The sequence below is a fragment of the Paramormyrops kingsleyae genome, chromosome 10 (genome assembly GCF_048594095.1).
Source record: "Paramormyrops kingsleyae isolate MSU_618 chromosome 10, PKINGS_0.4, whole genome shotgun sequence".
NCBI lineage: Eukaryota > Metazoa > Chordata > Actinopteri > Osteoglossiformes > Mormyridae > Paramormyrops > Paramormyrops kingsleyae.
This window is the reverse complement of record NC_132806.1, coordinates 27677927-27966284: the sequence shown is the minus strand read 5'-3', so window position 1 is coordinate 27966284 and position 288358 is coordinate 27677927. Positions and strand designations below refer to the sequence as shown.

General features: G+C 45.2%; 7 protein-coding genes and 1 long non-coding RNA gene across 19 annotated transcripts; 3 read left to right on the top strand and 5 right to left on the bottom strand.

Annotated features, from left to right (window-relative positions):
- Positions 1-53855: 53855 nt before the first annotated feature.
- Positions 53856-108281, top strand: glra1 (glycine receptor, alpha 1). 9 transcript variants are annotated; one of them, XM_023797426.2, is made up of 10 exons: positions 53856-54787; positions 61154-61278; positions 68520-68558; positions 77490-77557; positions 81671-81894; positions 84875-84957; positions 86259-86396; positions 90920-91134; positions 95095-95241; positions 104605-108281. In XM_023797426.2, exons 1-10 carry the CDS (start codon positions 54732-54734, stop codon positions 104890-104892), a joined length of 1383 nt encoding a protein of 460 aa, XP_023653194.1. In that variant the 5' UTR covers positions 53856-54731; the 3' UTR covers positions 104893-108281. The 9 variants fall into 9 exon arrangements, with proteins under 9 accessions (XP_023653194.1, XP_023653195.1, XP_023653196.1 ...); XM_023797428.2 differs by lacking the exon at positions 53856-54787 and adding an exon at positions 55536-55658; XM_023797429.2 differs by lacking the exon at positions 53856-54787 and adding an exon at positions 56931-57070.
- Positions 108282-110252: 1971 nt separating this feature from the next.
- Positions 110253-116611, bottom strand: g3bp1 (GTPase activating protein (SH3 domain) binding protein 1). 2 transcript variants are annotated; one of them, XM_072717633.1, is made up of 12 exons: positions 116453-116611; positions 114943-115059; positions 114748-114829; positions 113899-114072; positions 113494-113584; positions 113301-113394; positions 112847-113060; positions 112044-112145; positions 111557-111680; positions 111337-111471; positions 111140-111249; positions 110253-111029 (listed from the first exon to the last, which is right to left on the bottom strand). In XM_072717633.1, exons 2-12 carry the CDS (start codon positions 115035-115037, stop codon positions 110799-110801), a joined length of 1452 nt encoding a protein of 483 aa, XP_072573734.1. In that variant the 5' UTR covers positions 115038-115059; positions 116453-116611; the 3' UTR covers positions 110253-110798. The 2 variants fall into 2 exon arrangements, with proteins under 2 accessions (XP_072573734.1, XP_023653203.2); XM_023797435.2 differs by lacking the exon at positions 116453-116611 and adding an exon at positions 115750-115896.
- Positions 116612-120856: 4245 nt separating this feature from the next.
- sparc (secreted protein, acidic, cysteine-rich (osteonectin)) lies at positions 120857-130809 on the bottom strand. Its single transcript, XM_072717635.1, has 10 exons — positions 130683-130809; positions 125706-125766; positions 125444-125470; positions 124753-124846; positions 124085-124206; positions 123510-123630; positions 122865-122998; positions 122365-122513; positions 122002-122150; positions 120857-121352 (listed from the first exon to the last, which is right to left on the bottom strand). The coding sequence occupies exons 2-10, from the start codon at positions 125760-125762 to the stop codon at positions 121324-121326; spliced, it is 882 nt and encodes a 293-aa protein (XP_072573736.1). The 5' UTR covers positions 125763-125766; positions 130683-130809; the 3' UTR covers positions 120857-121323.
- Positions 130810-143686: 12877 nt separating this feature from the next.
- atox1 (antioxidant 1 copper chaperone) lies at positions 143687-150008 on the bottom strand. The gene is made up of 4 exons (XM_023797548.2): positions 149901-150008; positions 149631-149703; positions 145077-145235; positions 143687-144894 (listed from the first exon to the last, which is right to left on the bottom strand). The coding sequence occupies exons 1-3, from the start codon at positions 149904-149906 to the stop codon at positions 145111-145113; spliced, it is 204 nt and encodes a 67-aa protein (XP_023653316.1). The 5' UTR covers positions 149907-150008; the 3' UTR covers positions 143687-144894; positions 145077-145110.
- A 531-nt stretch (positions 150009-150539) lies between these two features.
- slc36a1 (solute carrier family 36 member 1) lies at positions 150540-189461 on the top strand. Of its 3 annotated transcripts, XM_023797544.2 has the most exons (13): positions 150540-150688; positions 151152-151220; positions 151601-151728; positions 151987-152110; positions 161487-161577; positions 162224-162312; positions 162453-162542; positions 163063-163147; positions 165699-165917; positions 167785-167883; positions 168008-168174; positions 169213-169382; positions 186928-189461. In XM_023797544.2, exons 3-13 carry the CDS (start codon positions 151698-151700, stop codon positions 187194-187196), a joined length of 1434 nt encoding a protein of 477 aa, XP_023653312.1. In that variant the 5' UTR covers positions 150540-150688; positions 151152-151220; positions 151601-151697; the 3' UTR covers positions 187197-189461. The 3 variants fall into 3 exon arrangements, with proteins under 3 accessions (XP_023653312.1, XP_023653313.1, XP_023653314.1); XM_023797545.2 differs by lacking the exon at positions 151152-151220 and having other exon boundaries at positions 150552-150688; XM_023797546.2 differs by lacking the exons at positions 150540-150688; positions 151152-151220; positions 151601-151728; positions 151987-152110 and adding an exon at positions 156535-157693.
- A 16879-nt stretch (positions 189462-206340) lies between these two features.
- Positions 206341-214607, bottom strand: mtnr1al (melatonin receptor type 1A like). Its single transcript, XM_023797452.2, has 2 exons — positions 213994-214607; positions 206341-208755 (listed from the first exon to the last, which is right to left on the bottom strand). Exons 1-2 carry the CDS (start codon positions 214262-214264, stop codon positions 207986-207988), a joined length of 1041 nt encoding a protein of 346 aa, XP_023653220.1. The 5' UTR covers positions 214265-214607; the 3' UTR covers positions 206341-207985.
- A 281-nt stretch (positions 214608-214888) lies between these two features.
- LOC111836323 (uncharacterized) lies at positions 214889-225264 on the top strand. The gene is made up of 4 exons (XR_011993630.1): positions 214889-215024; positions 215918-216072; positions 224718-224848; positions 225062-225264. It is a non-coding gene; the product is annotated as an uncharacterized lncRNA (long non-coding RNA).
- fat2 (FAT atypical cadherin 2) lies at positions 223655-266434 on the bottom strand. The gene is made up of 24 exons (XM_023797451.2): positions 266206-266434; positions 259122-262397; positions 258256-258567; positions 256137-256195; positions 253701-254009; positions 252697-252907; positions 249275-249414; positions 248597-248872; positions 247288-247498; positions 242974-247026; positions 242032-242228; positions 241518-241671; positions 240079-240312; positions 237871-238251; positions 235180-235391; positions 234906-235043; positions 234522-234665; positions 233557-233754; positions 231990-232797; positions 231080-231231; positions 227534-227975; positions 227234-227336; positions 226307-226752; positions 223655-225786 (listed from the first exon to the last, which is right to left on the bottom strand). Exons 2-24 carry the CDS (start codon positions 262366-262368, stop codon positions 225323-225325), a joined length of 12891 nt encoding a protein of 4296 aa, XP_023653219.2. The 5' UTR covers positions 262369-262397; positions 266206-266434; the 3' UTR covers positions 223655-225322.
- Between the last annotated feature and the right edge of the window lie 21924 nt (positions 266435-288358).

The following is a 288358-nucleotide window of genomic DNA, read 5'->3' as shown; positions in this document are numbered from 1 at the left end:
ATAATGGCGCTTATGTTAGGGAAATAATAATTGCTGAAATTCCACATGACTTCATACCTTCAATTTGCAGCTGAAGATGTAACAGGTCATTTTAGGAGAATAAAAACAGCTGTTCTTTTCTGAACTGAGTTATCAGGTTAATTATTTTAATATAATATTCATGTCGCGGTACTTTCTTAGCAATTTGGTGCATGTGTGAAAGAAATCAAAATGTCTGATATGAGGCATTAAAAATAAAAAATAACAATAATAATTTCTCACCTATATTTCAAGCCGAAATTGCCCATGTATGACAAAGTCTACAATAGAAACAATACCACTGGAGAGAGCATGTTTTACTTAGTAAACGCACAAAACATGAACTTGGTACCTTTAACCAAACTATATTTATGCAGGTGTCAAACACACCATGTTTTACTACAAACGGACATTCTGGAGAACTTTAAGAAATGTAAAACCTTTGAGGAAATAGTGTCTAATGCCAAACCATTTGCAGGTCAAGCTTTTACTTTCCTGATGTTTTTGAGAAGTTTGAGCACTGACCACCGCTGGGGGCTACTGACAAAGGAACCAGAAAGCTCCGGAATGTACCTGAACAGGAACAGTCTGACAGCTCGCACATGACCGGCAGAGTCTGCCTCTGTGCAACCCAGGGAATTCTGGGAATTCTCCATCCTTTCCTTCCAGACAGACACTCAGCTACATTTTGTTGGCCATTTTCCGGAAGACATTTGCCTCTGGTTGCCTTTAAGTTCATAAACAAGTTTGATTTCCACCTACAAAATTCCCACTGACAACTTTAGAAAACATCAAACAACAAGAGTGCACAAAAACAAACTCGGTATTTCATCAAAAACCCCAAAACATCACTGAATAACACCTTGCAGCCGTACATCCAAGCTGCATGATATTTCAAGAGGAGTTGCTTTGCCCGTATGAAGATCAGAGCTCCCAGAGATGTTGGTCTGAATCCCGTCACGGGCTGCACAGATGTACACAGCATGCATGTCCTCCACAGTTTTACACATTATCTTTAGATACTCCAGTGTTTTTCCACAGCCCCTAAGATATACAATGGACTGACTTCACCTGCCCTTAGCATCACAATTACCCTGGACGGGATAAATATGTAGTGCAATTTTACATTTTTTTAGCAGATGTTTTTTAATCCACATGCACCTGAGGAAGCAGGATCCCTGAAGCAATTGGCAGTTAAGGGCCTCGCTCAAGAACCTAAACAGGGGATTTGAACCAGCAACTTTTCAATCAGAGTCACAGCATCCTAACCTGCTGAGCCACACACTATATGAAAGATGGATGAAATTTAATTTAATTTAATTTACAGCCATCAGTAGTGTGTCTGTCTGCGGGGAGAATGTCAACCTCGTGGAGAGATCCAGATACCTCAGCAGCGCCATTCATGTCTCCGGTGACTCTTCTTATGAAATTAGCAGACGGATTGGGAGAGCATGGGGGGTCATGAGGTCAATGGAAAGGGGTGTGTGGCGCTCCTGATATCTTTGCAAGAGGACAAAGGTCCAAGTCTTTAGAGTCCTGGTGCTCCCTGATTTGCTGTATCGCTGTGAGACATGGATGCTATCCAGTGAGCTGAGACGAAGACTGGACTGCTTTGGTACTGTGTCTCTTCGGAGAATCCTTGGGTACCGCTGGTTTGACTTTGTGTGGAATGAGCGGTTGCTAGAGGAGTCCCGAATGAGGCACATTACCTGCATTGTGAGGGAGCGTCAATCACGGCACTACGGCCATGTGGCACGTTTCCCTGAGTGTGATCCGGCTCTCAGGATCCTCATTGCTGAGGATCCGAGCGGCTGGACCAGACCAGGGGACGCTCACATAACACCTGGCTGCGGCAGATGGATGGGCATCTCTGGAGGGTGGGACTGGACCATATGTCTGCATGGGGGGTCACCAGCTGGGATCCCAAGAAGTTTCGCCATGTGGTTGGTGTGGCAACGCGCTGCATGAGCACATGCTCCCCAAACTAACCTGACCTGACCTGATGGAATGTAACGACCTGCACACATCGGTGTGTCCTAAACGAACAAGGCTCACAGACCTACACATTATACACGTATGAAGGTTTGTGATTATGGCTGGATTGTTACAGGCCGTGACAGATTCCACATGGAGTCGGAAACAGAAACGTATCCTGAGAGTGGAATACAGAAAATCCAGGGCGTGGATCTGACAAGCAGCCTATCCAGTAGCTCTGATTGTTTGTGTGTTTTTCTGGACTTTTTCAAATTCTGTTGTCATGACCTGCTCGCTCGATCCTCGTGTGTCCCACGCCCACCTCGTTACCTCATGTTGTTTCCCGATCGTCATCACCTGTTGCCTATTGTTTTCTGCCTATCCTGTGTATTTAGTATTCCCCAGTCCGGTCATTGACGTTATGTGCAGTTCTTCTTGTTTTGTCCTGTCCGCTCGAAATAAACCCCGTTTGCCTGAATCCCCGGCTCGGCTCGCTTACTTCCCCGCTCGCCCGCAAGCCAACGTAACATCTGTATGTGTAACTTTAAACACACATTGTGTAATCCTGTTCTGTGTTATGGAAATGCATTATTATCATCTTCAGAACGGCAACAGCACCTAAATTTCCTTCTGGATTAATAAAGTACGTATGTATGAATGTATGTATGTATCTGTCTATCTAAAGCACAAGCCGTACCCCCCTGTTTGAGCGAAGAGGGAGGTCACAAGGGTGGTGGTCCCAGAGGAGTCCTAATCGACGACCCCCCCCAAAAAAAAAAAAGTGGCTGTCTGGCACCAAGACTGTATTGACACTGCTGTTAGACCGATGTGCTGTCTGTGTGTTTCCTTGGGTCGAGACATTACTGGACCTGCATCTCCAAAGGGTCTCTATAACTTTGCAACAATTATTTACCCAACCATTTTCCTTAACCACATATCCATGTAACAATACACAATCCATTTACCTTCCATAAACCGCTTATCCAATACGGGGTCACGGTGTGCCTGGAACCTATCCCAGAATGCACAGGGCACAGTATCAGTACCAATTAGATGCCTGCATTTACATTTATTTATTTAGCAGATGCTTTTACCCAAAGTGACAATTGAGCAAGCAGAGTCAGCCAGTCCCTGGAGCAAATGGGGTTAAATGCATTGGTCCAGCAGTGACAATGTACCAGCCAATGGATCTGAATCACAACCTTCCGCTCAAAGGTCCAGAACCCAGAACCACAGAGGCTGTTTCCTGTATCCTTCAAAAGTGTAAATGATCATTTTAAAACTTAAATATATTATATTATACATTATATATTTATACATTATACAGCTGGATTTCCCACTGAATATTTATAATTAACTCATTTACTTCAGTATGGAATATCACTAGTCCAGATAATTACATGTGTTTACAAAAACAAGGCCAGGGTTTGCCAGCTGTCACACATCTGGCGTGACACTCATGCTTTCAGACTCTCACCCTCACGCAAAGAAATCTTTCGACAGATCTATATTATTCCATTATTAAACTAAAATTAGCTACATCACAAGCGTTGAGGCCGTTTGCAAACCCTACAGACTATTTCCAACATGACTCTTACATATAAGTAAATGCATATACAGACTTGTCTCAAACTGAAGATCTCATGACAGTCAGCTGACCAGAGCTGGCAGCCCTACAGGGGTATCCACAATGACCGTGACAGTACATTTACCTTCAGGTGTACACTTTGCATGTCTGTTTTCAAAGCGTGTCATTGATTTTAGCGTCTTACTCCTTCCTGCAAATAAGATGACAGTGGGGCATTCTGGGAGCTGCTGCTCACTGCTAGGTTACAGTACCTGAGACCCTGGCTATAATCACATTCATTTAAGTGAATTGAACCTCAGAAATCGCCGGCAGATGCGGGGCCTCTTTCCCTTAATCTATCCCGCAGTAAATGCATCACACAGCCCTCCTAGAGAACACACTGTGTGCGTTTAGGTGTGTTGTACAGTTGTCACCCGTCCAGTCTTTTTGGGATCATCCAGCTTTGTCCCTTATTACTTCAGATTGGAAGTGGCAGCGCTTGGCGTGTGTGCGGCTGTGATCGGTGTTCGTTTCTGTGCCTCGTCGATTGATGTACCTAAAGAGACACGGTCGCTCCGGCGTGTGAACCAGTAAACTCAGATACAAAAGTCTGTCAAATTTCACGAACCCTCCATAAACACATAGATCGCAGCAGCGTGGCAACAGACAGCTGATTAACATGCCGCCCTAACTTCCTACCGCACTCTTCAGAGGCATTTTGAAGCCCTTTAAAGATCTGTCTCTTTCGCGTCCGTTTTCCCACGACTGTTATGGGTGGCTTTGCTTTGTATAATGCGCTGCTTTCCTGGGCCTCGCTCAGTTTGCACTGCTTGTTTCCGCATCGAATCGAAACCCCTTGCTCTAAAGATTTATTGCTCGGGCCAGACCAGGATCTGTTGTCGAGCGTTTCACAGCTCTGCACTATACAAGCTGCCGTCTCCCACAGAGCAGGTATCAGGAGATATCATCTGGGAGACCAGCAGTGTAGCAAGGAAGCAGAAAGCGTGCAATCTTCAGTAGTGCGGTGACTTTACAGACTTATCATGTGTATCTTTGTCCTCTCTATCATCTGGCTCCCTCAAATAGAACCACGACTCCATCCTAACCTGCATCTGACCTTTTTTCGTTTAAGGTTATCTGAATAAAAAAAAATTAAATCCTTTATCCCACAGATCAGTTCCAGCTTAAAGTAAAAATTTTCTTCCTGCCTACAGGCATGTTCAGATTCGTATGCCATGTACAATGATGAAGTAAAGGATACCGGGAAATGTGTGTGTCGGTCTGAGATGAACGTTGAGCACGTAGAGCAACACCCTACTCTCCATCTTGACAGGCAACCATGGTGTGATGACTCATCGTTTGTTTGTTTGTTTGTCAGCCATAAAAATCTATTTATATACTCTGATCATTGTGCTTATGCACAGATGTTTGTATGAATATTTCATTGTGCAAAGCTTCCATCAGGAAAGATCCTAACAATATGCTTGGTGGGTAAAAGCGATTCTGTTTCAACTGGCAGCCGACATCTCTGCCCCCATGTTCTGTGTGTAAAGAGCAGCGGGAGGACCTTCTGGAGAAGGTGCGTGAAGGTCACCTCGCAAAGACTCAGCTAAAAACTACTGAGCTGAAAAACGAGAGGTTCTCCCATAGGTTCGTGGTGATGGCCTTTTCCTGATCATCTAACACAGGATGCGGAAGATCTCCAGGAGTAAAATCATGGACTAAACCTGGGATCCAGCAAACTGTTTATTCATAAAACCAAAAACTAGGCAACGGGCCCAAATCAAGGAAATCCACAGAGTGCTGGGGACAAAAACACTGTGAGCTGGTAGAAGACAGATAAATGAATGTGGCGTAAAGGTTCCGGGAAGAAAAGAAAAGAAATAAGAAGGTGTTTATATAGATGAAATAGATTAATCAAGTGATTTCAATACTCATGTGAAACTCTGAGCAGCGGAAAACAGGGCCGGGCATGTTGGAATCTCCAGAACGGAGCTTGGAACCGGAATCAGTTAAGATGACAACATATCCAGCAAGCAACAGCAATTCAGGCCCTTTCCTAGAGATAAGTGATGGTATGAATCACAGCAGCATGACAGCTGCATCAAGCCCCCTGTCTCGCTTTAGTCCTCTATATCCTACACTTTGCGATAACCTTGTGCAAACTTCCCCACCCCTGATTAAACAGGCACAAACTGACCTAGCTTACTCAGTCACAGTAACATTTTCCCAAAAACCAAAGCATTATTATGATTTCTGCTGCATTTTTAAAAATTATTTCCCTGGCACAACGCCACGACTGTGCAGCTGTGACAAAAATGTATTTCTCGAATATTTTATTCATTTCATTACCGTGGCTAAATGGTAGGCTTAATTAGGCCCTTGGCTGAAATCCCGCACGACGGCGTGTGCATAATTGTTTTCTTACTTAATCTTTGACATTAATACCGACTCCGGAAATTAAAGCAACATCTGTAATCAAAGAACACTCATTCTCGGTTTCGTTATCGTCTGCAACAGACAGGCTCCTGTCTTGGTCCAGCAGGACACGCCGGTCAGGTGTCCAGGTGACCTGGAGGTCAGTGCTTACCTCAGCCGATCTCTACAGCACTGTCACATCTTCCCAGCTGCCCTATCCTATTAGCGCACAGCTGTTCTGTTTCCTGGCTGAGGTGGCCAACACCATTGCCTGTCTGATGGTCACGACCTCCAAACATCTGTTAAATATTAAATAACAAAAAAAAACCACCTTGGATTGTGGTGAAGGTTTCATTCAGAGTGAAGAATATCCATCGACTTCGGTAACCGGCAAGAAGAACAGATGAATCATCATGGCTTGTCCACCGGCTGTCTTCTCGAACCCCCAGTACAAGCACAGAAGGCTTCCCCCGCAATTTTAAGGCTCACCACGTATCTCGGCCACTTTGGGTCCCCCTCCAGATACGAGCCTTCTTATCTCCTTTGTGTGATCAGCCGGACCTCATTCTTCATCCTCAGTCTAAATTCAATGTTGTTCTGAAGCCATCTGGAGGCAGCTGAAATCAGCTTGGGTCCCCTACGAGCCACGGGCCAGCTGTGCGGCTGCTGATCTCCATAACCGGCTCCCACAATAGCCAAGTGCCTCCTTCATGGGATTAGTCTCACTTCTTTGTGTTTTTAATGAATTTGGAGGATTTGCACGTTTTGCTAGTTCCCTTAATAGTATTTTGGGAACGGCCCCAAATGAACACGCTGGATGAAAGCACCATAAACAGGAAATGGATTTAAATAAAAAATCTCAGGCGACATATGGCACGAGGCTGGGGTATACTGTGCATGAGGTGCCAGTCCGTCACAGGTTACATATATGCACATTTAGAGATGCCAGTTAGCCTGATTGCATGTCTGTGGACTGTGGCAGGAAACCCCCATGACATGAGGAGAACAGGCAAGCTGCAGGCGCAGAGCGGAGGCGGGATGTGGTGCCCTAGCCCTTCTGTGGTGAGCTGGCAGTGCCACCTGAGAGTCACCCAGCCAGCCAGAGCATGTTGTACGCCGAGTCATTGGCTTTCCAGTGGAAATGAGGAGGAGTTTGGGGTTTTTTTCCACTGCACCTGTGACATGCTGTTTCAGGTCTCAGTCAGACAAATGAACAAAAGCTTCTTTTGTTACCCTGAGAAGCAACCTGGGCATGTTTTACTAGGGGTGAAGCTGCATGAAGTCTGACTGCCTGGAATGAATGTAACATTCCTCTTCAGATCCCCTATCTGCATTGCTGAAGGATCTCTAAGGATACGTTAAAAATAAAAGTGATATTATCCCAGTACAAAATTAGATGTTTCCTCTCAAACATCTATCCTGTGCGTCCGAAGTCCACCTTCGGGGGGGGGGGGGCTCAAATGGGACACCAATCCGTCACAGGGCACCGCATCCGTTATTCATGTTGCAGGAACACTTACATTGGGCAAGCTGGACTTTAGAGTGTATTAACCGTCCGTTTGTGAGCCCTGGGAGCAGAACAGCAAGTAAGGAAAATACAGTGGCCAGTCAACAGTGCGATTCATCAAAATCTGCTTAGCGAAAGGTCATCTCACAGGAAACCACCACCCCCCCACCCAAATGCTCAAAGCTGCTGAAAGAAATGCTGAACTTCAGTAATGCTGGCCTTCATTTAGGTTATTGTAAACTGATGCATTATTATATATTTTTTATGAAAAATGCAAAATCATCGTATAAATATAACAAATTTTTTTACAAATGGCTCCTTACTTTGAAAGGACCCTCACATCAACACTGCACAAGTAATAACTGATATTCCATAAAACATTTATGACCTTAATAAAACATATTTGTAATAAGCCACACAAAACTGCCTCAGGAAAACTAATGTAATACAGAACCCCCAGACTTAAATCACTCTGGAATATATTTAGTCAGTGGGCATTTCAGAGAGGCCTGGCTAATACGGGGTCGGGGGGGGGGGGGGGTCACTTTTTCCTCTAGCAATTCTTGAAGGGTAGAGGAGTCGTGCATTTAGAGAAGTCTTTCTGCACACCAGTGTCGTACTGTGCTGTTGTATTTGCAGTTGTGGTTTTCCTGTTAGCTGTAATGAGTCTCGTCTTTCTCCTCTCTCGTTAACAAGCTACTTCCAGATCAGAGCCTCTGTGGATGTTTTTCATCACACCATTTTTGTGTCTTCAGACTCTGTAGTCTTTGGAAAATCCCAGAAAGGAGCTTGTTTCTGGCACAATTTTTGGCACCAGCAGTCACACCACGTTCAAAATTACTCCTTAATTAAGTTCAGAAAAGAACTGTAAACAAAAATAAGACAATAAGTAATAATAACCAATGCGTGGACAAGTAAAGAAACCCAAGCTTGAATAGTAATCTGATCGGAATATCTGAATGCCATGGCAGGAAATAAAAACAAATTTGCTATAAGACCAAACCATAAGGAAGAGCTATGACACGTGTAACGCAGAACAGAACTTGAAAACTCAAGCAGGATTATAGAAAAATTAAAGACCACGATAACAAAAGTGACACCGGCCACAGATGATTGCACTGGAACCAGTTTCTCACGCCAGTGGAAAATGAACAGAAGAAGTACCATTGATTTTGGTACTGCTTCGAAGTATCAAAAGTTTGGTACCTGGTGTGGTGGAAAATCGGTATTAGAAATCAAAACAAATGATACTGTATGTATTTTTTATTAAATATTTCATTCAAGAGAAGGAGAACGCATGAGATCAGCACCTGCTTTACATCATAATGGATGTTGCTGGATGTTGTTAAATGCAGGGTATTTATGCACTTTGGGGGGGGGGGGGCAGGTTGAACATTTGCTGAGGAAGTGAAATGGAGGACCTGGATGGAGCCTACGGCAGCAGTCCAGAGGCACGGAACAGCAGAATTTGGTGTAAGCTAAGTTCATTAGCTATCACACAGTCAGCTGTCCTGCCTGCCAATGCATGACAGGTGTCTCAGGCAGCTGGAAATAAACACGAAGCTGTGTGAATTTAGCCTGATAATTGTGCGGCCGGCGGCAGCAGAGGTCAGCTATGAGGTGGGGGACAAAAGAACAAACAACTTCGACTTTAGAAAAGAGAGATTAATACTGTATCAGGGCTAGACTGGGACTTAAAATCAGTCCCGCATTTGCGGTCCCTCATGATAAATTTTGCAGGCCTACAATCCCATTGGCAGAAATGCATGGGAAGACAGATGAACTGGGGATGAATTCCACTGAAAATGGAACGCGACAAACATATCACGAAAGTCCCGACCTCTTCCTGGAGATTGTAGCTTAGCTCAGACTTTTTCACCCCCACAAATCCATGCAGCTGACCCTGGTTTGACTGTTCGGCTTACTTGCGTTTAATTAGGGTCAGCTGGGGCAACACCGGCATCCGCAGGGCGAGGATCAGTTGCCATGTAAATGTAAAAGACGACCTGAACGTTGTCATTGTTAGGCCTTCTGCCAGCTCCCAGCGGCCATTATGCAGCGGTGACTGGACGTTCGCTTGTAAGGCCAAATTAAGTCTTTTTCGTGGTACGTGCTTTAATGAGACACTTGACTCGTGCTTCCCATCCTGCCCACCTCTGCGACTTGTTAGACACGATCCCTCGCTGAAGACACGTCCGTATTCCTCTCCACAGGAGACTGGAGCACCTTCTCAATGCTAATGTGCTAGCTAAAGCCACAAGTGGACAAAATGAGACACTGACTTTCACTTTCTGGCTGGGGGCAGTTACTGTAGCCACCGGGGTGGATAATGAAACCTTAGTCGCTGGGACGACCCAGTAGAAGAAGATCGGCGGCGATTCGCTCTGCCACGGGTGGACGGATTCGTCGGTTACTCCCGCAAGCCGAATGGCATGCAGAATAACAGAAAGTGACCATGAGGAAAAAGGAACAGCCTTTGCTTTCCAGAGATGGAAACCAAGTGGTTTATCCCAAATGTTGGCACACAACAGATGAACAAAGCCTGATTGAATTACTGTTGAGTTTGAAAAGGGATTGGACACAGCTGTCTGTAATCCAGTTAGGGTGGTCTATGGGAATCCAGTGCAGCCACACTCGACAGCAGCATGACAGGTACTACGCACAGAGGGGCACCCTATCTCTGCATTTGTACACTGCACCTGCCCTCCAGCAATGCAGTTTATAATACATACATATAGAATTGAGAGCAGTAGATGATTAAACAAATATTCCCGTCAGTTTGAGTGAATCTGAGTAGAGATGCTTAAAAAATCCCTGAAAGGAAATTGTCTTTTCACCTACCCTATCTTGCCCTCCATGAGACACAGAGACACATATACTGGTGAGAGCAAGTTTGAGGGGGTCAGAGCGCAGGGTCAGCCAACATGCAGAGCCCCTGGAGGGGGGGGGGGGTTAAAGGCCTTGCCTAGCAGTGGCATCACTCTGCAGGCCCTGGGATTCAAGATGGTGGCCTTCCGATCCCTCTAAGCCACACACCACCCCCACGTGTCCCTGTACCCCAGCTGAAATCCCTGTGGCGTCATGCTATGCGGGTGTCAGATAATGCCATGACCGCACAGATCCCACCCAGATCTGGGTGTGGGGGGGTTATATGCCCTCTGGTTCCGGTGGTTCCATCCTACAGTCCAAAATCATGGTGCTAAGCGAGCTGTTGGCTCTAAATGTCCTGTTTTGTGTGTGTGTGGGTTTGCATAGGTCACGTCTGGGGACCAAAGTGCCCCCAAAGTGTGGTGAAACCCGGAACTTCCTTACTTTTGGGATAATTTTTTTCAGGTTCCCATTTGGATAACCTTAATATTATCAAAATCTGTGAATGCAAGTAATAACGCCAAAAGTCTTGTATTTTGGTTGGTTTGCTTATGATTAAGTTTATGGCTGGGTAGGGCTTTAGGGTGTAGCGATTGGGATTAGGGTTTCTCTCATAGAAATGAATGGAAGGTCCCCATTTAGATGGGTATGCGGGTGTGTGTGTGTGAGTGTGTGTAGTCTGCAGTGGATTAGCATCCAGTCCAGGGTGTGTTCCCCTGCCCTGTGCCTCTCAGGCTCCCAGAAACCCTGCACTGCATAGGCAATACAGAAGATGGATGGATGAAATTTTGCTGATGAAAGGCTACAAACCAAAGTTATTCGAAAGTCCTACGCTGCTACATACCTCAGAAAGTCCCCTAGATTTGAATCAGTGCAGAACAAACCAGACATTAAGGATTCTTGTGCAAATGTAAAAAAAAAAAAATCACTGCCACTTATATTGAAAAAAAACTTATTTCTCAAATATTTGCCTCAGCAGCAAATTGACGCAACATATTAACTCTTGGGGATGTTTGGGTTGGGATGGGACGTTCAGTGACCTCGAAACACAAGCATGACATTAGCTTTGGACACGCTGGGCCAGATGGATTGTGGGAAGTCCACCGCCATAGCTGCAGGACACGGCTAGAGAACCCAGAGCTGGGTATAACTACTATTTTAATCCAAGCTGGAGGGGAATGTGTGAGCCTTTAATACCCAGAGGGTCTGTAATCTCCACAAACCAACCCCTGGCAGATCCTGGTCAGCATGTTTCACACTGTGGTTTATCTCCAGGAAGAATTCACAGGCTGATGCAAACAAGATGGAGAGCCAGTCTGGTTCAGAGATATAACCATAATTCCCATACGTTTGAGGTAGTCTGCAGGAACGTTAAATCATTGCTTTTTTCACAATAAATCTCTCTCTCTCTCTCTCTCTCTCTCTCTCTCTCTCTCTCTCTCTATACCTTAAATGCCTTAATTGTGAAAATGTACTGATTCGGTGCAGCTTGTGCCAAGCTATACTGTGCTGGCTAATGACACCAATGGTGCTTTTATTCTCAGAGTTGAGCACATCAGGTTTTTTTTTTAACCAATGAAAAAACTCATTACTGCGACTCCCAGAAATCTCAGCAACACTTGCTGTGAATTTAACCCCCCCCCCCCCCCCCCAAGTGGGTCATCCGCTCACCAGTGAGAGCTCCATTTTTCCACGCTGTGACCAAGCCCTGTGTCTCCCCCCCAGGTCCAAATGTTTCAGCTGGGACCAGGGGTCTCGCCCCTGTATAAATGTAGCTGCTGCTATTGTACTCAAAGCAGTGCATATGCAGTGGTGAAATGGCAGAGCTCATTTGGGAATATTACTGTTTTATTACTGTACTTAATGTGGTGCTAATTTGTTCCCACGTTATAAGCTTACTAATGCACATTCCAGCCTATTTCTACATTCCCCGTGGCTTTCTGTGGAAATTAATGATTTTTTTTTCTTTTAATTTCCCTGCTCTCATTGATTTCACTGTTTACAGCCGTTACGGTGACGGGATTTGTAACTCCTGTGAGGAATTACAGCACGATATACAATAGGAACAATCTCATCATGCACTAAATCCCCACAGTTCAGCCCGTCCCTGCTACTAGGACCCAGAAATCTCATGCCAGGCTTCACTCCACGTATGATTATTAAAGAAAATGGCTCCTGTTTTTGCAGTATTTTGCAGAGTGGTGTGTGAGATTATAACCTAACAGCGATTGCTAACACAATCCCTTGGAATCTAAGGTACTTCACAGTTTTATCACGTGCAATAGACTCCTCTACCTTAAATGTCCATTCGTGTAATTTGCTGCACTGCCGCATTGAAGTATCTGTGTGCTCCTATATTAATATGAGACATTTCATTGTGGGCTTTCAAATAAAACACCAGTGAAAGGCAATGATCTGCTGATTCAGATTCTTGTTTATGCTAATATATGTGACTCAATGGGTTAAACCTCTGTGCCTCTCATGGGATGGTTGCCAGTTTGAATCCTGTGCTCAGCAATGTAGCCAAATCTATGTTGGGCCCTTGAGCTCAGTCCTTAACCCCCTGAAAATGCTTCAGGGGCGCTGGGCGGATGGATGACCCTGAGCTCTGATCCCACGCTTCCCTCGGTATGTATGCATTTTAAAGGAGAGTAAGATGTGGCATGCAGTATTATATTGTACTTGTAAAAATAGCAAATGAAGCTTAATTTCATTACCATGGAGCTGAAAGTGGTGGTTCTTATATCATGGCTTTGCAGGTACTTCTAGTCAAAAGTTTACCCTATAAGCTTAATCCTGTATACAGACAGGGGCCGGGAACCCTTACCTGCAGGGGTGTAGTGGAGAGTCGATGCACGTAAACGCTGTTTACGCACTTTTTAAATTACAAAAAATTACTTACCTTTTATGATAGTTTACTCACTTGTCATTATGCAACTGAATTTAAAATATTGAGTTATTAATATTCAGCATCTTTCTATGTGTTAACCTGCAGCAGCACACCACTGGCCCTACCAACAACCCCCCCATACAGCCAGTACTTACGAGCAAGCAAATCAATAGTAGGTCCTGCAGCGTGCATGCGGTGCAATGGACATCAGACTGCCATCGGACTGCCATCAGACAGCCGAGAATTGCAACCTCCGCCCCCCACAAAAAAAAAAAACACAGATAGAGGTTGAAAAAACAGACCAAGTAATTCTTTATTTTTCAGTAAATAAGCTTAGCATCAGCTAGCATAGCCTGCAGGTTGATCAGATCGGTGCTGCTTGCAATAAAGTTTGCTGGCTAATGCAGCAGGCAACCGATATGAATCAGTGCAAATATATTTCCGTTTCTGTTACCTGGCTATGAACTAATCCATTTCCATACTTAACATGTAATAATAATAATAATAATAATAATAATAATCAAAATAATGATATGATGGTATCTGCTTTCAGTCATACTGCAGTCCTGCATAGATGTTAGATAGTTTATCACCTATATTTTAACAGCACGTAAGGGTGTGTCCACAAACGTGTATAGTTTACCAGTACACCACTGCAGACCAGTCATCCTAGACTTTAACCAGCGTGTACCGGAGGAGTGGGGAGGACTTACACTGTTATTCTGGTTCAGTAGTAGTTAAGGATTGTGCCAAGTTAGTGTTTCCCAACCCAGTCCATGGGGACCGACAGACAGTCCGCATTTTTGCTTCCTCCCAGCTCCCTGCCTGACAGTCCATGTCTTTTTTCCAGGAGCTGGGAGGGAGCAAAATTGTGGACTGTCTGCAGGTCCCTGAGGAATGGATCAGGAAACACTGTACTGAGTGGTTCTCTGTTCAGCAAGAGGCGGGACTTCCCCTCTGCCATTGCATTGTGGGCCTGCGTTTGCCCGGCTCTGCCTTTGTGGCCGTCGCTCTCCAGTTTGATCCCGAGGAAGTGACTGTCATCAGGGTGATGTTTACAGCAATCTTTTTGGAACCCCTCTCAGTCAGACGTGACAAATGTGTAAATGTAAAGCCGCGGGTGGGGATGTCCTTTCCTGTGTCTCTCACGCCCCCCCCCAAGCTCAAGTTTTCTTCCATGAAAATTTACAGTGTTGAGATATTTGTAAGATAGTCACCGGTTCCTGAAATAAAATGTAAAATTCACTCGTGGCAGGATGGAGAACGGAACCACGAGACAGAGAGAAAGGAGGTAGGGAAGGGGGAGTGGGGGGGGGGGGGTGACGGCTTTAACAGATGCAGTGGGGTGGGCAAGAAGGGAAGACGACCATGTTGACATCAGTACACAAGCAAAACACAGAAGGAAACAGAACGGGAATTAGGGTACAGCTGCGTCAGGGACAAGCATCACAGTCTGAGAGAAAAAAACACAAATAAGCACACATCATGTGACTTAACCCAACCCCAGGCTTCATATTCATTTGTTTATGCCTTGTTTTTTTTAACTGAAGCAATTTAGGTTCACTGCTTGATCCAAGGGTACAACAGCAATTCCTTCTTGAGACCAGAACCTCCATATTTTACTCATAACTCATCAGAACAGTTCTGAGATCCAGAGGCACTTACATGGGCGGGGCCCAGGGGCACTGGCCCCAGCTGAAAGCTGATTTGCCGTAGAAGTGCCTGGTCCCCTGTCACTCACCGATTCAAAACATGTCATTGGCTAATGATAAGTTTGGCTCCTCTGTATGAATTATAGCCTGTCCTAAGCACCCCCCTTCACACCTAAAAAATTATGCTAGAATTGCCCCCCCTGATATCTAGGTATAGAGCACCCGTGTTTAATAATTCATGCCAGCGAATGACAATCGGCAAAACAAAATCCAGGGATCACTAGCTGAGTTTAAAATCAGTCCAAGGCAAGATAGATGCCAAGTCCAAATCACGTGCAGAAAACAGTGTCAGAAACCAGAGGTCATTCTGAAGCTCAGTCACTTTCAGGCTAGTAACAGGCATGATCTGAGGTGTGACCCGGCAGAGACTGCCACCTGCAGGCAGGCATTTAAATAACACTCCTTTCAAACAAAGGTACTTCACAAATCATATTTCATGATTGAGTCCTGGGGGAGGGGCTCTGTAGACCATTTTGAAACAGGACAACATATGCATTCTTCCTCCACTGGCCATCTGCTGTTTGTAGACAAGCACGGATTCCAGCATCCCAGCGTCTGATCTCAGGCAGTTATTCTGGTGGAAAAGAGCCATCCTCAAACAGGGGCCTCAAACGACCCCAGCCTTCCCCCCCGGCTCTTTATGTCTGATTCTGTATAAATTCTTAATACAGGTGGTCAGCGCTACAAACGCGGCTTGTTTGCTTTTCTATTGTCCCCGCTGCGTTATTTATAGTCGTATTAAATCGCGGTTTTCCGACAACCTTATTCATTCTCCTCCATGAGAAAGCCGCTGTGTCACTGTGGGAATGAATGTAATCAATTAAACAAACAGTTTATTTTACAGTTTCGGCAGAACAAATAAACCATCGCTGGCTATAGCTCCCCAGCACAGAGATACATATATTAAGGCATATAATAATTTAAAATGAAATAGAAATGCCGTCTCATATGTAGCAATACAAGGCTACTGCCCGCACAGCTGGCTGTAGGAAGTCCGTTTAATTTATTAACTAATTTGGCTTTATGTAAGTGATACAATAGGGGAAGAGGAATCGATTGTGACAAATGAAAAAAAGGGAGGTTTTAAATGATAACATTTTTAACTATTTAGCGTGAGTATGTTAGCGAACTATCATCTGAAATGCTTTTTTCCTCTTATGGACAGCAGATTAACCCTTACACTTTCAAATTCATATTCATTAATAATTTATCCCAGACAGCCCCGACCCCCAGGCAGGAATACATATACTCCAGTCTAGCCGATTATATAATATTTATAATATTATATAGCATCTCTGGGAATAGTTCAATTATAGTTTTTTTTAATTAGTTCTTTGTTCATTTTCTTTACATTTTATTATATTTTCCACTGTTGATTTCTGATGAAAGGCAAAACAAATCATGTAGGAGACCATAATAATATTAACAGTTAATTGTCAATATTCTAAAGATTCTTCTCTAAAGTCATGTCTTCAACTAATGATTATCAGAAGGCGAATGTGAAGATGAATGTTTATGTTGTTTATCAGTGTTTGGTTTAAACAAATCTTTCCGTGTTAAACCATTTAATAGCTTACATACACTATAAGGCCAAAAATATATTGACAGCCCTATTAATTAGAGGAACTGCCTAATTAACTCGTACCCATAGCTGACACTGGTGTAGAATTAAGCACACAGCCATAGACTCTCCTGCAACAAACATGAGCAGCAGAGGGGGTGGCTGTACAGGAGAGGCTGGGGCACCATCGTAAGATGCCATCTTTCCAACAGGTCAGTGGCCACATTCCTGCCCTGCCAGAGTCGTCCCTGTTCGCTGCCAGTGAAGTGACTGTATCTGAGTCAGCTGCAAAGCGGCCGGACACACGAGGTCACAGGAAGGGACCCGATCGCCCAGCATCAAAGCCCAACTGGAATGGCAGTAAGTCCCACCATGCATGTTCCAGCGTCTAACGGAAAGCCTTTCCAGTCGCATACTGGCTATTATACCAACAATGGGCTGACCACCTGCATACCACTGGTTTTGGATTGAGATGCTGGGCTGCCTGGTGTCCCCATTCTGTTACCCGACAGCGGTGTTTGTGCTTCTAGGGGTTTCTGAAAATTGCCTACCCTGCATTCATAAAGATAACAAACTGATATTAAAAGACTTTTTTTATCACAATCATGTTTGACTCCATCAAACAGTCTAATGCAGTAGCAGTAAGATGAGTCATACGTCAATAAAAACATGATAATAGCTGTTTCAGATTTTTACAAATGGGACTGTTAAACTCGCACGACTCTTGCGTATGATCTGGCTCTCTGCGTATGGTCTGGCTCTCTGCGTATGGTCTGACTCTCTGCGTATGGTCTGACTCTCTGCGTATGGTCTGGCTCTCTGCGTATGGTCTGGCTCTCTGCGTATGGTCTGCACTTTCATCAGCCTTGTGTCCTGAGTCACATCAAGCTGGAAAAGTGCTCAAAACATGCGATTTAACAAATCACTCATTAAATGAACATTTTTTGTCGTCTCCTGTTAGTGACCCCAGCTAGTTAATCCCTTAAAAAGCACACAGGTGGGCAGTGGATGCTCTCGGTGGACAGTGATAGCCATCGCATGCAGACCTCCCTTCCTCGAAAGCTCAGTTTGAAATTACACTTTAGCAGGGGCAGTTCTGGGGGGGGGGGGGGGGGGGTGCCAGAGTCCCTGTAACAACATGCATGGCCCCCCTAAATACGAATGCTATTTGGGACTGAAATAAATCTATTATAACTTTTACTACTATTATTATTTTTATTTACATTTCTAAGTGTGAGGTATTATTTAGTGTGCTGGTAAGAGGCGAAACACAGACGTAAGTGCAATTTCTGGACGGACTCTTAATGTGGGAGCACCGGGTGGTCAGTTAACGACAGAAAATAATCATCAAGCTCGTGGAAGTAAGACAGTCTAAACAAGAAATCCGAATGAGTTACTTATTTGTAAAAACTTGTAAAATGTAACTGCAAAGCGTTGCAGAAATAATTAATCAGTTTTCAAAATTGACTTTTGCTTCTTAATGCAAGCAATGTAGTGTAAGTACTTCTTAGAGTACATTAAGGTGAAATGTATCTGCCCCCCCTAACAGAACAACTGGACTTAGTCTGCCCCCCCAGCTGTCTAGAACCTCCACTGCATTTTAGACTGCTGAATAATAAAACGAGATATCAGATCACCAAAGTGAAAAAAGACTAAGTCATCCAAAGAGTTATAATGTGACAAAAGTGGGCTTCCTGAAGCTATTCCCAGCTGTGCTCCAAAGTGACTCCAGACAATGTATGTGAGCGCCTTTCTCAGCATTTTGCTGAGGGCACAATCAAATCAATGGTCCTTCAGACAAAATAATTGAAAAACTTTGATATGTGACTCGAGTTTGGAACACATTATGCGTTATGCAAATTCCCATCCACGGCTGCCTCCGCACGATTTGTTATTCAGCTCGTGTTATAAATTACATATTTTTTCCATAAATCATCAGTGTGTACACACCTTCGAGTCAAAAACAGAAGCAAATAGAGGCTTTACTATTAAACACCCAGACCGAGTTAAACTTCATTTCATGTGCACTAGTAGATTTTCTTTGTTTTGTAGATAAACAGTTAAAGCTGGGCAAGTGGGCTGGTTACTGGGAGCCTGACTGGTGTTATGGCTGGGACCCAGTCGGGGACGAGTCACACAGAGCAAAATAAATGCTGACCGTGTTTGTTCAAATGACAGCTCTTCAAAAAAATCATTTGCCTTAACCTGGGCCAGCATATTTGCCCCAATTATATGTCATATTTATGTTCTTCATTTGCCCCACATATACAATCAAGGGCATAACTTTGTGTTGAGCACTGCGGAGTTGAAGTCCATGTAAGGGGATCCTTAAGAGATTCACTTCTGTTCTTGCCATTTTGCTATTAATTGCAATTGCAGTCATTGGCTCCTAATGGGAGACTAAACACAAATGTTTGGTGTTTTATGTTATTGCAAAGGTGTTACTAATTAAAAGCACCCAATGAGACTGCTTGTCAATTAACTTTTTTAGCACAGAACAGCTCTTATATAACTATAATTTTGGTTTCAATTTATTACTACTTGAAATGAATGTTTTGCCAGGAAGCTGCTCTGTGTTTTGGAACCACAGGTTGCTTGTAATGCAGTTTCTTGTATAGAAATGAATAAAGTGATAAATTGTTATATAAAACCAACCCAGACCAGTCCAATTATGCGCCTGGGTCCCCCCATACACACACCCTCAATGAAGCCAAGGAAGCCCCACCCCTCACTGAACCATAGCAAAGGAAGCCACACCCCTCAATGAAGCATAGCCAAGGAAGCCCCACCCCTCAATGAAGCATAGCCAAGGAAGCCCCACCCCTCAATAAAGCATAGCCAAGAAAGCCCCACCCCTCAATGAAGCATAGCCAAGGAAGCCCCACCCCTCAATGAAGCATAGCCAAGGAAGGCCCACCCCTCAGTGAAGCATAGCCAAGGAAGCCCCACCCCTCAGTGAAGCATAGCCAAGGAAGCCCCACCCCTCAATGAAGCATAGCCAAGGAAGCCCCACCCCTCAATGAAGCATAGCCAAGGAAGCCCCACCCCTCAGTGGAGCATAGCCAAGGAAGCCCCACCCCTCAGTGAAGCATAGCCAAGGAAGCCCCACCCCTCAGTGAACCATAACTAAGGAAGCCCCACCCCTCAATGAAGCATAGCCAAGGAAAGCCCACCCCTCAGTGGAGCATAGCCAAGGAAGCCCCACCTCTCAATGAAGCATAGCCAAGGAAGGCCCACCCCTCAGTGGAGCATAGCCAAGGAAGCCCCACCCCTCAATGAAGCATAGCCAAGGAAGCCCCACCCCTCAATGAAGCATAGCCAAGGAAGGCCCACCCCTCAGTGGAGCATAGCCAAGGAAGCCCCACCCCTCAGTGAACCATAACCAAGGAAGCCCCTCCCTTCAATGAACAGAGAAGGAAGCCCCACCCCTCAGTGAACCATAACCAAGGAAGCCCCACCCCTCAGTGAAGCATAGCCAAGGAACATTTTTTAGAAATTGTTTTATCTCCTTTTGGAAAACGCAAGCAAATAACATTTACAAAACGTTTGTGTGTCTAAGGCTGCGAGTACCATGTCCTGCTGTTGTATTGCTCTACCTAAATCCATCTGTATCATTTTGTGAAAGCTAGATATTAAAATGTTACCCAGTTCATCTGACTGCAAATCGGGATTTATAAGGATTGTTGACCAAAGATCGTCCTCGCAATGGTGCTTGCATCACGTAAAAGAGAAGCCGGTCATAGATATGAGATTAAGTGAATTGCATCTAGTTTATCCAGACAGAACCTACTTATGGCTCCTGTCTTAAATACATTCGTTTTAAACACTGCAGATCTAAGTATTTCACTTTGAATTAAATAAGTTAGCATATGGAATAGGAAACAGGAAGCACGGATTCCCAAAGTTTGTGGGGGGGGAGGGAGGGGGGGTGCTCATGGAGAGCTGCTATCCAGCAGGTTTCCTATCCTGCCTGGCTTCTGCTGAGCCTCACTGTTCCTGACATTTCCCTGAGAACAGGTGCGGCTCATCAGAACCCAAGTGGGATAAAACTCCTACTGCACAGGACCGCAGTTGGAGACCCCAGTACTAGGAATATCTGGAATTAGAAAGCGTAGATTAACTATAGGTAAAATTACATTGCAAATAAACTGCAGAAGTGAGATCTACATGGTTAGATAATAACACAGCATAAAACGTTACTCTCAGCATTACTAGTATCACTCTTCAGTATGTTTACCATATGAAATCACGGTATTTATACTACAAATTGTTGTGCCTAACTGCGCATTCAAGTATTCGCTTCAGAGACAGTTTGATCGCCGCTTCCCTTCATGGCCTTCAGAAGCTCTCAGGACCCCGAAAGATGCTCTCAGGCTGCACCGCCGCTATGTAGCAGGGTAACAGAGCTCAAAGCAGCAACGTCAGGCGGCAGGGACGAAGCGATTTCTTGGAGCTGTTTGTGGCTCTGTGAAGTTACGCCTCTCCGATTTTGATCAGGCCTTGGCAAAGTTACAGATCCACTGGGGCCTTGAGCAGGGTCCTTAAAATGTTCCAGAAGTGCCAGATAAATGGCCAGACCCTCAAACCAGAAGCTTCGGCATCTTCTGTATATATGTGTTTATGTGTCAGAGGAGAGCCTGAAGGGCTACGCAAAAAAGCAGCATTTCAATGCGCCTGTACTCGTATCTTTGCAAATGGTAAATAAAGCTTTATATTCAAACTATTCTTAGTGACAACCTGCACCAGCTGGCTGCAATATACAGGTAAATACAAGAGCTAGTGCATCATGTTGAAACTTGTTGTGAATTTAGAAAATCAGAGTTAGCGCACTTTCTAAGGTAATTTTAATCACCACAGTGAGAGAAATGCTGGCTTTAGCTGGCAGACGAGTCAACAAAATACGAAAACACTGAACCTTTATACTGACAGCTGCTCAGAAAACGTCTGTGTGGCACTGACACTGGTGCAAAACATTACAAACATCCCCTCAAGCCCTTCAAAACCGTAAAAAAAACAGACTATTCAAAACAAGAAGTAAAAAAAATACCTCACTAACTCCATCTGGTGTAATTTCACTAAAAATGTCTCACGTTAACAGCAGAATTTCGCTGCCAAACGCACGGCCAAACTCCCCCGCAGGTGCTCCCTGTCCGCCAGACACCTGACTTTATACAGTCAGAGATGACGGCTAATTAGGACTTTCCCCAGACTCCCAAAGTCCTACCAGTTACACCTGGAAAGACGGGCAGCGGACATCAGATGGTCACAAATAAGACAAATGGACCGAATCAGAGCAGCAAGTAGCACCAAAACAATCCAGCCAAAACAATCATACCACCCTCTCACGTTCCTATAAGCCACCCGCCCCAATCCCCCCCCCCCCCCCCCCCCATGGATGGTCGCTCAACTTCCCTGCCCTGAGGTGCCTCTGTCCCCGAGTTCTGACCCATCCTGAGCCTCACCTCTGATTCCAAAACACAGAGCAGCTTCCTGGCAATTCTCATCCCCCCCCCCCCCCCCATGCGATTTGCATAACATCTAGAAAGGACATTACTTAGATATGCAGTAGTAGACACATTTCCCACTTGCTAGTGATTGAATAAAGTTTCCCCAGATCGATGTGCGCGTCCTGCTCATCTCCACCTCGACTTATTTCAACCTGCTGCGGCAATAACTCAATTTCCCCAACACCGTCAGATGCGCCGCTTCTCGATTTTCAGCATAAAACGTACTTCCTATAGTCCTTAATGTTCCCGCAAAGTCGATTGTTTCCTCGTTTATACCTAGCCAGAGTCCAAGCTCAGTATTGGGTCACGTGACTCCCATCTCCTGCCCCATTGGTTGCCAGGTCTCCCACGGCGTCTTTCCATTGGACCCAGGGGGGGGTGACCGGGCTCTGGGTGACACCCGTTTGTCTGTAAATTACACATCATGCTTTTGTTTGCACACATTTCTCTTATCTTCCCCGTTTTGTCTGCCTTACGTCAGATACTCAAGTTAATGAAAGGTGTTGCAGGACGTTCCAGTGGAGTCTGATGTAGCGCGTGCCATGACCAGCCGCTGTTGGCTAGACGTGAGGCATTTCCATGCCTGGGTTTCCATAATGAAGTTCTCCTCATGCCCTGTGCCGCTTGGGATAGTCCCCAGGCTCACTGTGACACTATACTGACGAAGCAGTCATGGAAGATGGATGAATGGATAAAACACACATAATATATGTAACACATGACATAAGCAGTCGGTTTTATCACATACAAACATCTAACTGAACAGGTAATATGGAAGTTTGAGTCGTGTTCCTTCCTTTTAGCCCTTTGATTAATCGCTTCCTTCCTTACAAAAATGGACTGCGAGTAACTGCGGTCTTTCTCACACTCAATCAAAGCACAATTACCGTTAATGTCAAGATCACTAGCTATGGCTCAGCATGTATTTTAATTAACCGCTTTATACCTGTGTCTCCCCTCCAGGGAAAGATGGATGGAAGAATGAATGGTGGACGGATGACTCTACACTTTTGACTTAACAAAATGAACATTGAAGTATATTAAGGAGGGTGTGGTGTTAATTCACTCCAACGCAGTGTAAGTCACTTGCAGTTTATCCTGAAGTATAATTGCATATTTTAAGTGAAGAACACAAGTTAACTTGTTCAAGGCTAAAACAGCAAATACATTCTAGGCACTCCTAAGCGCATAAGCTCTGCTGTAGCTAACCATTTAAAACAAAGGATTTCCGAAGTCAGACAATGTCTGGATTAGTACGCGCTTTCTGTGATCTGATTATGAATGTTTGAATGTTTCATGAAGTAGTGAAATGGTTTATTAATGGGAGATGCATTCCACATTGCAATGATGGCGACATGCAAATACGTCGTCCGCAGGCTGCGTGTCTGCATGTCTATCTGGCAGCGATTCAGCTTCTGGGCTCCTCAGTGCTGCACAATTGCGAGGGATTGAGCTCTATGGCCAGTGGGACGCGGATGCACAATGCGGGGGGGGGGGAGAGTCAAACAGGAGCAAGGACATCTTGAATAAGCATTTCACAAGTGTTTTGTGAGATTCAATTCAAACACTCCACTCCCTCCACTGTTTTTACATAACAGAAACATTTGTATTGAAAAACAGAGCATGAATAAAAGTGGAGAGCCCCCCCGCAGCCCCAGCCCAGCAGATTGTACAGCCCCTGGGTGACATTCAGCTGCTGTCAGACTGACTCATGTTAGCCGTAGCTCTCACCGCCTGCAAATTCAGTTTTAGTTTTACATGCACTGCGGGTTGTCAATAATTAACCAAACAAATACAAATCTTTGGTAATAACCAATGTTCTTTAGGCTCCTGTTACTAAAACACAAAAGCCTTTGATGAGGCACTTGAACAATCATGGATGAAGGCTCTCTAGGTAACTGACAGCAGTCTAACACCAGATCCACCTCTTACGTTACGTGTGACCCCCCCCTTAAACGTGCTCTCGTTCGCGTGGAATTGAGGTTCACAGTGCCGGGAACTTCATCTGTTGGGGTGGCTGCAGCGCTGAAGGGCAGGAGGCCTGCTCTCGCTTAATGAGATGCCAGCCAGGCCTGTCCACGGCTAGTCGGGGAGCCCCTCTCCAGTTGGCTGCCTAGAGGAGGCCCCCTCCCGTGGCCGTCCATGCCGGTGCCCGTCTGAGTGCCCGTCTGAGTGCCCGTCCAAGCCGTCTCCTTTCCAGCTCTCTAACTATTGTTATGGTGCCATAACATAAAAACCACCAGTTCCACTACCCACAACAACTGTAAATAAAATATGTTTCATTTCACTACTTCATAAAAAATAAAGAAATGGGTGATAGATCATGTGGGTGGGCCTACAACCTAATCTCAAGAGTACAAGTAGGATATAATTATTTTACCCCCCCCAGGGGATTTGAACCCATGACCCTTCCGCCACAGATTCATAACTTACTGAGTTACCGTATTTTAAATCTAAAGCGACCAACAGGGTAATTATAAGTCAATAGCTTGTAATGTGTAGCATTCATTTCTTTGACGGACTCTATTATAACAATTAAACAATGCGTGAATTAGATGAAAACATTCTTCCAATTCTAGAACTTTCTAGAATTGGTTTGATAGCTCACAAGCACATGAAGCTGCGGACACCAGCTCTCTGAAACAGTACAAATGTGGGGAATGATCCAAATTAAGAACAGATTACTTTAAGGAGGGGTAAAGTGAGAGAGATGGACGGAGGGGACTTTTGTTTGTTTGTAATTTTCATGTCCGTGTCATACGTGATGGTCCAGTCCACATTCCCGGGGGTATATGCCAAGTCGGGCACCTCTGAGAGGCACGCTGGGGGAGGGGGGGGGGCAGCACCCAGCGGAGAAGCTGCGGCCGAGCGTAAGAACCTAATGGCGCTCGATGAACGTGCTGCACGCAGAGGGAGCGTCCGCGGTGAAAGGCAAGGCGAATTTATATGCATAGTACATTTAATGTGCAGAAGTGCTTTACAAGAACATGATAATAGACTGAACATGACAATAGATTAAAACTAATTAAAAGAGAAGTGAGAGATTTGCAGCACACAAAATAAAATACGATAACAAAGAGGCACATGGAGGCACAGTGGGGAGCACTGCAGACTCACACTCCAGGGTGGGGGTGGGGGTTGGTTCCTGTCTTTGCTGTGTGTGAGTGTGTGTGTGTGTGTGTGTGTGTGTGTGTGTGAATGAGCAGTCCCCATAAGGATATGTTTATCCTACATGCGCGTGCGTGCGTGTGTGTGTGTGTGGGTGCGTGCGTGCGTGCGAGCAGGTATACCTGACCTTATGGGGACACAATGTCCCCACAATGTGAAAGATAAGGATATATTTACCCAACATGTGCATTTGTGTGTGTGTGTGTGTGTGTGTGTGTGTGTGTGTGTGTGTGTCTGTCTGTCTGTCTGTGTGTGTGTGTGAGAGAAAGTCTGCATGTTCTCCCCATGTCTTGCCGGTTTTGCACAGGTACTCTGGCAATCCAAAGACCTGCAGTTGGGTTAATAGGTGAAAATTCTCTTGTAATTTGGTGAAAATGAACCAAATTACAAGAGAATATTAAAGAGAAAAGTGCAGCGCTTAAGTTGAGGGAATGACCCAAATGCACATGGCAAGCAGTGGGTTTTTGTTTTGGACTTGATTTAATGTCACAGCAATGAGGCGCCTATAGGTCCTGACTGTTCTGTATATCCACAGCCCATATAACTATTTATAAAGTCAACTGGTAAACCAATATAACTATCTACCCATATAGTGCAGATATACCTTGGCATTGCGGGGTGTGACTATCTCCTCTTTCCCCCAGTTGACCTGCACAAACCCCCCCCCCCCCAGAGGGCTTGTGTTTGATTTATATATGACCCACTGGCTTTCTAAACCCCCCAATAAAACATCCTTTGCTTACGCATCTCATCCTGATCCGTGTGCTTCACTCCCCACTTCAAAACAAAAAGCCAAGCAAAATCACGGCATGAGTGATCAGGGATTGGGGTGATGTGAGCAGGTGGTGATGTGCAAAGCACTGAATCACACACTGTGGCCCCTAAGCGGCTGCTGAGAGCTGGAGCATCCCTGGGGTGGTGGGGGGGTGGGTGTCTGTGGCATGAGACATCAGCATACACTCGTCGACTGGCTGCCCCATCCCACCCCCAGCCCCCACTGGCCTTCCCCCGAACACTCCACGGCGTACCGCTTGAGGCACCGCAGAGCTGCCAGATGAATGAGTGACAGGAGGCCCCTTGAAGGCCCCCCTCCCCACCAAGACGTGCTGCTCAGCTCTGTGACTGATGAAGGTGCTTCCTCTGGAAAGTTCAGTACGCTAATGGTCCAGTTTGAACGATACTATACACACTGCTGATATGGTACGTGGTGTGTTTATGTTGATGAAGATATTTATAGCGATTCTATATTAAAATCTGGGGAGAGAAAGTGGAACACTATCGAGAAATAATTAATCATTCTCCAGCATGCTGAATCTGCTTTGTCGAGCTTTTGCATAAAGGGACTCCTGGTGAATCATACAGGAATAGAAAGACTTGACATGTTAAAAGTTAAAGCCCAGAATATGAATATCATCATGGCCTCAGTACCTGGGTTTTCCAAATGCCTCTTACGCAGTGCTATGTGTTTTATTGTATGTATCTGTTCAGTGTTACATGTTTTGTTGCCTGTTCCTGTTAATATTATACAGTATGTTCTTATTAACTGTGCCTGTTAGAGTTACATGTTTGTTGTAGCTGAATCAGTGCCTAGTTAGTGTTACATGTTTTTATTACCAGTTCCTGTAACACTGTTTTACATTTTGTTACAAGATCCTTTTATGCAGTGTTACGTTTGTTTTGACTGAATCAATGGTTGTTACACAGTGTTACATGTTTTTATTACCAGTTCCTATTACAGTGTTACATGTTTTTATTACCAGTTCCTATTACACAGTGTTCCTTGTTCTTTAACGAGCGTCTGTTATGCAGTTTGCTTTAACGGAATCACATGACCATTTCCTGTTACACGGTGTTACATGCCTCTATTACCAGTTCCTGTTATGCAGTGTTACACATCTCTATTACCATTTCCTGTTACACGGTGTTACACGCCTCTATTACCAGTCCCTGTTACGCAGTGTTACACATCTCTGTGACCATTTCCTGTTACACGGTGTTACATGCCTCTATTACCAGTTCCTGTTACGCAGTGTTACACATCTCTATGACCATTTCCTGTTACACGGTGTTACATGCCTCTATTACCAGTTCCTGTTACACAGTGTTACACATCTCTATGACCATTTCCTGTTACACGGTGTTACATGCCTCTATTACCAGTTCCTGTTACACAGTGTTACACATCTCTATGACCATTTCCTGTTACACAGTGTTACATACCTCTATTACCAGTTCCTGTTATGCAGTGTTACACATCTCTATGACCATTTCCTGTTACACAGTGTTACATGCCTCTATTACCAGTTCCTGTTATGCAGTGTTACATGCCTCTGTTTCCTGTGCCGGTTGGCTTGAGATGGCCCTGTTACACAGAGTTACATGCCTCTGTTTCCTGTGCCGGTTGGCTTGAGATGGCCCTGTTACACAGGGTTGCACCTGCTATGCTGCATGGGCCTGTAGTGCAGTGTTTCTTGCACTCTGCAGCACAATTCTGTCAGACGCCAGTGTCCCCCGGGGGGCACCATCACAGGCATAACAGATGATCTACTTCCTCTATACATACACCTCATCGAATGCCGCAATGACCATACGCAGGCAATTCATTTTGTGAGTCAAAACTTCAAGGGAAAAAAGTACTTCAGCTAAAATCACCAAATGCAGGCTTCAAAGTCTCAAGAAAAAATTAAATTAGGTTATAGAGCTCCAGTTATGCTTGAAACACAGTCACCATGGTGATCCAAGGTTTTACTGGTCTCATTCTTAAGTTTGTCTTTTGGTTTTTAATTGAAGAGATGGGGCTGTCCATCAGGACTGAAGGGGAGTGACTGTCTGCTGAGTGGGCACTCACACAGAGGCACATACCAGATCCTTTCACATCTTCATCTGCACGTACGGTGCCTTGCCAGCGTGATAGAGCCTCCCAGTCCCAATTTCCCAAAATCCCCTGCTCAGCGCAACATGACAAATGGACAGAGTAGGTAGGACATATTTCAAGAGGGAGAAGAAGTGTGTTTTCATCCAGGAAAGAGGGCCACCCCTAGATACATAACAAGGTAGGAAATTTACAGGTTTGAACCCCTCCCCCCCCCCCCCCCCCCAAAAAAAAAGGTATTTCTGTCCACAGGCCTGCCACCCACTAAGGAAAGCCCATCCCAGACTGTTTCCAGAAAACTCCCTCCAGTCAGGCCAATCAGGGATCTGTGGCCGCGGGAGTTCTCAACTTTTCATTTAGATTTTCCGGGGGCAGTGGGACAGTCACACATCTAGCACATTCCCTGGCTGCTAATGAAACCATTTGAAATGCTCGCTCGCTGCTAGAGGGAAAAGGGGATGGGGTGTGTGGGGGGGGGGGGGAAGCCCGGGGCCGGCAAGTCACTCAGTGGAGACGTCGCGTCATCTGGGATCCGAAGGGCAGCGGCCGAGGTGAGCGGAGATGTCGGAGGCTCGTCCAACACACCACCTCAGCGCCTATCGTTACTCATTAGTGACGCGGAGCGGTGCAAGCTGGTACACAGTCACACATCCCGGGCTGCTTGGACACGCATGTGAGGGCACACGGGTCAGTGCGGAAGGGTAACGAGCTACACACTACACAGATATATAAACAGGGAGGTCTTGGGCTTGAAGTCTGGTCAACAAATCACCTATCTTGCTGGAATAACCAGCATAATGCATACTGGTACCAGCATATGCTGTGTTTTGATGCTGGTGGACCAGTATCATTAATAAAATGTTACTGGTGAACCAGCTTCACGTGCAGGTAGAGCAGCACAGCTATGCAGGTCCACCAGCACCAAACCAGCACTAACCTGCATAGAACAGTATGGAAATCATGCTGGTCTGTGCTGTTTTTTTCAACGGGTTATACATTATATCTATCCAGACAGATAGATGGAGACTCACAGACAGCCAGAAGGTACAGTATGGATGAAAGTGATGTTAAAACATGTTTATTATTACATTTTTCATGAATGTTAGTCTATCCCAGGGTAGAGGCAGGGTATGGTCTGGATCGCCTAACCCAGCAGTCCGCATTGATTTTTCCCAGAGGGCCAAATTCCATCTGCAGCACAAAGCCATGGTCCACTGTGTCTATGCCTACTGGGAAGGAGGGGGGAGGGACAAAAAAATTGCCAACCCTGGGGGGGGGGGGGGGGTAGAACCAATTGCACTCTCTGGATTCAATTGCATTTCAGTCTAGATGTGGACAACTGGTGACCTCTGGCATCACAGGGCTTTGACCACAACCACCCCAACTTCTGGATGCCAGTTCAGCCAACCTGTGAGAAGAAACACATACATGCATATGGAAAGAAGATAAGAACTCCTCCTGCCATCATACACTAATGGCACTTTTCCATTGCCACTAAGAACCTGCTGTTCCGTGAACTGGCCGTTTTCCATTGTAAAGTATATATACCCAAGCCATAACCACCCTGACATGGCTGGCTGACATCTGACATCTGATTGGGAGAAATGCATGGGGAATACCAGTGTTTTGCGCATAGATTATCTGAAGGAAAGAGGGTGTATTCTACATACAGTATTATTCATTATTAATAGTATCACACATCTTGGTGTATTGATGCATTCCCGATAAGTCGGTTCTTGAAAATTTCCATCTTTACTTAAAAAGGTACTATAGAGCAGCTGAACGGAATGGATTCATGCAAATTTACGTAAGCGAATGCTAATTCCACTAGCATCCCACTAACATAATATGGAGATTCGACAGATGTGCTAGAAAATGAGCAAATTAGCGCACAGTAAATCATGATGCACAACGTGTGAACAGTAAATAAGCGTCTCTTCGGTTTTGCGTCACTGCCGCTCTCAAAACCCAGCAACGCCTTTACCGAGCCGAGCCGTCTGCAGTGGAAAAACGAAGTGAGCTGGAACCGCACGATCCCTGTATGTCTGGAACCGCACGACTGGTCCGATTCCTGTATGTCAGTGGAAGATGCCACAGGGGACACAGACTCCCTGATAGTGTTGGGGAAAACACAGGAGCACACTCTACGGCTCTGCGCTAAACAGTTATTATTACGCTTTCACACATTAGTCAAAATGCGCAGGCAGAGTGAGTCAGTCAGGCCTGTGAAGTGAGAGACAGAAACTTTGGCAGTTGTCTGTGTCAGTGCCAGTCACTTTCCTATAGGGGGCAGCAGTGCTGCTTGCTCCCCAATAGCCCCATTCACTGTGTTGCTTCCTTCAGCAGCATGCACACTGGACACCATTCAGCCTGAATCTGTACCGAGGTGCAGAGGGGGGAGCTTTGGCACATTTACATATATACAGTGTTTACACCAGGCAGCAGGTCCCCAAGCAATAATCAAGACCCTGACGAATCTGCAGTGGTGGCTGTAGAGGAAGATAATCCTACAATAAAAGGCTGCATTTCTGAAATTATATATTTAAATAGACATAATTAAATTGACTGGCATCCTGTCCAGGGTATTCCCTGCTCTGTACTTCCTGGGGTAGGCTCCAGGCAACCCTGAACAGGATTGGATGGATGGATGGATGGATGGATAATGTAATTGCATATAAAATATTGCATTGCATATATTTACAATCAGTATTTTATGTAAAGAGATTGTAAGGTGGTCCATGGTTCTCCACAGAGATCCTGTTGCCTCCCCCTTGGTGTAGACATAATGTTGGTCCAAGCGGGGGCGGAGTTAAAAGGCAGCCAATCAGCAATGAGCAAGCTTGAGCTTGCAGACCTGCTGTCTGTGGAATCAGCTTCTATCCCCATTTGAATGAATATCCACCATCTTCTATCTGAAGCTGGCTTCTTGTAGTCTCTGTTCTTCTTACCCATCATGGGTTCAACAAGTTGTTTATTGTGATTTTGAATGTCATGTGCGTGCTGTCATGGCCCCACAAATTTTGGTTTTGTCAACATAAAATCGCCAACAATCACCCCCTCCTAAATACTGAATGGACTATTCCAGTTACCAGATTGTGTACCTGTGCCGTAGTAGTTGCTGCGGTACTTTTACCTTTATGACCTTGTGCTTTCTGGGTCCCTGAGTTGTGGTCTGAGCACTGGTAAACGACTCTTGCTTGACTGCCTGAATACAATTCTGGATCGCCCTTAAAACCCAGTTGACCTGCGGCTCGCTAAGATTCTGAATATTGGACTGTGATTCAGACTGCGGAAACAAACTCCAATATTGGACCTACACCCTTGGGAACCCTCCCCAAACATCATACATGTACTGAATAATTCATCACGCATTTAACTGCATAAAGGCACAAATTTCAATAAACAATCTATTGTCTCAGGCAGAGCAGGCCTCCTTCTTCACATGAGATTTAATTCAGCTTATTTCAGAAACCATTCCATCGCAATTACAACCAAATCCATATCTCCGTGCCTCGCTGGTTACTAATGGGTTTTAATCCACGTGGACGACGCTTCACTACTTGTGTATTCAGGAGCTTCCCAAAACAACTCCAGCAGAGCAGAACCCTTCAGGATGCCACTCTCCCTTACCCTGAACTCCTAGGTCTGTTTCCTCGTAGCCTAGAAACTTGAGATTTCTTTGTAGCCTGGATGCCTTTAGCTGCTGGCTGCACTTTCTTAAATAAACTATAAAAGCTTCTCATCACATTGCGCTTACAAGTGCTAAAATGCTACGGTGCTAAAGCGTTACTGAGCAGAGGCTCGTCTCATGCTACATTCAGCACTCCTGCCGTTTCTTTGCCCAAGGAGAAGCCAACCGTAACGGTCTGGTGCCATAGAGTGCTTTTGGAGATGGCGGGTCAGTGTATACCGTCGAAAAATGTAATATACCGCGTATACCGCCGGACTGCTGTTAGCGTATGGACCTTCAGCGTGCTGACACTGCTACCTCTGGGAGATACTCGAGAGGACATGGTGTGGTCAGAGCTGCTTGGCCCCCGAGCTGCGGAGGTGAGGACAGAGCAGCATAAATCATGTGTTAATGAGCTCCTCCCCCTTTCCCCAGGGCATGCTGGGAGATACAGGCATCAAAATTGCAGTGGCTAGATCGTTAGCAATTAGCTTAAGCTAAAGTTTAACTATTTATGTAATTAGAAGTCATATTTCATCCAAAGCCATATCCATATACATTTATATTTATACCAGTTATTATACCAAGACTTACATGAATCATTGAGGCTAAATGCCTTTGCAAATATCAGTTACTATAGTAGGGTTTGAACAACAAAATTCAGTGATGCCTGCGGTTCACGAACACAATCCGTTCCAGGAAAGTGGTCGTGAACCAATTTGTACGCGAACCAAGGCAAATTTTCCCATAAGAAAGCATTGAAATTCGATGAATTCATTCACAAGCCGACCAAACAATTATTTTTATTAATTAATTTTTCAGTTTTTATAGTAAAAACACAATATAGTGTGGCGACGGGCGACGGGCGGAGCGAGGCATCGCGGGAGCAGAGAGAGACACGGAGATTTGCTTGCCGGGGAAAATCACGCTTTATTAACAGTCCTTAACCCTTGTATTGTTGCTGTTGTTAATGTTAATGGCTGCATTTCCCTATTGTCGCACGTGTGTTTGCCAGTGTCTTGTGTGTACCCGGTCCGATCCTCGCGTGTATTTAGCGTGTGTAAATCTCCCACCGTGTGCGTCTTGTAGTTCAGCGTCTAACAACCCTATGTTTCCCATCTGCGTATTTGAGATCAGTGCCTGTTGTGGTCCTTCTATTTACAATTCCACATGGGGCACGCTGGGGCACGCTGGGTCATGCGTCTCGCCGGTGCTACACTAGTATAAAAAAAGGAATCCGGTCGAAGAATCTGTCCGTCGACCAAATTTTGTACGTGAACCAATGCATTTTTTTCACAAAAAAAACAAATTTTTCGTAAGCCACAGCGTTCGTGACCCGCAGGCACCACTGTAGTTTAAACTTCTTTATTCTCTTTTATGCCACCAACCATCAAACTCCCCAGACTCACCCCTTGTCTCCATTGGACCCCGAATTCTTATAGGCTGATTGTTCCTCTGCTAAGAGGAGATCGTAGCTTCAGGAATTTGAATGGGTATAAATCAAGGGCAGGGAACCTGATCCATGGAGGGCCGGTGTGGGTTTTTGGGATGACCTCTCAATCAGCCAATAATAAAGCAGCGGTTCTCAAATCCAGTTCTGGGGACCCACTGTTATTGGCTGATTGAGAGGCCATCCTAAAAACCCGCACCGGCCCTCCATGGATCAGGTTCCCCACCCCTGGTATAAATGAATATTACAAGGAAACAGGCAATTCCAAAAGAGGCAAGCAAACTTAACCGTAACACATAATAATGCCTAAGTACTATGCTAAGTTGGATAAGCATCATTTTCATCTGTAGTGTGGTTCATATTTCAAATTAACACCGGCAACAGTTTGCAGAGGGACAAAAAACAAGTTATTTAAATGGCACAGATCTCTTCTGTGTCCCTGGTCCAGAGGTTACATCAAATAAAGGGTTTATTGGTTCTGGTAATGTTAATAATGAACACGTTGCGGACAAAAACAACCTTGGTTATTGACACTGGCCATTTATGAAAGGTTATATTTGATTGGTGTAGCCCAGCGGTTTCATGACATTTAGTTTTTAATGACATTTAGATACCGAGTCGCTTATGGCCTGAAAAAGGGAATATTTACCATGTGATGAAATGAATGAAATGACAGAGTCGTGTGGCTGAGTGGCATTGCTGCTAGTAGGTGTCGAGTTTGGACCAAAGCAAATCACTCAAGTAAGCTGTGATATTATCCGGGGTTTGTTCTACACTGCAGCCTCGGTGGTTGTGCGTGTTCCAGCCATCCCTTCCCTGTTGGGGAGGATAGACTGCACCACATCCTTGACCAGGATAAGTAGCAGGAAGATGGATGGATGGATAGATGGATATTTGTAAAGCTTCCTCTAGTCAGCCATTGTGTCTTGGGGGGGCCAAACAGGAACCTTTATGCACAGATTTGGGGCAACAGGGATTGATTTATGAGTGGCACCGACGATCACACCCACCAAATCAAGCGGTTTTACCTCAGATTTATGACATACGGTGAACACCGGAGGTCGTGATGAATTGTGCCCTACATCGTCCGGCCCCCCATCCATCGTCTAACCGCTCATCCTAGTCAGGGGTGCTGGGGAAGCTGCAGTCTATACCAGGCAGCAGGGGGCACTATAACAGGGTACATCCTGAACAGGACGGCAGCATTGTGTAAATAGTCTAACAGTCTGCAACTGAATTTTTCTGCCAGAACGAACGTCACCTTTGCCCTGTTTCATTTATTTTCCGTCCTCCTTCAAGTGTCGTTTATTTAAATTACTAAACGAATGCAGCACCGCCGGCAAGCCGGTGCCACCGTTTGCTGCCTCAGCTCGTTTATAGATATTATGGCATTGTGGGTGCAGCGGGCCAAGTTACTGAGGAGATTCGGGGATCACAAGCAGCATATTCGTTTGCTCTTTTCCTGCTTCCTTGCTGAATTTCCTACACCGTTCTGGGGGTGTAATTATGCGGGAAGCTGCTGCCGGTTTGTAGGGGAGACTGCAGGAGCTCCTGAGGGGGCCCTCAGTGTCTCCGCACAGCTGCTAACATAACGCTAAATGATCATTAGAACAAATTAATAATTAACCGGAACCCCCAAAAAGGAAACATTTCCCCCAGACATTTTCAGACAAGGAGCAGAATTATGAGCGCGAAACTGTAAGAGGAGAGGAGGTCGCAATTCCCCGGCTGGCCTGGAGGTGGAGCTCCCCTGGCTAGCCTGATGGCGACAGTAGTCAGAGAGCTGGAAGCCCCAGACGTCATTGGATGGGGTTAATAAGGCGGGACGGCCGGGGAGATGAAGCGTGTCGGTAAGCCTTGAGGCAGTGGGTCCTGCATGGAGAGCTGTGGACGGAGCTGGGACACGGCCTGAGATTATCCGGAGAGCTGGGCCTCTCGATCACATTGCTCTCGTTACATAACCCATTACGACTGAGATAGCATTCTGCTAACGGCGTTTTGCTAAAAACAAACAGGACATTTCTCTTATTACTTTTTTTTTTACTATGGAAGCCTGGACTTTGATTTGGGCTGCGCTCAATAAGGAGAAGCAACTTCTGATCTTAAAACAATGATGACATCTAATGACCTTGTGATCACCTTGTGACCCCTCACCCTATGTCCAGGTAGCGTGGAGAACGCTTGACAGAAAATGACACTGGATAACCCTCCAGGCTCAGGTGCTGCTTAAAAACAGCGGCCAGCGTTGCGTGCAGTCCTGAAATCGATGTCCCGGCTCTGCTTGTGCGTGGCGAATTAGAAAAATCATGGGTCTTCCACTATAACGGCCAATCACGATCCAGCACAGAGGAGAAAGGCAGTATCAGCCAATAGGACTCAACAGACCTCGAAAGTGAGCCTTACTCCCGTAAGTGCGTCACTACTCGCTATGCCTGAGAGTACACATGCGCTATGTAAATATCTGTACTCTGTTATTTTATATTATTGTATACATCCTCGAGCAAAGAAATTGAAACAAGCTGTCACACAGATATGCATGTAATGACCTGGGACCTGGTGGTTTGCACAGCCAACAGGGCAGAGAGAACACTGAGTGGATGGACAGAGGAGGCACTGTGCCCACAGACTGGCAGGCCAGCTCGGGTGGGATTAGGGTTGGGTGGTATGACTGAGTGGATGGACAGAGGAGGCACTGTGCCCACAGTCTGGCAGGCCTGCTCGGGTGGGTTTAGGGTTGGGTGGTATGACTGAGTGGATGGACAGAGGAGGCACTGTGCCCACAGACTGGCAGGCCTGCTCGGGTGGGATTAGGGTTGGGTGGTATGACTGAGTGGATGGACAGAGGAGGCACTGTGCCCACAGACTGGCAGGCCTGCTCGGGTGGGGTTAGGGTTTGGTGGTATGACTGAGTGGATGGACAGAGGAGGCACTGTGCCCACAGACTGGCAGGCCTGCTCGGGTGGGTTTAGGGTTGGGTGGTATGACTGAGTGGATGGACAGAGGAGGCACTGTGCCCACAGACTGGCAGGCCTGCTCGGGTGGGATTAGGGTTGGGTGGTATGACTGAGTGGATGGACAGAGGAGGCACTGTGCCCACAGACTGGCAGGCCTGCTCGGGTGGGGTTAGGGTTGGGTGGTATGACTGAGTGGATGGACAGAGGAGGCACTGTGCCCACAGACTGGCAGGCCTGCTCGGGTGGGTTTAGGGTTGGGTGGTATGACTGAGTGGATGGACAGAGGAGGCACTGTGCCCACAGACTGGCAGGCCTGCTCGGGTGGGATTAGGGTTGGGTGGTATGACTGAGTGGATGGACAGAGGAGGCACTGTGCCCACAGACTGGCAGGCCTGCTCGGGTGGGGTTAGGGTTGGGTGGTATGACTGAGTGGATGGACAGAGGAGGCACTGTGCCCACAGACTGGCAGGCCTGCTCGGGTGGGGTTAGGGTTTGGTGGTATGACTGAGTGGATGGACAGAGGAGGCACTGTGCCCACAGACTGGCAGGCCTGCTCGGGTGGGGTTAAGGTTTGGTGGTATGACTGAGTGGATGGACAGAGGAGGCACTGTGCCCACAGACTGGCAGGCCTGCTCGGGTGGGTTTAGGGCTGGGTGGTATGACTGAGTGGATGGACAGAGGAGGCACTGTGCCCACAGACTGGCAGGCCTGCTCGGGTGGGTTTATGGTTGGGTGGTATGACTGAGTGGATGGACAGAGGAGGCACTGTGCCCACAGACTGGCAGACCTGCTCGGGTGGGGTTAGAGCTGGGTGGTATGACTGAGTGGATGGACAGAGGAGGCACTGTGCCCACAGACTGGCAGCCCTGCTCGGGTGGGGTTAGGGATGGGTGATATGACTGTGCTTCAGCCATCCATGTATGTTTCATGTGAATACTCTGTGGTTCGGGTTATCGTGGGGTTTCCTCCTGGTTCGTTTCCTCCTGGTTCTCTGGTTTCCCCCCACAGTCCAAAATCTTGCTGAGGTTAATTGGAGTTGCCAAATTCCCCATAAGCATGAATGGTTTCTGTGCCCTGTGATGGATTGGTGCCCCATCCTGGGCCATTCCCATACAATTTTTATCAATCCACTGTGTCCTATATCTGGCCCCAAGGTGATAAGTATGAATTAATGTGACTGTGATGGCCATTTTAACTGTGGTCAGTCTGTCTGCATAGAGACATTTCAATTCATTTGTACAAGGGTGATATGTATTTTTTTTATTGATGGGTTGGTTCCTTGCCCGGGATTACTTCCTGTCTTTCGGATCCGGACCCCGTGACCCTGCAAAGGACAACGCACCACAACAAATTCCTCGGACCCATGCCGTGCGGAGGGTTCCAGGTCCCTGCGGATGTTCTTGAGGATCCGGAGCGTGAGAGATGAGGCAGGCCAGTGGAACCAGAGCTAAAGTGGAGCAGGGAAAGGACAGAGCTGAGGGAGGAGCCAGGTGTGGTCCAGCGGGAGGGGACTCTCCGCTGACGCAGCACTGCTTCGCATGGAACACCTCAGGAACATTTTTAGAATGTTCTCCTGCAGATGTTTTGTGGCTACTGTGTGGCTGCGGGGTTCAGCCTCTTCCAGGTGTTTCCCAGAGCGATGCAGTCTGGGTCTTGCTAGCATTTCAGACATGTTTGCTGGTTCCTCTCACCATAACTGAAAGCTAAAAACCCCTAGATTTTTCATCCCTTATTTCAGTAGTTCCCCAAAAATCACAGGTCAAGTCTCGTGACCCCTTTCCATACGATGAAATTTCCCAGGAGGTGTGGGGGGTGCTCCCATGATATAATGCCTATTTTTATAGCACGTTTGGACAGTTATCTCTCGACCCCTCTTACTTATTTAGCCATCCACAGTTTGTGAGCCCCTGGCTTAGTTTACCATGGTCCAAGCATACCTTGGTGTTCAACATCGGAAGTTCTTCTGGAATCTTCAATTGGAGTATTATTACCACTCATCTCCCTTCTATTACCCCCTGCAAGAGGGTATTAATTAACAATCACTTCAAAATCCAGCCTGATGCCTCTTTATGTTTCCTGAATGTTCTTCTATTGCAGTTATGGTCCTTGAATAGTCTTATTAGGTTCTTGCTTTGTTTGGAAAGTGTTGTGTAGCTACTGCTCAGTACCGCAGACACTGGTACCTGGGCCTTCACTGGAAGCTCAGCCTAGCTGCACTTATGCCTAGTTGACTCTTCATCAACATGTACGTTTGCAATGTGCTATTTGCCTTATTTGTCTGATAATCAAATAAACTGTATTTGTAAAAACTGGAGAATCAAAGCATGGACATGCACTTTAAATACTCAAACAACCAGAAAGAAATAAGATTTCTTGTATTTGATCATCGCTGTGCGATCCCGGCGTTGTTCCATAAATTCCACATCTCAGATTGTGGAACATCTGTTACGGAAACTTATCGGAACGCCGCTAGCTGAATTACAGCAAAACGAAGGGCCGCTCGACGTTGGCTTCTGAATGGCCACAGGACTGATGCAACACATCAGATGAGTGTCAGTCCCCGGCCCGAGGCTGGACACCAATCCAGCGAGACCTTATTTACACGTCCTCACAGACCCGCCCGCCATTGGTCAGCTGCAGTCCTTCGTCTTGATGGCTGCTTATACGATCCCCCACCACTCCCAGCTGTGGGATGAACAGGGTGGAGGGACATGGATGCCTGAGGCTGGGATGATGATAGATTTTAGAGCAAAGCCCTTGATATTGATAAGACGGTGTAACAGCAAAGCTGTGTAGTAAATTGAATTAATCCCTGGCCTAATAAATCACTAAACATCATCATCTGAAGCTTCTGCATGACAGCGTGTGTGTGTGTGTGTGTGGGGGGGGGGGGGTTTGGGTGCCAACACAAGCCTGCTTTTCCCCCCCTCCGTCGGTCATTTGGGGGGGGGGGGGGGCAGTCTGTAAGGCGGAATCTTCCAGATCTCTGCGGTAGATGGGATGCACACTCGACAGAGTACCTTTCATCCTGACCGGCTACCCCAACCCCCCCATAAATAAATGTTTATTGAGATCCATTCTCTGTCCCACCTTAGTGGTTTGGGTGTAAAAAGAAAATCACCTGTTTTCTCTCCTGTAGCACATTGGGAAAAATCCCAGAAAGCAGCCCCCGCTTGCTGTGAGAATGCTCTCATTAGCGGGATTTTCCCGCAAGGCTTTCCCAGGACAGGAGCCCCCCAATCCGCAAACGCAGCCAACCAGGGTGATGTAATGATTTTCCAGCAGAGACGGCTGTGTTTCTATCTGCTAACAGTGGTCCTGGTGGCTCGTTATTTGCTGAGCACAGCAGCTCAGAGAGACGGAAGCCGATGAAAACGCGAGGCAGATTCCCCCCCCCCCCCACCACATCACTTTGAAATCCCCAACACTGACTGGCTGGAAGTTACGTTCGCCGCGTGTACCGGCAGCGGGAGGCAAGATAGTTTTGCTCGTAATAGAAGATGCGTAGTAGTGTGACTGCCCGCGGTGCGACTTGGAATACTGCCCCGTTAGAGCTGGCAGGATCACTGCACTGCCCCCTGCTGTGGGAGGCAACTGCACGCCCTTGCACTGGTCTTACGTCAGATCCTCGGAGACTGTCGAGACATACAGGGAAACAAGCCACTGTACCTGTCAGAGCTGCCAGACACTGGTTGCGTTCTCGTTCCGGAATGCAGTGTGCCACCAAAAGGCCACAGTCCCTTGGCGAGGTTCACTGGTTAGCTTTTGATGCATCCATCCCCCAATGCCAGGTCACGGGGGGGCCTGGGGCGCATGCCAGGCCCCAGAGGACATCCTGGATGGGACGCCAGTTCATCACATGGTACAAACAGTGGGCAATTTAGAGACGTCAGTTCACCTAACTGCACATTTTTGGACTGCAAGAGGAAACTGGATTAACCAGATGCGCAAACCCAGGGAGGTCATCAAGCTCAAAACCCAAAGCTGCTGTTAATACCTGAGACATTTCACATTTTATTTATTTAACAGATGCTTTCATCCAAAGCAACATGTATTAAGAAAACAAGGACAGACAGGTGGAGCATTTGGGGCTCAAAGGCCAACGCTGGGATTTGATCCAGCAATCATGGACACAGCGTTCTAAGCCACTGAACCAAACCCCACTCCCACATGAAACATGGCGACGCTCCATCGTCCTTTGGTGTGTTTTGTGTAATTACGTTATTCATTAGCAGAAATAATGGTGCTTGGGATCTTGTGAGGGTGCAGGTTCAGATCCCAGGACTGACCATCATCCGAGTGCAAACTCAAAACCCAAAACTGCTGTAAGTCAAACGTCGGGCTGAGCCACGTACCATTGTTAGTTGACTTTTATGTTATTGTTTCTAAGTAGCCAAACAAATGCACTTCAGCTGGTTGTTAATATCGCTTGATCTTCACTGCTTGATCTCCAGTGTATTCCTGTCCCCCGGAGCCTTCTAAGCTGTGACAGTTGAGGAATTGACAGGCAGAAGGTGTCCTGGGGCAAACCCCGAGGGATCTGTCCTCCTGAACCGGCTATTGACAGGAACATCAAGATCGTTCAGAGTGTTGATCTCCCTTTAATTATGCAGCAGCCCTTCACCTAGTGGATGAAAACAAAAGCTCCCCCTACAGGTGAAGCTGGGTATTAACAACAAGACTTAACGATGCTCCCATTGGGTTTCAGCGGGGCCAAAGGAACCTGGAGCACATTAACTGTCATGCAGACATAGGAATTGTCTTCAGGGTCTTGTGTAGAAAGTGACAGCATGTGTTTTAATGATGCCTGGTTTATGGTCGCTACAGTCACTGTTAGCACCTAACAAAAAGGTGAAGAATCTCTGGAAGTTCTCTCCATGTCATTAAGGCGTCATGTTCACTTCAGAATGTATACAACCACATATATATTCAGGCCTAGAACGTAACAATCCACACCAAGATCACGGTCACAGAGGACTCAAATGGTTGGTTGAAACAAAATCTTGGTCTGGAATTTTACCTTCTGGACTTGAAATTTCCACCTCTGACACATACATTCCACTCAGCAAACATGTGAACGTCCCATCCACATCCAGTCAGCAGAATCCCTCTCAACCAGCAAGAAATGTGTCAAAACCCATCAAAACACCTCAGCTAGTCCATCAACTGACAGCCCTAACCCTTCGCTCTTCACTTGTGCATCCTAAGATGCTCTTCAATATTTACATGTGTCTTTGATTAAAATAGACATTTTGTTAAAATCTTACAATGTCTTTTTGTCAGACATTATGGCTGTTGCTGCTATGCTAATTTGCAGCTGTTCCTGGCCGTTTGCTGGAAGCTCAGCATATCTGGCTCCTTGACAGCCATAGTCCTTGTTGTGTTCTCTCCTCCTCGCTTGTGTATCGCTTAGGGCGAACCTGTCTGCTAAATAAATAGATGTGAATGTAGATTTAACCCTTTCTTCTATTTTAACCCTTTCTTTAGCCCCTTAAATAGGTAACATATGATGCTCTCTGTCCGCTTAGCACAAATTAATACTGGACCACATCAGAAGTGACCCAGGGGTCTTTGTGTAGGAAGCAGGTACCTTGGTCAGCCAGCGAGACAGCCCCCCCCCCCCTCGGGTTACAGCACCCCTGTGGAGGAGGAGGGTAGTGATGGGTAGATGTTTTGGCTAGAAGCGTGATGAGTGATTCAGCCCCCACCGGCTGGCAGCCCCCCCTCTCTTGGGTCCCTCCGATCTGTTTGATTGCAGTTGGTGGGGAATGCGAGCGTCGGCTCTGACTGACCTTGGCAATTATCGGCGTGACAGGCTGCTAATGACAGGGGGGGCAGGGTTGATAACACCGGAGTGGGCCTTCTCACCCCCACCCGGGGGTGTTATCAGTCTTCCTCGCGTCATCTGTAATAAGCATTCTGGAGAAAATGAACAGCACCGGTCCTGAATGATTGGTCCATCCTCAGATCCAGGCGAGACAAGAGCCCATCCTGGAATACCAATTTCCAGGTTTATTTATATGCAACAGGAAAAAAAACATGTTTCCCTTGATACTGATGCATTCTGAGGAGTGTGAATGACTACAGTAATCACCAGAGAGCCAGGTGTGTGTGTATGTGTGTGTGTGTGTGTGTGTGGGGGGGGGGGGGGGTCCCACTAGGGGCTCCAGCCCCATCCTGCAATAGCTCAGAGGTCAAAACTCCACAGACAGAAAACTGGGGGTCCATTTTGCAGGGCCACAAACAATTCCAACCAATCAGATTTCAGCTGAGGCTAGTGGCCCTAAGGCCCCACCCCCATACACACCCCTGCAAGCAAAGCCCTCTAACCATGTAACCATGGGCTGGTCAGTGTGGCTGGGAAGTCAAGGTCCGTCAGAACAAAGACATACATATAGTTGTGATAGACATTCAAGAGCTAGATTTTAACAAATCTGAGCTATTAGTTAAGTTCTCCCCAAGCGAGCTCGATGGGCCGAATGGCCTCCTCTCGTTTGTATAGTTCTTATGTTCTTATGTTCTAAGCATATTTGGGGCCACTTTGCATCTGTTTCATGCAGCCAGAAATTCGGGGCCCCCTGACAAAATGTCACCTTGGGCCCCCACCCACACTTACATTATATAATGTGCCCCTGGGCCCCTGTAAAGTGCAGAGCCCCCTGAATCTGCCAGAGTATCCATGCCCCCACCGTACAACCCCTGGGTACAACCTCAGAAACAGGATAAAGAACAAAGAAGCCCCACCTGCTCTGAGCCCAGCAACGTCACCAAGCACATGTGGCCCCAAACGTAGCTAAACCCAACCTACATGTTTCCACATACTTCTACTTGCCAAATGTTTTATACAAATATTTAGCCAGCATCTCCTTGTTCAAACGGTTACATCACCCATCAATTCTCCGTCCAGTGCAGGGGTCCAGTCCGAGTCTGTCACAGGGATCATGGGGCAGGAGGCGGGGGACACCAAAAGGGGATAGCAGCCCATCGCGGGTCGTCCCCTCGCACACTAGGGACGATTCCGATGGAGCCATTGACCTAAGTGTGTGTGTGTCGGGATGCGGGATGAAACCATAGCAAACAGCAGCAGAACACAGAGCCGCGACCCTAAAGCCTGAGATCTCATCCCACCATGTTGAGTCAGTGGAGTATAAATTAATTTAATGCGATACCTTCCTATTAACGTGCCAATGCTTTTTTGATGCGTCGAAGTTGCTTTGAAGAATAATGTCTGAAATAAGTCACGTGTCTGTGAGGTCTTTACCATCCAAGGTGCTTTTTCGTGATGGATAATAGCCGGTTCCATAAGACATTTTTAATGAATAATATATCTGCGAATTACCATTATTGATTTGTATATACATAGATGCTGACACAGGGAATAAGGCTGGTCTGGAGAGAAGGACCAAATATGTAATGACAAATGCAAGCTGATCAAAAAAATGGCTCCTTTATTATTGCCGGAGGTCACAGGACAGAAGTAAATAAAATGTTGGCGCCTTATGCTGATTCTTCATCCCCTTAATGATTTTTCCATTGTAAGTCGTGCCTTTCTTTCCCGCCGGTTACATCATCGTATAGCCTGGCTGTATATCTTCCTAAAGACAAAGCTGACGTACGGAGCATGATAAGTATTTTTGTTGTTAGTACGCATTGTAACACTGTGTCCTCGAGGTCTCCGTGTGGGATTCCGGCCCCTTCCGGCGTGTGTGTGGAGTCTGAGACATGCTACCCTATCCCACAAGGCCACTGGAGCCGCAACCAGAGAGGAAGAGCGGTGCTCGCTCCCAAATTTGTGTCAAGATGTCGAAAGGAAGTGCCAAATTTAAGTAGAAAACAATTCCTAGTTGCATGTCGACTTCAGCATGTATTTTTTCGTGAATAGTTCTTAACAGTTTTTAGCTTTCTTGGGGGTCAGGCTGTGTCATTGGTAAACATCCAGGTCAGATAGTATGCAAGACGGTGACCTCAGAGTGTCCGATCGCATGCAGACTGTTCTCATGCGTACACATAGTATGTACTACATTAACGGTCAAGTAGTAGGTTTCCGATGTAATTCAGTGCATACTGTGTATGTATTTGATTTTGGACGCACCCTGAATGTTCCCTTCATGTTTGTATGGGGGTCCACTGGGTACCTTGGTTTCCTCCTACAGTCCAAAAAGACATGGCAAGGCTATCTGGTGCCTCTGAATGTGTGCCCTGTGATAGACTGGCATCCTTTCCAATGTGTCTCCTGTACTCTGCTTTCTGGGACAGACTCCAGCACTGTCCCCGCGCCCCCCTCCCCCCCCCAAAAAAAATAAAAAAATCTGTACTAGACAAGCAAGCAGAAAATGGATGATTTGACAATTCTAACTGACTGCATATATTAAAGCATCTTTTGTTTCAATTAGCTATGCAGGTAATTAGGAAACAGCCTTATTTATCTTAGAATCCCTTCAGTGTTCCCAGGCTTCCGAGGCTCTCATTTGCAGTTGTGTTGGATGTCTGCTCTCAAAGCTCCGTGATAAACAGCAGCATTTGATGCATTTTTCCAAGTCTGTATGATCAAATGCCTGCCTTTTCTTAGAGCTTACTCACGAACTGAGACACAAAATAGATAATGACGACTGTCTGGTATGTCGTGCATCAATAAAAGCAGGTTTTGGTACCAAGCCAGACGGAACCAGCCGGTTCTGAAGGTGCAGCATCAGGAAGCTCCACGTTCTTCGCTCAGATATACAGATCCATTCCTGAGCATTTACTCTCTGAGCCCGGGGGAGCCATTAGACGGGGGCAGACTCCCATACCGATGCATGATTCATAAGCGGTTCCTATACTGCAAATCAGATTAGAGGTCAGGTCCTGACTGTCGGCACTGTGGTGTGAACCAGCCTCTCGGGAACCGTAATCATGGCTCAGTCTGCAGGAGTTCAATGAAACTTTCATAGCGTTCCAGAGCAAAGCGGCCAGCTGCTTCAGTCTCCTTGGCGATCGCTTCAGAACATGAAAGCGGCTTCGCAGTGTAGGCGCTGCCACCCAAAAGCCGGCGCTCGGCCTGGATGTGCCGTCCGCACGCCCCCTCAGTTGGGGTCCGTTTTCCAGGAAGGGAGAATGGAGGTTCCTTCACTGGGCAAGGGCAGTTCTGGGGGGGGCGGGGCAGTACTCTCATGACAACATACATAGCCCCCCCACGGGTCTGAAATAAATCTGTCATTATTATTATGATTTACATTTATATTTATATTTACATTTCTGTATGCAGGCTGAAATGTTATGCATGATTGATCATTCAGTTTGCATGCGAAACTTAAATATAACCACATTTTCTTGATGGACTCTTAACACGGAAGGGCTGGGTGGTTGAGTTGGTCTATTTGGTGAAAGGTGAAGTTAATGACAGAAAAAAATAATCAAGCTTGCGGAAGCAAGACAGTCCAAACAAAAAATCAGTCAGTTACGTATTTGTAAAAATTGTAGAATGTAATTGCAAAGCATTGCATAAATAAATCATTGGTTTTCAAAATAGTCTTTTGCTTGTTAATGCTGGAAATCTAGTCTATGGAATTCTTGGAGGACATTACGGTCAAATGCATCTGCCTCCCCCCCCCCCCAAAAGAACAACTGGCCCCAGTTTGGTATCCCTAGTTGAAATGGTCAAGAACCACCACTGTCACTGGGCCACGATAACTACCGTAACAGTGTATCTTTATGGACGTGCAGTTATGTGTTGCTTAGCACGTCAACTTAGAAGGAGCTGCTGTTCTCACCTTCATGAGCTGAGGTGCTACGTTCAAATGCATGAGTTCCATTGGTATATTTAGTTAGGTTAGGTTAGGTTAGGTTAAGTTAGGGTTAGGTTAGGTTAGGTTAGGTTAGGTTAATCTTTATTGTCTCCCTTAGGAGAAATTTCTCTTGGACATTTAAGAGAACATATGCATCCGTCAGATATACGTCACTTACACTAAAACACTGCTCAGACTGTTACACAAATACCCATCACCAAAATATTGTATCTACCCTTATACAGATTACTGCACAAATGCCCTACATATAATAATTACACCACTGCTCTCTTCACCGTGAATTACACAATTCCTCAAATAATTACACACACAAAGTTGTTTCACTTTTTACACTTTATTTTAAAAGTTCTTTTAATAAGAATTAAGCCATCAAAAAGGCAAACAAATCTAAGTATGGTGAATGTAGTAAAAATGTAAAGTAACAGAAATACATCAAAGAAATTAATATATATATTAATGTATTTAGGTGCTGTAATTCACAACATGCAAACCCAGAAAGGCAAATGTTTTCCTAAGTCACGAGTGATAGATTACTATCTCCGTTTGATTAAATTTTGGTGATTATAAAAAAAAGAGTGAGGTAAGAGAAAATGGTCATGAATATAAAAGAGAAGGGTAATGTCGCGCCGGGAAATCCATCTTTCAACCTGTCGCAAATACTGGGTGTCAATGTTTAATCACAGCCCATCAGACAGCCGGTCTGGGATCGGAGAGGAACACCCCCACCCCCGTGTAAGATTACTGCTCCGGCCCCAAGATGAAATGCAACCAAAAATCTTGTCAAACAAAACGGGAACGAGATGAATGGCAGAAAACTGAAGGCAGGTGTTTAATCTCATTTGAACAACGGATGAGAATTTTTGTTTAAAAATTAAAAACAAAAATCTGTACAGAATCTTTGGGTGACTTGATGGGTTGTGCTGTTGCCTCACACCTCTGGGGATGGGGGTTTCAATCCCACCTCCATCCAGTGTGTGGAGTTCGTATGTTCTCCGCGTCTTTGTGTGGGTTTCTTCTGGGCCCTTCAGTTTCCTTTCACAGTCGAAAAACTGCCGGTCTCTATCAGCCCCTGTGAGCTGATCCCAGTCCAGGGTAAGTGGTGGAAGGCGCCTGGATAATGGAATAAAAAAATGCATGACTCAATGCAGGTTCCAATACAGAGGCGGAGCCACAGCGGCTGCAAAGCTGATTGGTCCTGGAGTGTCCCCTCCCCTCATCAATCAATCAAAACAAATAATTGGCTGATGATGAGGTTGGCCCCTATGTATGAATTTAAATCACCCCTGACTCAATGACTGACTTTTAAAATGGCTGATTTCTTTTTAATGTTCGTATTGCCAATGCAGCCTCTTCTACAGCACAAGCAGCAGAGGCATTCTGGGAATTAAGAACAGTAACCTTAGCTTGGTTTTGTTAATACATTTGATCAATAAAGGAAATGACTGCCCCCCCCGCCTTGAGAATGAGTTTGGGACTCTTGAGTCAGCTCTTCGAAGGTGGCACCTTTCCAACGGAAATCGCAAGGCTGACGACACAGTCTGGACACGGTTTTTCAAGGAAACACGAGGAGATAAAGGGATAGAAACTTCCATGGGCAGAAAGCACTGGGAACAGCCCACCTCACCCCCCACATGCTCTCACACACACAATTAATCTGTCGGGCTAAATTAAGCGAACGGCGAAACGCATTAGTGCAAGGAGACGTGGCTTTTACCACAACAGCCCCCACGGTCACCCGACACTCATGTTCAAGGTTAAGGGGGGCACTGGGGAGGGGGGAGGGGGTGACAGTGTGAAAGTGCCAAAGTGTTCACACCCAGAGGCCTGAGAGACCCATATATTACAGGGATCGCTGACCGAGTGTCATATCAAAGCCATTTTACAGACCTCTATGCCAGACTGAAAAGCTCACAGACTGCATCAGGGGCAAAGGTCTCCCTCCTCACTCCGGAGCAGAATCCCGACCCAGGCCCGGCTCCCCTCCCACCCCCCTCCCCACTCCGGAACAGAATCCCGACCCAGGCCCGGCTCCCCTCCCACCCCCCTCCCCACTCCGGAACAGAATCCCCACCCAGGCCCGGCTCCCCTCCCACCCCCCTCCCCACTCCGGAACAGAATCCCCACCCAGGCCCGGCTCCCCTCCCACCCCCCTCCCCACTCCGGAACAGAATCCCGACCCAGGCCCGGCTCCCCTCCCCACTCCGGAACAGAATCCCGACCCAGGCCCGGCTCCCCTCCCCACTCCGGAACAGAATCCCCACCCAGGCCCGGCTCCCCTCCTACCACCAATATTGCCCCAAACACTGTGCAGATATGACTTTACAAATGAGACGTTAACCTTCCGTTATATACATCGTGTTTTGGCGGCATTTATGGGCGTGTGGTCGTTAGCAACAGATATAATAAATAAGGGTGTAACTCCATGGTTAGCACCATATTAAAGAGCTTTACTAAAACTTATTACATTTTGTACTACTGTCTAGACAAATTAATTGTAATATGAGGCTCCCCGCGGTTACCCTAGTGTGAGATAAACAGCTGGACAAAAGAAGACGGAATAGGTTCAAATGTGTTGTTTTTGTTAAAATGTCTGATGAAATGACTCAAAATGTATGGTAACAAGCATGTCAAATTCCTTTTTGTTTTTACCTGTCATGTGAGGGGTACAATTTTGATCCCCCTGCTACAAACTCATTAAATCTAGCCTGTAGTTGAACACCTTTATTAAAAAAGTAGGTCTTGACTTCAGCCTAGTGCTGTTGTTCCCGATAGCAGAACATAGACATCCTCTTATTATTTTTCCGTCAGCCGAAACCGCCGTCTGAATTCAGGAAAAATGCATGACATTACTGGGGGAAGCTGGTCTCCTACGATGAGCTGGTGCTGAATGAGTCTGAAAAGTTCTTCCAGTGAGATCTTGGCATGGCAGTGGGATGCAGGGAGGGAAGGCAGTGTGGGGCTCAGTGGGCTAAGCCTGTGTACCTGTAATCACAAGGTCACCGGTTCAGACCCAGCCTCTGCGGCTCCTTGAGCAAGGTCCTTACCCCCCAGCTCCCTGGGTGCCCTACAGGTGGCTGCCCTTCGCGGACAACTTACTCTTCAAAGAGCAAGTTGAGGGAGGCGTAAAAACAATGGGATTAATAAAGTATCAATTATTATTATTATTACAACTTAAACGTAAGATGTTTGGTCAGGACGCTGACATTCCTGGGTGCCTGACTTCGTGACACAGGTCACGGCACCTCTGGAAAAGGACTTCAGTGACCTCTTTCCATGGCAGCGATGGTTAGCAGTCAGAACTTAGTTATAAACCTGGCCGGTTTAGCTCAAAAAAGCTTAATGTGAATGTAATTTACAGGGAAGTGGCCCAGTTCGGAGTTTCCAGCTACTACTCTCAGAGCTAAATTGAAATGTCTGATCGTTTTCCTTCATCAGCAGCGGGAAAAAGCGTGACTCCTTTCCCCACGCCGGAGGTCACGCCTGAGGGAAGACCAAAGCAGCTAAACCGCGTGTTTAATTGTTATTGACCCGGCTTCGTATTTGCGTCCAGAGAGTAGCTGCCCAGGGGAAAGCATGAGATGAAGGCTGCTGCTTTATCAGCAAAGGGAGAAAAGCAAGGAGCAGCTTTGAAGGTCTTTTAAATGATCTCATCCCCGCTGTAAGTCCGCACCACCCTTAGGGCCTCTGGGTACATCGACCCGGACCGTAGGGGGCCAGGTCCTTTTGAGGGACTCGCCGACCCAACACAGGGAAACTGATGCATATAAAGAGATGTAAAGTGAGCGCAGCACAATGAAGGTCTAATGCAATTCGGCCCTGTTCAGCTTATTTCTACACACTGCTCTTCAAAATAGCCCAGCACGCTTGATACAGCATTATAGACTATATAGGTCTGAGTGGGAAAGGAAGCTGGGAGATAAGGACAGAGAACAAATAAGAATTCCTCTGGAGGTTCAAGGTCGGCTGACTTTCCCCTGTGGCTGTGTTTACCACCACTCAAACCACACGTTTGTGCGGGGGCCCCCTGTTGGCCACTAGGAGTCACTACACTAAATATTAAATAGACACATTCCTTATTTAGGAGATGCTGAAGCAGCAAGTTCTGCTAACCAGCTGGCTAGCTACCATCTTCTGACTATAAGGGACCAGCAACTGTTTATAGGTTAATTATAGGTTCCGCCTACCTACCTGATCTACCAATCAGGGACTGATGGAACTTGATGTTCAGCTCCAAGGCCAAACTGGGCCAATCAAGTGTGCCCTCCAGATTCCTGCATCCGCAACACCTTCGAAATGGAACATTAGACCACTGTACTTGATTATTGTTAAGCACTTTGTGATAATATAATGCTTTACACATTGCTTTCTTCAGGGCCGTATTCAGAGCTCCTATCTGCTGAGGTCTGCTAATGTTTGACACTTTAAATGTGGGAAATTGAAAGAGCAGAGGAGTGAATGGCATCTATTATGAGGTGCTGAGAACTGGCACATATGACGTGTGGGGACAGAGCGGGGGTGTTGGGGGGGCTCATGCAGCCAGCTGTACAGGAGTTCTGCTGCAGAGTGAAGGGTCATGTCTTTCTGCTACCCCCCCCCCCCCAGTCGAAATGGATTATTTTTCTCCTGGGGGGGTGGCAGGGGGCAGTGGAGATCTGGCTAGCTGTGGGAGCCACGGCTGACAGGGTAACTATCCAGGATCAATCCTGGTGACAAGCAGGCCTGAAAACATCTGCCTGCTGAATTGTTTTTGGAATCATTTTACTCCCAAGTCTCTAGTCACCAAAAAAAAAAATGCTCTACTTGATTCCCCCCCCCCCCCACTAGACTTGCAGTCAGATTGAAAATCTCATTTTCATTACCTGCCTCAGCCCCGACTGGGAAAGCAGTTGGAAGATGGATGGATTATTATTAGCATTACACATAACTATTATATTTGGTTATTGATGGAGGGTGTGGGGGCATGGACCATACCACACAACCAATGCTTCAGGAACTCATTGACATTGCAAGACTTACTGAGAAGATGTTTGAAAAACTTCAAATAGACGCATCTTTGACAGGGCGCAGCGGTTTGACTGATGTATCACCCAGCTGCTAGGCCACTTGTCCCTTGTGGAAGGGACATCATTTCTCCTGCATGAACAAAAGGATGTTCTTCTGTTTCATCTAGGAGTTTAAGTTTCTGGTAGCTTCTCTGTCTGCCGCAGTCACGTTCCAGGTACCAAATGCAAGCAGTGTTTCTGGTGCTGTGTTTCTGTGTGAGCACTGGTTCGATTGTTGGTTAGCATTAGCATCGTCAGCACCGACTGTGGTGTGTGAGGAGCCCAAAGACCAGCGGCGTCTACAGGGGCGGGGCCAAAGAGGCACCAGTCCCATCTGAAAGCTGACTGGCCCCAGGAGTAGCGCCTCCTCTGTCACTCACCATTTCAAAACATTTCATTGGCTAATGATAAGAATGGCCCTTCTTAATGAATCATGCCCCCTACCTTTTAAAATCCTAGAATGGCCCCTACCAAAGTTCCATTATTGTGGCTGGCTTGCAGCTGGGCAGATGGGCTTATAAAATGGTTTTCATTGGAGGGGTTAATGTAGCTGAATTTAAAGGTCTCTTTCCGTCAGCCTTCATACTCCTAAGTGGTTGAATGGTTTCACTGGCAGGTTAGATGCATTACCAGCCTATGAAGCAGGGTCTGTTCCTGTTATCAGTATAGAGTTCGGGGGGCTGGAAGCTCTCTGCTTTGATTACTAATAAAATGTCCAATCGGACTGTCTTCATCTTTAATTTATTAGTTTGCTTCATTGTTAAGCAGCTGTTTTATTGGGGTCATTGCAAAAATACAAAATGTCACCAGAGTCACATCGGCAGTAGGAGATGGATCCTCCCGCTGTCAGACAGTGACGAAAACCGGGCGTCACCTGCTGCCCGTCCCATGCTTGTTATGTTGTTTGCTCTCTGAAAATGGCATGAACATTTTAAGGAGCTGGAAGTAACACAATCAGGAGTGAAAGAGGAGCATTGTGAAAGTGCACCTCACCTCAATATGCGTACTTGACCATACTTGTGTTCTCATGTAGCCATTTGACATCATCTTCCATTGGCGAAGATCAGTTCCCATACTCAAGATAAGAAGTACAGAGGACAGTAAAAATCCCTGGATGTCATTCTTGCCCTGCCCCAGACATCAAGGATACATCTGAACAAGACCAATTCCATGCGCCCCAAGTTCGTTCTTGGGAGGCAAGTTAACAAGACTGGTCTTGCTAAGACCACAAGTAGGGTCTTTGTGTTCTTGGTATTGAGAAACACAGCAGATCTCATTTTCCATAACCACAGACTCCAGTCGAGCTTCTTCTGGGGGATCCCCAGACACTGTCAAGTCAGCTGGCAGACGTAATCCCTCCGCCGTGTCCTGGGTCTTCCCCGGGAGCCGTCCAGGTGGCATCCTTCAGAGACGACCGCTCCGCCGCGCCTGGCTTCCTCACTGAAAACAGACTCTGCCCCTCACCTGAACGGAGCGAGAGAGAAGTGCGGCCTGGGATTTCGACGTGCTGATTCTCATCCCTGCAACTTAACAACCAACATCTGAATCACTCGAGTGCATGCGGGACATTCTGGGCGGGTGAGGTGAAAGCATGACATCATCCCTCAAGCTGAGAGGTGGGGGCCAGGTGTAATGCCATTTGAGTGGCAGGTATAATCCAGGCAAAGGTTTATTCCAGCGTTTATAAGAAAGAGTCCTACTGATTATATATTTCTATTATATATGCATATGTGAAATATGAAAAACACAAACATAACACATTATATGTGTGCGTGCCTCCCCAGCCTTATGCCCTTTGGTGCCTGAGATCCAGCCCCCTCAAACCACCCCCCCTCTCCCCCGCCTATACTGTTTACATAAATAGTGGCAAATGAACCATAGTTACAAAACATCTTGTGCAGAAGTCAGGGTGATTCTTAATAAAACGCGCCGTAGGGGGTTATTTTTCGTAAGATAGCGCCCCTAATAATACTCCGGCTGGGCGATATGATTATATTTTGTCATTTCCCTACTCACATCGTTGCATTTGTATTATTACCCAATGCACATAATAAAACTGATACGTCCTTCAAATATTACAAAACATCGGGCACCACGCGGAGGCAGAGTGGCGTCCTGAGGGTGACTTCGGTTTATCCATCGCCAGTCTCCCCTTCCATCATGGAACAAACCGGCATCCTGACCGACTTCTAGGTCCCGCTGAAACATCGCTGTGCGGCCTGGCAATTTACCTACACAAGTACAGATATAATCTCGCTGTTCCTCAATAAAACAAACATGGACTACATGCCAACCAAAAGCCAAGACCAATTCAGTGTGATTTGTTAATGTTTCCTTTTCTTTCGTGTTACTACTATTGTTACTGATAACATGATTAGCCACATTAATTACAGATGGCGTACGAGCATAATAATAATTGTAACAGTTGTAGAGCATAATCATGGTATTTGGAACAACAGTATTATTATTACCATAATCAAGCTGCTTTCTTGGTTTTTATAATCTTATGCATACTTTTTCTTAAACAAACAGCCGCTAGTTGAAAATCAGTTGATTTGACTGTGATGTCACAGCGATCCCGTGAAGTGTGTAACAATTCTTACTAGTAAATGCTGTAATTCCTTTAAACTACACGTATGCTGGCCGTGCAGAGCGGCCGCTGGCGGCGGCTTCACATGGTAACATGCGGTTTCCCGAGCATCGGAGGTGAAAATCGATGAAACCGCCGCTCGGTTAGGCTACATGGCGCTATATAATCCCGAAACATGACAATACGTGTCTCCAATAGGAGGGCTCGCCATCCGTAAGCGCAGGCCAATGGAAGAGGCGAATGGGCGTGAGATGAAAAGGTGAAGCGCTTTTTGAGTTTAGTAAATGACTGCAGTAAAGAAATACAGCGGGGACAGCTGCGTGTGTATGTGTGTGTGTGCTTTTCTCTCCCTCCCCCCCACACCCCTACATCCCCAGGCCAGCCTTCTGTATGCAATGGAAATCAGATCGCGGGACCGTGAGCTGGGAAGATTTTGCAGCCCATCATGAGGATCCGAGGAGTATGATCCCGAAAGGCGGCCGTGTCCCACAAACTGTCCCAGACGATGGAGCTTGCTCCATGCTTAAATAAAAATCCGGTCCGGGGGGATGAACGCGCAGAGAATAAGGCTGTCTGCAGACCAGCGTTATTGAGAAGCCAACGGGCGCCTACAACTATGCGGGACTTTGGAGCGACGCTGCTTTCCTTGGGATGTAAATAAAAAAGACAAAATCTTGTAGAACAAACACCGTTGCGTATGTATATACTTTGGGATTCATTTAATGTAAGAGGTGTTTCCGTCTATACCTAAATGTATATGCAGATCGGCGCTGCAACGTAGCACACTTGTGTCTAGACAAAAAAAAAAATCCCTGTGCTACTACATCAAAATAAACGATACTATGGATCGTATGGGACAAGTCTGTTAAACCGTAAGGTTTTGTTCGTGCACCGTTGAAACGTGCGTTTTAGTGAGAAGCTGCTGTCTCTATCCATGGTCCTAAAACGAGCGTCCCAGTTAAAGGTGTGCAAAGCAATGTCTGTGGTCCCGGGAAAAGGATGTCCTCGCCACTTCTGGTCGTGAAAAGCATTCCGTGGTTTGTACGGGCTTAAAACTGAAAGAAGAAACGGAAGATTTTCTCATCCTTGAAGTGCGGAACCCCCAAAGAGGATTTTATTTCATCTGTGAACATCATTGTAGCACACGAACTACTACAATTCTTTCATCGCCGGCAAAAATGTACCGATTTAATGTGCTTGGGATCTATTTGTGGGAAACTATAGTTTTTTTTAGGTAAGTATTTTTTGGTTTGGCATAATTTAATTTTAAAACCCTATGTATTAATGTTATTATTTATTTTTACCCACGGATTGTCTCAGAATTCACATCAGGTTTTCTTATAGCTATGATTCCAGTATATTAGGAAACAAAGTAACGTGGAAGGATTAAAACATAAGTTGTGTTAAGTGAAGATGAATGTCTGTCTGCGGACGGCCTTATTTCAACAATTAACTATTCTTATGATCCCTTTGCTGAGAGAAAGCGATTAGTTGCATTAACTCGCTCACTGCATTGCCGGGTACGGCATCGATCTCTGAGACAAACTACGACCACTAGTGGTAGCTGTGTGGAAAAAAAAAATACAGGGGACCCGGCATTGCGATCAACAGGCTTTGTTAGAATATAAAGAAAATATTGTGTATATTCTTTATTATAAAATGCATACACCAATGTATATGTCAATTTTTATATTATCTTTAGGTTATTATAAAATTATTATTATTCATACTGTTGGCGCTGTATGGATTTTATTCTCGTGTCTAATCTATTACCAAACCTTCCTCTGCGGGGTTTCAAATCATCGGTTTAGGTGACAAATCGACGGTCATCAGCACCTTCACTAAATTAACACCTACTTAACAGAATTGCGACAGGCTGTAAGTGCGTTTTGCCAGTCATATGGTGCACAGTACAGGTGACACAGTGCTTGGCAGCGAATATGGTTTTTTTGTACCGTATGCAAGACTTTGACGGTGTGCGGATTTGCGCGGGAATAGCCCACCTAAGTTAACTGAAATCGCCTGCAGTGCTCGTTAAAAACCTCACCCGTTCACTTTTATTGTTCATAAAATCAGTGAGCTGGGGGCAAAATTACGGAACTGACGTAAGTGTACCCGCAAGTCTGTTTAGGCATCAAATGCATATTTGCATGTCGAATAAAAGCAGCGCTAACTTCTTCCAGGTGGTTTAAGGTGCTGTTCCGTAAGACTGATCGAGCGCCGATTAACGCCGCCGTATTTTCATAAAATAAAACAGTTGTTCCTCCATATTGAATGAATTGAGATGAAATCGAATTAAAGATAAACACGATTGGAGATCTTAGTTGCTTCCTTCAGATTTAATCTGGCAGTAATGATTGCGCATCCCTGCCGTTTAGTTAATGAAGCCGAATCATGATATTGCAGACCGTGTGCTGAACGCTGCAAATCGCCTTAATTGATATCGCAAAGCTCCTCTACCCAGACTCGGGCCTCATTGCAAATGCAGATTTATAAGTATTGATCACCCTGTCAGTGGCCATCCCTGTGATTAATACACATCCAGTGCTGTCGGACTTTATTTTTTTGTTTCATGTTTATTCATGAAACAAGAGCCGAGTGGGTGACCCCTAATCCCGACGTTTCTTTTTTACTAAATGAATCGCTCTCTGACTTTTTATTTAGTGTGGCGCAGATTTACAACTCTGTTCCGTGAAAAGGTTCTCCGATTATTAAATATAAAATTTAACTAAAAATATTTCGATGGTGTTAGAAGGAGAACATTTCCCCCTATTAAACATACGCACATAAAACTGTAAAATCAACGCAATCGTTTTGCAGTTAAGGCTAACTGAGAAAACGTGTTTTCGTTTCACTTGGGAATTTTCTAAGTATATATATTTTTAATACAAACAGTTTACATATTCATTTTGCTTTAGACATTTCCAAGGTTAATTTTGATCAAAATGCCAAGATATGCTTCTGCTAAGAATATATTAGTTCTAGTGGAAGTACAACTAGCTGTGGTACTGATAGTATCTTACAGAGACGTTAAATTAACCCTTGTTTTTGCTACTTGCTGCCCTGATTATACTCAGGGCAAAGGTCTAGTGTCTGGGGTCTGTGTGGTGTGTCGGCAACGGGGGGCTGGGCTGTGACAGGTTACTAATCACTCCTCCGGTGAATCCTTTATTGCTCCGATCATAAATGTCACATCATGGCAACATAAATGTAAATATGACTATAGATTTATTTGTAATAGTAGCTGGTTGCTTCATACCTTTGATTTGTCTTAGACCACCTTATATTAAATGACAAACGGTCATATGTTTCAGGTGAATTACACGTGCGGTTGAATTAATCGCAATTATTTTCCCACCGTGCACATTGTTCGGATTTTACGATGGAGGGGGCAGGATTTCAGCTGACGGTGCCCTACAGTTTGCTGCGTGGCGCGTATTCAGTCGGGAAAGTGAATTTACCGCTTCACATTAGCCACAGCATTCTGCAGATTTCCCACCTTTACAGCCGAAACTGTGTAAGTAACCTTGGATGAGAGGATACACGCATTTCCACTGGCGTGCGTTTCGTTTCACCTGAAACTCCCAGATGGCCGGGAAGGAGGGGGTGGGGGTCGCCCTCGTAGCTTCGCAGCAGCGTGGTGTCCGCAGCAGAAACCGGGAGTGTTAATTCAGCACTGCTGATCTCGCTGCGTACCAGTCGGGCAGCAGGCCTCCATCACTTATAGTCTGTCGCAGGTCCAGGCCGATTCGGAGGGAAACAAGGGGTAGGGGGGCAGGCGACCTCGGGAAAACCTTGTCAGAATCATGTGCATGAAAGGAGACATGTACTGTCGTCCGTGATACTCCCCCCACAACACACCCCTCCCACCAGTTCATCCATTCAAGGCAATAGCATTGCCAGGGACTAAGAGATTGTAATGCATTATCGATTGGAGTGAAGGTACATTTTGGTACAAATGCAGCTCTTTCGCTAATGATCTCTCCTTCTGCTCACTGTTGTGACGTAACTGGACTTGCATTTCTGTCAAACAGCCCTTGATTCAATTTAATTTTCCACTGGGAGCATTGTTTTTACTAAAGGGGAACGCAGCAGCTGTACCCAGCGTTCCTGTGTTTTTTCCAAGCCACTAGACAGCCGGGATAAACAAACATCGAATGAATGTCTGGATTTGCCGCACAAAACCAAGAACGGCATCAAAATTGAGGATCCGTCATTTTCTTATCAAGCGCAATCCAAGCCTATTCATGGAATACCTCACTTTTATAGAATAAAAATCTATATCCTAACATGAAGATTTGGGAAACCAGGCAGCATGGAGATTTAGCCCATGGATGAGAAGCAGCTGATTCGGTTCTGATGAAGCTTTCTGTGGTCGTACCTTTGACTGACTGGCCCAGGTACTGTAACTATTCAGCTGTGTAGATGGGAAGCACTTGTTCGGTGCCATGGATGAAAGACGGTGACTCTCCAACAGTCATTCATGCGGCAAAGGTGTGCTTAGAGCTACAGTATTATGGAAAGCGCTGACAGAGAAATTCCCCGTCTTGAGAGGCTCTGGGATAATGAGGAACCTACTGATTATTGCCCATAAAGTATACAGATCTCTTGGCTTTTTACATGGTAATTTATAGCTGAAAATGCAACAGATATTACCTGTTGACTACTTGTTGTAGCGCCTTTGGGTCTTAACTGCAGCCTGGCATATTGACGGTTGTGGAAGCTGCTGACTTCGATTGTGACGAGCTGTGTGAAATTCAAACAGCTTCGGAGGCTCCTGTCACAGCAAAATCTCACTGCCTCTGATGTTTTATTCCTTATTTCTTGGGAGTAACGTTGGTCTTCAGCAAATCTCCAGAATAGAATCCTTTTCCTTGTAGTCCGGATTCTAAAGACATCATCATATCATGGGATTTTAGACTGATTTATGGCACCAGTAAGGGACGGAAGAAGATGAAACAATGTCATTTTAAGATGTCTGGAGATGCCAGGAGTGGAAGTAGGTTGAGATATGTCCAAGAGGCTGGAAAGATTAATATATTTTTTTAGCTTTTTAAACGTGATTCTTCCCAAGAAATACACTCTGCAGTGTGACTCGTGTCTGTTTCCCAGTAATTTTGTCATCATATTGCTGAAATTAAAGAAGAAAAAAGATGTCCCTAAGTTACTCCTCTTTGCTGAGTATGCTCCTCGGAGAGGAGTGTGTGACTGTGTCACCCTACGTCACTCAGTTCCTGCCTGATTTGACAATGAGGTCAAACATCATTCACTCTCAAGGGCCCATGAAGCTTGAAACCTATATAAACAAATCCAGATAACACACCCTGTTCCTTACGTTCATTGCCCTCATGATCAGACCTCAATTATTCCTGTACAAAAGCTGTTACAGGAGCTTGTTGTTATGCCCAGCATGTTTCACCACTGGAAGTCAGTGCAAGGAGAAAGCAAATGAGAACTTGTTGTGAGATGCTAATCCGCTACGCTAACCAACATATTTGACCATTACTTGCCAAGCATGATAATGTTTTCTGTACAGCAGATGGGATTTCCACACTCCAGTCACTCGCTGTCTAGGTCGGTATGTTAAGCATCATTCTCCATCCAGTAAAATTGAATCGTTCTGATCTAATGAAGACTCTTAAATCTAGTTAGAGACTCCCGTTCATAATGATGTACCTGCTCTTGGTCAACCACATGAATATTATCACTAAAGTGTAATGAAGTCTTTACATTTTGGTAGTGACAGTGAATGGAGCCACAGGTGACAAATAGACAGACTGACATTAGTTCATTTTGTTAACTGATTGTTTAAGAATTACTGGTTAATCTTTCCCCTTTTAGTAATTAGATGGAGGGTCTTTGTATTGGAAAAGTATGAGGAGATTATGTCAGTATTATGTTCCAGCATATGCTCTTGCTTGGTGAACTGTTTAGGAACATAAGATAGGCTATGTAATTTGTGAACAATGAAATGCGGTTTTGGAAGGAATTTCTGCATTTTTACATCCAGGGTGATGAAGGAATGAATGAATTTTTATTTCAATCACATGCATGCACATGGATAGATAAAGATGCAGGCGTAAATCACACCAAAAATACACACCAAAATAAAGTTAAATGATTTTAGACTGAAATCTGGGGATAAGGGAACTGGAAAACAAAACAGATATCTGTGTTCAGGATTTTGTGATTTGTCATTAAGTAAAGACTGTTTGATAAATGGACTGAAATTATGAAAATGTGTATTTTTCATAAATAACAATACGGAAAATAAAGGTGAATTTGTGCTGTGTAGTTATGACTTGTTCAAAATCTATCCACATATTCAGTTATAAACTTAATTTATAAAATAACTATATGTTTTGGACAGCCAGTTCATTGGCAATACTGTTTGTTAGGATGGTTATTTAATGATCATTGATGCATTAAACTGACCCCAGAGCATTGATCAGATTGGATCGAATTTCAGCAAAATATGGAAAGGTCATAATACACTTAAACAATCTGCATGTGTCAGATTTATACTAATATATTTTAAATCAATTTTAAAATATGTAGAAACATGCAAATAATGTTTGTATATGCAGGGATTTCAAAATAGATTAGGATTACTAATTATTACTAATGATTACTATAAATGCAGGACAAGGTGCCGTCCACCACAGTGCCACAACTCGCCTGATTTCCCAGAGTTCCCTGCTGATTGTGTTCATGACATCACACTCGAGGTTCTTTCCATAGCTCTTGGGTGCCGTTTCCATGCGATAACGTTTCAGATAACCTTTCTGACGCTTTCAGTGCAGCGTTCAGCCCGTGTGGCCTTGGCTATCTGCCGGACGCGTTTCTGTATGCACGCCGTTCCTGTTTACCCCGGAGCTGCTGTTGGCTCCTCGTTCCGCTGCCAGGTTATCAGATACACCTGCTCTTTGCACAGATTGTTCCTTTCAGTGCTTCAAGGCCACGGACAGACAACTGGTTTTCACACTTATTTAATTCAGAAGAGTGTCCTTTTAATAATAATTATATTTACAAAAGAACGGGGCTTGCACAGCGGTGTTGTGGTTAGCATGGTCACCCTGCTTCTTTGGAGTCCAGGGACCGATTCCTGCCTGGTTTCATTCCTCCCTGAGGGGTTCTGGATGCGTGTGAACCTGTATAGGACAGACAACATAGAAGATGAATGAATGATGAACATCTGGCACAGCTCGTTATTGGTATAACCTGCTGTGACTCTGTAGTAGCCACACAGTTTGGAGCTACACCTACTTCTGATGAACCGTGGCAACCTTTTGACACTCTTTCTCGGATCAGCACACAAGAGAGGGCTGGCAAGCTGGCCGGCCTGCGCTCTGACTAACGGAGCACGTAACTTGGAAGATGGCTTGTCTGTTAATGTGTTTATGGTTAAAAAAACACTATCTAATGCTTTTGCTAATAAAGTTCGCTAAAAACAATCACTGATAATATTTAGCAAGATATTAACATTACGAGCACATTCTTTTCGTGCCGATGCTTCTCAGTTCACTCTCAGCCAATCGCACTCACTCGCCTCGTATTCTTTCGCTCTCTCTCTCTCTTCCCCCTCCACCCCTTCCTCAAGCCTGGCGGCATCAAAAGAAGCGGCAGCGAGGAAGGCCGTCACCCCGATGCCCCCCTCCGAGTTCCTGGACAAGCTGATGGGCAAGGTTTCGGGATACGACGCGCGGATCAGGCCCAATTTCAAAGGTAAGTGAGGTCGGCTCCACGGATCCGATTGGACAGAAGCACAGCAGCTGCCAGGCACCCAAGAGCCAATCACGGTCCAGCAGACAAACTTTGTGGTTTACTTGGGAAGCTGATTTAATTTAGCACTAATGCCACCTTGCCTATTTACATTCAGCGTCAGATTTTTAACCAGTTAACTAGGAAAGATATTTTAGGTTAAGTTCTAAAACTAGATTCTCAGGATTGGATTTTATATCAGTCTGGTCCATAAAAGCATAAACCACAATGACCCCCCTGCACAATGACTGTTGCTGCACGTCATCTCCGTGCTCTGACAGAATCTGCGGCGGGACCGACAGCACAGAGTAAGCGGCAATATGAAAATTAATAAGAGCCACATGTCTTGAGATGTCAGACGTTCGCTCGTCGGCCGGCGGCTAAATCACAACAGATGATCTGAGGGATGGCATTACTGACTAACTGCGGCACTGTGCCACAGCGCAGAGAAAAAAACATCATAAATCAATGTAAACGATACACCCAAATGGACCAGAACTGGCCTTCCATTTATGGACCAGATAAATGAAATAATTAATAATGCTATAATTAAACAATAACACCAATCACTAACAATAAATAAATAAATAAATAAATAAATAACAATAATATCAATAATAATAATAATAATGCAGTCATTGTACACAAGCCAGGGAATGACTACATTTTTGATGTGGTATGAATCAAGGAGGAAATCTTTATGATGTTTGATAGAGCACATGTCAAGGCAGCAATGCTGCATATTTTCCCGAGGGGCACAGACACACTGTGGGATGTAAAGCACCATCACGGACGCAGTTAATGCGTTTCGTATCCCTTTGATGACGTCCTCCTCCGTTAGTCTGCACAGACCACCTCAGGTTTCAGCCGCCAGGCATGATGACAAGGCTGACCCAGAGGCTGGAGGAACCAGCAGCGGCTCGGTTACATATGAGACCGGCGTGCTTTAGACCGACGTCTGCACTCCACTATGCCTCAGCCCACGGGATCATTTATACCGCTTGTAGCGTGTATAAAACACCGTGAATTAAACCTGCACGTATTACCAGAGTTTGTATTAACAGAGTTTATATTAATGCATACATGAACACAGCATGTATTGCATTAAGAAATGGCAGGAATTTCAGCCCCAAAAGGCTATTTAAATATCCCAGGTACTAACATGCAGACGTTAGCACGCAGACACGCTGCATGAGTATGGCGAAACGCTGCATGCGGCATGCTAGTTTACAGCACACATTTCCCCCAGAGCTGCTCACAACGTAAAGAGCAAAGGCATTTAGTTATCAAGGCTATACAGACAGAATTTTAATTTGGTTCAAATGAATTTCATTCTGGCATAATGTCTTCCACCAAGATGAGGTCTTGATAATAAAGAGCTATACCTATTACTTGCTTAACAGTACGGTTGTAGTATTGTACAGTATTAGTAGAGTAGTTCATAGTACAATGAACTAGTTCAGTTTCACATTTCTTTTATAAATTTAAAAAAAAATCATCAGTGAATTCTGAAAATAATGTAAAACAACCTTTAGTCCCTACAGGCTATCCTTATGCAAATTCAAGATATGAGGACTTTAGTAATGTATCACCAGTCAGGTATCCCCCCCACCCAGATTTCTGTAGTGAGTATTATGTTTCGAGGATTGTGTTTAATCTCTGCTAGCGGTATTCGTGTTACGCTGGTGAGGGCGCCTCGCAGTGATTGTTTGTTTGTCAACAAAAGGAGGCAGCTGCACGGTACAAGCTTTGAAGAGTTTCTCACGCGGCGAGATCAATCCGGCCCGCTTCCCAGTGCCGGCGGGGAACCGCCACGGAAACGCAGAGCCTCAGTGCCGATTGCGCAGCACGAGGTCTCTGCCGACCGCCGGGGCGAAGGAGCGGGCGGCCAGACTTCCTCAAATTAGTGCTGGTCCCACAGAGAAATAAAAAAGAGGAGGAGAATAAGAGCGCCTAGAGCGGTAAAAAAAGGCAGGAGGAGGCGCAGTGATCATCACCGGAATTAACTGGGGTGGGGGGGAACCTCGCCGACAATTCAGCGGGAGCTGGGGAATCTCCGAGTGCCGGTGACTGGCAGCGCTGTGGTACAGGAAGGAAAATCCGGTGTCGGAATTCATGAATTAGAAGCGTGTTCTCAGAGCGAGTGAGGCTTCTACAAAAACAGCAGGACGATGTTTAGGTGGGATGGCAGAAGACTCGCCTGCATCTCCCTGCCAATGGGGTGTGAACTGACCTTGGGAGCCGGATTTGGTCCACGCCGCCCGGTCGGGCATCTAAGTGGGACTCGGGCTCTGGGGAGCCGCCGAGACAGCGGATCCACGAGCCCGGTCTCCTTCTTAACACTGTCTCTCCGCATTTGTCACGGGCAAGGCGGCAGGACGCCGACAGGCATCGAGCGGTACGGGGTCCCTGCGAAAGAATGCTGTTCCCATGACGATCAGTTTGTCGCCACAGACGGCCATGACTTTTTCACGTTTTGTTGTTTTATTTAGCGGATGCTTATATCAAAAAAACAAAACTGTTTATGAGAAAGTAGGGTTAGCCAAGTCCCTGGAGCAATTGGGGGTTAAGGGCTCAATGGTGAAATCACACTGCCAACCTGGGGATTGGAACCAACAACCTTCTGATCACATGCAGAGCATCCGAATGTCTTAAGCTAAACACCACTCTCCCCTAGTATGTTTATTTATTTATTTATTTTACCTCGAAATGAGTCCTTAGTCCTAAACAGCAGCCAGCCTGCTGTCGTATATTTACTGACTGTTTCCAGTTCCTTTTGGGCCTTCCTTGCTTGTCTGTCTTTCTCCTCCAGATCCCTTGTTGACCCAATTAAGACTGCCAAAGCCAAAAAGACTGTACCGGCATTATACCTCATTACTTACCATGGCACTAGGTTCCAGACCCCACTCTCTCCTGTTTGTCTACAGAAACATGGTGCTGATTGACACGATTAAAGGGGGATTTGAATCTGACTCCGTAGCTTGTCGGGGGACCCAGTTTGTGCTGATATGCAGATTCAACTCAGGAGACGGAGGGGAAAACATCCAGCAGTATCAATATTTAAGCAGCGGTTTAGCTACACGCAGACAAGCAACAAATAAACAAAAATAAAGCCTATTATTTCAAAAACCGTGTTCATGAAAAAAGCCCTTTTAATGCAGTACTTTTCCTTTAGTCCACCAATACTGTTTAGATAAAGGTATTACGCCAGTCAAGAAAAATCATACATGCAGAGTTTATTATTTTAATACTGTAAGCTGGTGTGAATCTGATTCAGTTCCAGATCTGGATTTAAAAAAATAGGCCCTGAACCAGTAAGCCAGGGAGCAGTCTGTTCACGCCTCACCCCTAACGGCTGCCCTGGGAATGAGGTGTCCTCGTCATCGCCCCGGATCACCCGTAGAGAAATCCAGGCAGTGCTGGATCTGTTTACGGGTAAAAGAAAGGAAAAGCCGGTCCAAATGCGTCCACGTCCCCGGACCGGGAAACGAGTTGCCTGTACTAGAGCAGAACCGGGGCAGCAGGGGCGTCGCGATGAAGGGCGTGACTCTGGTTCAGCTTCACGAGGGCAGTGGGCTGCAGTGACCCTGAAGATCAGGGTCTGGACTTTCGTCCAAAATGTCTCCCTGGCAAGATGCCGTCATACCCAAGAGCGAGGTAACCTGAACCACCCCGTAAATACTCCCAGCTGCGTCGACGAGAGAAGTGTAAACAACATTAAATCTATATAACTTCGGGGGCGGTGCTTGAGACCCATACGAGGACATGAGGGAGACCTTGACCCGGAGCCTGGAGCTTATCCGGCCTGGAAGTCACTCCAGAAGCCCAAACGGGTTGACCGAGAAATGCGGGACGTCAGGAAGCTTCCAAAAAACATAGAGACGTTTTTAAATTAATGATAGGAAACTGTTTAACTGCGGGAATCACCCAGCTGGTGTGGAGGACACAACGTGGCATTCTGTGCAGTTTGTTAGCAGGAGAGTTGGAAGGGGTCGTAGAGCTTCCAGAAACTGGGATAAGGGTTATTTTTGTGCAGAATTTTCGGACGGGGTAAAAATAGATTCTCTGCGCCTGGCGCCCTTTAAAGCGTGAACGGGCATGATGTGCAGGCCCGAATCGGATCGCTGGGACCGGGGGGATACGTGGTGCCGTTCTCGCTCCAGGACGGTTTCACGGAGCGGTGGGAAAAGGACCCGTTTTCTATTTCCGCCAAATGAATGGGCTGCCCCTCGATCCCGGCACTGAGAGCCTTTTTAAGGCAGCGGTTTCCAAGCATCACCTCGAGATTCCATGTTCGTTCCTGGTCCTTGTCATGTTCCACCCCCAGCACAACTGATTCATCACATCTTTGACTGCCGAGGTTAGTTGATGGAGGCTCAGTGAGTAATGCTGTAGTCTCACACCTCCAGGGTTGGGGGTTTGAATCCCACCTGCTTTGTTTCTATACAGTTTGTATTCTCTCCTATTGTTGGTGTGGGTCTCCTCTTGGGACCCTGGTTTTCTTCTGCAGTCCAGAGACATACAGTTACGTGATTCGGTGCTTCTAAGTCATGGTTCCCTAATTCCGGTCCTGGAGTGCAAGTCTGCAGTTTGCAGATTTCCCTGCTGAAACATACCTTATTTAGCCCACCAGCTAATTACCACATTTAGTAGGTGTGTTTGAGCAGGGAAATCTGCAGACTGTGCTGCAGACTGTGCTGCAGACTGGCCTTCCAGGATCAGTACTGGGCAACCCTGCTCTAAATTACCCAGAGCCTCTGCCCTTCAGATGGACCGGTTGTCGGTTCCCCCAACGCTGTTCTGGATAAGAGAGTATGGAAGATGCATGGGTTGAACATTGGTTGATTAGCTTAAGCATGTCACCTCAAAGTGGAATTGAATAGATACAGTAAAAGCTCTCGTATCCGGCATTTAAGTAACCAGCACAATTCTCAAATTCAATTTTTTAAATTTCACTAAACTAAAAAGAACAAATAAAAGCATTGTGCAGTACATGTGTTAGATCCTGCACATGCCTACGGAACGACTGTATTATTTCTGATATTTTGCATAATTTCTGATATTTTGTATCATTTCTGACTTCATTGGTGTGAGTGTGTATAAAACAACTGAAGTGCAAGAAATGTGTATTTCAAGATTAATATTCAACTATCTGAAAAATTCCACTAACCAGCGCTGCCTAGGTGCAGAAGCTGCCGGATACGAGAACTTTTACCGTATATGGAATATCTTGGGATGCTGAGAAAGAGGTTTGCGAGCCCCAGCACCAAAGATTCCAGCATCCCTTTGATGGTTTTGCATCTCCATACCTGAATGCCGGGCCCCTTCCGGGCCAAGAATCCGTCAACGGCCTTTAAATGTGACAGGCGCGCTGGATCATTGTTCCAAAGCCAAGAAGGAAATCAAAAAAAAAAAAGCCTTCGGTTTACCTTCCCCAGGATGAGAGGGGGATTGATTTTTACAGAATGGCTTTAATCAGCTACCAGCACAACGAAGTCTCCAGCAGGAATAAATCAAAGGAGCAGTGATTCAGAAGGCACTGGCCTCTTAAGTGGACGATGTCAGCAAAGAGAGGAAAATTGTTTCTCGAACATTCGGATTGATTTAAGTGCTTTAACCTGTCTTGGGTGCTTCATGGATCGGCCAGGGAATGCCAATCAACTTCTGGGGCAATTTCTGCTATAAAAGCAGCAATCTTTTAATTTTGAACAGGCAAATAACTAGGGTGCCCTTGGGGGCCTGTCCGTTAAACCAGCTGTCATCCCTCAAATTCGTACACTGAAATGCGATATTCCTAAACTGCAGTGGAACATGAGCAAGACTTTTTCTGTGCGACTCATGTTTAAAGCTTTAAAGTGGTGCTCTGTTGTTATTCCCACAATCAGGTATATCTGCAAAGGATTGGCTAATGGATAACTGAGAGGGGAAAAAGCTAAACTAAAAAAAAAAAGGACTGAAGCGTCCCACAATATCTTTAAAAATGAAATTTAACAGTGCCTGTTGATAATTGAGAAATAGAGTCAAATAGCAGACAAAGTCACAACTTGTGACACAAATTTTGTACTGTAAAGTAGTCCGATACAGAGTCAGTGGAAGCTTATTTGACGGTCTCGGTGATAATGGTAATTACTTAATTCTTTAATTAATTAACAGCCATGTAACATGGAGACCGATGAGCGAGACTTGACTCATAAATGAACTTATACCGTAACAGTGATAGCACCCCCTAGTGGCTGCACTTAATTCTCTCCTTGTGACAGACAAAAAAAAACTAATTGGACCCTGGTGACCTATTGTGAACCCAGCCCATGTTCTGTAACCACTCCTGGTGCCGATGGTTATCCCCATGAAAAATGTAGAACAAATACATACATATATAAACCAGAATATTAATGCCTAATAATACCATTCAAGCAAATTAAATGGTCAAAACTGCAATTTATTTGCCAGTATATTGTTTCATATTATTATTAGTTAGGTAAAGATTTAATTAGCTAATGCTCTCTAACCCTAATAATTTGTTTTTAGATTATGCACTGACAAGGTCAGCTGGCCACATATGTACTTGAAAACGTTTGATTAATTAGCCAATCGAAAGTGCTAAGTTTGTCCAAAGCCATTAAAGAGGAAGGTGACATTAAGGCGATGAATCACCGTGCCCTCCCCACGCCGTTGCCTCGGCGACATGTTTTATCTCTCCAATTATATTGCTTCACGCTTGGCGGTTCCGGGACTCGGCTCATGTCCCTGTCGAGCTCACACATGCAAAAAAAAAAAATATATAAAAATCTTAAGCCACTGAACTGAACAGGGGATACTGAGATTTCCTTCTTCTTTGCCCTTTCAGTCTCAGAGCTGCCAGGATGAAAGGGCAGCCATTGGTCCTCCCCAAAGGCCACACCCCCCACAGGCTCCACCCACATTACAGTGATAATTAGCTGATGCCAGCATACCATGTAGTCTGTGTGTTATTCCCTCTCCAAGTGTACTCTGCCACCCGCACGCTTCTCACCCCCCACTCCCCGTCCCTCCTGGACCCCCCTGTTGGGCCGCTTCCTCCCTATAGCCACAATCTTCCCCCCAAACTCTGGCATGAGCGCTAGGAGGTCCTGCTACTCACATCGCTGTGTGTCTGAGTGAGCGCGTGTGTGCGTGCGGTACCTGCTGTTAGAATGTGTGTTTAATCCTCATCTTCTTTCTGTTAGACCCTCAAGGCTCCAAATCAGAAGCTTCTCGCAAGAAAGGTACTCTTTCTTTATTTATCCTGGTCCAGTATTTGCTTGAATATTCTATAAGCAATCGTGTTGATTTTTTATTTTTTTTTAAACAATAAAGTGTGTAAGACATGTAACTAGTTGATAGATACAGAAGATTTGTTTCAGTTAAATGATTGGGCCAGTGTGTTAATATTAGCAATTCATACCCAAATTTTGGTAGTTAAGCAATAATTGCAGGCTGTGTCTATGATGAAGGAAGGTATGGAGATAGTTATTAATTAAAAGTTTAGGGAGACAGAGGGAAGGTTTATTTAAGATTAGAGTTCTATCCCCATTTAACTCAAGGAGGGCTACCCGGTCTTACTGATGAAAGACTGTCTGCTCAATTATGCAACCTCAGCTCTTTAACGAAGCATCATTAAGCTCACAAAAGCTCAGTGTAGGCCGTCGCTTACGAAGGGGTGTTAATCAGCAGGAAGTGCGGCGGGGAGGCGCCTGTCTGGCGATCATTGTGGTCGGCAGATTTAGGGGCATTCTTTTGGGATTCGTCTGAAATGCTTTGGCCCTCAAAACCATTAACGTATTAATGGGAATTGAGCCGTTTTTGGAATGTCAAGCATGTCTGGCATCGGAAAGGACAGGAGCACACAAACACATACCCACACACGCACACCCACCTGGGCTTTTAATGAAATGTCTCCCGTAACTGATTTGTGCTTGACTGTGTGCCAGAATATGGCAGCATCCTACATCTGATATAAAAACCCAAAGCTTCCCTACAGAGAATATCCAGTTATAACGCAAATACACATTGTGTAGCTTAAGAGTGTTGCAATACTATACATATCCCAACCAGTCATAATTTAATTTGGAATCATTTTTATGCACATTTTCCACTTAAAACAGAATCTAGGTTATTTAATATTGGACATTAATTTCACAATATAGGTGACATTATAAACGTATTATTATGTGTGATACCTGACTGATGCTATGAAAACCATATGCAAAAGGATTATGGGGTGTGTTAGCTATTTTTGGTGCCTTTTTATGTGGCACAAAGTTTTGTTGGTCCTTAAGGGCAGCCAATGAGAACTCCGCCTTCTGGCAATAAGCCCCACCCACTTCAAACACACAAAGGTCGTGTTTTTCACAGTCGTGACTGAATACTCTCAGCCTGAAACCAGGGCGGCGCCTGGCGGTGGCGGTGGTCTGAACGTGACGTTAATCAGCCCTGCCGACGGAGTGCAGCTGGTCCATCCTTCATCAGACTTGCCATCTACGTAACGTAGGCTGATGTTTTCCTGGTTTCAAACAGGGAAGCTTTCTCTGGGAGACCGATTCCGCAGCTTCTTAGGGACAGACCGCACGTGGGCAGGAGTCTCCGAGGGCTCTTGGGTGGTCTCTGTCATCTTAGTGCTTTAAAGAACATTCTTCGCACTTCCGATGTTGTTATAATAACGTCTTTCAATTGCCCCAGATTATGTGACAGGCAGGGTCGGATTATGCCACACAACATAAAAATAATAAAAATAAAATATGGGTTCTTTTACATTCTAAGTGGAACCATAGAGGAGACACGCTGAGGTGCTCACACTGCAGACACTGCCTTTACGAGCTTATCAAACATGTCATCATTCATTTCCCTTTTGTTCCATGTCACCCCCATGAATATAAGTGGCCCCCGATGGCCCCCCCTAATCAACATTTTCTGCAGGTGCCACTGGTGACAAGACAACATTTTTCCAGCAAAAATGATGATGACAGAAATGAACAAACTAGGTTGCATGTTCAGACTACTGGTTATTTTCAGGCCCTAACGTCTCTGGGACTTTTTCCACGCTCTACATGCAACGTGAAGCGTACCAGGAAAGAATGTTATTCCCCTGAAATATCCCAGTATTTTTATCCATCCTGTGGCTAGTGTAACCGTCATTAGGCTCCTGATACGGAATGTGGGGGCTCTCCACAGCACCACTGACGAAACGGCATGGGCCAGCGGGAATCCCCCCCCCCCCAACAAAGGAATTAGAAAGTGTGATGTCAAGCCCTTTGCTAATCCAACTGGAAATGGCCTGGAGCAACTGCATCACTGGATAGCTGGGTGATGTTTTGAGATATACCATGTGATTTTTATTTATATACCATTCTGACTGCCGACAGCCTCTTGATTTTTCCTTGCAGGATATAAATATAGATAAACAGCGTATAACGTTCCCACACACAGAATACGGTGGTATTTATAACCGCGGTATGATGCGCATGAGGTTGGACGCCGCAACGTTACAGAGAAACTCTTCACCATAGCTCGCATTCTGCACTCTCGCTAACGGCGACACGTCCCCAAGGCTGCATCCACAGTGCTGTGAGTGATCGTCGTGGCGACAGTCTGGCGTGTCACATGGCTGGTAGACGATTGGTTGGGAGAGGGGCTTTAGAAGAGGGATTCCGGAAACAGGGCTGCAGTTTAGTAAGATGGTATTTCCGCTATCAGCACGTCTCATTAAATTTGAATGATCGTCAGTTGTGAGAAAGATTTCAATACACCTTGCAACAGCCTGCGTTGTTAATTATATATGAAAGTAGTCGTGTACATAACAACTATGTCCTACTGCAGTACTACAAATTAATTTGTACATAAATCCCAAACCCAGGTCGGTTTGGCGTGGGGGGGTTGGGGACAGGGACAGCTGGAGGAGCTATTTCTTAAATTTATGCTGAATGTCCATGAATCTGGGGCTGTCTGGAGCCGCCCAAGTGTCACAGTAAATTAGCAAACAGTGTGACTCATCTACTTAGCATAATAATCTCCTGTGCGAGAAAAAACCGTGTGCACTGGGGGCAGATTTGACTAGGGGTGGATTGCGGGGGGGGGGGGGGGGAGGGGGCAAGTTAGGCTTATGAAGGGTTAAAATACCCCTCACACCTATGAATGGGGGGGGGGGGGTGCTTGTCTATTGACCAACACATTGCCCTCCTCCTCATTTGTTCAATGGCATGAGTCATTGCTAAGATTTATACCCCAAGGCACACCGATAAATAGCTATCTATGGATTAACTTTCTGATACACTACTCCGCATTTACATAAACTGTGCCCAAATAAATGCGTATTAAAATACAGCCATCAAAGACAGGAATTCCACCGAAACCTCTGGGGAGCGGAGCAGAATTCCCCCGTCGCCATGACACCCAGTAAGTAAATCTCGCAGAGTAATAGGTGACTCCCCTCCGCCACCCACATTAAAAATGCATCTGAAGATGTGCTAACAGAGGCCTCTTATCAACTGACTAGTGTACCGCGGTAAGCGAGCAGTTAATGGGCCCTCCGTTTCATTCCCAGGGACTCCCAGCAACATCAATCCCAAAAGCTGCACTACGATCAATAGCATCGATACAAACACCCATGCAGTGGAGTCTCCCTTCAGCCTGGTTTTTGGTTGCTGGTCTGTGGCTGCGAGCTCCCGTGACATTTCTGTCCTCTGAAACACAAGCTGCTGCATTTTGCGTTACAAATGCCATAAATTCTGAACACAGAAATATTATTCAATGTCTTTTTTTTGAGTGTGTAGGTATGCATTCCTAGAAGGGGGATTTCTGAAATAAAATTTCTGTTTTTCCCAGCTAGATGTCCCCCCAGTCACCGCCTTGACAACATGACAGTTCCCTGTAATGACCTAAACATTGCATTCATCTTAAAAAGCTATGCTAATATAAAGGTCTGTGTGTGATATTTGCGACACATTGCTGTTGCAAAATTCAGAAAAATGCTGAGTTTTTGTTTTTGTGAAAGTCACTGTTCCCCCCTCATCCCCCTGCTCCTATTTGTACAAACTGTCTTGGTTTGGAAAAAAGTGTGAGGAAGGAGATAAAGGAACAAAAAAAAACAGAAACACAGAGGTGGCTCTATGAAGCGACAGGTCGGTCCTGCCACGTCTCTTCGTTTAACAAAGAGCGGCTCTCTGGCGTGTGTCACGGCAGCACGTTACGCTGCTAGTCTCGAAGAGGTGTGAAATTAGAAGGTGGTTGATGTGGTGTGGCAGGACTACGCTGAACACGTCACTTTGACTGCAGGTTCTTGACGATGAATCACTTGGGCTGTCTGTCCACAGTTGGTAGAACGGACAGAGGTAATTAAAACCTGCACCTTGACGAGCAGCCGATAGGACTCTGTTAGTCAAGCCTGGTGCAAGAAAATTACCTTTTAATGTTAGATGAATAGCAGGGTCTAATTCTAATTAAACACTATTCTAAAATATTCAGCACAATAGTCTGATACACATATAATATCTTTATACGGTCATAAAATAAAAGGTAAATAAGTAAATGGCAGACTACATAGTAGTATGATCAAAGATATGTGAAGATAAAAAGGTTTAATGTTTTAAAAACATCAGTAATTGAAAAGGAGTGGTAGCCTTGTGTGGCAGCATTACAGCAAGCCTGCTGATGTGCTGCGATACACGGTGTATTCCCCAAGGGCAACGGCACGCGGCACAGTGAGGATTTACATCACAGCCATCAGCACCAAGCTCATTCCTGCTACATTTGATGCTTAAAACAAGAATTTACTGATTTGTAACATGTAACATTTGTTTTGAAAGGATATTTCAAGTTCTTGGTGGAAAAGAAATCTTTAATAATTAGAGCACAAACATCGATGCATGAGTAATGACCCTACACAAGTGAAAACAGGACGTACGACCTTTAACATTAAAAGAAATTATATACACACTAAGGGTTTGCTCTTATTTTAAAGGAATTAGGGAATATTTTATTTTAAGGTGGACCGATTTGTTAATACTAGGTAATTTAACTTAGGGCTAAAACAGTGTGGAAAACTTTTGCTATTGTAAACAAGCACATTTCCATGTTCCCTAAAAGTATTAGGAAAATCAGTAATTTGTGAAACTTGCAAAAAAACACATATTTTAATCAGTTTTATAACCCCTCTTTAAGTATTTCTAGGAATTACATTTTTTTCAAAGCATGCAGTTGGCCTAAAGCAAATCATAATCTTGTCATGAATTATACTTACTAGATTGCAAATATGCAGTTATACTGAAATCTGAGTTTGAAAGATTTCATGCATTAAGTTGTGTAATGGAGGCTAGCAGGTTTGCCTGCAAGTAAATGCAAAACACACCAATAACGGCCTTTTGCCGTAGGATTTACATTTATTTGTTGGTCACTTTTATTTAGCTAGCATGACTTTTTTTGAGAAGGCATAATCAGAGTATCTGCAGCAATTGGGGTCTAAGATGCTCACTGCGGGGCCCTATGGTGAAATCACTGAAGCGGATTATAGGATTCGAACCATAACCTTCTGATCAATGCATAGCAGCCAGAGCCCTGAGCCAAACGACACACCGTGAAACGTTTTCAAAACACTAGGCGATGCCAGGTGGTTTCCAACTGCATGTCAAGTCAGCATGGATTTCGATCTGTCAGTTTTGTTTTCAAACTCAAGACAAAAATTCTGGTGAACGCAAATGGAACAAGAAAGCTAAATCAACCAATATACTTGTAAGATAAAGCAAAACAAAACAAAATGCCAATTAAAAAAATAACCAAACAAAATTAACTATCGAACAAGAGCTTTAAAATTAATAAACACCAATTCGTCCATATACAATACATGCAATTCCATTAAAAACAACAAGGATTCAAAAACTAGCGCTGCTTAGATCCCTAATAACACACTGCAGTACAGAATTCACACCAAGGTAAAACAAATAGAATATGCAAGCATTGATATTAGCGTTACCCCTGCTCAGGGACAGCCCGACCAAGACAAAGGTCCCCTTCTACTGAGCCCGAAGGAGTACACTTAAGTAAGTCTTACGTATAAGAGATTTCGGTGAAACATTCAATTAATAACCATAAATCAAAACCGATGCAAGCATGCCTTAGAAATCAGACATGGAGTAACATCGTTATCAATCTGGAAACGAACATTAAGTCGTCCCTGCCTGAAATATCGATATTTAATAAATCTTTAAAATACTGCGTTACGGAAAAAAACCCCAAATCAACATAAGACCATACCCCTCTCCGATAATAATTCTACAACATGCATGGAAATCGAACAAAAACACAGTGTCTTGTACGTCAAATCCGTGTGTATATCTATATAGACTTAGATACAAAGGATTTCCCAAAATCGGGGGTGTATGCAAGATGCGGACCTATAGAGGATATAAAAATCAGTGCAATGGCCGACTTTGGAGGGGATGACACTGATATAATGTGGTTTCTATAGTGAGTCAGTACAGAGTTATATTTTCATTTCTTGCTGGTGGGGATGTCAGGGACCTATAACGAAACGTGCTAAATAGAGTAAAGGTGCTCACAACCTGTCCTATTATTCACCCGAAATCATGATCATCCCCCGGATAATCTCCAGTTGCCCCCCCCCAATTCCACTCCCAGCACAACCGAGCGCATTTGTCAAGTGACAGGCATGTAAAATAGCATTTTAGCTCTGGCGCCAGTCCAATGATGCCACGTCATATCCCGGTCCTGTCACCCACCCGTCCGGCTTAGGTGGAGGTGATCCCTGCTGCGAACACCCTTCCAATCTTGCAGATGTAAAATAAAATAATAAATCGAACTTTACTGCCTCGTGCTTTCCCTCCATAAAACGTAGACGCGACAATGGGACCAGCGGTATAGGTACAAACCTCGGCGCATAAATAATAAATGTAAAGGAGTCGTTATGGTTGTGCTGAAGGCAGCGGCATTGTGCACGTTTCCAATATAATTTAATTTCTGATTTATTCCAGAGAATGACTTTTTCTCCTCTCTCATCTTCCCGGGAGGCATATCGAGCTTTCTTTGTTTCTCGATAAATCAATTTCAGGCCTGCATTAAAACCGGGTAGTCGTTAGGATTTAACACCCGATGGAGGACGCATGTTGAAATTTAAAACATTCTTTAAAAAAAGCAAGCAGGGAAGAGGGATCACTCCTACATTTAACATTTGCTACCTTGGACTGATCTCTCTGGTCGGTGCATTGTGGTCCCTAAGTAATGGCGAAGGTTTGTTTCAAAGCTGATAAACACGATATGCAGTTGCTAAAACCAGGGCATCGTGTCTAAATCCAGCTGTTTTAAGCCACTGACCGTCCTCTGAGCTCTTTAATAAAGCGTTTGAGAAGGCAATGCAACCGGTAATTGGATAACCGGATTTAAAAAGAAGGATGATTGAATTCGATCATAATTAACCATTTAAATCTCTTCCAGAAGATTTTTTTTGCGTAGAATAAAAGTATGCATTATATAGGTTTTGCCTATACAAACCCAAACATTCCTTTCAAATTTAAATATAATAAATGTTAGAAACAGCTAGGCTTAAAGACTTTATGTTAAATAAGTTGTATTACTTTTAATTAAACCTTATTCTGGTTACCAACTATATTTTGGCATATGTTGTCCAAGGTAGGCTTATTCAATTCGGTATTTTGAATGAAAACCAAATTATTTGTATCCTGTAATACATTTATTTGCATTTGGGGGTGCAGTAAATAAATTCGACATTAATATAAAATATAGGGTAATCCGATTTAAAATGTGAATTCTGTGGGATGGACATAACAAGAAACTGAGGAACAGCATTTACTTCCATAGGGTCTCTTTCCCGGAAGCTGGATGTCACACACACCCCAAAGGGCCACCCGGCCGCTCCCAAACGCCGCAGGTCCGAGCCACCAAGCATGGCCGGCTAACGAGCCCGGTCCCCCTGCCTACCCCGAGCGGAGAGAGAGACGTCAAGAGCAGCCGGCAGCCTTTTGATCTCCCCGGGATTTCCCCCGTCATACGCTGCGGAGGGAGATCAATGGCAGCGCTGCCCGATTCCCACTGCGGCCCATTTATCCACGAAAATGCCCCGAAAGTTGACTGTGACACTTTTCCGATAGCGCTTCAGCAGCAAAGATGCCATTATACTCATTATAGTCATACTCATCTATAACTAACAGACTGGCTGCTTTTGCGAACCACCGCTTCTTGACTAGAGATCGACTTTTTTTCTGCGATCGAAACGCGCAGATTATTTAAAAATATCAAGGAAGTGCAGAACTTTTCCTGACGATGCTTACAACCGGTTCCTTCCTGGCGCAAAGTCACACATTTCTATGTGATGATGAAGTGAAAACAGGCTTAGCTGTGGACACAGTCCTTAATTATTTGGATAAAGGACGTCGTTTGCGGTTCTGGCTCGAAAAGCTCATTATTATTTCGCAGGCTTTTGTTCTTCAGCATTCCTGCGTTAAAATTGCCATTTTGAGCCCAATTAAACAGACTAGATCGAATAGGCTTGGATACTAGCACATAGGAGGGTAAATAAAACTGCTTTTTATTATTATTATTATTATTATTATTATTATTACTACTACTACTGTTTTTTACATTTGTTTTTGGCTATTTTTGTGATTGTTTTTCATTTTTATAAATATAATTATTGTATGTATCTATAAATCCTTGTCTTGCGGTGCTCATTTAATCAGAAAAAAAATTAAGAACTGATCTAGTCTGTTCCTGACTTTTTTCGTATTAAGAAAATAACCACAATGAAAGCTTAATACAGTGGGTTGGTTATATTATTATTTACCATAGTCACATACCTGTTCTTGCTGCCAGATGCTCTAGTTCGAACATGGACCATCTTAACCAAATATTGCTCGGTTGATCTTTAAGATGGTTACCTGAAAACCATGTTATTCTTAGAAGATTCCAGCATTTGAAAAGTATCTCAGAGGTAATGTACTGTTGTAGTTCTTTTATGAGACTTGAGGACTGTTCGTTAATTTACCCACTACCCCGCTATTCTGTGTTTCTATGTAGGAATGTGTTGATATCACATATTTGCTGTTGTGAATGTGAAGCATATAATGTGACATTTTTCCTGAGCTCTGAGCTTGGTCCAAGCTATTTGCTTTCTCTCTTCTGCATTTCCACAGGCCCTCCTGTAAATGTGACCTGCAACATCTTCATAAACAGCTTTGGGTCCATCGCCGAGACAACTATGGTAAGTGGAGTCTTCGTATGTACTGTGGACAGCCAGGAGCAGAACACTCAACTTCTGTCTCAACTCCTGTGTACATCCCACAGATTTTCAAGAAGCATTCACTCTCGTATCAACATGAACCTTGACGTTTTTAATTCAGTGTTGTGAGAAGTCTAAAGACCACCCACATAGTGCAATCACCATCTGGACATCATTATTCCAAGGAGTCACAGACATTTGAACATCTCCAAAGGAAAAGATTACTTTTTTCAATCACTCATCTAAGTCAACTGAGTGTGATTTTATAATAAAGAGTCTTTAATAATTTGGAAAAACCTTTAAATTCCCCTGGTGTTTGGGGGTTTTGGGTCCCTTGCAGGTCCTCCATGGCTATGTTCTTGAAGACCCTTGAGGGTATACCCTCTGTGTCTACCTGTAATGCTCTATGAACCTGAGTTATCTTGCGTTCAAGCGAGAGGTTACACAGTCAATCAGAAGCTCGCTAGGACTCCTGGCCACAGTCTCTATAAGACCAAGAAAAGTGTGAGAGGTCAGACAGAACGCTGTGTTTCCCTGCAGGTCCCATTGTAGTCATGGTGGGCTCCTGAGAGTCTTGCTCAGTCTGGAAACAAGAGGCCAGAGCTGGTGATCGTAGGCAAGGCTGTCACTAATGCTGCATTCCATTTGAACTTGTAACTTGCAAATTACGAGATCCTAGACAGAAATATCAGCTGGAACCTCCCTTCAAGTCAGAATTCCTACCCAGAAAGTCAGAAGGATCTACATGACCCCAACCTCAGAATTAAAGATGGCTGTGCCCTTTATCAACAGAAGTTAAAGCTGCAATTTTATACTTTTTATTAGCACTTGCTTTTTATTTGTTGCTCATTACATTTTTCGTACACACACAGAACTGTCCAACCACTATCTGCGGACGTGTTGGATTACTTGTTGGATAACTTGTTGGATTTAAGGTAGTCTGAGCTAAATGTAAGTGAACAAAGATAAAGGCCACTTACACTGAGGTAAATTAAATCCGACAAGTTATCTGGCTAAGAAAGAAATCATACTTTTTGAAACAAGTCCTTGGTATTGCTAAATGGCTTTCTGGCTTGCCGTACTGGGACACGCTTAACTTAAGTGTGACGTCATTCCTAGCTCAGACTTCCGACCTCTAAGGTAAATGGAACACAGCATAAATCTCAGCTGTTTATCCCACGGCAGTGAGCCGTTTTCTTGGCCTCAGACCACAAACCACTGTTCACCGCCATGGCCCCCGGCATCTGCCTGGCCGTTCCAATTGTTTACATGGGTTTAAAGGCATAGGCTTTCGGGGAGAGTACTGTGGCTATTTAATTAGCTTTCCGGACCCTTAATTTTCTTGCAGCGATGAGAGTGAGGCGGGAGCATAAATCCGCAACTCTTGTCATTTGTCACAAGACTTTGTGGTCGTATCTAGGGAGCTGCAAAACTTTTTAAAATTTGTCACAGTTGGGAGTGGATTTGGCCTTCGGCTCAAATCCCATTATGAGCCATTGTTATAAATCAAACTCCTAAGCTAGGAAAATCATGTCAAAAATATACTCTATGTATATTTCCCTTTCTTGTTGCCTTGGGTGCAGATGAATGGACAACACCTACTGCTACATGATCTCCAGCTGTGCCCATGAGTCTGTTCCCCAGCCTCTTTTTTCAGGCTTTAATGTCCAAAAAGAAGGGGGATGACTCACAGCGGCACCGCCCGTTTTGACCGTCTTCCTCTGCTTGTCGTGCCTTGCTTCTGTGTTCGGCAGATACCCATAAATTTGTTATTGGAAGGGAAGCTTTTAACAGGGATTGTGTCTCATCAGGAACTGCTCACGTTCGTGTGCACACAAACACGCACACACACCCTGCACTCGTGGCTTGGCAAAGGAATTCACGATCGATGAAGGTGGTGCCGTGCAACTTTTCAGATAGGTCTGATTAATCTGCTTCCCGGGGACTTGAACATGGGGGTTAATTTAGCCGCTCAGTTGAGCTGATTGCTGTCAGAGATGGTGTGTTTGCTTATTGTCTGCACAACGGCCCCCTGGCGCACCACAGTTTCCGTAGTGCGACACATCGTATTGCTAATGCCTTTTGGGGTTTTACCGGCATTCTCTAAATGACAGATGGTCTGTCATAAATAAAAGAAAAACATATTTTTACAGTTCCTAAAATTTATTAGCAGCATTTAACTGCAAAAAGAAAAAAATCTTCTGCAAGAGGGAACACTAATGGAAACAGGAGAAAATCCTGAAATTAGGTCTGACTAGCAAGGTGATGTGGGCACCCTATTGATTGGGCTGTAGGTATGGCTTATGAAGAAACACTGTCCCCAAGCTAGAGGACACAGGCCAGAACATGTCACAGGGCGTTTGACAGACGGAAGGCACCTCACCTTGGAATATTGGATGGGACGGTTTAGGTAATGATATGGATGAATGCTGTAGGAATGGTCACTCACTTCTTTGTGTTTTTCTCCTCCCTAATCCGTACCCAAGTTTAACGCAGCCTTGCAGTTAAATTTTACAGTGAACCGTGTACGTATTGAATTGACCCTTTTGCTGGAATCAGGTTTGATAAATATCACTGATATGAGAAAGTCACCACAGGTGTGAATATTTTAAAAGTATCTTGATAGTTTGAAGGTAATGTCAGAAAGAAATTTCATATTGGGCAGTGGAGAAGAAACCTAAGGAAACTGTTTTCAGTAGGTAAGATCATTCATAATAGGTTATAACGAGGATTCAATGGCTCGCATCGATCACCGGTGTCAGTTTTCACAAGCCAGTAAATGTCAAGGTGTATAATTAAAACTTACACGGATGGCTTGACAGAACGCTTCTCAGTAAATTTGTTTTGTGTTTATCTCCATCAAGTATGCAAATTACACTCTTATTTCATGGGTGGGGCTCTGATTTATTAACCACTGTCATTCAGACATGCCCTTGGAGAAATTTCATTTAAAGATACAGAATAATGAAGGTGTTCAAGGAATTAGTGTTATGATATATTTATGTTCTTAAGCAGGAGCACTAAGCACCTTTTCCTTCAGGTTTGTTTCTTTTTGGCTGTTCAACAGATATTCTCGCTGGGTAGCAATCAGTCATTTTTCACTTTTGCAAAGTGGAAGGAACCTTTTCACCAATGTGAAGGTGCAACAGGGGCTTCTACAAATTATCCAAAGGTTTCATGATATGTTCTCTGATTTGGAGGGAAACAGTTGTCTGTTGTCAATATGTTAATTTGTTTGCCTGTGAGGATTTTCACCAAAGCATCACAGCCGGTAGCTGAAAGTCATCAATACCGCCAAGAAAACAGATGCCTTTTGGGTGCTCACTCGATTTGTCACTGAAGTATGTCTTGTGCACTGATGCATTTTAAGCGCATTTATTGAAAAGATGGTCAGGAATTCAGAGACTACCCTACTGTCCCAGCAGAAAAGTGACAAAATTAATGGAGCTGGAGTTAATCCTGTATGGGAGCAAAATCTAGAAATATTCAGATGGCTTTTTACCTTTTGTTCACCAAACTGAATCTATGCACCCAGAGTGACTTGGTCAGTCACTTGACAAGACTATTTGATAAACTCAATGTTTTTAATGCTTCAGACTATGACAGGGTGAAAGGTTGTAACTGCTTGACCTTTTGTCCTCCCTGACCTTGTCTATGAACCCTCTTTCCTTTCTGTCCTTTTTGTAGAATCCAGTAAATTACTCTAAGTTGGCAGTAGGCACAGTCTGACCTTGAGAGCTGCATGGTCATGTAGGCCAGCGGATAGCATGATGATTAAGGACGTAGCCCTATAACCGGGATGTCCGAGTCCCAGAAGAGACTCTACAATTGTACCATTGAGTAAACTGCTTGAATAACTGCAGCAATATGAATGATAAGTAGCTTTATATAACAGTGCTTTGTGTAAGCAGTACACTACTATTACTGTAACAATATTCAGTTCTGTGCTTCCAACCGCAATTAATCATGTATAATTGGCTTTGTCTCAAAACTGATTAGTTTAGCTCCCTTCAACAACGGTAACACCTTGGGCTCTCCATTCTTTGTCCTCCATGTGCTGATTTGTTCCCTCTTGCGTTCACGTCCCTGCTGTAGGACTACAGGGTGAACATCTTCTTACGGCAGCAGTGGAACGACCCGCGGTTGGCCTACAGCGAGTACCCGGACGACTCCCTGGACCTAGACCCCTCTATGTTGGACTCCATCTGGAAGCCTGACCTGTTCTTCGCCAACGAGAAGGGAGCCAACTTCCACGAGGTCACCACTGACAACAAGCTGCTGCGCATCTCAAAGAATGGCAACGTGCTGTACAGCATCAGGTAGCCGCCTGCAGCAGCGCCGCCACTAATGTCTGCAGATTTCAGTCTCACACTTCACGAGGGATTCCGTTCTTTCTCCGTATCGAAGTGTCCAGCCCATTCTCCCAGGCCGTGTTACCCCGTCTATGGACCCAGCACACATCCTCTTTTCCTCATCATTTCCTTTTTTTTTTAAAGTTAAAATGGATATTATTTTGATTAATCCCCCTGCTCCCAGTATCTTCATTCTCTATTCTATTCTGCCATGTCACCTGGATCTGTTCACTGGCCTAAACAGTTTTACATGGTCCCTAGGGAGCAAAAGAGAGCCGTAATTCATACAGTGACCAAACTAATCATTAGCCAATGATATGTTTTTAATTGCTGATTGACAGGAGGGGACACTTCAGGGGCCAATCAGATTTCAGTCGAGATCAATGCCCCTGTGACCCCGCCCCTGTTACATGCCTGTTCCCATAACCTTGGCTCCATCATAATGACTCTGTCAAGGGGCCCTTCGTTCATAAACAGCTCACGTCTATCCCTTAAAACCAGGCCATCTTCCTTCCCTGAGGCCGAGCTCCGCCAGTCTCTCAGTCGTCTCTCGGTAAAACCCTCTCATATTCGCGGCGGTTTCGCACGGCAGTGGCATCGGCCCCAAAGGTGCCTGGCTTTTGTTTAATATCCTAGCTTGGGTCTTCACCGCTATCTTTGCTGCCGGGGCTGGAGGCTGGCCGCGCAGGAGCACCTCCCCAGCACCTCCTCTCGAGATTACTGCAGGAGCCTCGTTCATCAGTTTACCCTCGTCCCTGAACTGACAGGTGCTCAATTAAACTGCGGCAGATGCACTGAGCTGTTTTGGAGGAAATTGCTTATAAATAACAGCGCTATCTGGCCCAGGGAGGGCAAAGTTATCACCATGGCACCGGTGAGGCAAGGCACACTCTTTAGTCCTCTTCTCTATTCCGACAGGAATGTCTTTGGCCTTTTCTACGACAGCAGATATATCCCTACCTCACAAAAATGTATGAAATCTGTGTGGTAATTTTTCCCCGTTGTGACAATATAGGGCTTAATGTGTTTGCTTTGACCACAGGGAAGATCTTACGGTCATGCCGTCTGTGGCCTGCATCAGACCTGGCTCAGTACTCAGTATTCAGTATGGCTGCATACCTCCTCAGGGAATTTTACAAGCGGTTTTTATCAGACATGCAGCTAGAATTAAATCCGACTGAAAATCAAACCCATTCGAAATCAAATCCTCAAGCATGTAACTCAGACCTATATAAATGTAGTGTGGACTTTGGTTATACTTGTAAACCTCTCAAAGTGGTTTTGATTTGCAGTATTTGACACCCTTTTCTCGGGGTTTCTCTGGACTGTGAGGGGGTCGTCTGCAGTTGAGAAATCCCTGTTTCTTGTGAGGTGGTTTGAAAACACTGTAATGAGTCAGAGAGGAGAATCGAGATCTCATTCGCGTCGTGGCGGAGCTGTCGGCCCGGCTGACTTTATTTCTTGTCAGTCTGAGCGCAGGCCCAATGCCCTGGAAAAAAAAAAGAAAAATCCCTACCGATATTTTTTCATCTCACTCGACAGAAAGTTCATCTTACTTTCCAATACTTAAATAAGTAAACTGTGCCATTATAATGTGCTGTATTCTGACAGGAAGGCAGCCATAATACCAACCCGCTTTGATTCAAACACATTTTCCTTTGTCTTCTACTGGTTAGACTGAAATCGGGGGCAGGAGGGAGGTGCCAGACATGCATCATCGTCATTATTATATTTGTTTGCTTGTTTGTTTATTTGTTTGTTTGTTATTTACTATTTATCCATCTTCTGTCCTGGTTGGCCCAGGCAGCACAGCACACAAGGTTGGGGTACACTCTCTATCTCAGGGCACATACACACGCAGCTGTGGTAATAATACAATTTAAATTATTGGTATTAATGTTATTAATAATTCAATAATCATAATTAACATCAGGGGCAGTTGTAGTCGTTGTACTAATAGTTAGAGTGCTGATGAAAGAGCATAAAAAATGAATTGTCTTGGTCAGTCTGTTTTTAATTAGGTATTTAATCAAGACCATTAAAAATGCATGCGTTCGCTTGTCAAGTAAGAAGCGAACAGGGGTCACGGAGATGAGACACTGCGACTGAGATTTACCCTGTTTGGTTTCCTGCTCACCATGTGGCATTCTGGGAAATTAACAGGAATTATGCAAAGCTCAGGACATGTATTAAAGAGACAGCTGCATTTTTAGTGGTGGACTTGGCGAGGTGGGGTTTGGGGATGTTAAGGGGATTAGTAATAGTTGGGAATTGAACATTTCAGAATAGTAGTAATCATTATTTTTTATAACTTGGGAATGAATGTTATTCAGTAGTTTTGTATTCTAGCCTGCAGGGAGAAGATTGTGTTGGATTTTACTGCACTGAGAGCATCCATTTACACAGGAACATTTAAGCATTTAGACCTGGTTTTGTTCTCTGTTTAACTCTTGCTTTGTGCAATGAGATGCTGGAGCTCACCTTCCCCCAGGCTCAGCACCTACACTCACATGACCACATGACATTTCAGAGAGCGAAGTGGACCCAGCCGTATTGTGGTCCACACGTGACAGCATTCACCTTTCAAGGTGGACTCGTCGACATTTGAGTTCCTACATGACTGCTGTAGCATTTCACAGAATTAAGTGGACCTTTTCCTGTTCTGGACCATATATCTCCATTTGAAACTAGCTGAACCCATTTTTTGATCTGGACGCTATGTGACCTTGTGAACATGACACAAAACAAAGACTGATTGTCATCTTTTTCGGTTGAAGCAGAGTCTTTCGGAAGATTAGCACCTACTTACTCTGTAAGACATATAAAAACAGCATCTGAGTTTTCCTGGTTCCTGGCTGAATGTTGAAGCTGAGGTCCTATATCTCCTCTCTGTTGACCCCGTTCTCTCCTTAAACCCTCATCTGAGTCCCGAACGTGTCTCCTACAGAATAACCCTTGTCCTGGCCTGCCCCATGGACCTGAAGAATTTCCCCATGGATGTCCAGACGTGCATTATGCAGCTGGAGAGCTGTAAGTTGGGCCAAGTGGGGAGATGGGGGGTTTGGTGCCGGCAGAGCAGGTGACGCCGTATGGCCGGTTGGGGTTAGTCTGGGCTGGGTTTGCTTCGTTTTTTTAAACACAGGAGCCGTGCAGGTTAGATAAGAGGTTACCAGTGTACTTATCAAGTAAATGTCCTGCTAATGTAAAGTAATACATGTACATGCGAGTATATACACATTTATACAACATCTACAAATAAAGATTGCAGTAAAACATCAGCAATGTTGAGAGAAAGCAGTGCGAGTTACAGAATAGTGCAGGAATGAGTATATATACCTTCCAAAGGCAGGTGAGACCATTTAAGAGGTTTGGCTGTGATGAATAGTGTTGGTGAGGTCAGTGTGTACCACTATACCGAAGGTAATAAAGAGATTAGCGTCAGAAAGATAGACATCAGCTACAGCACTGAGCACTGAAATATAGTGCAAAAATGTCATGGACATAAGAAATGCCCTTGATTATTAATCTTTTCTATTTAATTAAAAATGAAAGGCTTTACCTTTTGATTTGCCCTTATATGCAACCACACACACACACACACACACACATATATCCAAATACACATCCATATACACAGATATGCACACAGATAGATGTACATATTTGTGCACATAAAATATTATGAGAAAATCTTACACAGTCGAAGTTTAAAGCGATTTATCTAGGTAATCCGTGTATATTTGCTCAGAATTAAAAGCACAATTTAACATTACAGTGTATGCAAATTAAGAGTGACAACAAAAACTACCAGGAATTTCTTCTGTTCTCCAAGAAGTTACCAACACCTTGCTGGATGGTTAGATGAACACCGCTTCAGCTCCCAAACCTCTCCTCGGGAGCACAACAGTCATTCCATGCATTCTTAAATTACACCACTAGCTCGCTTAATGAATTAACTTAATTAAATAATTAGATGAGGTATTGATTAACCAAACATGGTTTGCTAGTGGTCAAGCAAGAAAATACATATTAAATTCTTGCTGCAAATACTTGGGTGACTTTAGGAATGACTAAGCTGATGCATTTTGACTGACATAAAATCATAGTTTTACACAAACAGAAAGATCATTCAACCATAATTTTCTTTGACTGCTTCAGACTTTTGCACGGCACTGTATATACAGGTAGACATTCAAACACAAATATAAACACCTATAGTTATATATACACACACACAAGCAGACACTCCCATACACACATACAGCTATAGCTGTTTATGTCTACACTCACCACTGTCAATCTAACCACACTTCCGGATCCTTCTCCCTCAGTCGGATACACCATGAATGACCTGATCTTCGAGTGGGACGAGAAAGGGGCCGTGCAGGTCGCCGACGGACTCACGCTGCCCCAATTCATCATGAAGGAGGAGAAGGACCTGCGGTACTGCACCAAGCACTACAACACCGGTGCGTTGCCACGGCGACCGCATCCGCTATGCATGAGATATAGGGGAGGGTCCAGCATCAAACCAGTATGAAACTGGAAGGAGAGGGGGAAAGAGAGGACTGAAATGAGCAGGAATCATTTTTTAATGTTTCGAGGAACTTTATGGTGTTTTTAAAAACACCCAGTCTTTGGTCACCAAGCTGAGATCAGCCCTAGTTAGCATGGTAACCATGTAGGAAACAGGCTGCTAATCCGATCTGATGGTACGTGAAACATCCACACGATTAGAGGGGATTTAAAAACAGACTCAGGTTCTTAATCTCGGAATAAGACTGATACTTCGTTTTCAGTCATAAATAAGCCAGAAGACAAAACAGTGAAGGAACGAGCATAGATGGTAGGTGGTGGGTCAGGACACTGCCTGCTGGGAGATGTGGCAGATGTTGAGAGGTGGAGCGTGAACGCGGCGGTTTGACAGAGCGAGCCGCAGAAGACGTCTCCCGTGGAAGTAAAAATCTACTTTCCTTTCTCTAAATTCTGCTCAGCAAATTTACCTGACAGGATATGAGTAAGATGAAATTCCTTTTATTAAGACAGAGTGCACCCTGGAGTTAGCAGCAAAGAAACAGAGTACCCCCAGCCCCCCCCCCCCCCCGCCCCCGGTCCAAAGAAGCAAACCCCTGAACAAAGAAAATGCTTAGATTTGATGCATTTCTGCAACTTCCCTTAAAAGGCAATCTTCTACCCCATTGGTCAAGACAGGGGCTCTTGTCCACGCACAGAATGCACGATGACCTCGTGCACCTCCATATTTGCTTTAGGCTCATCACCAGTCGCCGCCAGTTTGCACCCCACCCTTGCTAACCCCTTACATGTACCCATGTTGAACAATACTATTAAATATAGCAAATCAAACTACCCATATTTCACCATATATTTGGTCCATTAATCTGTTTCTTTACAACACATTCATTAGACCATATGATCCTCGAAATAGGTGAATGTAGCAAACACGTCAGGACATAAGCCTGTTTGTCTCGCCTTGAAATCTCTGACTGTTTCCTGTTATCTTCCTCCGCGGCGTTGAGCAGCCTGCGTAGCACGTCCCGTCCTATCAGGAGCGGAGGTTCCGATTATCTTCGCAAACAGGCAGTTTCAGCTCCCAGTTTCAGGGTTAGCACAAGACACACACACATACACACTCTTCTTGCCTAAGGCCTAAAACGCTGACAACAATCCCACAATGCACCTCTCTCCAGGGCAGGGGTGAATCCAGTAGACACACAGAGGCATGGGTGGTTCTAGGATTTTTTAAAAGTGGGTTGTATAAGAGGGACCATAATTCATACAGAGGGGCCAACTTTATTGTTAGCCAATGATTATGTTTCAAATTGGTGAGTGACAGGGATGTGGGCACTCTGGGGGCCAATCAGCTTTCAGCTGGGGCCAGTGCCTTTGTGCATACATTCCTGATGGGGGGACAGAGTTCTGTCGCCTTTGTTTCATTGTAATCAGAAGCCGGCCTCGCAGATGTGCCGCAGTTAGATACTGTACGTAGCCCCCCATGACTGGGAAGTGGTAATGCTGCTACGGCAACTATCCAATATGAAAGGGGTGTGTGTGTGTTTGTGTGCGGGGGGTGCCTTAGGCCAAACAGCGATCGTTTGGCTGTCACATTCATGGACCTCGAACATAAAGCTGCAGGGGGGTGTGGGGGCATTCATCAGCAACCCCCCCCCCCCCACCATTTCATGATAAACCCCCACTGGGCATCGCTGTGGCGATGTCTTATTAACAACGGCCTTATAAAACTCCTGAGTCCCCTTCGCTCGTCTCTCTTCTTTCTGCCCCCCCCCCCCCTCATCCCAGGGGGGGGAGCGGTTGCCGAGACACAGAGTACAAGTATTAATTTTGTTGGTGCACTGCAGCTTCACCTGGTGGTACATCATCGTCGTCATTTATTACCCTAATGCAGATCTGATTATCCAGTGAAAGGGGTTTACTTCCCGCATGCCTCTGTTTCACCAGCGCCCCCCCATCCCGGCCGCACCGAGTCAGTGACGCCAGGCTTCTTCTTTTTTTTTTTAAATTCCCTGACTAATGAATAATCTCTAGTCCCTTTCTCTGCCCGCAAACCTCAGAGGGTTCGACTGTCTCCGTGGCAACACATCCTGATTGGGATGGACAGGATCTGGAAGCGGCAAACGCACGTTCTGACCGCCCGCTTCTGATCTGGGGCTTAGTGACCATCAGGCCCGCCAAACATAATTCTCAGGCCCGGGACAAAATTACACTGACGTACAACCCCTCCCAGCTGGCCTTCTCCTGGGTTCCCTACCCCCCCCGCCGCCCCCCGGGCTGGCCTGCTGTCTACCTCAGCTTGGTCAGACAGTGCTGTCGGTATGAGAAAACGCTGGCAGAAGCTTTCAGCTGCTTCAGTAAAAAAAAAGAAAATACCCAGTATGGCGAAATTTTTTAGTTCTTTTTTCTCTCCCTGTTGGAAGACATTTTGAAAAAGAAGGGATCTGTCTGGCATTGGGCAGTGGGATGGAAAATTAGCTTTTGTGGAACCTGAATGTGTGGATTTGAGGGCCGCAGATGCCTGACACTCTTTCTTAACTGCACAGATACATGCAGTAGGGCCAGTGGCGTGCGTGTGTTTCCATGCTGAATCGCATGTAGGGCCGGTGGCGTGCGTGTGTTTCCATGCTGAATCGCATGTAGGGCCGGTGGCGTGCGTGTGTTTCCATGCTGAATCGCATGTAGGGCCGGTGGCGTGCGTGTGTTTCCATGCTGAATCGCATGTAGGGCCAGTGGCCTGCGTGTGTTTCCATGCTGAATTGCATGTAGGGCCGGTGGCGTGCGTGTGTTTCCATGCTGAATCGCATGTAGGGCCGGTGGCGTGCGTGTGTTTCCATGCTGAATCGCATGTAGGGCCGGTGGCGTGCGTGTGTTTCCATGCTGAATCGCATGTAGGGCCAGTGGCCTGCGTGTGTTTCCATGCTGAATCACATGTAGGGCCAGTGGCCTGCGTGTGTTTCCATGCTGAATCGCATGTAGGGCCAGTGGCGTGCGTGTGTTTCCATGCTGAATCGCATGTAGGTCCAGTGGCGTGCGTGTGTTTCCATGCTGAATCGCATGTAGGGCCGGTGGCGTGCGTGTGTTTCCATGCTGAATCGCATGTAGGGCCAGTGGCGTGCGTGTGTTTCCATGCTGAATCGCATGTAGGGCCGGTGGCGTGCGTGTGTTTCCATGCTGAATCGCATGTAGGGCCGGTGGCGTGCGTGTGTTTCCATGCTGAATCGCATGTAGGTCCAGTGGCGTGCGTGTGTTTCCATGCTGAATCGCATGTAGGTCCAGTGGCGTGCGTGTGTTTCCATGCTGAATCGCATGTAGGGCCGGTGGCGTGCGTGTGTTTCCATGCTGAATCGCATGTAGGTCCAGTGGCGTGCGTGTGTTTCCATGCTGAATCGCATGTAGGTCCAGTGGCGTGCGTGTGTTTCCATGCTGAATCGCATGTAGGGCCGGTGGCGTGCGTGTGTTTCCATGCTGAATCGCATGTAGGGCCAGTGGCGTGCGTGTGTTTCCATGCTGTATCGCATGTAGGGCCAGTGGCGTGCGTGTGTTTCCATGCTGAATCGCATGTAGGGCCAGTGGCGTGCGTGTGTTTCCATGCTGAATCGCATGTAGGTCCAGTGGCGTGCGTGTGTTTCCATGCTGAATCGCATGTAGGGCCAGTGGCGTGCGTGTGTTTCCATGCTGAATCGCATGTAGGGCCGGTGGCGTGCGTGTGTTTCCATGCTGAATCGCATGTAGGTCCAGTGGCGTGCGTGTGTTTCCATGCTGAATCGCATGTAGGGCCGGTGGCGTGCGTGTGTTTCCATGCTGAATCGCATGTAGGTCCAGTGGCGTGCGTGTGTTTCCATGCTGAATCGCATGTAGGTCCAGTGGCGTGCGTGTGTTTCCATGCTGAATCGCATGTAGGGCCGGTGGCGTGCGTGTGTTTCCATGCTGAATCGCATGTAGGGCCAGTGGCGTGCGTGTGTTTCCATGCTGAATCGCATGTAGGGCCGGTGGCGTGCGTGTGTTTCCATGCTGAATCGCATGTAGGGCCGGTGGCGTGCGTGTGTTTCCATGCTGAATCGCATGTAGGTCCAGTGGCGTGCGTGTGTTTCCATGCTGAATCGCATGTAGGTCCAGTGGCGTGCGTGTGTTTCCATGCTGAATCGCATGTAGGGCCGGTGGCGTGCGTGTGTTTCCATGCTGAATCGCATGTAGGGCCGGTGGCGTGCGTGTGTTTCCATGCTGAATCGCATGTAGGGCCGGTGGCGTGCGTGTGTTTCCATGCTGAATCGCATGTAGGGCCGGTGGCGTGCGTGTGTTTCCATGCTGTATCGCATGTAGGGCCGGTGGCGTGCGTGTGTTTCCATGCTGAATCGCATGTAGGGCCGGTGGCGTGCGTGTGTTTCCATGCTGTATCGCATGTAGGTCCAGTGGCGTGCGTGTGTTTCCATGCTGAATCGCTCTCCGCTCCACCCCACAGGGAAGTTCACGTGCATCGAGGCCCGGTTTCACTTGGAGCGGCAGATGGGCTACTACCTGATCCAGATGTACATCCCCAGCCTGCTCATCGTCATCCTGTCCTGGGTCTCCTTCTGGATCAACATGGATGCTGCTCCTGCCCGCGTGGGCCTTGGAATCACCACCGTGCTCACCATGACCACCCAAAGCTCCGGTTCCCGTGCCTCCCTGCCCAAGGTGACAGACTTTGATTTATCGTGTCTCTTACTCTGACCCGTGGTTCAAATTCTTCCGACCATCTGGTCCGATGTCTCGGAACTCTGGTTCACCCTCTTTGATTCCCATTTCTGGTCTAGTGTCTCTGGTCCTGATCTGCCGTCTGTTGTTTCTATTCCCTAATTTCTGTCCCCAATATTTTGGCTGCTATCTCCGCCGTCCTTGCGCTTGTGTTTTCAGCAACCATCTCAAGGACGCCGGCAAACTGAGTGCAAACCCAGTGGGCCCCTTGGTGCTAGCTCTCGGCAAATATTAGTTAACTTCCTGCTGAGCTCTGAAAGGTCTCAGGCTCCGAGTTGGTAAATTAATATTCAAAACGAGCCTTTTTCTTCCAGAAGGAACAAATCTTGATGCTTGATGCCCTAACCCTGAGAGAGAGAGTCTTCCAACAACCTCATTTTCTCTGCAGGATTTACAAAATCTTTTTTTTATTATTATTTCTTAACCTACTAAGTTGGGAAGTACCTCTTATCTCTTCTTCCTTAGCTACAGAGACATAAAAAGAAAGATATGTCATCTAGTCTTGTGCTGTCCGAAAGTGTTTTAATGAGAGTATAAGCTAAACTATGCTTCCTCAACTCCGCAAAAGGTCAGACAGGAGTGGTACGGCTTTGTAGTACTTTCTTTTGCCACTGGACCAGCGAAACTGTTTTTCTGAGAAGGCGTCCCCCTCCTGCATTTGGTTTGCTGACGTGGGGTGATTCATGCTTTCTGAGGAATGATCTGTAATTCCTACTCGGTTCAGCTGTCGCTGGAATGATCCGATAGTGCTGCCGAGAGCAGAGGCGCATGCACACAAGAACATAGTGACTCTCGCACACAGACACACAACGGCACACACGCCTACACTCCTGTAGTGACACACACAGACTTATGATGACACACTCACTCACGAGCGTATATACACACAAACAGTGACATACACAAGGACACACACACACAGGCTCATACACGCACAGACAGTGACACACAAGGACACACACACACACACCCAGGTACACACACAGATACACACTAATACAGGCCCAGCAAGCACACACTCTGACCTAAAAATCCTCTCCCACACACCCAAATACAGTAAAAATATTCACATTGCTGCATTTGTGGGTACTTTCCACTGACTTTTCAGTGTAATTAACAACCCCAGACTGCAGATCATTAGAATTCCAGAACTGCTGAAAACTGTAACAAAACACCTGGAAAGATGTGATATTTTTATTTGAATTTAATTTCAATTTTAGCTAAAAAGCCGTGGGGACATCCCCAACCTGCCTTCTCGTCCCGGGTAAATAATGAAATCTCCACTCGCTCGCGCGCATGCACACACATACACGCGGACAGACGGGCGTGTGTGTCCGCCCACTGAACTGTACACAGAAGGCTCCCACGCTCAGCCTTGTCACCCCAACTTCTCCACCGGCTCATTTGGCCGTACGATTCGCTCAATGCGAGCAGAGGCCGCTGGAAAACACGCTCTCCGGGAAGGTCAGGTCTTCCGAATTTACAGCCGCGTTCTGGAGGCATTTCTAAGCTTATTCACCCCTGAGGGATCCGTCCACACATCCACCCCATGCTGCTTATCCAGAACACGGTCTTGGTGGTAAAGAACATACTCATGTGATATATACTCATGTGTACCATAAATATCATCCATTCACCTTCATACCACTTATCAGGGTTGTGGGAAACACAAATATTGTATGTATTGCACATGCGTCCTATGTGTGTGTGTAGATTATGTTTATATTACATTGTTGGAACCATATGTTCCCCACAATGTAATAAAAACCTGTTAAAAACACTGACATGTTTTTCAGGTCCCCACAAAGGTCTGTGAATGCTATCACAGTAAAATCAAAGTAAAAATGCCAAAACTCTCGTATTTTGTTTGGATGTTGGGATTAGACTTTTCCCCATAAAACTGAATGAATAGTCCCCATAAAGATAGTATTAGAAACTAGTGTGTATGTGTCTGTGTGCGTGTGTGTCTGTGTGTGTGTGTGTACACCCAGTTTATGTATGACAGCAGGGAGGACACCCCCATCACCCCCAGTTGGGTGAATCATACTTATCCACTTCATCTCCTGTGTCTGATACACAGTCCCTTTGGATTTTGGATCATGTGTGCAGACCCTGATGACTGATCTGGCCTTCATTGTCTGCCTGTGTCTTGTTTTGTCCTACCCACCCTTTTTATTGCACCCAACTCTTCCCCCATGTACTACTGTTTCCCAACCCAGTCCTCGGGGACCCTAGATGATCCACGTTTTTGCTCCCTCCCAGCTCCGTGCCAGACGGTCCACGTTTTTGCTCCCTCCCAGCTCCGTGCCAGCCGGTCCACGTTTTTGCTCCCAGGAGTCCCCTAGGTTTGGTTTAAGAAACACTGACATATACAAAGGCCCAATTTCCCTCGTCCCCATGAAAGTTCTGTGTATTATAATGCACACTTAGTGGGCACCTTATTAGGTAAGCCTAGCTAGTACCAGGTAGGACCAACTTTTTACTCTAGAAATGCTTCAAAGGTAGATTAGTTGTGCATTTAGAGAAGCCTTTCTGCACAAAGTCTGGCAATTCTCTGCTGACCTCTGTCATTAAATGCCTTGTCTATGACGGCAGTCATGCCATTGCCTAGATGCTCATTGTTCATCACATCAGCCCCTGTAAACCCCAGGCACTGTAGTGTATGAAATCCCAGGAGGGTGGCTATTTCTGAGACGCTGGAACCACAGTGTCTGGCACCAACAATCATGGCCGTCCCCAAATGTTCAGAATCACCTAGATCATGTGTCTTAGCTGTTTTAATGCTTAAGGACACAGTAACCAAAACTCTTGCCCCCGTCTACATGTTGTATGTATTAGGTTTTACTGTTTGGAGGAGCACCTGCACTTTAAACAGTGTATGCTGTTTATTAGGCAATCTTCATGCTGTATATTAGGCAGTCTTCATGCTGTTTATTAGGCAATCTTCATGCTGTATATTAGGCAGTCTTCATGCAGTATATTAGGCAGTCTTCATGCTGTATATTAGGCAGTCTTCATGCTGTATATTAGGCATTCATCATGCAGTATATTAGGCAGTCTTCATGCTGTATATTAGGCAGTCTTCATGCTGTATATTAGGCATTCTTCATGCAGTATATTAGGCAGTCTTCATGCTGTATATTAGGCAGTCTTCATGCTGTATATTAGGCATTCTTCATGCTGTATATTAGGCAGTCTTCATGCTGTATATTAGGCAGCCTTCATGCTGTATATTAGGCATTCTTCATGCTGTATATTAGGCAGTCTTCATGCTGTATATTAGGCAGTCTTCATGCTGTATATTAGGCAGTCTTCATGCTGTAATCTTATTAGGTATTTACCTGTTATTGGGTATATAGGTGGCATCCATCCTGTCTTTGGATCATCATTCTCCCCAAAGGCATGTTCATTGTTGTGATATGTTTTGGTTTAGGATTATGATTATATTACGTGGGGTAAAGATATAAATTAAAAGCATGTTTGTAAAACCCAGAAAACCCCAGGGGTAAGTCTGTGGGCTGATTTGGGCTGTTTTTTTTCCATCGTTTCTTTGCATTATTAACCATACCTCACGCCAGGGCTACTGAGGTCAAGGAGGAATCGTTTCAGCCAATCAGGCTTGGCTTCACACAGTACACATGTACTCATCGATTTCCCCACACTTCTTGATAGAGGAGTTAGACCTTTTCACTCCTTGACTAATGCTATCATCCAAAATGACTAACAGCTAGGTGCCACATCCCAGAAACTACAACTGGAACCATTACAGGACTTGACCCGGCAACCTTCCGGTCAGGAGTTTACATCTTCATCCGCTGCTTAACAGACCAATGCTCAGAGCAGATGCATCTGCTATCTGGGCCTCGTTTGTCACAAATGGCCGGCTTGCCACCCCTGCAGGTGTCCTACGTGAAGGCCATCGACATCTGGATGGCCGTGTGCCTCCTCTTCGTCTTCTCGGCCCTGCTGGAGTACGCCGCTGTCAACTTCATCGCCCGGCAGCACAAGGAGCTGCTGCGATTCCGCAGAAGGAGGCGGCATCTCAAGGTGAGCCGGCCCCGCCCCCCCACTTCCTCTTCCTGACACCTCCTCCCTGTTAGAGTCCAGCTGCCCTATATTCTCACAGAATATTTGTCTTTCTAAAGATAGAGGGTCAGTGTGTGCGGGCGTGCAGCTGTGTGTGTCTTTATGGTCGCGTTTAGCCATCCCATGGGGAGAAAAGCCTGAGAAAACAGGCATGGTGCAGTCCCGGCCGCAAATACAAATTTTTCTTCACACCTTCGGCCGAGCCGGTCCGGGACCCACTGAAGCACAACAAAGCCAGAGGTCTTGTGTTTAGGTGTCTTGGGTAAAGATGGAGTTTAGTCTCGAATGCCAGTTCTGCTTTTCTGACCCGATGGCCTTACACACGCCGGACTCCCCCGTGGGCCCGGCCTGCGGCCATCGTCCTGGCCACCCCCGGTCTCATCAGATGCCATCAATAGCTGAGGCGAGGGGGAGCAGCCCCCCGACAAGTCGCTTTGCGTTAGCCTCTTTGTGTCACATCAGAAGGACTTCGATTCCTGGCCCTGGGATGGAACGTCACGGGTGCTCGTGTAATTCGGGTCTGCTGGGTTTGCATTACCAGCGTGTTCTTGTCTTGCCTGGTGTTCGCAGATGGGGAGTTTGGCTTTAAAAGGGGGGGGGCTACCTGATACTGCTTCAGCTCATCCAGAAAGACAGAACGGAGAGTCAAAACCATTGACGGTCCGCAAGGAGGGTCTAGCATAAGGAAGCTCCAGGGAGAATGACTGGATAAAATCAAAATAAAAACGCCCCCCCCCCATACTGTTTCCCAAGTACTCATTCTACCGTCAGTCGTTTGCATAGGAAAGCTGATGATAGTAACAATTTGTGGTCTGTTCAGTCTGTTTTGGCTGACGTCCCAAATCTCCACTGTAAATTATCCATGAAATGAAAACATGACATCCGTTTCAGAACAAGACAATCGTTTGAATATTCCTTTTGAAGGTGGTTCAGGGACCGTGACAGTTGGCTAAGATGCCGTCGATAACTCGGCCTGACACGCCATCCATGTGGTTGGACACCCCTGCCACGTCAAACCCGGAATACCGGAAAAGCCCGGAATAATCCTGAACCCCATTGTCATGGTCCCACGTCCCACTGTGGGCTGCTTGTAGCAGGTAAAGATGGATTAATCTGCAGCCCCTGGACTCTATGAGGTCCAACAAGCAAAAGCTGGTCTGGTCAGCGAGAGCATTTCATCCATAGCTTACAGAAACCAGCAGAGCCACTAGATCTGACTGTGAGTCGTAACCCGGTGTGGAAAAGTCCAGATTCCTGCTGGATGTCCTCAGTGACGCTGCCTTTAGCTAATGAGGCAGATTCGCTGAATAGAAATCTGGATCATAACTGCCCAGAGAAAGAAGTATTAAGGGGCCTATAACTGGGGGCTGATTAACGCATGGGCGACATCCTAGGAGCCCAGTAAAATCAGGAGCCCTGGCCAGAAAAACAGGGGCCCCAGCCAGCAAAACAGGGGCCCCGGCCAGAAAAACAGGGGCCCCGCCCCACCTTGGGAAAAATGGAAGAGCTAAAGTCAAATTTTACCATCTTCACCACGCCCCCCCCCCCCAGGCAGCAGATTGGTCGCAGACTACTGACATTGCATCATTTTAAATTCTCTCTTGTTCCTCTTTCGGTGAACGGCTCCTTTCTCAAGGTTACCGTCAAGTCGATGTCGACTGCAAACAGACGCCTTTCCTCCTGCCCATTACTCCGAGCAGTCTACCTCTGCTCATCTTCTCTGCCTTTTTCTGTACGTGAGGCCATTTGAGGGCTTTACTACACCCCGCAGTGGCCAGGGAGGGACGTGTGATTTGGCTTGGTGCTCCTCTTAGCTGCAGTATGAGGCTGTGTCCTCCAGGACAACAAAACAGCAATCCCTTGGGAACCTCAGGCATCTCCCCCCCCCCCCCTCGCCCAAGACCGTGGCGTCCCGGCTAATATGTGGCTCGTACGTCCGTCCGTCCGTCCGTCCCCCCCCCCCCCCGGAGCCGCAGACATGCTGGCTAGCCTAGGCTCAACATCCGACCCAGCAGACGGAGACATGCCTGCCCAAGACCCCAGCAAGTGATTATGTATCATTCGCGGAACATTAAATTCCTCTAATGAGAGGCGGGGGTGGCCGGGCAGGGCTGGGGGGGGGCGTGCGGCACCAAGCCGCGTCCACAGCAGCAGGCCGCAACAGTCCTCAGAGAGGAATGAGACTCTGCCTCCGAGGAATCGTTTCTACATTAAGGCTTGCTCCCTGGTGTCCTTCATCAGCCATCTGTACCCAGAACCCCCAAGAGGACATTGGACTCCATTTCCTGTCTGGCAACCTCTGTATAGCGCCTTTTCAAATGAACTTGCCTGACGATTATTCCCAGTCTGGCTTATACCCCGAGGGGGGGCAAGAAGTCCTCCGTCACGCCTCTTTGACTCCATCCGTCAGCCCCAGTTGCTGACATATCACTGCTCGTTGTTGAAAATCTGTTATTTCTATAGCAAAGTGATGGCCTTTTTCCCCCTGCTCTCCCAGCCGTCCTTTCAAAGAGGGGAATGATTCTGGATGAAAGAATGGGAACTCCCCCTGCTGGTGGGAAGGGAGAAATGCAAACAACTTTACAGCACAGCATTGTGGTGGGGGGGGGGGGGGGGGGGGTGGCTAGGAGGTGACCAACATCTGCTGGAGATAAACAAGCCCTGAACAATAATTTAATATTCTGGAAATTAACATTTATATTGCCAGTCTATATTTCTGGAGTAAAAAGCCTTTAATAGTGCTGTGGAAGACAAGGTAATAAAATGGGAAGCAAAAAAAATTCCTTAAAAGTTGCGCTTCAGTAATCACATGAATTAAATAGCATGAACGAAGCGAGTTTGGAGGGGGAAAAAAAGAACTATTCAGGGAGTCATCTGCTCGTGTGAGGAAATGAGCAAGCGAATGGCGACAGCACTCGGGATGGGAAGTAGGGCGTTGGAGATTCAGGAAATAGATCACGATCACAGAGAGCGCGACTCCTCCATGAGGTCGCCCCGCTCCGCCGCCACGACCCTCCCGCCCCTGGATGAAGGAGCAGGATCTCACTGCCACTAACGATGTGAGTCATTAAGGAAAAGCCCTTGATTGATCTGGGATAATCGAGTCGTTAGGGATGAGCTTTCCTCTGGGGACTCTGTGGCTAGGGATAGCTTTGTGTCTGGCCTTGTAAGCCCGGGAGATAAAAGTGAGGACTTTACCTATAAATCATTACTCAGAGGTGACTGATGATCTGTCCTTCCTGTCAGTGAAGCGGCGAAATCTCTGAAAGCAGGTGTGAGGAAAAGCTAGCATCCAGCTCACACACACACACACACACACGCACACATACCTGTACTTTGTGGGGACTGTCCTTCCATATCTATGGGAGGCCCCTAATGTCAACAATGACAACATTAAGCCCAACCCAGCCCTAACCTTAAGCATAAGCAACCACACAAAATACAAGTCTTTAGGCATTTTTAGTTTTATAAAATTGAATTTCCCTTTGTGGGGACCAAAAAAATGGTCCCCACAATGTCAAAATATCAAGTCTCCACAATGTAATGTATATCTGCCTCCCCCCCCCCCACACACACAGACACATAAACACATACGCACGCTGCACAGCAATCTCCTTTTTATTCTCTCCTGAGTGGACATTATCTAAGCCGATTCTCCCCAGTGCCACAGTACAGACAAAATCGCTCCTTTTATTTTTGTTGTCTGTAACTGGAATTTAAAAGACCCCCGTGGTTCTGGGTTTGCAGGACCAGCTTCCCTCAAAACACCCAGCTGGATTAATGAGCAAAACTGTGAGGTATAAAAGTCACTTTGAATAAAAGTGTCTCGTATGCAGTTAGTCATTTCATTGGCTCCCACAGCAATTAAATGGCCCCAATTCCCCCTGATTAGAATAATCCTGTGAAGCAAATTCATAATATATAAATGCCTTTTTTCATGTGCATAGGAGAGAAATAACGAGGTGACTAATGTGTGACTCCACTCTGCTTATCTGCACATGGGTGATTTTTTTATGGTTTTGATAATGCAGCCAATATCAGAGGCCAGGACCACCTTCGCCAAGACGACATGACTGAATCCATGGAAATTAAACACTCTGAATCAGCGCGGTGAACGCCGTTCAGGCTGAATTTAACATGCCTGACTTTCTAAGTCAAAGATTATAATTACAGCCTGGCAGACACACTAAAGGAATGTGTTACATTATGCTTACCTTAAACACCTACGCCCTGCGCTAATTTGTGGCATATTTAAAGGTCTGAAAGCTTGGATCTCGTAATTAGAAGTGATGTTCCCTGTGTTTTGCAATGCACCAAAATAGCTTGGCTTTACCCTGGTTTCTCTGCGGTATTTGTAATTTAAAGGAGAAGTCATTAGAAACATATAAGGTGCCCCCCCCCCCATCCCCCCCCCCCCCCCCCCCACCCTGTAGCTCCCCACCCTGTCGTTTGCAAATGAAATTCGCCGTAATGCATTCCGGAATTATTTATTGCGTATTTAATACATTTGAACACACCTAAAGTTGTAGAATGGAATTCATGGGAACACTTTCTAGAATCGCTTATGAGAACGTGTGTGATGGAACAGAGAGAAAGTTTAGAATTATCATATCACAGAGTGTAATTGGTGCTGCTAATGTGTCTGTCATTAATTATCCACTTATAGGGTGCCCCCCCTCAGTTTATAAAGAAGATACACACAGCACGAGGAACGGACGCTGATAATTAGTCCAATTTGCACATCGTTTGAGTCAAGGAATGTGTTTTAATTGATTTCTCTTTAATACAATACTGTGTGTGTGTGTGTGTGTGTGTGTGTCTGTCTGTCCGTGTGGATCTCCAATACACTATTACAGCAGTAAAAAACACGCTATGATAATCATGCCTGTGCAACATGGCTGCTGCTTATATTTTCAGACATAGCTGAGTTTACATAGCTGAGAGAATTAAATAAAGACAGAAAGCACTCGGGGGAGGGGTTTCAAACATGCAAACTGGCCTTTTTTTCTGGGGAGTTTCAGATGGAGGTAACGACGGCCATTTCAGACAAAGTGCCGGATTCTGTCCGACATCGACGCACCGACTGTGTCCAGGTGCTCAGGAGACGTCTTTGTTCGTAATAACGTTGATGTCTCTCCCAGGTTCTTCTGTTTCTTAAAGCTGAAATTGCTGACCTGCTTTACGTTAGGAAAACACAGAAAAATACTTAATGTTCACATACGCAGTCGGAATTCATTTGTAATGTAATGTCTATATCTATGTAGGACAATCAGTGCAAAACTGACTTTGGTGCGTTTAATGTTTTATCAAATGAATGTTGATTGCTTAGATGTGTGCAGATTAATTCAAATACTAACCAAGCTATGGTGTTTTTATCGACCTCATATAATAATGTAACTGTGATAGGCAGCCCTGTTCCTGTCTGTTTGCTCGTGCATTTAAGCTCCACTGTGCAGCTTCGAGATGAAGCTAAATGCATGCTTCCGAAATTTGGCAGCCTGCTATATTGGGAATATACGGCGTCAACGGCGAAATACCGGCTGTTCATTTCGCAAAATGATGCCTGATAGGGACCGTGTGTGAGATATCAGTGCTGTGACAAACGGCCACACATCGGCACAGCCAGCGCGTGTCCCCGGCTGCCTGGGATCCCTCAGCAGAAGCGTGGGTATCCATGTTCCAATACGGCGCTGATACGAGATGTTGAAGATGGTGAGGAGTAGCATACAGGCCAGCAAGACCAGTCTCTAACATCCCAGAATAAAGGAGGGGCTACAAGGGGGGGGGGGGGGGGGGGGGGGGCAGGTTGAAAGAGAGATTCCTTCACAGATGCGCACAGGCTACAAGCCTTTTTTGGGGGGGGTTTGTTTGAGCCCTTATTTGGTAGCTTGGTTACTTGTCCGCAGTGTCACGCCTCTTAATCTCTGCCGTTAATCAACTCGCCAACGGCACTGACATCACCGCATGAGTCACAGGCGAAACCCGCGCCGGGTGCAGGTAGGGAGGGGGCCCTTGACGGCAATCAAAACGCCCCCTGCCCCCCCCCCCCCCATTTTTATTACCCTCCGGTTTCAGAGTTGAGAATGCAAGCACGTAGTGGCGCGGGGTGGGGGGGTACGTGGGCTCAGCTGTAATGGCGCATTTCTGATTAAGGTGGAAGGCAATGAATCGGGGTCGGCCATGATAGGGCAGCTGAGGGGGGGGGGGGGCGACAGAAAGAGCCAGATCCTCTTTAAAGGCCCACGTCACGTTGCAGGGCCCATAAATCACACAGTGGGGAGAAATGAAGGAGGCCGTCCGCGGTAAACGCAAATGGCGGCCCGGGGGCCCCTGAAGGACAAAGGGAGGAGGGAGCGGATGGCGGCGCCGGCATCTTGGCAGAACTCGGACCGAATCTTCCCATCCTTTTTCCGTGTAGCGATTCCGCCTGACTTCCAAGTGTCCCGTTATAAATGTGCAGTCATAACGACATGGACGGGAAGAGCGGAAAAAAAAGCGGCTAAAAATGGATCTGTGTCGCAACAGAGGGTGGGTCCCGATTTAGTAAGAAAGCAGAAAAAAAACACACACAGCCTCCGCCTGTCACAGAAATTCCAGCTTAAACCGGAAAGGTAAAGGTGAATCGGCCGCCAGCTTCCTCTGCCTCGTTTTTATCCGTGCAAGATGCCGCGAAGAACTTTTATCGGTCAGCAGAAATCTTGCGTGATAAATTCAGTATAACTTTTTGTTTTGCATGGAGCATAGAAAGGAGATATAAGGAAGCATTTGTGCCAAGGAGATGAAAACACTCCGACGGAAGCAGAACCTGCAGCCCGTCAGACTCACTGAGCTTGCTCTGGCTGTACCCTGCTATTCAAGAAGCTGTATCCACAATTCCACATCCCTAAAAGCTATATCCACAATTCCACATCCCTAGAAGCTGTAGCCACAATTCCCAACCCCTATAAACTGTAGCCACAATTACACATCCCTAATAGCTTTATCCACAATTACACATCCCTAATAGCTTTATCCACATCCCTATACAAATGAGATCTACAAAATCATGCTGCCATTTGATAGCACCCCTGAAATGCAACTCTGTATCATCAGAATATGACCTCCACAGCATTAAAGCTACCCATCTCTAATATTTGGTTGCATGCTCCTTGGTAAGAATGAAAGCCTCTAAACATTTCTTGTAGTTCTGTACTGGTAGTTCCTCACACTTTTCAGGAGGTTCTTGACAGGTCCATGAACAGCAAACTTCTTAACATTGCAGACTGTTGAAACAGGGATGCCAGGGTCTTTGGGGATGCCTGTGTACCCTTTAGACTTTGTATGCATGGAGCTTCAGGCAAGATGGCATGGTGGTACAGTGGTAAGCATTGTTGCCTCATGCCTCTGGGACCAGGATTCGAGTCTCCACCATGGCTCCATAGGTGTGGAGTTTAAATGTTCTCCCTGTGTTGCCGTGAGGTTTCCTCTGGATACTCCGGTCCTCTCAGTTCATAAACATGCTGAGGTTAATTGGAACTGCTAAATTGCCCGTAGGTAAAGTGCCTTTTTGAGTGGGTTGGCTGCAGTTTGTTCCAGCTCTTGAAAGTTTGCAAGACTGCTTTTCCCAATGGTAGATTTCAGCTTCTTCCAAAGATTTTCAACTGCATTGAGATCAGGACTCACTGCTTATCAGTTTATTACAGTCCAGTTTGCCTTTTCAGCCATGTTTTTGTGCTTTTGGGTGTGTGCTTTGGATCCTTGCCTTGCTGGAGGACCCAAACCTAGTTTTCTGGCACTGGGTAGCACATTTCACTATAAGTTAGCTCAGTAATCCTCTGATTTCATTATTCCTTTAATACGCAACGAGCAGTGCTACAACATTACAGATCCTTCATCTGTAATGGTAGGGAGTTGGTAGGGAGTAATTCCCTGGACTGCCTCATAGCTCAAGGGGCTGAAACCCGCTGGTCATGGGTTCGAAGCTGGCTAGAGACCAGCTTCAGCTGTTTTGGGGGACGGTGTGTGGCTCAGTGGGCTGGTCTCGCTAGTGCCTGTGATCAGAAGGGTGCTGGTTTAAACCCCGCCTCAGTATGTCTCCGAGGCCCATGATCCCCAGCTCCACTGGGGCTGCTATGGGCGGCTGCCCTTCGTGGCCAGCTAGCTTTCACCTACAGAGAACAAGTAGAGGGAGGTGTAAAGAGAATTTCCCCACAGGGATCAATAAAGTATCTGTTTTCCACAGAAGCCTTGTTTTGTTTTGTTGCCCTTAAATCACTGGTCTGCAATGCCAGTGAGCTTTATTTTGGTTTCATCTGTCCATGGAACATTTTGCCATGAAGTGCTTCTTGGTTTAGTGCACAGTGTATGGTAGAGCATGAACACATCAATCCAGATTGCTCTCTGTACACATTGAGTGGCATTTCTTCAGTTCGCACCAACCTTCGAAAGCTTCTCTGATCAATTTTGCTCTTCCCGCCACGTCCCAGGAGGTTCTGGACAGTTCCATGAGCAGCAAGCTTCTTAATAACATTGCAGACTGTTGTAACAGGGATGCCAAGGTCTTTGGAGATGGCCTTGTACCTTTTAGAATCTGCACGCCGCTTGGAGATCATATAATTCCTGTTGCTTTCAGATAGTTCTCACATCTTTAACAATGTCGAAAAGGAACAGGGACTAAAAGTGACCCTTTAAAGCATTAAGGCCATCATTCTTTGGATAATTCAAGTTATGTGAATGTTTCTATTTTTATAGTTTTTCTCTCATTCTTATTGTTTTTAGCTTTGCTTCTCTGTATCAAACATATGACTTTCATACAGATTTAAGCTGTTTTCCTGCACTTTTTTTCAAGAGAAATTATCCGTGATGTACATCAAATTCAGGAGTGCTGATGACATTCACCAGAACTATAAAAGCCAAATTGTTTAACATTTTCATTTTTAAGGTACAAAAGTATGAAAATGTGTTGCTTACATATTTTTATAGAGTATCAGCTGCTCTAAATGTATTTTATGGCTTTTTGGTATTACCTTCATGTCTATTTTTTATTTAACCAAGGAAATCAAAAAGCACATAAACATTTTATAAGCTAGATACTCAGCGGGCACTAAGGTGAGTTACAGGTTCACCTTACAGCTTGCAGCTATTTTGTTACAGGAGTGTTTTTGGTTGAGTATTTTCTGCAGGAGTTCCTCAGGATCCCGACCCCCTACAGTTTACTTTCAGTCTGCGAATCAGGCAGACCCGTCACCTGATTTCTTCCCATATTTTGATTGGTTTGTTTGTGCGTGTGCCACTGTGGGCAGGGCCTAGTGGGCGGGGTCTCAAGCATGTTGGTTTGTGTTGCAGGAGGATGAGGCTGGGGAGGGCCGTTTCAGCTTTGCCGCCTACGGCATGGGCCCCACCTGCCTGCAGGCCAAGGACGGCATGGCCATCAAGGGCAACAGCAACAATGCTCCATCCTCCACCAACCCACCGGAGAAGACAGTGGAGGAGATGCGCAAGATCTTCATCGCCCGTGCCAAGCGGATTGACACCGTGTCCCGCGTGGCCTTCCCCCTTGTCTTCCTCATTTTTAACATTTTCTACTGGATCACCTACAAGATCATTCGCATCGAGGATGTGCACAACCAGTGAGTACCTAGCTGAGGAGGCCACGCCCCGTCACGGCCCCTCCCACCCGAAATCCCGCCCTCGCCACGCCCACACGCTTCTGGCTGGGACCTTTCTGCAGAGGTATACATCAATATTTGTTGTTTCTCTCTCTAACCCCCCAATCCCCCTTTTTTCTGAATAATCCGGACTTGTGCAATAGCAATGCAGTAAAATGCATGAAATATGAATGTGGCAATATATTTACTAAAAGAAACATAAATGACAAAAATTAAATATTAGACTTATACGGACACGTTCGGAAACATTTAAGAACTTCAGCTCTGATGGGATAAGAAGTATCCGAAATGAAGGCGATGCTCTTCCAAGACCTTTTTGCGACTGCAAGTCATAAATCCCGCATTACATGAATTATAAGGGCAAAACCTACTGCACTGTAATATATACTTAGTATATATATTTACTGAAATGTACAAACTGATATTTCTTCGACGCTAGGCAGTTGGAATCGGGACTTTCAGAGGCTTTGAGACCGTTCGGTGCTTCCAACAATAACGCGATGCAGAAGACACACGGCGAATCGTCCTATATATGGAAATCTGCTTTAATGTGTGTATTTCGCGCAGTTGTCAACGCTTCCCCTCACCACACCTTTCTATCCCTAGCCAAAAACTGAAACTTAACGGGGTTAACACCGAGCTAATCGAAAGCTTGACCAATGTGGATCAAAGATATGCTGTTTAAACAAGCCGTCGATATACACGTGTTCCTTTGTCGATTCTTGATTTAAATTATTTATTTGGTATTTGTAACGCTGTGCCAAGTTTACCTCACTTTTTCTGTAATGCCAAACCTTTTTTTTGTTTGCTTTCGGTACCTTGGTATGATTAAGTATGTCAGGACTGTTGCATTTTAAACCGGTTTAGTCGTTCACACGTTTGTTTCGCGTTTAGTGTCAATTTGCTGCTTTAAGACGGCATAAGCTGCCGGTGTCTTTGCCTCGCCGATCACAAGGCGCCCATCGGCCCTACGTGCTTCCTATGTCTCCATGCGATGCATCACAGCAGTAGTGCTTCACGAAGACTGACTCAATTTAAAGTCAGGAGTTCTACGACGGCATGGTTATTTTGATAGAGGTTCAGGACATGATCAAGCGTAGAGGCAGCAATTCCCACTACTAAGGTTGTAGTGCAGTTTCCCAAACCACCTTTCACACCACCGAAAACCTATTTGTTCCCATCACTTTAATCCCTTATGAAAATATTAACTATAAACATGAAGCACCCACGTGCAAGTTAAAATATACGTAACGTGTTCGGTACGGTTGGTTTAAAAATGGCTTTAAAAGCAAGTATTTTATGACAGTGTAATTTGCTGTCGTTCAGATATATTTTACAATATATCTTTAAACAAAGGTTACACCTAAAACACTGAAAATGTAAGTGTTGTTTAAGGGATTTCTATGCAATGCACACAGAACAGTATTACGTTTTAAACGCCAGACTTTAACAACACGGTGAGACATAAACGTTTAGCAGCTATTCCCGAGCTGATTTCTGGCGACGACTTAAATTGAGAAAGAAGACCAAAAGTCCACGAAAAGCTAACAACACTTCAAATATGTTTTAACTATGCATGGCAAATGGTATGCAACGTTAGGTTTGACTTTGATCTACTATACTTATTGCAAAATTAGTTGTCTTGCCCCCACGCGACTTGGTTGAAAACCAAAGATTAATTTTACTATGCTTTTGTCTGCGTCTTCCTTAGTGTGGACATGCATTAAAATTAAATGTTCCACGTTTATAAGATAAACATGTTTATTTTGTCCCAATTTTATTTTATTCATATTTTGTCAAAGCAATTCATTCATTTTCACCCACGTACAAGGGTTGCTCAAAAAAAAAAGAGTAGGAATATTGTGGAATATGCATTTGACAGCATCTGTCCATTCAGTGGGGGACCTTTAGAAAGTCACCGTTTACTAATATGTCGTATTTTTTTGTCATTTAAACCTCTTTTTTAAATTCATGTATATCAATAACTCAAAGCAAAGCGGAGACTGAAATTAAAACTGGCTGCAAAGGCGGTACAATGGCGTAGGTAATGTCAGCTGAACGAGAAATGAACCGTCAGTCTTCCGAGTCCACAGTTACATTTGTTTCATTTCATCGACCTAAATGCTGCTACAGATGTCATTGTTTCTAAAACGTAGCCCTAATATGATACACTTAATTATACCGAAGCTAAGCGGAGAATAAGAGTGAAATGTTGTGTGTGTGTGTGTGTGTGTGTGTGTGTGTGTGTGTGTGTGTGTTGGAATGGACTGAAAGGGGGGGCTGGGGTTCTGACATTAACGCACACAAGCGATATTATTATATTTATTTACTATGCTTAAAACCAACTCCAATAACAGCGTCCCTCTTAAATAAACGTGACCCATCCATATTAATCTGACGAAACATCATGACCAGTTACCCTCATGTGACCCAGTTCCTAAACACAGCGCTGTGTACATATACAAACACACACGAACACAATAAGGGCATTAACAGGCGGGCTATTCAAAGGTCCACACCCTTTCCTTCACATGAACGCTGATTTTGTTTGATTGCACCTGTTCTAGTTTGGTCAATTGTGCCCCCCGCCACCACCAGATTTACAGGTAAAAATATCAGTAGGCCATAATTGTAACTGTATACTGCCGCCCAATAACTGAAAAGGTGTTAAAAGATGCCACATTTTCCAAGGCTCTCAGACATCGTTAACAACGAGATGATTTCACGATATGGAAAAATATATGCAAACGTAGGCTATATGTATTGGAAAAATACAAATTGATTTTAAATATTTGTTCTCAGAGCACAAAGGCTGTATTTGATTTGAGAAACACGCGTTTTTGTAATCTCCCTCACAATGTCGTTACATTAATTCTTATTATATAAAAAAGAATCTTTGAGTACGCAAAGTCCAGTGTTTCAAAACGTCTAATATTGATTGCTACAACTGAGGTGAATGGAATTGCTGAAACTAATGTCCCTGAAATCATTCATTGCTGGCTTTCATCTATTGAAAAGAAAAGGCGTTTTACTTTGCACAAGTAAGTATGGCCTTAATTTTGTCATTTTAATTTGCTTACAATGTGTCTTGGCACAAAGTGCACATCTTACTTTGCCATAATACCAGAGTCCCACTTTATTCTTCAGTTCCATTTATAATTCTGGAAAACAGCTAATATTTTGCATGTATAGAATATTTAAAAAATAACAATGGCAGATATTTTTGGCTTGTTCAAAAATGTGAGCTATTTGAAGAAAAAAGGAATGTAAAATTTCTGCTCTATCTGTATATAAATATTTATTGAAATGTCACAATATGTATTCAAATTATAATTAAAAATTTTATGAGAAAAATCCCCTACCTGTTTTCGAAAAATTGTCAAGGTTGTTGGAATTCAGATTTTGTTTATTGTTGCTCAGTTCAAGATCTGTGTAATCTTGAGATTAAAAATACACAAAAAAAAAACTGACCTAGACTGTATTTATTCAAAGTGTACAACAACCATCCAACCTAAGAAACCGTTTTGTCTCTGATGATCAATGTAAATATTTATAGTGAATATTGCATTGACAGATTGACATACTGAGTGTTCTGGCCAATGATGAAAGGCTTGCTTATCTATAGACAAGGCGTTTTACCAATGGTTGATTATGTGTAACAATGTTTAGAGTGGTTCACAATACATGGAATCACTTCCAAAAATCTGGCTGATCATTTTCAAGGGATCTGAATTCTCTTTGCATTACCTTTACCCTTAGATCCAAGAGACAGATACGGACACAACTGCTTCGTACTGGCTGTAGGGTTATTCTTCATCTGAACAAGTTCAGAACGGAGATAATGCAAACAACAGACTCCTGATTTGCATTGCAGTACACTTTAACCATCATACAGAAACAAATGTGCAAGCCTCAGTCCAGAAAAGACTTTTGCCCAAAGGAGTAATCGTTTGGCTTCTGCAGTTTGACATTTCTGCTCTCCGCATCCACACCATTATCATTAAGTGAGACACAGCGCAGCTCAGACTTACTTTCCAGAAGCAACCATTACTGTGAGGGCCACTTTAAAGCCACTCCAGAGATTCTAAAGCAGTGTTTCCCAACACAGTCCTTGGGGAGTCACAGACCGTCCGTGTTGTTGCTCCCTTCCAGACGGTCCACATTTTTGCTCCCTGTTCCATCACCAGATTGTCACAAAGGAGTTTCAATGAAATTAGCTTTTAGCAGTACCTTTGATTCACCTAAACCAGGGTTCTCCAAATGCAGTCTTAGAGAGGCAGAATCCAACACAGGTTGCATATCTCCCTCTCAAAGGCAGCCTAAATGGTGCCTCCGGTTCATGAACGCTGTGGTCAACAAACCACAAATTTCGTGAAAAAAATGCAACGGATCATGTACAAAATTTGGTCGGCGAACAGATCCTTCAACGAGATTCCTTTTTTTAATACTAGTGTAGTACTGGCGGGCTGCATGACCCCGCGTGCCCCATGTGGAATTGTAAATAGAAGGAGCACAACAGGCACCAAACCCAAATACACAGATGGGAAACACAATGGTGTCAGACGCCAAACTGCAAGACGCACACACGGTGGGAGATTTACACACGCTAAATACACACAAGAATCGGACCGGGTACACACAAGACACGGGCAAACACACGTGCGACAATAGGGAAATGCAGCCATTAACATTAACAACAATACAAGGGTTAAGGACTGTTAATAAAGAGGTTGATTTCCCAGCAAGTCTCCATGTCACTCTGCTCCAGCGATGCCTCGATCCGCCTGTCGCCACACTATATTGTGTTTTTATTTAAAGTTTTTACTATAAAAACCAGAAAATTAAATTTGGTAGACGTTAACGAATTAATCGAATTTCAATACTTTACGGGAAAAACTGCCTTGGTTCGTGTACAAATTGGTTCACGACCACTTTCCTGGATCGGATTGTGTTTGCGAACCGCAAGCACCGATGTACTAAGCCTAATAAATTAGCTGATTAAGAGGAGTTCTTCAGAAATCTCCAGACTGCTGGACAGTGGCCCGGCCGGACCAGAAGTAGGGAACCCTGATCCAACTTCATCCACCTTGTTCTTAGTGGCCAAAAGACACATTTCAGCATGAAGCAAGACCAATTTGCCATCTTAGGCCTGAGAGAACTGAACCCTCCCCTTTCCTAGTGGTTCAGTTATAACCGTATTTATTTCCCTTTCCAAAAAAAAAAAAAAAAAAAAAGCAGTAAAATACTCACTTTTAAACGGACAGGAGAATCCATTTCATGGCAGATCAGTAAAAGCAGCAATAAGGGCTCATTTCAAACTGGGAATAGACGCCAAAGCAAATCTACACTTTATTTGTACATAAGTGGAATGGGATAAATAGAAGGCACAACCATTTGTTTTTACAAAAACAATGAAATCATTTAGACCTAATTATGAACCAGACAGTGGTTTGACCTTAAAAAAAAAAAAAAAAAAAGTTTGCATTAAAAGTCGAATTTGGTTCATTCATTAGCTCAGTTGTTAAAATGCTGCCTGTCAGATACCATTTAGCTTTGTGTTGAAAATATTCTGTGCTTGGGGGGGGGAGGGACTCTGAGAGGGGAAGGTAGCAATACACAGGATTGCCCAAGTAGTAAAAACACGTTCCTTTAAGAAACAGAGAACGTTAAAACCAGTCCAGGTTGTCGATTCAAGTAGCTGTACCCCCTCCCCCCTCGTAATTACAAGTTCAGAACTTAAAAACCAGCCAGAAGAGAAGAGAAGTCCAAATCAGGTTGGGATCATAAAACCCCAGAACTGAAGATGAGATAAGCTGGGCCAGAAGTCACCCGTGCCCCTCGGGTCAGAGCGCGGGCGATGCCAGAAGCCCGTCACTGGCGCTGGCCGCTGTAGCGGCTGTCCCCGGACCCGGTCCCTCGCCCAGCACCGAAGCTGGGCTTCTGGGCCGCGGCCCCACGGCTCGGCGGGCCCCGGATGCCTCCGGGTCGGTCCCGCGGGCCACCGGGGCCCCTGGGCCGGGTGTCCCGACGTTCCCCCTCCCGGGCCGAACGGGTTTTCTTCTCCTCCACATTCAAGCGGACGTCTCCGCGGAACTTGATGGGCTGAAACGAAACCGCCAACACTAAAACCGCGCTGCCAGACAGGGCGGGGCTTACACCTGCCGGAAGCATCCGCGGCGGCCGGCTCCGGAAAGGAACGACCCGAAACGTACCCGGCTGCTGAGGATTTTCTGCACGGGCTCTGAATCGTCGAACACGACGAATCCAAAGTTGGGCAGCTTGCCGCCGCTGTTGATCCGTAGTTCCAGAACGGTGCCATATTCTAGGAGGTTCCGGAAACACAGCAGGTGAGTAACAGGAAGATGGGGGGGGGGGGGGGAAATCAAGACTTAAAGTGACCCCAACTCACGTTCAAAGAACTCCTTGAGGTCGGCCTTGTCCACGTCATGCGGCACGTTGCCCACAAACAGCTGCTGGCTATCGAGATACCTCACCACGCGGCGCACGCCCGCCTCGCCCGCCTCGCCCGCCTCACCATCGCGAGCTACAAGAGAGCAACGGCGCTCCAACATGAACAGGGGCAGCGAAGGCGTCAGGATCCAGGAAACGAAGCAGGGGGCAGCGCATACCTCCAGGCCGAGGGCCTCTGTGCGCTGGCGGAGGCCCTGCCCTCTGCTCACGGGGCCCAGCCCGCTGATCCCGCTGGGGTCTCTGTGGTGCACTCTGGGCTTCCGTCTTCACCTCCACCCGGGGCTACGACAATTGACGATAAAATCAGATTATTCAAGTATTTCAAGCGCTTTCGTCATTGTGTAACACAGCAAAGTTACCTGTAAGACAACCCTAAGGTACATTAATAAATACAATTAAAGCCAAAAATAAAATCATACAAAATGTCAAAGTATATGTAAAGATGCCATATACAGTGTTGAACTTTTGAACACATTATTTCTAACCAGAACAGAATAACCAGATTGTTGCTGTGCACAGCAACAGAACTTCACGATTTACATTTATGAGACACTGCACAAAGACCATAATATTTCTCAAGACCCAGAACCTCACCAAAATCCACCCAACCACCATGGCAACACTCTGGTGACACGCGGAGCATACCTGTACTGCTGGGACTTTCACCACATGAGGTGGGATTCCTGAGACTGGGACCACACCGCCAGGCGGAATATTCTTACTGGTTACAGAGGCCCAGGAGAAAGGCTGTGGACAAGTCAGGAAATCAGTGATACCGATGAGAACAGACCTCTAGTACGACCGTGTGACATGGCAAGGCCGGAAGCAGAACTTAACTCGCTGGGCTTTATTTAACCCTACTAGGCGATATTCAGATACAATTCAGATTGATCAGTTTCAGACGGAGGCAAAACCAAAACATCTGCTCATTTACAGACAACTCAAACTTCCGACAGGTATTTCAACATTTCAACGTTCTAGGAAAACATGGTTTGTTTAAAGCACGTCAGAAACCAGTGAAGTTATAGTACGGATCCTGCTAGACTATTGAACGTGGAATGACACATTTCTACCCTACCACTCCCAGCATTCTCGGTGAATTTCTGACCTCGCCCTCACGCACCACCACCTCCCCACTACGAGGCCAACCGCCCTAAACGAAATGCTTCAAGGGAAACCGGAGCCATTATCGACACTCGACACCAGCCGGAAAAGCCGCCCTAATTTCGGCATGCGGCCGCCTATTTAGGGCGGCGTCGATCGCTTTTATCAAGCTGTAACCTGACCAATGAGCATGCGTCATGGCAAACGCTTAGAAAGTGGAACCTAGGAGCATTGGAGGAGGATTCCGGCTGAACTCCCAAGCTAAATATAGACCAACTCAGTAAAGGGATTAATTTAACTGGTCCATTTGTTGGCAGTCTTGCTGAGCAGTGGGGTGAACATACCCTAGTCTCCTCCGGCATGGCAGGTGGAGGGTCTGCGGGGGTGGGGGAGGCCGGGCACTTCTCTGCCTGCTCCTCCACGGGGGGCTCGGGTGCGGATTCTAGCTCCCGTTTCAGTTCCGCGGTGACCTGCTCCGGTTCTGCTACCGGCTCAGGGTCGTGCACAGGTTCTGCCTCCGGCTCAGGCTCAGGGGTGACGGTGTCCTCCGGCTCCACACTGAAACAGCACACGCTTTAGTCAGCTACTTATAACTGAGGCAAGCCATGCGGGGCCAGAAGGTCCGCGTGCAGGTGCCTGCTGGACAGAATCCTCATTCTAAATGATCTACTTCACCGGTTCATATCGGGTTCAATTAAGCCACGTGAAAACAGTCAAATGCATCATCTCACCCATTTTCACAAATTATCAGCATAAACAGCACGATACTTCAAAACAGCCAGAATGGAGGTCACATACCATGGTGTCGGGTGGTAGAATTCTGCAGATTCTTCTTGTACACCCTCTGGTGAGTTAGCCCTCTCTTCCAGCTCCTCCACATCTTCCTCAGACTCTGCAAATAAAGTGTTGACTGAACATCCTCCAGAGCTTCGCAGGACAGAGAAGCAGAGACACACATCCAGCACAATTTGATTTTAACCAACCATCTCACCTTCCGGAGGCTCGGAATCAGAATCGGCGAAAACCTCGTCCTGATAACGGAAAATGTCGTTGTGTACGTAGAACTTGTTTGCCACGGTTCCCTGGGAAAGGCAGCCAATCATAGACTGTGTTAGCGAAACAGCCTGTCCTTGAGGTTAGTCTGTGCCAACTTCGACTGTAGAAGCCACATCTGGCTCTGCCAGCAGGGGGGCGCTAGAGATCTCACATGACAAGGAGCTTCTGCACCTACAAGAGCCCCATTTCCATGGTGTGTATTGGCAGCATATCCTCTACCTCAAGTACGAGCCACCATTAAACTTCCAAAATCTTAAACTTAGTCGCTTCACGGTGCTGAATTCTTGATGAAGGCAACCGGGGGGGTGGGGGAGGGGGGGGGGTAATTAAGCCAGCCTACCTCCGGGGCCAGAACGAAGGTCTGCATGAACTTCCTCATAGGCTGCATGTTGTTGGACAGCTCGCCCATGACCTGGACCACCACTCCCTCGCTCAGGGTGGCGTGGGCGTCCACGTGCCGGATCTTGGTGTGACAGTCCCGGAAGCCCAAAGCCATAACCTTCTTGTGGATTTCCTGAAAGGTGAAATAGTGATTTCAGCCTGTCGCATTAAGTGTGCATGCAGTCTCATCGAAACACTTAGCCTGAAGCAGTAAGTCAATAAGCCAGCTGCTGCAACATGCTAGGACACATTTCTGAAGTGTCTAAGCATGTCACGCATATTAAAGCTGTTTTTGCCATTTGACACACATTTACTGCCTATGTCGCTTTAAACTGCACAATGCCTTTTCTGGAAAAACCACATCCTCTTCTACATCAACCTGTAACAGTTGATGCTGCTACACTCATCTTTTTTTCTGATCCACAGTCCACCAGAATCTCTCACTGGGATCAACAGTCCATCTGAAATCTTACTTTGACAACCCTACACTGTCCAAAGCGAAGCCACAGCCTTCCAACCCTATACCATTTCTAATCCACACTTTTGGTGTCCCCTGAGAACCAATTTAAAGAGGCATAGTAGTATAGAACAGTCAGAAACAGGACAGAAATCATAAACCAGCAGACAAGAGTTAATGTTTTACACCATACAAGCCAGCATTTGAAGCGGTGCACCTCCATTACAGCAAACATAGAATATTAACTCGGATGGGCAAACTTGAGGACACAAATTGCAAAACACTTCTTGCTAATAATCTTTAAATCTATGATGCGGTGAATAAGACACGCCTGCCAGGTCGGGTACTTACAGCCTGCCCATAAACTGCCTCCGCTGGCTTCCCGCTGGTGTCCAAACCTCCATGTACGTAAGAAGAGTTCTTTCCATAAAATCTATTTAAAAAAAGAATGCATTGCACACAATCGTTTATCACCCGAGTTTCACGTGCTTACAGCACACCACTGTATAACGAAACGGAAGTAGGAAAGTACTAATGCAGGATTACCTGTGAAGGAAGTCAGGGGCCTGATTGAGGAGTGTGTAGTACTGTCGGACAAACTCTCGCCCGACAAGCTGGGCACTTGGCTTCTCCATCACCATTTCTTTGGTCAGCTGGTTCGGACTACAAACAAAGAGAAATCTAAATTAGGACAATGTAGCAAAGGGGGAAGATGAGAATTGTGAACGAGTCTCAGATGGTGACAATCGTCCCAAAAATAAAGTCAATACTCGTGCCAGAAGGTCAGGCGACTGGATTATGCGAGAAATCTGCCAACTCCACCTGCTCCGAATCAACCATCTGCCTTGGCAGAAGCCAAGACACCAGCACCCCCTCCCTCCGCATGAGCTAATCTTAAATGACAACCGGGGCGGCACGGCTCCCCACTATTACACCGCCGAGGGAGATACGGCGTAGTCCTGCGTCTTCATTAAGACAATCTGCGAGCAGCAACTATACAGATCTATAACAAAGGAAGCTCCATTTTCGACATCCGAAACAGGAGGAGGCCCCGGCCCGACCACAGTGCAATGTACAACCGGAACCGCTTGACCAGAGTAAATGGCTGCCTGGTTAAAAACGGGTCAGCTGTGTTTTAAAAATTTACACCAAGAAGAACGTTCTAGAAAGCAATCAGCTGACATCAGAAAGGACCGGATTTAGGTGACTAAATGGCTAAGGCGACCAGTTCGCGGAACACCGAGCCGCCCGTCCGCTGATTCGTTGGAACAGGACGGACAGATCAATCAACCGGCTCTCGTTTCCGTATTTCGAAACGTGGCCACGCTTCGTAAAAGAAAGGCCCTAACGCACCGGTGCGCCTGGCTAGCGGAGACCGTCGCCGGGGCACAGAGCACATGGCCCTGGAGGAGACGCTGAGCGGCCATGTTTCCTGCGGCCGCGAGCTCGCAGTGCGGCCTCGAGCCCGGCGACCCCGCGCCGAAGCGCGCGCGCCTGTAACTCCCCGTGCGGTATTGCACGCGCCTCGACCGAGCAACCAAAAATAGGTTCTAGACAAATTTACTATATATATACACACACACACACACACACACACAGAAAGCAAAATTCACAATTGAACAGCTACAACCACTTAGCACGTACGGTCGTTCCGGGAACTAGGCAGCCGTTTGGGCGTCTCAAGCTTAACATTTAAATAATATATCGATGTTCAAATTCAAAAAAGTAAATACAAGCCGGTCTAGATTGGGATCATCTATCTTGGTGCGTATCTGAGATTACCCAACTACTACATGTCCTAAAGCAGTTACAGCTGGACACCGATTACCAAAACGAATGTGACTTAACCACTGAGTTAATAATGCCGAAAGCAATGTAACTATCATTAACTCAAGACGGATTAAATAACGTTAGCCACTTCGATTTAGAACTGAACGTATTTCGACCGTACTGAGAATATCACGGACTATATGCCAGGAATATTCTTGAATAGGAGTCTGCCTTTGCAGAAAATTATTCTTTTTAAAGTAATTACCAAATAAATAAATAATCTTACCAGAGGATAAGATCTGATATGGGCAGCACTTTACCCACGACCTCCAGGCAGTAAGATTACTGTATTCCGGCAGCCTAAGAGCGTGCTCGACCGGCTTCAGTTATACTGAAGATACAACCTAATATTGTGGTCGCACGTCCTGTTTGCGCCCCAATGAAGAAAGAAGGCTGCGATATTTTCGCGAATCAAGAGCGGAGTTCCGCGCAAAGACGCCAAAAGCAGCCAATCGGCTTCGGAGCGATGTGTTGGAACGTGTCAACCGATTGGAAAGAATAAAGCAAGTTTCTTTCCAGACACAAAGCAATAACCAATCGCAAGTGCAAAGGAAACGATTAACGTAGGCAAAGGAGTGGGCATCTTGGATTTAACCCGCCTTCTACTGATTTTAGAGAATAGTTTGTGCCGAAAGCCCGCTTTCCTGGCCGGGTTAGTCACAGTTTCGCGGTAAAAGCAGGTTCAAAATGAAACAGTGTTACAAATGATAAAAGATATGCAGTTTGCTATTTATTAAGGTGGTTTAGCGCGTTTACTTGTGGATATTTTGTATTACATTTTACAGGGAACTGTGTCAGACCAAATGTTTAAATATTGCTTGGGGAGATTTTGTTTGTACTACGATTGAGTGTTTGTACTATGTGTAGCCATTGCAGGTGATGATTCAGGTTTTACTTGGTCAGCTTCATTGTGAACATGCTACAGAGTAGTCATGTACTTCTTTAACCGGAGTGACACAAACTCTTGGACCCATTTCTGTGTCGTGGAGATTTAAGCAATTTCCTCCGGCATAATTGAAGTATTCTGATTTTGGAGATGGGGCTGGTGTGGTTACATATACTAATACTTCGCGTGATTTATACTTGATGCTTAGTAAAAAAATGTTTTTGTTTTGATCGCTTGTACAAGTTATACTGACTTGACAAGTTTATGGCAAGTTTTAAAGTACAATTAACCCAAACAACAGATTAGTCTTATATACGGATGGAAACTAAATTGAGCCCCGGATTAATTTTGATTAAATATAAATATTCCATATAGTCAGCAAAATGGGGAAATAATGGAAGGCCAGCTGGTTGGGGGTTCTAATCCCACTTCTGCCCTGTCTTTGGCGTTGCGTGTCCTCCCTGTGCTGTGTCAGTTTCCTCTCACTGTCCAAAGACGTTCAGTTATGCTATATGGTGTTGATCAGCGCCTGTGGCCTGTGATAGGCTGCTGTCCCATCAAGGGTCTACCCCAAATCTCGTGCCCTGTGCTGCCTGGACATGGATTAAAATATTGGAAGCATTATATTAGTTAGTTTGTCCTCTAGGTGGCACCATTTGGCTTGTATATTGGCACGTGCAGTGAGCAAAAGCAGTGGTAGTGATGGGCAGCTTAATCATGCAGTATCTGGGAAAGAGCAATTAAAACGATTTATGTGTCAGTTGCGCTGGAACTCATTGCTTTATGCAGAATACTGTTTTAACATTCAATATATTTTATATTGTAGGCTTTCATACGGTATTGTATCGTTTGTTTTTCCTGTCAAGGAATATGAAATGGATAAGAATTTTACGTTTTAATAGTTCCCGTTGCCACTGAGACAAAGGCACATTTTTAGCTACAACGGTAGATATGGTTGTACTGTTAGTGCACTGCCAATAGGTAAACAGCACTCCAGTTCCTCAGTAAATAAATTCAATTCATTATAGTTTTACAAAGCGCCTTTCCCAGCGTGGCTGAAACAAAGTACAGTACGTCTTGTTGATGGTAATTTTGAGTGGCCTGTATCAGAACATTATTTTAGGAGAAAACAATAGCGGACCGTTCTTTTAACGAGAACAACAACAGCAGTCTTCGGACTAGGAGGTATGAGGGATCTAAATCCAAAAACACCGTTTCTGAAATATTTCATTATCTTGCAGTACTTGCATATGGTTAAATATATTTTAAGTAGTCATTTGTCTGACAACTTTGCTTATAAGTAATAGTATGCATAGTGCATAAATTGATTTGTAAATAAGTCGATAACTTAATCGTCCATCCATCCTTATGTTGGCATACCTAGAATCAAAATGTTTCATGATATGTAACAAAGTTTCCACCAGATGGCAGTAAGTCTTTAATTGTGAAAGGGGGCGGTAACGTTTTGTCATAATCAATCCCATCCTATCATCTAAGCCTGGAAAAATAGCTATAAAATCCATGAGAGTTTGCATCAGGTTACTGGCCAAAGAAAAAGCACGTAGCCCAAGGGCGTTTAACATTTGGGAGGTTGAGATCTCCACCCATTAATCATGACGATGTGATTATTTGGGGGGGGGGGGGTGTATTGGGTGCCCCCCCCCCCCCCAATCCACTCAGTAATTTACACCCATGGTGTCACCTTTACAACGTAAAGCTCCTTTTTTTAAAATAAGCGTGACAGTTAGTTGTGTATACCTACCCGCAACGCAGCTGCTCAAGAAAATCCTCTTGCTTTATGGTTTGCATTTTTCCAGACTGCGATAATGGCGGCTCTTGACGACGTGTTTAGCAAAATAAATGCTTATCCTGAGCATGGTGACTGTGAAAATTACTCCGATTCATAACAGAGAATAACAGTAAACAGAGCAGGAACTGCGATTCCGTATTTATTCCACGAAAAATCACGGTTAGTGATTTTACTGGGCAAGACGCCCTTGGAACTGCGACTTACGCTCGCAAGCTGCAGAGCGTGTAGTTTTCATATTTTGATATGTTTTTAAAACACATTTTCGATATTTGCAGTAGAGTTGCATTACAATAACGTGTGGGATCGGATACGGCTGCTAGTTTCTCATTACTGGTTACCCCCCCTAGGAATACAGATCAGTGTTTTTCTCTTCAGACATTTGACGGATGTTTCTAATTATTCCGAATAACTATGTCCTTTTAGGTCTTAACTCCAGTTTTTGCTAGAACTTTACCGGGAATAAAGATGTTTTTTCTTAAGTTATGGTCGCGTAACTTGTTTCATTAAACTTTCTATTAAATCATGAAGATGAACTTTATACTACACTGGATTTTTTTTCCTGTAATCCCCCTGACAAAAGCCGGCACGTCACCGTGCAAAGACACTTATGAGTATGATTCTAATGAGTAAAAATACACTACAAGAACGAAACCTACACTTTGTACATAAAGACATTGCCCTACTTTGATATTCATGGGTAGTTAAGAAAATGATATTTCTTATACCAAAATATCACTGAAAATAGGATTCGTTCATTTGCAGCTTTTTGGGAATCCCATGACGCAACGAAAAGTGTAAGATTTCACGGTTATCGCGCTGTGTGTGAGGCTGTGAGGCCGATGATGAAGGCAGCGCCGGCTCTCTGTCTCCTCCCAGCCCTGTTGTGGCTGGGCGGGGCTGCAGCGTCTGGCGCAGAAGGTGCAGCTGGTAACCGGGTGCGGAGGACGGCTCGCCTTTAGCACCAGCGGTCCCTGCTTCCTGTTGTCCCAATGTCTTTCCCAGCTGCTCAGACCGACTGGAACAAAAAGGGTACACCCAGAACCGAAACTCTTTCTGGCTCACATCTTAAATTTCCGTCCCAAAAAAGCTCAGTAGACATTTAAGCGCTGCCTATTTCACTAGATCAGAAAGTTGTTACTGTACAAAGCAATGAATAATACTGTTGCATTTAGGAAAAAGATATTGTGTTAAAAACGAAGTCAAAGGCCTACTTCATATAATTCTAAATTAATAAAAATTCCTGTCTTGAAACTATTTAATTCACCAGAACCACACGTGCAGTCAGCCATTTTTTTCCCCAGAATTTCAGACATTATCTGGATCAATGCATAATTACTGTATTTGGCCTGTGTATTTTAATTTTTTAAATGTAAGGAGTTGCGTTAAAACAAATTTGGAAAAGCCAGTTTGTAAATAAAAATGTGACAATTACAAAACATTTCAATAGGGCCTACTGTAAATCCATAAGGTTTGCAATTAAAAACAATATTTATTATTTTTTTAATGCTGTATTTCTTCCCAGTTGTTTTCAGGTATTACCACGTTTATTTTTTGTTGTGGGTATGTTTTTGCAGAGAGTAGGGGAGTGAATAGATGAAGTGCAGAATTTAAAATGCATGCCAGAAATTTTTTCTCCAACAGACTGTTTTATTGATGTTAATAGTTATTAGCTTGCTCACATTGTCGCCAAAGTCAAACTGTAAAGTGGGAAAAATCTCAACCTGCGAGATTTGGTTCTCATGGTTTGAAGAACGTGTCCTTTTATTGGTATAAATTTGAAAACATTTAACATCTTGCCTGTTTGCGTAACAGGGAACTATTAAAAACAAGAAAGAAAAAAAAAAACCCTCATGACACACACAGGGCTACACTTCAAATAAAACAAGGACAAAAATTAACCCACCACCAAAACAGGAAAAAACACTTAAAAAGTATTTAAAAGCAAGAGAAAAGAAAATTTATTAGGAAATTTTATTTTAGTCTTACAATTCTTGCCAAATGGAACTGTATTTATTTCAAGCGCTGATTATGCGGAAAATATCATTCCGGATTTCAAATTTCGTTTTCCTGGAGCTCCATCATTACTTGACGACTTACACAGTCCAATCCATCTGAGCCAAAGGCACGACACCCAACCTTTGCACCATCTGTCTCTCCATCTCCCTCCAACTAATTGACGAATCTGTTTGCACAAGCAAGATTTAGAAAGCACTGGAAGGAAGCTTGTTTGTTTGCGCTGGGTGACAATTAGGCTGATCTGTGCATTTTTTTTTTTTGTTTTTGTTTTTTTTACATTTTAGTGGTATAGGCTGTTAAAGGAAAGGATTAGCACCGTTGAAGCACTTTTAATTTAAGGTTAGCACCTCATCTCGCAGATGGAGGAATCTCTAGAGACCTATATTTAGATGACAAGGTCCTTGTCGACATCCTCTGAAAAACAGAAAACAGCCACGTGGTCAGTATTTTAAAGGGCTTATCACCATAATGGATTCTGACAGACTTTTTGATCAAAATGTGGTTTTTACCACAGACAAGGCATTTAAGAATATAACCCATATACATCACCAGTCAGAAAAAACTGCAGATTTTTTTAAATTCTTGTTAAGCATTGTGAACAACTATAAATGACAATATAAGTCAAATAAACCAAATTTCCTTCTGACATCTTATTATCTGGCCGTGTGGTGATGGCACAGTCAGATTCTAGGCTGTCCTTTAACTTTGCATTAGTTAACGGTTTCATTCTATGAATCAGAGCAGAATTGAATGTCCCTTGTAGAAAGATTGTCTCAAATTTTCTCAAATTTTCTCTGCTGTTTTAACTGCTAGAGGAGGTTACTTTGATGAATCAAAGATATGACATTTTCTTGCTAATAAAGGTACTGAAATGGCGAATATACTGTAAATTTATTTATCTCAGTATGTGCAAAAATTTTGACTGGTAGTGTTTGAGTGTGTGCGCGTGTATTTCTCAATCAATGGACACAGACGAGTCTTGTCGTGTTTGTCCATGTACGGATGTACGGATGTACGGATGTACGGACAGGTTGAACCTGAACGAGAGGGTAGCATCACTTACGGTCTTTGATGCCAAAGCAGCCGGCCCATTCTTCCAGGGCGATGTACTTATCATTGTCGGAGTCGCACTGCTCGAAGAACTGGGTGGTGCAGTGTTCCATGGGAATGAGGGGGGCGCGCAGGGGAGCCAACTCAGTGTGGGACAGATACCTGTGTCAGAGACAGACACACAGGAAGGGGGATGGGGGCATTTAGTATTATGAGTCCTATGCAATGTGTGTTTAGGTACACTCCGTGAATTGCATTGTGGGTAAGACTATGGGAGCTGACATCACGTGACCCAGGCGCTTTGTCTGAGGGGGGGGTTTCATAAAGGTCCGCAATGTGATTAGAGGCACGAGCCGCAGGTAGCTGGAATACAAACCCGTCAACAGGATGCTGGTCCAGCTGGCCGAACTGCCAGTGCACTGGGAAGATGTACATGTTGTAGTTCTTCTCGAAGTCGTGGGCCAGCAGGTCCAGGGAGTGGTCACCGGCCACCAGCCTCTTCTGATTCTCGTAGATCTTCTTCACCTATGTGCGAGATGGAAAGGCATTAATGGTGCACATAGCCTTTATGACCACAAATGGTGAACAGTGCATTCTTCATGCTCAACATGCTGAGCTAACAGTTGAATGGTCCTTTTATTCAGTGAGTAACATCTGTAGAGCATCTGTAATATCTTGTGTAGAATGATGGATTTTTAAGGTGGTAAATAATATTTTCACATGAATGGAACTTGTACCCAGATAAAGAAGGAGTGGCCAGCGTCACCAATGAGCTGATGGGGGGCGGAGAAGTGAAATACATAATGTAATAGAAGGGAGCCAGTAGTCCCACTAGGTAAATTGAGGTGGGGGGGGGGGGGTCGCAGTTAAACTCACTCTGAGCTTCTGCTTCTCGGTCAGCAGGTTGTTGTCTTCATCGCGCTCGTAAAGAGTCACCAGCACGTTCTTCAGCCAGTCCCTCATACGCAGGGGAAATTCGCTCAGCTCATTATCCAGGCAGGGAGCAATGTCTGCCGACGCAAAACAAAAGGGAAAAGGGCCGTGTGAAGATGACTGCCAGCACCTACGAGCTAACATCCACTGAGCGGCGTTTGAGTCAGGCCAGGTCATCTTACCCATGGCTAATAGAACAAATGGATATCTTCCTTTACAGGATATCTTTCCTGTACAAATTTCAAGGATATTCCTACTGTGTGGATTTGATACCTTACAGCCTATGAAAAGGAATTTTTCACAGGCTGCAGTAGTGACCTACTTGTGACCTAAACTGAGTATCTTAAGGTCTGTGTCCTTATTTGTGTTAAAAAATGCAAGACAAGCCACGGCCTGAAGGAGAGGCCCTCCCTCCAGGGGCCTGTTGGTCTGTCAGCCCTTCCCAGCAACCTCTCTGCCAGAGTGCTGATGCAGTCAGGGCTCCACGATCAGCCTTATATCTTTCTCAGGCGCTTTGTACTTGCTGCTAGGGGCATCTCCTTGTAGGCTTCTGTTTACCCAGACTCCCCTGAAACAGATGCTACTCACATTTGCAGGGCCCGATGTAGTCCAGGTGCAGCTTGTGTCCCTTCTTGGTCCCCTCCAAGGCGCACTTGGAGGTGAAGAAGTGGCAGGAGGAGTCATAGGTCTTGTTGTCTGTGCCACAGACCTGAGTGGAATCAGAGCATTAATTGGGGAATGTAGGTTAGCTTGTGGTCTTAGTGGGTTGACTTCACCTGAATGGCATTTGGCAGTGTAGACAGAGAGGGATGCAAATCTGATGTTGGCTGCTGATCAAGGGATCTGGACACCTGACTCACGAATACTAGTGACTAGAATGATACAAGTCGTAAGCCAGGTTGTCAGATAAAACCGGTACCAGTGGCCATTCATTGTCCCCATCTTCGGGGTCCGGCCCATCAATTCTGTAGAGCAGTGTTTCGCAAACTGATCTTCTGGGACCCCTCAGACGGTCTACACTGTTGCACCATTCCAGCTCCCTGCCAGACAGTCCACATTTTTGCTCCCTCCCAGACAGTCCACATTTTTGCTCCCTACTGGGAGATGAGAGGCACCAAAAGCATGGAGGATCGGTTTGATAGACACTCCCATGGAGTACGTACATGCTCATACTCGCTTGTGGCCTCGGGGCAGGTGGAGGGGTCCTGGCACACGCAAACCGGAGTATTGCTCTCATCAAGCTCGCATACCTTGCCCTTCTTGCAGTGGTGGTTGAGGCAGGGGTCTGCATGCAGGACATACAAATGGGGGTGAAGATAGCTGCACCAGGAAAATGCGGTTATATTTTAGGGAATGATTATATGTTTCTACTTGAAGCCGAAGAACGTTCATAGCTCCCGAAAAGAAATTTCATTCGCTGTCTTTGCCGTGGGCAGAGTCTGTGATTAAATAAATAAGACTTCAAAACTGCCTTCCCTAAAAATGTATAGCCGAGTAAAGCGCATAATTATAGTTGTGTGTATTTTAAATGAGGTAGTCTTTCATTACTTAGGTTTCACTGGTCTACATGTTTTGCCACATTTCTGTTAAATGTGCAGAGGTTTTCGAATGTTTCTAAAATCTTCAGAAATTTTTGACCTCTTGCTGAAGTGTTTTGTGCATTATGTCATGGACAGATATCTTTTTAAAGTGTGCATCTTCTGTTTATTTCACAGGCTAAAAGAATAGAATCTTCCAGGCTGTAATCATTATCAGGGTTTTTAAAGAGGTCTTTTTATCTGTTAATGAACAGGGGGAAACCTGGCATCGTCACATCGGTGCTGAAACTCACTCTCTGCAACAACACCCTCCTCGACCTCGATGGCCTCATCAAACTCTCCGGTCTCCACCTGGACTGGGTTTGCGCCCACTTCCATATCCTGCACCTACACAGGGGACAACCAAAAAGTTAATGGCAGGCCTGCTCTCTTCCACCTCTCTGCAAACACCTTGTTTTTGAGCTGAAAGGCGAGAACTGGTTTACAGGCACTGCGCGTAAACGGTCCGGTTTCCCTGCTCGCATTGTCCAGGGGACCCGGGCAACCGCTCAGGCATCCGAGCGGACAGACAGTGAGGAAACAAACATGCCGTGGCTCTACTCTTGGTTACACGTGACATCCTGCATTTGCTCACATTTTCCTCAGCAGGAAATGAAGTGAGACTCTTAGCATGAGAGCATGCCTGTTACTGGACTGGGGAGGGGAGGGAGCAGGGTTTGCAGTGTGGGGAGGGGGGTTAAACTGTGTTCTGGAGTAGGGCTGCTGGGGGAGTGTGTGGGAAAGACCATTGGACAAACCCCTATATCGTTTACTCAGTCTCCCACAGGATGGGAATTCAGGCCCCTTTCAGTGCACATCAACACTTGTCCATGCGCATGGGGTTTCCACTGGAAAGTCGTATGGTCCTGGACTTTCGAGCACACCAGCCTTGGCAAAATTTAGCCCCCAACATCCCACAATTAATGGATCCTCCACTTTGCTTACCTCCACTAAGATTTTCTCTTCTTCAGTCTGGAAACAAGCGAGAAAAGACAATTAGCGACCACTGCCCTATGGTAAGTCTCATGAACATATATTTACAAAGCTAGAAGAACAAAGACCTAAAAGATTAAGTCACTTTAGATGATGGTATATTTTACATCTATGACCTTTCTCTGTGCTATACAAATCTTTCTTTGTCTTTGTGAAATGTGTGGAATTCGGGAGCAATTCAGCATTCGGGAATCCAATCTCGACAGTCTCTCACCGGGGCAGCCAACACCTTGCCAGCCAAGCACAGCGCGAAGATCAGCCACATCCGCATGATTCTGGGGGAAGAACAAACACCACTGTTAGCCACTGAAGTAGCAAAGGTGCCGGTGGTCGCCACAGCGTAAAATCATTCAACGACAATGCAGGAAACACCTGCTGTGAGAAGTTGATTGAGATAAATGCTTATAATTGTACGGTGATTGTTGCTTGGTTGTGTCTGCCGGTCATGGTTGATAATCCCGGTTGTTGACATTTAGTTAACGTGAAATCCAGTGGCATCTTGCATTGTAATGCAAAATTCAAGTTGAGGTAGTAAGGAATTGAGTGCCTCTGGCATCTCACGCGTACACAGGGCTCGCCTTGGCTTGTGCGGTGTGTCCGATCTTGCAGAAGCCATGTGTGAGCTTTGACAGCCAACCATGCCTAGACACAGGTCCGGTCTGACACGTCATCAAGTCCAAGGACAGTACTGTAGATGAAACTCAACCAAATCCGATGTTCTAGTTTGGAGAAAATCTTGTTTCCTGGGACAGACCTGGGTTTGGTCTTCTTCTAGTCTTCCTTCTGAGTCCCCACCTCTCAGAAAAGAGATCACCTTGGGGGGGGGGGACTCAGAAGGAAGACTATATTCCCATATTGCCTGTTCTCTCCCCAACGTGTCAGGGAGTCTTTTGTTCCTCCTTTTGCCACTCCAACCAAGCCGGGAAGCAGCGGAGAGAAGACAGGAAGATGAGGATGGAGCTTGGGGTGAAGGTCTTGCTCTACAGCAATGGGAGTCTGAGGCACTTGTCGTTTTGGACAGAACATCTGGGTGGTTATTCAAAGCAAGACCGTTCATTGAACATGCATCTATTACTCACACCATTATTGTTCAAATATTTAACTTGGTTTATCATATCACTAAGTATCTCTATTCTATTCTATATTCAAAATACTGCCACTGAAGAATACTTGTCATTACATACAGGAAATCTATAGTGTCAGCAGCATGCTTACATGAGTGCACTGGACAGGCCTTTGCTATTGAGTTTACTGCATTTTTTAAACAAGATTTTCAGCTCTGGAATACAGGTAACCCCCAGTCCTTTCGCCATATTTTTTTTCTAGTTACACGGATAAGGAACACCATCAGGAGAGATTGTAGGGCTTTTGGGCAGAATCAGCCATGTCTTTGGGGGTGGAGGAGAGAGAAGGAACTTAAGTATTGCAAAGCTACTCTGAAGCTGTTATCTACTCAATGATACTGTTGTTGAGTGTTTTGTTCAGGCACCTAGTGATGCAAATGTTGCCTGTGGAACAGTAAAAATAAAAAACGCTTTAATGTTTTAATCCATCAAACCATCAGTCTGTTTTCACGACCATGGAAATCCCAAAGTGTCCATTCAGGAATTCCAGTCCAGTATGATAGGGAATTATGGGGATATCTGAGGAATGTGTGCATTAGCTGGTCCTATGAGCAGGCATGCCCCGCCGAATCCAACATCACATCCCAGCCTTATGGAAGCCCTGAGGGTGAAGGGATGTGTACTGTGCAGAATGTTCTGCTGGTTCTGCTCCCGTGTGACAGAGAGGTGCTATTTCACGGACATCTCCGAAAACAGCTTGTGTCAGCGGACTCGGGCGGGCGGGGGAGCCTCCGGCTGGTGCGGGCCTGTCTGTGTTTACCTTGGAGGGGGGTGCTGTTTCTGGCGTGAGGGCACGGCTTGACGTAAGAACGAAAACAAATTATTTTGCTTGGAAACCAGTTCCGGTCATCAAACGGGCCGGAGGGAAAAGAACCTGCGTCCATGTGAAAGCTGCCTTTGTCCCTCTGTATTTCATTTTGAGCAGGCAAACATTGTAAACAGCATAAAGAAAACTGTCCCACTAAGCTTGGGTCCTTCAAAGTCGGCGTGACCTTTGATGTAACTGGCCCTCAATGGATATTCCATCATGAAAGTTGGCTAAAAGGCTCTATACTGTGCTACGCCCCATAGTTTGGGGCCATGACCAGTTTCCGTAGTATTGGCATATTGGCATATTGATGGCTAAAGCCAGGCTAAAAGCAAATTCAGGTGGTCAGTGACCTTTGACCTCTGCCTGCTATTTCCATTTTTGGTTTCTGGGAATGCCCCTGTCTGTGGTCCTGCTGATTGACAATGGGGGGCTATAGTGAGGACTGGGTCTTATGGGATCAAGATGATGAGATTTAGCCCATTTAATGAGTAGCACCCAGCTTGTGTGGTAAAAACACAGGAAAATTCTAGCTGATTACATCACCAGTTTAAAACTAGCCTTTTTCCTGCACCTCAGTCAGTACCCCCCTCCCACCTGCTGCACCATGACAGCAAACTGCACAACCAGTTTTACTTTCACCACATGTATCAAAACGAAAAGCATCTACACTATTGGTCAAAATTGTGGAAACACCTAGCATTTTTTGCATTGTGTTTTTAAATTAACTACACAAGTATTGCCAGTAATATTTAAAAACAATATTACAAATTTCATACATTGGGCCATTAAATAAGTAACTGGAGCAAAAGTTCTATAGTCTCTAAAAATTGGAAGTGTTTCCACCATTTTGACCACTAATGCTATTTTCAGTTTTTTTTTTATCCCCTCAATCTGTTAAAGCAGTGATTCTCAGCTGGTTTGATGCATTTCTTTGATTATTGTTTTGAACCAAGTTAAATTCGCAAAAAAATAGAGCTGGCAGTGATTTCTATTTTTTTTGACTGCTGAGAAAAGTGCATTATAGTGTTCCAGGTGAAGGGAAGCTTGTGATCCCCGAAGAAAGAAAAAACAGAAGGAACAGGACGGATCGGCGAACAGAGCTGAAACGTGATCCGTCATCGTGGCAGGACGGACCTCCACTGAAACCGCTGAGCTGGGACAGCAAAAGGGGGACGCGGAGACAGACAAAGGCCGGAGTCAGAGGACACTGAATGAGCGAGGCTGTCTGCGAAACCCGATCCTGCCGTCAGCTGACCTTGCCGCCCCCGCCTGGCCTCTTTGTGCCTTACAGATAAGCTCTCTCAGTCGCCGGATCTGAGAACTCGCCTCCCCGACGTACAGGGGCTTTATCTTCCTCTAGCGATTTCGGCATCCTAAACATCTCCCGATCTCATTTCCTGCGGCACAAGGTGGTGTCGAGCCGACGCGTCTGCGCGCATATGTGGCAGGAATGCGCACATATGCGGCTGCCAGAAGTCATACAGATCCTCGGCGTCACGTTTGCACATTTCTGGAGCCGTCCTGCTGTCCTCCGTCACTTGGCGGAAATGTGTACATTATTTTTATTTTTTTTTGGAACATGGAGGAGAAGAAAATCAGGAACATCATCTTATCTGATGCTATCTCGCATTTATTTGGAAAATATGGTTTGCAGAAATAATAAGCTTCCACTGCATGCACTGATTTTTTTTTTGCGAGTTCTTTTTGGAGTTTTTTAAAAGCTAACCACACAGTAGCTCAGTGACACTTAAGAAACCCTGTTATTATGTCTAAATCTTGCTTGCTTTCATCCTAGAAGTACGAGTTACCCTAGCCACCACCCTTCCCCCCCCCGAAACACACCCACACCCGACTCCACCTCCTGATAAACCTTTTCCATCTGTAAGGACCCCCCCCCCCAACTGCCAGCATCACTGTTTACTTCTCCAACTCGGATTTATTGTCGAGTCTCCCTGTTAGCACTATCCCCCCCCCCCCCCCCCCCTAAAAAAAAAGGCCTATGGCATCTGGGCAGCAGCTTCTTCCTCTCCCAGGTGGCATTTTGTTTTGGGGCCCCTAGCATACCGTCCCCCTGTTAAATGTCCACACTTCTGAGCCCCGGCAGGTCCGGCCGTGTGCTGACCCCCCCGGCGACTGGCCCAAAATGTGATTAACGGTACTTTCCCAGCAGTCCATGGAACCCAAGGAATGTGTAAAACCACATTCAGCCAAGTGACTCAAGCCCTCTCCTATCTGAGTGTTGGATCCCGGCCCGAAGCGACTGAGTCTCTCTGCGTGACGGAACAAAAAAAAAAAACAAAAAAAACAAGCACTGCTTCGCTAAATTGATTTCAGACTGAAACAATAAAAACTCAAAGATGGATCGCAGAGACAGAGCAGTTCTGCGGGTGGGAACGTGACTGCACTGTTGTGCCTGAGTTGTGCCTCATTGGAGACCCCCCCCCCCCCCCAGCAAGGACGGACAGCAGGTTTTGACACTCTCCTGACCATCCGGAGGAAGAAGATATCTGCCAAGCCTCCACAACAGCTGGCTGGGGTTGCCTTGGAAACACGCATTCTTCTACTGCGTGCATTTGGGAGGGTCTATTCAGTAGGATGTCTTCCCCCAAACTCTTTTTTTTTTGGGGGGGGGAACTCTTTTTCCCCTGCCCCTCCCCCTGCCTATGTGGCAGTCATAACTTTGAACATCGTCCTTTTACAATGTTATTTTGAGCCCTGAGACTGTTTGTCCTTAAGCAGATAATCCTGATTATTCTTTCTCCTTAACAAGCGACTGGTGGGACAATTCGCAGGAAAACCATGCAAGTTTTTTCTTTACAACTATATTAAGTTACTCACTCATCAGCAAAAAAAAAAAACTTAATTGCTTACTTTGACAAGACCGTCCTATCCTGCAAAAATTACTCAAATATTATTCCCGCAGGAAAAGAGTGGGCAACTTGACATCTCAGTCACTTCATGCAAACATAAAGATGCAATTCATATGGTCCAATACAACTTTATACACTTAATAACTTAATAACCATCATAGTTTTTCCAGGTTTTTTTTTCTTTTGCAAAGACTAAACTTCGTCCGTATGTATCCACAAGCTTGCTTCTACACAGCACAAGTATGCACTTTACAAAGGTTTTCAGTGTTTTTAAAAGCTACAAAAAATAAGACTATTCTTAGATTTCTAGTGGCTGAATTATCAGTAGAAAGCAGCTGTCCGGTTGTACTGAACAGCGCCAGGGAGTGGGGGGGGGGTCCCCTTACCTTGAGTGTAGAGCAGTTCAGCCGAAGAGGTACTCTGTCGTCTCTGACCCGAGAGAATCTAACAGCGGCCCCCACTTGGGGAGGAGGCAGTAGTGGGGGGGGGGGGGGGCAGCTCCGAGCGGCAGGGCGGGCTCTGTCAGACTTAACCCTCTGTTCACAGACACACGGCTGTCCTGCATCCTGTCTGAGCTCAGTATGCCCTGGAAGTACGGTTGTTGTTTAAATTTGTTCTTCTATTTTTCAATCATGCCAAGTTTATTTATCCCCCCCCCCCAAAAAAAAAAAATGGATGAGGGATTCCTGAGACATCCAGAAGCTGCTCTCTAGTTAGTTGCTGCTGAGGAAGACAGTTTCTTTGTGGAACATGGATCCCTCCAAACGTAGCTGATGAAACTATCACTCCTTGACTTTTGTCTTATCGCAGAGTGACCCTAACCCAGACAGGCTTATATAGCGAACTAAGGAATTAAATCAAATTAAGATAAGTTAACTTTTTCATGAAGAATTTCTGAATGTTTTGACTCAGTAAATAGCTAAAGGACTTGAAGACAGCGACAAAGCTACTGATGTAGCAGCAATTAACATGTATTTTTATGGCTAACTTTGCTGCCGCACACCTCTGGGACCCGGGTTCGAGTCTCCGCCCTGGCTCCATGTGTGCGGAGTTTGCATGTTCTCCCCATGTCATGTCATGTCGTGGGGGTACCTCTGGGCCTGTTCCCTGCCTTGTGCCCATAAGCTTCAGACTCCCACAACCCTAAATAGGACAAGATGGATGGATGTTTGTCCTCCAGTGCGGCACTGATGAAAGGGGGTGATGGAGGTCTGGCAGCATACTTTCATCAGTGTCCTGGACAGACTGTGAGTTTCAGTGGGTACTTGTGACATCATTTCCTGTTAGCTGTGATTGTCCTGCAGTCAGCTTTCACCTGTGACATGCAGCTGTTAGTCTGCTAAACTTCAGCTTTTTCCAGTAGATTTCAGGGGTGTTTTCTTGTGGGGAGGGGGGCAGATGGTGGTTGTGTCCATAAACACCACAATGTTTACTTACAGAAATGTTCAGCTTTCCTGTAGCACAGCTGAACTGAACAGATACTCCAGTAAGAGTTAATTATCCAGGGCTCCGGCCCCAGTGTTCCCAGTCCGAATGTTCCATTCAGACATCAGAAAAGTGCCCATCCGGTCAGGACTGCGGTGATCTCTGATGCGGTGCACGGAAGGACGGGGCATGCCCTGGCCAGGCAGGACACACACAGACACACAGCAGGCAACTCAAAGTCATCAATCCATGGCTCCTGTTTCTTGGGGGGGGGGGGGGGGAATTAAGCGAAAATGAGTAGTTGTGTAATGACAGGTGGGGTTAATTCAGTCTGTTAGGCTGAGCTTTCAACTAACACTGTAATTAAAACTTCAGTTAGTTCTTATTGTACATTTCTGCCATTTGTGACCTTCAGAGGAGAAGCTTTGGCTGATGGTGACAGACCACGGGTCGGCATAGCAGCAGAGTCTCAGCACCAGGGAACATACACCAGTGGCCAAACTTGTGAAAATGCCTAGCATTTTTGCCATTACGCTTTAACAATGAATACACTAATATTGGTGATAATCAAAAAATATTTATATATATATCATACACTGAATGATTAAATACGTAACTAGAATAGAATAGAATCTCTAAGAATTGGAACTGTTTCCACAATTTTGGCCAGTAGTGTAAGGCCACATGATTCAGCACCAGTTCCCCTGACGGACCCTGCAAGATCCCATCTGCGATGGATTATTTATGTCTGCCTCTGCCATGCGGACGAGTCAAGAGAAAAACATCTGGATAACACAGGGCGGGGGTGGGTGTGGGGGGGGGGGGGGGGACAGCTGCTGTAAGACGTGGCACTGGCGTCCTCCCTTCCATCTCAGGATGGGGAGCAGAGCCGTAATTAGTCAGTTTTCAGGATCTTCCCACGTGGCGCTGTCTGTGTTCTGAGGAAGCAAGTCTGTGCGAGGAACCCGTCCCGCTAAACCAGAGTCCGGAACACCGCCAGACAGCACACACCTCAGTGTCCCGGCCTGCGTTCACACGCTTTCAGCCCTCTTCTAGAATGTTCCGGCGTCCTTATTTTCATAAGGGCTAACGCCTCATTATAACCCACTGCCCGTTACTTTTGCCTAGACGTTGGCTCCACACCCACGTGTCCCAAACACCTTTCCGAGGAGTGAGGTGCTGCCGCGATTTTACATGACGCAGCGGATATCGAGTGCTTCCCCCTGCCTTTTTCCAAACAGACTTCGCATGGAGGCTTTACATTCTCCCATGGTCCTGGCCGCTCTCAGAAAGGCGCCTTTCACTGCAGCATACTGTACCTGCACTTCCCTCCACACTGGCCCAGTGACGGAAGATTATGTCACCTTTTGGCCCCGATTAAATGACACTCTTTAAGATCTTAAATTCCGCTTTTACTGGAAGAAGTCGGCCACCGTGGCCCTCCGCCCCCCCCCCCCCCCCCCGTGTCAAAAAAACCACCCGTGATTCCCAGATGGGCCTCTCTGTCAGTAAACGCTGACACGTGTCAGTCAGGAGAATCGCTATAGCAACCCCCGATTCTTCGAGAGAGTCGAGGCCCGTCGTCCGTCTCTGTGGTCTGAAGCGACGTCTAAAGCCGTCATCACGCCGTTTGGAAGGAGAACCTCTCCGTTTAGAGGCTTTTCTGCGAGGACAGAGTCATACGGGACATCGCAGTGCCTTTTGTCTCAGTACAGGATCAGCCGTCCTGCAGAAATGCGCCGGTCAGCACTCTAGACTGTCACCAAGCGCTCAGCGGGTGGGTCCAATGACAGTGACAGGGACACCATGGCGAAGGACTGGACACACAGATCATGAAATGCAGATGAACAAGGGGGCAGCATAAAGTAATATCCACTTCCTCAATGGCAGGATCCCAGGAGGATGGGGGGGCATTCTCAGTGATGATCCAGAAGGCCCCCACTGCCTGGAGCAGAGACCAGGGCACAGCTGGGGGAGGAGACAGGGTTAGCAAAATGGCAGGGGGCATGAAAGTATAAGGTTTTTGATTCAGCACAAGGGAGACACACAAGAAACCAAAGAGACTTTGGTTTGGGGAGAGCAACTGGAAAGGGGTGTGGGATAGAGCACCGGCCCTGCATTCCCCCCCCCGCCCCACCCCCCCCCCCCCCCCCCCCGGCTCCTGGCTTTGCTTCAAACCCTTTTATAATGTATTAGACAAACCCAAAGAGGAAGATATGGGTGGGTCCATGGTGACATTCCAAGACACACAGATGAAGTTCGACCTGTAAAGAACGTGAACCAGTGTTTTTCAGTCATTTTTAGGTGTGCAGGTGTGATTGCCTCTGATTGGATAATGTTAGGTGCAGTTTTTATGTATATGTTTATGTGTATCTATATTTTTTTCCCTGCTTGGTCTTTGGGCCTCTGTCTCGTAAGCTGGTATGTACCCTCAGGAGTAACAGCAGAGATTTGTAATCTCCCCCACCCCAGTGGGCCTCTTGTTCCGCGGTGTCCTCTTTTAAAGTTTGCCGAAGGACCACAAGCCGACAGGGGTTAGCCAAACAGGAGACCGCCGTGTCCCAAATAGCTCCTGGGTACCTGAGTTTAAAACGGTTTACCGGTACCGGTTTTGAACTCACAGTCTCCTTGTAAACACCTCTCACAGAATGACCTTCAGACACCTGGCCGGTTTAGCGCGATCCTTCATTTTCCCCAGAAATGTTCCAGGAATTCAAACATAGTTTGTGTTCCAGTCAGAGACTTTTATTATGGAATCATCAGTATTTCCACAACCCCCCCCCCCCCCACCCACTTTCCCAAAGGTACCTCTCTGCACTCACCTCCCAGTCGACCCCCTCCCTTCCCAGGCCCACAGTGTCACTTAATTCCCGTAAAATAGACCACCGGGCCTATGTGAGGCCTGTGCTGCAAGACAAAAATCTGCAGGCGAGTCCGCATGTCACGGCCGTGTTTGTGGCTGTTTCCCAGCTTTGTTTAAAGGTTCGTGAGGAACAGGCTGTGGGGGGGGGGGGGGGGGGGGTCTTCTGCCAGCAAAGCTCTGGAGACATGGCTGCAGGAAGTCCAGCAGTCTGACCCAGAAAGTTGAGATGGGCCTTGTGCTGTCTGAACTACAGGGAGCAAAATGGAAGCTGGATCCCACCCAGATCCCTGCCTGCATAACTCTGAATGGGTGTCCTACTGATCCTCACGGAGAGTGAGAGACAAACAACTTTAAAAAAAAATTGTTATACTCACCCACTACTTCAGTTTCCTTCTCAATCGTCAACACACCAGCACTTTGCTTCTCATTACCTTATATCCGCTCATCCATCTATCCATCCATCCATGCATTCATTTATCTTTTAACCTTGGGCTAATCCACTTGCCCTGAAAAGTCAGAAAACACGTTTGCCTTGAACATTAGAACTTGAATTGGGTTCTTGAAGTAGTTTGGTGCAACGTTGTGAAAGTGTTGCGGAGAAAATGGTAATGAGTCTCAGCTCCTAAGCCCCAGGGGGGGTGGGGGGGGGGCATGATCTTGGTACACAGGGGACCATAGTCACAGGGACCAAAGGACCAGCAGAAGATCCTCCAAGCTGCTGCCAGGAACATTTCAATCTGAGATGCATCCCCTATGAAACTGCAGTCCAGAGGTGGACGTTTCAGGTTCACTGTCACTCTTTATACTCGACTGATAGGTTGAAACAAAATCTTGGTCTGGTTTTACTTTCAGGGCCTGAAATGTCCACCTCTGCTGCTGTCTTCACCCTCTGTGCCTCTGTATCTTTAACTGGGTTAACTACAGTAATTCCTCAATTAAAACCATACAATTATGTACCTCTAAATTTACTTAGAGTCCTTCATCTAATTTCTGAAACTTTGTAAAGGTTTGTAGATCTAATTGTTTTTTTTGTTTTTTTTTTTTGCAGTGTTGTCACGGAGACACTGTAAACACATTACCCTGTGAATGCAAATCCTGGTCCTTGTCAGATGGATCGGGGGCAATTCACTTCCTCTGGCCCCTCATCTCTCTGTACCTCTAAGGCACATGGTGCAGACAGTCTCACGGCTCTGAAAAGGCTCCTTTAGCATGCATTGCTTAATGAGAGTGAGTTGTGCCCCCCCCCCCCCCCCCCCCGAAAGAGGAAAGAAGAGAATACAGTAAGCACCTACCCTTTCTTCAACATGTTATGAACATAACTGGAAAGCGTAACTCATGGTGTTTTATGGTGTCTGTGCACATGTGCAAGCCCCAACCTAGGGAGGGTGACTAATCTTTGCACCAGCCTTGGTCACGTGACCATAAACATTCCATGGTGCTCTACTGTCTTCTGTGGCATTCCGTGAGGCCGATGTGATGCATCCTGCTTTGGTGGAAATCTGCTCCCAGCTGGGATTTCTAGCTCTCGACACGTGTCTCTTGAGGGGGACAGAAATGTGAGATGAATGAGAAAATTTTCCACAAACATAGAAGCCCATCTTAGGTTTTGTCTAGTTTTGGGGTTATAACTTCGGAAAGTGACCTCTGATCATGCTAGATAGTCAGTAGCATGAAGAATTCTGTCTGTTCGTCTGGACTTGTGTCAGCTATTCAGCTGGAGTTTAAAGGACGACTAACCTGTGAAAATAAAAACATTTCTTTGTCCAAATGCTGCGGCCCTTGGCTCTTGCATGTACAATCTGCAGAATTCATAGACCTAATTGATGTTCTTTTTGATGTTCTGCTGCCTTCTGTAGATCAGGACATGACACTAGTGATGAACGGAATGACGCTTCATGAACCGTTACCTGTAGTTTTTTGGTGCACCAGAGCAAACCAAGAGCACCATTTAGCGGGGGTCAAAAAATGCAACAAATGGTTCATGAAGCGTCTTTTATCCATAACTGCAGAGCACCGCTCGGTTTGACTCCCCTTAAACAAGCATGATCCAGCTTGCCCCAGCTTTATCTGCCTGGCATCCTTATGCGATGGCGAGCCAGACGCCTTGCCGGGAGGGAGCGAGCTCTTCAGAAAGGTTCCCTCAGACGTGATTTGTTAGACGCGTCTCCAGGCGATAACTCTGTGAAGGACGCTGACAGTCTAAACATCTGCCCCGTCCTCCTCCTCAGTGTATCTCTGTCTCCTCGTCCTCGGCCAGCCGGGCACCAGGTACCCCTACGTGCCACCCCAGTCTGCCGAAGATCCTGCCGTACTCACATTCACAACATCAGCCACAGAAATCCAGAGAATTTAAATCCCCCAAAAAAACACCAAGCTGGTAAACACAGATCTCACCCATTGATATTCAAATCTAATCTCTCCACAGTTTTTTCTCCTCTATACAGCCAAAAGGTAACACAGCTGTCAGTTTTCCTGCCATTATTTACTTTTGAAACGGCTGGAGTGAAAGACACTCACCCATTTCCAAAGAAGCGAATCTCAACCCCAGCGACCTGGTATTTTCAGCGTGCTCGGAGCTGACAGCTGCCATAGCAACAACAGGCTGGCGTCGCCGTAATAGACGAGTCAGTCTTACGGGGATTAAACCCGGCTTTGTGAAAGGAGGGAATTCTTGGTTTCACCATGGGACGATGGACCAATCAGCAAACATAAAAACCCAGCATGTGACAGCTGCTCAGTGTAAATGTAATATGGTTTAGCAAGGACTTGCTGGTCACTGGTGCATATAGTTATTCAGTCTGAACACATATTCCTAAAACAACTAACGACCTTGTCAAGATGTGTCAGAGAGCGAGTTCACTTAATCAGTGCGTAAGTACAATATGGTTACTTATGTGACATTATTGTACAACATGGATGTTAAAACATGAACAGTACTGAAGTTCAAGAAACATACAAGATAAGGTTATAATTTATTATTTATGTTAATTCTTAAATTTAAGCTGTTTATACATCACTGAGGATGCATCCCAGTGCATCTAGGAGATGTTTTTTGCATTGATTGTGAATGAGAAATGAAAACAACAGAACCCCTCTACAGACATTTAGTGGAATAATTTGTTCTTTAGATCTTAAAAAATATCTGTGCATTCCCACAGAGAGAGCTGACAGAGTGTCTTGTGCTTTTTGGCAGCGGGGATTTGAGACGCAGTGTGCGATTAAGGGCATGCTCTGATTGGATCGGGTAGGAGATGGGGCGTGTGCCAATGGCAGCCGGGTATCCGGGAGCCGTGCTGCCAACCGGCACCCGATATGGGGCAGGATCAGGGGCCAAGGAGTGAAGAGGACCACAGATTACAGGGGATTATTAACTTCACTGGAGACCCCCCCAGATAAGCCACTCAAGCTATTTAAAAATGAATTTAGAAAGATTTAAAATGATCGTTGCAACAAAATGTGATGCAATGTCAATAATCCATTTCTGGCAAAGCGGGGGCCTGATTTTGCTAGGGCCCTAGGCTGTCTGCCCCCGGCAGGTTAGCTTGACTGTATTTAGCAAGTACATGGAGCCCTAAGTGGTGAATCCACACGTAATGAGCGGTCGAACATGGACGTCACCAAAAACACCCAGGGAGGTAGCCAAGCTAAATCCTCATGTTTGTCCTCTTAATTAGATTATTTCAGATGACTGTCAGTGTAGGACAGACACTGGGTGGACATGTGGGGTGTGTCAGGTAACGAGGACATCCAATCATTTTGCCTGCGCCTCACTACCAATCACATAACGATCCCAAACTCTGATGCTCAAGCCCAGGGTCACACAAAAACATGGCTGAGCCCTCATAAAATTCTACAAACCAAAGCCACCATTATCCACGCTCACATGATCTCTGACTCCCTACCACTCCCACCATGGGCAGCCCTGCTCAGGTCCACGCCCCCTTAGGGCCTCTCCCTGGTCCTGTGTTCCCCTCATGCTAAAAGCAGAATGGCTGTCCTTTGTTACCATGCTTTTTCTCTTTATTTAGCTAAATCCATCTTTACTCCGATAGCGAAATTAGATTCCCCCGTCACAAGGTTCTGTACATCAACCCAAATTGTAGCATTAACGTGAATGATGCGAGAGATATTACGAGACCCAGACAATGCTAATGGCCCCCCTACTGTCTTGCCACCTCTGCTAACACAAGTCACTGTTGCTATGAGTTCACATTTGCTGATGCAGACATTACAAAAATAAGCGACGGCCTCCAAACTGCTGTGTTTATCCGGTAATATTCTCTCCTGCGACGTCCTAGAATCCACCCAAACGTGACCCTTATTTATATCTACGAGACCAAGATTGATGTGTTTGTTTACCTTTATTTCCCTGGAAAACACCGTTAAACCAAATTAGCGGCGCTGGTGTCGGAAATGCGGCAGGCATGCCTGTGTGTATCTTTGTCCCGGGTGTTTGCGCACGGAGCCCAGTAAATGCCCTCAGGTTGATAAATAGGCTCCAGCTCTTCTTGTTTACCTTGGCAGATGGACGGACGGCAGTGGATCGCTTGGCATTCCGAGCCAGACCCAGGGGGGCGGGGGAACTGGGACTAATCCTGAGTGGGGTTGCCAGTCGGTTCACTGATGCAGGATCCATTTTTGGTTACATGCGAGGTCTCTTTCAGTTGCAAGTCTAACCCAGGTAGCACCATGGTTACAGATGTTGACCTTATAATAGAATCATTCTGGACCAATACCCCCAACATCTTGCTGTCAAAATCACTAAAACCTTGAGCTACCTCAGGTGAGAAGATTCTTCTAAAACTAACCAGGTCAACAGACACCCCTGTTGAAATGATAACTGTAATAACCCAACTCTCTGACAGGGGGTTTCTTCTGTCTGTGTTTTCTTTGTTTCTCTTTGATGTTATTCGTCCTCCTGCCCCATGTCTTAGAACCCCAGACACACCTCAGACTCCAATATAACATCATCAGAACAAAAACAGTTGGAAAGACACCTTTTGAAGCCTCAGCCCCCAGGCCGCAACCCTTAACTGATGTTGTGTTCCGAGGGCAGCACTCATGTAGCACGTTAAGTTGACAATATCGATGTTGTCATGACGATAACGTTACGTAGATTGCCTCAAGCCTGACCCTGGTCAACTCAACTTCTGATGAGGGAAAGTGATACAGCCCACGGGGTAAAGTCATTTGGCGTAAAATGCAAGACTGCATTATCGTTGTTCCTTCTTTCCCAGACTTCTACTGCTGTATCAACAACATAGTCACTCGTCTCGCATGCTAACATGGTGGCATTATGTCTCTCTTTTAGCAGAGATATGACTGTTCCCAAGACTGAATACGATTATATCGTAATGAATAGAGAAATGTTTCACCGCGTCAAGCCTTAACTCTGTAGAGGTTGAACTTCACATTGTGTTACTTTTGGGTAGATATAAACACAGCACAAATATGTATTATCTGAAGAGATTGGCCAAAATTCTGGGACTTGTGCTCAATAGCTGCTTGCGGCCGGTGTCTGATTTTTTTGCACTCAGCGCAGACAGGCTTTGTCTGAGCCTTATCTTCAAGATCCTTTGAAGTGCCATTTTGAGCCTCATTGATACTGACGTCTGGGACCTGAACTGTGTGTACCAGGGTGCACATAGGCTGGCTGGTGCTTTAGTGCCGAGATGAACACTGGGGACTCTGGAAGGCAAGATAGCGTCTTGCATTCCGAAAAGATTAATGTAAAGAAAAACGCTGGAATTTGGAAGTTCTTTGCCTTGGTTCAGGCCAACTGAGGCACGAAGGCTTCATTGGCTGAAAGATCTTGCTTTGGTGCCATGGAAAGAAAACGGCATGAAGAACCCCGTGACGGTGATGATGGCCATGGTGGCCCTCGAGGTCGTGCTCTTCACCATGTGCCTCCGTCACCCACGGTGGCTGGTCCTGCCGGGGGACACCAGTGTGGGTCTCCTCACCAATTGTCAGACCTATGAGAATAATTTCAGCTGCACAGCATTCCCAGTTTGCAATGGTGAGGATCCTCTATCCACCCGAACATTTACATTCTATTTATGTAGGAGATGCTTTGATTCAAAGAGACGTACATCTTTTTAGAAAGAATTATTAACCAGTGCCGGGAGCCTTGCTCGAAGGCTCAAGGTGAAGCCACTCCGCTGATCCTGGGATTTGCATTGGCGACCTTCCAGTTACAGGCAAAGTGTCCTAACATGCCAAGTCAGACACTGCCCCCCCCCAACTCCCTCTCCTTCCTCCTGACTGCTCAGGGTTACCTAGCTCCCCCTGGCAATAAGCACCGGTACTGCAGCTGTGCCCACAATCATACCCCTGCTCGGTACTCTTCCATCACCCAGACATGGGTGAAGCTGACTCGTGGCAAGTACAGCCTGGACCTCCACTTCAGCCAGAAGATCCCAGCAGGGCCCCAGCCTTCCACAGTAGAGGAGAGCTGAAACACATCTGGAATCTATTTTCGGAACGCTGACGCACGGCTTCCATTTACATGTTTTTTTTTCTGCAGGACCGTACAGCCTGACATGGATATTCCTCACCGGCTCCTGCGTCTTGTCCTTCCTTGTGCTCTTTGCCACTAGACCGGCCATCCTGAAGGGGAGCAGAGCCATGGCGGCCTTGATCCTGAACACCTTCTCAGGTGAAAACATACGCAACCCAAAAGAGCATGACAGACAGGAGGAGCAGGGCTTTGAAACCAGGCTAGTGGCATTACTGAAGGCTGTCATTCACTCCCTGGTCTGTCCGACCAGGCATGACATTGGCTGAACCCGTTCATGAAGTTCAACTGAAAAATACTACATTTTCATATAGTGACATCCTTTTATTAGAAAGTAGGAGTAGACAGTCCCTTGAGCAAGTGTGAGTTAAGGGCCCAATGGTGAAGCTATTTGGCTAACCTTAGTGCTCGAACCCGTGACCTTTCCGATCACAGGAACAGCATCCTACCTGACTGAGCCATGCACCACCTGCTCTGGGTTTCAGAGCTGCATTTCTCTCATCAGTACCTGGTACCCCATCTCAGTACTCCATAAAGTTCTGAAGGTCACTTCTAATGATCTGAGTCCAGAGTGTCCCCAGGTGTGACTGGTGTACCCACTGTTGTCCCCAGTAGTGCTGTTCTGCATCCTTGCTGTGGTGGCCTTCCTGGGGTCAGTGTAGAGTCCTCCCGCCCTGACTCTCAGCTGCCCTGACTGTGCCGTCCTCTTCTACTCAGCCACGGTTTCAATGGTGCTCCGGCTGGTAAAGGGCTCCTCTCGTATCAAACCCATCACTGATGCTTTCATCGAGGCTCTCGGACAACTGGCTCAGCAGCCCCCACAATGCACCTGCATTATTTATTCATAACGCTGTAACAAAATAACAAAAAGAGCCCAGAAGCTGAGAATTGCTGTAGTGATATTCCACAAAGCTCTGGGAATTGTGGGATAAAATCTAAATGTTCTAAGATGAAACAGCGAAAATGTCAAACTGCTCAATAACAACAAAGCAGACATTAAATACAAAAGTAATTCAAATAAAACAAATGTATGTAATTTAATTATCAGCCGTCAACTTACTTCTAATCTTCTGTTTTATAGGGTTCTTTTGCTGATTAACATTTCCATAATACACTTCCCTAAAATTGTGTCTAGCTTTTTATTGCACCAATGGGATTTGTGAACAACATTATGCATCCTTTATACATGTTTTATGTGTGCATGAAGTTGCCGATTTGCATCCTGTTGTGTCTTCCATAAATTAGAATGCACTAATAAGATTAGAAGTTATGGAAAAAGACAGCATACATGGAGAAATGTCGCCGCCTTGTGGCATTCCTCCCATTAACGCTTGGCTGCATATATACATTATAAGTTCGACTTTTCAATCGTTTCTATTTTTTACAAAACTTTCAATTTTCATTAAAACCATATTTAGTTTTCATTTTAATTTTTAAAATATGATTCAATTTGCTTTTTACATATTTTAGTTTTAGTAATTCTATCTCTAGGGATAAATTGAAAGTTGTATTAATAAAGGAAAATATTTAACGGTTTATATTTTTCAAATATAGTTCTTTTCTGGAGCAATATTTAAAGCTTTCGTTTAGTTGTAGGTTTAAATTTTATTTTCGTATAGTATTTAATTTCATTTTACGAAAATGTTTCCGAATAATTTCAGTTTTCATTATCGATAATAAGCTTGTGTGTAATACCCCCCGACAGAGTCAGACATGAGACAAGCTAGCAAAGAGGGGCTGGTTGGTAAAATAATATAGTGTTCTGACATTATAGCATATTAATCAGAATAGCATGCTCTCATTTACAGCACATGTGAAGAACAGGATTACATAGTGATCTCCGCTAGCCCATAAATTTATCATACCATTTCAAGAATATTCGACGAAAAATTACCGATTATGCTTTCCCGTTATTATGTGTATCTATAGTTATAACTACGTACAAGTAGTACATAAATTAAATCCATTGTTGCAAAAATATTCAAGCTTTCTGTCATACACATTCCATTTTCTTGCATTGTCCGTTTTTGTTCGTAGTTGTTCGTGTAATATTTCGCATAAATACAATTTCTGCTGGAACAATGAGTGCTGGAGGGGAACCAGCTCTGTTACATGCTATAGATCTACTGATCTGATACCATACATTTCCTTATCAGATTGTTACTACCATTAAAAACCACAGGAATTTTGTTAAGATAGCATATATTTCCTTTTCATGTACGTTATTCCCATAGTATATGTTTCCTTATTGGAATGCATTACCACCATTAAAAACCATAGATATTCAGTTCTGATTGGGTACATTTCCTTATTAGGGCACATTACTTCTGTTACAAATACAATTTATCCTGTTACAAATACAATTTCCTTATCAGAGTACATTACACTCTTTAAAATATGTAGGTATGTTGTTTTGATAAAATACAATAGACCGATAGATGTAGCAATAAATTTGCTCTACCGGCATGTTATTCTAATAAAGTCAGAACACCGGTAGTTTATTTTTGAGCCATTTTTTCAGGAACATGTACAGCTGTTGTTGTGGTTTTTCCTTCTCCGCCAAATCAGAAGTCAGAAGCCGCTGGTGTAAATCCAAATTAAGTCTTTATTGCAACAATGAAGTTACAATCAAGGCCGGACACTTCCAAGTGTGTCCAATACTGTTTTACACCAATTTTTATACAAGTTCTTATCATTTAACAATATCTCGTCACTTGAGCATCATCATTCCTTCAACCATTCACAATCATTGTTTTTTCCCCTTGATCCACACCCCTAGGCGATGTTTGTCCATCATTTCTTTTACCGTTTGGTCCCTCGACTGAACATAATGGTGGCGCGACCATCTCCATTTGGTTTTTTAAAAATGCTCAGCCGTGAACTTTTGGTGAATTCAGGCGAATCCCTTCCTTCAGTAGTAAACCTTGGCAGCTTCAGCCTGTTGCACAGACTAACTAGAGGGTTGATAATATATTTGTCCTTTAACGTAGTGATAAAATGTACGCAAATAAAAGTGGATATTCATAGATTCAGGACTAACATAAAAGTAGCTAACAGAAACTCTTAGGTTAATACAAGGTGCAGATACATACTCAATTGATTACATGGTGTTGATTACAATATAATGTTTACATTGTAATGATTACATAATGGATATTTGGCATACTTTTTAATAATATCATAATACTTATATTCTACGTTACATAATGCTGAATAATATTCCATACTGTCTGTGAGTATAAGTGCCTGTGTGATATTGGACACATCTGGGCTCTGACTTGGAAACTGTCTATTTGTTATCACTTTATGTAAGAGAAAAATATCGAGATATATATCGCATATCGCCATTCGGCTAAAAAATATCGAGATGTGATTTTTGGTCCATATCGTCCAGCCCTGGTACAATGACGGCAATAAAGAATTGAGCGTTGAAAAACAGGAAAAACATGGCTAGTACAATCACACTTTAATTATGCAACTGTACAATATTCAGAGTTTATACATATGAGGGCTCATAAACACTATACCACAGCTTCCAATCTCATATGAAGAACAGAAAGTAATAAGAAAGTAAAATTCATTAGGGTTTTCGATTGAACAAGATTTCAGTTTCTAGGAAAGAAAAAGTATAAAGCTGAATGGAGCACCCCCTAGTGGACCCATATAGCATATTGCACAGAGAGAATTTTGTTTGCTATCCAGCGTGGCAGGACACCTCCCTAGCTGAACCGGGAAAAGAAGCTTCCACCAACAGTGCTCTCCCGGTTCTCATGGCAACAGGAGCAGCCCCCATCTGTCAAACCAATGACAAATCAGGAACACAGAAAGAGTGAGTACTGAGCAGCTAGGCCATCCGCACTCACCTACCACTGCACACCTACATTAGATTTGTACAGCTCCTCAAACCATCTGCAACTTTTCACACACCATTTAAACATCTGCTGACCCAGCTCATCACTTCACCGAAGCTGTTACCTGTTTCCTTCATCCGATGAGGGGGAAAGGCGCTTTATTTTGACCCGATATACGTCACGGTCTTCCCGGTCTTTTTCAGCGTTTCCAAGAGCTGGTTGGCATCCTTGTCAGACTCGATAAAAACCTTCTTATTAGGCAGGTCGATGTCGAATTTGACATCTGATCAAAAGAAACAGAGAGACATTAGGGCTGACGGCGGGGGAAAGAGCGAGAGAGGACGCCGTCGGGCCCCAACACCCTACTGTACTTTCGTTTGCTGACAGTACAAAGTTCACATTCCCGCGCCGCTCACAGCCAGTACGCCGGGTCGACTGCTGATTAATAATAATAATAATTAATAATTGATGCTTTATTGATCCCCGTGGGGAAATTGTTTTTACACCTCCCTCAACTTGCTCTTTGTAGAGTAAGCTGTCTGCGAAGGGCAGCCACCTGTTGGGGGGCCCAGGGAGCTGGGGGTTAAGGGCCTTGCTCAAGGACCCACAGACATCCCAGCAAACAAGGGACATCCAGAGGACGTCCTTAGGTCGTCCGCAATACGTCCCTTTTTTGGGGATGTCCTAAGGACGTCCTTAGGACGACCGTGTTATTATGAACACTAAAGAAATCCTTCAAAAGCAAGTTGTTGTGACAGTTTCCAGGAATAGCATTTTAAATAAATAATTTTATCTGAAGTACTTCCTTTTATTAATGTTCCATCAGGATGTCCAGAACTCGTCCTTTGAGGACGATTTCCGGACCAAAAGAGGACATCCTGAGGACGACCTAAGGACGACCGTGTTACTATGAACAATAAAGAAATCCTTCAAAAGCAAGTTATTGTGACAGCTTCCAGGAATAGCATTTTAAATAAATAATTTAATAAAAGGAAGTACTTCAGATAAATGTTCCATCAGGATGTCCAGAACTCGTCCTTTGAGGACGATTTCCGGACCAAAAGAGGACATCCTGGGGACGACCTAAGGACGACCGTGTTACTATGAACAATTAAAGAAATCATTCAAAAGCAAGTTGTTGTGACAGCTTCCAGAATAGCATTTTAAATAAATAATTTTATCTGAAGTAAAAGTATCTTATATTAATGTTCCATCAGGATGTCCAAAACTCGTCCTTTGAGGACGTCCTAAGGATGACCCAAGGAAGTCCGTGTTACTATGAAAAATATAGTAACAAAAAGAGGTCGCACGGTTTTATGTAACGGTTTATTAACTTGATTTATTCTTTTTTTTTGTGGTCTAGCTCTCTAACAATTATAGAACTATAGCAGTGAAGCCCGTTCTTCTGTGCCACTATGAAAAATAAAGAAATCTTTCAGAAACAATTTATTATGACAGCCCGCAGGAACGGTATTTATAAATATATAAAAACTGACTGGATATGCATGGCTGTCGAGTGAATTGCATGCTACATGCTAGTGAATTGCAGTCAGATTCAAACTTAGGCCAGCTGCGTTTTTGTACTTGATGCCATGGAGACGCTTTTTGCGGCTCGCGCTCCCTCGCTCACCCTCACGCGCAGTTCAAAGCACTGTCACGGGTAAGACGCGACACTCTTCTTTGTGCATAAAACTTTAATAAAATCCTCTAAGTATCATATTAACGTGTATAAAGTGATAAAATACGATGGGGTGAAACACATTTAGGCGTAATCCTACATTATTTTTTAGTGTCATTGGTATTAAACCGATTAAATCAACATTTAAAATTCCTGTCAGAACGAGCTAACGGTATTGCTATGAATTTTCTAGGAAGAGTTGAGGAGATATCTATCGCCTGTGCTGACAGTTTTAATTAGCAGTAATGAAGTAATCAATGGATTGGGATCAAACATTCCATAAATTCTTTTGTTACAGGGCACAGGTTCTGAAGTAAGGAAGCAATATCCGGCCATCGATACTGATGACTCAGAATGAAATGTTCACAAGAAGACCTTTAAAATGTGTTGTCTTAATATTTATGTTGTATTTTTCTTAATGCCATTTGTTAAATTAGAAACTTAAAGAAAATTTCTAATGTTCTTACAATAAAAATATATATTTCAACGAATTTTTAAAAAAAAATTCAAAGAAGGTCAAAGCTGAAGGATATCCTGTGGCTGTCCTCTGGACATCCTAATGGAACATTAATAAACAGAGAAATACTTAAGACAAAATTATATCTATTTAAATGCTATTCCAGCAAGCTGTCATAATGAATTGTTTTTGAAGGATTTCATTACTTTTCATGGAAGAATGAATGAAAGTTACATTATATAGAACTATAGACACCCAAAGTGCTTTATAGATGCAATAGGGAGCCACTTCAGCCACCTCCACTGTGTAGCACCCACCTGGATGATGTGACATCAGCCATTCTGCCCCATTACGCTCACCACACAGTAGCTAAGGTGGTGAAGGAGCAGGAGATAATTTACCAGTTAGATAAATGGGATGATTAGGAGGCCAGATTTGATAAGCCACCTTAGGTAACATTTGATAAGGCAACAGTGGGCAATTTTAGCCAGAACATCAGGGTACCAACCCTACTGTTTGGAAAGATGCCCAGGGATCTTTTATAACCTGGGACAGTCAGGACCTCGGTTTTATGTCTATCTGAAGGACGGCAACACTTTACGGTACAGTGTCCCCATCACTGCACTGAGACATTGGGATCCACACAGACCACAGTATGGGGTAACCTGTTGGCCACAGCAGCACGTCAGTAACATGGTCATCCTAAGAATGTACCCAATAAAGGACATTGAGCTGGCCCTCCAAAGGACATCCTCAGGCTGTCCCTTGTTTATTTCCCTAGTATTACTGGTAAAATGTCAAATATAAATTATTCAGAAAAAGGGATTTACGTGGGCTTAATGCCCATAATATGTTCACACAATATGTCCTTAAAATGTTCCCGGAAAGTCCATAATATGTTCTCGGAATGTCCATAACTGGTCCTGAAAATGTCCTTAAAAGGTCCATAACTGGTCCTCTAGACGTCCTTAGGACGTCCCTAAAAGTCATCCTAAGGACGTAAAAAAAACTTTCCATCAGGATATCCTAAGGACGTCCTTTGAGGACAAGATCCGGACCAAAAGAGGACGTCCTATGGACGACCTAAGGACGACTTGCTGTTTGCTGGGATGCTGAGGCTGGGTTTGAACCGGCGACCTTGTGATTACAGGTACATTAATATCTTAACACTGGCAATTTGGGCACATTTGGGCCCCGTTTTACATTTTTCAATTGGCTGAACTCAACTAGCTCAATCTTACACATTTTCAGGCCCCTAATTTATGTCATCAGTCGTCACACTAACAGAAAGAGTGAGAAAGACCAATCTAGGATTTATCTAAGGAGGGGCTGTCTGTCCGCTATAAAATCCTGAAATGCTATTCAGTTAATATCTAGCAATACATTCCTAATACGATTTTTATCCCTCCAGCCATCCATTAAAGCCTTTCCCAGAGTTCTGGGCACAGGGCAGGGGACAACCTGGACGAGATGCCGGGCACAGACTCACACAAACACTGTGGGACATTTAAGAAGACCAGTTCATATAACTGGCGTGTTTTTCATCTGTAGGAGAAAGCATGAGCGAACATGATCCAAATAATCCATAACTATATTTAGAATCATATTTTAAAAGTTCCCAAAGTATATAACAATGTTCTATATAATCCCAGCAGAGACATTATATCTTCAACAGCACACATGCTAAAATATGAGACATTTAAGCTGGGCCACAAGAAAGTACTACATTTTTTAAAAGAATGTTATGAAACAGCTGCAGAATTCTCCTTAAACAGGGCATGAGATCAGGGGCCAAAGTCTAGAGAAAATCAGTCCTCTGATTTGTGTAAACCAGTGGGTGTCTATGTAGGACTGTAAAGTGCTCAGAGATGGGGATTTTGCAACACATTAACCAATTATCCATATAACTGAGACAGAAATGCTGTCTTTCATTGCCGTAAGTGCAATTACTTAACTTCAAATGTTTAGCAAAAAAGTAAGCAAACGCTAAATTCAATACCATTTTTAAAAATGGATCAAATTTAATTTCGGAACTCATACACATAACCGTCTTTCACTTTTAATTCCTTTATTTGCACAGGCGAGACAAAAAGGTTTGTCCGTCGAGTAACATAAAAACGACATTAACCAGACCACCTGTCATGCTGATAAAGATTACTTACACTTGGAATTCCTTAACAATAACTAACAATTTGGGACATTAGCACAGTGTTGATTTCTAATTACGACACATTAACAAGTAAAAGAAGTATAACATAGCGATGTCACAACGAAGGATATATTAATACACGTAACACCAAGCCGAAAGCTGACATCGTAAAATCGAAAGTGGGAAAAAATGCATCAATAAGATATGAAGAAGTACTAAATTTTAGGACTAATCCAGCCGCCTCTGACGAATCCACAATATATTTTATTTTTAAAACTCGTCTTTTGATCGTAATAACAAAGGATAAATAGTTCACTCGCAAAATCTGATGTATATGTCCAGAAGGAAACATAGTAACTAAAGAGATCATGGTCTTGCTTTGTAATCTGCTTACCCAGTTTGTTGAGCACTCGTGTCACTGCCCCAGAACAGCCTTCACATGTCATATCCACGAAAAACTCGTGTGTCTGTGGTGGGAAAACAAGAAGTTTATAGCGAATTATTTTAGTTAGCTATTCAAACTCATTCTCGATTAGCACTTCAACGCCAGGCCTATGATCCATGTACATATCAAGTAAGTAACACCAACTAAAGTGTTATATTAGGTACATTAAGAAAACAGTACAAATAAATATCTGTGTGCATTTAACGCCTGCAGACTTGCCGTCATTTTGAGGATCGATCTGAGAAAGTGACTACCAGGCACAATAATGCCGTTTCTAGCCGCGTACTGGGAGCACAGTTATGATGCGCGTCACATTTAGGGGCAAGGTAAAACTACCACATCGTTTCAGATCCGTAGATTTCTGAAACTCCGGTAAACGGGAAGCGTTGTGCATTGAATTACAAAGAAAAATGACAGTGCTCGATAAATTAAGAGAAGCAAGTGTATTGGCCATATCTTTTCAGTTTGAGGGGGTTTTTTTTGGAGGTAAGGGGCGTTGATAGAAAGATGCACTTTTCCCGTTGTCCCTTTATTTGTAAACCGTGTGTATTTGTAAACCGTGTCTGAGTTACCAAACTATTCACCCCAAATAAAATAGCTATATGTGGTTTAATATAATAACCCAATTCAGATAGCATAATCGGCAGTCAGGCATAATTTATTGAAATGAGATGTAAGCGTCACCATAAATTGATTCTCATATTTGTAAAAACAAACAAAAGGGCATGTTTGTTTGCCTTCATTGCAGTTTACAAAATAAAAAAATAAACATACAGCGGCTGATTAACGTCAACTCATGCCCTGATAGCAGCAGTTTAATTTAACGTATATACTGCACAGTAAGGGAAAATTTCACTGGTCATGTGATCAGCGGCTACTACAAGTCATGTGACCAGACGGAAGTCAGCAAGCAAAACACCAGAGAGACTGAGTACCGGCTGCTAACGATGCCAACGTGTCGGTCTATCTGTATTTAACTGGTACCAGTAGGATACACGCTGGAAATGGTAAGTAACTTTGGCTTATTTGTATATGTACTGCATGTCAGCCGAGCTTTTTGGTGCCTTTGTATAGGTTAGTCGGAAAAGGGTCATTCTTGTTAAACGAGGTTGTGAGGACGTTTTAATGCTTAGAGCTCGTACTTACTACGATTACTGACGTTTCTGTGGGAAGAAATTTATGTAAATTGCCATTCTGACGTGAACGCTGTTTTTTTCCATGGTACTAAATAAATCTATCGTCTCAGTAACGTTTAAAGGGCATCTCCTTTTCGTTATGTAGCGTCAGCGAGGTTGTGACATGTCCTGTTTAAACGAGTGGTTAGAGCCAAACGCTTTTCGGGCAGTTTTCTTTAGGATGGTGATTCATAGTGTTCAAAAGCATTTTTTAAACGTGACATTGGTTATACTGGTGAAAATCCTACTTGTCTCACAAACGAGTTCTGACTTGCCTTCATGAACTTCATTCCAGGTTTATGTCATAACCTTTTTGTTGCACTTTCCGAAGATGGTAGTTTCTCACGAGAGAATCTGACTGCAGGTCGGTATCAGGTTTGCCTTTAAACTTAATGGACGATATTAACAGAAGACGTGAATACTTGCAATAGCTTTTTCCTGTCATTCACTTCATTTCGCGCCAAGAACTGGATTTGTGCCCTAGTTTTATTAGGAATCGGTATTTTCAACCTTGAAAACATAACATTATGTACAGCAAACGTCTCACTATACAAATAACTAAATGCGCATGTAAAGTGCATTTCGCTACTCCTGACAAATTGATCTTTTAAAATCTTTAATCTTTTAAAATCCTGCAACGTGACAGTTGCACCGTAATACCTGTAATATAATAGCAATAAGGACGCAGAGCGGAGGCCTGGTTTTGTGCCCGCGGACCATGCAATAGCGTCTCGCTCATTACAGCGCTTCAGGACGCGGACTGAGCCAGAGCAGCGTGGACCCTGAGTAGCGGTGAGGCAGCGAGCAGAGGGGGTGTACAGAGATCGCCTCCAGCCTACCCATGGCTTCCAATGACGGCAGCACTGGCCGAGGTAACTCAATCCGACCCATTACTAAAAAAAAAAAATAGAACCTATTTTGCCCCACAGGCTCCTGTTTGGACAGATTGCATTGCATGAGGGGGCTTCTGAGACAGTAATCTTTGAAGTGTTTAAATCAGTCACAATGTAATTGAATTTTCCCCATAGAACCTGCCTCTGGGCTCCATAAGATAGGTTACTGTGCAAGTCATGTGCAAATAGCAAGACAGGGACCGCCTCCTAAACTGATTGCGTGTGTGTATTCCCCAGGCTCTACACCCTCCAGTACAGCAGGGTCCCCCACTGAGGAAACTGCCCTGTCGCCTACCCACGCCCCTGGTCCATCCAGATCCCAGTCTTCATATGAGCGAATCGGAGGCCAGGGAGGCTCTTCGTAAGGAAATTTAAGCCCTCGATTTTACTGGTGGGGGGGGTTGGAGCACTGGTGAGCACATAATGGTGTCAGCAGACAAACTGCTGTTTTAAATAACGAGAGCTTTCGGGATAGAGGCCTTGCTAACACTTGACTAACACTTCGTCAGCATTGTTCCCACGAGCAGAATGACCGCGTTAAACTGTCCTTGAAACTGAAAACCACAGAGAACCACAGAAGGCCAGCAGTATCTCCTGTGGCCTGGTTGTCTCAGCAACTAGATGCTCGCTTCCCTCAAGTCTAACACTGCTTGGTATGACTGTCTCTTCTCCCTGATGGGGGTGCTGCAGTTTTGAGCTACATCTCTGCTAGCGGCAAGGCATCTAGATCTATGTGATTCTTTATGGATTTGCTTTCATTTCTGTTTTCAGCCTGTGTCCAAAATCAAATACTGTGCACTTACTTGCAAAAGCAGAACTTACTGATCTCCCAGGGTACTTAGTATGCATTTCTGTGGGCTTTTTCAAACTTACAACCTCACAGCTAGTTGTTCCTGTAAACTGACATTTTGATGATGGAACAAGCGTGACCTTGTTGCAAGTGTAGCGGCCTCACCTCGGTCAGCTTCTGCGGTCCGTGTCTTGTGCTCTGCACATGTAAAACTGTTCCCTAATTGACGATACTGCACACACTTTGTCTTTCTCCAGCAAGAGATCTTTACTTCTGTTCAATGATCATATAGTTTTTGTTTTTGTTTTCATAACCAAACATATGTACAGAAAATATTCACACATTAACAAAAGATAACCATGGCCGCCGGAATACATCGAAATATATACATAAAATAACATAAAATGACATACCTGCACACATAAAACTGTTGCCTAATTGACGATACTGCACACACTTTTTCTAAAGGAATAAAAATTTATTTTAGTAACCGGTTGCCTTCTTCCTTCGGAAAGTAATTTGGCACCAAAACTATTTTGAATTTCTGCATTAAGATATCACCTCCTACAAATTTATAAATCATCCAGTTAAATTTATTAATTGTATAGGGAGTTTATTTATAATTGGGGCATGTCCAAATTCATAACTTAATACATTTTTCCTTTTTCCAATTAATGCAACTGTATGTGACTTACCTCCAGCAAGAGATCTTTACTTCAGAAAACAACCAATAATTTTGATGAGTTCACAATGAATGTTTTCAATCCGTTACACTAACCCCCACTGAAATCAGCCAAAAATATCATTCCATGCCAAGGTACAGAAAACAGACAGAAAACAAAACCAAGTACTTTATGGGCACTAAACACTGACTATCAAGGTATCAAGGAAAAGATGAAGTAGATAGAGTGGCGCCAAACTCTCTACCCAACCACCGTCAGTGGGCTGCCCCGCACAACCAACGTAGCTCCACAATGACTAACACAACAAATACCACTACACAGAAATACCATCAGGGCACAGAATAACAATCAAGCAATAAACATCAAGAACATAATCAAAAACAAAAACTAATAAACAGGTGCACTTTAGGTTCTAATAGCCTTACAACCAGTCTGAACATTTTGACCCACAGTTTGCAAAAGTCCCTGTCTGGACATGGTGTACAGGAGTCTATTTACAGGTCTAACAGTACGACCAAAACTTTTCCTAACAGTACCGGTGTGTGCATTAAAACCCTCCTGACCCAAATCACCACTAGTCAGAGCTGTACCGTCCCTAACAGTCCTACCGTCAATACCAGAAGGGAGACAAAAAACAGTATCATCCAGTGGACTGCTATGCAACACAGCATCAGTTAAGGCACCAGATGGAACTTCAGGGTGGCCGAACTGCTTTCGGCCATCGGCAGGCAACTGTGCAATCCACACTTTGGTTCTCAGTCGTGGATCCACAGGTTCGCAACTAGTCAAACCAGCGGAGGATTGACCACGCGAATACTCACGCCTGGACTCAAGAACACTGCCATCCACTGCATAAGTAGGCTCGTCCACTGCATCCTGACGAAAACTGCCAGTGCTCAAGGTAGTGTCCGCCTCAGAGCCAATGTCCCCAGACTCATTGTTCCCAGCGGACAATCGGCCTCCAGCCACACTAACACCACCAGAGACCACGGACTTCGGAACAATCCTCATCTGGAGGCACCAGCACATCTGGCACAGGTAAGAAATTTACCAACATCAGCAGGTTGCGATGAACCGCTCTCTCACGACCAGTGGCAGTGTCCAGGACCTTATAAGTGTGAGTGTCAGCATTCTTTTCCATGACAGTATACACTGTCGATTCCCACCTATCAGCAGTCTTCTTTTTGCCTCTGTCCCGTCTGTTGGCCACCAAAACACGGTCACCTTATTCAATAGGAGAACGCTTCGTGTTCCTATTATAAAGCCTGGTCTGCTTGTTCTGTTCAGTGCTGGCATGCCTTTGAGCAATCAGCATTGCACCTTTCAAGTCCTCTACTAACCCAGCTACATACCTGTCATACTGACCAACATCAGGATCTGAAAGAACACTGCTAAAAAGGACGTCAACTGGAAGACGGGGAACCCTGCCATACATCAAATAAAACGGGGCATAGCCCGTAGTCTCATGAATCGTGCAATTATACATAAAAGTAATTGCCTGCAGTCGCCTAGGCCAATCCTTCTCATCAGGTGTCAAAGCACGAATCATATGAACCGTTCAACACATCCATTGCCTATCGGATGATATGGTGTTGTGTGAGATTTCCTGATACCAGAAATCTTCAGAAGCTCCCTGATTAGCTGACTCTCAAAACTGGGACCTTGATCACTATGTATTCGTTCCGGAAAACCGTAAATACAAAAATACTTGTCCCAGAGCACTTTAGCCACTTGCCTGGCAGACTGATTTTTGAATGGGAATGCTTGGGCCAGCTTCGTGAAATTGTCAGTGATGACCAGAACATCCAGAGATCTATTATTTGAAGCTTCAGCTGACCAAAAGTCCATTCATACCAGCTGCAACGGCCTCGACGTGGAGATACTCTCCAGCAGAGCTCTGCTTTCAGGTTCTGACACCTTACTCACTATGCACAGTTTACAACATTGGATATAATCCCAAATGTCCTGGTCCATATGAAGCCAGAAGGACCTCTGCCTCGCAATGCCTAGTGATCTCGACTGACCTTGGTGACCAGCATTATTGTGCACTCCCTCCATGACTCTGGTCTTAAGAGACTCATGGACCACATACTGAAAGCGTTTAGCTTTCGACATTTGGCCACGGCAAACCCTGTACAAGATGCCATTTCTCAGAATAAGTTTATCCCAACACCTCCAAAACCTCAAAACCATAACCGACTCACCCGTACTTTCCCTCCTAGAAGGCTTATGAGACTTCTCTACGTAAAACATTACACGCAACAAAACTGGATCAAACAATTGAGCATCTCGCAGTTCCCTCTCAGAAAAGACAGGTAAGTCAGCCATGTCATCAGGGACAACCTGAGGTAAGTGCTGGACCACATCCACAGCTCTCTGCCTTGCTCCAGAATCCCAATCATTGTGCGACTCTAGAATAGCCGACACTTCCTTCTTTGAAAAGGACTGGCCTAGCGGATGAAACGACTGACTGTGTGTGAACAGCTGTTCCACGGATAAGCTGTTCAACTTCCGAAAAGCTTCCTGAACCGAAGCGCCCGGCAACTCTGAGACTTCACCTAACAGTTGATCATAAAGCTCATCGATCAGCCGGTGTCCGACACTATTCCTGATGAAGGGGACTCGACTCAAAGCGTCAGCGACCACATTCCTTGATCCTGGCACATAGTTTATATCAAAATTGAAACAGGCCAATTTAGATACCCACCGTTGCTCACAGCAATCCAACTTTGGCTTGGTCATGATGTGTGTCAGTGGATTATTGTCTGTCCACACAGTGAAGTCATGACCCTTTAACCAGTGACTAAATTTATCACATACGGCCCATTTGAGCGCCAAAAACTCAAGTCTGTGTGCCGGGTAATTCCTCTGAGACAGAGTCAGGGATTTCCTGGCAAATGCTATTGATCAGGCTATCGTTTCCCCCTCCTGGACCTGCGATAATACGGCACCCGGTCAATCAAGGGAAGCATCTGTAGATAACACAAACAGGTGACTGAAATCTGGGTGAGCTAACACTACCGCATTTACAAGAGCTGCCTTCAAATTGTCGACTGCTTGATCATGTTCAACTGTCCAGTCATAGGAACTAAGTTTTCTGGCTATCGGAGGTCGCCCAGGGACTCAGGAACCTCTAGGTCTACCACCACAGCCCGTCGAAAGCGAAAACAGAGGCTTAGCTAAGAAAAAATACCTAGGGATAAAATGTTGGTAGTAATGAAGCATCCCCAAGAAGGATCTAACACGTTTTTCCGAAGGGGTTTTACCATCTGCTTCCATCAGATCCCCTTTTGACATACTAGCAAAGCTCTCAACCTTGCTTGGATCTGTGGATATCCCATTTTTGTCAATGTAATGACCAAGAAACTTCACTGAATTCTTAAGAAAGTGACATTTCTTAGGTGCCAATTTCAGATTATGGTCCTGAAGCCTACCAAAGACCATCTCAAGGCGTTCCAAAGCCGTCTTCTCATCCAGTGCAAAGACTAAAAGGTCATCCAGGTAACACAACAAACTGAGAAAGTTTTGATCTCTGAAAATTGACGTCATCATCCGCATGAAACTCCCTGGGCTATTACAAAGACCCTGCGGAAGCCGGTTATATTCATATAACTCCATATGCGTAGTAAATGCCGAAATCGTTCTATCATCCTCGTGCAAGGGCATGTTATAGAATCCCGAGGTTAAATCCATTATACTAAACAGTGAATTACCTCCCAGTGCAGCCAAACAATCTGCTTGATGGGGAAGAGGGTAAGCGTCCTTAACAGTTCTTTTGTTAAGCCATCGAAAATCGTTACACATCCTCAGATCACCATTCCTTTTCCACACAAGCACAAGAGGCGAAGTGTACTCACTGGTGGACTTACTTATGATTTCCTTCTCTTCCATTTCACTTAGGACCTGGTGCAATTTCTGATATTGACTGAGGGGGACTCCTAAAAAGCAGTCTAAACAGTTTGCAGTCGGTCAAATGAATTCTATGTACAAACTTGTCAGCTTTTCCACAATCAAGATGGTGACGTGAAAACACATCCTGGTACTTCACAATCAGATCCGCTAACTCACCTTTGCACCCCTCTGAGACATTACAACCGTCGATGTCAAGGTTATCTAGCCCAATAGAAGATAATTTATCTTTGGCTGAAGGACCACTGGTCAAGGTCTGATCTGTCACAACAGGTAAAGTACATTGAGTACTGCTGACTAAATCCAAGTCTTCCATTACCATACATGTATACAAGTCCGCAAATGTAGCATTGCGCCTCAGTACTACCGGTTTATCAGATACATTCATAAGTTTCAACGGAACCCACGCATCAGCTCTCAATGAAGAAAACACATGTGCGACCATGACACCCCTAGGAGCCGAGCAAGCAGACGTCTGCTCCGTGACAACTGTACTGCCAGGTGAAAGACGCACCGACTTTGGCAGCTTACCCCAAACGAGGCACTCCCGACCAGACTCGAGGTAAATAGCCGAATTCCGCCTTACTGTCCCAATCTTATCTGGAACATAATTACATTTCCAGCGATCAAGACCAGCAAGCATAGACAAAAAGTGTTCTGTGTCACCATCCATAGAAAATGGCACAGAAATCGCTTTCCAGTAATTGGCACATTTCTTCGATTCCTTAATAATGTGCTTAATCACGTTTGTGTCAAGGATTAACTCGTCATGTTGGCCTTCAACTACTAAAGTGGGGACTATCATTTTGCAATCATAAACCTCCATCTCAATGTTGAATGTAGGTTTCGGGGACACCCGGCAACCACCTAAACCCGCTAGCGTAACATTCGAAGAGAACCGGTCCGCTTCACACAACACTCCTGCTTCTAGTAGTGCTTTCTGCAGCTTCATTCATCGTGCATGCCATTGAACCGCTATCTAGCATAGCACCAAGCGTGACTTTCTCAGCGATTCTGACCGGAGTGAAAAACAAACTGTTACTTTGCCTGATAAGCTGAATGTTCTGGCAAACAATTTTCGAAGTGTCACTAACACAAGTGTTCATAAACATGTCAGATCAATAAGGACTACCACAGTCATTCAAAGGGGAGTGTCTAGCCTGAGCCGTATTGCCTCCCGCCGAACACAGGTCCATTAGTTTTCCTGTGGAGTACACGTGGATGTCCTGCCAGGACATTGTTGCTTACTATGACCAGGAGACAAACATTGAAAACAAAGAAGGTCAGACTTGCAGTGCTGCAACGTAGTATGACCACTGTTGTGACACTTTTACAAGGAACCGAATTTAACCCAAAAGAACGTTTCCGATTGCCTGGAGTCACGTTGCTCCACTGTAACTACTACTTGTTCTAATATGTTCATCATTTGACCAAGAACGCCATCATCCGAACGCAAGACACTTTGCGTGAAGGGCTCTGCTGGACTGCACTGCTGGTACTGACCACTCTGAGGAGTTGAGCAGGAAGATGAACCAAGTAGCAAAGGAGAAGGACACTGAAATGTAGATTGCTGATGCCAAGGCGGGCGTAGTGAGCGCACTATGAGAAGGATTCAACTAACAGCAAGATTCATTTTCCATCAGTATGACTCTTAATATGAAAAAAAATTTTAGGCTTCACAGCCGCTCTCGCCTCCCTCTGGTAATCATCAATCCTGATCTGCTCATCCTTTGAAGTCCATTCGCTGACTGGTCTACATTTAAAGACGCAAGCCAGCTCCGGATCAGGGCAATGCTTTACAAACATGCGAGCCACTTCACCGCTGACATCCTCCATCCTACGTCCCTGGCACCTTAGCCCATCATCAGCTGTATCAGCCGCTTTATTAATTCTGATCCAGTAAGCAACAGGACCCTCATTTGGCCTAGGCAGCATGGTGTAGAAATCCGCAAGAGGAAGACTGGATGAAGCCTCGCTAAAATAACGAACCAAAACATCTTAGATACTCTCAGGATTAACCTTCACATCCCGAGATTCGTCACTCTGCAAGGCTATTCTCACTACATCTTTGGCTCTACCTAATAATCTGTTCATGATTTCCTCTGCCTGGTCACTCCGCTCATAACACTGCTTTTTTAGGCTTGTCTTAGTCATTTCGACCCACTCCTGAACGGCGTACCTGTCAGAGCCATCACCCCTAAACAGTCTGGGCTCAACGTCAGTCTTAACATGAACTGTTACCTGAGGAGTATCTGTCCTCGTGGGAACCACTGAATCAGTCACCGGGACATTAGAGGATGTCACATTATTACTGTCAGTATTTACATCCCTAGGCATGGATGACATCAGCCTAGCTGCAATAGAGTCACCAATGTGTACTCGTAATCGACCAATTATATCAGTTAAACTATTAATAGAGATATTGTCGTTTATGGGAGAGGAAGCGTGCTGGCGATCCCTTAAAACTTCCCCCATAGGAGACCAATCTGGACCTAAGCCACGCCCTCTTCCTCTCACTCAGAAAACGTGTGAAAATCCCTCATGATCCCGCTATCGGACTCCACTCTCACAGTATCACCTGGTTTTACACAAGTGGTAATACCTCTGCCTCTGCCAATAGCAGGACTGTAAAACGCATCGTATCCCGATTCGCTAACCATAGCTTTTATACAATTATATAATGAAACTGTTCCCTAATTGACGATACTGCGCACACTTTTTCTTTCTAAAGGAATAAAAATTTATTTTAGTAACTGGTTGCCTTCTTCCCTCGGAAGGTAATTTGGCGCCAAAACTATTTTGAATTTCTGCATTAAGAGATCACCTCTACAAATTTATAAATCATCCAATTAAATGTATTAATTGTATAGGGAGTTTATTTATAATTGGGGCATGTCCAAATTCATAACTTAATCCATTTTTCCTTTTTCCAATTAATGCAACTGTATACGACTTACCTCCAGCAAGAGATCTTTACTTCTGCTGGAGGGCAAACCGCGCCAACACTCTGGAAACTACGTGGCAGTTACGTCGGAAGTGCAGGTGCTTCTTATCAATGTAGTCTTATTTACAGCAAAATAAAATAATTACAAAGAAAAGAAAGAAAAGTTCACAATGAATGTTCTCAATCCGTTACACAAGGAGATCAATTTTCATAACTCCGGTGTGAACAGTTTTGAAATATCAGTGACATAAAGGCAGTACAATCAGACCTCGCATTGTGAGCTACTTGGTTTGCGAGTGTTTTGCAAGACGAGCAAAATTTTTAAATTAATTTTAACTTGATAAACGAGTGAGTTCTTGCAATATGAGTATTATGTATATGCTTTGTCTGCCTACAGTTACGTGATCACAACTCAGTCGATGGTTTTTCTCTCTCTCTCGCTGCGGGATTGTGGGTAATTGTCTCCCATGCTCGGTCTCAGTCGGCGTGCCTCACTAATATACTCAAAATTTAGTAGAAAAGCACCACCCGAATAAGGGCATAGCGGTGCGAGCTATGAATGTTTAACGACAATGTAATGTCCACATTTCTGTGAAATGGAAAAGGAGGCATAAGCAGCTGTCATTGGATAGGTTCCTTGTCAAAGTAACTCAAAAAGAAAAAGATAACAGTGAGCCAACAGATAGCAGTGTTTCCGTTATAGTGAAAGTCGTCCTACAAAATAACCCTCCTCTCTCTCGTCTCCCTCACACAATCTATGATTCTTTTCAAAGGTAAAGTGCAGGTTAATTTGTTTTATTTATTTTTTACTTTATATTTTGTATTAATCATTTTTTTTTTGGGTTGTGGAATGAATCATCTGAGTTTCCATTATTTCTAATGCTTTCATATACGAATGCTTTGGATTACGAGCACGTTTCCAGAACGAATTATGTTCGCAATCCGAGGTTTTACTGTATAATGAAAGTTGTTTTGATTTGAAGTATCATTCTTATTCTTAAACTGCTTCTCTTGTGTCGTAATAGTTTTCTGATGTAAAGGATATATAATGTATAATCAAATATGGCAATAACAGAGGGGGAGATGTTTTAACACTTTGGCTCTTCTTGCATCGGCCATCCTCAAGTTAAATGTTCCTGAAAAATTACTCCATCCACTCGTGGTCTCCTATAGACATGGTAAAGGTGAATCTGTGTGTTCAAACATTTAGAAAGCTGTAGATTTTACTGGATTCCTTAGAGATGACTAGAACCTTGGGTCTCGTCATAGACACTACGTGTGGAGGAGTATGTTAAGCACAGATGTGTTGTGAAATGACTAGTGTAAGCTGTAGGTATGGAGCTTGAAACACACAGTTCTGTTTTAATGTCCTCCCTGCCTTTCCACCTCTTCCCCCTCCCGCTTTCTCTAGCTTCCTTCAGACCCTCATCCATCTCCTGAAGGGTAACATTGGCACTGGGCTGCTGGGCCTGCCCCTGGCGGTCAGGAACGCCGGCCTCGTGGTAGGACGCCGACTACGTCGCAAACTCCCGTTGTTAAAAATGCTTTAAATAATTATTGCTCAGGGACAGATGTGCTCTGAAGGTGGAGATGAGGCCTCCCTCCCACTGTGGTCAGTATGAAATGGATGTCAGGAAATGTAACCGCCATCTTTTGGGGTCCAACCTCTCTCTCCTTCCCGTGCCAGTGGGTCCTTAAAATAGTCATACTGTACCTGGGCAGTCGGTAAACCAGCGTATCCATGAGTTTTGCTGTGAATTGTAGCCAGTGAAATTAAGACTTCCGCATAGAATAGTTTGTTGTCTCCCCCCACGCACGCACGCACACACACACACATACATTGACTGACAAATTGGGGGACCTTTTGAAGCATCTTTATTCCTGGGCTGATGCTGGTTTGTTTCTGTCCATCAAACTCGCAAGACCTTGGTTTTGTTTCGAGTTCCCTGGATGGGACAGTCCAGTGACAGTTTGAGTCAGGTGACATTTGGTGACCGGCTTTGGGCTGGAACACAGATGAACTCTGTCATTGTGGCATGGAGTGCATGTCAGCCTTCAGTCCACCGTACGTCTCTAGTGTGCATTTCTCTTGACTGCAGCTTTACACAAGAGGTTTGACCAGCTGCTTTCTCACATTTCTCCATGTAGCTGGGCCCTTTGAGTCTCCTCGTCATGGGTGTGGTAGCTGTCCACTGCATGCACATCTTGGTCAAATGCTCCCACCATCTCAGTGGCAGGTAAGAAGCAACCAACCTTCCTCGTCCTGCCTGCTCCTGGCCGCGTGTTAGTGAGACATGAAGTTTCTTCCACACCATGTGTATTCAAACTGACCCACTATATCCTTGGAAATTTTTAATTAGAAAACTTCTCGTTTCAGGTTGAGCAAGCCGTACTTGGATTATGGGGAAGCCTTCCAGTTTGGCATGGAGAATGTGTCCTTCCTGCGTAGCCGATCCATCTGGGGGAGGTCAGTTAAAAAACAGGACCCGCAGATGTGCCTCGGGGCGTCATTGAGGCCGTACTGAATAACCACGTATCACAAGAACCGGCCTGTCTCTTGTGTGTTAACACTTCGTTGATTACATACAGTCCCTGAATTGTTTAGGAACAAACTATGACTTTGATTAGTCAGTTGAGTACTGGGACACAGCAGGAGAAACCAAAGATGGCTGTCATTGGGCATTCCAGACATTGCTGTTGCATGGTTTGAAAGCGTTGCGGCATCATGAGGCCGCAGGGGTGGGACCCGTGCTGCGTTTTCTGGAACAGCACACTAGGCGAGCGGCTGCCGTTCCAAAAGGCCTCTCGTTTGAATCTATTTATAGAAGGAGAACCGGGACTCGGAAAGCACACGCAGCAGTGGGGTCACGTCCACCAAGTCGTGTGCAAATGGGTGGCCTGGGGCGACTCTGCACTTGGGGTGACTCCTGAAATCAGGCCGCCCCCTGCTGCCTTTTAACCCCCCCCCCCCCGGCTTCTGTCCTCAGGCGGGTGGTAAATCTGTTCCTGATCGTCACCCAGCTGGGCTTTTGCTGTGTCTACTTCGTGTTCCTCAGTGACAACATCAAGCAGGTGAGACAGTTGGTTGAAGTTAAGCCCCTGGGTCTTCTGCTCCAGGATTATTCCCCCCCAGGAACTTTTTGTTTATTGCAAACTCCACTGTAATAAGTAGCGATAAATCACTTCCTGAACATTGTTCAATACTCAAAATAGGAAATTAACATACTGCCCCCCCAACCATTGTAAGGATGAGCATGGAACCATTATATGCAGCCTACAGTATTGTGCAAAAAGTCTTAGGCAGTCAAAGAAAATTATGTGTAAATGATCCTCATGTTTTATGTGTGCTAAAGTGTTTTAGCTTAGCTATTTCAAAACCTCTCCTAAAGTCAGCCAAGTACAGTGGTACATCAGTTCTCAGACTCGTTAGAACTCGAATTTCTTAAAAGTCGAACCAACCAGTTAAAAAAAAAAAAAAAAAGACTTAGAACTTGATCTGAATATCAGAAGTCGAACTGTGAACGCCGACCTAAGATAACTTGTACACGCAGGGAAATGAGTCACGCAGCACGTCTCTCATCGGAAACAAACGGTAACGCTTGAGTCTCAGCCTCGCATTCACTGTGATGGCATCGTTTGTTGGTGATAGTGCTGTTTTATTGAAAATGTCAGGTAATACACTGTACTTTATATCAATTTGGTAGCCATTGCTCACCGACAAGTTACGCAATAGTTGTACAAATGTTATAACTTAAAAGTTTGCGATTTATGAACAAATTAAGGAATACAGAGTAATAATAAAAATAAACAACGGACCGCATGGCATAGTCTAGTGTTGGCGCAGTGTTGGGGCATGGCTTGGGGCTGTCACGATCTGCCGAACCAGGACCGGGGAAGCAGGGACAGGACTCAAGCGATCGGGAAACACAGGGTTTAATTGAGAACAGGCAGAACAACACAATGACATTACAATGACCGGACTAGGGAAACAAACTGAAACGCGGACTAAATACAGAGGACTAATGACAACCAGAAACGGCTGATCACATGGGGATCCCACACGAGGTTAACGAGGGGGCGTGGCACACGGAAGGAGCGAACGATCAGGGCAGGACAGGGGTAATATTGGGATAAGATCTTTATCGTTTTGGAAGCCATTAAGAAAAAAATGCTCTTCTTGTTTTATCCTCTTCATTTTGTGTTTAAATGCTAAAACAAAAAACATATTTAGGTGTAATTTTTTGGGTCCGGGAACCAATTAATTGGTTTTCCATTATTTCTTATGGGGAAAATTCGATCAGAACTCGACCTTTTCATGATTCGGACCCGAGTTCTGAACGGATTAAGTTGGAGTTCTGAGATACCACTGTATTTAAAATAAGAGCACCCAGCATACACATGCACACCTTGTTTGACTAATTAATACCTCATTGAGTTAAGTAATTTAGTTAATTAATTGAGCTGTTGGTGAAATTTAATGAATACATGGAATGGCTGAGGTGCCCCTGAGGAGAGGTTTGGGAGCCAATACACATATACACTTACTACACAGATAGCTTTAAACATTTCCTTTGACTGCCTAAGACTTGCACAGCACTGTAAGTTAGCTGGTCAACTCAAGTTAAATATCCAAATGAGGCTTAAGTTTTGTAATTGTAGCTCTACTTGGTTGCTCTTTATTTTGTCTTTTAATAATTTTTTTGTGGGTTGTTTTGAGCTTTGCCTCTTTCGTCAGCCGATCGACTTCTCTTAGCGTATCGCGTGCAGCACTGATAGCGTGACAGGTCGTGCCCTGGAAACCACATGGGTTTTGGTGACGGCATGGAAATTCAGCAGCCAATCATTTTTTTTAGCTAATAGCTAACATTTTAGCGAAAAGCTAAAATGGGCAAAGCGCTGACATCTGGGTAGGCAGAGGTGTGGAAAGGGGAAGTATGCATTTTTAAATTATACATATATTAACGTTTCTTGTTGCACAGCCTTTTAAAATCGTACTGGAGATAAGGCATTAATCCAAAACTTTTTCAAACTGATGCCTTTATAGTTTAATCACTTTAATTTTGACAGTGACCACAAAGGGGCAGTATTTCCTTCTGTGGTTGCTGCCTGACGTGTGTGTGGTATGTGTGTCCATTTCAGCTCATGTGAAAACCTGCAGTGAGATTTGTTTTGCTGTTAGGGGGAGCTGTACTGCTGCGTCATGGATAAAATGGTGATTGGTCTGGATTTAGCTTTAGTTTTCTATAAGAACATGACCTGATTTAAACTTTTGATATGACACATGACATTTAAATACATACTGGTTTTCATGTTTGATCCGTTCACATTCGTTAAAGAAAAGATAAACGTTAATCACATGGGGTGTTAAAATCACTTCGTAAATATGTCAGTTAAAAGCTAGACTTGTAAAAAGTTTGTAATGTAATTTTGTAATGACTCAATGTCAGATTGAAATTTCCTTCATCCCACATTCCATGACTCTGAAAGTGCACCAGGCCTGTAGTTTATGAGCTAAAGATAATATATCTTACTGGAACATATGCAGGTATGATGCATCTACCAGGGATGGCAATACTGCAACGGGGCCTGTAATGACGTCACCACTCCCTCCTCCCGTCCACAGGTCGTGGAGGCAGCGAACTCCACAACCATGAACTGCCAGAACAACCAGACATCAGTGCTGGTGCCCAGCTTTGACTCCCGCCTCTACATGCTCTGCCTGCTTCCGTTCATCATCCTGCTGGTCTTCACTCGCAACCTCAAGTATCTGGCGCCCCTGTCCCTCCTGGCCAATTTGGTCATGTGCGTCAGTCTGGTTTTGATCTACGTTTATTCTATAATGGTACGTCCTCCCCTGCTCACCTAGATTCATGTCATCATGTTTTCTCATCTTCCTCTGTTCATCTGGCATCTTCTGGCTCCATGATGCTTATGTTCTCTCCTGCCCTGGTCTGTCGGGCTCCTATAACAGAAGGTACAGGTTAACTGTCCTTACCTACTGCTCTGCTTGTATTCTCTCACCACAGCAGTACCTGCATGTGCTAATCTCTTTGTACCAGACCATGGTACTAGACCACTCTCCTGTACTTTATTTTATCCACAAGTCTAAAAACACAAGTCTGTTGTCAGCTTCCACTGAATTCCAATTTTGTTGGCATGAGAGTGACTTCAGTCGGGAGCACTCCTCCTTGAAAAAGCCTGATGATCTGTCAGAGGTGCCTTTTGTCGAGGAAGATCCTGGGATTGACATATATGCATACAACTCTGGGAAAAACGAAGAGACCATTCTATATTTAAAAAAAATATCTGCATAGTTAAATCCTGGTTTAATCCCAGTTCTGCTGGCAGAAGGCAACACTGCGAGGCAGGTTTGCTTCCAGGCTCTAAGTTTCTAATGCAGCAGTACACAAGAACAAGGTGAAGCAGGAGACACTGGCAATAATCAAAAACCAGTCAGGTAGGGGGCAGAAGCAACTTTGTAATGCTAGAGATGACTGTCAACTTATGTGACAGTGCCTCATAAATCGGTGGATGACCTCAAGTGGCCTTCAGAATGTGGTGGACTTCTAGGACAAGTACATAAGAGGCTCCTAGAAGCAGGACTGAAGACCCATAAATCAAGGAAGAAGCTCTTCATTAATGAGAAACAGAGAACAACTAGACTGCAGTTTGCAAAAAAATGTGTATTTTGCACAGGTGCATACCCATAAATTGAGAAATGAGTGAAACTGAAAATTTTACTGTGGTGTCTTAATTTCTCCCAAAGCTATATATGATATGTATAGATATGAGGTTACGTGTGAAGGAAGAGGCGGGGGTATGGGGGAGGCTAGGGGGCGTTAGCTGTTAGCATATCAACGCCCCTAAGAGATGACTGTGCGGCCAGAGTTTGGGGTGTGTTTAGCAATCAAGGCCCTTCAGCAGCTGCAGTGGGCGTAATTCTACACCCTCGGCCTAACCAGAGGGGTTTATGACCTTTGAAGGACCAGTGATTATGGGGTTTCTGACAGTGGCCAGGCCTCTCAGTGTGATGGCTCTGCTGGAGATTGGAAAAAAATATATATATGTAACCTGAACTGGATTTATGTTAATAGCACCCCCTGCTGGCCACTGTACTGGTGCAATGTAATGCTTCGACTGGCTATAGGCCGATATTTGGGGTTTGTCAGCACCCTCAGGTTATGGCTTCTGAACAGATTGATGTGTGGAAATTTCAGGTTCTTCCCATGTTGGAGTGGGATTCCTCCCACAGTGTGTGACCTGGTCTTTCTGAATCACCCATAGTGTGTGTTTGTGTGTGTGACCAATCAGTGCACTGGCACCCTGTCCAGGGTGTCCCCTGCCTGAGCCTTATGCTTTTGGAGATGGGCTCCAGTCTCACAGCAGACCTCTACTGGATAGCTGCGGAAGATGGATGGATTGATAGCGTGTATACTCTTTATTTCAGTAAATCCCTTATATGGTCCATTGCATTCATCCATGAAATTAAAATGAAATTAAAACTGTTATTTAGATACATATCTGAATATGTATTCTACAGACCCAGTGTTCAGCAATGTTACTCCATTAACTTTCATGCAAATTAGATTTTAATGTACTACTTTTCACATCAAGTCTTTTTGGTATAATGGGTGTCCCCTAGTGGCCTGGAGGTCTAAGTGCACTGAAGCCATTGTTCTGCAGTATCTAAACCTGTCTTTGGCTTCCAGAACATCAAGTACCCGATTTCGCTGCCATACTTTGGAAATGCCCGGGACTATTCTCTCTTCTTCGGAACGGCGATATTTGCCTTTGAAGGCATCGGAGTGGTAAGTTGGCTCACAGGTATATTTCCATGATTTTTTCCCCCCACATCAACGTCGTGTTTTAAGTGGTTCAGAGGGGGGCGCTGCCGAGCAGCACATCAGGAAATGTGTGCGCCGCGCCCTGCAGGTCCTTCCACTGGAGAACAAGATGCAGAAGCCTCAGCACTTCAACACTGTGCTCTACCTGGGCATGTTCATCGTGACGTTCCTCTACATCAGCCTGGGCACCGTGGGCTACGTGTGCTTCGGCAATGCCATCGGCGGGAGCATCACCCTCAACCTGCCCAGCTGCTGGTGAGCCCCCCGGCCTACAAAGTCGCACAGACATTCCTGGCACCCGTGATCGGAGAGGGACAGGGTTTATTCTCTAACGTGGATGGTTTAGCGCAATGGTTGAGGCATGTGACCTTGTGCTGTTGTTGCTTTTTGTCTGCTGCAGTGTGCAGTGCTCACGCATTTTACACGGTCAATTGGTTCCACAACCCACTGCGATACTCCACAACCACGTACATTCAAGACGATAATATAAAAGCGTCTATTTACTTTGCATATACACCTATTCCCAACCTGCTGTATACTTTAAATCATGCATAGATTACAGAACTGTACATATGCAATGTAAATTTTATGGAAAAACATTAGAAGAGTTATTATAATGTATTGCTTAGGGAAAAAAGACAAAAAAAAACATGTGTAACTGTGTATGTACTGTACTGTACAAGGTTTTTTACCTAAACAATACATTATAAACACATCGTGCTCAATCCACACTTTATGCACTTTGCGCACTAGTTTGATATTGTGCAGTTTGTTTAATTTTCAGGCTCTTCATTTAAAAGTATTTTTTCAAACTGCGATTGTTCAAAACCAGCTCAGATGCGGGCTAACTGTGTTTAGTGCTGATTGCCTTCTGTCAGGTCCCAGCATATGCTATATGATTTATTGGTAAGTAATGGATTTAGTGGCAGGTGTGTGGCTCCGTGGGTTAGAACACCGTGCTGGTGATTGGAATTTCACCAGTCCGAATCTCATGGTGGGCTGAGTGTTTACATTGTTGGGTCTTTCTGCAAAGCCCGAAAGCTGCAGTTTCTCCGGGGGCTGTCTGACCGGGGGCTGTCTGAGTTTCTGAACTGTATGTCACTTTTGATAAAAGGGTCAGATGAGTGAATGAGTGGAAGAAAAAATAAATGAGCCCCACTTTCCATCATCTGAAAGATGTACCTACTGCTGGGTTTTTCTTGTTTACTTATCTGAAGCCTCTTTCATGTTCCTGTTTTCATGTTGCGCACATTTACGAGACCCAGCCGCCTCTCCCCATCCTGTGCCCTCCAGGCTATACCAGGCGGTGAAGCTCCTCTACAGTTTCGGCATTTTCATCACCTACGCCCTGCAGTTCTACGTCGCGGCTGAGATCTTGGTGCCCGAGGCAGTCGGCCGCATGCCGGCCCGATTCGGCCTCGCCGTGGACCTTGCCGCTCGGACGCTCATGGTCGTCTTCACCTGTAAGTCCGTCCATCTTTACCTTCTTGCCGTTTTCTTACCATATCTAGGCTAAATTCCTGTGTAACGACACAGAAACTTCTGAAATAACAGTAACACAACTGCGATGCGGACTTTCATTAACGGGCTTCCAGCTGAGATGCGAGCGGTAGGACGGTCACAGCAGGGCGCTGTTTCCACACACGCACTTGCGCCTGGGGCGGTCTGGCGCTCTGCAGCCCAGGGCTCTGTGCCTGTGATCAGAAGGTCACTGGTTCATATCCCATGATTGGCACCAGTTACTTTACTATTGGGCACATGAGCGAGGCCCAAAACACCGATTGCTCCAGGGTCTGGCTGGCCCTGCATTCTCAGTGCATGTCGCTGTAGATAAAAATGAATGAATCAATAAATAAGTGCAAAAAACAAACCAACACAAAGGGCTTAAATGGCCAGACTTCGTTGGGCCGATGTTCAAGCCACCTGCAATGCTGAGAAGGTGTTAAGAGGAGAGCTTCTCCTACCATCGGATTCTGGCCCAGCCCCCAATATTAATCTGAATTTAGGTGCCCGTATTTCCCTAACTGCTCATCCAGTGAGACTGCAGCCCATCCCAGACCAGACAAGGTGCGATTGATCCATGATGTTCATCGATCATCTTCCCGGTGTAGTTCCTGCAAGCGTAGCAAGGTGGCGATCCGGCTCTGCCTGTCGGGGAGATGCGAGGTCTGTCCATCGCTGCCCTTCTGTTTATCTCATCGCCACACGGGAACGGTACACCACCCTCACGCCATAGAGCTTCCTGAGCCGTTCCCCCCTCCCTGAATAATAAACAGGGTCCTTACCTGTGTGCCCCCCCTTTTAAAATTATCCTTCCATCTCCATTTCTCACAGGTGGACGTCTGCCGGTCTGATGAATATTTTTATATGGTTCGCTCTGCTCTCCACATGCATATTGCATAAGGCAATTAAAGCTGATTTTCTTTTTACTCCACAGCCCCCCCCCCCACCCCACCCCACCCCATAGTGAGGAAGTTCTGTAGCTTCCTCTGCGCAAGTCCCCAAAGATATTGGACAGAAATCTTTGACCCTGGCCTGGTTTTGATAAAATATACAGCTGTCTGAATTGGTTAAAATGGTATATTTCTCTGAAATAAAGCCACAAAAGTTACTTAAATGTAACTTTTTAAATTCTGGTTTGTGGTAAAGGCAGGGTTCATGTCAACACCCAAAACCACACCTTAACGGGAAGCGGGTTTACAATGAAGGACTCTGCTGCCTGTCTCCCACCACAGAATTTGTGATGACTCAGGATTAATGTTTCCCACAAAATGGAAACGTGCCAGTGCATTGGCCGTATCTTGCGGGGGCGTGTGTCAGCGGTGCAGTGACTCGCACCGTTCGGAAATGCCGAGGGCTCCAAAACAACCAGCCGCATTTAATTTAGTCAGAAACCTTTCTGTCTGCTGACAACTGAAATGGACATTAGGTGGCGTGGCAGGTTAGTGAGAGGAACCTGTGAGCCACTTCAGGTTCCAGTAGCAAGACGGTTTACCTCAGTCGCCCCAGGGAAATATATAGCTGTCTGAGAGGGCGAAAATGGTGTGTCGCTTCAGATGAAAGCCCCCCCACTAATAGAATACGGCACGTTACTGCTTACCGTGGCAGAGCAGAGTGAACGGGGAGCCAGGAGTCTCCTTCATGTTATCTGCCTTGTGAGTTCGCCAAAGTAGCCCACGTCTTCCGCCAACAGGAGAATCCGCATGGGATATTTAATATTTAACCCCCCCCCCTCCCCCATGTGAAGTTAATGCTTCTTGTATGTGAAAATGGGGGGGGGGGGGAGATTGGCAATGTATATTCCACTGGGGCCCACGCTCACTCACAAAGGGTAGATGTGAGGATGCTGTGAGCGCCCAATGCTCGCTTGTGGGATTCTGCCCCCCCCCCACCCAAGAGAGACGGTAGCTTTTTGCCTTTTCCGACTGGTTGCCAGCTAAGTGGATTCCCCGCAATGTGTCTTAATGGATCACACCATCGGCCAGCCATTTTAGCATCGTGACCCAGGAGGTCATTTACTCTATAAAGCTTCTTGGGAGTATAGAAATTATGAGCAGCTAGAATGAGCAGCATTTACCCATAGCGTGTCTGTATAAGTGTCCCATATGGGTGCAGGGCATGCCGTTACTCTACATGCCATTCTACTATGATATGATTCTCTGCTATGTCTGTCCCTTACCCTAGCTGCTAGATGTTTGTCCTCGTTGACTTTGTTAGATCAAAGGGCTAATGTTTTCCTCCACTACACTGGCAAAGTCATAATTAAAGAAATGCTGCTGTACATGAAGGAACAGGACACCAGTGCACTTCAATTAAATTGTGGCCACTTGGAATGCACCCAAACTTCAAAAGCCGTTTTTTTTTTTTTTTTTAAGATTGATACCTGTGGAATATCTAACCATTTGCCTGCGGTCGATTCAATGCCTGAACTGGGGTTAGTTACCAGGGGTGCGTGCTGGTCCCTCTCACTATATATATATATATACTATATACACATACACTCGCACACACGCACACATTTATATATAAATTAAGATATATCCAGTTAAAACTGCAAGAAAAATTCAGAACTGTGCCTTCATCCATCAGGAAAAAAACTGGTTAAGTGTGAGCTGAATGAAAATGAAAGCGCTTTGACCTGTGATTCGTCCGTGAAACAGCAAAGATCTCCCAGTCGTATCCGCTGCATTTTTTGGTCGCAGATTGGCAGATGCCGTTTGGGCCAGTTTTTATCCAGCAGAAGAGGTCTTTCTTCTTGGGAGTTATTAAGCGTAGTTCACACGTCACTTTTCGACGTGCCGTTTTGGTTGACGCACGGCCGTGCCCAGTGGACTCCTGTGTGCGTGACGCATACGTCCAGGAGCACAGATGAATGCAGCGCAGTCGGCATCGATGTCCCAAGAGTCCAGCAGAGAGAGCAGATGTTGTCTTCTTGGTCTGACTGAATTCTCTACTCTGCCCAGTGTTTCTGCATTTTTTTTTTTTCACTCCATGAATTTGTGCACCAGAATTCACCTTAGTGCTCTTTCATTAAGTTACATAGTTATATGGCTGCTTATCGAGAGTTTCCATACCCTTGCTTACCCTTGGCCACCTTATACTACCAGAGTTTGGGGGGGGGGGATCATGGGGGTTGGGGCAGGCAGAGGAGAACAGGGTCAGCTGAATGTCCTTCGGGAAGGTGGGGGCTTGGGGGGGCTACATCTCATGCCCTCGTGTGTATTTCATAATCCATGTTTCTGGCTCGCGCTGAGGTTCCTCCTGGTGGTAGATCAAAGCAGAATCTGTCGCCAAGGTGACAAAGTGTCATTTAAAGTTTTGAGTTTGATGATTTGAGATTTTTATCGTTACTGAGAAGTAACGGGGTTCAAAAACCATGTCGGCCATTACAGTGTTTAAGTGCAGAGCAAAATCTGTTTATTATCGTTCAATTGATCCTGTTTCAAAAGTTAAGGAAGATGTTGGCTGCTCTCTTGGTAATTCTATACAGTCCACTTTACCAAGCTTAATATCCTGTATAGCCACCTTTCTGACCAATGACCATCATGAGCTTCTTATCCATTCAGCCAATCAGGTGTTTGTCCTGTATTAGCTCAGGCAGATAGGACAGCCTCCCAGATGCTGCTCTGAGAAGTATACAGCTTGTACTCTGTAGTAAGGTTATGTTTGCGCCTTTGGTATCTCGACGGACTGAAGTCACCTGTTTAATTTAACATGTATCTTAGGCAGTTCATTTGTCTCTTCTTCTCTACATGCTTCTTCCGTCATCTTTGGCTGCTGGCCTCAAAACAGTCGACTGAATGGTGCGATCATGTCTTCAGAGTTTGGCAGTTTTGATTGTTTTCCATCCCCTCTGACAGACACTGTACTGTTTCTTTTCTCTCCCTTGTTATGCTTCTCTTTTGGACCATTTTATTAGCAATAACAATTTGCCTAATAATTCTGCACCAGGAAGTATCTGCCATTTCTGTTTTTAGTTCAAACAGGACATACTCAGCATGCTCTATTTTTAATTCACTCTTCTTAATTGGAGATTCATCTGGATTGAATATATTTGTGTGACTAGAAGATACAAGTAAAATACACTCTTGCCTAATAATTGTGTATGCAGTGTCACGCGAAGAGTAGAACCTGGTTTAGCTGCTATGACCTTCAGCCCCTGTAAAACATCTTATGGGGATCAGGCCAGGTCCATTATCCTGGAGGAGAGACCACTTTCCATCTCACCATCTTGCAGACTGTCTTACTCAGCTTGTTTAAATGCAGCACAGCTGGCCGCCCCCTCCCCCCCCCCCACCTTGGTGGCTCCATACTAATTCCTAAGAGGACGCTGGTTACCTTCAGATTTTCACCTGCGGACGGGGCTCCACCTTCCGTCGATCCTGTGAAGCCCATGACGGTCTGTAGAAGCTGATTCAAGTTTCAGGTTCTATTTGTTTCATAAACCAACACACACTGTACGTCCGTGCAGTGAAATGCTTTTTCCACCTACTTCCTGCATTGTGCTTGAAGGGGAATATGTAATTCAAGTTACAGTAGCCCCCGCCCAACACCCCCCCATGGGAATAACAAAGAACTATTCGCGGAACCCATATATAACGTGATTATCCTGTACTTACATATGCACAGTAATACATTACGAACATTAAATATAATAATAATAATAATAATAATGTACATTATACTGTACTGTACAGTGCTGATTTTTTTTTACTGTACTCTCTTGAATGAAAGGGATTTGACGTTTTAGGCTAATTCTCAAGAGACTATGACAGCAATGAAAATATATCAAGTGTCAAGGGATGTTAACCCTCGACCATGCCTGTCTGCTCCGTCCCTTAGCATCGCAGACGACGCACTCGCAGTGCCTGCTGAGCAGTGATTACCCTGCTTTTCATACCCCTCAGCGAAAAAACATTCTTAGTCATTTTTACGAATTTATAAAAGTTTTCAGGCCGCTGTAAACTGTGGATATGGGGGGGACTGCTGTATATAAATATGTGGTTAACCCTCTCAAGGCAGGCGTTGCTGATTTGCAACAGTTAAAAACTAACTACCTTATTTTTTTTTACTCAAAAGTACCACTGCAGGTCTTGGTTGTCCTTTAGCAACAAAAACTCAATTTGAGCCTGAAAGGGTTAATAATGAATAAGATTAAAATTAACCATAAAAATAAAACGGTAAAATAAGACGATAAAAATGATATCAGTAACTGTAAAATGAATATTTTAAATGAAAAGTCTGGGATTGTATAAAGTGTTGAGAGTAAAATGGTGTATAAGCTGTTGGGGTCCTCAGTTAGTCAGATTCTTAATGATCTGTAACTCCTGAGATTTTTCTGCATCTTGAGGTAAAAGTGGCTTGTCTTTTGGCTGTTTCTCTCTGTACCTCGCCGCTGAGGCTAACCCTCAGTTGCAGTCGAGTGTTTACACGCTCAGGTAGAATGAGATGCACACAGGCTGCCAGATGCAGCCTCAGGGACGGGCAGCTTGCTCTTTGATCGCTCGAAATCGAGGCGGTTGGCCGACCCGAGCGAACGGCACATGGGATAGTTCAGGGCCCAGAGCGGGGTAAGCTTCTCCTCCCGCTGAGCTGGGAGCTCACCGTGCCAGCTCCAGAACATGCCGGAACATCTCGCACTCACCGCGCTTATTTGCTTGAAAGTACAACCTGTAAACTATTTAAAAGAGGGCTTTTCAGTAGATCCTATTCATAACCCTTTATATAATCATGAGGTTTTTAGGTTGTGAATTTTTAATGAATTTCTTTATTGACAGAGTTTGTATACATTACAATGCATCATTAATATTTGCCCAGCTGCTCTGTCTGGCATTAACTTTAATCGAGTTTTTCAAGTGTGAAGTCGTGCCATAATAGCAAGATGTTAACAGATAACCTCCTGGCTTTGATGTCGCCGCTTAAAGGGGAAATCCAGGCGCCTGAAGCTGTCCACACCCCAGTATACTGTTATTGTCCGCTCTTTGCATATCTAATAGCCGTGTGGAAATAAAACTTGGACTCTCTTTCCTTTCTCTAAATTTAGCTTGGCACCAGGCATGAAGTAGATTTACCTGTGTAAATTTCAAAGTAAATTAAATTTAAAGTAAATTTACCTAAATTTCCCCTACGGGATCACTATCCAGGTCAATCTCTTTCCAAAAACGTGAAGGCAAACCAGTACTGGGAGACTGGATGTACAGGAATGGAGAAAAATGCATTAGCTAGGTCAGCGACTGAAAGCCATTTAACCTGGGCTGGAAGAGAGGCCGCTATGGTTTCTGGGTTAGGAGCCCGTTCTGGGTTAGGAGCCCGTTCTGGGTTAGGAGCCCGTTCTGGGTTAGGAGCCCGTTCTGGGTTAGGAGCCCGTTCTGGGTTAGACACAATGGGAGCCCAGGGGTGTGCAGCTGCATTAACAGTCTGCAGGCTTTGCACAAATCTCCAAGGTCCACTCACCTTTTTACGGGTAAGATTGACAGCCGGGTGGGCTATTTCCTTAATAGCCCCCCTTTTTACCAAATCTGTAAGTATTTCTCAAATCCCTTCCTCAGCTTCTCTAGATGAAGGATACTGAGCTTTCTGGGGTCTGAAGTCAGACTTGGGCCGGCCCACTGGAGGTTCGGCAGAAGCTGCTCTTTTCCCTTTGCCCGGGAGCAGTCGGGCACGTCGGCCGACCAGGAGGGAGATGCCTTCTCCCGACGCTCTTGACGCCTGACTTCTGCCTGACAAACCGGTTGTATCTGGACCTCTCCATCTGCCCTGACCCATTGCTTTTCTCCAGATTTTACTCAGTCACACCTGTCGTTGCTCTCCTGAACCCTCTCTAGATCTTCCCACTCTGCCTGACCCCCATATAATGCATGAGGGTCTGTTCCTCCCCGTCATCATCTTCTGGTCAGGGGACAGGGGCACAGAGGCCGCTGACTTGTCACCTGAAACATAGAAAGCAGTGAGTGGTCTCCCCAGATTTCCCAGCGTCCTTAAGCCGTTGGGCCCGCTCTTCTCCTCCCCCTCTACAAGGAAGCGTGTTGTGCAGTTCAATTGATCAGGCTGTTCTTGTCCCTCTGTGGCATGTGGGTTTCCTCTGGTTACTCACGGAGCACAGTCTCCCCGGATAGTACTGTCAAAACCACCACCAAGCAGCAAACATTTCTGGTGACTCTGGAATTGTCCTTCCGTAGCCTGGCTTTTCTCTAAGTCTTCCACGTATGTTCTAGATCCTTTTTCTCCAAGTTCAAGAAAGTGTTTTTCTTTTTTTTTGTCCATCCAGAAAAAATTTGACTGTTGTTGTCATAGATATTAAATGACAGATGTGCAATATTGTGTCGTTGGCAGGTAGTGGGCTCTATGCAAGATGGATCATTGTGGGGCATTGTGGGAGTATTTTAGGTAGCCATTTGTTATGCTGGATTAGTATACATTTAACATCAGACAACTTGCCAGTTTTTGGGCACAGTATCGAACGCTGTCCTTGTATCTAAGAGAACCTGGATGCACAAACACTGACAGTGTCTCCAAAATTGCATACTGACACAGTACATACTAAATTTCTTCAGATGCTTACTACTCGACTGTTAATGTGGTACATACTGTATCTATAAGAACAGTATTCATGTTCGTGGGTATACTGTGGTCGACGTCTTGTATATTACCTGACCCAGATGTTTTCCAATGATGTTGCTTGTCCACTGCAAAAGTTAAAAACTGTCAAAGAAAAAATACATTTTTGAGTCAGCTTATGTACCTGGTTATTGTTTTCATCTTAAATTAATATAGAGACTACACCTCCTCTACCATCTTCACAAATTTCTCAAAAAGTGAAGTTCCTATTGGCTACTGTTTCAGGATTTGAACACACTGCATAATATATTTCGCCTACTACATAGTAAGCAAGTATGCAATTTAGGATGCACTCTGAGTCTAAGGTCATCACTCACTTTAGCGAATATGGTCCTAAGGTTAGGATTTTTATTTTCCTCCCTGAAACTACAGCTTCACTGCATTTTTCGTGAATTTATTTGAGTCACCTTTTTAGTTTTTGTTTTTTTTTGTGGAGAGGGGGATTTAATGTCGGCCTAAAGCTGCAGAGCACAGTGAAACACCTTGCTGTATTTCCCAGGAGACATTTCATGACCACAGTTTTTCAGTGATGCTTGAAGATCAGCGGCCATCAGACGAATTTCAAGTACCTAATTTTGTGGGAAAATTCTCACACAATTAGTATGTAAAACGGCTTATTCATGAAGCTTCTGTGTTTGATCGTCATCTGGGAAGGAAGAATCCCAAACACATTCGGATAACGAGCTTGAACTTTTAAGCGCCACGCCTGCCCTGCCTGCCCCCGCCTGTGGAATGTCTCCTGGGATGACCTTCTCTTTAAAATGTGTCACAAACTCTTCGCGTTTAATTTGCTCTCTGCAACGCTGGAGTAAGGCCGGCTTAATTAGGTTCTGGCCGAGCGCGTCGTGCGTCGCACGATCTCTTTTGAAAGGTCCTGGCAAAGATTTTCTTCAAATGTGTTGTTTTGATGTTCAGGTTAAGGAGGGAGCCGGAGACCCCCCTCCACTGGGGGCTACAGGGGTGTCGGGACTCTGGCAACAAGTGCTTTGATTGGCTATGTAAACTACAGCTTGACCTTCTAATGTCTGTCAGCCCGTTGCTCAATCTGATCAGGTCGGTCTTTCGGCTCTGATTCAACACCTCGCCGCATCTGGTTACTGTAAATGCGGCAAGATTACCCTGCCATTTATTACTCATTATTTTTATTAAGTAGAAAAAGAAAAAGAAAGAATTTGCCAAGAACCTTCGAGAGCTACCTGGTCACCACACAGCCCAAGAAGCGTAGAGGATGACACTGACGGGAACTGCTCACGTCTTCCGCTAAGTATTGGGCTAATTATCTTAGCACACTGGTCGGTAATTATCTTAGGACCACGTCAGAAAACGGAAAATGCCAAAAGTCTTGTATTTTGCTTGATAGGTTAAGGTTAGGGCTGGGTAGGGGTTAAGGTTGTCATTTTTGGGATTATATAGAAATGGATGGAGAGACCTCACAAAGATTTAGAAACCTAATCTGTGTGTGTGTGTGTGTGTGTGCGTGTGTGTGTGTGCATTTTAAATATTTTAGTTTACAATGGGCTTTTGGCATCTGTCACCGCGACCTGCTTTGGTGTGCAGCCCGGGGAAGAGAGTAAAGATCAGTTAACTTGGTGTGAATAGGCTCTGGAGAGCCAGCGGCTTGTGGAGGGTCAGGGGCTTGTGGAGGGTCAGGGGCTTGTGGAGGGTCAGGGGCTTGTGGAGGGTCAGAGAGGGATACTTTTTGGTGGCTTGATGAGACATGAAGATCAGACACTGACTTTTTCCCGTTGTAGGTTAGCCTGTTCCCCTAGTGGAGGTGCTGTCATGCTCAAATGACTGTGATTTTTAACAGATTAAAGTATTCCGCTTAACTCTAAGATGCTGTTTTTGAAGGCTTGCTCTAGGACCTCACTGGATTTTATTGACACTAGCTTATTTCAGTGGAATTTTCACTGACTTGCAGTTATTCTGGTAAATGTGTTCCATGGAACGGCACTGAATTGGCATTGAATTTTGTTGCACTGTGTGTCTCCGCTCACTCACAATCATTGTTGCCTGTGCTGGAACACAGGAAACGACAATTCTCTTTCTTCCGTGGTCTCATTTCGATACCAAGTCTTTTACTGTCACCATCTCTCTTCTCCGTCACTCCCTTACCCGCCTTTAAGCAGAGGCCAGACTTCAAACCATATGGATGTAACCAGTTTGGAATAAAGCAGCACAGAGATTACGCGAGTGCTCCCAGAAAGAGTGGGATTGCTGGGAACCTTCTGTTGCCTTTCGTGCTGCTTAGGGCTTGGTCGTCGGTACTTGGTGAGAGGTGTGTGGTTCCCTTCCAGCTGGGAGTCTGGGTATCCCTGTGTTTGGTATAGATGTTTGGCAGTAGTAAGACTAGATGTTAATATCTCCGTAAATTGTAAGATGGGCACAGCAGGGTTTAAATTAGGCACAGAGGGATGAAATTTAGATTGAATTTGATTAGGCAGAACTTTAGTCATCCTCAGGGAAATTATTGTGTAGCTCTCATAGTGCAAGATTAAAACAACAAATGTAGTATAAAATCTGAAATATAAAGTGTACAAGTATAAAGATGAGGTATGTAAATTGGTATTTGTGTTCACTAAGAACTTTAAAAGCTTCAAATAACAATATCAGTGTTAGAGAATCCAGTATGGAATTTCACCTTATTTTGAAAGGAGTCTTTAGTCTGAAATGACTAGGTTTTTCCTTCATGAAATTAATGGGTAAGAATGCAGCTGATTTCCATAGTAGTTTTGATGTTTAAATGCATTCATGTGGGCTTCCCTTAGAACTGCTGGTTCCCTGGGGGAGAGACTGAAAATGACCTACAAACGGTTTCAGCATTACAGCAGAACATATGAATAGATCATAAATATCAGATAAATAGAATTCTCTTTGAAGTTGTCAGTCTGGAAAGGTTATTTATTTTTTACAGCAAATGTGTATTTTGTGTATGTGGGTTATGTATATATTATATTGTGGGGACAAATTGAACCCAGAATGTGATTTAAAAACCTGTTATTTTGAAGTTGTGGAGACCATTGATTTGGCCCCCCACAACAGGAACCTCAATTTTGATAAAAAAAAATCTGTGACTACAGTCAAAACTGCATTTTGTATTTTGTTTGGGTACCAAGTTAGGGCTGGGTAGGGGTTAAGGTCATCATGTTGGGATTAGCGTTTCCCCCACAGAAATGACTGAAGAGTCCCCACAAAGATATGAATACAAATGTGTATGTGTATGTGTGTCTGTGTGTGTGTGTGTGTCCGTGTGTGTCTGTCTGTGTGTGTGTGTGTCTGAGTATGACTGAATTTACTTCAGAGTGCCTTATGAGCCTGCTGGTCCTGTGTTTATCATGGTTAAAATGGGGCACAAAATATGATTTGGTTGAAAATTTCATTTTTGTAGATTAGTCCATTAGTGCATAAATAGCACTAATGTAATGTAATGTAATGTAAAACCTTGAACAAATTAAAATCAGTCGTTTACACCAGTGTCACTTGAGAGAACTTGTTCGCTCATTCAGAAAGAGAATTTGTATGCATATTCCTTATTTTGTCACAAATCCAATAAAATGTCTTTAATGAATTAAATTCTTTTTGATACAGTGTATTTTACCCATATGTTGGTGAATGGGAGTTTTATAGTGATTCACCATCATTTTCCTCAGGGAATCAGGGCCCATAATGGGGGGAGAAGTGAAAATTGTTCCTGAGCCCTTCAAAGAAGTTGGCTATTTCTGAGTAATAGTTTCTATGAAAGAACAAACTCTATTGTTTGCGATGAATGAAAAGACGGAAGGCAAGAGCTGTGGGTGGTCACATGGCCGTGATCCTGGGGGCATAGAGAGTGGGCACATCCCCTTGATGTGCAATGTCTGATTCATAATGACAAGTCTTGTTAATGGCATTTTTATTATTGTCAAATGACAAAAGGGTCTAATCAGGTCAATGTCTAGTTTTGCTTTTGGCTGGCAGGTGATGAATCTGCTCGTCTGATTGGACGCACCTGGAGTCGCAAAACAACCTCCTCACGCCTCATTAGGCTCTAACCTTTTGTTCCGTTGCGGTTTTAATGGCCTTTAGAAGTGGCGACGTTTCCGGCAATCGGCCCTGGTGGGGACCTGGCTGATGACGGTGGCCAGTAGGTGTCGAGGTGTTTGTCACATGTAGTGTAGCATTCTACGTACAGACTAAAGGGACAAGAAGACACGAGAAAGGAAGTACAGACTCTGTAAATGAATGACGAAGGTCAGAAAATAGCACAGCCGACAAATACTTAGCATATTCATGTGCGGGAGATGCATTGTCAGGGTGTTTAGCTAGAAGCTAACAGCTGCGCGGATGGCTATTCATAAAGCGAATAAAACGAGCTGGCTTTATTCTCAGTCACTCTGGGGGTGTGTTGATGAATAATTAGTCTGGAATTTGTGAATGAATTGCAGTATGTTTATTTTTTTGGCACTGTGGTGTTTTGAGTGTAGGCTAACAGAAACCATAGCTGCTCTAAGTGGAACTGTAACCAATAAAGGAATGGGAGGAGTGAGGCGTTCTGCTCTGTGCCATTGGTCGCTTTCAGTTGGGGGGAACCAATGGAGTGATCCGTGGGGAAGTGGGAGGAGTTAGCTGACTGGCAGCCCAGGATAACTGGCAACATATCTAAGCCCTGTTTCAGCCAGCTCCTAATGCAGCATGAAGAGATTGTAGTTCCATGAATATGATTAAATTGCCCTGCTTTGAAATGGCCAGAAAATGTATTGTATTAACTTATCAGATGTAGCTTTCCAGCCTTTTTCATGCATTTGGCTTGAAGCCAGAGATCCCCCCATTAAACAGGATGGGAGTATGGTTTAGGCCGTGTAAGTCAGCTCAGCACATGAGATCCACTCTAGAATTACAATCACCAAAGCCGACAAAGGCTGTAACCAACAGCCGTACAGCATGGGCATCACATATTATCCAGAGGCTCTTCACATAACACCCCATCAACACAGCGATCCTGTTAAGTTACAGGTAGAACTTAAAGGGGCTGTTCACCCCAAAACTAAAAAAACAGAGGGGGTTTAGTACTATCTATCCATCTATGTTATTCTGCTGGGGATTGGCCAGTTTTGGAGATATTGGCTGTGGAAATGTCAGGCTATATAATGGGAGTGAATGGCATTCTTTATGTGGTGATCAAAGAGCCGGAAAAATCCAACAGCAATGTCTCTTCCCGTAAATCATGACTCCGTTATCGAAGGTAATCCGCAGACTGTAGTGAGAAGTGACTGTATGAAATATTTTCTTCTACCGAGCTCCACAAACCAATCGTATCACTGCGCAGGAGATATGGGGGGGGTGCCTGCGCTCGCATCTCCTGCACGGTGATGTGATTGGTGTGTGGAGTTTTAATACAGTGAAATGTCAGCTTGAGCTTCACACCTCATTCCTCTGTCACCCTCTGCTCACTCATTGGTTTGCACTCCTTACTGTCCCCTTAGCATTCATTCCGCTGCCTTTCGGTTCCGCGTCCTTATAAGCCGCGTCCTTGGCATTCCATCACCCTGGATTGAATAGCACTCCATTTGCCCTTCACAACCCAGCACCGCGAGGAACCTGAAAGCTTCTCCTGGAAGAAACGGCTCTGCCTTTAATGGAGGGAGATGGTTGGGGTTGGTGGTTTAACTCCAGCCTTGTTTACCTGTTAGAATTGTGTCCACGGTACATATTTCAGAGAAATTGTAAGAATCGCGGAACAGCATTTACTTTTTTTAGTGGACACTTTTGTCCAAAACAACATACAAGTGAAGCAAATAGCACATTGCAGACATCCATGCTGTCAAGGTGTCAGTCAGGCATAAATGCGACGAGGCTGAGCTTCCAGTGAAGACCCAGGTACATGTGCATCATCCTCAGCTGCAGACTCTTACTGCTACCAGTAACCAAACAGAAGAAAGCACTTATTACTGGTGCAAAAGAATCAAAATCTTACATTTATTATATAATTACCCATTATTTGCTTATACTTGTAAACTGAGTTCAGAAGTACGCAGTTGTTGACCAAAGTGATTAATGTTAGTTTGTCTATGAAACTTTTGTAACTTTAATATAAAAAAAAAACACTTTTGTTGTAATGAGTCAGTTTCTTTGATATGTACGGTATTTTAAATACCTTAATTAAGTTTATTATTAAAGCACTACAGGAAGTGTTTCTTGTAAGGATAGTTAATTAGCATTACTGCATTCATTCCAAACAATCATCATCTGTATCATGGATCATGATTATAACCGAAAATGCTATGATATTTTGACCAAGTCGCCCAGCCCTAATCCAGGGGCTGCCCCGCCTCCACCTCTTACTTGCTGGGAGAGCCGGTGGATCACCGGCACCCTAACTGGTTGAGCAATTATCAGAGATGGAATGTTGGTGACTCTCCAGTATATCTTCTGGAGATCCAGACAACCTTAATTTGCTCTTGCTTGCCTCTGTAGCATCTAGTGAGCTGTTCCACCCTTTATGGGACCGGGCTACTTAAAAGACTCTTAAATGTCAAATCAATATCTTCAATCTCGTAGTTCTCCCATCACGTAGGTTTTTTTTAAAATCGGAAATCCCATTAAAGGCTTTCTTTTCGATTGCTTTGCCATTTTTATTACTTCTATCACTTTATCCTCTCCCCTTTATCGGGTCAGTCACCCTTTGACCCCAGCTGGGCCGGCCTGCTGGGACTCGTGGGATTTTACCCTAGCACTGGAGTTTCGAGGATGCATCCAAAATGTAAAGGACCATAACATCTTTGTTATTTCCACGGTAACAGGCTGTGCAGTGCGTTGCCCCCTAGCTGCTACTAACTAGTTTATTATTTTTCATTTATTTCCCTCTCTCTCCCTTTTATGCAACTTCGACCTCTGCAATTTCTCTGTGAAGCTTTGTGACATTTGTCAGTATGGTTGCTAATTAATGACTGTTTTATCATTCATGATCACGGTGGTTGGCACTGTGACATCACACCCCTGGGGTCCTGCGTTTGGTTTGTCCCCCCACTTCTGCATGTGTGAAGTTTCCTTCCGATACTCTCAGTTTCCCCCACCAGCCCAAAGACATGCGCTTAGCTGGATTAGTGTCTGCAAGTTGCCCATTGCGTGTTATTGTGTGTGGGTGTGTCCCCTCTGGTGGACTGGTGCCCCATCCAGAGAGTCCCCTGTGGTGGACTGGTGCCCCATCCAGAGAGTCCCCTGTGGTGGACTGGTGTCCCATCCAGAGAGTCCCCTGTGCTGGACTGGTGTCCCATCCAGAGAGTCCCCTGCCATTCTGCGTAACACTCCAGGCTCACTGTGACCCCGTGATGGATGGCTGGAGGATCAGGTGATTGGATGATCAGTCGTTACTAATGTGATCCATGGGACAAGCAGCTTCAGATGCTGATTCCTGGACTAAGTGGTTGTCGCACTGTGCTGCTGATTGATACACTACAGAAACTCGGCATGTAGTGGGATGAAGAAACTTCTTATTGGTTCAGCTGATTAGAGGCTAGTGGCACCTAATTATGTCCAATAAACATGCTCCTTCACTCTCACCGAAGACAGTTCTACAATGGCTTACTGAGTACACAGACCCTGTAGCCCTCTTAGGACGACTATCCAGCCCCAGCAGACATATATGAAGTATGAAGGTTGTGCTTTACACCCAGGATGGTGACTAACCCCTAAGGGATCTAACTTTCAAGGTGATGCTGGATAGCACTCCTGGGGGGTTTGTCCGTGGGAGGATCGGAGCGGCGTTCCTGGGGAGCCAATGGGAGCAGGCGAGGTTTGTCGTGCCCCCCTCCTGCAGGGTATTTGTGCAAAAGCTTGTGGCAGATGTTACTCCTCATGCGTCTCTTAAATTCTTCATCTTTGTGTCTTTATTTAATGCAGACAAACTCGTGTGAGCGCCACTCGCCACCGGTTACCGCTTGCGGGTTTATGGGATGTCCTTGACTTTTTTTTTTCTTTAGTGTTAGAAGAGTTACTCATGGGTGTCAGCATGGAATCTGTTAAGGAACCCAGGAGCTGTGCTTCCAGAACCTTCTCTCTCGCCTTCCCCCGACACACGAGGCGTTTGATTGAGCGGCTCCACAGCATGCATTAGCGTTGCCTTCTGCCCCTAGTGGATTAGCCCAGTCATTGCTCTCCGAAAGCTATTTCATTACTCCGGCACCTTGGATGGTCTGATGGCCCAGCGGGGTGAGCCGGCTGAGGGTTTTATGTTTTTCCTCAGACCTCAAATAGCCCCCCCCCCCACCCCTTCATCTCCCCATTCCGCTCCTCCCCCCCTTCCATGTCGGGCCCCCCCCTCCGCATTTCATATTGAGCACACATCAAGGAGTCCTTTGTTGATCCCCCTCAGTGTGTGTTAGGTCTGCTGAGCAACTCCCCCCCCCCCCCCCCGTGTGCTTCTCAGTGTCCTGGAGCTTTGTGCTGTCTGTGTTATGAAGGATTAAAAACCACCCTCAGCATCTCCACCTTTATTGTTGCACATACAAATTACTAGAGATGCACCGATACCGATATTTGGATCAGTATCGGCGCCGATCCAGACCTATTTGACGGATCGGGTATCAGCCATGCGTGACCGATCCACGTCCTATACTTACTTATTTAGTTTTTGGCACTCAATCGCACGACAGCTCTTTCCCATTTTACATGTGTTTTTTTGCAGCATTCAAATCGAACGCTATCGCTGCCCCTCAGTCTTTTTTGCTACTCAGCGGGTGTGAGTACAGTGACTTCCGCCTGCTGTGATGTCATGCGCATACCCTTCGCAGTACGAGGAGCGTAAGATAAGACGTGACGATCTGGGAGTATTTTACGCTTTTGACAGAAACCAGTAGCACAGCGATTTGCAATCTATGTAAAATAAAGTTTTGAGGTGGGAACAGCGTTTAATGGACAATCCCGTTTAACAAAGCGCATGCAACTGCGAGACAAAACAAGGCAATGGATGATCTGGGAGTCGCTAACCTGGACTGTCTTGCGGACTCGCTGCAGCTTGTGATATAAGAGGGGCTGCCATTGTAACAAAGTGTAACTGCACTGACGCTAATGGGAGAAAAACTGTTAAAATTTTAAGCATTCGCCACTTGTGAATACTTGCTTTGAAGATATTCATACTGAACTTAAAATTCCTCAAAAATGCTTAAAACAAACGAGGTGGAATAGTACGTTATGTATGTTTGTAGTAGCCTAATTAATCTGTATTTTCTAGCTTAAAAAAATTAATATATAAAGTATAACAAAGTAAAAAGAGCTCTTGTATCGGAATCTGTATTGGAATCGGCAGTTGTATATCGAAATCGTATCGGAACTGAAAAAATGTGGATCGCCCATCTCTACAAATTACCGCCAGTGTTGTTCATTTTGGTTATCAAACTGCAAGTATTTCTAATAAAAAATTTTCATAACATTGAAAACTTTGAAATGCAACCCCACTTCTCCTGATGATGCTCACAGCCTCTGATGATGGAGCTAAATGATCACGTCACAACATTGACCTCTTTAGCCAGAGACTGTGTTCTTTCAAACCATATCATTGCTGTCCGATGGCAATTGCGATCGTTCACTTTTAAAAAATTGTGACTTTTTGCCTTAGATGGAATATGGTCATTTCTCTTCTGCCCGCTGATAGCGTTTGACATCTAAATGACCAATGAGAAGATGCTGTATGAAGTCATCTATTTCACTAATATTTATTTGTACTAGTTAACATTTGTATTTATTAACACTGAGAGCTGTACAGTGATACTGTATTACTCCTTGATGCTGTGCACTCACGGATTTCCTCCCGAGATCAATAGTTTATTAACTGTTATTTTAAATGCACCAAAACTGGCTAAATACCCTGTAAAATGAAACTTTCGCTGAAGCCCCCGCGCCTCTCCCCCTCCGCAGGCGTGCTGGCCATCCTGATCCCGGAGCTCGACCTGGTCATCTCTCTGGTAGGATCCGTCAGCAGCAGCTTCCTGGCTCTCATCTTCCCACCCGTGCTGCAGATCTTCACCTACCACAACGAGGGCCTCCCCGCCTGGGTCGTGGCCAAGAACGGCCTGATCACCCTCTTCGGCCTGGTGGGCTTTGTGGCTGGGACCTACATCACCATCGAGGAGATCGTCATCCGTAACGGGAGCCGGTCCAACTCCACCGTGCTGCACTATCCCTGAGGGCGTGGCTGTGCTGGGCTGTGCTGTGCTGTGCTGGGCTGGGCTGTGCACACGCCACTTTCACACATGTACGACAGCCATCTCCATCAGCGGCAGCTGGATTTCAGTCAATGCTGTTTTTTGTGCACTTGTCTCAATTTTTGTTTCTTAATTTGCCAAAAAAAAAGAAGAAATCCGGTGACGTTTATTATGGGGAAATTATAGTGGACTTTCTGTTGACTGGCACTTTCAGCATCTCCACTCTGTATGGAAAAAAAAGATTAAAATGTGGTTGTGCTTGGTTTTTAATGTCGAGACTGATTTTATTAGAGATGAATATAGATGCAGGTGTCCATGTTGGACAGCCTTGGTCTGGTGGTCTAACAGAAACCCCAGCCAGGATAAAGAGTAACACCTTTGGCTCTGCCACGTCACAGACTTGTCATGATGTCTCCTAGCAACCACTATACGCTTATAACAGGTACTGTACTGTACATGACCTTCAGAACTCAAGGTCAGCAGTTCAAGTCCCTGGTGTAACCTTCTGTGTGGCACTTAAGGGTAAAATCACTATAATGTTTTTTTTCCAGTAAAATATCGAGCTGTGTAAGTCCTGTTGACCACTTTGAATAGCAACTTCTGTTAGACCATTGAAAAAGTATCAGCATTTATGAGAATAAAAGGGAAAAAAAATAGCTGGGTTGAGTAAAATATCTTTAAAATGGCATATTTGTCTGCAGTGATAACCTGGTGTCAATCACCTTCGAATTACAATGTGCACAGTGAGAAGACGCCATCAGCACAGATTGTGTCCCCAGGGCCCATCACATCATATATGCACTCTAGTCCCTGTCTCTCCATCGCCGCCCTTGAGGATGGATAAGAGACAGCAGGGAGGCAGTAGATTAGGACCAATTGACATCAGAGTGCAAAATAGCAAATTAATGGTGTTAACTGGATATTTGCTTCATCAACTGGATATCAGATATCAGGGTTTTCATGGAATTATTTTCAACATTTTAGAGTACCTTTATATTCAGTACTTAGTACTATTTCTCTAGTATTATAAGATGTATTAGGGTTAAATCCTGATGGGCTTGGTGTAACCTAAAAGATACGAAGTGGGGGATGTAGTTGTGGTGTTTCAGTGTTGCTAATGTGCTAATTTCATGTAGCAAATACGCCAAGTTTCCCGATGGTTTCGGCTGTATATATGTATGACCAGATTTAGTTCTTCAGCTCTATATAATTTGTGTACGACCACTTGGCTGAAACAGGAAAACCTTCTTCATCTTTATATATATAATTCATGGGCTTTTGCGTAAAGTAGACTGTAAATGTTCCCTCGTCTCCTATCTATGGTTCACCTACGCTGAATTATGCATCAGGTATCGGACTTGAAATGCTCAGTTCCATTTAACGTGTTGACAGGATCAACCTCTCGGTGATGTACATTTTGCACTTGATTATTTTTCTTTGCTGATTAGCAAGTTGATCACTTTCATGAGTTTATAAGTGTAATTATTTAGTCGCTATATTTTTGCAATTGCCATTAAGTTAAAAATTCATCTATTTTAATTTTTTTTTTTAAATTTATGTTGTATTTTTCTATATATCCATATATCTCAGAACCACTTAACCTGGAAAGGGTCTCGGGGATATTGTGTTGCTCTTTTATGTGAAATCTCTGTGCTTACACGGAAATTTGGATAGCATTGTTGACCATCCACTAATGCCAAGTGTTCGAACATTAGTCGGATAAGCATGTCTTCTCCCTGTTGCTTGCCTACACCAGCCACCAACCCGCTTGCATGGTTTCTGTACGCCACTGTCATCCTACTCTGTACGCCACAAAACGGGTCAAAAATAAGCACTATGTCGGCCGCTGATCCCTCACTCTTCCTCCCCCTCTTTATGCACATTTTGTGGAGCAAAAGTAGGAATCGAATACTGTAAATGTCTTTTTAATCTGTAAAAGAACAGATGAGGGACCAGTTGTTTGCTGACCATCACAATCTGCTTCATTGCACATTGAGAGATGCTTTGAGGATTTTGGTGCTGCGATATCTTCTGCTACAAGTTTTATGTTTCAGAAGAAATCCTCTAAATGAAATACTATTTTGATTGATGTGATGGAAAGTGTCCACACCTGTGTTTTTTAGTTTTTTTTTTATTTTATTTGGCTGTGTTCTGTGTATGATTACTTTTGTTATTCCATAACACGTTTGTTTTTATTTACAATCAAAAATAAATTTCTTGGGGAAGAAAAGAGACGTTGAGCTTAAATTTTGCTGTATGTTAGCTTTTGTTTATGCTTGTCGGTGTTTCTGGGGTGGCTTAGCGGGTTTGGATGCTGTGCTTGTGATCAGAAGGTTACTTGTTCAAATCCCAGGTTTAGCAGAGTTTATATTTGGGCCCCTGAGCAAGGCCCTACACCCCAGGGTCTGTCTAACCCTGATTTTTTAATAATGTATGTTACGTTGCATAAAAGCTTCTGCTAAATAAATACAACGTAAATATCATCAAAAAAAAATACATAGCTCATTTTTCAGTTCTGCGTATACCACACCCAAGATAACGGCTGTCATTAAATGTCAGTTTATTTTTCAGCATGGCTCTGTGTGTATGGAGGAGAGTAGGCCTGCTTATTTGAGTAGGCCTGCTTATTTGAGTAGGCCTGCCTATTTGAGTAGGCCTGCCTATTTGAGTAGGCCTGCCTATTTGAGTAGGCCTGCCTATTTGAGTAGGCCTGCTTATTTGAGTAGGCCTGCTTATTTGAGTAGGCCTGCTTATTTCGCAAGAGCACGCTACAAATGGGCCGCCTCTATGCAGACGGCAGCACAAATGTGGCAGTTGTTGACTTCATACTGTAATGGCACCAGGCTTCACCGTCTGAATGAGGACCAGGTGAGTCATGTGACATCAGAGCCCAGAAAACGGTTATGAATGGATGAACGTTTGTAGATACCCCTGAAGATGTCTCCTTAGATGGCAAAATAGTGGCTAAAAAGTCATGACAAATACAAATAAATTAACTATTAAATTATAACTTACATAAATTATTATTAGATATATTTTTTTTAATTGGGTAGTACTGTTCAGAAAGTATATTGTTTATTCACGTGAATTTAAGTAGTATTCGCATGGCTCATGGACAAAAGGATTGACATTTGGCCATACAATACATTGTTTATATAGTATGTAACTCATTTGTAGACGGTACCAAAAGAGCCATACTACAAGCGAATCTGAAACTGCCAGGATGCCTCTGGACGGAGTATCGTTTTTGCGCAATGAAAATCTTTCATTGTGTTACTTGATGCTAAAGACGATCTAGTGTGGTAAGAAGAATGGTCGTCGTTACTGGAGAGGAATTGCGGGTGGAACCAAGAGGCGAAGCAGGCTGGAGGTCAGAAGGAGAAGCTGTAAGTGTGGAGGCCAAATTGTCCTTATTGACCTTGAAGCCTATGATCCCCAGGATGAACTGGCCTCTCCCTATGCTTCGTGGGATAGGCTGCAGGTTCCTTGGAATTCAGTACATTGTTATTGAAAATCAACAGATGCTTGTTTTGTTGCTACTTTTTCCAGTTTCCGTTTGCTGTTACGTTTCAAGTCTGTTATTTGCCCAACAATGTGCTTCCACCGCCCACATCCCGATTAAATTGGACCTGTAATCAAACCTTCATCTCTTCAGCTTTTGTCGTGCTCAGCCTGTTGGCAAGAAAAATCTTGAAAGTATTAGTGAGTGATGAGGTGGCATCCAAATGAAGCCGACTCATTTAAAGGTCAGGCCTGCGACGATTACGCTAACTGAAGTCAGCTGGAATCAGATTTGAAAATCATTTAAAGATATGACTTTATTTACAATAATGAATGTGTCTTCTGGGAGTCAAATGAGCTAGACAAATACATTTTGATTGGCTATTTATTGCATTATCCACCACTAAAGATCTTAAGGTCATTTGAGCATTCATGCTTCATCAATTGTCCATAAAAAGCAACCTTTGGAATGAATGCAGAAGATACCCATCTCTCTAACCAAATTGTGATCAGAAATTGATTTCTGTCTAATTTCACTTAGTGACATTTTGGTAATACATAGGGTCTACATCAATGTCACAAAAGGCTAATATATGACTTTTAAAAAGTGCAGTCATGTGAGAATTCAGGGAACTGCCGATCATTTTGGACCATGTGTCGTTCCGTCTGGCACTGAACTGATCAAACATTAGTAGGAAGATGTGCATATATTTTGGGACTTTTTGGGAGTTTTGGGGGTAACATTTGGGGAGTTATTCTTGCAGGGCTATGATTGATGAAGTAGCTCATTTTTAACTGGAAGACGGTCAGTTGGTGTCTGATGGTTCAGAAAAGCCAATCTGTCGACCATATCTCATTAACTAGTAGACCACACAACCTTTTTCTCTTGAATGCTGAAACTGAATAAAAATTCACATTTAGCTCTTAAGGCATTTTTTGAGCAGAAACCCCTGCCGGTGATTTAATAAAACAAAATGAGTCAAGAAAGCAGCGAGACCGCAGGTTAACATTCGAGCACCACCGAGTGGAAATATAATTCATGAATTTATATTGGAATAAATTTTAAAATGGGCTTCAGGTTTGGCTCTCAATCTATATGCGAACAAGTGCAAAGCATCTGGAAAGCAAAAAGTAGCCTTGAATTGGTTTGTTCTGGCATAAAAACAGGAATGCATACAGTATGTAGATCTAAAAAGACAGCAATCAGATGGCAGCAGTGCTATGACTGGGTTCTGGTCTGGGCATCAAGGTTTGGCTGTGATTAATGGAAGAAAAAGCATAAACATCTCCTGCTTGCATATCGACTGTAAGCAAGAAACAGGTGAACTGTGTGACCTCACCCTGCCCTTTGACGGGAAGATAAGCGTAAGTACACATCTTGAAAGATTTAAATCGAATGTCACTCATGTCAGTGCCCCTCACAAACATAAAACTGCCCGGCGTGGATTAATGCATAGGCCACAGCCCAGGGCCCCAGCAAAATCAGGGGCCCCGTCTTGCCTTAGGAAACTTATAAATCTGGCCAATCAATATTCTATCAACTGCACCCTCCTCCACCCTAAACGGTCAGCAAATTTTACAGACAGCGCCCCGCACCCCAGATCACTGAATTCTACCACCGTGCTTATTAGCAGACCAGTGACGTTGTATTTAATTCTCTATCATTTCTCTTTCGGCTCTAAAAAATAGTTTGAGTGGCCTCCTGAGGGGGGGGAGGTTGGGGTTATTCTGCCCCTGTACCTGTTCCAGCCGGTGTCAGTCATGCCCAGGAGAGCATGTGACCTCCTGGACAATGAGGACAGCACGTCCTCGCGTTTTCTCCATCTTAACAACGGCACAAGGCCTCAAGGTCTCTGAGTCTAAATGTTAAGTGTCTAAATGTTAAGTGTCTAAATGTTAAGTGTCTAAATGTTAAGTGTCTAATCTTTATCTGACTCAGCCGGGGACAAAAACCAGATGTGAAAAACAGCACCGCGGGGCCCATTCTGACACGTGTGCCTTCCGTCCTCATTCAGAGAACTTCACTGATGTATTTACTGTTCTCAACCTCGAGCCAAAGTACCCCGTGTTTCACTTGTGCCTTTGAGGACTCCATTTGAGGATCTCATCAGCCTTCCCCTTTCAACACGGAACCGAAGGAGCAGCAAAGGCAATTATGTGCAGTTCATAATTTCTCACATGAAAGCAGACAGCCTGCCACGAATTGAGGGCTAAGCAACGTGGAAACAGCCCCGTTTGAATGGCTAGGCTGAAGCCCATTGTTGCACTTTAATGGAAACGCAATGTTCATTTCTCTGGCCCATTTTCCTCCTTTAAGGCCTTGCCCATTTCCTCTGCTTACCGCTACCTCCCCAGTAAGGTTTGCCGCAACGCAAACGTGCTCCGCCGCTTCCGGTTTGATATTAAGCAAAATATGTCATTTAGAGGCAGCTCGTCTCTGAGCAGTCCACTTGCCAACATTTCCCTGCCAAAATGCCCTTCTGTTTCTGTAAACTTAACGAGTTGCAGAAATGTCGAGCAATTTTTCATTGGATGACTTGAGGATTGAGTGACGTTTGTTTCTCAAGACTGTAACGCATGATGAGGAAGCCTGACTTTCAGACGGGGTGAGTTTTGGAAATGTCCTCTTCAATCAATTAATTATTGACAGAGCTAATAGGCATTATTAGGGCCACGTCTGATGAAGTCAATGCTTGTTTATCTAACCTCCCAGCTGAACGGCATTAAAGGTATCACACCCATCATCAGAATCCCATACTCGACTGTTAATGCAGCACATCCTCTACAGGGCTTGGACAATGAAACTGAAACACCTGGTTTTAGATCACAATAATTTATTGGTATGGTGTAGGGCCTCCTTCTGCAGCCTATATAGCATTAATTTGTCTTGGGAATGACATATACCAGTCCTGCACAGTGGCCAGGGATTTTGAGCCATTCCTCTTGCAAAACAGTGGTCACTACATGATGCTGGTGGAGGGAAATGTGTCCTGACTCATTCCTCCAAAACACTCCAAAGTGGCTCAATATTATCCTGATTTGGTGACTGTGTAAGTCATGGGAGATGTTCAGCTTCAGTTTCAAGTTCATCAAATCACTCTGTCACTAGTCTTGCTGTTGGTATTGGTGCATTATCATTCCTATACACTGTACCACCTTCAGGGTACAATGTTTGAACCACTGGGAGAACATGGTTCTCCAGAATGGTTTGGTAGTCCTAGGCAGTGTCACAGCCATCTAGAACAAGTACTGGGCCTAGGGAATGCCGTGACATTGCAGCCCAAACCATCACTGATCCACCCCGTGGTGCATTCTGGGTATGCAAAAGTCCTAGTAGTAAGCTTCTTTGGAGTAAACCACTTCTCCACACTGTAACTTCCCCGGATGTATGAAACACAGTGAAGGTAGATTCATCAGAGAGCAATACATGTGTCACATTGTCCACAGCCCAAGTTTTGCACTGCTGGCACCATTGAAACCGACATTTGGCATTGGCACGAGTGACCAAAGGTTTGGTTATAGCAGCCTGACCATGAATATGGACCCTGTGGAACTTCCCATGAACAGTTCTGGTTGGAAACAGCGGAGGTGAGATGTGAAGTTGGACAGCTGTGGTTTAATGTTTTTTGGATACAATCCTGCTTCGTACCCGGACATCCCTTTCAGATTGCTTCCTCTTGCATCCACAGTTATCCCTGTTGGATGTGGTCCATCCTTTGTGGTGGATTTTACACAACAAGGACTTACTGTCCTGCTCACAGATGCGGATTTGTCCTCCTTTGAACTCTGAGACGGCACTTCCTCCACCATCTTGACACAAATTCGATGTTCTTCGTCTCTGGTTGCAGCTCCAGTGGACTTATGGGATAGCGCAGCATCCATCTGTTGTACATTTCAGAATTTCGCAGCCGTTCACCTACTCTGAAATTACCACTGAGGATTCAGACACGCTGCTCACTTTACATACTATATTTTGCCTGCTACATACACTACCTGGCCAAAAAAAGTCATACACTTTAATATTTCGTTGAACTGCCTTCAGCTTTGATTAATGGCACATTCGTCAATGCATTGTTTCCACATGCTTATGTAACATCTCAACATTTTTTTCCCATCCAGAATTGCATTCAATTTTCGTCAGGATTTTGTATTGATGATGAATTGAACCACTCAGTAAAGTCTTCAGCACATCTCAAAGACTTTCAATGGGGTTAAGGTCAAGACACTCTGTGGTGACCAATTGATAATGATAATGATAATGATTCCTCCTGCTCCCTGAACCACTCTTTGACAATTCAAGCCCGATGAATCTTGCCATTATCATCCTGGAATACGCCCCTGCCATTAGGAAAGAAAAAAAATCATTGATGGAATAACCTGACCATTCGGTAGATTCAGGTACTCAGCTGACTTTACTTTATTGCTGCATAATGTTGCTGAAAGGTAATAATGATCCATTCATTGGCTCTTAATTACTTGCCGATTAAAATTCAAACTGAGACTTGTTTGCCCAGGCAGTGTAGCAAACACTTTTGTATTTTCTGACACATCCCGTGTTTCCTTTAAATGTTTTATCACGTGATTTACTCTGAGAATTTCCCAAGTGCTGTTTGAAGAAACATGAAGCCGGAAGCCCAAGACATCAGTAACTGTGAGCTCACTGTTGTGGCAGAGGAGGCTGGGTCAAGGTGAACCTGGAACTCCAAAGGATGGGATGCTAGACCATCACAAGACATGGCCAGTTTAGACACATGTTCCACCTAAACTGCTCCTCCTTGAGTTGTGAGGCAACTCCACTCACTCAGAGCCAGGAACGGGTATCAAACCCACAACCCTGAATCACTGTGCCATCACTGTGAGTGGGGGAAAAAAAAGTTACGATGAGCACATTATCAGCAACATAGGATGATGAGATTATGTATCAGCTTATGTTCTGTAGCACATGCCAGACTGAAAGCAGCGACGATCAGACACCGGCAAACGTGCTCACCGCCTTTCTGCTATCCTCACTTCTTAAACAAAAAGAAAAAGAAAAAGAAAACTGGTGTCCAAACCAGTAACCACCTTCAAAATTAACTATCCAGAAGCCAGCATACAGGCATAATAATCACCATTCCCAGTAAATGGGGCAGTGTGGGAGGATGTCTGGACAGGAGGGCATCAGGAGGAGATATTGTACTTCAGTGTTATACTATGAAATGAAAGGACATCCCACCGTGAGCAGCGTGCCGCAGACAAAGTGCCATGGGCAGCGACTGCGTCGACAGAGCCAGGAACAGCATGTTAATGGGCCGACATTGTTAATCATCAAGCAGCGCCCATTCAGTCTGAACACAGTCAGGCTGGCCCAGATTTTTTATCATTAAACTCAGACTATTATGAGGAGCTGTTATTTAATTATACCTGAGATTATTGCTGTAAAATGAACAAACCGGAAAAATTGTTACGGAGGATGACTCATCTTGAGAAACCTCATTCTGACATAATTACATTAAAAACAAAATAAAACCATTCTAACTACTGCTGTAAAAGACACAATATGTACCAACCTCTTTGTAACAATGACTTTCAGTAATGATTGACATTAACATAGTCAGTTCAATATTCAGTCAACTTCAATTTAAATGTTCAATATAATAATTTGCTACAGTGTAACAAAGTAGCCTTCCACAGACGATTATAGGTATTAAACAGGCCTATAAGTAGCATTTGGACAGATACATATAAAATGTGATCTGATTGATATACATCGAGTCTGAAAAATCTTCATGGGTTGCGGTAGATCAGTGTTGAAATTTAAAGAGTTTTTCTCTTTTTCTCTCTTTTTAAAATGGATTTGTCTAACACGTTCCTCTGATTGAGGCTTATGGAATGGCGATGGAATATGGAATTTACTGGAGCATTTATGCTAATCCACAGTCCATCAACTACCACGACAGCACACTGACCCAATCGGGGGAAAATACAGCGTAAACCTTCACTGTCTGAATTTCCTTGCGAAGAAAGGCTTTCATCTTACGCAGTATGGGTACCGGTGTTCTGTCGATATATGCTGCCTTGTTGAAAAATGCTACCGTAGTGCTAATCGATAGCCCTAACCCTAACTCTTACCCTAACCCTAACCCTAACCCCCCAAAACCCCTAAAACCCTTACCTTAACCCTAACCCTAACCCCTAAAACCTAACCCTAATCCCAAGACGGTGGAACTGCACATGCGCAGAAAGGCTCGATAGCACGTCTCGATAGGAAGTATTTTTCGACAGAACACCGGCACCTCTTACAACCTACCAGTATGAATAACATGGGGGGAACTAGCAGTGATTTTTATCCCCACTTCAAGCCCTAGTTTTAATATACGTACGTGAGGCGTGGGAGTAATTAAAGTACAATGATCCGCGTTTAGGAAATCCCTGATATGTTTTCTGTAAATTAAACTGGGGAAAAAGGCAAGAATGGGTTAAAATGTTACAAGGAATCAGTGAAGAAGAAAAGAACGGAGACGTAATCTTGCGGCCGAAATCAGGGTCAGGTGTGTCGGTCAAAAGTAAAATTGCAGGCGATCTCGTCTGAGTGTCAGCCGGTTTTTCCGTAAGCGGACACGGTAACGGCGGCTTCCCGGTGCTGCTGCTCCTCGCCTGTCTCCTGCGCCACCATCGGCGTGCTTGACCGGATTACGGACAGCTGAGCAGCCGCTGTGCTGTCCTGTGTTTCTGTCGTTCGTCTTTCACGATTAAAAACTCACTTTACACATTTAACACTCAATTTTCCAGCTGTATCTGTACACAACATAGATAAAAATGTATTAACCATATGCTACAGTATTTTAATGGCTACACTGGCTTAGTGCGTACAATGACTTCCCCACGCTTCCATCGCTGCCGGTTCAATTCCCAGCTTTCCAAATGTCTTTTCTCCAGCTGGCTACTATACACACAGCACTGTGCTTCCTGGGATAGTTTCCAGGCTTAGCAGGACTCTGCATTGGACAAGCGGTTATGAAAGACAGATGTTTTCCTAAAAGTAAATATGCCAGACTCATTATAACACTACAGCCATCTGTGTCTGAACATCAGATGACTTGCTCTTATCAGCAGAAAAAAGCTTATCATATACACAATAGGATAGGAACTGAATGTAAACCTGTCCTTGATTCAAAACTTTTTGCTATCATATTATAAACCTGCATTGTTACATATTTTCCATTCAGGGCACCATCTCACTATTTGTGTGCATGACGAAAATTTCCCAGTTGTTGCTGGAGTCGTAATTGTAGCTGCAACACTGTGAATACGCAGTAATTACCATGTGCACGTCAAGGGGGCAGCAAAATGAATCTGACCATCATTCTCAACAAGAAATATCATGGAGTGTGTAATGTTCTGTAAATGGGGCAGCAGCAGACACCATTAGGTCCATGCAATCGCTTATTTCTTGTGTTGCATTAAAGGTCCGAGTTTAGGGATCATTTCAAAATCATGACCCAATTACTGTTCAGATGGGTGGGACAGGAGCCTGTTGTTACATTCAGCCTGTCCTGTCTTCCTGACCCTCCCGATGAGTCACGCCCTCGTTAGTTTGTCTTTTGCAGAGAGTGGATGTTAGTCCCTGTTTGTCTCATCAAACCCAGTCCAGCCATTAATGTCTGTCTTCTTGTTGCCTATGCGCTTCCTTGTTCCAGTCTTACCACTTTTGATCCCTTGTATTCCTGCTTGTTTCCCAGTCACTGTTTAGTTTGCATTTAATAAAGTCCTATTCATTCTTCCAATGTCTGCCCTCGAGTCCATCTGTCAAACCACGACAATTACATTTTTTCAATGCTAGAATTAAGGCACCATATTTTTTCATAAAGTTAAGTCATGTTTCTCCACTGAAAACTGGATTAGTTTTTATCTTATTAATTCCCTGAACCTAGGATGCAATAACCCAAAAGAAAGGGGAAATGTTTGTAATGTATATGTTACTCTCAGCTGCTTTAACAATGACTCACATGCAAACCTGTCTGCCATTTCTATTTAAATCATTATAGTAACTGCAAGCTTTTTTGATTTTGAAATAATGAAAATGCTATTCCATTATTTTGCAAATATCCCCATAGACATATTTGTGTGAACATTCTGCACCAATGTATCCTCCTCTACATGACATGATGTTCTACTAAGGTTACTTGGGGTTGACTGTTCTGCCTGTTTCGCAAAGATAACTGTCATCCCAAAACCACATGGTCTGGACACAGCCTGTAGGTTGTGATGAACACTTTGTTCTGTTCATCTCATACTGGAAATTAACTGAATATGCCAAGTATTTGGGTTTACCCTGAACTGCAGTATGAAGAGTCCATGTTGTGAGGTGGAACCCTCAAGGGTCTAACAATTGTACCCTATAGGTAAATTTACCTTTTAAGGCACAGAAATGGACTATGGGGAACATTTCTGTACCATTGAGGGTATATTAATGTTGTTTGTACCTTGGGCATGTTCCTCAGAGTCCATTTCTGTGCATTAAAAGATACAATTACCTAAGGGTACAATTGGCAAACCTTTGAGGGTACAGCCCCAGTGACAAGCAGAGGTACAAATTGGTACTCCTTTTTTCTGACAGTGTAGCATAAACAGTTAACAATCACTGACTGTGTTCTGGAGATGAAGATCTTTGTTTCATCCTTATTTCATGCCTGTTTCACACAATTTTAGCTTTACCTGTTTTGTGAGCTTTTGCTATAATCCCCATTTTCCATCAGGTAATAAATTTGTACAGGTGTTTTAGTGCAATTTGGTTTTAATTATTATTTTTTTTCATTCAGTATCTTGGGGCTTCTTCAGCACTTCACAAATATTGATTTTTCACATTCCTGGCAATCAAGATAAACATAAGTGAACCTGAAAGTGTGTTCATGATTCACTGTGACAATCCAGCTGTCAGATCCTATCTATCTGTGATGGAATGGCATCCTGTTCATGGTGTTCCCTGCCTCGTGTTCTGCTGTTCCTTGGAGAGGCTCCATAGGATCACTGTGATGCTGTACTAAGTGCTATGGGGGATGGATGTATGGTAAATAATAATAACCTCTAAAATAAAGCTTACTCTGATCCTTAGATGCAGATCTTGGCCATGATCAGGACAGATACTTCTAATGAATGTCTGTGTCAAACTTAAAGCTTTATCTGTCACATTCTGTGATACAGAATCGAGGAGATTCAAGTCCGAGAAGTGAGAAGGGACGGGAGGAGATCGGAGTCCTGGTTCGGAGAGTAGAGAGGTCGAATCCTGGGGGAGGTAAGTACACTGGGCTAGCCAAAGCTCAAAACAGGGAAGCAGGACCATGAGCGGGACGGGAACAGGGAAGCTAGACCATGAGCGGGACGGGAACAGGGAAGCTGGACCATGAGCAGGATGGGAACAGGGAAACCCTGCCCAGGAATCAGTGATTGCCTGATTGAGACTGTGACAATGAACATTGAACTATAGTCATAAAGACCTTGGTGTGTATGTTGATGCTTCCATGTCTCATTCTCGCCAGTGTGGGGAAGCAATAAAAAAGGCCAATAGGATGTTGGGGTACATCTCCAGGTGTGTGGAGTTTAAGTCAAGGGAGGTAATGCTAAGATTATACAATTCCTTGGTGAGACCTCACCTAGAATATTGTGTACAGGTTTGGTCACCATATCTTAAAAAGGACATAGCGGCCTTAGAAAAGGTGCAGCGTAGGGCCACAAGAATGATTCCTGGTCTTAGAGGAATGTCATACGAGGAAAGGTTATTTGAGCTAAATCTGTTCAGCCTCAAGCAAAGGAGACTGAGGGGGGACATGATCCAGGTCTATAAGATTCTAACAGGTTTGGATGCTGTTCAACCGAATAGTTACTTCAGCATTAGTTCAAATACAAGAACTCGTGGCCATAGGTGGAAATTAGCGGGAGAACATTTCAAACTGGATTTAAGGAAGCACTTCTTTACACAGCGTGTAGTCAGAGTATGGAATAGTCTTCCTGATAACGTAGTGCAAGCTGAATCCTTGGGTTCCTTTAAATCAGAGCTAGATAAGATTTTAACAACTCTGAGCTATTAGTTAAGTTCTCCCCAAGCGAGCTCGATGGGCCGAATGGCCTCCTCTCGTTTGTATAGTTCTTATGTTCTTATGTTCTAAGCAGGAGAACTCAAAAGAGATGGGTGAGCATGCATCATAGGAACGGCAATACCTCACACTGAAACCCTGCCCAGGAATCAGTGATTGCCTGATTGAGACTGTGGCATGCCAACTGTAACAGATACGCAATCATACTCTCCATGCAGTGTGCAGTGAAATGCATGACGGTGTAGCTCCAAGACTGTGTACCAGGGGACATAAGTATGAGAGACATAAATACAAAGGGGACACAAGTATAAAGAGAGACAATGAACATTGAACTATAGTCATAAATATCCATAGGGTGCAATTGTATATAAAGTGACAGATGAGTGAAAATAAGTAAGTATTGTTGTGTTTCTGCGGACTCCTGTGTTCCAGTGCCTTGAGAATATTCTGACAGGTTTATGCTAAAAGCAGACATAGGATCTACCCCAACAAATCTGTTTGTACTCATAAGTGATAAGTACTGATACTCATCTTCTACATTAAATACAGTTTACCAACAAACTGCTGTCTCGAAGAGGCCAGACAAGTCACCTCTTCAAACAGGGATGAAATAACACCTTAGAAAGTTGTAGAACAATGCAACTGCTCTGTTAGTCTAATTCTCATAGGACATTTGAGACAGTCACATTAGTATGGTTAGAGCAAAATCTGGACAATTATACTATGCTGCCAAATACACAGCATGAGCTCATGCAGGCAGCAGTTTGGAGTGAAGCCCATGACTCCCTCACTCTAACAGGTACCTGACAAACTTGATGTCGCGTCAACTGTTCTGGTCTTCAGCACTTCAAGATGTTAATTTTAGACATTTCACACACCCAAACTCTGAATCTTCAAAATTGATTCACAATAGCTTGCCATTCATAGCAATCACGCCAAAGCTAATAGTAGGTATGCTTAGCGTATCGTAAGTATTCACCTCGAAAAGCAAAATTACTATTACTGTTACATCGCAGTTTGGAATGAGCCTGGAGGTGCTTTTGGCAAGTTGGCCAAGTGTTCAGCTTTATTTCAGCTAGGAGAGGTCGACTGGCGCTTTGAAGAGGAATGTTGTTTCTATATAAAGAAAAAATTCAAAGGGTCATCGTCAGCTCACCCAATGCACATACTGTAGGCATGGTGTACATCCTAACGGTTAGTAGCCGTGCCCGTTATAACTACACCCAGGGGCGTAGGAACTGTTGGATGATCCCCACTAGAATTTAATTTGCCTTCATTTGTGCCCACCCCACCCCGTCCCCCATTTTAATTATTAAGTATAACAATAACAATCTCTCTCCAAAACCACTCACTACACCCTTTGACTTAGAGGTGCAATTTGTTGTTTAAATATAGGTTTCTCAGCTCACTTGACCTCCCATGAGTGAGATACAAAGAGTGAATTGGGAGGGGGGGGGTGATTGCCTTCAGGATCGCAGAGGGGGCTGACACGAGAATACCTGGTCAGTGACCTGAACTAATACGTCACTCCATCCGTCTCCGGAGAGACCAGGATCCTCCTGGAAGGTTCACTTGAGGTTCATACTGTATGTGCGTTATCAAGCATGTCTAATCTCCCTTTGTTTGACAGCAAAATACAGGTCGGCTTTGTGAAGAAAATTGGTCAGTGTCTTCAAGTATCTTTTTGCTTGAAATATCCGCTGCTCTCCATATGCAGGGCAGATATTTTGGATGGGCTTATATATATTTACTCTACTGTGGTCTATTTCCATATCCTTATCCCCATTTCAACTTATGAATTGCTTATTTATGATTCATGTATTTTTATAATACACCGTCTTGTCTTTCATTGTCCTGTGTTGCACTGCTGTTTGTCCTGTTGCCCCCCCCCCCTATGCACCTGTCCCCGACTGTGTCAAAGTATGTCAAGCCTTTGGGCTGTAAAAGCAGACTTCTCATTGGAGGCAGTTGTGGCAGTTTTTATTGCGATAAGTATAGTCTGAGAGCCGCGCTGCAATGTAAAATGCCTACAGTATACAGACTATTAACTTACACTATAGATCTCAATTTCAGTTTGCCACATGTCTATGGGCTCAGCTCTGATTCATCATTGTAGTTTAAGCAGTACAGATATTCATTTAGCAGAAGCTTTTAAGAACACACAGACACAGCATGGGCATTATAATAAAATGTCAGCACAATAAGTAACCAAACCAGCAACAACCTAACAAACAATTTGTATTAATCTAGCATGAAACTGCAATGAATAAAGTGCATTGGCTGGGCCACTTTATTTTTTTTTACAGAATAAAAAAAAAATCATATCCATGGAACTAATTAGGTATCTGAGTCGTGGTCAAAACTGGTGCCCTATTAACTGTGAATTCTTTATTCTAACCACACAGATAAAACTGTGAACAACATCCACTCTCTGCAAAAGAACGAAAATGCAATGTAAGTATTTGATATTTTGTTTTCTCATTTATCATTTTCATTATCTCAGAGGATAAAATTGTCTGGTCATACTATACATAATTTATGCACTCAATCTTGTATAAATGGCAAAGAAAACATATTTTATATGACATACATAATATACCTGCAGGTGAATCCAAAACATCAGGATCAAAGAATTGTGTTGTGGAAATGTTATCCTCCTTTCTTGGACTGCAGCAAGATGGTACACGAAGCCTGTTTGTAGTGGCGTCTTTTTTGATACACAGGTCAGATAAGGACGACTTGTGCAGAGTGATTTCTGTCCGCAAGGAATCGCAATTATGTGATCTAAATTTGGCGGTATGATTGAAAACAAATACAGCGGCGCACAGGAAAGAGCAGTTCCATTCTGTGGTGTCTGTCCTCGGGCCGTTCCGGCACTGACCGTAAATTCTTTAATAAGTTTTAAATCTAAAAGTTCAGTAAAATTAATAAATGTAGTAAGAACATCACTTTATTGATGCCATACAGGGAAATTCTCTTCTCACCTTCGCAATCTTGCTTCCCTTAAGACACAGATTCATATGTAACTGAGAGCAGGCTTGTCCGCGAAGGGCCGCCACCTGGAGAGGCACCCATTGACCTGGGGGGGGGGGGGCTTGCTCAAGGGCCCACAGACATAACTCTTCAAAGGCCAGGTTTGACCCGGCAACCTTCTCATAACAAGCACAGCGGCTTATTCCGCCCACACGCCCATTCCCTCAAATAGTGATGGGTTAATAGAAAAACAAAATTAATGCATTTTATTTTTACCTCTTGCTAGTTGCTCACACAGGGTAGCTGAAATATTAAATAAACCATAACTGGATTCAAATTATTCACAACCAATTATTTTTTTCAGGCAGATAAATGTCTATTTAAAGCTCGCAATATAAAATCTCTTTTCACAACGTAGCGTGGAGACTCACATTCTGCTGTTGCTGTCACATTGGTCCATGCAGGAATAAATTGCCTTTAATCCATTTATCTCCTTGCTTTGGTTGCCTGTCAGATCATTATCACCTTATTAATACCATCTGTAGAATTGTCACATCATGTCAATGGGGGAAAACTGTAAATTTAATGAACTGCATTGTAAAACATACTAAATTACATCATTTATAAGGATATGACAGTTCCTATTCATGTTTACACTATTTCACATTGCCAACATACTGTATATTCACCTTCCAAGGAGCTATCAATGTCCATCAGTCTTCTGGGTAATTTTAGCAGGTATTTCTTTCTTAGAGACCTCACACAATACAAATCACATGTGTTCGGAATCAGATTCCTGCATCTTGCTGTTTACAGCCTGCATTGAAGTCGTTAGACACCTGGAGCAATCAACATATATAATGAAAGCTCATCAGGTGATTGGGCTGGTAACACAAGGCCCAGGACCCCAGGACTCCCAAAGACTGCCTGTCATTTCAGCGTCCTCTGGGGAGAAAAAGCAAACGAAAGCTGCCTGCGATATTTATCATCTAAAGACAGTTTTTGTGGTTTCTAGTCCTCAAATACCACGGCCTTAACAAAAAGGTTACTAATCCAGTAGTTTACTGCTCTATAAGACCAAGGTTAGCAGAATTCAGAACTTTTCCAATGTGGACTTTCATCTTTAGCTGGGCTTACCTGGGGGCAAACAACACACTGTATTTCTGTTTGCCATTATCACAAGCTGAACCTTTCCCCCGCAAGCCCTCGGTAACAGTGTGCTGAGTGAGAAGCTGGCGATTTCCCCAAGCAGGAAACGCTCCCGTTAACACCGCCAGCAGCAAACACTCAGTTTATCAGTCTGTTCCACGGGCCTCGTGACCAAACACATTCTGCCAGTGAAATTGTCCACTCCACCACATAATGGCTTTTCAGGAGGATTTCGGAGCTGGAAGCTCTCTCCTGGTCTTTAGCGTTAAAATGGCAACACAGCATAAGGAAGGATGAAGAGGAGCGACGGCGTTTCAGACGCTTGCAGAGGTTAAGAACTGTGGGACAGAGCAAACCCTCCTTATTTTAGCTTAGTCTTTCTGTCCACTTTACAGACTGGCCACCTTCATAACACCTCAATGTTTCATATGAATTAAGCACAAATTCATGGCATCACATTTGCAGTCTGGTGGCTTTTATTAACTATTATCAGCCTCCACGTCGAATGTTACTGCTGTTGTTGACTGCAGACCTTCAATGAAACTCAGATGATTTATTTGCCATTTGAGTACAGTACGAGTACAGATACATAGGAATCCTTTTGATTTTCATTGGCCCCATCTTGTGCCATGTGAGAGACACAGACGTGTGTACAGGTGAGAGCAGCTCTTGGGGTGAGAGTGTAGGGTCAGCCTGCATCCCATAAAGCAGTTAGGGGAATGGGCCTTGCTCAGGCACCCAACCGTCATGTGATTATTCTGCTGGCCACGGGATTCAAACCAGTGACCTTTCAGACACCAGCAAAGACCACCACTGTGCCACAAGCCGCCCCCCAAGAACAGTAGCATTTACGAAAGGGGGTGGTAGATGCTGTCGATGTTGGGTCACATCCACCGCAGACTGGCTCCCACCAGCTTCAGCAGACAATGAACAAGCCGTTCTTTAATCAAACAGACATTTATTGACAGAAACCATAATAACGACTCTTAATTTAAGTACATTCTTTTTTCTTTTTTTTCATGTCCGTTTCATCAATACAAACAAACATCAAAAAGACCACAAACCTTTCAAAACTTCCCATGGTCACAGTAATTTAGTCCCCTGCTCACTTAAGCTTAATTACTTGACAACTTAAACATAGCAGTCCCTGAATCAAGACTCAGAAACCCTGAGTTTTAAAATAGCTCATAAAGCATTTTACTCACTGCCTGTGGCACTTCAGCTGCATGACAACGTATTTTGTAACTGTGACAGAAACAGGCTCCTATTTCATGTTTTTATCTCACATGATGGGCTACTTTTAGGATTCAGTGATCTGTGTAATTCCATTTGCACAGACTGTAGGTAACAGTTTGCTGTTCGTTGTACAGAACAGGGGTTTTAAACTTTTTTCAACATGAAAGTAGACAAACGCTAAGGACACCGACCCCCCTCCCCCCCAACCCCCACTCCCCACTAATGTGTGATTGTATGGATAATTAAAAAATAAGGTCCAGGGGGCATCTATCATTTTGTTTTGGTTGGTTGGTTGTTGTTTGCTTGCTATGCGTCCTGGAGCAGGAAACCCGTAACAGTATAATTTGATAATTTGATTGCATATAGGTGGCTTTTTCTGTTTTTTATTACTTTAATGAACTCAGCCATGCCATAAACTTGCCGAGAGCCAAGTTATTTTAATCTGTCCATTTTTTTTTTGTGGGACAGCCGACCTGGTCACGCAAATTTGATAATTGTGACAAAACGAGTGATTTCAGTTGTATCTCCCTGCTGCTCAGGGTGTATTTCTTAGTGAAACCATTTGTTTGTGCTACAACCACAACAAACAAGTTCCGGAGAATAAGCGACTCTGGGAACTCTCACAATCGTTCACAGAATCTCCACCTTAACTGACTGTGATGTTCTAATGGAGGATCCTCCCTGTGTTTGTGGATTCCTTGAACATGCAAAGAGCAAACTGGTTTTTGAGTCTCTGAACCTGGTAAATCAGGGTTTGGCACATTTAAGGGGACCCAAGGTTCCGTTGGCCGCAGAAACACCCGTGAAACCAGACGAGTGACTGTCAGCTGCATCTCCACGACACCTGTAGCCGTGTTGTTGCTCTGACAGCTTGCACGTTGAATTTCGCCTCCCACGGATAACTATCACAGATCACGCCACACACGGTAAGTAATAAATCAACTGTGAATGTCTGAACTGCTGTTCAGATGTGACAAATCTCTGCAGTGTAGGACACAAAGTGTCAAGAGGTAAGTTTAGCAAGATATGAGCTCTTTCTAATTGTGACGGCCTTTTATTCTTCGCCTCTAAATATGTGCATCCTATTGATCAACCCTATTGATTAATAACGTAGAAATGTTTCTTTGGAAGAGTAGCGATCATCAGCTTCCAGAAGAACTGTGTTTGCATAAGAAATACACAGACACACAAGGACACACATCTTCACATATAGTAAATTTCAGTGAGCAATTCTGGAGAGCAGCTTCAAAACGCTCCATGGTGTCAATGAATCAGCTTGGATCAATAATGCATATTTTTATTTACATTCAGTTATTCCCTGCAAGACCAGATATACCTTTTCAGGAACATCAGGCAAAGCTATACTTGGGAGGCCCTGATACCCAGAAATTGCTTATCATTTCACAGTGTTGGGGAAGCTTCTACAAAAGACAGAGATGAAAAGTTCAGGCCCAGAAAGTACAAATCCAGACCATGTTTTTTTTTTTTCCCAACCAACCAAGTACTCTGTGACTGTGACTCTTTATATTCAACTGGTTGGTTGAAACAAAACTTTGGTCTGGATTTGTGCTTTCTTGACCTGAACTTTCCACCTCTGTCTGTAATGGATTACTTTTGTGAGTAACTTCCCCAGCACTGTCACTTCACATTCGCTGCAACGCACGTAATTCAGTTCTAGCCAGAACTGGCCATGTTTCTGCCTGCACATAAACATTTACATTTGATGTATATGGTAACTTTGTCAGGACCCTCAGGCAGATGCCTAGTTTGCCTATGCCTGAATTCAGCCCTGGTTCCCTATTCTGATCCAGTCAGTCGCTGGCCAATGCCCTCGGCCCCTTAGCAGCGCAGTCTGAAGATGGTCAGCACGATCTGCTTGTACTCCTTGCGGAAGTTGCTGTTGAGTACACCGTAGACGACTGCGTTCAGGCAGCTGTTGAAATAGGCCATGAAGTAACTGGAGGTGAAGAGCCAGCCCGGGATGGCGAGACCCAGCCGGGGGTCGAGGGCCACTGCCAGGCCAATGAGGTTCAGGGGCGCCCAGCAGACGGCAAAGAGCACGAACACCACAAACATGGTGAGGAAGTTGCGGAAGTCGTGCGGCTTGATCTTGAGCCTGTTGTTGGGCTTGACGCGCTTGCGGACTTCGATGACCAGGACCCAGATGCGCAGGTAGCAGTATGTGACGATGCTGATGGGAAGGATAAAGTGGACCACCACCACAGTGATGGTGTACAGAGAACTGACCGACTGCGCAAACGTGCAGGAGTATACCCGCGGGTCGTAGCGCAGCGACTCTACGAACCAGTTGGGGATGACGGCCAGCGTGGTCAGCACCCAAACCAGGACCACGTAACACGCGGTGTTCTTGTTGGAGAAGAGCTTGTCGTACTTGAGGCTATGGCAGATGTAGCAGTAGCGATTGATGGCGATGCCGGTGATGTTGAAGATGGAGCTGATGACGCTGAGGCCCATGAGGAAGCCGCTGATCTGACAGTGGATGTAGCCGGCGATCCAGCCGTTGTGGAAGATCGCGGAGAGGACCAGGGGGTAGGGATAGATGGCCACCACTAAGTCTGCCACAGCCAGACTCACCACGAAGGCATTTCCTGCGCAGAGAAAACCCAGGGATTAGACTTTTATTAGAAGTTAAAACTTAAGGTCTGCCGAGTGTTCCGCATGAATAATCGGAGGAGATACGAAGGTAAAACTAATATAAGATATCAGCTATGAAACTTCTGCCGTTAATTAAAGGCGGTTCTCGTTTTCCTACGGGGCAAGCAGGAAATGCAGCAGAGTTCGGGTCTTGATCGGTGAAGGCGCCGCCTAGCAGGATGTGGGGTGGTCACTCCAGGTCTCGCTTATGTGAACCCGGCCGTTTCTGTCAGAAACGGCCACTTTGCAGATATAAAATAGCTCAGGGACAGGGAGGGATGCCGAGTGGGGGCTGTTATTGGCAGTGGCGGATGCAGGACACGTGCAGTGCAGAGAGAACACCTCCCCAAGTGCGGAAGATGTCCCAGACAACAATTGTTCTCAATACTGGGGGGGCGGGGGGGGGGGGGGGGAGGGACAGATCCATTACGTGACTGAGTCAAATCTGTCCTCTCTGCTTTGGATATTGGACAGGATGCATCCCACCCGTCCGTCCGTCCCCCCCCCCCATCAGTAACACTCATGGTCTCAGATACACAGCTGTATGCGGACGCTGGCCCCATTGTGCTACCACTGAAAAAGCTGGTTTGTCACACCTGAAAATGGCATCAGATAACAGACCCTTGGGTCTGAATCTCACGCCAGTTCATGTCCTCCCTTGTTCTGTGTAATAAGGCGACATATAATTAGCCATTGAAATATGGACGTTTGACTGAGGATTTGACCTTTATCATCAGCTAAAAGGAAGAAAGGGATGTAGGATCCAAGGAAATGGGAGGCTATTAAGATGCTGATTATTTCACTTCTTCTGCGAACTGTCATTACCGTTTCTTCTTTGTAAGCAGTAAGATGGCGAGACTTCCAAGTTCACTTCAGTAGACTTTAGTGGCCCTTGTGTGAGTCCAAACTGTCAGCTGAGGTTTTTCTCTCTCTTTTGAGTCCCCTGGAGCACATGCCCTCAGTGTCACTAACAAAGGATTTACCCGACTTGAATACACAAGCTTACAGACTAAATCTGCCAGGTGGGAGCCGGGATTATAAAAAGATGAGTGGGGGCGCTGTGGTTTCCCTGGAGACGGCGTGATTCCTGAGCTATAGCAGGACCGGTGGGAGGTGCCCCGTAATCGGGTTTCCTGAGCCCGGCTCTGAGTAGCCCAACACCTCCTCAAACCCGCCTCAGTGAATACAGGTAGGTACCCGCTGATAGGGCAAGTACATTTCCAAGATTCAGTTTTCATGGTGGGGCCAGATAAACAAAAGACAACAGATGCAGCAATGTCAGAGACAGCGCATACAACATATGAAACTAAAAAATCAATAGATCAACAAGAAACAAATCTGATTCTACAAAACCACATTGACTAAATGTGCCAATAAAAAGACAATGACAATCTTGACAATACAAACCATTTATCTATCATTGATAAAACTGTCACATTCTCTCTACTGTGGCATCTCAATCCAACTGAGTGAATTACTCAAGTGTTTACACTTCCAGCCAGACTATCAGCTAAATGTTGTTGACAAGGCAAGTGAAGGAATTAGCTTTCTTGTAGGTTCCCAGACAGCAGGTTTACACCCGTGACAGACAGGTTCGCTGTCTGAAAAGTATTCTGCCATGGGCTTTTGCTGAGATAACATCACAACTCCACCTGCTATAACTTCTTTCTTGTGGTCCCACTTCGTTACCTTCATTGTCCCCTCCCCTTTTTATGTCACTTCCTCCTTCTACTTTTTCAGACCCCACTGATTTTTTACACCTCAGTTTCTGTGATATATTTTCACACTTATCGTCATTGTTGTTACGCATGAATATCTGAAATGGACCCATTTTGGAATGCAAAAGTAACATATAAGGAAGCAGAATGCTTAAATGCTTGGTGCATGGAATGTTAAGCAATCTTGTTCTTGTTGAGTTTCAGCAGTGATTTGAGTGAAACACTTTTGGAACAGAAGCATTGTTGAATTGAGGCTGTTGTGACAAGGACTTATTTGATGAGATGATGAAGGAGCAGGAGAATGACACAATGTCATTAATATGTAAATGAGTGACGGACAAGAGCTTGACAGGGGAGACATTTAGCATGGACAGGAAACTCATACTGATTGTCAAAGACAAAAGTGAGACGCCTTTTTCTGAGTAAACCCTCAATGCACTTCAGCGTTAACATTTATCTGACCATCCTTACATTTCTATTTAATGATATGTAGCTTTTGACCTGACGAAGACCCAGACTAACTGCTCAGTACCAGTGTCACCTGAGAACATCTGACCTGCTTGGAAAACAAGATGTTTTGCCCACAAAAATAATGGCAATGTGGAGGCAGGTGAGATCAGGGAAATGATGGTACTTTTGTAGGAATTAACACCAAATATACATCCAGAAGCAAAACAGGAATTATATATAGAATATTGAACACTGATATATTTTTAGATGCACTAATGGCATAGATATGGTTAATTCATGACTTTTTTCACATTAACTGAGACTGACTTTCGCTTCACCAACAAAAACACCCACACAGCTTACATAAAAGGGTCTCAGTCTGTCAGTCAGACTGCTCACAGTTTGTGTCCTGGTGAGTTGAATCGTTACAGACATGCTGCTGGTTTTGTAGACCAGTGGTTTTCAACCAGTGGGCTCTGACCCTGAAGTGCGTCATGGAACCATTTTCATTGGGTCACAAACTGTGTGGTTAAAAAAAATGTTTATATTTTTTTTTTGTAATATCAGGCTTTTTTGGTCACAAATGATGTGCAATGTCATCCCAGATTATTATTATTTTTTTTTTTAACTGCCAGCAGCCCCTCTGCATTTATGGTGAAACAAACAAACAAGCAAATACAAACAAGCAAACAAAAAAATCTATGGTTGTGACTTCATGACTGAGTAATAATGTGGGTCCTGGGTCTAGTTGAGGACCCCAATATGGGAACCATGATCAGATGGAGAGATACTCTACATGGAGACAACCCTCCCTGTCATTTTCCATCCAGCATTAAGCTGCCAAACTACACACTGCTACAATCTCCCTTAGATCCTAACAAGAAAATAATTGTTGTAGACTTTAAAAATGTAATTAATTTGAATGACACATATAAAACCATTCAGCTGAATGCAGATAATGAATTGTGGTGTTTGCCATGGATACTGTTCAGCGTGCACCAAGCATTTTCATACAGTCTGATGATCCTGAGGATCAGAGCCCTGAAGAATGCGGTGGGAGACCCTGTCTTTCAATAGGAATGTCTCGATGGGACAAGGTTGTTTTAAAAAATATAAAACAAATGAGTAAACGTGGGTATTGACAATGATGTGAAGATAAAGTGATCATTTGCAAAGCGCATACAAAACTATTTATTGTAATGCAACAATGTTTCAATGGCAGTGGACCTATAGCGGTGTGTTGTTGAATATGCATTTCATGACATTGCAATGAATAAAATCAGCTTGAACTGTAAAAAATAACTTTAATTGTAAAATAAGAGGAAATCTGACGGAATGAAGGCCACAAAGTTAACCAGGTCAATTGCCCGAACATCAGATTAATGTGTGAATCCTGGCTAAACTGATTAGCGCTCCTTTATGAATCTTCGAAAGCAAAGTTTATTTTGACGGAAAATGCGAATTCGTTCAGATTAATCGCACAGCTAGAACTGCCCTCAGCCGGGATATGACGGTGGAAAAATATGAACACTTTGACACTTGTGCCTAAAATGATGGATAGATGAACTGGCTGACGGACTGACAGAGTAAACGGAAAAGCTTGGGAACGGCTCATTCGCCAATCGAACAGATATCGTTTAAGCCGCTGGTGGACTTCCTTTTAGATTAGCATTTCCGAAATCAGACTTTGCTGTTCAGAACAGACAGCCTAGTCGACTGTTTAAAGACGGCTGGTGTTTTATATGCGGTAAACGGCTCAGAATTTGGATTGCGGTGAGCTGATGCGCACGGATTCAGGTGCTCAGGGTCCCGTGTCTTATAAAGCGCTTACAGCGCCCCAAACTTGTCATGGGGAAACGGGAGCTATTATCCTAAAGGTGGATGCATGTGTGTAGGGCAATGAAAAGCAGGTGGATCTACTTGTGGGTCCAGCACGTTTGGCAAATGGGGAAGAAGACGGAGGAAGGGTAGGTAATTGTGTTGAAACGCTTTTAAAACGTGCCACGTGACTGTCAAAGCCGTTTTGACTCCCCTCTGGGGTCTAGGGGTAGAGAACACACTTTCACTGACTGGGGCATGGTCACACATTTCATTCAATATCATATCAACTTAATTCATGGCAAATAAATTATTTCTTATATATTTGTTTTGGCATTAAACTCATCTTAATTTTAGTGTACTTTGTAAATATGTCAGATTCATGTGAAGTTTGTAATTTGACATCAAAGTATAGACATTGCAAAATGCAGTTTGGAACAGTTAGAAACATGATAAAAGTACATAGTAAGCAATGGTGGCAGTTTGTTTTGATCCCAGATATCTGATCAGCAAAGTCTTGGCTACATGAAGATGACTAAATGGTGTAGTTGCAACATTCATTTTGGATAAATAAATAAGAAAAACCTAACTCATGTAACTATTTCTGGCTCCTTTCATTGATTATGTAGCAACTTTCATGTGTATGAATGAGCCATTGTCACCTGGCCACACACCCCCCCCCCCCCTTTTATGGCGCTGATGAGTATGTATCTGGATCGCGTTTCACCGTTGCGCTGTTCATCAAATTACCATGCGAATGCGATTTGAATACGCGCTAATGCGGCTCTTTAGCATGTGAATAGCGATCTTCGGGTGACAGCGGTACTACACGCCCCCGATGCAGGTAAAGCAAAGTAAGGTGACATGGTTTCATTTTTTGCCGATTTAACCTTTAATACTTCCGACAATGGACGTTTTGAAAAGAAGACAGATTACGGATTTAGTCAGCGTTTTTCATGTTTCTATAATAAGATTTCAGCGAGTTATGAACTGAAATACACGAGAAAGATACGCGGCATCGAAGCTCCAGAGTTACTTCATTAAAATCCATTGTAGCCTCTTTCTACACAAATATCCGAGGATTTAAGAAATATCTTCACTGACAAAAATGTTATATTATCTTGACTGACACATTATGCTAAAAATTACTAGGCCTACATCTTGTAGTTTGGAACTTAACGGAAAATAGATGCCGACCAACTTTACCTGCTTTCCTGAGTTTTTTGTTTCTTAAGACGGAGAGAATCACCAACAAGTTGCCCAAAATATCTACTACAATAGTGGTGATGAGGACGGTGGCCAATACAGAGACCGCCCATGGGAACCGGGGGTCCTCCGTGCCCTCATCTGCGGCAGAAGCGTTTATTAGCGGAGGGGGGCTGCCTTCGGACATCCTCAGATCCCCTTCCGAGTGGGAGACGGGCGGTGCCTGTGAGCCGACCTCGGTGTCTAGCACTCGCCGGATCCGTAAAACCATTTGATTCTCTTGTCACACACGGACACTTAGTTCAGTGGAAGTTGGCATAAGTTTGTACACAAATCCACATCACGTGTTTAAGGGTGATATTCCCATTAAAGAAAAACGCAGGAAATGGCAATGACCGGGGCCGATCAACAGGTCCCGTTATCTTCCATTCAGTTTCCATTCAGTCATGATTCCGCGGTATATATTTAGCCTACATTTTCAGTTCATATTCATCAGAGCCTGGTACATGTTTCCTTCGTGATCTTACTTTTAAGAAGGCTTCTCAAGCTTTCATTTTAACTTTTCATGTCCTCCACATCGACTACCAGAGATAACTCCGGTTTAAACTCATCGCTTACTGATGCAAAATTAAACTCTCCGAACCATATGTTCTGTGTTTATAAAATAAAAACATGGAATTAATTTGAACTCCAGCATAACTCGCGTGTTTTTTTTTCCTTCTTCGTTTAGGACAGCCAGTGTAGTACATCATAGTGAGACTCCAAGCAGCGCTGTCTCCATTCACAAACACCTTGATTCATCTTTCTCTTTCATTCTTTGTTCGCCGCTCCTTTTATTCAGCTGTTACTGTCGCGATCAACGAACGAGACTCGCTATCAAAGAGTTTGATTTGGAACATTGTGGAGTTTCATGTTCACCGTTTTCCTCCGATGTCTTTTTTTTGTGGTTAATGATATTTCAGTGTTGAGATGCGTGCGCTCCCCAGTCCGGATGCACCGTTATCCGCAGTTCAGGTGCGCGCTCCTCTCCGGTAAGTCGCCCCTCTGCTGCTTCAGGTGCGTCTCTCTCCGGTACATCACCAATCATTCCTGCCCTTTTCATAAATGATTAGCCGCTCTCCTCGCCGCCCTGTCCTCTCTGCGCAATTTAACATTCATTTTCTTTAACCGCTTCCTTGCCGTGCCGCCACTTCTTGGCCGAATGGCTACGCTCTGATTCAAAATTAGTGATTCACTTGTTGCGGTATTAATTGTTCCATTAACTTTGTGTGATGCTTAAACATTGAGACTATGTTTTCCGAGCCAACACATTTAAAATTCAACACTGTTTAACACTAACGGTTTGTTTGAGACCTGGTGGCTAAAGACTTTACTGCCAACAATTGCATTTTTCCCATCATATTTTTCAACTATGTGCTATTGTGCTTTCTGTCATATGCAAATCGTTTAAAAAAAAAAAAGCAAGCGCAATGCATTTCCCACCTTAGTGGGGGCAAGTATTTTGAATTCAGCTTTTAACTAACAACTCGCTGCTGGCTAGACATGGAAATTAGTGCACAGTGTGGTAATTATAATTCTACGAAACATTTTCCATTTCTGAGAAATAACAAGACACCAAGGGCTGAGGTGTGCTGTAAGGACGGAGCCTCATACGAGGGACCCACTTTGAATGCATAACTGGGAAAATTATTTGTATGCATGATTTCCACTATATTTGTCTGTTGTAGATGTCTCTGTTTGCTTGATGGATTGTCAGATTTTTTTTTCTACGCATTAATCATTTGATCCTCTGGCCTTTTCTCTCCTGTAAATATACATTTTAACTCCACCCCCGAGAAAGCATTAGGAGGAGGGGGTGTGTGCAGGCGCCTGGTGGAAGAAACCAGTGTGCACTCTCAGACTAACTGGTTTAACCCATTTCCAGATGGTTACTTCCCACTGGGTTAAACCGGACAGTGATGCAGAAAACATGCTCGCTGTTGGCATGGAAATGAGGAAAGGGGCTCGTCTTTTATCTGTGGCATTGAGGACCCCAATACATCAGACCAAGCAGTGTCCCCCACGCCAGTTTGCCTGCAGGTAGGAGACGTCTTCCTGTTTCACGTTTTCCTGTTTTCCTCACCTCCTTCCTTCTTAATCTGGACCCAAAATTCTTTGACTGCATCTCTTCCCTTGTCTTGCACTTACCATACCATGTACCATACCATGTACCATACCATGTACCATACCATGTACCATACCATGTACCGTATCATGTACTGTACCATGTACCATACCATTTGCCATAACATGTACCATACCATGTACTGTACCATTTACCGTACCATGTACCATGCATATAGCACAGAGCAGACTGGCTGGGCCTGCTGAGCGGCTCAGTAGGACAGGGCGCCGTCTCAGGGCGCTGTGTATGCGATCAGAAGGTTGGCGCCTTCATTCCCTGGGGCGGCAGAGTGAATTCTCTGTTAGGTCCCTTGAGCACGGGCCCTAAACACCAGTTGCTCCAAAGGATCATATGACCTTGCATTCTCAAAAATGCTCATCGCTTTGGATAATAGCATCTGCTCATTAAGTGTTATGTCTGATGTCATCATCGATCATCATTAATACACTTGGGCCTTGTATTTGAAAGTGTATGACAAAGGAGTGTATGACTTCAAAGGTAATACACATATTATTATTATTATTATTATTATTATTATTAATAATAATAATAATAATATGTTTTGTTATATCTCTGTCCGCCTCCTCCCTGTGACAGCCCTAACAAGCCACACCTCTTACTCCTTTACCCCTCTTGTTTCCCCTCTTGTTATTCTTCTATACTTAAGTACCTAGCATAAGAAGAACATAGGAAATTTCCTAACGAGAGGAGGCCATTTGGCCCATCAAGCTCGTTTGGGGAGAACTTAACTAATAGCTCAGAGTTGTTTAAATCAGAGCTAGATAAGATTTTAAGGACCCCAAGGTTTTAGCTTGCGCTACACTAACAGGAAAACTATTTCATACTCTAACTACACGCTGTGTAAAGAAGTGCTTTCTCAAATTCATTTTAAAATGTTCTCCCGCTAATTTCCACTTGTGGCCACGAGTTCTAGTATTTAAACCAATATTGAAATAGTCATTTGGCTGAACAGCATCCAGACGTGTTAGAATCTTACATACCTGGATCACCCCTTAGTCTCCTTTGCTCGAGGCTGAACAGATTCAGCTCAGCTAACCTCTCCTCATAAGACATTCCTCTAAGACCAGGAATCATTCTTGTAGCCCTACGTTGCACCCTTTCCAAGGCAGCAATGTCCTTCTTAAGATATGGTGACCAAACCTGCACACAACATTCTAGGTGGGGTCTTGCCAAGGAATTGTATAATCATAGCATCACCTCCCTTAAACTCCACACACCTAGAGATGTAACCCAACATCCTATTGGCCTGCTTGTCTCACCATCCCCAGATCATTACTGTCTGTCCTCCAATTGCCTGGGCCCCTTCCTGTGCTAAACTTCACAGTTTTGTTTTGTTTCCCTGCTTTTGTATTACTGAATAAAGCCCCCTTGTTTTCCTGATACCTGCCTTCAAGCCCTTTTTGGCTTCCGGGACACGGCATATTTTATTTATATACCACTTTTCAAAAAGTCAATGACGCGTACATAGGATATAGCAAGGTAAAGAGAGTTTTAAAAAAGTAATGACAAACTAGAGCTAGAAATCACAACAGGGAGAAAATAGCCAAGGTCTATATGCTGGTGTCTGCGTCGAAGAGTCGATGGCTCTGTGTGACGTGTGACATCTGCCTGGATTGTATGCCAGTGCTTACGAGTGTGAAATCAGAGATCCACAGCAGAGACGAACACGGCAAATGCACACGTGCAGACAGACCCAGAATGGCCAACACAGCCACATTCCTCGCCTGCCAATCATCGCAGCCATCCATCGCAGCTCGAGGCCTCGTCTACTTTTAGCCACTCGTCCACTGCTCTTTGACTTCAGAGGGGGAGAGCGCGCACTGCATCGGGCTCCAGGCGAACTGAGACATCTACTTCCGTAAGGCGGATTCGGCAAGATATATCAAATGCTGCCTGGTCTCAAAATAGCCACTTTGACTGTTGACCAAACAATGACTGTCACATGGTGGTCATGGTCAAACAGTGAAGGACCTGATTTTAAAGTCTCTCTATTAGACATTCGTAATTTATGCTCGAGAATCCCTCACCCCTGTAGTTTTCTGAATCAGGTCTCTGTTCTCGCTTTTCCACTAATATAGAACTGGTTCCAGTCTGTTTCCATGTACCTGTTCAGTTCAGAACTAGGTGCTCACTAGAAACCTACCCACTTTTGTACCATTTTTTTGTCTCAACATTTGGCACCATTTCGGCATCAAAGGTGGGTGTAGTTGAGTAAACCAAGTTTAGAGAACACCAGCAAGATGGCAGACTACAGTGTTTACCTCCAAGTATTCAAAATGTGTGTACTCCCAAGGAATTACACAAGAGCTTGTTGTGGGTTTTCCCTTCTCCGCCAAATCAGGATCAGAAGCTGCTTGTGTAGATCCAGATTCAGTCTTTATTGCGATAGTTAGATTATAGCCAAGGCTGGACGTTTGCAACTATGTCCAATACTTTTTTTACACAAAGTTTTATACATTTTCTTATCATTTAACAATATCTCATCACTTAAACATCATCATTCCCTCAACCATTCACCATCATTGTTTTCTCCCTTGATCCACACCCCTGGGTAATAAGATTGTCAACCATTTTTTTTTACTGATTGGTCCCTTGGCTGAACATAATTGTGGCATGACTGTCCCAACTTGGTTTTCTTAAATTACTCAGCAGTGAGCTTTTGGCAAACTTTTGGCGATTCCCTTCTCCTCAGTAGCAAATCTTGGCAGCTACAGCTTGTTACACATTGCTTAGCTACAGGGTTGATAATATGTTTGATCTTCAACACAGTGATAAGCGGCAGAGCTGTCAGAAACATTATAACGATTACATTGTAATGATTACATCATCAGTATTTGGCATTCTTTTTGAAAATATCCTATTGATTACTTTCTCTCACCGTTATATATATGCTAAATAATATTCCATAAGCTCTGTATATGATATGCAGGAGCAGGTGGAGCTGGAGACCCCAGGAACCAGGGCCGCCTCCTGGCTCCACTGGGCTTGTCCAAAAAGAAACAGCGAACAATGGACAGACTTATGTCCCCTCATTTTCATTCTGACCTGGCAGAAGATGAGAGAGGAGCATTATGAAGCGATGAGTAATCGAACCTCGTGACGAGTCAGCAGCTGGGGTATTTTTGTACAGAGCGAGCGAGTCTGACAGCATGGGGGGCCCGTTTTCTGTGCTCCACCGTTGATGTTCCCATGATGCCTAGTTCCGAATTATAATGGGCCTGATAATCCAGTGCCCTAGAGCCGTGTTTCTCAACCCGGTGCTCAGGAGCCCCCAGACAGTCCATGTTTTTGCTCCCACATAGCTCAGGGAGCAAAAATGTGGACTGTCTGGTGGTCCCCGGAGACCAGTTTTAGAAACACTACCCTAGAGAACACAATAAGCATCATTCACAAAATGGACTTAAGGGTGAATATTAATGGAAATATTTCAGTGTGGGGTTTCTGAATAATCTGGTTCACATCGGTAGTAGGTAGTATTATTAATACAGAGATGGCTGCATCACCCAGTGATTTTCTATTGTTACCCTCTTGAGAAAGGCAGCCATAGTGTCATATCCAGCTGCGTAAGAGACCCAAATGTTCCAGTCTCTTTGAACGAGTGACATAAGAAGGTGTAATGAAACATAAATGTTCCAGCAATTAAAGTACAATAGAAAAGTGACCGGTACCACCGAGATCTTTGCACACTTTGATGATATATGCTAGACAAAAGCTGCTAGCCCTAACAGACTAAGGTAAGGCAGAAATCAGGCCACACTGTGACAGCTCCTCTTATTGGTCCAGTCTCTCTTCATTTATCTAAGGGCCTGATTAGGAGGCTTGTGGTTAGAACTGAGGCTGATGCTGTCAACCATGGTTGTTATACCTGAGAGACAATCCAACAAACCCCCAAACATTCCTGCCCAGCCTCAGCCTTTCACATTGCATTTGTTTAGCTGATTCAAAGTGATGTATAATTGTGAAAGCAGGGTCAGACCGTCCCAGGAGTAACTGGACCTAAGGACCTCGCTCAAGGGCTAAACCCTGAAATCACCATCAGACAAGGGATTTGAGCCAGAAACCTTCTGTTCATGAGCACAGAATCCTGATACGCACTTTCTCATTTACATGCTCAACCACACTCCAGTCATTTGCACTCCATCCAAGGATAATGCTAATGCAAACACAGAGGAATCCTTGGTTGAAACACTGAGTGGCATAGCAGGTAGGAGCCTGGACTCAAATGTCTACTGGCGTTTGCATTGGGCAACACAAACACATCACCAAGGTTGCCAACTTCGGTCAGCTGACTGGCGTGAGATTTTCAATTCGGTGTTTTAATTCAAGTCTGCACACATATGCACATGTATGTGACAGTTTTATTACCTTGTAAATAGTCTGTAGGTTTTGCAAACTACAGCAATGCTTTTGATGCAGCTAATTTTAGGTTTATAATGAAATAATATATTTGCTGTAAGATATTTTAGTGTCACATCAGAAGCGTGAGAGTTGGCAGCCCTGCAGTACTGAATACATGCTGCATTACATGTTAGATACGGACAGTGGGTCATTATACAGCTCACGACGCTGCCCATTTTACTAAGCAATACGCCGGAAAAAAAATGTCCCCACAAGGCAAAGAGTTATGTGCTTTTTTTGTCATATCATATTGTGGAGAAATTGGGTTCCCACAATATAATAATTACAAAAACATTACTGGTGAAAAGTTTTAGAAAACCTCAGTTTTTTTCCAGTTTCAGGAAAATGTATGCGGGATTAATGTCTCATTATTCGGTGAAATCAAAGCTTAGAACCAATAAAAATCGAAAATAAGAAACAGAAAAAGTCAAGAAATCATTTAGTTTACAAACCCAATCCCAACTCTGCTGCAGAAGTTCCCATAAATGTGTTGCACTTGCAGGCTGCTTTGCTTTCACCTTCCTGTCCCATTCATCCCAAACCAGCTCCATGTGGTTGAAGTCTGGAGACTGCTGGCCATCCATGTTTTTAAGAGTGCCATCTTGATATTTTCTTTTAATGTAGTTCTGACATATCCTGCAGGTATGTTTTGGGTCGTTGTTGTGCTATTGGATGAAGTCCTGACCAATTAGACACAGACCAGGGGGTTCTGCATGGCACAGCAAAATGCTGTGGTCACCCTATTGGTTCAGAATGCCAGTCACTGCGTAAGTGGTAGAAGAGTCTCAGACCATCACATTTCCTCCTCCATGTTTGATAATTGGTGTCACATTGAGGAACCATCCTTTAGCCAACTCAACGGCATACAAACACCCTACATGTTGAACCAGAGATGTCAAATTTTGATTAATCGGTCATAGAACTTTCTTCTAGTCTTCTGTAGGCCACTGGCAGTGGCTCCTGCCCCAGGTGACTCTCGTTTCCTCATTTCGCCACTGTAGCGACGGCTTTCTTGGCGCCACTCGACCTGTCAATCCTGCAGTTCGAGGTCTTCTTCACAGTTGAAAGTGAGAGTGACTTACTGTGACCACTGTTAAGCTGTGCTTGAAGCTGTTGCCCCGTGAGGCTTCTGTCACACAAGCTGGTGACTCTCACAAACTTGTCTTCTGAATGTTTTGTGACTTGGAATCCGCCAGATCTTTTCATATCGGAGTTTTCTCCAGTTTGCAGTTTCCTTTGGAAACTTACACTAAGATTTTCGCCGCAATTTCTCTAAAGAAAAGCCCTACATTTGTAAGGGTTATAATCATCTCTATTGTTATTTATGTTTTCTCACCATTATCGTCAGAATATGCAATGTACAAGCCATACTTCAGAGTTTGTAGTAACACAGTCTGTTCCAACAAAGTTTTAATACAGACAGAGGGTTTGTAAGTTATCAACAGAAGTTGGGACACTTGTGCAAATTGTTTGCTTCAGCTTGCAAGACTTAATTTACTGCAATAACCCCAGAACAGCTGTAACTTGCTAACATATTAATTATCCCCTGAAAATGGTCTTTTTGTAATACTCAGATATCTACATAGTTTTCTTCTGTTTTTGCTAATCTAAACTGTTTTTTTTAAAAGGAAAAACCTCTGGTGGTTTACTGCATACCTCAGCATTTCATGGATTTGAACTGATTAAATCTCTATCCTCACAGTGACCACTCAGCTATACAGGAAGGTAAAAAGAACCAGATGTTCATTTGTGGGCCTAAGTTTGTTCCAAGGGCCTGAATAAAACACTGTCATGTACACAGAGCGGAGGAGCATCCCAGCAGGCATCTGGTGAATTGCAAAGCCTCTGCGTTACCTCCTTCTGCCACTTGGGGGTGCTGTCTACATTTCAGAATGTCCTCTGCGTATATCGAAGGGCTGCTTCCCTTACAGCCAAAAATATTGTTTGTTGATTTTTTTTTGTCTTCATCTGGAATCAAACTATGTTAACTGAAGATATCTGAAGGTTTTGTCTGCTGATCTACATCTACAGTGCACTGATATCCTATGTAGGGTGTACTTTGTGCCCTGTGCATTCTGAGATAGGCTTCTGTGCTGCATATGTGGTTATGGAAAATGAATAGATGGATGATTCATATATATTGCGTGTGATTAGTATCTTGCCACTTCTGGGACACGTGAGGTCACTGGTGTTTTGCTTCTTCTGGAGCACACTCATGAAGGACGGTCTATCCATCGCACGGATCACACCGAGAATCTCAGCCACCTGTGGGTGAAGATGTCATCCTGACAAGCAGGACATGGAGGGGTACGGGGGAAGCTACAGAGGGCCGTGTCGGGTGCGATGATGCAGGGGTATCCAGATGCGGAGGACGTAACCATTCAGTGGAGAGGCACAAGCGCACACATATACACAGTGATATACCTGTACACTCCCATGCACTCCCAGACACAGACACAAATCTACTCAGGCACCCAGACGAATACACTCACACAGACACCACACAGAGAGGCTGAATCCCTGGCAGACCCAGACTCTATACACCCCAACTGCAGACCATCATCCCACCCAGCCCACATGACTTTGTTCTGTAGCTATTGCGTATATTTAATATCTCAATAAGCAGTCCTGTATTTAATGACTAGACTACTATGATTCCCATAAGAGTGGAAAAGGTTGGCAGACAGCTGACCAATCACACGCCCCCATTTATCCGGCTGCTCTTTGTCCTTTTTGGCAGAAGAGAGGGGAACCTTATCCCCAAATTAAAAGATTAGGTCTTGCAGAATTTCACTTCATAAAGGCCATAAATCAAGCCCAAAGTACCGCCCACCCCCACCTCAAAATGGGATGGCTCAGCTCAGTGATTCTTAGCACAAGCCAGGGCAAACATGTTGTGTCTCCCCCTAGTGGACATAATTGTGATAACCAGTAATATTTTGATATCCAAGACATCATGATAGCCATGACAATATCATAAATAAGCCACCCATAACTTAGTGAGGTGTATTAATACATTCCAGGAGATTTACAAGCTGTAAGCCCATAAGCAGAAAGATAAAGAAAATAGTCTTAAAATAATACAAAACAATACTTTTTAATTATGTTCCTTTTTTTTTTTTTACAATATTGAACATCAACGAAAGAATGTAACAACAACCATAAAATTCTCTCACAGAGAAACAACTTTAAAACATGGGATTGGCCCACATTGAGACAGAAAATAAAGAACATTTACATCAGGCTATAAGAAAGCTCACACACGGATGGTCACTCAGCATCTCACTAACTCCGCCCAGACCACACCCCTAACCCCGCCCACAAATGGGAATCTGCCCTCAGACTTTGTGGCTTATAATAGATGGAGTGTCTCTTCTGGCACCACCCTGCCTAGACCCAGAAAGGCTTCTCCACTGGCCTCAAATTACTACCCATTCGGTGGTGTCATTTAACAATGTAAACACGCATTGCTACTGCCACAAGAACACATACACACACAGTTCTACGAAGCACACAGCACATACCGTACCCCTACTGCATAAACATGTCATTGTCGCACGCCGTTAAATACAGTTATTCCCTCTATCGGGAGCATGATGGTCGATGGGGGAGCTGCAGCAAAAAGAACTGGATTCATTCATGTAAACTTGATGCATTGTCCATTATGCAGCTAGAAGATGGTCAGCAATGAACATGCTTCGTTTTGTACCATATCTTTGCACACGCCTCACGGTCCAGTTAAGTTTCTATTACCTGCGGAAAGTGAAATCCCGCAGATTTCGCCTTCGCTCTGTCATCAAAGTACATTCCTCCGCAAGAACAAAACAAGTCCGTAACACAAACTACATCACTGTGTCAATGTTTTCAACGACTAATAGGTACCAGCCCTTCTTTTCTATATTTGTGACCTCTTTATACTGAATCATGTCAGAGATAAAAATATTTTCATACACAGAGATATAAAAAATAATGTGCGTACATAATTATGCATGAATTCATGAACTTAGAAGTGAGTTAGTTGCCTATATATTTACACAATGCGTATATGTTTATAGAATGGGAAATGTTTTAAAATAAATCATTTCTAATAAATCTCTGTAGATAATACTCTAAGATGACTATCACTGGACCTTCCACACAGATAACTCAAGGTTTCAGATTTGATGGTCAGCTCTGCTCCAGTCAGATGAAGCCATCCGCAGGCTTGGAGCTCCAGGGGTCTGATTGACACGCTTATAACCAGCTCCGTTCCATATTTGGACAGAATGTGAGGTAAACGCAAAGTGGGCAGGTCCCTGAATGCTTTTACCAAAAAAGGGTGAGAAAACCGGGCCTTTGTCCAGTCACTTCATCGCAACGTGGAGTGACTGTCAGAACTGCACACATATATACAGATATTTATATACGTTTCTGTTACATAGAAATTCACATCACAGGTTTTAGAATTACAGTATCTTTTTTCGTTTTTCTTTTTTTCTTTCGTAGATTATATCTAACACTGAATCGGACACACAGGGACTACATGAGATAAGTTCTCCGACCGACAGCCACCCTAATGGACCGGGTGGAGTCACGGCGACAGGCTTATACCGGAAAGAGCGCTACTCTTCCTGTTTTCCCCGAAGGACTGCCCCCCCCCCGTTTTGTGCAGGCTGAGCGGCGGGCCGCAGTAGCCGCAGTATCTACGGTGAGGTCAGTATGGTGCATCGTGGCCCAGCGAAGTAATCCTGGGCCTTCTGCCCCTCCCTAGAACATGACCTCCTCACAGCTGCCGTAGTCGCTCTCTGCCATGTCGGAGCCGTGGCGGGTGCGGGAGGCGCGGCTGGGCGGGGCCACGCCCTCCGAGTAGGAGGGCTGTGCCACGCTGAGGCGCACGCTGAGGCGCCGGTAGCCGGCCGAGGAGCCGCCGTCCAGGCTGCGCGGCGGCTGCGAGGGGTAGTAGCTGATGGCCGTGTACTCGCTGGGGCACTGCGGACCGGGCAGCGGCTGTCCGTCGGGCCCCAGGAAGTCGTCCAGGTTCTGGCTGCTGTAGCACGGCGGCAGGGGGGCCCGACGATCACCACGCTCCAGCGGGAAGGGGAAGCCCCCAAAGCGAGAGTTCCGGCGGGGGTCACCGGAGGTCACAGCGGTGTACGTGTTCTCCCCGATGTCGAACTGCGGGAACTCCTGGACGGTCGGCCGACCGAAGTAGTCGGGGTCAGCAGGGTAAACTGCGGGAGGGAGAAAAGGTGGGGAGGTCAGTCGGGGGGTGTCAGTCAGCCCCAGAATCCGGGTCCCAATTCCACAAGCTAACACAGATGCTGTCCTTTCTGGCCACTGTGCTGTTGACATGTCCGTGTGAGCAAATTCTTAGCCGTACACATATATACTTAAGCATACTATTCCAAAGAACATGCGAAAGAAATCCTAAAAAAATATTAAAACTGCATTGTATATTAGCAGAGGTGGTCATTTCAGGTCCAGAAAGTAAAAATCTAGACCAAGATTTTGTTTTAACCAACCAGTTGAGTATTCTGTGAATGTAACTATTTATACTCAACTGGTTGGTTAAATTAAAACCCTGGTCTGGAGTTTTACTTTCTGGACCTGAACTTTATAGTATAAGTTCTGGTTAAGTACCTTCCTCAGGGGCAGGGTCACACAAAATTTGAATTGTAGCCCTATGGGCTAGATAAAGTTTGCCTCCCCACATGACCTGTAGTAAAAGCTGCCCCCCACAGCCCCACTCACCATCATAGTCCAGCTCCCAGTGGTTCTTGAGGATGGACTCGTTGTCGGAGTTAGAGGGCGGGGGTGGGGGGAGGTTTGGTGCCACACTGCACACCACTGGCCCCGCGGGCTTCTGCATGTGGCCCTCGGCCAGTGACGCCAGATCTGGCTGGTTCCGGGGCTTCAGGGTCCTGAAGGGGTCGTGGTCCAGGTTGTTCCCGGGGCCGCCCACCGAGGTCAACTCCATGGACCGGCCCTCAGCTATGCCAGGGATCCGCGTGGCCACGGCGTTGTGCTTCTGCCAGCGGATGTAGAGCTTGCGGCCGCAGACAAAGACTCCAGCCAGCAGGAGGAGCCCAAACAACGCACCACAGATTTCCAATGCCAAGCCCAGTGCCCCCGGAGCCTCCAGAACACGCCCGCACAGCACCGGATTCATAGAGCAATCCTCCGACACATTCAGGCACCTGCAGCGGGACCAGCAGAGGAGGGTGTTCACTTTTGCAGACTGGATCCAGACTAGCTCTGTGCAAGACGCCACCTACAGCTCAATTCTAGGTATCACAGGTATGACTTTCCGATAATTTCCGCCTCTTAAACTGGCAGCTTATTTATTTTACTTTAAAAACAGGCTATGAATTATTTGTACATGAACACTTGAAAAAAATGGTAAGTCGCTTTGCAAAACATGCACCAAACAAATCTGCCATAGATGTCCCAGACGTCTCTGCGGCATTATCAAGGCCATATAGGATGATAAGACATAAAATATGATACCGGTATAAACCAGATAACAGCATCTGATGCAAAGGAGATGAGGAAGACACGTGTACATGTATAGCAGCATTTTACCACTGCTGGACATGATCAGAGACAAAGATATCCAGAATGCTAATGCTAAGTGGCTAATGGCGGAGGATTCGACGGTCAGACCGCTGCGACCCCCACCTGCCGCCGGCATCCTGCTGTGGGCACTCGCACGGCTGGCCTTCGCAGCTCTTCCACTCACAGTGTGGCCCGTCGAAAAGAGGCGGACAGCTGCACTGGGCCTCTACAACGACAAGCATGGACGGTACGGCGGTGACATGCCAGAATATTCCCTTCCGATGAGGCTAAATTACATGCTCACAGACTAGAATGCTGTCCCAAACTTTAAGAAGAATAATGCAAAACACCAAGATTTTAATTTATACAAATTCATTAACTTGGTCAGGGTGTAGTTTGGCCTGCAGCGTCAAGCAAGCTCACCTCCAAGGGAGTTCTCTTTACAGGAGCCCCCGTTCTGGCAAGGGGTGCTAGCGCACCCCCCGGAGTCCAAGCAGCACTGGTACCTCCCGAAAAGCTTCCTGGCACCGGGTACGGCCCCAGCGGGGCCCTCGGTGTGCCTCAGCAACTCCCCATTCAGCTGCAGGTCACCCAGGCAGCCCCCAAAGCCTAGCAGCGGGGCCCCCCGAGACCCCTGGGTGGCAGCGAAGAGCAGGGAGCCCCGGGGGCCGGAGAAGCGGCACGGGCGGGGGGCCACGCCCACAGCGGTGTGGATCCGGTCCAGCGTGAGCTTGATTGCGGTGCCGTTGGCCTCCAGGAGGACGTGGTGCCAACGGTCGTCCGACACGGGGTCTCCTGGCACGTGCAGGGTGCTATGCGGGCCCCCCCCACAGCCGTAGCGGAAGTGCAGAACCCCGTGCATCATCTGCGGGAGAAACGCCACTGCTCTTACTTTTACATTTGGTACTGTTTTATAGGCATCCATCCATCCATCCATCCATCCAAACACTTTTCCTGGTTTATTGCAGGGTATTGTGTTACAAACATCCATAGCCATCCATCGTCTAACCACTTATCCTAGTTGATTGTGGGTTATTGTGTTATATGCATCAATTCGTCATCCATCCATCCATCTACTAATTATTCATTCTAGTTGATTGTGGGGTATTGTTTTATATAACTGGAGAAGAGAGATGGATGTAAATAACCAGACAGACTCTTTTCTCCAAGTCACTGCGAGTTCTGAGTGTCACAAACATTTGAGGGCATCGACACAGACACGCAACCAGAAAGTGCAGTAAATCTGATGTGCAGCATTGGCACTCAAGTGAGATTTCAGTATGACACTGTTAATATGTGACTCCAGCAAGCAAATTACCCCAGAGCGTCCAAACCTTGTACGACAGCCAAAGCCCCAAAGCTAGAGTCAGATATGTGTCAGCTGACAGAGGGTAGCCTTACAATGCATTTATTTTTGCTGCAGAAGTTCTGTCTGAGGAGATGGATGGTCAAAAACAGAATGAGATCTTTTGACTTTGGATTTCAGGCCTTTCACTTTATAAGCGGTGTTTTGATTTCAACTGGCAAACATTGTTTTGTAACAGGTTCTTTACTGAATGTTACATTATTCATCAAACAGGTTTTTTTGGGTCTCTAACAGATGTGTGTCCCGCAAGCAGCATTCCTGACATGAGGAGTGGATTATCATGTCCATAATATCCATATAACAGACACAGTACACACACGTCACAAGCACAAGCCGACACTACAGACACCTTTGTTCTGGAAAACGAGTGATGGAGAATAAATAACAAGGTTGCAAAATTCATCCATGTTGTAATGAAAACCGATTAGGAATTTAGGAATGCATTACGTAAACCACTGTAATATTACAATATTAATAGTTAATTTGACTGCAAAGGCCAAGCTCAGACTTAGACTCGTGTACAGTTGCCATGGTGCTATCTGAGTGAACACAGCAGTGCGAAAACGTAAAGGAAAGTGATTTCTTTTCATGAATGAAATTTCATACAAAACGTCTCCTTCTGTTAATATCACAGGTAGAATGTCATTAGGCAAGAAAGGTGTGTATAAGATATGTACTATATCTAAAAGCTCCTCGCTCCGTGAATAAATGAAATCCCTCTGGGGAACTGTGGAACAGAAGCAGTCATACAGCATTGTAGCTGTTAAAAAAGTGACCTAAAATTCAGATTTTATGATCTTAGAATAGTTACTGTTTAGATCTGAAATGACAGTCATTGCAGGATTGAAATGTGCTTGTTCAGCTAAAACGAGACCATCGGCAGACGTGACCTTTCATTCTGTTCCCTCAATACTTAATGTCATCGGCCTCAATTGCCCTCTTATACTAGCATTCTGTCATACTGATCTACCGCGAATCATCGTCACAGCTTGCTTGTGCGAATGCGCTGCATTAAAAATGATGCTCCGATGAGGAGCATGTGAGGCTGGTGGTTGCACACCAAAGGAAGGGACTCAAAAAGCTTTTAGTACCTGACAGCTTCTCAGCAGTAACTTCTGAAAAGAGACACTAGGGGGGGCGGCGGTTAATATTAAATTCTTGAAATCAATAGCTCTCAGGTACTTTAAATACTCGGTTCCTCAACTTATATTTTTTTACCTATTTATATAGCTGGATTCCTATTGGAGCAATACTAATTAATCTCCTGACTCTAAATTCTAATTCATACAGGGGGACCAAACTTATCACTAATCAATGATACGCCTGTTGGTGAGTGACAGAGGAAGGGGCACTTTGGGGGCCAATCAGTTTTCAGCTAGCGCCAGTGCTACAGCCCTCCCCCTGTATTCATATGCTTGCAAGACTGAGGGTTCAAGGACCCCCTCTTTATCGGTAACCCTGTTCAAGGGCCACCTCTTTATCGGTAACCCTTCTAAAGGCATAATGATAAAAGACCCCTGTATGCTATGATGCGACACCCCCATCACCCTATGTAATAGTCTGAAGAGTAAAGGCTCTGCTGTCAGCCTGAAGGTCTGGGACCCCTTTCAAGCGGAATACTGTTCGGAGCTGACTTTGCGTAGGGCAGCATAAGCGAGAGGCCTGCCAGCGGACACTCCGGGTTCATGTGACGTGCAGCTCAGTGGTTTAATACATAAGAACATAAAAAATTTAGAAATGAGAGGAGGCCATTAGCCCCATCAAGCTCATCATCTGGGGCAGGACGGGGACTGTCGTCCTCTGGTGCAGGACGGGGACTGTCGTCCTCTGGGGCAGGACGGGGACTGTCGTCCTCTTATTTTAAAAAGCAGCACTTTCGTTATGTGATCATTTTAGAGATTGAAGTCTGGAGAAACCCCATCTGATGACACGTCTGAGGGATGAGTGACATGATGACAGAAGTCTTCCGGGTCATTCTAATGCATTCCGGAATGTTCTTTACAGTAGATTAACCACTGAAGCGAACGTGACATGCATAAGAAGGAGTGTAACTCCACACATTGACATCTGCCTGTTTGCCTCATCATTCATCACACACTCAATCATTCTTCTTGACCAACAGCAGGGGGCACGTAAATGAATTATTATAGTCTGGTGATTCATTAAAACTGGGTTTCATAGTGATCATGCAATATTTGGGCCCTTGCTGTTTAAATATGGTAACATATGTGTGGAATTGTATGTCGTGTTTTTTCTTCCCCATGGAACAGACCTGCGTTTGTACAGCGAAGTCTCGCAATACGCCGCTATGTTATCTTATCTTTCTACATGTCGGTGGCCGAAGTAGGGTTTGGAATGGTTTGATTTTTACCAGGCTGCTCTTTGCCCAGGTCAGAGATTACAGGAAGTGAATGAACCTCAGGGCACTTTGCCCCAAGCTCTAGGGACTGGCTCTGTTTTAAGTATCTAACTATTATATCAGTTACATCATATAGCGTAAGAGGAAATGGTTGCCTAATTACAGCCCAGCGGTACCCTGGAACTAGAGGAATAACCCTTAGGCATTACAGACATGTGCTGCTGTGTGGAGCGGCAGGCCACACCTCCAGGGAGCCCCAGTCGGTGGAGTTGGCGGTCACGATGACGGCCTGCGTCTGTGTCGTCCTCATGCTCAGAGAGAGCCGGAAGCCCTGGGTCTCCTGCCCCTGGTACAGGTACTTCAGGTAGCCCCTTCCGTCGAAGCGCACGGCCGAGCCTAAGAGACAGCAGACTCACATGAATAACCCCCAAATATGTTAAATCTGCAATTGTGGCCTTCTCTTCCATATCTTGTGTGATACCACATTAATAACTAGTGCAACAAGCTCAGCGGGTCATGGGTTTGAATCTCAGGAAGCACAGATGGATTTACATCCCTTCACTTTACTGTAAGTTGCTTTGGATAAAAGCATCAGAAGGTGGATAAATGTAACTGTCCCCCCCCCCCCCCCCCTGCACTGACCCATCTACCAAGCAAAGGCTGAAGACTTTATTTAAAGCAGAAGTGGAAAGTACTTTCTATAGCTAAACTTTGCGCTTATTAACTGAAAATCATTAGGAAATCATATTTTTCTTCAGGTCTTTCTAAATTTACCCAGGTTCCTAGCCAAGGGCATATCTTTGTGTTGAGCATACAACCCCCAGGGGGTCCAGGGCATCCCCCACCACCCCCATACTTTATGATCCTAGTAGTCAATATAACAGACTACCGTATTTTTCATTCTGAAGAAGTTCACGGATGTATCATAGAGACCAAAGACTAGATTTATCTGAGCCTTTCAACACCAGCTTTAGCTGGACCAGTCAAAATAAAGACCGGAAAAGGTCTGATATCTATTTCAGTATCTGTGTAGCTGTTTGAGTAGGTTTATCACTCACTCCTGACAGTTAGAAGATAGATGGAGATAATGTACAGCATGAGGGTGCAGACAATCCCACAGGGCGCGCCGTGGCTGACCAAGAGACGACGCGTACCATTGCAGGAGCAGATGCTCTCCCAGGCGTGCCGTGGGGTGCTGAAACTGGCCCGGGCTGTGGCATAAGGCCCTTCGACGTCTCCCAGGAGACGGACGGTATTCCGGCAGCTGGCCTGTCGGCATTCCGGCCCCGCGCACGCCCCATGTCGTATCCTCAAGACGTCGAGGCCCATGGCGTCGCCCACGTCGTAGGCCACACTCTCCAGCCGGCTGGCAGGGAAGGTCTCCACGGGGGTGTCCAGCCCCTGCTGGCCCCAGACCAGCAGGACCTCCAAGGCCAGGGAGCCCGGCTCGGACTGCAGGCTGGCCACGTGCAGCTCCTGGCGGGGCAGGCCCAGGCCGAGGCTGAGGCCACGTTGGAGACTCCTCCAGTGATCGCGAGCGAACTCCTCCGGCGTGAGCCCGGCCAGGCGCAGGGTGAAGCCCCGGTCCAGCACTGGCTGCGTGGCGGCCCACACGTGGACCCGCACCCCGGCCCAGGTGCTGAGGCGCCCGTCGGAGACGCTCACGTTCAGCAGGTAGAGCCCCGGCTCCAGCGGGCCCTCTGCCACCACATCACCCTCAGCCTCATCCACGGAGAACCGGCCTCCCGGCGGGACCTCCGACGCCAACCGGTACGACAACACGTCATGGAGATCCTGGTCGGTGGCATGGAGCTTGCCGAGGACTCTGCGGGAGAAGTCCCCGTGCGTAGTGGTGACGTAGACCTCCAGCGGCACGGCGGACGGTGGGTGCGTGCTCTGCTCGGTGATGTTGATCTTCACCACACATATGGAGGACAAAGGAGGGTGCCCGTTATCTATCACCTGATAGGAGGGGAACAAAATAAATACAACTGTTCATTCATTTATTCTTTCTGTTAATTAACTGGACTGTTGAAATTTCAGCAGGAAACTTCTGAATAAAAATATTCATCCCTGTGCTTGCCTATAGTAGGTACGATAGATTGATTTAGGTCATTTGGGTCCATACTGCTGTCGCTGAGGGAAACAGTATGACAGCTTCTCGTTTTATTAAACCTTTCAACATACATACATCCATCCTCTGTAACAGCTTTTCCTATTCAGGGTCATGGGGGGTCTGGTGCCTATCCCAGAGGCTACAGATGCAAGACAGGGAACGACCCAGGATGGGACGCCAACCCATCACAGGGCACATTCACACATGCAGTAACTGCAATTAACTTTGACGTGTTTTTGGACTATGGAGGGAAACTGGAATACCTGGAGAAAACCCCACCTTGACACAAGTACAACATGCAAACTGCACACACATGGAGCCATGGCAGAAGCTCAAACCCGGGTCCCACAGGCGTGAGGTGAGAGTACTAGCCACTGCGCCACAGTGCCACCCCTAAACCTTTGAACAAGAACCATGAAATTATGTCTATGTTGTCTTCTTATTAAAAAAATGAGGCATGGATTTCACATTCAATTTTTTCTTACCAAATCTCCTACATAGCACATCGCATCCTGTTTACCTGTGGCCTTACTTCCTGTCCTCTATGCTCTAGCATTTTGGGAACTGTAGTACAGCAGAAAGTATCATAACATGGTCATCCTTGCCTGAATTTTCAGAAGATACTGCTCTCTGGTCCTCTTCTTTAGCTGGCTAGTGGTTGACAGCAGACCACCCTGGTCCACGTGGAAGTGCCCATCCTCGTTCCCAGACACGATATGGTACGCGAAGGGCGGGCCATTCTTGGGCGTGTCTTTGTCAATCACAGTGAGCTGGAGAATACCACTGCCCACTGGCTCGCCCTCCTATCAAGTCAAAACAAGCAGCTTTTATGGAAAGAACAAGAAGACGGTTCCAACAGGGGCAATGTTTAGAGTGGGGGATATAAGAGGGGTATGAAGGGGCCAACCTTATTATTAGCCAATGATATGTTTTGAATCTGTAAATGACAGGGGAGGCAGCACTCAGGGGGCCAATCAGGTTTCAGCTGAAGCCGGTGCCCCTGTGGCCCCTCCCCTATATATACACCACTGGGTGCCAATAAAATAACCTTCTAAAAAGTTCATGAAGTAGTTTATGGCACTTGTTGAGTGCAATCATTACAATCATTGTTATGGTTATCTGACGCGTCTGGTTAGCATTGCTTGGTGTCTTTACAAAGCCTGATCTGTTTTGGAGCTTCATTCCTAGCAGCTGGGGATTTGCTACTGGGATCTGTAGCACTTGCTTTTGAGAGAGACAGAGGAGCACGAAAAGCCTGCAGCGTGTAGCTCGGAGGCCGCAGAACTGGCCCCGCTGGAACTAGTAATTAAGAGGACACCCACTGGCACGATTTAAGGTTAATTGTCGCTGACCTACACCATCTCAGCAGATTCAGAAGATAACAGGCCCCTGGTGTGGAAACAAGTTGGCTGCGAGGCACGTGTCCGCAACACTAGAAGCCCATAATTAGGAGGCATGACTCATGCGGGTTCAGCCGTCATGGAGGAGGGTACTAGTCTCTCTGCTCTGCTCTGCCGATGGTCTGGGATGTGATTCCTTATGGGGGAAAGGGTGGGCCCCAAATCCATACCTGGAGAAAGAGGTTGTGACTGATCTGGGAGAAGGTAGGTGCATTGTCGTTGATGTCCGACACGGTGATGGTCACCTGCACGGCGGTAGAGAGGGGTGGGTCCCCCCCATCAGCGGCTTGGATGGTTAAGGAGTAATGAGGGACCTGTAAAAGACAACAGTCAGATCCTCTGGATGCACCATTATGACAGGAGTACAAGGATAAGATCTTCTGTGAACTTCTACCATAGAGTATCGAGTACAAGAAAATGAAGGACTTTATAATGGGCAGTTTAATGGGAGAGGTGCTGAACATCTTCAGAGTCAGGGATGACGTTATTTTATGATTAAGATCAGGGTCATGGTCGCTTTGGCAGGAGCAAACCATTTGGAAGGATCTCCTTACCTCCTCTCGGTCCAGTCTCCGGTTCACCCTAATTTCTCCGCTCTGGCGATTAATTATGAACTGCTTCTGGGGATCACCGTTCACAATGCTGTAGTGGACAAGGCTGTTTAAAGGTCCATCGAGGTCTTCTGCCATTACCTGGAAGCACAAACGATTTCCATCATGCTGCCTTTGCAGTGGGAATGTGGGATACGATGCTGAAGCCAATCCTTCATTCATTGAGGGGTCAAGTCACAGGCTTTCTCTGTCATGATAAGATCGACTGCCAGCATACCTGCATCACCAAGTCATCAAGGGCAATGTCCTCCGGGACTTCGGCGCTGTAGTCGCCTCGGTTGAAGATGGGAGGGTTGTCGTTGACGTCTGTGACGTTGATGATCACCATGGTAACGTCGCTCAGGGAGGACTTGCCTCTCGATCCCTCCACCGAGAGATAATACTCGCTCCGCTGCTCGTAGTCCAGGGGGGAGTTAACTGACAGGACACCTAGGATACAGAGATGATGGATCAGAGACGACAGAGATGATGCAGCTGACAGGAACGCCGTGCTGAAGTCCCACCCAACAAGGGCATTCTTACATACTCAAAGCCAAGTCTCTGTTTGTAAAGGTCACAAATAAGCAACACAGCCCATGGTTGCTCAACATTCTAGAATTCTTGCAAGTTTCATTAAAAGCCAGCCTCTGAAAGCAGCTACACCTCCCCCTGTGACAAAGTCAGTCTTTTCTGCCAACAATAAAGAGGGATGAGAGCTGTCCACAACTGCGTCAAAACGCACAAATCCCAGCCTCTACAGACAAATGCAATCTTATCTGGCTAACTCAGCTACAGCAAAGCTATGCTAATAAGCTAAGACCTTGGAACCAATGAAAGAAAATAAGCAAATGCTATCTTCCAGGTAACCCTAGTGATCCCTGCCCTAGACTGCCAACAATTAGGGTTAGCTACAAACACTCTCTATGTTTTCTTCATTTTTTGAGATAGAAACAAAAAATAAGAGGGTCTTTCATTTTTTTGGAGGTCTACCACAGAACACATGCTTAAAGAATCGGGTTAATAATCTGTTGCACAAATCCAGAGTCACCAGATCACCGTAATCCTGGAAAGGACACAGGATGGCACAATTTCCTAACATTGTTTATCTTGTTTAGTGTTTGGGCTGCCTGCCAGTCACCTTCACATGCTCAATTAAAATACAGCAAGAAAGCACGCGGCGAACTCAGCAGACCCCACACACCTAAAATACACACAAGGGAGTTCCTTAATTGTTGTTGGAGGTCATGGTTTTTTTTTTATTGTTGCTACTCTGTGATCTGGCGCACTGCCATTACTACTCAGTGATGCTCCCGGCCGACTCCCCCACAACATCACTGCCCACCAGTCCTGGGAGCTCATGGGAGTTTCACTCACACAAAAATGTGCTGAGTGCAGAAAGACAAATTATTGATCCAGAGAAATAGCCAATCAGATTGTAGAGGAGGTGGGCCCAGGCAACTAGAGGAGATGGGACCAAGACATCTGATTGGTTGGTCCTGCCTCCTCCAGTTACGATTGCTACAGCAATGCATTATACAGTGATCAGAAGAATCTGATATGACTCAGATATCTCTTCACTGCGCCCTGTGAGCTTCTTTAATGAGGTCGTTAAAATGAATAATGCAGGGCAAGGCAGGTTTATATAACTTTAGTCGACACTCGACATTCAACCTGAAGCGAAATCCTCTTATCTAAACAGTATTCTGTCAAGCTTTATGATAGTACAAGGCATAACAATGACCTCTACTGGAGGATAGAGGTATAGCATCATACCACTAAAATAACACCACAACCAATCTTGGGTCACCCTAAGGAACACATTGGACAAAATGAATATATGATTTTATATATTTTTGTGTTATAAAAGTAGCACATTGTTAAATCATCATTTTTTTAATGATATTTCGGGTTAAAACTGAGTGTGAACTGGATACACCCAGTGGAACATGCGTAACCAGCACAAACTCTCTCACTCAATAATCCCCAGAAGGCTCAACACGACCAATCTTTCAGCTCTTCCCTTTCTCTCCCGTTTCGTTGTATGGTTTTGTTTTTCCAACATGTTTGTCTGCAGTGTAACGAGACCCAAGGCGCAAATAATGCAGCCAAAAAAAGTTAAATCTCGGTATAAAGGTTCGCATTTTAAACCAGACTGAAATTAGGGTTCATCTGTCACAGCTCTTCAGGAAACTGTAGTATGTCTGTGTCAGCACCTAGCCTGCCTAAATTCTTACTGACTGACTAAATAATGCTGTTCCAAGTGGTGACTGTACGAAACCTTCATGAGCGGTTTAGCGGCTAATAAAGGAGCTGCATTATTATGCAATGAAACTCACGCTAATCTGCAAGCCATGAGAAAAGATTCTCAGTGGGTGTGAGTCATCCGCAGACATGCCTTTACAGGCAGTTGGAGTCTTCCCCTTTCCCGATAACTGATGTGTTTTTGTCTAATGCAGAGAGTGAATGTGTTTCATACTCTTTCAGCGCTGTTACTGCACCAAATCTGTTATTGTTTGAAAATACCTTCAGGGGTGAAGAATTTCGGATAATCTTCCAGGTTTTAAAACAACATCAGATGCCCTCATTATACATCATAAACAGTTTGCATTTTTTTTTTCCTTCTGAGACGTTCTTACACTCATCTTCCATAACTGCTTATCTAGCGTGGTAAGTCTGGAATCTATTCCATGAAAGAGAGGCACAAAGCAGGAGACATTGGACAGTTCACACACCACAGGCATTTTGGTGATGCTAATTCAACTAAATGTATATTCTTGGATTGTGGAAATAAACCAGGTTATCCAAATGACACCCATTTATATACATGGAGAACATGTACGTTGCACACAAACATCTCCCTGCAAGTCTTTATCATCCATCCACAAGACATATTATCAATACTGAAATAGTGCAGCATGCTAATCCTTACCTGATTTTGGATTAATCTGGAATATTCCATGCTCGTTGCCAGAAATAATGTCATATAGGATGGGCACGCTGTCTCCGGAGAAGGCCGACACGCTCAGCACCTCAGTTCCCACTGCAGCGGATTCTGGGATTTGGGCTGAGTATTGGCTGCTCTGGAAGACCGGCTGGTAGTTGTCAAGGTCCACGATGTTGACAGTCACCGTGGCGACGGAATTCAGTCGCCGGGGAAGCCCCCGGTCTGTGGCCTGCACCTGCAGCTCAAACGTGGTCTGAGGAATGTCGGCCAGGAAGCTCTCCAACCTTAGGATCCCGGAGTACTCATCCAGCGAGAAGTAGGAGCTGTCCGAGCCGAGCAGCTTGTAGACAACTTCTCCATTTATACCTGAGGAAGGAACAAATACATACATTTATTTTATTGCTTTTGAGACATTTTGGTTTCTTACTTGTAAAAATAATTATGTTAACACCTTACTTAAGGACATGTCTTTAGTCATTTATAAACACATTCATAACAAATAATGCATTCATAAAGAATTATAAGCATATAAATTATAAACATAATATAAATAATTATAGCTATGTGTATTATGCATTATGGATGGTTTATGAAGCTCTCATCTATAATGCACTAAAGATACCATTATAATGCATTATAATGGTCAGTATACTGTAAGCATTAAGGATGGTTTGTACTGCATTATGAATGTGTTTATAAATTACTAAAAGCATGGTCTTAAGTAAAGTGTTAGCGTAATTATTTCACAAACAGGTGACATGGTGGTTCAGTGGGCTGCACTGTCACCTCACAGCTGCAGAATGCCGGTCTATGTGTGCAGTTTGTAAGTTATCCCCATTTTCATGTGGGTTTCCTCCTTCCAGAGCCCGAAAGCATGCAGTGATGCAGGTTGGCATGCCAACATAGCGTGTCAGTGTGTGCTCTGTGACAGGCTGGCATCCTGTCCAAGGTGCCCCCCCCTCATTGTGCCCCGTGTTTCCTGGGACAGGCTCCAGGCTCAACAAGATCCAGAACTGGGTAAGACCAGATCCTATGTGCTGTTACTACTCACAGAAGCAGGGATTTAAAGTTTTGGGGAATATCAGACTACAGCAGACATAGAAGCTGCTTACATCTGCGGTATCATGAGAAACAGTAAAGGAGCTCAATAAAAAAACAGCCATAAATGTCAGCATTTGTGCTGTAAATGTCACTGCGATTCTCGTGAAAGTCACTTTTGTTTCTGTGCAGTTGGATTTTTTTTTTAATCACTGAAATCTTATACGTCGGTCTCTTCCGTTTCACCTCCCCAGATGTCTTTTTCACCACGGTGTACTTTTAATCACCTCCCTGTCAGAAATGTGACTCTGAGACCCCCCTCATCCGGTAATCATATCCACACATCATTTGAAGTTACCAATCACCCCAGTGCCTGTGATTCAGGCATTATTCCAGAAGAGTATAACAATCTGAGTCCAGTTTATTTGGCCAGATTTGTTCACACATAGAGGGAATTTGTCTCCGGTAGTCAACCGGCCTACTGCAGATACATAAACAGTTACCACAAAACAAGACAATTGTCCAATTTATGGCAGAATACACCACGGACAGGATGTGGCCCCACTGCAGTGACAAACAACTCAGACAGTCGTGAGCTAGGGTCAACTGGGACGGACAAGGCAGAGCGTGAGAATCATGGGAACAGACTGGAGAACCCGCAGAAGACCCACAGAAATGTATCCAGCAGAGATCAGAGCTGAGAGTGATAAGCTTTATCCACGAAGCCACCATGTACCTTCATGTAGCCTATCCTGAGTCCACAGCCACGTCCTGGAATGCCAACGGGGCAGCCATGATTCTGGGATATGATCTCAGCATGAATATGGACACCTTCTAACTGACGGTGAGAACCAAAGCTCCAGAACCAACGTTGGGTGGCATTTAGAATGGGCTGCTCAGTTCCTCAGCTAGGTTGAAAAGCAAGGCAGTGGGGAACTTTGGGGCGAGTGTGGGCACGTCTCCGTGGAGAACGCCCATCTGAAGAGATCAAATGTAGAGCGCCTCCAGGCTGCGGCCTGCTTTGTGCTAACTCACTGTGACTGGGCAGGACAAGGTGCTAACGGGAGCTAACCAAGCCAACTGGGTTCCAGAAGACTCGGCTATACAGGGCTGTGTTGTTCCCACTCCCACCACCAACACAAGTGGGACACGCACCAGCATCTGGGTCCTTGGCGTAGATGACCGCGATGGGGGTGCGCACAGTGGTGTTGTCGAAAACAGTTATGGAGTAGTGGCTTGTGGGGAACTTGGGCGCGTTGTCGTTCTGGTCCTGGATCATCAGAAGGATGTCGGCCTGGCAGGATCGGCCACCGCCATCGGTCACCTTGGCAACCAGGTCGAATTCCAAGTCTAGCTCCCGGTCAAGGGACCCCAGGGTGTACAGGTCTCCTGTGAAGTGTACACACACACACACACACACACACACACAGAAAAGAACACAGCAGAGAGTGCGCGTGTCAGAGATAATTATACCCGTAATAAATTCTTTCTTGTTTTCAGAACAGAATTTCCTGTCATAATTCTGCCAGTTTCAAGTTTAAACAAGACGGATCAACACTCGATAAAGCTTGCTGCTTAACATTAAAATTATTAAATATCTGTGGTTTCGGAGAATTGGAGGGGCAGCCCTGAAGCTAAGGGCATGTGTAAATAATAAAGTAAGACTGCGTGGAAATGAGTGCATATAATCAGGGAGGCACATATCTGGTGTGCAGGTATGCGTTTGCCATTTAAAGGTTAAAATGCGTGGCAATTACTTGTTGTAACAGTGCAAATACATACAGTAGTCTCCCTGTTTCTGTGGCGGATGTGTTCCAAGACCTACCGCGGATAGCCGAGACCGCGGATAACAGTGAACCATATTTCTTTTGATTTTCGTGTACTTAGGTACGGAAATTTGTAAATTAAACACAGGAAGACAATATCAGCATTAAATACAGTAATAATAAGATACATTGTACAATATACAGTGCTCTACAGTACTGTACTCTCTTGAATCAAAGACATTCTGACGTTTTGACCTAATTCTCAAGACAAGATAGAGCAATGAACTTATGTGCATTTGAATTACCGTGCATTTTAAGTTTTATACGGCTAAAGTGTACTTCTTTCACAGAATAGAGGCTAAAATGCATGTTAATTTCTTGTCAAAATAGTGGATTTGTGCATAAAATAAGTACACATTTGCACTGTTAGCATTTGCAAGGCGTATCGCTTACAAACCAGCTATGCACATCCCTGCATATAACCCAAAAGTGAACGGATGCAGAACTTCCAACTGCAATGTGTTTAAAAGTGAAAGCCAAATGCCACGGCTTAAATGCCACGATACGCTCTCTGTGTTTATCATATGTCATTCACAGAGTTAATAAGCAGTTACTAGTGTGACATAGATGTCACTAAAATATGTGAATACGCACAAAGAACACTAACGGTCTCTGAAAAGGTGCATTTTATTCTTTGTTCCGGGCATCACTCAGTTTCCTATGAAGCTTCAGAGCACAGATACTATCAGATACTTAGACAGACGAAGGATCACCCCGCAACACAGAAACGCACGTCCCGCCCCTATAAAGGTAAGAAAAGGGCATTACCGGTGTCTTGGTTGATGTGAAACTTATCAGCGTCGGGACCATGGAGGCTGAAGGAGAATTGTCCATTTGTACCCACATCAGGGTCAGTGGCGGTGACCTTGAGGATGAACAGGCCCGGCGGAGAATTCTCCATGACGACCTCCGTGTAGAGCAACTGTGCACAAAAGCAGAAACGGTCAGTGTGACCAGTGGCAAGTCTTTTAAAAAATGTCTGTGGGTCGTTTATCTATGTTGTCTGTCAGACAACATAGCAGAGAGACACAAAAGCAATTAAGGTAAAAGACAGAGGAGAAGAAAAATAAAAATCTGAGAGTAGGCCCAAAATCTCATCTTATAGCTAGTAATTACACTCATACCTCAGGAAGATAATGGCAAAGTCATGGTAACAGCCAATCAACTTCTCTTTTGTATCTTAGCGAATAAAATGGACCGGTCAAAAATAATCATATTGCACACAGACAAAGAATGCAAATGCTGTGCAGATTTCCCTTCTAATGAATGGCTCTCATCTCACCTGCTCACAAAGTGGGCTGTTATCATTGATGTCAAGAACGTGAACCTCAACGATGGAGGAGGTCTGGAAGCGTCCGTCGGTGGCTGTGATCTTCAGACTGTACTTCTCCTTCACTTCTCTGTCGAGAGAAGCTTTCACTACCACCTTCCACTCGTCCCCATCCTGGACCATGCCAAACTGGCCGAAAGGGTCTCCATCTACATGGAATGGCCAAAAAATTTAACTAAACACCCATGCAGCGACCTTTACTAATGTTTTAATTGACCTCACTGGCAATTAAGAAGTTTTACGGCAAATACAACATATAAATATGAATGTGATAAGCATTTTAATTTTTTTAAATCAAGCATGCTGCAATAACCAAGGATAATCTAGAACAAAGAATAGCTACTATCCCTTGAGCATGCTCAGAAATAAACACTGTATCTCTCCATTTTCTTATGTACAACCAAAATAGAAAAGTATAGAAATCATTGATAGTTTGCTGTATATCAGTATCTTTCATAAACTGATATTTCATAACTGCTAATGTAGTACAGGGTGACACAAAGCCTGGGGTCTATTCCATAGGACAAAGGCGATACCCTGGGCTTGATGCCAGGCCATTTTAAGGCACATACTGAAACACTACAGGCAATTTAGAGATACCAGTTCATCTAACCATACATTGCAGTGGGATACCAAAGCATACTGAGGAACTATGTACATGAAGTGGGAGCATGCAGACTCCACACGTAACAGAACCAGAGGAGAGACCAGCTGGGGCGTGAGCATTACATCAAAAACAAAACTGATCTGTACTTAATTTATATTAATTGTTTTGTGTATAAAATCACAATGAGTGTGTGAAATTACTTGCTCTGAATAACAGAACTACAACCTTAAAACTACTTTAACATGTTTCGTGTAAAAACATTAACTGTCCAACTTGAGGACTCTCACCTGTTATGTAACACGTGACCTGCCTATTCTCCTCCAAAATGTCGGCATCAGTGGTGCTGATGGTGACGATGACTTCTCCTTCTCTGCTGTTCTCCAAGATGGAACCCTGATACACCTCCTCGGTGAAGTGAGGCGGGTTGTCGTTCTCATCTGTCACTGTCACCTCCACCAGCGTGGAGGAGGAAAGCTTGACACTCCCTCCGTGATCGATGGCCACCACATGAAATTGGTACAGACTCATGACCTCGCTGTCCATCTCCTTCATTGTGGTAATCCAGCCACTCTCACTGTCAATGGTGAACAACTCACTGATGTCATACAGCTCTGGCTCCAGCCTGTATGTTACCTTCCCGCTGGTTGCAGTGTCTGGGTCATTCGCTGTAACTTGAATGACAGTGGCCCCCACCGGCATGTTCTCAGCCAGAAAGGCTCTGTAGGGGTTAGCCTCAAAAACTGGCTGGTTGTCATTCACGTCTTGGACTTGGATGTTGACGGACACCAATGAGGCCACATCTGTGCCGTTGTGATTGCAGTGAGCCATAACATCGATCTTATACCATTTGGTCTTCTCATGATCGATGCTCTTTTGGATAACCAAGGTTCCACTGTCTTTGTCAACAGTGAAGATTCTTTCCTTGTTACTTTCAATTGTGTTGCCTTCCACTAGGCTGTATATGACTGGAATATCTGCATCAGCCTTAACTATTCCAACCTCAGAGCCTAAAGGAAGGTCCTCAGATGCTGAAAAGGTGTACAAAGGCTCTGTGAATCTTGGCAACTCAACCTCAGGTGGAACAACTTTCACTTGTAGAGGAACGGTGGTATTATAGAATGGGAGGCCCCCATCGCGGGCTTCGACGTTGAAAGTGAAGATTTTGTTCTCCATCCCAACCAGGCTCTCCTTGACACTGACCACACCAGTGAAAGGATTTATCTCAATGAGCTCCTCTGTGATATCCTCCACATCGTCAACCATGTAAGTGACATCTGCGTTTTTGCCATCATCCGCATCATACGCCATTATCTGAATGACGGGGGAGCCTTTGTTTACGGTAGATTTGATCGACACTTGATATTCGGATGACTGAAATTGGGGAGCATTGTCGTTTTCGTCTGTCAGAATGATCTTAACAGTGCAAAACGCAACTTTTCCTCCACCATCTTTTGCCATAACCTTTATAGCAATCACTTTCTGGGTTGGGTTCTCTCTGTCCAGGGGCTGGGATGTACTGATCTGTCCCTCGTTGTCTATGGCGAATTTCTCATCAGCTAGTTTGTTAATGATCGTATAATCCACGCTGCCATATGGCCCATCATCTGGATCGATAGCCGCAAGTCTGATGACCCGGGTTCCGGTTTCGGCATTCTCTGCCAGTTCAGCCTCGTAGATGCTTTTCTCAAAATATGGACTATGTTTGTTACTGTTCATCATATCGATGTTGACCGGAGCCGTCTTTTGAAAAACCCCATCAGAAACAGCCACAGTAAGGTTATAAAAAGGGTCTAAGCTTCTACTACAGACATTCGCAAAAGAAATTAAACCTGAGGATTTATTGATGGCAAAATGTCTGTTTTCGTTTCCTGAGATTATTTTGTATTCCAGGCTGTTATGATCACTGATGTCCGGATCTGAAGCTTGGATCTTGATTACAATGTGACCACAAGTGGCCATTTCACTAAGATTGGCCTGATACTGAGACTCACTGAAGTTTGGAGGGTTGTCATTAACATCAGTGACATTGATGATGACAAATGCTTCACTGGTCAAGGGGGGTACCCCGTAATCTGTAACCTTGACTTTCAGATGATATTGCTGAATACTTTCATAATCCAGAACCTGCCTGGTTACTAGAAGGCCACTGACTGGGTCAATTTCAAAGACATCTGTTTCATTCTTTCCAGTGCCCATTAATTCATAAAATAACTCTTGATTTCTCCCAGAGTCTCTGTCTGTGGCAAATACCTGCAGTACGGAGGTGCCAATCGGTAATCCCTCCGGCAGACTTGCCATGTAAGGCATCTGTGAAAATGCTGGGGCATTGTCATTTATATCTTCTACTTCAATCTCAACAGTGGCCTCAGAGAAAGTTCCCGCCACTGAATCTGTCGCTCGAACAGTCAGAACATGGCGACTCTGAGTCTCATAGTCCAAACGGTCAGCAGTGCTCAAGATACCAGTTTTGAAGTCTATGTGAAAGCTCTTTGAGGAGTTCTCTTCCCCAAGGTTGTAGATCACACGAAAGCCCTCAGGATTTCTGGCTTGCACATGTAAGATAGTTGTGAAAGGCAAAAGATTTTCCGGAATTTTCAAACGATAAAGTGGACTCTGGAATATTGGATTGGATCGATTTCGGACTTGTATGTGAAGCTCTCCAACACACATCAGACTTGGGTCCCCCTCATCTCGGGCTACTATGCTGAGGTCATACTTATTCATGGACTCAAAGTCAAAACTTCGCTGTAAAGAAACATCCCCAAGGTAAGGATCAATCTTGAAAAGGCTGAAGTCATCCTCCAGTAGGTAAATCACCGATCCATTTTCCCCAAGATCATTGTCCATAGCTGTCACTTGGAAGAACACATCACCTATCTCAGACTCATCAGATATTGTCACGAAGTTTGGCAAGTTCAAGAATTCTGGTGCATTATCATTTGCGTCACCTACATATACCTTCACGTGTGTAGTGGCAATTCTAGGAGGACTCCTCAAGTCCCTTACCTCCACTGCCACATCATACACATCTTGCTCCTCCCTATCAAAAGGAACACCTGTAGTCTCCAGAACCCCCGAAGTCGGGATCATTGAAAACATGCTCTGAGGATTAAGAATTGAGTAGATCAAAGGTTCATTGAGGTAACTCCCAGAGGCTCTCATAACTGCTAAGCTTTGGATAGTTGTTGTGTTCTCCATCACAGTGGTGGCATAGTGCATTTGATCAAATCCGAGATTTGTCTTTGTAATATTAGTGACATTTATCTTGACCACAGCAGTGTCTTTGTATAAGCCATCAGAGGCTTTGACTAAGATGTGATAACTAAGTTTGAGACTAGAGGCATTGCTTATAGAGATTACCCCACTAGAAGGATCAATACTGAAAACATTAGGATTGTTTCCCTCATGAATTGAGTATGATACAACTGAATCTGGATCAACTGCAGTCACTTGGATGACTTCCATTCCCGGAACTGCAGGGAACAAAATAGAAGATTCGTACATAGACATGATGAATTTAGGCGGACAATCATTGAAATCTAGGATGCGTATAGTTACTTTAGCTGGTTTGACTGCGTATAAAGACGGTACACCCGAATCCATTACTTGAACACTAAAATGGAACTCTGGTGTTGATTCATAATCAACAGTGGAAATTATAGAGAGAGTGCCCATGCTGGGGTCTATAGAAAACACGCTTTGCATCTCCAGTTCAAGTATCTGAAAGACAAGCAAGGCATTGATGCCTGTGTCTGCATCTGTAGCACGGACCACCAGAGGTGTTTTGTCCTCCCGCATTACCATGCTATTGACAGGGGCAGACTCGCTGATCTGCCCCACAAACTCATCCTGGAGGAAGGCAGGCGGGTTGTCGTTCTCATCAATCACGTAGACGTAAACTATGGCATCTGAGGAGGCTCGAGCCAGGGTGGAGGCTCTTACGAGAAGCCGGTAGGAGGCACACTCCTCAAAGTTGAGAGCCCGTTGTACCGACAACACTCCAGAGACGGAGCTGATGTGGAAAGTGCCATTAGGATCTCCATCCTTGATTCTGTATTGTACTGCAGAAGGGCTGGAGGCAGTGATGGTGATGAGAGGGGTGCCCACATGACTTGACTCAGGGATTTCTGTGAAATACTCTGTTGAGGAGAACTTGGGAGGAACGTTCTCAGACAGCTTCACCTGGATGGTGACTGGGCATATGTCACTGCGTTGGGGGAACCCCTGGTCTGTTGCCTTCACATGGAGGTGGTAGTGTTCTTGGGATAGTTTATCTAACGGCTCCGCCACTAGTATACTTCCAGTTTCAGGATCAATGCTGAAAATGCCATCAGCATTCCCTAAAAAAACAATCACGACATTAGTATTCGTTTATAGACATAGATAAAAGCTCCTAGCTTCAAATTCCCTCTGACACCATTGAAATACAGTCTGACACATCTATGCTCAACTTGTAAGGAAATACTATTCAAACAAATTGGAAATAAAACATTTGTGTCTTTTTTTCAACAGAACATTGTTTGCAAGAACAGAGTATTCCTCTCACGGAACATGTGTCCAAGGACAAAGTTCTTGCAGCGGAACACAGCTCCTTCCCTCACCTGAATGGAAAGAGTAAATGATGTCAGCATTGCTGCCCGTGTCCTTGTCCAAAGCCTTGACTCGCAGAACCTCAGTGCCAGTGGCGGCGTCGCTCAGAATAGTCGCTGGATAGTGAGGGCTCACAAACGCTGGAGCGTGGTCATTGCAGTCTTCCACATGGATAACGGCTTTGACGAAGTTCCTCTTTACTGGAATCTCTTGATCCCTGACCTGAGATCAACAAAACCAGGAGGGAAACGTTCCGTCAAACTTGGCGATGAAATTAACACTGTCTTAGTTCACGGGTTATTTGAAAACACAACAGAAATACAGCCCAGATATGTTCTTCTCTGACTGATCCCAATGGTGCGATGCTGTGGGAGTGTGGTACAATGGGAGTGTGGTAACATCACGTTTATAATTTAGACTGTGTCATCTTTATCCATGTCGAGTGTAACACCATAAACAGAGGTGTGAGACAAGCTCTCCACTTTGATGTGGTGATGTGTGTTATTATTACTGTAAGAAAAGACTCTGTTGTGGCCTTGGCACTGGATTAGAAACACCATCATTTTTAGCCAGTATTGCGCTGACAATCTCATGTAATGACAAGCGATGTGTGGAAAATGGTGCTACGTTAGTGCTGCCGTTTATATGCCTCCCAGATACGGTACAGACAGGTGTTATATGCAAACAACCATGGACATGATCTACTTAAGGGTTCAGTGTGTTGCCCTTTCTCATAAACTACACCCAGTGTAAGAATTATACAAACGAGAGGAGGCCATTCGGCCCATCGAGCTCGCTTGGGGAGAACTTAACTAATAGCTCAGAGTTGTTAAAATCTTATCTAGCTCTGATTTAAAGGAACCCATGGATTCAGCTTGCACTACGTTATCAGGAAGACTATTACATACTCTGACTACACGCTGTGTAAAGAAGTGCTTCCTTAAATCCAGTTTGAAATGTTCTCCCGCTAATTTCCACCTATGGCCACGAGTTCTTGTATTTGAACTAATGCTGGAGTAACTATTTGGTTGAACAGCATCCAAACCTGTTAGAATCTTATGGACCTGGATCATGATATTGATGTGGTAATAATTATTCTATATGCAGGTTTCCAATATAAGAATGTACCTACTCAATGAATATACCAACTCAATTAATATACCAACTCAATGAACCAATGTTCATGTACCACGAAGGATTGTTTTATTCCCCTCCCCCGACACCACATGGTTGTAAATTGTTATTGTGTTCACAACAAGTGCTCCTCTGCCACCTCTGAAAGACCTCGACACATTAGTGACGACTGGATGGGCCGCCTACCATGATGATGAGCGTATGCACTGGCAGGGTTTCAAAGTCCAGCTCCTCGGCCAAGACGAGAATTCCGCTCTTGGGGTCCAGGTGGAAGTGAGCGACGCTGCCGGACTGGAGGCTGCCATGGATGGTGTAGACCAGCCTGCTGTTGATGTCCTCGTCCCGGGCGATGATCTGCAGGATCTCCTTCCAAGGAGCGGTATCCTCTGGCACCATCACCTCGTAATGTTTCTCAAGGAATTCCGGACGATGTTCGTTCATATCCAGCACACGTATGTAGGCCTGACATTACAAAGCATGAAACATCAGTACCAAACATTTTGACTAGTCTCATAAGATGCCTAAATGCTACCCACAAAATTATGTCACATTAGACAGATATTAGATATTTTTACTCCATGAAATTGAATATCTTACTTAAGGGTACTAATGCAAGCAGCAACCCTTAACCTTTGTGCTACCTACAACTCTAGTCAATTAGCAAATCAAACCAGATCAGCATTCTTGAAATGTGTATATACAATTCGTATTACCCACTAATTGCTCAAAATCTCCATAACACTTCTTGAGAATCTTTTCGGCCAGCTTTCATATTTGCTTCGTAAAAGCAAACCTGCATCCTCCGGACTTATTAGTAACCCTTGTGTAAACATTGGATCATTATGTCCGGATTAATCTACCCACCTGTGTGGTTATAGCCTTGGTTCCATCAGTGACCCTGACTGTCAGGTTATAATTGGACCTCTTCCCAGCATTCAGTGGCCTGGCGATCATCATGCTTCCGCTGTTCTTCTCCACATCAAAGTCCTCTGCTCCTTCGCCACCTATCATGTGTTGACAGTGGTTTAAAACAGACATCCACCTCCACGTATCCGTAGTCCTTTGATTCAAGGGTCCCCCTGAAGCAGAATACCCAAAAGGGGGGGGGGGGGGGCTGTCCCCTGCAGGCTGCGGTATTCATACATGCCAACACATGGTCCCCCAAAAAGGACAGCGCCACCAGCAGGAGGCAGCAGGAAAGACAGTCAGCAGCTACTGCTCCCTCACATCAGTGCGGGACTCCTAATGAGCCTTAAAAACGCCCGACACCTTCAAACATCCGCAGACATATCAAACCCCTGCAGCATGGAATGCAAGCTGCATTTTTCAACATTCTGCCATTAAGTCATTAAGTCTGATATTTTAATTCAAAATGCATGAAATGCAGTTTGGGCTAAAAAGGAATTCGACATCAGAAATCCAACAAATGAAGCAAGTGGCAGGAATAATAATAATAATAATAATAATAATAATAATAATAATGATAATAATAATAATAATAATAATAATAATAATAATAATAATGATATAACAGCCTTACACCCCTTATATTCCTTTCAGTGACCCCAGAGCCTAAACCACCAGGTACCAGTTTGCTGGCTTTGCCTGAATAACATTGTGAGCTATCAGCTTTTATAATGGGGGCAGTATCCTGGGAGAGGAACACGTTGTTCTTGAAGACCACATGTGTACTCCTACCCAGGACTAGAGGGAGGGGGATCAGTGGCAAGTCTCCTACAGTTAGGTTAGGGGGGGGGGGGGGAATTTCCCCACATTAAAATTCTTGTGAGAGTTGTACTAACACACAAGTGTTCTGCGGGCAGAATGGAAAATGATTGTTTCAGAGAGATAACCAACCAAATTGTAGAGGAGGTGGGTCCAAGGAACTAGAGGGGGTAGGACCAACCAATCAGGTGTCTTGGTCCCACCTCCTCTAGTTGCTTGGACCCACCTCCATTACAATCTGGTTGGTTATCTCTCTGAACCAATCATATTTTGTTCTTTTTGTGCAAGTAAAACTCCCATGAACTAAAATTTGTGGAGTGGAGGGGGCTCCCCCATGATAAACTCTACCGAGCGGAGGGGCATCATGAAATTTGAAACAAGTCACATGTCCTGTATTACTTCAAAATGGGACACATCGCTTTAGGTTTCCTGTGAAATGGGGGAAAACCGGGATGGGTGGGGGCGGCAACTCTACTCCCAACACTAATAAAAGGCACAAAATCACAGAGAATGTTCCCTGTGGCGTGGATGTGTCACATGGGTGGGGGGGGGGATTATTTAAGGGGAACCATTTGGCAGCACAGTCCCCTAACAGACGAGGTGGCCACTGAGGAAGGACTCACGCTTCCTCCCCCAGATGGTGCGTGTGAAGTAATCCACCCGCCAAGCCCCCGCGCCCCCGCGCGCCTGCGTGCCCGGCCCTTTCATCTCTGCTGCCGGGCCGGTGTGAGGCTGGGACTCTCGCCTCTCCGGTGTCCTGCCGGCTGCTTCTGTTGCTCGCCGTATGCCCGCGGCTGCGGCAAAAGGTTGCAGTATTTTTATTCCACTGCCAACTGCGTCTAAAGCGCATTTATTAATACTGACTCGAGCCACAGCAGAGAACCGAAAGAGGGTTATTAGCTGGGGAGGTCATTTCCTCGCAGGTTCAGGTACAGGGGTCGCCCAGGCAAAAGCGAGGCTGCGGCTCAGTTCTCTACCAAAGAAAGACACTGAGTAACAGTGAGTAACACTAAGTAACAGTACTCTTTCTCCTGCGATGTCATCTACCTGTGGCCTTATAGACTCTGTAGTAACAGCGCCGCTGAAAAACACTTTCTTACATGAATGTGGAAGCCGGGAATAGAATAATCCCTCATTTGCCTGCCTGTTTTCCAGTCTCATGACCTGCATTTATGCAGAATTACATTCAGCTCTATTAACCAGACCATAAATCACTCTTTCCGATCTTTACAGACTGTGTATTTAATTTAATAACCAATAAATGGGCCCTGTTATGATTTTTTTCTTCTCTGGAAAACACTGCTGAGAGAACAATTGCTGTAAACTTTAAAATGTATCTTTTTTTTTTTAATAAACAAGCATCAGTCCTTCAGCAGCCACGCTTACGTTACGGCATACAGTATATACGTTCTGTTAGTAATGATATTTTAGATGTTAGAAAGAAGGAGTCAGAAAATGTATTTTTATATTTCTCTTCACGAGATGATGTTGCCATTCTTGGATCGCCGCGCATATTTCAACGCACCATTCCAAATAAGAACAGGATTGGCTAATGAGTGAGAGCTGAAGCTAAGATAAGGGAGCTCAAGTCCGGACAGGACCCAACACCCACGCTGGCGACTTCCCACACCGTGGGCCTGAAGAGAGGTGCTGTGTGCTCACGCAGCCTGCCGTGACTCCGCATGGGTGCCAAGCGCCGGGTGCCCTACCTGGCCGGAGCCACGCCCACAAGCGTCATCCCCAACTCTTATAGTGGTACCATCGGCAAGGCAAGGCAAAGCAAGGCGGGGACCCCCCCCCCCCCCCCCCGCTTACCCAGACTCATGCCATGGGCTCTCCATTAAAAAGGGACCTCAACCAAAACTGGTAAGGACCAAATCAGCCTGAAGACCCCCCATCCCCGTAAACGCATACAGATACATACATGTCCCAATCATCCATAGCCAAATCTATGCCCTCGGCCTCAACTAATCTCGTTTAGTAACATTGTAATCCCCCGCGATCCCCACTTTTAGCCTCGCCGCCCCTCTCTCAACAACTTGTACGGTCAACTGAAAACTCTGCACCGCTCAGCCCTGATCTGAGTTTTTGCATTGTGCCTCACTGACCACTGCCTGGGTGCCATCTGCGTGTCCTGATTCCTGTATGTCCTCCACCTTGGGGAGGGGGCTCTCAGTCCAACTGCCCACGGGCCGCTGACCATGTTAACGTGCCTCTGGGGACAGGGGCTCCCCGACTCTGCTTTTAAAAAGGCCACGTGCCCCTTGTGATACCAGGATGCACAGAAGCTGGATTTTATCCCAGGAAGCACAGGGCACAAGGTGCAGGACAAGTCAGTGAAAAACACACCATCTCCCCCGCAAGTCGACGCTCACTGACATGACATCCAGCAGAGCACAAGCATCGGTGACGTGATGGCTATATTGTCCCCAAAAAAGTCCCACAAAATGTTATAACTAAATACAAAATGCTAGGTGGCTTTTGCTCGTATTTAATATTTTGTTTAGTGGACTGAAGGCTTTGAGTAGAACCACGATGATGTAATGGAGGAGTCATCTTACCTACAATGTCAAACCAGAGGAGACTGGAGGAAATCTCCGTGCTGATTATCCCCACCATGTGAGTGACGGGGTCTGTCTCCATGACAGCGAAGGTGAAGTGTGGCTCGTCGAAGGCCAGGGGTTCGGAGGTGGGCGTTGGCTTGGGAAGCCATTCAATGTCGAGGCGTGCAGTCGATGACCTCATCGTGCTGCCGTGGTCTGTGGCTTTGACCTGAAGTAGATTGTGAAGCTGTATAAACCACCAACGGATTCACCTTCTTCAGTTTATGTCACTACCTGCCGTTTCTCGCCCGCTGCCCTCGACAAACAGTAGCCGCACGTAAAAACAAAAAGCTGACAATGGGAGTCGCGTTACTGTGGTTTTGCCATCAAGCCACACAGGACACTAGCAGAGAAACAGGGGCACCCAAGAGTTCCTCTTGCAGGTGGAAATAGGGAAGTGACACTTCAGCCATCCCTGTGGGGACATTGCCTTCACGCCCAACCCCATCATGTGACACGCAGACAGGTAACAGCAAGCTTGTGGGTTACAGTGGAGGGTTAGTAAGTATGCAGATCCCCTGGAGCTGGGGGTCAAGAGCCTTGCTCAGGGGCCCAACAGTGACATCAGTCTGCTGGCCCCAGGGCCCCAGTATTCGAACCAACGACCGTCCAAGTCCAAACCCACCTAGCCACACACCTGCCCCCCCCCCCCGTGTCTTGGGTTTATTATTCAGATCACCTGAAGACTTCCTTAAGCCACTCCGGCTGGTCGTCTGCCTGCTGAAACGCATGACTACGTTCGCAATTATCTGTTTAGTGGGACCTCAGTTACTCCAGGGTATGATGCACACAAAACACAGACCCTTTGATCTCTAATGACAGGCCAGCACTTAGAAAACAAGCAGCTTGAATAGGAGGGAGAGAACAGACGTAGATATAGAGCTTTAAGATCAGGGTATAGATGACGCACGTCAGAGATAGTCATCCCTGCTAATAGGCTGATGGTCAGTGTGATGTCATACCGAGAGGATGCTGTAGTTTCCTGGTACAAAGTCCCCCCGGGAGGAGACCACGCCCGTGTCGGGATCGATGACAAACTGCCCCAGGTCGTCCAGCAGGCTGTAGGTGACCCTGGCGTTGGGGCCTTTGTCGTCGTCGCGGGCGACCATCCGGTAAACCTCCTGTGGCCTGGTCTCGCCCCGCCGCTCCGGCAGCTTCACCTGGAAGAGCTTGTGGCTGAACTGGGGGTTGTTGTCGTTCACATCCAGCACCTGGATTACCACGGAGGCACTGGAGGCCAGCGGGGGGGAGCTGTTGTCGGACACAGTCACCTGGAAGAGGAGGGGGGTGGCAGGTTGATTTTTGTTCCACCTGGAGGGCGGGCTTAGACACTCTCAGGGACTGTGCTCTAATCAATTATAGCTTTTTCTGTGAAACTGACACCAAGGTTAAGGGCTCTGCCCACCTTCCCCATCGCCATGGCACCCGGCCAGGGTGAACGCCTCTGCCCTGACTCCGCCCACCTTCCCCGTTGCCATGGCACCCGGCCAGGGTGAACACCTCTGCCCTGACTCCGCCCACCTTCCCCGTTGCCATGGCTTCAGACCTGAATGCTTACCTGTCACAGCTGGCAGTGAACAGGGGCTAATTACAACCTATTTAAACTCCTGCAGGTCCTGCACTTCTTACTTAGTCCTGAGTATTCTGTGCTTTTATCTGTTATGTATTGCCTGTTACTTTGTTCCTGTTGCCTTGCTTTGTGCCCTGTCGTTGCCTATCCTGTTTGCTTAGTGTTTTTCTTGTGTCTAGCTTGGTTATCTCGTTCAAGTTAGACACTTGCTCTGTACCTTTTGTAATGCTGCAGTCTTGTCTTTGGCTTCCATTTATATTTGGATTGCAGTCCCTCAATCTTGCTTTTCTAGCCTTGTTATCATTCCCTTGGTTAAACCCCAGTACAGTCACATTTCTGGTCCTGACTCCCTCCCAAACGCATATTTATTCCTTGCCATGAAGGTTCCCTACAGGTAAATTAGCTGTATGTGCCCTGCCATTCGCAGGCACCCCGTTGAACGTGAACCTTCTGCTCCATGCTGCCTGGGATTGGTGCCAGGGGCCATGTTTAAGAAGAATGCTCGTAAATCCTTGCGGAAGACAAAATGTTCGTACGGAAATTCGACCAACGTATGAAAAGTAAAAGCATAATAAAACCTTGCGTAAACCGTGATACGCATTGTACAGGCCATATAACACATATTGTAGATACATTCACATGTATTTTTGCTTAACAGACCACATCATCCCCACCCACTAAATACCCTATATTGGCAATGCAAATTACCCATGTGTATATAAATGCGCACGTTCTACGTTTGCGACGCCATTTCAGAGACAATGGAGTTGCAAACAAGGGAAAAAAGGAATTACTCATAATGTGCAATGCACAGGGTCTGAAGTAGAGGAATGCTAAACCATTTCATGTGTTAATACGTCTGTCGGTGTGACAAAAAAAAATAAGTTGAATGGCAGTATGTGACTAATACTGTTAATGAGGTCATTTCAACATGCCGGACAAAGACAGAAACTTTTAAAATGGCTGGATTTAAAATCCCTTGAACAGACGTTCCTCTGCTCTGCGTGGTTGGTGAAATACCCCCGAGGGTTGGAGGAGAAAGATCCCCGCAAATGTGAAAGTTGGCGAATAATTATTGGGCTCCCTTAACCTCAACACATAGCAGTATGCTACACAAAAAGCCTCAAGTTCTGTGTTTTACTTCTAGATAACCAAGTCGATATTGGACATAAGTATGAATTTTAATTATATATTTTAGCTTTCACTCTGACCCTCGCAGGGAGAAGATGGATGGATTTGAATTCCTTTTGCCTTGTTTGAATTGTTCACATCTAGTATGTTAATATCATATGACATAAGGAGCCCAGCCCACTTTGGGACCATTAGCCTCTCAGGCACTTAAAATGTTCCTCTCTGGGAACGTTAAAGACAAGTGTCCATCCAGGAAGCCATTAAGCCGCATGGCGCTTTGTGTCAAAAGATAAGTGCAGCCAATTAATATGCAAAAGAGGATTGAATTGAAGGGGCTTAATGAGGCTTAATGTGTAATGTAATAATCAGGATGGAGTTTGCATGGGTCAGACAGAAGAGGCGGGCAACTGCTTATGATGTCACCCCTGTGGGACTGCAGCAGCTGCAGCTTACGGAGAAGTTTGTCAGCATGCACACTGCTGACAGCTCACTGGATGTTCACTGACAGTGAACTGGATGTTCACTGCAACAACCCACCTCCAGAGGGCTGTTTCATGCAAATCCCAGAGCAGCTACCACTTTCAGTTCAGGCTTAAATAAAGGTTGCCTTCTGCTTCGACGAAAGAAAGGAACGTGAATGAAATGAAGTGGATTGTGTGTGGGTCGGTGTTCCGCTCTTCGGTGAACCATAACTCACCTCAATGATATGCTCTGCTTTTTGTTCCCGGTCCAGGGAGGCCAGAGTCCGAATAGCACCTAAACAAACAAACACATGAGGAGGGGGGGGCAAATTGTCAGGGTGGGGCTTCTTCTTCTCATAAGTCCACCTGATAGACAAAGCACTCTAGCTGAAATACCACTTGACACTGTTTTCAAAGCTTTACATTTCATGTAAACTTCTTAGAGTCCTTGCAATTAACAGCGAGTTTTGGTGGGAACTGCATACCCCTCCCCTCTCCAAACATTGCACTTCAACAGTTAGAATTTTCTCAAAAACTCTGGGAAAAGTGAAAACACGAGTGGACATAAAGTCAGTAATGTGTCCATGAGAAAATAACTAAGAAGGGAGACTCCTGTGTGCTAAGACAGGGACCTCTGCTTCTCCGGGGAACCGTCGTAATTCTGGGTGAGTCACAGCACAGGTGTTACACTCTCGATACGAGGACTGTCTGTTCTCAGACATCTGCTTGCGAAGCAGGTTTGGCGATAAGGCAGCTATCTGTGTAGCTTTCCCGGGTTGGCTGTATGATGGAGTGATGAGAGAGAGGCTTCCCACCCTTCAAGTCACAAAGCAGGGGCTGCAAATGAGATCCTAATTGCACCCCCACTTCTTTGCACAATTAATTGCACGTACTGTTTGGGCATATGGACATTTGTAATTCTGCTATATAATCCATTCTGCTTAGGATGTTGTTTGTGCCTGAACTGGCCTTCAAGGTGCCATGTCCACCCCATACTTAATTCCCCCCCCCCCCTTTTTACACAGATTGCCATTGTTTTGCACAGATGGCCCTGTCCGGCCACACCTAAGGCTTTAGTTGAATCATCCACCATCCTCATCCCAGAATGCCTCTGGCTTAATGAACTTTCATGCCCCCACACAAATATTTCTCTTTTTTTGCCAACCTGGGATCCTTTATTAACACATGAACTCAATCGATCTTTTTGACTACAACTTTACCAGCTACCTGTCCAGCCAGATCTGTACTTGTCTCATGTGTCATTGGAACCTGCAACCCACTGCCTACGTGAGTCATGAACCACTTGCTCAAACATGAAGAAAAAACTGCTAAGGGCTTATTGATTTCAGCAAATCCTGCGTAATGCATTCCCAAGACCATTGTTACCTCGTGCCACAAAGCAGCAGTGCTATTACTCTATAACTAAATGTATTTCCAGTCAAACCTCACAATACAATGCCACTTCAATCAAACACAGCGCATTCATTTCAGAGAAACAATTCAGTACAATGACTCTGAGTGTGATGTCTAGAATTCAAACCCTGAGAGGAAGGTGTCAGTTATAATGACGGCTATAATCACATTGTTGACCCTTGAGAAAATCCACAAAGATACATGACAGCTAAAATAGAGCAATTTATCAAGAAAACGTCATTTGCTGGTACTACTGAAATCAGAAACAGTCAGTTAAAAGACAGGAAAATATTTGTTAATCGCTTATATAATGTCAAGTATTTTTTAATTCATATTTCAAGGTTTTAAACATGGGATTTATACACAAATCTTCAGGCCATGACTTTTGTTCAATGGCTTTGTAGCTTTCACCAAATTATTTTTTTCTCCGTAATCCTTAAGTACTGACCTGGGGTGGGGCCCTGGGATTAGCTGTTGGGGATAAACAAGTTCTAGCCTGTAATAGCGGTTAAGGCTGCGTAATTACTCAGTCCTTCAAAGCTCAGCCAGGCCATGTCCACTTGGGGCGGGGGTGGGCACAATTTTTCTGCCATCTTTTGTCCTCAAGATGCTACACATGCAGCAATTAGCCAGATACTAAAAATACAACTTAGCATTACATATGAGCTCCTGGCAAAGCTATAGGAAACATTATGTGCTACAGTAAAGTAACTTTTAACAAGCTGCCCGTTGATCGTCCTGCCTAGCTAGCTAAAGGACAGATTGCGGTAAGACTGCAATAATCAATGAACAAAATGATTCACGAATCCAGGAGCAAACAGCAAGGTATGTGACTGCTGTAGACAAAGGGTGGAACACTGTCTGGATTCCCTGTAGATCTGCTAATAGCAGTGGGGGAGCTCATCAGGCATCACGTTTCTGGAGATTACATTCGGCATTTACCTGTCTTGTGGTCAATGGCAAAGTATGTGCGCTGAGATTCCAGGATCTGGAAGGTCTGCTTGCCCTCAGACGTGCTGTCCACGTCCGTGGCAGCAACCTGCAGCACAAACTCGTTTTCGGGGGCGTTCTCCAGGACCGAGCCAAAGTAGACGGGCTGAGAAAACTCAGGCGGGTTGTCGTTGACGTCCAGCACCTCCACGTACACCTCCGTCCAGGACGTTAAGGGCACGGTGCCCATATCGGTAGCAGAGACTGTTAGCCAGTAGTGGCCAACAACCTCTCGGTCCAAGGTATCAGCTGTACGAATGAGTCCTGTGACAGCAGTCAGAAATGTTATGGCATTAAAGCAAATGACAGACAAAGACGAAAAGAAAAATGTGGCTTTAAGTCTAGTTAGAATGAGAACACGTAGAACCAGTTCATCATCCTTCTGAAAACTAATTAGTGTGAAGCCAATATGCGTGTAAACCAATTCTAAAACTATAAACAATTACTCTTGCACAATACGAAGGTCAGACAAGCTAACAAAATATACCAAATCATATGTTGTAGGTGCATTTCAACCTTGAGGACATTGCATGGTGTGAAATGAAATTCCTTAAAAGTCAAAACTGGAGGAAATTCTTATTTTTCTTTGAAATAAGAAAGTTCATAGAAAATTGTACAAAAATAACTGACAGCTAATTAAAACAAACAGCCCCATTTAATGCCTTAAGGTGCCCTTTTCCTGCATGATATTCATTTTCATTGCTCTGATCTATACTGACAAATGATAGGAATGTGTCTCTTTAGGCTATAACCTCTAACCTTTATATCCATATCAGTGATTCTCAGTCTTTGTGCCGCTCACGCACAGTTCAGGTTACCTGTCTCCTCATCAATGGTGAATACGCCGAGGCCCGTCCCTCCGTGGATTTGGAACCTCACCACCCCATCGTGGTCTTGGTCCTGGTCGGCTGCCATCAAGGTCAGCACTGATGTGCCCACGGCAGTGTCCTCCATCACCGTCGCCATGTAGACAAACTCCGAGAAGACGGGAGGATTTAGGTTCTCGTTTACATCCAGGACCTCCACCTCCACGTAGCAGGAGGACGAGAGGGCTCGAGGCTTCCCGTGGTCCACGGCTCGCACCGTGAGGTTGTAGAACTGCTTCTTCTCAAAGTCCAGCTCTTTCTCAAGTGTCAGAGCCCCCGTCAGAATGTCCAGGAAGAACATGCCATTCTCACTGTTCTTAAGGTTATAACTGATTTCTCCTCCTAACCCAAGGTCAAAATCATACGTTTCGACCCACATCAAAGTCATTCCCAAGGGGACATCTTCAGGTACTTTAATTTTATACATTTTTGGTACAAACTTTGGAGGGTTGTCGTTAATGTCCTCTAAAACCACCACCAAATCTGTAATAGAGAACAGCTGGGGATCCTGTTTTGGCTGATCTCTTGCTTCAATCCTTAAATCATGTCTCCTATACGTTTCCCTATCTAAGGGTGCAGTTACTTTAACTACTCCTGTTATCTCATCAATCTGGAATGTCTCTGTGGAAGACAAGAGGGAATATCTGATGCTGCCATTGTCATCCAAATCATAATCCACCGCACGGACCTGAAAAATACTCTTATCTACTTCTGTATTCTCCGGTATGCTTACGATATACCTGGTCTGGTCAAACGTAGGGGGATGATCATTAACATCTAAAATGTTCACTGCTAGGAATTTCCAAACAGATTTTTGTGGAGTCCCCAAGTCATAGACGGTAATGTTCAAAATGTAAAATGTTTTAGTCTCTCTGTCTAATGGGCAAATAAGTTTAAGTTCTCCAGATTCCATGTCAATACAGAAGCACCCGTCCTCATTCCCACTTGAGATGGCATACAAGAGTTTGCTGTTGAAACCGGTGTCGTCATCTGTGGCCTTAAAGTGAACAATGGTGGAGTTGAGCAGGAAGTCTTCACGGATGTCTATGGAGCTTGGGAGGCCCGCATTGAACTTTGGCGAGTGCCTGTTGATGATATGAACATCAGAGAAAGAATCCTCTTCCTGGACAAGCGTATCAGGCTTGATAGACTTGATTAGTTGTTCCGCCAGTTGTTTAAAAACCCCCGTTTCTTCACAGTTCATGCTAGGTTCCTTACCGGGAGGGGCAACCGAAATAGTTACTGTAGCAGGAGATGAAGAGTGTATACCATCAGTGGCAGTTATGCTAAGGCTAAACGAAGGCATCCCACTAGCAAACAAGGCTGGGTGGATTTTCTTGGCAAGCTTGATGGTTCCAGAAACTGGGTGGATTTCAAATAAACCATGTTCATTGCCACCCTCAATCCTGTACCTAACCTGCTCCAGTTCATCCAGGTCCACAGCAGACATGACACCGACACTCCCCCCAACCCCAAGGTCATGTGGTATGGTCACATTGCATCCAACCCTCTCGAACAAAGGGATGTTATCATTGATGTTGTTCATGAGCAGCTTCACGCTGGACTCGCTCACGCGGCTGAAGGGATGACCGCTGTCATAGGCCCAGATCCGGAGGAGGTACAAGCGCTGCATGAGCTCGTAGTCCAGGAGCTCTGATGTCGAGATCACCCCGGTGAATGGGTCAACCACGAAGGGCACAGGGACAGTGTTAGCAATTGCGTAGGTCACAAAGCCGTTTTTGTCGGTATCACTGTCTGTGGCAGACACTCTTAAAATGCTACTTCCTATGGGCACATTCTCTGGAAGTGTCCCCTGGTAAGAGGATTGTGTAAATGATGGGGTGTTGTCATTTTCGTCAATAATATGAACAACAATCTGTGTTTCCGTCCCTCTGTGGTTCGTTGCTACAGTAAACTCATAGCGAGACTTTGTTTCAAAGTCCATGCCTTCGGTGGTCACTATTATGCCACTTTTTGAGTTGATGTGAAATTTCAGACTGTCTGGGTTACTTTTGATATGGTATGTGACATTTGGGTAGCTTGGTATGGTCTTCAGCCTTACCACATGACTTTTTGGTGGGGCAAATTCACTTAGAGCAACATGGTATACTTCCTTCTCAAACCTCAGGGAGTCAAGTTGTTTCGCAGGAATGTGTAAATCTTTTATCTGGGAAAGCAGAGGGGGACTGCTTCTGTCCTTGGCTTGAAGGGACAGATTTACACCAAAGGGATTCTGCAACCAGTTCATCCTTTTCGTAGAGATTATCTGGAAGTCATGCCCTTCCAAATTAGAGGGAACAATTTCAAAGTTCTTCAGCGGATCTCCAGCAATGATGCTTAAAGATTCCACCCTTTTCAGCCCATCTTCCACCATGACATTTACCGATATCCTGTCATCATTAGGCGTTGTTATGTTGATGGACTTGATGAGGGGGGGCTTTGGAGGGACCTTGTCAACATTGACAACAACCCTAGCAACATTCCCAAACTTTCGTGTTCCAGAAATTTTCTTGGCCCGGTCCTCAGCTAAGACAGTGAGGTCATACTTGTATGCCTGACTGTAGTCGAGTTTCTTAGCGACAGAAATGATCCCTGTGAATGGATCCACCGTGAAGGGATGTGACCTTTCTGTGAATGAGTAATAGAACTCTGCATTGCTTCCGAGGTCAGCATCTGTGGCACTGACCTTAGCCACACTGGTTCTCACTGATGTGTCTTCCTTGATGTCGACATAGTATGAAGCTGGATAGAAGAGGGGCTTGAGGTCATTAGCATCAAGCACTCGAATCAACACCTTCGTCCTGGCCTGATAGTCATAAAGGCTCTCAGTGGCTTCCACCGTTAGCGTGTAGGTATCTCTCACTTCACGGTTAAGTGACGGGACTTGGCCAGCTCGAGTCCTTATGCGGAGGAAGCAGAAATCCCCAACCGTGACCTCTTCCATCCTGAAAAGGTTTTCATCATCCCCGGCGACCAATTTGTATTTGATGTCCCAGAACTGGTCCGAGATCACAATGCCCATTTTCACCGGGCTCTGCACGTAGGTCCTCGGGGCGGAGTTCTCGGGGATGGTAGCGTTGTAAAGGTGGTGGGTGAAGCTCATTGGAGAGTAGCCCTTGCCCAGACTCCTTTGACAGCTTCCCACATGCAGTAAAAATACAGCAACACCGAGTAGCATCCCAGCTTTCATTGTTCCCATATTTAATGGCTCCTCATAGATCTTCAAACCTGGAGAGAGAGGACAGGACAGCAGGATAAGTAATCGAAAGAGAAGCTACTCAAAACTTTCACACGGCTTTTAAAAAAAATGACACATCAAAATGGGGCCACCGCACTTCATTTTCAAAAGGAGGGTTTATATTATATATATTGTCGTTCATGATCAGCGCATAAAACCTTTAAATCTTTCTTTACATGCTGCCCTCTTCTTCTCCCAACCGCTGATGTTTGCTCACTCTTTTATGTGAATGAGGCACAATGAGCGAAAAGGTTGCCCCATCTTTGAACAGAATTAACTTGTACATTTTTGTATCCTGTCCCAACACGCCAGGACAAAGGCAATTAACGTGACGTTCAAGGGCGAGCACAGCCTTGGAGCCGCGTTATGTGGTTCATATGAATTTGCATGGTTTTGCTTTTGTACTGACAACTGCAGGTTATTATTTATTCTTTTGTGGGCTGCATTTCGTAATTAATAGGTGCTGCTGACAAAGCAGGCTCTGTGTTTTGGACAAAAAATCCTCTGATATTTTCTGTTAATCGTTTCTTTTATTTTGGAAACAAGCAGAGAGAGGAGAAAGTTGTTTATGGTTTTTAAAGAAAATTGAAACGCATGCATGGGATGTTGTATTGTTTTGATATGCATGATTAAATGTTTTTTAGTAACTTCGTGATATGACGACGCATATGTGTGGCTTTGTGCACGTGTGTGCACTTGTTTGCATGCATATGCAGATGTGTAAGTGAGCATGTCTGCATATGTGCAAGTTGAGGCTCAAGAGCTACCTGAACTAGCCCATTTATACAGCTAAAGGCTATTTCATTACGAGAAAGGTAAGAATACAGAATATCAGAAAAACACAGTTTACTGCTTACACTCCCCATTTTGGGAGACCTGCTGTCTCGCAGAGCCAGTTGGTGCACTGCACTTGTCACTGCGATTGCACAAACGCGCCCCAGAACCGCAGCTTCTGAAGCCGGGCCCCTGTCAGTCTCACACAGACGGAGGACGAGTGACAGCACTGACATGCTGGATATCATCAGTCAAATTTCATGTTTCTGTTTTTTATTTGGGAGGGGGGGCATTACTCCACAGGGAGTGTTAGGGAAGCTGATGACGTTTCCCGAAGCAGCTCCTGCGTCGCAGGACAATCTGCAGCAGCACGCCTTCACGCTGGACGCATAGAAGCATGTGTTATATGTCACTGCGTGTGCTTTGGCTATCTAAACACTTTACTGCAGGGGTGTCAAAGTGCTGACCGTGGGACGGTTATAGTCGGCCCACGACGTGTTTCTTTATTATTATTAAATCCAGCCTAGTATCGAGTGGGTTTCCACAGAGAATAAAGAGCCAATCAGCAGCAGTAAAATTTGACTCCAGTGCCAGCTTGGCACCAAGCTTGCAGAATTTTACACCCCCCCCCCCATCACACATTTTTAAGCCGGCTGTTTCTGAAGATCTCCTACCTAGAGAACCCCTCTCCCTCCCCCCCCCCCAGCTTATTTGAGCTTGACATTGGCTCTATGGCTATTTATTTTTGACGTAAATGTGTTATCATCCCCTGCATTTGCAGCCGTGCTTCAAGCCTGTGTTCAGCAGCAAGAAAGGAAGGAATTAGGAGTAATTGATGTAGGAGAGCATGACCGGCGCAAAGCAGCTCCGAAACTCCGCTGCAGGTACTCCGCTGACGGGGGCCTGTTGGTGGCCCGCGGCCACGCCATCGTAGGCACCCTCTCCCACCGACCACGTCCCCCATGGCCTTGATCGTCTTATAGGTTGGCCTCCACCTGACGTCAAGTCCGCTGGAAAACTTGCCAACCTCCTTTGGGGGTTTCGGGGGTGGTGGGGGGGGGGGTGCATGGCTCGCATGGCAGAGACTATGCCTTCCTCCGCTAAGGTGAGATTTCCTGAATGTTCCCGGAGCTAAGGGACGGCCCATTCACAGAGGGATCTCCATTTCAACGCTAAACACCCACGCGAAAGTTGGCTCGGCCCACGGACGGTTGTGGGTTCATGGAACACAGGATCATGTCTGAGAACGTCCCCCCCAGGTTCTGACTGACCCCTTGAAACGGGTCGGTTTTCCCTTTGTTACTGATGCTAATGACCCACGTCTCGCCGATTTCCTTGCAAAAGTGCTCCAGGACTCGAGACTGATGGAGGAGTCGGCTTTCAGCGCGCCAACGCCGATCCTCCCTGCGATTCGCGACTCCTGGTTGGATCTCGTATTGTTTAGCGCATCCCAAGATCAGAAAACATCCATGTTCATTAGGCTCCACCGTGCAGGTAAATGCTGCCTTCCTGTGGCCCCTCCCATACAGCCCCCCCCCCCACCCACCCACGTCACGCTGTTCCGCTCTGGCTCGGACGCCGGCGCCACGCTGACTTCACGGCCGGCGGGGGGAGAGCGAGCGGGCCGTCCCTGCCAAGGACTTCGATTTGGGCGCCGTCTGTGAGGGCCCCGCGTGCCACGAGGCGGGGGCGGAGCCAGGAGCCCAGCATCCGGCTCCACTGACACCATATGGACGAAGAGGGCGAGCAGATGAGGTGCTGGCGGCTCCGTTATCGCTGTCGCCAGATCTCTGCGGCTCTCTGGTACCATGTCGCAATACCTCCTATCTGTTTTTATATCAACACCCAGCACCAGAATCGAGCCCGTTCTGCATAATATTCCCATAACCTGTCATTACGGCTGCCTGTCCCTCAGCCCACCGGGTCACCATAACTAACCTAACCCGTTATTACAGCCGTCCACATCCCTTCCCTCAGCTCACAGACTAACTGTAAACCAAGCAGTAGGGCCCTAAACTACCCTGACACTATAAAAGCCCCCCACCCCCGATGCCGCTGGGGGGCAATTGCCAAATTACTGGGAGGGGTCAAAATAATGAGTGGCCATCCCATAAGGACTGACTTTTCAGGTTCAATACCCTTTAATGAGTGGGGGGTGTTGAGGGGGGACAATTCAATCTCTGCAGACATCTTAGTAACAGTATGCAAGAATAAAGTCGCCTTATTACTTTATTCTGTCTTATAATTTTCGTTTTAATTTGATTATTTTCAATTACATTTTCATTAAATTTTTATCCACCAACCAGTCAGTATCATATAAAATGAGCCATGTATATAAACCACAATGGAAGATCGTATTCATGTATAGAAATTAACAGTCACAGAAGATAAGACTTTCCCAAGAAGCAGAGGTCACAAAGGTAGATCTGATAGAACCTGCTGGGGCCGAATCTCTTCGTGCGTGAATCACGGCATCCGGGTTTCACAACCCAAAACTCTGCGTCCATGAGCACATGTTAAAATGAAGTATATCGATTTTTCGACGGGGTCACATGCTGCACCAATCAGAAGAAGCTGCGGATTCATGCATCATTTACACTCAGAAATTAGCCCAGCAAGAACCCCACTTTTAAAAAATACCTTGATATCAACTTACACATAAACAGTCATATGCAAAGCCCTAAAACAACTCAGAAACATGCCAGATTATTTAAGATTGTTTTCACCAACAGAACAGTGGACAGAAGCAACTCAGGACACCTGGAACTAGCCAAACAACTTAAAAGGAAAAGCCTGAAAGCCATTACGGTATGTTACTGAACTCCACCATGGAACTTTCACAGCTGCGGACCTGTCCATCTTATTAACCAAACTAGCTGCAACAGTAACCATTTCAAAGCTTTGGGTTGCCCAGTTAAGCCCATCAGACCATGGTTAACCCACCAGAAGCAGAGAGACAAGGAACTTAGGCTGTGACCAGCAGTAAGCAGTGAGGTGAAGGTAAGAGAGCAGTCAAAAGCTCACCTGGAATCCGCAGAGGTGGCCGGTCCCCGAGAAAGCGCTGTCTCTCACACGCGGTGCTCCGCGCTGCTGCTGGCGGGGGCCGGCGGCCAGCTCCCAGCTCCCATGCTGCACCTTACGCACGTCTCAATAAAAACTGCCCAGTCGCAATCCGAGTCTCCTCACCGAGGAGGCGCCGAGTTTGAGCGTTTGTGAGTCAACACCTTGTTCCCTCAGGAGATCTATCCCAACCCGTCCCCCACACGCACACACGCCCTCATCTCACTGACACTTCCCCCTCTCTCCCTCCCCCTTCACCCGGGGGCAGTGCAGACTTTTTCTCTGGGTTGTATTTTTTATTTTTTTTTTGTATTTGCGCTTGGGTCTCAGCCAACAGGCTGCCGGAGGAGGGTGTGCTGGCGGAGGACTTCTGGGTGCGTTTCGGTGTCCCATGGGACGGCAAGGTCTCACTCACAAGAAAGGGTCTGGAGCCCCCGGCCGGGGTCCCCCTCGTGTTTCTCTTCCGTGCAACGGCCTGTAAAACTTGGCCAATGTGTCTGTACACAAACAGAGCGTTTCGATTCCATGTGATCATTTGTCGGAGCTGTTTTCCTGAGAACCTTCCAGATTTTTCCAGACCGTGGGCGCAGAACAAAAAGTAATTATACGTAGTGCGATAATTTAACTTAAATGCTTATTATCTGCGGGTGCATTGATGATCACAGGATTATCAATTTTGATTTTATCAATTTCGATTTATTGCCGAAAAATAAAAATCAAAGGGAGACCATCTTTAAGTATGAAGGGCCTATTTAGAAATAATTAACATGACCTGAAATTCTTGCTTGGAGTTAACTATGCTTAGAGTTAATATGAGCTAACATTACCTGAGTTAACTCACATGTGACTGCATGCATTTACATTGTTTGATGTTTACAAGCAGAGGCGTAGCTAGAAATTCTGGGCACTAAATGTTACCTTGGGCCCCCCACTTGTTTTGGCACTTTCAGCTTTCAATCTGAATGTTCCCCTTCGGTAGATTTTGGCAAACGGAGAGGGCCCCAACAGCAGGGTTTGGGGCCCCTGCAAACTGCTGGGCCCCCAGAATCTGCCAGGGTATCCATGCCTGCCCGTCGCCGCTGCTTACACGCGTTTCCACGGCGATGGCGGCCGTGTTCAGTTCCCCACATGCGCACATGTGTTGTTTTTTTGCCCCAGCCCACTCACTCCCACCCTTTTGTGTTCTGCTCCTTAATGCCCCGTAGCAGGGGCTCATTGTGTGCTTGTTGTATCAACAGAGAATAGTGCCAAGTACCCCCTCCTCCCCGTTCACTGCCCCTATCCCACCCCCACCTGCCTACAGAACTCTTAGTACAGGTGTGAGGGGACAGGTAGGAGGAGCACTGCTCTGCCTCCAGGGCACACGCCGTCTGCTGGGCCAAGGACAGCGTGTCCTGGAAGACAGTGCCCGGCAATCCCCCCCCCCCTCCACCTGTTTTCAAGAGCAGCGTGGAGACCCCCCCCCCCTCCCCCCAGGTGGAGGACATAACGGAATCAGGACACGCATATGGCACCCACGTATTACTGGTCAGTGAGGCAAAATGCAGCACTCATACCCATTGCTAAGCTAACACTGCTAAGCTAATGCCGATACACAAACGCCGCTAAGCTAACACGCCTAAGCTAATGCCGCTAAGCTAACACGCCTAAGCTAATGCCGCTAAGCTAACACGACTAAGGGGAAGCAGCTAAGATAATGCTCCTAAGCTAACGCCTTTAAGCTGACCCTGGAAACCAGGATGAGTACAAGGCCAGAACAACCCGCCCCCTCCCCCCCCATAGCCCAAGACTGTGGACATCGCAGACCTCCCTAAAGAAGACATTGTACAAAAACTCTGAGCCGCAGGCAGGACAGGAGGCTGGGGTATCATGTCTGCCTAATTTCATTCATCATTTTCAGGAAGAATGTTATTTGTTTCAGTTGACCTGTTTGTTTATGTTACTCAGGTCATCCAATACACTGAGATCACCTCAGCAAAAGAGCTCATTTTGGCTACAAAAAAAATAAACGTGCAAGAATTACTAAGAGCAATGCTCAAAAATACAAAAAAATTCGTACTAGAAAAAAATGAAGCCAGCAGGTAGAGCAGTGGTTAATATTTGGGCATCATGTGAGTCTAAATCCTACCGGGCTTTGCTGTTGTACCCTTGTGGTGGATGATTAACCTGTAAAATTGTATTTGCTAAGCAATATTATTATTATTATTATTATTATTATCAATAATAATTATTATTATTATTATATACTAACATGGTCATGGCTTATGCAATGACATGATCTGCTTCTTATCTGATTTTTCTTGCTCTGCTTTGCCCTTGATGTTCACTCGACCTCAGGTCTGACTCACAGGGTGTGTAGGTAATTTGGTGGTACGAGCCCCGCCGATCGTGGCACTGAGGACCCAGGGGAGGAGCTGTCCTGTGATCTGCAGAGCGTGATGATCCGTAGGTGACTTGGTTGTGCTCTAATGAATGGCAGACAATCCCCCCCCCCCACCCCCAATCAGGGTAGCATGTGCCAACAGCTTCTCAAAGCTAACCCGGCTTGTTTGAAGGCATTTAGGAGAAATCACTCATAAAGTCACCATCCCCTTTGAAATTTTTCATCACACCCACTTGTATCACAGCAACTTCAGAATTATCACGAGAATGAGATTAGGGTCAAGATAACAATTTTACTCATCCACAGAATGGGAGATGATTACTGTTTAGTCTTGTGCAGATTTTTTCGTCTTCTTTAAATAAGGATTTGCATTGAATAGTCTAAATATCCAGCCAATACGACGGCCTCTGTCATTCAATAGCAATTTGTATTCACACACTCCACATTGCCAGTTTGCTTATTTCAGTCATCGAACTGAAAAATGGAAGCATAACATGTTAGGCAGTAATTAACCACATCTGTGTTGAGTCAAAGGAGACGTTCCCATAATTCCTGCACGTGTTTCCAAAGTGACAAGGAGCAATGAAAACAAAGACAAGCTGTCGGCACCTTTAAGATCAGAGGAAGACAGACCTGCTTTTCGTGCCGAATGGTTACCGTCAACAGATCATCAAGCTGAGGCTTTCAGCAAATCACAGGACATGATACTTTGTCCACTTATTCCTGATTATTCTGGACAGGGCCTCAGGGCACCTCTTAATTGAATATGAATATTCTTCACTAGCTAATACTCAGTTATAGTTATAAGGGGAGATGATGTGATCAAACACACCCTGACTGATGTTTTAATGACAGTTTTGTCGGTTATAATGCCACAGATCGTACAATCTAAAAGGTGTCACCATGCGACGATGCTAACATACCCTGCTGCAAACTGCAACCCATGTTGTCATGGTAATAATTAGCATCCAAGTGACGCATCGAAAATGGGACGGATTACCATGCGCTGCAAATCACTGACCCATCAAATGTCCATCAAACCAATCGGTACCTGCCGATCACCCTTTGATATGGGTTTTGATGCCTGGTTTCTCCCGTCCATCAAATCGGCGTCGATGGTTGTCAACTGACATTTTAGCATGTGTGATGGGGGGGGGGGGGCTAAGGCACTGATTTTAAACAGGTGGTCTGCAAGTTCTCCTGAAATTCATTAGCACACCTCCCAGAATGCACGTGGGATTTTTGTTTTGGATCAATGTAGCTGCAGGGAGCGGAGGGAGACGGGCGTGGGGAGCTTAGATGCCATGGCAGCAACACTGGTGTGCACAGATGCCGAGGTCGTTATTGGGGATGGACACAAACCGCAGCCGGTGCCACCTTATATTCGCAGACAGTAATTCAGACGGCGTCAAGCTAGCGGGTCTGTCCATTTGGCTGCATGCAGCGAACTTTATCGAGTTTTGAAGAGGCTCAAAGACTGAATTTGACATTTAGGGGGAGGATAACCATTGTAAGATTGTGTAAGCATGATTACTGTACATTTTATAAAGACAGCTTTCCTTTACGTCAAGGAACTGAAGAAGCATTGTCCCTTATTCGTAGCTTTCCTGAAGGCAACTGGCAGACATTCAACCAGGATGAGACGTGAAACACTGACACACCCGCTAATCCAAGACGGTGAGCGACGGCTGCCAGCTGCCCTGCATGGCCGTCTAACCTCCACGCACCAACAACGATGGTTTAAGGGAGAATCTCCATAGGTGGCTGGATGGCTGATCTTCTCACGTGGTGCCAAAGTCAGTAGGTGGTCCTTGAGCTGTCCTTGAAGCTTTAGAAGGGGCTTCCGTCCAGAAGTACTTACCTGTGTACTGGGTTTAGCAGATAATCTCATAGTGCCATTAGAGCTTGCAGGGGAATGTGTCAAGCCCAGGTTCAGTGAAAGTCAGGCCTGCACTGACTGCAACTGCTTCCTAACTGGGAACCAAAATATGAGAACCGTGGAGAACATGGAAACTAGTTTATAAGCCTTACAATTCATTTGTTTGGGAAATTATTTAAAGTGAAAATCAGTTTTCAGTTGCAGTTAATTGAAATTACCCTGGAGGCTAGTTGGAGAAGAGTAATTAGCTACATGTTTGGCAGATATTAGCTAACGTTCTGGCATAACTTAAGCGTAGAAGCCTTGTTTTATTTAGATAAGGCTTGGATTGAGGAACATAATTTCATTTTGTATAATCAAAGTATTTTAAGTTCCAGGTCCTCCTTCCCCCAACCCCTGGCGTTTAAAGGTTTGCAGCCATAAAGCACCACTTTGGGTCAAGAACCCATTGATACAGCAAAGCAAGACAGCCCTGCTGAAGACCACAAAAGTATTAAGCAACTACGCTTCTTTGTGTTCCAACATTTAAGTCCCTGCTCTTGTAATTGTGCTTTCTTTCTCTGAAATACAGCCATGTGTGTGTGCAGGAATCCTATTTCTATTGTATGAACGCATTACTTTGGCTCTAAGTTCAGAAGCGGCGGAGAGTCTTTTTTTACCAGTGCATTCTTTTCTTCTAATATCCCAGGTTTAAGATTAAGATGCTGCTCAGATATCACATCATTTGGTGAGATTGCGAGTCCTTTATCTGCGACGTCGCCTGTGTTTAGCGCAGGCAAAGCCCCTAAGCCAGTCCTGAATAGGCGTCCAGGGCTGCTATTCAGGGGGATTTAGCGTGTCGTTTCTGAGCATTCACGGAATCAGGAGAGTCACTCCGCACCGACTCAAAGTGCCTTTCTGTCGGTTGCGAGGCGGCTTGCGCAACACCTCCCCACAGGTGGGCGATGCCAACGCGCGCGGATCCAGTTATGCCAGAGAGAAGAGAAAGACCATCACCAAGCAGATGCACGGCGACGGCTGGCTGACTCACGGAAGGCACAGCGGTGATGTGGGAACTGAAGAACTGGGAATGAGAATCGGATTGTGAAGGCTGACTATACCTCACTGTGCAAAAGTCTTAGGAAGTCAAGTGTAGTGGGTGTGTATTTTCCCAGAAAGCAAAAATCTATTTAATACTTGAACATATGCAAAACAGCAATAACATAATAAAAAACTGTTGTCCCAAAAATTACTGGTGTCTTGCCCCCTGCTTAGAAGAGAAGCCTAAACTCTCCTCAGGGCTGCCCCAGCCATTCCATGTATTTGTTAAATTAATCAATGAATTGTCGTAAGTAATTAAATAACCGAATTTAGTCCATTAGCTGAAAGAAGTGGGTTAGTGGTCAAAAAGATCAAAAACCACATGGGCTCCATTTGGACGGTTGCTGCAAATGCTGGAGTGACAGTAGGAGAGATTGGCTGAGCTGACACACTTTGACAGACATAAAGTCAGTTTTACAGCAACATGAAAATCATTTAAACATAATTTTTTTGACTGTTTGCACGATGCTGAATGAATAGAAACACCTCTTTATTGCACGGATGTGAGACATTTCACATTTTAAGGGGCAGAATTAGTGCCTGATCAACATTACAAATGAACTGGGCAAAATATTTCATGTGCTTAATGTATTCATCTACATTTGAAAATTGCATATTTTTCACATTTTCTCCGGCTCCACCTTGGTGTCTGTGCCCTAGAATCGCCTGGCACCTCATCCAGAGTGCCCCCTACCCTGCACACCTGCACACCTGCACACCTTCCACCTTCAAGGGGGCCTCATGATCCGGAGGCGGCTGCTTATGGAGCCCAAGCCTGTGGCAGCGTCGCACTGCGCTAACAGCTAGCCCAGACATGTGGGGCAGAAAAAAAAAAATCAGCAACGTCAATAAACATGTTTGCTTCCCAGTTTTGCCTCTAAACAGAGAACTGCACCAGCAGCAAAACAACTCGTTAAGTTTTCAAGCCTTATTGTTATGCCAGTTACATATAGGATCAACATATTAATTGCCTGAAAAAACTGTTTTTCCTGAAATGCCAGGATATTGAGGCACAATGATGCGGGGGCCTGCCAGATGGGACTGTGGCCCCCAGCTGAGGGTCCCAGTTTGCACATTCTCCCCCCATTTCTCCCCCCATTTGCTTGGTCCACCCCTCCCTCGACTTGCCAGTTTCTTCCCCCAGACTAAAGATACTCAGTTTGCGTGAATGTGCGTCTTTAAATGTCCGTTTAGGCGCATGACAGACTCTAGACACACTCCACCTTGCTGTGGCAACTGCCCCAAATCCAGAGGAGCACTTCTGGGAAATGAATGATGGATAAGCGGGTGTCCACTTGCACCAGAGTCCTTGGAGCAGAGAGAGGACCAGACGATCTCTGACTCTTTGTGCCCTCCTGGGCTCCATCAGGGGGTTGGGGTGGTGGGTGGGGGGGGGGTAGACTTGAAGTGAAATATTTGGTGCAGACAGCCTAATGGCCTTGTGTTTAGAGCAGACATGTGCATCATCAGCCTCCCACGGCTTCGAGGAGGACATCACAATGAGCTAGCGTGCTCAGTCTAGCACCACCCTGAGAAGAATTAATCATTACAAGAGCCTAATTAAGACAAATTGGCACAGGACGCGCCATAATGCACACCTGCGTGGATGTACTCTGTTGACATATTTATAGCGTGCATCGGAAAGTATAAATAAAAGCTGCAGTGAGGCTTCGCCGGAGGACAATGGGCCACATTCACAGGGACGCATTCACCACCGCCTGATCTTCACGCGGACTCCCGGATAAGATCTTAATCCTCGTTTGATCTCCGTGGGTCCCGTTAGCCGGGGTCCCTGTGTGCCTCTCTTATGAAACGCTCATCACTGGGCCTGGCGGGGCGTTGCCCAAACACGGCGGCTAAAGTGGCACTTATTCGGGCAGAGTCTGCGGGACACAAAGCCGGCATTGAGACCCTCTGCTCTCAGGCGCACTGAGACACCCGTGGTCCCCCGGCAGACCGTCCCGCACCGCCACACGCAGCCCCAATCCCGCGGGCCCTTCGCAGGCCACTCTGGGAACGCGGCGGCAGGCTGGCGCAGAGACAGGGTCTCTGCTTGTTTTCCTCACGGCCGGCTGGGCCGCGCCACATGTCTCCGCACCCACCAGAGGGCGCTGTATCCGCCAGTGGGGCGAGCGGACGGATGGGGAGGGGGTTCGAGGTGGTGATGATTTTTTGGGGGGGGGGGGGTGGAGTTTCAGCAAGGGGAATGCCTCCAGTCTGAGGGCACTGGGTGGGGGGGGGGGGACGTGATCTGCAGGATCGTGACCGTTTCCCAGAGCGGGGGCTGCCGGCAGTGGGGGCGGAGTTGGGACACGGATCATTGGGAAGGGGGGCATGAGCGGGAGCGGAGGTAGGGGCTGGGGGGAAGGGGGGGGGGGACTGAAGGTGGCTGGAGGAAGGCAGATGGAGGAAAGCGGGGAATCGGCCCAACCCTGCAGGATCAGGAAACTTAATCAAAATCCCAGCAGACCCACTGGGAATGACATCGTCTCTCAGAAACATGTGACTTAAAGACATACACACACCACCCTCACACACATATGCGTACCCACTCCACCATAATAATACCATAATAATGATGTTAGGGGGGAGGGGGTACTTAGCAGTACTAAATAGCGGTTCAACAGAAAAACACCCAGCAAGTTTGTTTGTTTTTACAAATTAGCTTCCGGGATCAGCTTTAGACTCCCACAGTCCTGCATGGGACAAACACATGCATGTTCAGTTCACACACCCACTGCACCCCCAGGATGCCAATACTCTCCCCACCTATCGTCCCCCAGCCCCCTGTCGTGTCTCTTGGATCTATTTACCACAATAAACACAAAACGCTTCCGTCTCTCTAAGCTGCTCCAATGAATCTTCAGCCTGTCCACTTTGATGTGGAACAAAAATGGCCGCCAGGTGCCAGGGCTGTGTTCCCTTAATATTTAGCGTGGCCCAGCTTTCGGGGCACATCCGTCGTCTCCTTATCGCCCGTGTAGAGATTGTAAAGTTGGGCCCCAGGGGCCTTTAATAGTTTTTCGACTGAATGCCACATTGTGCTCTGCCAACCGGCCACAGATGAGTATGGAGATTAGGCAGCGCCGAGTCGTCTACTGGGGGCCGCAGATTTACCCACTGAATCGCGTCTTTTAGCCCAGAGCCTGGGAGTAGACGCGTCTTTATGTTTTAAGGTGCTTACCCAGCCTTTTAGCCCCAGACGTCCGAAGCGAGAAATGGGAGGTGCTTATTGTACACTGGGTTTTCCCGATTCCCAGCAAGAGTTGTCGGCGCGCGGCAAAAGTGGCAGCGTGAATTCAACACCGCCGGTGTTAATTTACCACTCGAGGTGTCAGAGTTTAACAAAGTGGATTAAATGCTCTGGGCTTCAAATGAAAGTCGCTGATTTCGCTGCGTTAGATTGTCTTCTGACAGCTTGATTATAAGAAGTTTTTGTTTGCTAAATCTAACCCGCTTGGGAATCCGGCTGCCTGAACAGCGTGCCCGTGTTCGTCTGTCCGTTACACTGACATCCATATCCTACGCGTAAATCACTTTTGGGGTTATTCCAGTCCCTGAGGGGACCTTAAAATTTATAGACAAATCCAGTGAGGACCATCCAGCATGGGGTAAATTCTCCTATCTAATCGGTGCAGAATTTCAGGATTTTTTCCCCCGCAACCCAGTATAGGACAAGGATATCCTCCATTTTAAATCACCCCACCTGTCAGATTTGTCAGGGTTCAGTCTCAAGGTGATGATTTCAAACCTATTACTGTTTTCTGAACATCCGTTTTGATTTCACAGCAATCTAGAGGCATTGCGAGGAAACAAGAGGCATACAGCTGGGTTACATTCCAGCAGGACGCACGATCCACTGCGGGCCGCAAGCTTCTGAAAAGAATTCATGCCAGTTTATTGTTGTTGAGTGTGCCCCCCCCCCGCCCCGCCCCGCCCCAGAGTTGCCCCCAGGCCCGGTGACGTAACAATGGCAGCATCGTAACCTGACATGGTGACATTTAATGCTGCACAGTTGTAAAAATCTGAGGAAAGGCAGCCCAAGGCCGTCGCGGGACGGGAGCTAATGGTGTGTTCATGTTGATAAGACTAAACCTCAGAGTGAGACGCTCACTTTATTGTGCACAAACACACAATGGGTTTTTAGATTAGTAGCTACTATATCACTGAAATGCATAAATCATTTGAATCTATGGGTATATGCTACCTACATACCTTCTTACTTTTTCAGTCATTTTATCTATTTTTGATTTATACTTGTGCTTATTGCCCTGTTTGTTGTTTTAATTTTGCACAATGAGAGTTACGTCTTGCCACAATAATTTGCCTCTGCCTCAGGATTGAATGAAGTTTTATCTGATCTGATCTCATCTAATATCCAACTCAGGGTCTGTCTTCGCGATGTCTGCCAAAATAATGTAGACAATCTCTCAAAGTCTCAACGTGACATAAGGTGATTCTGACATGCCACTTTGCACCATGCCTAAGAAACGGGCAACTGTGGCTTTCACAAGTAAAGCGGCAACACGTTTGGTTCCATTTTGGCCCAGTTCCCTGCTGGGGAATTTTCATTACTGCTCATGAGAACCGGTTGGGTGAGTTCTGATGGACTAGGTGCAGCATGGATCTCAGTGAGCTGCATTTCTGTGGAACGCTAGTAACGGCCCCGTGAGAGCGAGTAGGATTAGCACGTCGTGTCTCGATGGAACACCAGTACCGGGTTTTGTGCAGTTTCCCCTGTTAGCGACGGCTAACGGACTAGGCACAGCAATGATCTGAACTCCTAGCGTTAGCCCAGTGCCTTAATTGCACGCCACCAAAAGTCACCTGCATGCGTAATAGAGTTCATAACAACTTTGCTACCTGACGCACAGTATGAAGAGCACAGTTCACTTTAAACACAGAACTTTCTCGAGGCACAGTTTTGCAAATGCATAAACAACGAGAGATCAGAATACATAAGGCAATTAGGTCCAGATCATCAGGTTACCTCAAAGCTTTATTTGCTAAGATCAACTTCTTTTTCTCTAAAAGCCAAACATTTTTAACCATCGGGGACAGCAAACTCCAAAGCGGGACCTTGAGCTGTGTGAAGCATAAAGTCATTCCAGAGAGAGATAAGCTGTTTATGGAGAGTCAGGCTATGAATCTGATGAAGGTTCGGAAAAGACTGAGTGCTATTGTTCTTTTTTTCTAGGTGAGCGGCAAGGGGTTTGCTTTTGAGCCGCGATGCTCACTTTCACTGACAGCAGAGAGATAGAGGATCTTTGTGTAGAGCGGATATGAAAGAACGCGAATCACAAATCACAGGGTGTTGGAGGGAGGCCGAACAGCTGAGGCCCCCGATGGCCATTCTATGTAATTACACCTTAAGTTAGCAGGGTAATTTTGCTCCACAGGCGGGTAGCAGTTGCTTTCTAGAGTAAACACCATTTCGCTCATTTCTGTGAAGCCTCCACCACTCACATGACATGCTGATTATAACACAGAATTAATGAAATAACACCAATAATAATGATAATAATAAAGGGATTTGTCCCCCCCACCCCTCCAGAGCGACCCAGCTCACAGGCAGGTTGAGGTCCGCATATGAAACCACACTGTCCCCCAGGCGTGACGCGTTTGCAGGTGATGTGATGAAATGAAATGGATGGATGACAGCACATATGTTCCAGGAGGCCTACAATACCCACCCCCCCCAGCACCCCCCCCCCCCCCCCACTCCCCCATGGGAGGGGGGAACTAAAATGTCATATTTGGCTGACAAATGATGACAGTTTTTAAATAGAATAAGTAAGAGTACAACTAACATTGGGGGAATTCCTTAACTGATATGCCATCTGCTGGCCAAAAAGCAAACGGCTCACACGATGGGAGCCTTGAGAATGACACTTTTAGCAAATGCAGCACAGAAAAAAATCAAAGGGAGTTAAAGAACAATCATAAATATATTTTTTGAAATATTGGGATTAGTATAAATAAAACAGAAATCAAAATCTCATCGGCAGAGAAAAACAGCCCTTCTCTGCTTCAGGCGGTCAGAGGTCGACACGCAGCCCAACACCCCAAACACTGACGACCATCCGGACATCAGCAGCCTGGGGGGACAGAGCTATCAAACCAGCGACCACCTTCCATCTCCGCATAATAATGAACCTCTTTGCAGCACAAAGAGAAAGCTGAAATAAAACAGGCAACCCCAGTAAAAGCTTTTACCACCCGAAGTCCCGGTTTGTCAGGCTACCCAGGGGTATCAGGACAGATTAGAATGTTCCGGATCTCTTGGCGGAGCCAGAATCCGGATCTGGGAAGTCCTAATGACTACATCACTTAAGATAGCTGGCTAACTGTTCCTGCTGTATATTAAGCACGTTGACTTTTGGCGCTCGTGTGAGATTAATGCATTTCCCATTTGGACCAGCCCCCCGCCAAGGCTCTGTTTATTCAGGCACAGAAGACATCCGGTTCTGCCAGGTGTGACGACCCGTCCGGTTGGCCCGTTCTGTAAATGTCGCCTATCAGTCTCTAGAACAAGACAACACAAGCTGAAGCATTCCGTAGGCTGGGCCTACTGCAGCTCTATCTTCACCATCTCTGTGGTTCTTATTATATCCCCCTTCCTCCACCCCCCCTGCCCCCACCCTCACAGAGAGGACCTGCCTGTACAGGTCGCGCTGCCTGTGATCGGGGATCAGGCAAGCGCATCAGGACTGAGAGGAACCTCATGATTGCCAAGCGAAAGTGTTCCCTCCATGGGGCGGGCGGGCAGGCGGGCGGGGGGGGGCCGGGCTTAACTGGTGCTGTGGTAGTTAATGTAATGATGAGTTTGCAGGTTAGAGGCCCAGGGACGCACAGTGCCAGCCTGGTGCTTCTTGTCACGGTGATTAAACTTTTAGATACAGAGTGTGAAACTCAGGGCATTATAAATGATTAGGATGCCATTTGCGAAGGTGCTTCGGTAATAATTTACACTCGAGAAATGGCCTTTCGGTCCTGCTGGCGCTCCGGATCACACTCTCCAGACATGCACTCCTTTCGGATGCCAAAAGCAGACTTTTTAATTTACTGCTTTCAGTTTCTGTAAAGACCATGAACATAAAAACCTGGAGAAGAATTCAGAACAATAGACCTGTTGTTGCAATTCATTATTCTGTACCTGTACTCAGCAAATGACAATAAAGTTGAATCTAATCTGATGTAATCTAATCTAACAAACAGACCATAGATTCTTCTACTCATGATAACAGTAGCCTGCGTAGCCCTTATTTGTATTAAACTGCAATAAATGGATTCTACAGAAGGAAACTCGGTTTTTATCAAGGGTTTTGAGTACAAAGCAGTAATTGAGAAACACTATCCTAGTGATGGAGACTCAGTAGTGTCTTCAGTGCCTCAGGGAGCCGTGCTTACAGTGGTCTGTGGGGTCACAGCAGTCTGTGGGGCAGTCTGTGGGGTCACAGCAGTCTGTGGGGCAGTCTGTGGGGTCACAGCAGTCTGTGGGCAGTCTGTGGGGCAGTCTGTGGGGTCACAGCAGTCTGTGGGGCAGTCTGTGGGGTCACAGCAGTCTGTGGGGTCACAGCAGTCTGTGGGGCAGTCTGTGGGCAGTCTGTGGGGTCACAGCAGTCTGTGGGGCAGTCTGTGGGCAGTCTGTGGGGTCACAGCAGTCTGTGGGCAGTCTGTGGGCAGTCTGTGGGCAGTCTGTGGGGCAGTCTGTGGGCAGTCTGTGGGGTCACAGCAGTCTGTGGGGTTCTAACCAGCTGTGTCACTGTCGGGCTGGGAATCGCAAAGTCCCTGCACTGGATAGTGCAGACAGCAGAAAAGCTCATCGCAGCTGCTCTCCTCTGTATGGAGGATGTTCTCCGGAAACCCTAACAAAGCCTCCGGCGCTGTGGACCATCCTGCCCATCCTACTCCTGGACTCTCCAGCCCCACAGAAGGTGCAGGAGGATCCGGGCCGGTTCTGCCAGATTCAGCAAGATCTACGTCCCCACGGCTGTCAGGACACTCAACACCCTGCCGCCCAGCTTACCCCCCCCTTTCCTGAGCATGCCCCCCCCCCCAGGGCTGGCGCAGGGGTTTATATAAAAAGTACAATGCATATGCAATCATGCAGCAGCAAGAGTGGATAATAGATTATTATTATTATTAGTAGTAGTAGTAGTAGTAGTAGTAGTAGTAGTAGTAGTAGTATGACTGCATACACATTGTACGTTCATTGTCCAGCCTACCTGTCTCATACTGTACTGTGGTATTTGTACTCTAAGCCCCCCCCCCCATCACTCCCTGTGTATGTATGTATACTTGTACATAGACGGTATTAAAATGAAGCCACCTTGGTTTGACTCATCTTCATCCTTCTGCAGCCGCTACTATTGCTTTTGTTTCAGTGTTTTGATGAGAGATTGTGACGCCGCTGTAACTGTGCAGGTTAACAGAACTAATTTCATGCATTATTAAGTCGATTAAGCAGTTTGCCCCTGGTGAATGGACGCATAATGCGAGGGGCTGGCCCTCCGCACTGTGTCCTAAGGCCTCTGTTACAGAGAAGCTAATCCCATGTTCTTATTAGAGGGATTGAATTCATTTGAGGGGATCCTCTGATAATTATAACTGACTCGTACTCGGGAGCTGTGCTGTCCGTTTACTGGGGGCTCTTTTTGATGTTCAGACGTTTTGAAAACCAGCTTTCTTGCCAAAAAAAAATACAGTGGCCTTGGCAATCTTATAACAAAAGGGCAATAACGTAATTACATATATCAGTTGTCTAGTATATTCCATTGATCAAATTTCCAAAAAAAAATTCCAGAAAATCTACTTTCAGCACATGGCAAAATGACACAGACGGCTTGTAATGCCGCATTGGTCACACTCCCGCACTACAGACGTTAACAGTGAAACAGAGGGCCATTCACACTTCCTGGGACAAATCCAAATCCCTGTTCATCGATGTGCATCGAGCCACACAACAGTGACACCGATCTCCAGAAGCAACGGTAAGAACATAATTGCCTTAAATTGAGAGTAAAGTCTTCAAAAAAGAATTAGCACCCATTATTTTGCTCTAGGGGCTCAGGTGAGTCCACGAGGGCCATGGGTGGTAACTTGCAGCTAAAGACTCAGCGCTTATGTTTCAGGGATAGGTGCTCTAGACAGTGCTGCCATTCAGAGACGCCAGGTGCCTACCCAAAAAAAAAAAAAACCCGAGAAGGGGTCGGAATATTCCGGAAAACAATTCCCAGAACGCATTTCATTGCAATTTACAAAACCTGTCACCTCGGGCCACTTGCACTTGGCATCTGGATTTCTGAACAGTCTTTTGACACTCTAGTTTCTGCAGGACGTGGCTGTGAGAATGGTAAACATTAAAGACAGACATAAGGTCAGGTCAAACAGGCAGATATAAGCAAACGATCTTCACTCGTCAGCCCAACATTGCATCCATTATACTCGTCTGCTTGGGTCAACGGACACATCTGTACCTGAACTAGTACGGAGATACGGAAGCATTGGGAAATTGTCATGGTTTACTAAATAGCTTATTTTCTTTCCTGGTAGGGGGCTCTTGATTCTGCTTTAGCATATTTAGCTCCCATTTCGATTTCAGCTTGACAGAATAAAACAAAAACTAAATATTCATAACAAAAAGAGCTCTAAGTGACGTCCATATGATGGATCTTACGTTTGTCTCTGCACTTGTGCTCTTCGGGGCTGCCGAAGCCAAATGAATGACATATTTGTCGTGATGCCCTTACTTATTTAAACGTTTGGCTTAGCGTTGGTCCCTAATTACTTGTCTCCAGCTGTTGGGATCCTGTGTCCTCTATCCCTGACCCGTAACCCTAATTAGGGATGAGGTTGTGTCTTTATTTGGGCAGAGATGTGAGAGAAGCAGGGAAAGAGTTCCAGGACAGAAAGGTTTAATCGATCAGCTGCCCTGTGCCGCTGCCTGACCTCCTGATGGCTTTGCGCCGTGATAAACAAGCACGTTTAGCCATTCGGCTTCCAAAAAGAGTCTTTAAAAGATGCAACTGCTAGGTTGACAGCGGTGACCAAAGTATCCACAGTCTCTATGCACGAGGAAGGTTCATAATCTCCACCAGGAACTTCACTCACTCAGGGTACATACAGCAGAACAGGCCAAAACTTGAACCAGCAACCTTCAGCTGACAGGCTCATGCCCCGACCCAACAGGCTACCGGCATCAGCTACATTCCTGCTCTGAAACATAAGCTCCTTCACTACATTTCAGGAAATGTTGGCTTTACATGTTTTCGCGTTGGATTGCACTTGCCTTTGTGACTGTATACCTCGTATTATTCTGCTCTATTGTATTACTATATTATAATGCTGCTCTGTGATGGGCTGTCATCCCATCCTGGGTGTCCCCCTGTGCATTCTGGGATAGGCTCCAGGATCCCCATGACCCTGTGTTAGATAAGCAGCTACGGAAGCTGAGAGGATGTGACAGGATGTGTAAATGGGTGTATTTTTAGAAACCTTGAGCATGTTTAACATGTGATAAAACATAAAGCCAGTAGCCCCTGAAAACCCTAAGCACGAGTTCAGAGGAAAAGGGGACCAGGGTTAGAAAGCGATCTAATCTAACACTAATCTCACCTTTCTCATCTTGTAGTGACTTCAGCGCCATGTCTGAGGCATGTTTGGAATTCCAGCCAGCAGAGGTTTGTCAGTGTGGTCCGGGTGGGCCCCCATCCCACAGGCTGGTTCCCACACTGGGTCGACCCAGCGAGGGACGATGGGGTCAGGTCGCTTTGCCACTACCCCCCTCCAAGTTCGGTCTAGCACCTCTTGTTAGCGGTGTTAGCTAACGTGGCTAATGCACCCCCCGCTGGCTGTCTGACCACACACACAGTTGGAGGCTAGCTGAATAAAATCTGCTCCACATAGTCCTCCTTCACCAGTGAAGGCGGGTGGGGTGGGGGGGGGGGGGGCGAGGGGGTATCTCCTCGCTCAAGAGACATAAATGGTCTGGAAGGCACACACAAGAGCAACAGGGCGAGTGTCATAATAACAGATCGGCCTGTTAACGCAGAAGGGATTTTCTTTGTCTTTGCTGCTGGTGAAATCCAGCGCACCTGAAAGAACATTAGTCACGGTGAACAAACACCAACCCCAAAATAAGGGTGTACCTACAGTACGCCATCCACTGTGAGGCACTCTCCCAAAAATCTCACAGAGTGCAGATCCCACGTCAGACCATCAGATGTCGCCAGCGAGTGACTAGCTGGAGAAAGATGCATTATGTTTGTACGGAGAAGGACTCCTCACTTCTCACGCGTCTGCGTCTCCATGCGTATATTAACTTCCGTGTGCTTTTCTCCAAATCGCTTTCCGACAGCTTTGTTTTTGCCATTTTCTCATTCCTGGGCATCCATTCTCGGCGAGGATTCTGACGGTTCCCACTGTTGGTCAAAAACAACACATCCTGCACTATAAAGGAAACTACCGAATGTGTCTAAGAATCCAAAAACCCTGTCAAACGCTATTCCCTCTGTCAGAACTATTTTTTGTAACAATATAGAAAGTGTGTAGCAATTGTGAAGGCTGGGTAGCCATTCCAAAGTCAGTGTTTGATTAGTAAGATAAGTATCAGGATTAGTATTCAAATTACTAGATTAAAGAACTGGGCTGTAATCATCATAGGGAACTTTGGCACAGTCAGGGTCCCCCTTTCAGGGGAGGGAGAAAGAAGAAGACATTCTTGGGCCCAAACACTAGAGGGAGCCCATGAATGTGTGAGGGTGGATAATAGTAGCTTTGGTTTGGGGGGGGGGGGGGGGATGCAGGATTCAGTAGAATTTTTCAAGGGCCTTACAGATGTCTTTGTACGGCCCTGAGTAAAGTTACAAGAGATCCACAAGTCCTGTGTAGCCTTCAGGAGGAGGTCATACCCACCCCCCTCACTCCCCACCCCCCAGACTTCACCTGGCAGCTGGTTTGTTCCCACGCCTCGCACAACCACCCCAGTGTGATATCACTCAGCCCAGCCAGTGCAGGTACCTAACGGACCACAGGAGTATCTGCCGGCAGCCAGATTTGTATCTGTATCTGTTTTTGCACGACTTGGATGTGGTCTGAGTAGATGTGAAAGCATTCCTTTGGTTCTGGATGTGGGCTCGTGAATATACACAGCAGTAAACAGCAGGTTCACAGCGGGTCTAGTGCTGTAATCCAGTTCAGCAGTACGATCTGATTCAGGGACACAGTGGGCCGGCAATACGCAGCATTTAATGAGCAAACAGCGGCCTGACGTGCACAGCTGTCCGGCCGTCTGCGGCCGTTTAGCGGGACATAGGCGCCCAGCGGGTCGGCAAGCCGGCAGCCGTAATGACCACAGCGAACTGTGCTGGTGAGGAGACCGTAACTCCGTAACAGGAGTGGTAAGCAATGCATCCCGGACAGCCCAGCAGTTCATGTGACAAAAGCACACAGAGGTGGGGGAAATGCAGTGTGTCAAGCAACAGTGTTACTATGACCACCCCCCGAGATAAAACAGACAAGTCCTTCCAGAAGGTTTACAAATCAGATGTCTGTCACATTCTTCCAATTCTGTCGTTCACAAAGGTCAGCGACACAGCCTGACCTCTCCACCCTCCAGTGTAAGGGAGGACAGAGCTGTGTCACGTGGTGAAATACTGCACAAGAGGCAGCTTATGTGGAGACTGAATTGAAATGAAGCTGTATTTGACACAGTGGAATGGCTCTTTTCACACACACACACACACACACACACAACCCTGTTTCCAAAAGAAGTTGGGAGAGAACACAATGATTTACAAATCATACAACCCGTATTTAAAATAGATAAAATAGAAAAAATACAACATATGATGTTGAAACTGAGAAATGTAATTGTTTTGTGACAAATATATGCTCAATGTAAATTTGATGCCAGCAACACATTTTGAAAAAGTTGACAGGGCCGTTTTACCACTGTGTTGCATAACCTCCTCTTATAACAACACTGTAAACGTTTGGGAACGGAGGAGACCGGATAATGCTGGCTTTTGAACTGTCCACTGATAAGTTGGATAGTCAATTCCAGGATGTTCCCGATTTATAAAAGAATCTGAAATTTAGATTCGTCAGACCATTTTGCCTCAGTCCATCTTAAACGAGCTCAGGCCCAGAGAAGTCAGTGGTGTTTCTTGATCATGTTTAGATCTGGTTTCTTCTTTGCATGGTACAGATTCATCCTGCATTTGTGGATGCAGTGACGACCTGCGTTCACAGACAGTGGTTTTCGGAAGTGTTCCTCAGCCCATGCAGTGATTTCCACTATGGAATCATTTCTGTTTAAGGCAGTGACACCCGAGGACTCGAAGATTATAACTATTGATTATTGGTTTTCAGCCTTGATTTCTCCAGATTCTCTGAATCTTTTAATGATATTACAGTATGTACCATAGATGATGTAACTCCCAAATTCTTTGCAATAATATGTTGAGGCACATTATTCTTAATTTGTTGCAGTCTTTCACAGAGTGATGAACCTCTCCCCATCTTCACTGTACAGAGACTGGAAGGCTCTTTTTTAACCCAGTTATCTTACTGACCTGTTGTCAATTATCCTAATTAGTTGTGAGATGTTCAATCAGGTGTTTTGTTTTAGCATCACACAACTTTTCCAGTCTTTTGTTGCTCCCGTCCCGACTTTTTTGAAATGTGTTGCTGGCATAAAATTCAAATTGATTGGGAGCATACATTTCTCAAAAAACAATAAAATAAAAATTAAAAAAAAAAACAATAAAATTTCTCAATTTTGATGTTTGATATGTTGTCTTTGTCCTGTTTGCAATGAAATATGGGTTTATATGGTTTAAAAATTATTGATTTCTGTGTTTACGTTTTACACAGCATCCCAGCTTTTTGGATACAGGGTTATATATATATATATATACAGGTGAGAGCAAAGAGTGCAGGGTCAGGGGGTCAGAGTGCAGGGTCAGGGGGTTAGAGTGCAGGGTCAGGGAGTCAGAGTGCAGGGTCAGGGAGTCAGGCCATTTATCTAGCACCACTGGGGCGTTTTGGGTGTTAAGGATCTTGCTCAAGGGCCAGACAGAGGGATTTGAGGTGGTGACCTTCTGACCACTGAGCTACACATTGTCCTCCCCCTCCCCCTCACCTACAACTGCTAGGGGTTACAGGAACTGGGAAGGAACAGGGTCAATGCATGCAGGAAGGGAACGGGAAAATCGCTAAGAGCCACTTTGACGAAAAAAAGAAAATAAGTGAAATCAAATCATAGAGACGGGAGGGACATCGGGATCTGAGCAGACTTCTGGGGGGGTGGGGCAAGTGAGGGGAAAACAAATATCACACTGCCAACAAAACAAGGAGCAGGTGAACTGAATCATTAAAATATGCCTGGTCACCTGACCCCACCTGAGACACGCCCACCCCACCTCCGCCATACTGCCCCTATTATAAGGTCCTCAGAAAAACTCAGTCACTAAATAAAAGTCTGGCTTCCTGCCCTGCGCTGTTCAAGCCAGCTGGTGCAACCAAATCACAGCCTTTGAAGAGCATGTGAGATCCGGTGTGTTCCGTACATCATCCACGGCCAGAAGACTAACCGTCTCGCCCAAGATGCCAAACGAGATAGCTGGTTGCCCGGTCTGAAATGCGAGGACAGAGACTCGGAATTATGCTCAGGTTACCGGATTAATTTTGAAAGTTTGGCTCGGAGGAGATCGGATCTGCCAGCATCTGGTCTGGGACGACATGCAACACGGCTTCAGAGGGCAGCGGTTTTCCGGGGCTGTTACGCAGCCTCCTCTGATTATGGGGACGGCAGAGGTCCAGGCACGGCAAACCTGTCACGCGTCCAAACACATTCGTGCAGGACTTGTACTCACTTGCTGTCTTGTCATTACCTGACTACTCACCTCAAAAGCATGTGATTCCTTTTTCCACTAAAAACCATCATTTGCACCTATGCCCAGTCCGTCACCTTTACAATACTCTCACATATTTTGGTTGCTTTATTCAGCTGAAAATATAATAATGTATATTACAGGATCTACTATACAATACACTACACATACTCACAGAAGTATCTGTGTGTGTTTGTGTGTGGGTTAAGTATATATTACATTGCGGGGACCAAATGTGATAAAATCCTGTTATTTTGACGTTGTGGGGACCTGTAAAGCTGAAAGGCTGTAGCTATGGAGTCAGCATTGGGGGGGGGGACAAAGCCCATGATTATAATATATACTACGGGGGGACACTGTGAGCACATCTGAATATTGGGGGGATGTGCCCCCACTCTCAAAAAAAAAAAACATTATAATTAAGGCCTTGATTTATTTTTTTTTTGGTCCCCACAAGGGGAAACTCAATTTTATATATAAAAACAATCTGTGACTGCAATAAAAAAAAAAACTAAAAATATCAAAAGTCTTGTACAGTGGTACCTCGGTTCTCGAACTCGAATTTCTTGAAAGTCGAACAAACCAGTTTCGATCTGTCGAACCGTGAACGCTGACCTAATATAAATTGTACGCGCCAGGAAATGAGTCATACTACAATGAATTCTTACTTGAATGCCTTCTTCACTAACTGGACGATTAACCAAATAAAGCAGCGCAACATTACAGTAACTAACAATAAATAAACTACTAACTTACGTGTACTATTAGAGTATTTATGTCATTTATTTAAACTTTATTTTACCAGGTAAATTAACTGAAAACCAGTTCTCACTGCTTTACGTGATATTCGGGAGAAATAGCAGATTACGCATCAGAACTGCCTGGGATATAAACGTCATGCGTGTAACTAAACTCTTCAGCCAATAAGAGCAAAAGTGTGTCGTCACGGAGTCGGTTCCAGTTCGTGCAGCCGGGTGAAAGGTCGCAATGCATCTAACCGTAATGCATTGCGTCAGGATCGGAATGCATTGTTTTAAGCCAGCGCTGTAAGCAAGTCGAACGCACCCAACGACTGGACTGGGGAAACAAACTGAAACGCGGACTTAATACAGAGGACTAATGACAACAACTAGAAACAGCTGATCACATGGGGATCCCACACGAGGTTAATGAGGGGGCGTGGCACACAGAAGGAGCGGACGATTGGGGCAGGACAGGGGTACTGTTGGGATAAGATCTTTATCGTTTTGGAAGCCGTTAAGAAAAAAATGCTCTTCTTGTTTTATCCTGTTAATTTTGTGTTTAAATGCTAAAAAGAAAAAAGAAACATATTTAGGTGTAATTTTGGGGGCCGGGAACCAATTAATTGGTTTTCCATTATTTCTTATGGGAAAAATTCGATCAGAACTCGAACTTTTTAGGATTCGATCCGGAGTCCGGAACGGATTAAGTTCGAGAACCGAGGTGCCACTGTATTTAGTTTGGTTACATATGGTTGAGGTTAGGGCTGGGTAGGGGTTAGGGTCATTGTTGGGATTAGGGTTTTGCCCATGGAAATGAATGGACGGTCCCCACAATATCAAATATGAGTACAGGTCTGTGTGTGTGTGTGTATGTGTGTGAGCGGGCACACCTTACCTTATGGGAACATATTGTCCCCACAACTTGATGAATATCAGATTTTCCCCCCAATTAATCTCAATTTAAGAAAAATCTGTGACTTTAATGAAAAAACTAAAAATGGAAAAACTCTTGTATTTTGCTTGGTTACTTATGAATTAGAATTAGAATTTGGTGATCAGTGGTCTTTGTTGACACACCACAGCACACAGTGTACAACAACCAAATGTGTCCTCTGCATTTAACCCATATGTGACA

Bases quoted from the DNA above. Each gene is read 5' to 3' on its own strand.
- glra1 (XM_023797426.2), top strand. From the start codon at position 54,732: ATGTACCGATTTAATGTGCTTGGGATCTATTTGTGGGAAACTATAGTT. The intron at 54,788-61,153 runs GTAAGTATTTTT...CCCTTCCTCAAG, and splicing joins GAAACTATAGTTTTTTTTAG to CCTGGCGGCATCAAAAGAAG. The intron at 86,397-90,919 runs GTGCGTTGCCAC...TCCACCCCACAG, and splicing joins CACCAAGCACTACAACACCG to GGAAGTTCACGTGCATCGAG.
- g3bp1 (XM_023797435.2), bottom strand. From the start codon at position 115,823: ATGGCCGCTCAGCGTCTCCTCCAGGGCCATGTGCTCTGTGCCCCGGCG. The intron at 114,830-114,942 runs GTAATCCTGCAT...TTTTTTAAATAG, and splicing joins GCCCCTGACTTCCTTCACAG to ATTTTATGGAAAGAACTCTT. The intron at 112,146-112,846 runs GTATGTTCACCC...ACTTGTCCACAG, and splicing joins CCATGCCGGAGGAGACTAGG to CCTTTCTCCTGGGCCTCTGT.
- sparc (XM_072717635.1), bottom strand. From the start codon at position 125,762: ATGCGGATGTGGCTGATCTTCGCGCTGTGCTTGGCTGGCAAGGTGTTG. The intron at 124,207-124,752 runs GTGAGTTTCAGC...TCCTGCATGCAG, and splicing joins GGAGGGTGTTGTTGCAGAGA to ACCCCTGCCTCAACCACCAC. The intron at 122,151-122,364 runs GTTTGTATTCCA...TCTCTGACACAG, and splicing joins GACCAGCATCCTGTTGACGG to GTATCTGTCCCACACTGAGT.
- atox1 (XM_023797548.2), bottom strand. The intron at 145,236-149,630 runs GTAAGCAGATTA...TCTTTTGATCAG, and splicing joins ACGAGTGCTCAACAAACTGG to ATGTCAAATTCGACATCGAC.
- slc36a1 (XM_023797544.2), top strand. From the start codon at position 151,698: ATGGCTTCCAATGACGGCAGCACTGGCCGAG. The intron at 161,578-162,223 runs GTAGGACGCCGA...TTCTCCATGTAG, and splicing joins TCAGGAACGCCGGCCTCGTG to CTGGGCCCTTTGAGTCTCCT. The intron at 162,543-163,062 runs GTCAGTTAAAAA...TTCTGTCCTCAG, and splicing joins AGCCGATCCATCTGGGGGAG to GCGGGTGGTAAATCTGTTCC.
- mtnr1al (XM_023797452.2), bottom strand. From the start codon at position 214,264: ATGGTTTTACGGATCCGGCGAGTGCTAGACACCGAGGTCGGCTCACAG. The intron at 208,756-213,993 runs GTAAAGTTGGTC...TTCTCTGCGCAG, and splicing joins CAAAAAACTCAGGAAAGCAG to GAAATGCCTTCGTGGTGAGT.
- fat2 (XM_023797451.2), bottom strand. From the start codon at position 262,368: ATGGGAACAATGAAAGCTGGGATGCTACTCGGTGTTGCTGTATTTTTA. The intron at 235,044-235,179 runs GTATGCTGGCAG...TTGTGCTTCCAG, and splicing joins TTGATGACTTGGTGATGCAG to GTAATGGCAGAAGACCTCGA. The intron at 225,787-226,306 runs GTGAGTGGGGCT...TCCCTCCCGCAG, and splicing joins CTGGGAGCTGGACTATGATG to TTTACCCTGCTGACCCCGAC.